This window comes from Lemur catta, chromosome 15, assembly GCF_020740605.2.
Source record: "Lemur catta isolate mLemCat1 chromosome 15, mLemCat1.pri, whole genome shotgun sequence".
Classification (NCBI taxonomy): domain Eukaryota; kingdom Metazoa; phylum Chordata; class Mammalia; order Primates; family Lemuridae; genus Lemur; species Lemur catta.
Genome location: NC_059142.1, coordinates 44,854,343 through 45,142,700, shown reverse-complemented (window position 1 = coordinate 45,142,700; position 288,358 = coordinate 44,854,343). Strand labels below are relative to the sequence as shown.

General features: G+C 40.4%; 5 protein-coding genes across 22 annotated transcripts in view; 2 read left to right on the top strand and 3 right to left on the bottom strand.

The window, feature by feature from the left end:
* LOC123620542 (leucine-rich repeat-containing protein 37B-like) overlaps nucleotides 1-45,974 on the bottom strand; it is a 47,232-nt gene extending 1,258 nt beyond the window's left edge. Inside the window, exons 1-14 of one of the 2 annotated variants that reach the window (XM_045525865.1) lie at nucleotides 45,835-45,974; nucleotides 42,235-42,312; nucleotides 41,379-41,589; nucleotides 39,920-41,306; nucleotides 36,588-36,659; nucleotides 29,856-29,927; nucleotides 26,626-26,697; nucleotides 25,886-25,966; nucleotides 18,885-18,956; nucleotides 18,207-18,281; nucleotides 9,929-10,047; nucleotides 5,936-7,653; nucleotides 5,490-5,594; nucleotides 457-509 (exon numbers count right to left, since the gene is read on the bottom strand). In XM_045525865.1, the coding sequence (XP_045381821.1) occupies nucleotides 457-509; nucleotides 5,490-5,594; nucleotides 5,936-7,653; nucleotides 9,929-10,047; nucleotides 18,207-18,281; nucleotides 18,885-18,956; nucleotides 25,886-25,966; nucleotides 26,626-26,697; nucleotides 29,856-29,927; nucleotides 36,588-36,659; nucleotides 39,920-41,306; nucleotides 41,379-41,589 (4,037 nt within the window). In that variant the 5' untranslated portion in view covers nucleotides 42,235-42,312; nucleotides 45,835-45,974. Of the gene's footprint in view, nucleotides 1-456; nucleotides 510-5,489; nucleotides 5,595-5,935; nucleotides 7,654-9,928; nucleotides 10,048-18,206; nucleotides 18,282-18,884; nucleotides 18,957-25,885; nucleotides 25,967-26,625; nucleotides 26,698-29,855; nucleotides 29,928-36,587; nucleotides 36,660-39,919; nucleotides 41,590-42,234; nucleotides 42,313-45,834 lie in introns of both variants that reach the window. The other variant, XM_045525864.1, reaches the window with a different exon arrangement.
* Nucleotides 45,975-52,236: 6,262 nt separating this feature from the next.
* On the bottom strand, nucleotides 52,237-97,872 carry LOC123621201 (leucine-rich repeat-containing protein 37A2-like). Its single transcript, XM_045527035.1, has 15 exons — nucleotides 97,461-97,872; nucleotides 95,765-97,343; nucleotides 92,435-92,506; nucleotides 85,743-85,814; nucleotides 82,513-82,584; nucleotides 81,777-81,857; nucleotides 72,559-72,630; nucleotides 71,867-71,941; nucleotides 63,540-63,658; nucleotides 60,989-61,261; nucleotides 59,466-60,727; nucleotides 59,020-59,124; nucleotides 53,960-54,012; nucleotides 52,474-52,614; nucleotides 52,237-52,367 (listed from the first exon to the last, which is right to left on the bottom strand). Exons 1-15 carry the CDS (start codon nucleotides 97,870-97,872, stop codon nucleotides 52,292-52,294), a joined length of 4,464 nt encoding a protein of 1,487 aa, XP_045382991.1. The 3' UTR covers nucleotides 52,237-52,291.
* A 9,896-nt stretch (nucleotides 97,873-107,768) lies between these two features.
* NOL11 (nucleolar protein 11) lies at nucleotides 107,769-125,377 on the top strand. 4 transcript variants are annotated; one of them, XM_045525859.1, is made up of 18 exons: nucleotides 107,769-108,021; nucleotides 109,437-109,550; nucleotides 109,676-109,732; nucleotides 111,054-111,202; nucleotides 112,616-112,673; nucleotides 112,968-113,112; nucleotides 114,675-114,863; nucleotides 115,524-115,600; nucleotides 117,463-117,586; nucleotides 118,053-118,141; nucleotides 118,632-118,706; nucleotides 119,520-119,704; nucleotides 119,864-119,989; nucleotides 120,141-120,371; nucleotides 121,176-121,254; nucleotides 121,775-121,867; nucleotides 124,658-124,765; nucleotides 124,915-125,377. In XM_045525859.1, the coding sequence occupies exons 1-18, from the start codon at nucleotides 107,881-107,883 to the stop codon at nucleotides 125,029-125,031; spliced, it is 2,157 nt and encodes a 718-aa protein (XP_045381815.1). In that variant the 5' UTR covers nucleotides 107,769-107,880; the 3' UTR covers nucleotides 125,032-125,377. The 4 variants fall into 4 exon arrangements, with proteins under 4 accessions (XP_045381815.1, XP_045381817.1, XP_045381819.1 ...); XM_045525860.1 differs by having other exon boundaries at nucleotides 107,782-108,021; nucleotides 125,099-125,377; XM_045525861.1 differs by lacking the exon at nucleotides 121,176-121,254 and having other exon boundaries at nucleotides 107,780-108,021; nucleotides 121,816-121,867.
* A 33,185-nt stretch (nucleotides 125,378-158,562) lies between these two features.
* BPTF (bromodomain PHD finger transcription factor) lies at nucleotides 158,563-279,994 on the top strand. Of its 14 annotated transcripts, none has more exons than XM_045525851.1 (32): nucleotides 158,563-159,393; nucleotides 182,197-183,019; nucleotides 191,451-191,674; nucleotides 198,850-199,050; nucleotides 199,589-199,777; nucleotides 211,758-211,946; nucleotides 216,848-217,035; nucleotides 218,604-218,959; nucleotides 219,559-219,690; nucleotides 229,097-229,226; nucleotides 230,005-230,143; nucleotides 233,511-233,690; nucleotides 234,767-237,077; nucleotides 241,532-241,656; nucleotides 242,206-242,334; nucleotides 244,371-244,521; nucleotides 244,855-244,897; nucleotides 246,928-247,174; nucleotides 247,531-247,692; nucleotides 247,911-248,062; nucleotides 248,977-249,085; nucleotides 253,818-254,035; nucleotides 255,727-255,949; nucleotides 256,919-257,394; nucleotides 259,203-259,285; nucleotides 259,554-259,779; nucleotides 264,459-264,793; nucleotides 267,644-267,817; nucleotides 268,551-268,743; nucleotides 269,929-270,013; nucleotides 272,874-273,060; nucleotides 277,882-279,994. In XM_045525851.1, exons 1-32 carry the CDS (start codon nucleotides 158,766-158,768, stop codon nucleotides 277,916-277,918), a joined length of 9,045 nt encoding a protein of 3,014 aa, XP_045381807.1. In that variant the 5' UTR covers nucleotides 158,563-158,765; the 3' UTR covers nucleotides 277,919-279,994. The 14 variants fall into 14 exon arrangements, with proteins under 14 accessions (XP_045381807.1, XP_045381799.1, XP_045381800.1 ...); XM_045525843.1 differs by having other exon boundaries at nucleotides 256,919-257,823; XM_045525844.1 differs by having other exon boundaries at nucleotides 256,919-257,823; nucleotides 277,098-279,994.
* A 3,326-nt stretch (nucleotides 279,995-283,320) lies between these two features.
* C15H17orf58 (chromosome 15 C17orf58 homolog) lies at nucleotides 283,321-288,022 on the bottom strand. Its single transcript, XM_045525858.1, has 4 exons — nucleotides 287,905-288,022; nucleotides 285,261-285,788; nucleotides 284,934-285,125; nucleotides 283,321-284,277 (listed from the first exon to the last, which is right to left on the bottom strand). Exons 1-4 carry the CDS (start codon nucleotides 287,978-287,980, stop codon nucleotides 284,087-284,089), a joined length of 987 nt encoding a protein of 328 aa, XP_045381814.1. The 5' UTR covers nucleotides 287,981-288,022; the 3' UTR covers nucleotides 283,321-284,086.
* Between the last annotated feature and the right edge of the window lie 336 nt (nucleotides 288,023-288,358).

The window sequence follows — 288,358 nt, the reverse complement described above, 5'->3', positions numbered from 1 at the left end:
TATGAGACTGAGATAAAAGGAATAGAGAGTGGGGTCCCAAAAACCAGTAGGATGAGAAGGTAGGATTTCCTGTCACTCTAGAGGGAGGATTCATATCTTCTACCTTCCATCAGCCTTGAAGGAGACTAGCTCCCTTGCCCCTGTATCATGTGGCCTTCCCTATCTCTTCCCCAGAGCCTATGATGCCCACCACCAGCAGGGACAGACACAACCACAACTCCCCCACCTTCCCTTGGAGGACTGGTGACAGCAGGTGCGTCCTTGCCGGTCCTGTCCAACTCAGCTTTTGCTGGGGAGCTAATTTTGCTGGAACAAGGCAAAGCCCTAGGGTACGCAAGTATTCGTCCTGCCTCTGGCAGTTTCCTCACTGTAAAATGAGGGGACTGAAATACATGAGTTCTAAGTTCTCCTCTAGTTCTAAAATTCTAGTTTAAAAATCGGCAGACCAATATTTACCTCTTCGAGGATCCTTCTAGTTCTCCCTGTGTTCTTCTCCTGTGAAAATAAATCTGTTTTGGAAGAAAACAATCATGATTATCCATCATAATGGCCACTATCTCCGAATCTTTGTTCATTCCTTTTAAGTCTTATCTACCCAGTGGGGTAACTTCTTTTTATTTATTTTTCAATAGGGAAGGGTCTCACTCTGTTGCCCTGGCTAGAGTACAGTGGCATCATCATAGCTTACTGTAGCCTCAAACTCTTGGGCTCAAGTGATCCTTCTGCCTCAGCCTCCTGAGTAGCTGGGACTACAGGTGAGGCTAAGAGATAACTTCTTTGAAGACAGGAATTCTTTTTTTTTTCGAGACAGAATCTTGTTCTGTCACCCTGGCTAGAGCACAGTGGCATGATCATAGCTCACTGCAACTTCAAACTCCCAGGCTCCAGTTATCCTCTTGCCTCAGCCTCTCAAAGTTGCTGGGACTAGAGGTGCGTGTCATGACGCCTGGCTAATTTTTCTATTTTTAGTAGAGATAGGGTCTCGCGCTTGCTCAGGCTAGTCTTGAACTCCTGACCTCAAGCAGTCCTCCTGCCTCACCCTTCCAGAGTGCTAGGATTACAAGCATGAAGCACCACTGCGCCTGGCCTGAAGATATTATCCTTTAACTCTTTCCTTGGTATCTTCAGGGTACTGTTTCCAAGATCCCCCCCACCCCCGTCCAATACCAAAATCCAAGGGCCCTCAAGTCCCTATATAAAATGGAATAGTGTATGTACATAACCTATGTACATCATCCTATATACTTTAAATCACCTCTAGGTTACTTATAATATCTAATACAGTGTAAATGCTATGTTATTACACTCCATTTTTTATTTTATTTTATTCATTCAAATATTTTGATTCACTGGTTGGTTGAGTTTGCAGATGTGGAACCCAATAATGCAGAGGGCCAACTGTACCTAGCTTGGGGTCTTGTATGCAGCTGGCACTTAATACATTTTATTGACTGTCTCAGATAATGAATAATTCCTGATAAAAACTCTTAAAATTAGGAAAAAAAGGAAACATCCTTAACTTGATCAAAGTATCTATCACAAACCTAGATATCACAAACCACAATGCCTAAACAACAGCATTCTTTTAAAGTCAAGAACAAGAGTAGGACGCCTATAATTATCGCTACTATTCATCATTGTTGAGGAGGTCCTGATCAATGCAATAAGAAAAATAAATGGGTTGTAAGCATTGGAAAGGAAGAAACAAAAGTATCACTATTTGCATATGAAATGATAGACAACCTAAAATGCCCAAGAGAATCAACTTTTCATTGGAAGTATATGAAAATTCAGTAAGGTGGTTATATACAAAATCAAGAGATCAGCACACAAACCTCAATAGCTTTCCTGTGTACCACCAATAACTAATTAGAAAATGGAAGAAAGATTCCACTTACAAACACAATAGAAATGTATAAAGTATTTAGGAACAAAGATACAAAGATCTTTCACCTAACAGGAGATGTAAGGTCTATGTGATGCAAACATGAAAACTCTTCCGAAGGACATTAGGAAGAAATGAATACACACCATGAGATACCATGTTCCTAGAATGATATAAAGATGTCAATTCTCAAATTAGTCGACAAATTTAATGTGATCCTCTTCCAATCCCATGATAGTTTTTTACAAAAACTGGCCAGCTGATGTCTGGTAGAGAAAATATGCAAGAATAGCTACGAAATGTATGAAAAAAAATAAGACCAAAGAGAAGGAGGTTGATCTGCCAAATATTTAACTCAAAATATGTCACAAAGCAACTGGAATTAAGTAGTATGATACTGGTACTGGTACAGAAAGACAACTGGATCAATGGAAGAGAACAGATTTCAGATATAGATGGTATTTTAGGTCAGTGAAGAAAGAATGAATCATTCAATAAAAATTATTTTAAAACAATTGGATATTCATGTAAGAGAATAAAAGATCCTCTACCTCAACCATACTAAAAAACAAATAATAAAACAAATTCCATATGTGTTAAAAAATTTAAACAATACAATGTCATGAAAGTACTAGAAGAAAATATCAGGGATGGCCTCTTTCCCAGCCCCCACACCAGGTAAGCCCTGAGGTGCGGGCCGCTGATGGGATGGCTCAGACTACAATCACACCTGCTCGTCATAGCCTTTGTTCCCTTTTCCACTGGATTGTTGGGCTTGTTGATTTATAACACTCTTTTTATATTAAATATATCAATGCTTTCAAAGGTTTTCATTGTATTTCAATGTTTCAAATACTTCCCAGTGTTTTTGTCTTTAAGGAGGCGGAACGGTAATGAGGAATGCAGGCTTTGCAGTGAGCGGGATCTAGGCTCTGTGTTTGGCTTTGCTACTGGGGCTTTAAGGTGATCTCCTTCATCTGTACAAGAGGGATGATGGTCTCTTCCTCACAGGAGCGTTGTGAGGATTAAACCAGACAGAATACGGAAAACTCTCCAGCCCATGCTTGGCCTCCCCCAGGGCTAAGATTGCCAATGGTCTCACAGACAAGGCCGTCAAATCCACCAAAGGTTTCTGCCTGTGCTATCAGGCATAGAAAACTCTTTTCCATCACATGATTATAAGAATATTGCTTCTATTTTCTTTCTAATACTTTTTTTTTTTACATATACTGATATATGTTTAAGGTGAGAGAGAGGGATCTGCCATTACGTGTCACCCAAAGAGCTAGGCAGAGCTGCTCCATTTCCATTTATTCATTTTCTTCCAGTGCTTGGAGTATGAAAAGGTGACATTTCAAGAGCCTTAGGAACACATGGATTGTTTGTTGCCAGACTCTATATGCTAATTCAAATAAATATTAGGTTGCATTATTCCTCATTGTGGAATTAACAAAATGCCACATCCCTCTTCCTGGAAATGCCTTTGTCTACTAAAGGTAAAACACTACATGCTACCTTATCCTCAAAAAGCTTATCATCTAAGTGGGGAGAGGAAATAATGAAAAGATATAAATACAAATATAAGGTTAAACTGTACATAGAAACTAAAAGCAGTAGAGGAGTTTATAGGAATTTCAAAAAAAAAAGCAAAAGGCCACATGCCACCTGGAGATGATGCAGAGGGTACTGTCTGGGTAATGGCCAGGGACCATCTTCCTGAGGCCTTGAGAAACTGACTCCACGCTGATCCCTGCTTCCTGGGCTCCGAAATCAGACTCTGTCCTCAATTCACTTCTTCCTCTTGGAGCAGTGTCACCATACCAAGATCACAAGACTGACCAACAATCAGAATGCCAGATCATGCCTTGTCAATGAGAAATACATCTGCTCCTTAGACAAAACCTCTGTGGAGGGAGGCCTCCGCGGCACGCTCAAGTACAACCAGAAAGCGACTTGGTGAAAACAGAATTAGAACAAAAGGAAGCAGCCGAATCCAGAGTTTAATGGAAAGGGCTGAGGTGCCTGCCAGGATGCGGCCATCTCACCCTAGGCACAGTCTCAGCAGTGGGCCTGACCCCACGTCTGCCGCCTGAGGCCCAGTGTGCTCTCCTGCGATGGTTGGATGGACACTGCCCACACTGGTCTCTTCCTCACCTTTTCTAAGTTTTTACTACTGACCAGCCTCCTGCAGATAGATGTGTTTTTCTTTAGATAAGTTAATACAGGTTGAGTATCCCTAATCTGAAAATCTGAAATCCAAAATACTCCGAGGTCTGAAATTTTTGAGCACCAACATGGCACTCCCAGGAAATGCTCACTGGAGCATTTTGGATTTCAGATTTTCAGATTAGGGATGCTCAGCTGGTAAGTATAAAGGAAATATTTCAAAATTTGAAAAATCTGATATCTGAAACACTTCTGGTCCTGAGCATCCAGACAAGGGCCACTCAACCCGTACATTCCGCCAGGTTCTGCTCCTGCCTCGTGGACCAGGGAGCCACTGGTCCTTGCGGCTCTGCTCTGCTGCATGTGCTGACCCAGGGGATTCTGTCTCGGATAGCCATCTTTAAAAAAATTGTTTGCCACCTTTTTAAGTTCTGAGGGGAGGGGAAAATGCTTCACCATGGCCTCTAAGAAATGGTGACAAATCTCACAGAGGGACTAGGACCAGGAGGGCTGGAGTATTCAGGGAAGGCATCAAGAAGAAAGATGAACGTGAGCTGGCTTTTGACAGGTTCACAGGATTTCCACGGGCAGAGTGAAATAAGAGAATTGTAGATGGGTTGACGTGCAGATGAAAGCAGGGATGGGCATGGTGTGACTGGGGTACGGTGTGGGGCTGCTTTGGCTGGAATGGAGGGCGGCCACAACAGGAGAAAAGGTAAATTAGTTTGGATTGGTAGGGTAGAGTCATGATTGTCACCTTATTAAACCAGTCTTTTAATATGCTAGAACCTACCTGTTGTGAAAAGTAATAGACCATTATGAAATTGAACAAAAGGTAAACAAAGGCAAGCTCCCGGAAGGAGCCACCGTAAAGATGACACACCTTAGAGTAGCTGGATGCAGGGTTTAGCCGCAGGGCTTTAACTGGACCTATTTAGACAATGCCTTACACACTGGAGGAAGATGCTACCTGAATCTAATGAATCTACAAGATGACACTTCTATCTTTGCCTGTGTCCTTTCTCCCCAGGGTGATGACAGCTCAGTGAGGGTGGAGATAATATATTTCAGCAACAAAGAAAGAAATCAGTGATAGAATGAGAGTGATTGGTGAGTACATCAAATTGTTGACATAGTTTTGGGTTGGAAAACTTTTGCTGTCATATCAACTTTAGCTTTCTTAAATTTAACTTCTCAAAATAGCATCGTGGTTCGTTAACTTGGTTTCAATCCACAGTGATCTCCTGGGAGTGGGGTTACTTTAAAAATCCTTGGTATATACTTTGCAATAAAAGAACAAAGCATACCTCAGTCTTAGTGACTGAAGAGGAATGTCAAGTAATAGTAGGTAGGAAAGTAGATTTGATTTTCAATTCATGGGTTCTCAATCTATTGTAAAGCATGTATTCTGGAAACCTGAATTAACTGTTGTCCTTACCTCAAGGAGACAGAAAATTATAATCAAAATCGTCACTGTTGCAGTCACAGATATTGCCAAGATGAGTTTGTTGTTATAGCCATATCTTGGAACTTTTTTAGTGAGCTAAAAAAAAGGAAAGAACAGTTAAAAAAAAAACCAAAACAAAGAGACAGAAAGGATGAAAGCTAACTATTCAAAACCCCATTCTTCCAGGTAAGTAGCTTACAGGTTCTTAAAGAACATACCAAGTTTAATGTGTTACATAATCTTATTATTAAGCATTTTGCTCTACAATTTATCTTGAGTGTTAGGTCTGTTTCATTCCCTAAATGAGCAAAGTGGGAGATCAGTGTCACGGCCAGGACAAAATATGGGCCTGTCTACCCGGGTCTCGCTGCGTGGGTGTTTTCATGGCCTGTGCTAAATGATGGAAAAGTCCATCCTGCTTCTGCAGTTGTCCTCACCTCACTTGACTCCTGCTCTTTCTGCTCGCTCTGGGGTTCTGTGTTCTCACTGATATAGGTCTCGGTTTTCCATTGATCTGTGTCCCATTCTGCCTTGGATACTTTCACTTCTTGCTGCTCACTGAGAAGCTTCATCAGGAGGCCTGTTCTAGCGATGAGCTTGGCACAGGCCAAGTGCACATGGCTCTCAGAACAGTCCATTTTCAAAGTCCGGATGACGTGAGCAATGAGCCTTCGCACATCATTGTTGGGGATGAGGGATCGTAGCTGCTGGTTTAGCTGCATTTCAAACTGATCACCTGGGGATGAGCGCACGGGATAATTAAAGCCGTGGGGCATGGGGGTGAAGTCAGTGCCGGTGTTGTGGTATTCCCACTGGGTGTCGCTGGCTTCTTTAACCGTTGGCATTATGTTGAAAGCATCCCCAGTGGACCCTGCAGTGGAAGGATTCTCATAGGTTGTGCGTTCAGGGACAGCTTCTTCGGGCACAGCAGTGCTTCCTGCAGAAATCTTTGCTTCCAAAGCATTTCCTTCAGGGGATGTACCAATGTGCTCTGTAGAAACTTCTGAAAGGGAAAATAACTCTGGAAAAGCATTCTCCTGATGACTTGGGTCTCCTGAAGATGAAAAAGCTTCCCATGAAGGGGAATTTATGAGGCGCCTGACTGGAGAGAATGGAGGCCTCTTTGCAAATACCAGTCTTTTGAGCAAACTTTCCTTTTTGACCTCTTGTACGATTGGCTTAGCAGCCTCCATACTTTTAACTCGAGTATTTGCAGCTTCTAAAACAAAAATGGTGTCGGCCAAGTCTTTTGATTTGTTTTTAACCTTAGGTGGGGGTTTCGCAGTGGTGGGAGCAGCAGGCACGCCCACCGAGCCTTGTTCCAGCAAAGAAGAGACAGCTGCCTCATGCTCCTGTGTGAACGAAGGCTTGGTGTGCAAGGAGCTTTCCACAAACTTCTTGGTGCTCTGCACCCCGGGAAGCTGTTCCAGTTCACTCGGGACTGGTCTCCCAAGCCTTCTCGCTTCGGCAATTTCCTTTGCAACTGGCCAGGCACTCTGTTTCCTCCGGATTCTCTCCTCTAAGAGCTTTTTCCTTACACCATTGGGCCCCTTGAGGACTATCTTCATCCTCTGCCGCCTTTTCCCTATACCCTCAGTCTCTGCCAGGCTGTTTTCCTGTGATTGAGCGGTTTCCAATTTTGGGGGAAAGATTTGGCGTTTAAATTTGGGACCCAAAAGGCTGGACTGCATAAGCATGATAGCTTTCTCTTTCTTTTTAACCTCATCAATTTTTTCTTTAATTTCTGCATCTAATAAATTTTTCAGAAAATAGAGTTTCCTCAGTTTATTTGCGTAAGTTGGATTGTTGGATGCAGGTTGAAGAGAGGGGGTCTTTATATTGTTTTGCAGATGACTCAGGGGCTTGTCTCCATCTTGTTCATTTGAAAAAAGCAGTTTAATGAACGGTAATAACATTGATTCTACATCTTCTAGATTTCCCTCTGAGAAGTAAGGCAATATGTAATTTAGCTCACTAATAACATCGCTTTCGTCATTGAAGCCCAGCGGCTCGTTCGTGAAGCCTGACAAGCTGATGCCATGTTTATCCGAGGGTGCCTCTGGCTCAATAGTCAGCTCAGTGCTGGTGTGCTTCTTTCGGACTTGTAATACCTTCATGAGCGATCCTTCTGTATTCCCTAGAGATGCTTCTTCACCTGTCAAAAAAGAAGAGACTGGTTTTGATCATGGAAGACTGATGGAGCAGCTTTTTTTCAGGCAACAACCATATATCCAGTCAAAGAAATCATCAGTCACCGAACAGGTGAGTGCCATTCAGAGAGGAGAAACACTAACCCAAACTGAAACCTATGAGATGGCCACAGCAAAAGGAGAAAGAGGCATCTTTTGAAACAGTGGCTACCTACTGAGAACATTTCATAATGTGAAATACAGCAACTCTATGTAGGATTATTCCACTGGTCCGCAAGGGCCCAGCACTCAGCCCAAGCCCAGGGCGGAAGCCGAGCGCCCCCCACTGAGGCAGCCTCTCTGCGGATCTGCTTCCTCAGGCTCCCCTAGCCCGTGCTGTCCTGCTCACATGCAGGGGGCACGCCTGCGTTCTCGCTGCCATCACAGAGGAACAGGACGAAAGACAGTCCCCTGAGGGGAGCGAGAGCACAGGCCCCACGCCCACTGCTGAGAGGTCCTCCTCTGGACGCGGCCTTCTCCGCCTCCCTGCCAGTTCCCCTGCGAGGCCCCTGCGGCCATGTGTACTGGCACCCAGGGCAGGAGGCTCTCTCCACACAGAAACCAGTAGGTCCATCCCGGTTCTTTCCTTAAATTTGGGCAGGGATCTCGGGTGGACGTGAAGAGAGTTTTCATTTGCCAGATTGTATGCCTGTGTGGAATGTTCAATAAATTGAAGGAGTGACAGAAATTTCTGGATAAACAGTACTTGAGGGCCGGGCGCGGTGGCCCATGCCTGTAATCCTGGCACTCTGAGGGGGCGAGGTGGGCGGATTGTTTGAGCTCAGGAGTTCCAGACCAGCCTGAGCAAGAGCGAGACCCCGTCTCTACTAAAAAAATAGAAAGAAGTTAGCAGGACAACTAAAAATATATAGAGAAAAAATTAGCCGGGCATGGTGGTGCGTGACTGCAGTCCCAGCTACTCGGGAGCTGAGGCAGGAGGATCGCTTGAGCCCAGGAGTCTGAGGTTGCTGTGAGCTAGGCTGACGCCACGGCACTCTAGCCCAGGCAACGGAGTGAGACTCTGTCTCAAAAAAAAAAAACCAAAAAACCATTACTTGAGGTAATTACTTGAGGCAGAAGGGAAAAAGCAACTTTTGTCAGATGCCTACTTTGGTTTTATTTCATTTCTGTAATTTCCAGCTTTACTTGGGGTACCATCCAAAGGTTCTAACTGCATGAAGGACAAGTGTACCATGGTGTAGCTGGGTTTCTTTTCCAGAATTAAAAGTTTTTGTGGTGGTGGTGAGGGTCCAAGGAGTAGGTAAGCACTATGAGAAAGAAGGAACATGGGCTTGTGGAGAACCCAGAGTTGGGGACAGAAGACCTGGCGATAGGCTACGGCACTTAACGCCTCTGATCTTGTTTGTCCTCATCTGTAAAACAAGATTAAAAATGTTTGTTCTGCCCACCTCTGGGGAAGAAGGGAATAATATAATACAGTTGGTGAAGAACTGTTGTAGAAAGTGAGCAACACTGTGTTTCTATAAGTAGCAAAGTGTTCTTATTGATTATCTGCCCCGTGTCACTGGTAGAGACCCGTATTCAGGTTGTCTGGACATGAAAGCAGTCGCATTTTGGAAGTCATGAAGTTAGCGCTAATAAACCCAATATGTAGAAAAACACTTGAAAGCACCTGAGTGTTTGCCCTGTGGCTAGAAAAGCTTAAGATTCAGAGCAAGTTCAGAGTTGGACAGTCTAAGAATGGAAGAGCCCTCCATTCCGTTAGAAGAGCCAGGTAGCATTTTCTGGCTGTGGAACCAGAAACTCTCAGGTTCCAAATAAAACAGAGTCACTTTTACTCTTCTATAAAATTATAAAAACAAACAAACCAAAACCAGATCTACACCTGTCCTATAAAGCAGAGGGCACTTGAGATCTAATGCATATAAAACCAGTTTATAAACTGCGATGTGCTGTGTGGACAAGTTGTCACCAGGAGGCAAAACACCAAGCAAAGGGCACAGTACACAGTTGTGGCCAATAATGTTATGCCCTTGCCCTTCCATTCCTTCCTCCTGGTCCTTTATGGACGTGGAACAGTTACATTATGAAGTTACATAATAATAACTGAGAACTTGACTTTCAGCAAGGGACTAGTTCAGAAATTTAGGGAGTTTAACTCTGAATGAATGAATAAAAATAAAGCAATGACATCATTAGCTTAAAAACTATCAATTAACAATTAAAAAGTAAAAAGTAAAGAAAAATTTAAATATTTATCATCAAGCAATTTAGACTCACGACAATCTGTGGTGCTTGTCAGACATGCATTCTCACAATGTAGCTTCACTGTCTTGCAGACAGCCTCAATATTACTTTTAAATTGGCAGAGGCAGCAGGCCAGATGGCTAGGTAAGATCCTATAAGAGGAAACAGAGAATTAAATTAATGTAAAGGGGTTACCTCAGTTGGTACAAGAGGCAAGCCAAGGCTACCACAAGCGTAGGCAAAAAGGAGTTCTTGAGGCATATGGCCTGGTCAGTTGTTGGGTAGGAGCCAGATGGCCAATATGAAGGACAGAGGTGGGTGAGCATGGCAGTGGGTATGGTATGCCTAGAATAAAGGTGATAGAGATTAGAGTTGCCAGGAATGGTAGCTTACACCTGCAATTCTATCCCCATGGGAGGCTGAGGAAGGAGGACTGTTTGAGGCCAGGAGTTCAAGAGCAGCCTGGGCAACATAGCAAGAACTTGTCTCTTAAAAAAATAAAAATTAAGATAAAACAAAAGGGATTAAAATCGGGTGATTTGATTTGTAGTTTAATTCAGAAGTTATCTTCTCCCAACTCAAAAGTCTCAATTTGGATTGAGAGTGCACAGCAAGACGACTGACTTCTAAGAAGAGTCCAAATAAGCCCCCAACTTCTGAAGTCCCTTTCTCAATTACTGTTGAGAGTGGTAAATATTAGAAATTACTCTGGGCATAAATAACAGCTTAGTTTAATCCATATTGTGGGGTTAAACAATAATGGAGATTGCATTGGCCAAACCTGGACAATTTGAGCATTCAAAAGAATAATGACGATAAGGTACCACATAATTACTATAAAGAAGAATCCATGAATTCACATGGATACTGTAAAAGAAAAGGGAGGGGTCCTTGTTTAATAGAATGCCAGCTAATAAATGTAGAAGAATGACAGAATTAGAAAAGTGTCATTTTGCAACCACCAACATAATAATTGATTCAGATGGGGATCACCACGGATGCACAGTTGGGTAAAAAGATGTTTGAGAACAGGATCTTCACTGATACCAAAGTATCACCACAGAGATTATTAATTACCAAGGGAAAAGATACTTTTACAATGGAGACATCTGGAAGATAACACCTTAATCAAGTGATTAAACTTAGCATCATGGGCCACCTGAAGTCATGAGGTAGGAAGGATACATCCCTATGTAGTATTCTTCCCAAAAATGTTTAACCTGAATCTAATCATGAGGAAACAGACAAATCCAGATCATGGGAGAATTTATAAGACAACTGTCTTAGACTATTCAAAAGTGCCAATGTCACAAAAGACCAAAAAAGGTAGAGAAATGTTTTAGACAAAAGGGAACAAAGACATGCCATGCCTTATCTCTGATTGGATCCTGGATCAAAACAAAACAGACTTAAAGAATAGTATTCGCTTCGAGCCGAGATAGAGTAATAGGGACATTGGGCCTTGTGCCTGAAACAACTAAAAATACCAGATAAAATATATTAAATGACAGTTTTCAAGACACTGGACATCAGGCAATGAAGAACAGTGATCTCTGTGAGATGGGAAGTAAATGAAGTGCGACCTGTGACTGCCCTAGCTTAGTAACCGCTTTGAGAGAGTTTCCAGGCCGTGGTGCAGGGAGAGGAAACTCAGGCATAGACCGGTGGACTCTCTGATTAAGGAAATGGAGCTGAGAGTCTGGGAAAACCAAAGTGGCAAGAATTCCCACCTCGCAAAGTACTAGAGAGAAAAGAGGCACACAGGGAATTCCGGGATAGGCAGAGGGATCCCCTTAGCATTCAGCAAAGTACTGATTGGTGCGTGTGTGTGAGGAAACTCCTTGATGCTAGGAAAAGAACCACCCAAAAGGATTAGACAGAAGAATAATCAGATATTGCACAGGGTTAGGAATAGTGTCTGTTACCACAAGCCAGACTGGAAAACCTCGTGATTCATGGGGCAATGGGTACTCTCAACAATCTCAAATTCACAATGTCTAGAATCAAATAGAAAATCACCAAGCGTGCAAAGAAGCAAGAAAATATGACCCATATTGAAGGAAAAAAGCAATCAAAATAAATCAGAACCTACACAGATGTTAAAATGATCAAAGACATTAAAACAGTTATTTCAAAAACTTAAAGACAAAAAATATTAAGTAGAGGCATAGAAGATATAAAACAGACCCAGATTGAACTAGGTATTAAAAACTACAATGTCTAGATGAAAAATACACAGGACACAATGAATGGCAGATTAGACACTGCAGAAGAAAAGATCAGTGAATATAAAGGCATTGCAATAGAAACTACCCACATGCAACATAAGAAGCAGCAAAACAAAGCAACAAAAACAAACACAGCATCAGTGAGTTGTGCAACAACTTATATTCTGGGCCATAAAACAAATTTCAATATATTCAAAAGGATTCACGTCATTCAATATAGATTCTCTCTTCTCTGACCATAATGGAATTAAATTAGAAATCAACAGAAAGATCTGAAAAATTCCCAAATATTTGGAAAATAACAACACATTTCTTTTTTCCTTTTTTTTTTTTCTTCAGACAAGGTCTAGCTCTATTGCCCGGGCTAGAGTGCAGTGGTGTCATCATGGCTCTCTTTAAACCTCAAAGTCCTGGGCTGAAGCATTCCTCCAGCCTCAGCCTCTCAAGTAGCTAGGACTACAGGCACGTGCCACCACACCCAGCTATTTTTTCTAATTTTTGTAGGCATGGGATCTCGCTGTGTTGCTCAGGCTGGTCTTGAATTCCTGGCTTCAAGCGATTCTCTCTCCTCGGCCTCCCAAAGTGCTAGGATTACAGGCATGAGCCGCCATGCCTGGCCTAAACAACACATTTCTAAGTAACCCCATGGATCGAAGAAATCAAAATGGAAATTAAAAACCATTTTGAACTGACTGAAACTGAAAACAAAATAGGTCAACATGTAGGATGATGCTAAAGCAGTACTTTAGTTTCTTCAGCTTCTACCTCAACAAATCAGAAAAGGAAGAGCAAATTAATCCCAGAGTATGGAGAAGAAAGGAAATAAAGAACAAAGCAGAAATAAGTGAAATAAAATGAAAAACAAAAAAATGAAATCAGGCTGGGTGCAGTGGCTCATGCCTGTAATCCCAGCGCTTTGGGAAGCTGAGGTGGTGAGAGGATCACTTAAGTCCAGGAGTTTGAGACGAGCGTGCACAACATATGAGACCCCATCTCTCCAAAAAAGTTAAAAATTAGCCAGGTGTGGTGGCACATGCCTGTAGTTCCAGCTACTTGGGAGGCTGAAGCAGGAGGATTACTTGAGCCCAGTAATTTGAGGTTGCTGTGAGCTATAATGATGCCACTGCACTCTAGCGTGAGCAACAGAGTGAGACCCTGTCTAAAAAAAAAAACAAAAAAATTAAAGAAATCAGTGGAACAAAAAGATGGTTCTTACAGAAGATCAATAAAATCGATAAACATTTAGACTGATCAAGAAGAGAGAAGACGCAAATTATTAATATCAGGAATGAAAGGGATAACATCACTATAGACTTTATAGATATTAAAATAAGGAATTAGTATAAAATACTTTATACCAATAAATTCAACTCAAGAGGAAATGGACAAATTCCTTTAAAGACATAAATTACTAAAGTTTACTAAAGAATCAATATGTAACTTAAGTATCACTATTACATTAATTGAATGGGTAGTTTAAAACCTTCCCACAAAGAAAGTTCAAATCCTATATGGCTTCACTGGTGAATTCTATTAAACATTTAAGGAAAAAGTAATATCAATTCTACACAAACTCTTCCAGAATATTGAAGAGAAGGGAATACTTCCCATTCATTTATAAGGCCAGCTTTTACCTCATCAAAATTAGACAGACAAGAAGAAACTACAGAGCAATATCCCTCATGAACGTAGAGGCAAAAATTCCAGACAAAATTTTAGCAAATCAAATCCAATATATACAAAGACAATATATTGTGATGAAGTGGTGTTTATCCCTGGAATATGCAATGTAGGTTTAATATTTGAAAGAAAGAAAGAAAAGTATGTATGTTAACAATTGAATCCACATGAAGGTCTCATGAGTGTACATTGTTCTATTCTTTCATCTTTCTGGTAGGTTTAATTTGGTCGAAATATAAATTTGGGCAAAAAAGATAACCAAGATAATTGATTAGCCTATCGTTGTGGTTTACTGGGGCAGTTTCAAGAAGATAAAAAGTAACTGGAGTAAATTCTCAAGGTTAACCTTAAGCAGTATAGCATGGTGATTAAGAATGCAGACTCCATATTAGGCTCAATTACCAGCTCTGCTAATAATGTGAACTTGGACAAATTGCTTAATCTCTATTCCTTAGCCTCCTCATTATGACAGCACCTACCTCTAGTAAACTTTGAGAATCAAAAGAATCAATACCTGAAAAGTGCCTGGTGCACAGTGAATGCTCAATAAATGTTAACTGCTCTAGTTGCTCACTTGCAGAGACTGCCAGAAAAGTAATGATGCTCTCCTACCTTGGGTTGTTTGGGGTATTCTCTGCGCCCTCCAAAAGGATGATTTTATTAGGACCACATTAGGACCATGGAAACAAGTGCGTTTCATGGACACATATAAGGCTGTAAGTTGGGAGTATGATATATAGAGTTTTAGATTAAAACTGCATCCAGTAAGTTGGCCTGACACATCTTTCAAATGTATAAAGGATTAATTACAGGTGACTAATATGATTCCTTTGGGTCCAGTGGAAGCCTCTGATCTTCACATAAAAAGAAAGGACCCAGAACAGTAACCTAGCATTTTATATATATACCATCCTTAAACTTGACACAAAGTTTTTGTTATTGCTTTCCTGGCTCCAAATTTTTATTCTGAAAGTTTTCAAATCTACAAAAAACTTGAAAAAATAGTATAATGAACATCTGCATACCTTTCACCTGGATTCAACAGTTGTTAACACTTTGGCACATTTGCTTTCCATGTGTGTATGTCGATACATTTTTCTGGGCAAACCATCGGAGAGAAAGTTGCAGACATAATGACCCTTCACCACTAAATACTTCAGCATGCAGCCCCTAAGAACCAAGGCATTTTCCTACCTAACCGTGATACCCAAAATGAAATTCAACGTTAATATCGTTTTTTACTATTTATAGTCCATACACAAATTTTCCCAATTGTCCCGATCATGTCATGGCATTTAAAAAAATTCCAGCATCTAATCAAACATTAAATATTGCATTTAATTTTCATAATTCTTTAGTCTCCTTCAGTTTAGAATGCTTCCCCATCTTTTTAAAATCTTTTATGGCACTGATATTTTTGAAGCAGTCAAGCCAATTGTTTTATACAATGTTCCTCAATCAACTTGAATATAATCACAAGGGAACATTTTTAGCAAGGACACTTCGTAAGAAGTATTGTAGTTTTTATTACTCATTAAAATGTATGAGCTAGAAATTATACAAGTAATGATAAACTTAAAGAATTGTTTTACTGTATACTGACAGATCTTTGAGACTGCAAATGACCTGAGCCATAGATTATCCTTATTTGAGAATAATAATTTTTCAATATGCATTAAAGATCGTTACACAGCTGGGCGTGGTGGCTCATGCCTGTAATCTCAGCACTTTGTGCGGCTGAGGTGAGAGGGTCACTTGAGGCCAGGAGTTCAAGACCAGCCTAGCCAACATAGCGAGAACTGTCTCTCCAAAAACCAAAACCAAAAATAAATTAACTGGGCATGGTGGTGCATGCTTGTGGCCCCAGCTACTCAGGAGGCTGAAGCGGGAGAATTGCTTGAGCCCAGGAGTTGGAGGTTATAGTGAGCTATGATCATGCCACTGCACTCCAATCTAGGCAACAGAGTGAGACCCTATCTCTTAAAAAAAAAAAAAAAAACAACTATTACTCACAACAGTTAAGACTCACATGAGCTGGCCTACTTACTTTGTATATAAGTGTATAAACTCCTGAGGACTTCCAATAATGAACTTCAACATGGCAGTTGCTTTAATCTCTTTATGGCCATGGTGGCAAATGGCTACAGAGAATGAGAACACTTTTCCTATCCACTACTGGTCAAGAAGAAAGCAGACAGAACCCCACTACCTCGGACAACTGAGAAAGCTGGTTGATGATGAGGACTTTGACAACCCAGAGAGGAAGTCATCTAGCTAATGTGGAAGACGCTGCAAGACACTGAGAAAGGTGAGGCTAGAGCAGTAAGATGGGTCTGACATGGTGAGGATAAGAGAGTGATCTGGCAAAAACGATTGGAGCAGAGTGCTAAATGAGGGCCTTTTTCCATACTAAGCTTGTGTAGTCTTCTCACCTAGCCTTGGAATAACAGCAGGTTTCTATTTAGCTTGCCGCCATATTGCAGGGGGGTGGCGGCACAATTTAAGCTGCAGTAAGTTGTGTATCAAACTACCACACAGGACCCTAAAGAAATATTTTTTAAGACTGCAAAAAATTGAAATACGTCACACCATACATGAAAATTAACTCAAAATGAATCATAGACCTAAAGATATTAATAACGATACAATTTCTGGAAGGAAACATAGGAGAAAAATCTTTGTTACTTTGGATTAGACAATGGGTTCTTTGACAAAAATGTCTTAGCTAAGACACAGAAAAGCACAAAGCACACAAGAAAAAAATTGCTAAATGAGAGTTCATCAAAATTAAAAACTTCTCTTCTTCAGAAAACACTTTTAATAGAATGAAAAGACAAACCACAACCTGAGAGAAGATATCTACTAAACACATATCTGAAACGACTTATATCTAGAGTATAAAAAGCACTCTTAAAACTAAAAAAGAAAATAAATATCTAATTAAAATACGGGATCAGATTTGAACAGACAATTCAGTAAAGAAGATATTTACACACGAATAGACATTCAACATCATCAGCTATTGAAGAAATGCAAATTAAAACCGCAATGAGATTCCACTACACACCTACTATTAGAAAGGCTATAATTTTTTTTTAAAAACTGAAATATAAGGATCTGCTGATGATGTGAAGCAACTGCAACTTTCACACTGCTCATGGGAATGCAAAATGGTACAGCCACTTTAGGAAACAGTTTAGCAGTTCCTTAACAAGTTAAATATGCACTTAGCATGTGATGCAGCAATCCCACCACCCCTAGGTATTTGCCTGAAAGAAATGAAAGTATATGTTTCATGCATATGAGAGTTTTTAGCAGCTTTATTCATAATTGTCAAAAAACTGGAAACAACCCAGATGTCCATAAACTGATGAATGGGTAAACTGATATATCTATACAACTGGAATACTACTCAGCAATAAAAAGGAATGAACAGTTGTCCCTCAGTATCAATGGGTGATTGGTTCCAGGACTCTCTGGAGATACCAAAATCTGTGGATGCTCAAATGTCTGTATAAATTGATATACTATTCGCATATAATCTCCAGTATACTTTAAATCATCTCTAGATTACTTAGAATACCTAATACAGTATAAATGCTATATAAATAGTTGTTATACTGTATTTTAAAAATTTATATTATTTTTATTGTTATTTTATATTTTTATTTTTTTCAAATATTCCCCATCTGTGGTTGGTTGAATCTGTGGATGAGGAGAGGACCAACTGTACTTATAGATACAACAACAGGGATAGTAGCATAATCTCAAAAACCTTATGCTAAGTGAAAGAAGCCAAAGACAAAAGGCTACACACTATTTGATTTCATTTATAAGACAGTCTGGAAAAGGCCAAACTATAGGAACAGAAATTAGATTGGTGGTTGCCAGGGGCTGGTGGTGGGAGGAGGGGATTGATTGCAGAGGAACATGAGAAGCCTTTTTAGGGCGATAGGAATGTTCTACGTTGGGAATGTGATGGTGGTTACATAACTATACATTTGTCACAACTCTTTGAACTGCGCACTTAAAAGGGGTGAATTTTAGCCTTAGCTAAAGCAAGAGCGAGACCTCGTCTCTACTAAAAAAATAGAAAGAAATTAGCTGGACAACTAAAAATATATATATTTTTAAAAATTAGCCAGGCATGGTGGCACATGCCTGTAGTCCCTGCTACTCGGGAGGCTGAGGCAGGAGGATTGCTTGAGCCCAGGAGTTTGAGGTTGATGTGAGCTAGGCTGATGCCCAGCACTCTAGTCCGGGCAACAGAGACTCTGTCCCCCCCCCCCAAAAAAGGTAAATTTTATTACATGAAAATTATACTTCAGTAAACCTGACTTAAGAAAATATAAACCTAAAAAAACAACTAAGTGAAAATTAATTTAAGAAAAAAAATAACTTACAGTTTTTCCAACTCAAGAGTTTCCATGAGGATGTTCTCAATTGTTGTAAGTGAGACTTGTGTTGTTCCCACGTCTCTGAAGGAGAAAGCCCAAACAGTCATGATATGAACCCCAATACAAAAATTCTATACTTAAAAAGATATTTCAAGAACTTATGATCACTTCAATTTTGGCTTCTGTATAAAACAAGCCAGCTCAAGAGTTTATTTGCCATTGAAGATAATTCTAGAGAGCTTTTATTGAAGAAATGTGATTATCATGTTCATTTGCATCGTCAAATGATGCAATGCCAATTAATGGCATTGAATAATAGAACTTACATACTTTTTAACCATTATCTTCCCATTTTAGTATTGCATTCACCTCTCTTGATCATTTACTCTCTTTTTTCTTTTTGAAATAGTGAACACCTATTCCTCCTTGCTTTCTGGGATAAATGATGTTCCTACATGCATCTGTGCATTCTATATCTGTATGTGTTCTTCAGCACTGCTCTCTTCCCCTGCTGGCTGTCTTGCCCATCATATCTCCTTTCTTAATCTCTCGTCATTGCCAATAACCTAGTTAAAATTTAAATTATGACTTTTTAGCCTAAAGTCAAAATATTTGATCTTTGATGCAAATAAAATACAAGAGCAGAAATCATCCCATGACTCATGAGATTACTGTAATACTTACAGATATTTTAATGCTGGCAATTTAAAAAGATATGAATCTTCAACAGTGGCCAGAGGATTTTGATTGAGAATTCTGAAAAAATGCAATGGAATTAAAATTACCTGCATTTTCCGTGTGCATGAGACTGCAGGAAAAGTTGATATTCATTTTTTAGTATGAAACTTGTAGGTAAAAAAAAATCATTTTCTGTCTTTACCTATAAATCACCCTTAGACTCTGTAAAACACTCTTCCTTTGGGAACTACCCACATTTCTAAAAGATAAAATGGAGACGAGAAAGGGAAAACAATAGAAAAAAAAAAAGTGGATAGCAAGGAAAAAATATGCCAATTATCCTCCATAATTCGAGGTGCTTGTCTTTCATCTCTAGAAATTAAAAAAAAATCATGATTTAATACACACAGTTAAGAAAAATGTGGACCAAATCCTTGGCTTTAGAGCTAAAGAAAAAGAGATAAATCTAAGAGAAGGGAACTCTCATTACATACTCACACTGGTATTCTTGTATCACATCACAGCCTTGGTTACTTTGCACGTAATCACCTGTTCACTTGTCAGTCTCCTGGACTGTCAGCTCCTTGACAACAGGGACCACACCTTATTGTCATTGTCATACCCGTGCCTGGCACAGTGGCTGAAATTTACTAGGTATTTAATAAATGTTTGTTGACAAATAATATTGTGTTTAAATATCAGTAACATGAATAAATTCATTTTTTGATGTAAATTTTATTCCAAACTGCTGGAACAGATTTCCTTTGCAATTCTTTAAAGCAAACAAAGAAACAAACAAGCATATAAAAACGAAACAAAAGAAATGGGAAGGAACAGAAGGGAATCTGCCTTTAGGTTAACTCTACTCGGCCTGGCGTGGTGGCCCACGCCTGTAATCCTAGCTCTCTGGGAGGCCGAGGCGAGTGGATAGTTTGAGCTCAGGAGTTCGAGACCAGCCTGAGCAACAGCAAGACCCCGTCTCTACTAAAAAAATAGAAAGAAATTAGCTGGACAACTAAAAATATATATGTAAAAAATTAGCCGGGCATGGTGGCGCATGCCTATAGTCCCAGCTACTCGGGAGGCTGAGGCAGGATTGCTTGAGCCCAGGAGTTTGAGATTGCTGTGAGCTAGGCTGACGCCACGGCACTCTAGCCCGGGCAACAGAGTGAGACTCTGTCTCAAAAAAAAAAAAAAAAAAAAAAAGAATAATAGGTTAACTCTACTCAAGAATCATCACTATACTGCAGAACAATATAAAAATAACAATTATTACAACTGATATTTATTGCGCTGCAAGGCACTGGTGATTACCATTTCACATTTAATCCTCACAGTAAGCTTATATGGTAGATTTATTATCTCACTTTATAAATGAGGATACTGAGGCACAGAGAGGTTATATAACTTGTCCTAGATCACCAAGCTAGTTAGAAGCAAAGATGGAATTTAAACTCAGTACTGACTGCAAAGCCTGTGTTTATCTTCTATGAAGAAAAGAGGTTTAAAATAGTTGTTATTTTAACCTTAACTCTGAGAGAAGTAAATATAAAATCCCTTTTCAAACTTCATCCACTCATCGGGGAGAAGCTCTTGAGAACTACATTTCTCTTTTTATTCATTTTTCCTAATCATTTCCCGTGATTAAGTATTTAATTAGCCCGTGATCATTGAGACTTTAGAAATTTAAAACCATGTTGTAGGTGACATCAGTGAAAATGGTGGAGTAAAGACATCTGAAAATTCATCCCTTCATAAAAGCAACAACAAAAGATATGGCAAAAGTGTCCAGAATCAACTTTTTCAGAACTCCGGAAATTTGCCTAAAAGCTTGTAGCAGCCCAAGGAGCATTTATTCAGGAAAAATGGCTGACTTTCTGTAAGAACAGTGAGATTGGTGTTGTTTTAGCTTGCCCTAGACCATTCCTCACTCCCCAGCTCAGTAGTAGCCTTGAAAAATGGCTCACATCCGAAGTACCCGAGGGAACAGAATGGAGCTGGATGGGGCTCCTTCAAAGCCTCATCCCCAATGAACTGTCATTTGACCTATCTGGTGGTTCCATGGAAGACCTTACTTGAAAGGCTTGTCTTTATTTGACCCAACTATGAGCTGTCAGGTGCTAAAAGCCTCTCCCCAGAGGGTGTCTGTGGAAAACAATTCCAGGGAAAGTGTTTTAACATCACAGGTGCATGAGGCAATGGATAAAAGTTGGGGCAAAAAAAGAAAAAAAGCCTAATTCAAAACCTTAATAGAAAACGCTGAGGAATAAGATGTCCATAGGGGCTTTGAAACACTCCAACGTATCCTTGGGAAAGTGGAAGACCATGAAACATATTCCTGGGAATCTGGAAGGTCATGCACAGGTTTAGGGCTGTGGGCATGGTCAGGAAAGACCTGAGAAGTCCCTAAACTCTCATCTCTGGCTGATCCTGAGGTTCTGCACAAGCAGTAAGGGAAAGCTAAGGTGGAGCTGGAAACTACCTTGCTGAGTGCTGAAGCTATGCCCTAACATCCACATGATGAACACAAAATGTATAAAGATGTATATTTGACAGTAACAGTATAAAGGGAGGTGTGAGAGTGGAACTTTAGAGAAGCAAAGTTTTTGTATCCTATTGAAATTAAGTTGGAATTAATCTGAACTAGAATGTTATAAAGTATGATTAAATGACTAGAATGTAATCCCAGGGCAACCAGTAAGAAAAACGACTCAAAAAAATATACTAAAAGAAATAAGGGAATTGAAGTGGTATACTAGAAAATATCTATTTAACACAAAGAAGGCAATAATGAAGGAAGTGAGGAATGAAAAAGACATAAGACATAGAAAAAACAAATAGCAAAGTGGCAGATGTAGATCCCACTGTATCACTAAATACATTAACTATAAATGGATTAGACTCTCCAATTAGAAGGCAGAAATTGGCAGAATGGATTTTAAAAAACATGATCCCACTATATGCTGTATAAGAAACTCACTTTAGATTGAGAGACACAAATAGGTTGAAACTAAAAGAATGGAAAAGATATATAATGCAAACAATAGCCAAAAGAAAAGCCGGAATGGCTATCCTAATAACAGACAAAATAGACTTAACACAAAAATTGTTGCTAGAAACAAAGATGGACTTTTATAATGACAAAAGGCTCAATCCATTAAGAAGATAAAGTGATCATAAGTACATATGCATCTAAAAACAGAACCCTAAAATATGTAAAACAAAAACTGACATAATTAAAAAAATAGATAATTCTACAATAGTGGCTGGAGACTTCAATACCCAACTTTCAATAAAGGATAGAACAACTAGACAGAAGATTAGCAAGGAAATGGAAGGCTTGAACAACTATAAATGACTAGACATAACAGACACGAACAGAACACTTTCCAACATTAGGAACATTAAAATAGCAAAAGACACATTCTTCTCAAGTACACACAGAACATCCTCCTGGATAGACCAAGTTATCCGAAGTCTCTGTGTTTCAACTTCCTCATCTGCAAAATGGGGATAATAATATGTACATCACAAGAGTTGTTGGGAACATGAAAATGAGAGATCACAGGAGGCAACATGTATCCATGTTTACCATGTGCCAAGCCCTGTTCTAAGAACTTCAGGCATGTTATCTCACTGTATATAAGTACTTAGGTGCCTGAAACATAAACGTCACCTATTAAAGTTATGGGGAAGAGGAAGAAATAACTCAGCTTCCAGGAGAAGAGAAGATACCTTGTTATATAGGTGGGAAGAATAAGATGCAGCTGGGAGAAGAAAAGTATAATAGCTGCTGGGTGTGACAATCTCAAAACTTTTGAACCATTACAAATTAAACAGCCATGTTAAATCGCCCCAAAGGACAGACCTGAATTGTTATTTCCATCTTTAATGTTTACGCCGCTCTGAATCTGAGAAAAAGCCGCCAGGATTCCAGTACATACCAAGACGTGATGACAATATCCCAATGATACCCTGAAGTGTGTAAGCTTTTGTGCATCTACAGCCTCCAGAGGAAGCCGATGTTAGTGGACTGAGGGCAAGGAGAGCATTGATCCAATAGGGATGAAGCTCGGAGTTTCCTCTTATTCTTAGTGCTTCCTTTCTTGGCCCAAGGTTGACATACCGCTGACATGTCAGCATGTGAACGTGCTCTATCTGAATAAGCCTTTCTACACTGTAGAGTCAGTTTCTAAAATGATGGAGCTTGTACTATTAGAACCAATGAAGTGACTAAAAGAATTTTTAAAAATAAGCCATCAGTCTAGACCTGTGTAGGTAAATGAAGGAGAAGCACTTTAGAGTCAGGAAAAAGAAAGGATAGTAACATTTAGGATTATCAACCACTGCTGGTTTTCCACTAAATATTTCATCTGAAAGAAATACAATTATTACCATCATTTCAATAGCAGTACTTTACTAATAAGCTCTTGGTATGTCTTTTTTTGTTTTTTTTTTTTTTGTTTTTTTTTTTTTTTAGACAGAGTCTCACTCTGTTGCCCGGGCTAGAGTGCTGTGGCGTCAGCCTAGCTCACAACAACCTCAAACTCCTGGGCTCCAGCAATCCTTCTGCCTCAGCCTCTTGAGTAGCTGGGACTGCAGGCATGTGCCACCATGCCCGCTTAATTTTCTCTCTATATATTTTTAGCTGTCCAAATGATTTCTTTCTATTTTTTAGTAGAGACGGGGTCTCGCTCTTGCTCAGGCTGGTCTCCAACTCCTGACCTCGAACAATCCTCCCACCTCAGCCTCCCAGAGAGCTAGGATTACAGGCGTGAGCCACCGCGCCCAGCCTCTTGGTATGTCTTTGAGGTGGATTTCAGATTCAAAATAGACTGACCCTATATCACACTGCTGACTTGTTCACTCAGTGTTTGTCAATAACATAGAGGCTTCACCCAGGAGATTTCCTGGGTTGTAATTACCTGGAACCCAGGGGTGATTCTAGGCTTTGCGAGGCCTGAACCTTATCTAACTTGGGAAATCTTCTCTAATAAAAACACACAAAATTATGAATACAAAAACTGCTAGGGCCCCTCCCAGGATGTAGGAAGGTGCCGGTGTAAGTGAGGAGCCCTGAAGCTTAGGCTCCATTCAATTCATGATAAATCCACCCCAGCTGGGGCCTTTTTACAAACTTCTGCAATGCTGGGAAAAATATTGCTTCAACTTGTGAACAACCCAGAACTGTGTCATGTTGGTCATGAAATTACCGGCATCTTCCTTTGGCAACTGGCCTTGGGAAAGAGATGCAATAGGCTTCTATCTCACTACAGCAAATTAGCTTTGTCTATTAGAAAGATCTGACCCAAAACAAAGGAGCACAGCCCCCAACACACGCTCGGTAAACTGTGACCGTTGTGCCCATCTCTGAAAGTAACTGTGAACGAGGTGGAGGGGTACAGCTCTATTCAGATCCCATAACAGGAGCATTAATCTCTAACACCAGCTAGCTCTGGTTTCCTCATCACCGTGAAGCAAATGCCTTTTTCTGCTGTTTGAGATGAACACAGAAACTCGAGATAAACAAGTTGGTGCCTCCTCCACTGTGAGTCTTTCCTAACCCACCCCTCAATTCCTGTGCTGTCCCTTCCCCTACCTTGTCACCCTGCTGTGTAGACCCCAGCATGGCTCTCATGTCTTCTCATCATCATCCCTCTTTCTCCTGATATGAAAGCCTCTTGGGGACAAAGAGGCTTTGTCCTATTCCAACTTGCACCCCCAGCACTTAGTATAGTACCTGGCACACAGCAGGCATGACACTCATTAATTTTTACCAAATGTGATTCCGTGGGTTTTGTTTTTTTCTGGTGTTGCCTACATAATTAGAGTGAAACTTGGGTTCTCATGAGGGACTCTCAGTGTTATAAAATGTCCACTAAAGGTGGTGAGTTTAAGACATTTGTAAGAAGACTCCGCCTAAACCTCTTGGTGGAGGGATCCAATGAGTGTGCCCTCTGCTGGGAGGGCAAACAAAAAACAGACCCACAGGGTTCCTCCCTAAGTGAGGCCTCAACAAAGTAACAAGGGGACAGAGGAGGCCCCTGAAGTTGGGCGTTGGCAAAACTGTTAATTCAGCCCCAGACACATCCTAAACCCCTTCCTCTAGCCCAAAATGAACTGTGGGAAATTAGACTTCTGAACCACAAGACAGGTGGACAGTCTTTTCCAGAGTCAGGTTTAGAGGAGGATCTTCACCTTGAGTCTAAAATCCCCTTCAGGCCACTGAACATACCCACTAGGATTTGCTTGTGTCACAGAGAAATCATGGAATTTTTGAGCTGAAAGAGAATAAAACCCACCCTTCTTGTTGAAGAGTAGTCAGGGAAGAAAGTATATGGAATTAGACTAGAGCAATGTATTTTCTTTACGAATATTTTTTGCACCGTAGCTTAACATAAATATTATCTTTTCCTACACTGCAAAGGTTCCTATTGCCCACAGATAATTCTTAACTTCTTAGGTATATACTTTTTGAAAAATAATGTTCTGGGTGATTGGGGAGAGAAGTGCCCTGTGGCAGGTTTTCAGGAATTCTTTCTGCTTTACCATCTAAAAGACACTGACACTGAGAAAGCATCCTGCACCTTTCGCTCCCTGGAGGACTTCGTGTTAAGCTCCCTTCTTTATGGCTACATGTTGCACACATTTCAGCAGTTAGAAACTCTGCACATGAGGAGGAATCAAAGTCATATTCAAAAGGAGGATTTCAAGGATAATTCGCATAACAGGGCTCCCATGACAAAGCTAATTTGAGCATTACTTGCTTGCTGTCTCTTATTGCCCAAACCGAAGATGAGTACTGGGGAAAGCAGAGCCCGTCATATGTAAGTTACACAAGTCTCTTGGCCTCTTTGGACCTTAGTTTCCTCATTTGAAAAAAATGGATGGATCTTAAGACATACTTTTCAGAGTTCATGATGAGCTTATACCCAGTTAACCAGTAACTGTAGGATGCTTTTACACACAAATAGTTTTTTTTACATATGTTCATCTATTTCACTTACATCGTATGTAAAAATTGCATTCCATGCCAAGCCTGAAATGTTCCAAAGGTCACTTCCGTCAGTGAATTGCAACCAAGATTTCTACAAAAGAAGAGAGAGACAAGCCAAAGAAGAAGAAGAAAAAAGATATTGTTTGAGAACATTTATCATTTGGCAGTGATCCTAATTCATATATGATGAAACATGCCCTCAATACTTTCTCCATACACTAAAGAAATCTCACTGTAGAAGATATTGGCTTACGATTTATACTTTCATATTTACACATGCAGTGCATTAGATACAAAACATTGAGTGCTCAACAAATACTTGTGTTAAGAGATCTTTATTTCTCCAGAACAGAGTTTTACAGCTTCAGTGCTGTTGACATACTGGCCATGTAATTCCTTGTCGTGGGGCTTTGTCCTGTACTTTGCAGGTTGTTTAGCAACATCCCTGGCCTCTGCCTCCCAGGTGTCAGTAACATACCCACAGTTGTGACAGACAAAAATGTCTCCAGGCATTGCCAAATGTCAGCTGGGTACAAAATACATTGGATGAGAACCACTGTTCTATAATGATTCACTCTGATCTGTGTAATGATTCTCACACTCATCTTTGCTAGAGATGAAAAGGATTTGCTATATAATTTTAGTAACGTTCTACCAGTAAAATTTTAATATTTCAAAATGAATAGCAAACAGGTTTACAATAGGTTTAATAAAAATTCCAAATAGAATGAAGTTATATTTGTAACTTACACAAACTGCAAAAACGGTAGGGTTTCAAATGTACCTCTTTCAATTGACTCTATTTTATTGCATGATAAATCTCTAGAAAAAAGAAGATATTTCTTTGATTAGCTATTAGATATCAAATTAGCGGGAACAAATAGCAGAGTTTAGAATGATAATACTGAATAAGTAGTTTTTGTCTACAGTGTCAACTTTTGGATTTGTATTAGAACTTTCCAGAGCCCCTAATCCTGCCTATACCTCTTCTAGAATCTCACCTTCATGATTTTCATAAACATTTTTTATTTTAGTTTAGTTTTTTTTTTGAGATAGGGTCTCACTCATGCTCAGGCTGGTCTCGAACTCCTGAGATCAAGCAATCTTCCTGCCTTGGCCTCCCAGACTGCTAGGATTACAGGCATGAGCCACCAGCGCATCTCGCCAATTTTCATAAATGAAATATGCAACTATAGATCTTGATAGATTTTGGATGAAATCTTTCCCTAGAGCAGGAGACTTGATTACATGACCTTCTGTAGTCTCATCAAATTCTAGATTATGAGCTCAAAGTTTTTGTCTTTCAATATAATTTCTAACATGAGAAGAAATGATCTCACATTTATTCACCTTCCTGGTTTAATTCTGTTTGTCGAAGGCAGTTCAATACCAAAAGAAATAAAAGATATCCTTTCACATCATTTGAGAGGAAATTGCTCCTCTAATTAATATCTAACTTTGAACTAATTCAGAATTTTACCATATTAATAGAAATTCATTTTGGTTTTAATATTCCACAAAAGCAACTTGTTTGTTGTGCAGTGATGGGACAACAAAAAACAACATGGAACTGGATTTTTATTTGAAAACACCCATTCTTGACTACAGTTGACTATTTCTGTCGATGCCAGCCTGTCCCTCACTCTTCACCTGGCTGGTATAACTCTGTCTGACTGGTGTCTCCATCTGTAGTCTCTTCCTTTCTAAACTATCCTGCACACAGTCACCGGATGAACTCTCCAGAAGTGTTCTCAAAGACCAGTACCTGGGAATTTATGGAAGCTGCAAATTCTCGGCCCTGCTCTAAACTGACTGAATCCGAAACTGTGGGGGTGGCATCCAGAACCAAGGCCTAACAAGCCCTCCAAGTGCTTGTCAGGCAGGCTCAAGGTGGTCTTCAGCACTGCTGGTATAACATGGTTCCCCATGATGGCTCCTTTGCTTGGCATTCAAAGCCCTAGAAAATCTGGCTCCAGTCTCCTACTGTCCCTCCTTGTAATCTACAGGTAGTCACAGCATTCCTCAAATACTTTCTTGCGTTTTGCCTTTCTCCCATTTTTCCAAGTTTAGACTATTTTCCCAAAGATGTCTGTCTAAGGATACCCAATGGCCCTTTGAGGTCCTGTTCTAAGAGCATTGCTCTGGTAACATCTTCTCCGATCCACACTGAAGTCCTTTCTCCCTTTTCTGTGCTCCAGAAGCAATTTGTCTCTCTTAGTGCCCATGTCCATTTCTTCTTTTTGATACAGTTATCTTTGCGTCCCATTTCTTCTGAGTGTAAACTCCTTGAATGCGTGGACTATGTCTGGCTCATCTGCATGGCCCGCCATGTTTAAAATTGACACACAAAAATCAAGCAAACTCAAATGTTTACAAAATGAATGAATAGCTGAGGAATGAACAGCACAAGAAAAGTAACTATTTTAAAAGAAATATAATTTTAATATTTGTGGTCCCTCTTCTGCACCTCTGCGGCACTTTGTCATCTACTTAGTGCTTGTTGCATCATGGTTTGAGCTTATTTGTTTGTTTCCCCTGTGAGATGTTAAGTTCTTAGAAGGGTAGGAACCCTGTCTTACTCATCTGCCTCCAATATTAGGCACAGTGCTTGGCATATTCTTTCTTAGCTTTTTCTTTCATTGATTGGCATCTTTTAAACGAATGAGAATAGGTATGCTAACGTGAAATAATTAGCTTACAAAGTATTTCATAGTGGAAGTAATAAAGGGCCTCCTCCATTGAGCAATTCACTCATTTGCTTTTTTCCAAATGTGGCAGAGATTCCCAAGAAGACCAATACAAAAGTGGTCATCCCCTTAAAGCCTAGGAGGTTTGATAATTCAGAGGACTATTTGTAGTGTCATGTGAAGCTCTTTGTACCCACTTCCCTTAAGCCTTCTACATTTGAAAGAGGAATCTATTTGTGCAAGAGGATCATTAATTAGCTTTATGAGGATTAATGATGTACATACTTCTGGACCTCATGGACAAAGGATAAGAATCAAACTTTCATACCAAAGACTATAGTATCTTCTTATCTCTAAACAGATAGAAATACTACGCAAATATTCCCTCCTTGGCAACAAGGCTGGAGAGATTTTTATTTTGTAATTAGTGAAGAATTAGGAGCATTTCTGATATGCTTACTTAGTGTAAACATTTCTAGCTATACCACTTAACCATCATTCTAAACAACCGTTTTTAATATAACAATTCCTGCAATAAAATCCTTAATACCAGTCTATTCTCTTAAATATATTTTAATATTCTTGATATTATTTATATTAATATAATTCATGTTATTTAATATTTAAATGTTAATTTAATTCAGATTAAATTATCAAAATATTCTGGACTAATGGCATTCGAACTAGTATAGATGGTCCGTATTTTCCTTTCCTTTAGGCAATGACTTGAGGTAAACTTTAATTCCTCTCATTCTACTAAACCAACGTTTTCAAATCTTTTTCTGAAGGCTAGAGAGTGACTATTTTAGGCTTTATGGGCCACATACAGACTCTGTTGTATATTCTTGTTTCTATTCTTTTCTTTTCTTTTCCTTTTACAGCGCTTTGAAAATGTAAACCATTCTTTACTTATGGGGTGTATATAAAAACAGACTGTGGATTAGATTTGATCTATGGGTTGTAGACTAAATATAAATATAAGCAGATGGTGTATGAACACTTATAAAACAAGGTTTACATGGGTGTCAATAATTGCTCAGATCTTATTACTACTTTTTCCCTATAAGTGAAGTTCCTTTCTGTCTGTACCTTGTCTATATGATTTAAAAAACCGAAAATGCATAGGAAGTATCTGATGCTAGAGATGGGCTAAAACCCTACACAGATTTAGAGAACTGCAGAATTTTATTGCTGGAAGAAATTTTAGAGATTGTCTAATTTGAATCTCTTATTTACTTTGCAGATAATATCACTAAAGGCTCATAAATAAATATGATTAACTAAGTAACTTACAAATACCGGAGGGATAGCAGGCCTTCAAATGAATCTTTGCGTAATTCTGTCAAATTGTTTTCACTGAGAATTCTGGAAAATGAAAAGGTTATTTCTGGATCAAAATGCAAACTAGCAACAACTATTTGCTACACAGGACTAACTCCTATCTATGGAGGAAACCTGGGTCACGGTGCTGCCCGAATGCCCTAATTCTGAATTAACTTCAAGATGGTAATATCTGCTCTGTTTTCAAACCTTATCTCACGTTCTCCTGTTTGTGTCCATCTCTCTCCAACATGCGCGGGCACGCGTGCGCGCGCGCGCGCGCGCGCGCGCGCACACACACACACACACACACACCTCTACCCGCTCTTCCCACCAAATTTGTATTTAATGCCTACTCTTCCAAAGTCCCTATTAGAAGCCAACTCTGGTAGCACACCAAGATCAGCAGAACTGCCATTTCCTCATCTCTTTCCCTAAATATTATTATGAAAGCCCCACATGGACCTATGTCAGGGCCACAAACAAGCCATTAGGTTTTTCCCCATTAAAAAATTCTTTTTGAGAACTACAAGGCGCACAACATGCACATAACATAAATGTTCAGTTTAACAATCAGGAAGCAGATGCCCATGCAATATCATCATGTCAGGAAAGAGCACTGCGAGCATCCAGAAGCCCCGAGGGCCCTTTCCAATCACAACCCTCTCTCTAACCCCTACAGGTAACCACTCTCCTGACTTTTATCGTAATTTCCTGGCGTTTAAAATGTAGTGTTACCTATTATATGTCAGCCATAAGCAACATACTTTAGTTTGCCTTTTCTTGAATTTTATGTAAATGGAATCTCATTGCACATATGACTTTCTATCTTGCCTCTTTCACTCAACATTCTGTTTGTAAATTTACGATGCTGTTGCACGTAGCTGAGGTTGGCTCCTTTCGGTGCCTGTATGGCGCGTCCCACAGGTCACCACTAGCTACATGTGGTTCCTGAGGTCTTGTGTGTGGCTCAGTGTGACTGGGCAACTGAATCTTTAATGTCAGTAATTTTAATTATTTTTAAACTTAAGAGCTGATACTCAATGCAGTTATTAGAAAACGTTTAAGTGCGTTTTTCACCAATGTGAGGATAGGATGCTACTTTATTTTTTCTTTTGAGACAGAGTCTCACTCTGTTGCCTGGGCTAGAGTGAGTGCCGTGGCGTCAGCCTAGCTCACAGCAACCTCAAACTCCTGGGCTCAGGCAATCCTTCTGCCTCAGCCTCCCGAGTACCTGGGACTACAGGCATGCGCCACTATGCCCGGCTAAATTTTTCTATATATTTTTAGTTGTCCAGATAATTTCTTTCTATTTTTAGTAGAGGCGGGGTCTCACTCTTGCTCAGGCTGGTCTCGAACTCCCGACCTGGAGCGATCCTCCGGCCTCGGCCTCCCAGAGTGCTAGGATTACAGGCATGAGCCACCACGCCTGGCCAGGATGCTACTTTCTAAACTGCATATTTTATGAAATCTAAATATAGATTAAGTATTTTTGGTGAAAATTCACCAACCAAATTTAGACTTCAAAAGAGCATGGAAAAAATAATGTGAACTCTCTAATAATAATTTTAGGCTAATTATATATTGAAATGATAATACTCTGGATGCAATGATAATATTGGAATGATAATATTTTAGATATATGGGTTAAATAAAATATATTAATGTTTGTTTCTACTTTTATTTTTTGAGTGACTACCAGAAAATTTAAGATTACATATGTGGCTCACACCAGGCTTCTATTGAATAATGCTGCCTTAGGGTATTTCATTGTATCACTATACCACAATTTATTTATTCCTCTACTGTTGATGAATATTGAGATTTTTCTAGTTTTGAGTTATTACAAACAATGCTGCTTTGAACATTCTTGTACATGTATTCCGATAATACTTTTGCCTGAGTTTCTCTAGGATGTAATAGGAGTACAAAATTGTTTTCCTAAGAGATTGTGCTATTTCAAGTTGGTAGATTGAGAACATGCCACGTCTCTACCCCTCCAACCTCCACCAAATCCCTAAAAATGATAGGATAGATATAATTAAAAATTTCACAACCTTAGCTCAAAACTTGCAAGCAGCTTTACAAATGCTCCCCCATGAGAAATGCGCTGGAGCTATCTGCAGGGTTATTGGTTGGGATACTACAGGAGGAGCAGCCAGAGGCACACGTCAACCCCATATACTTCCTCCTTGGACCAGGCAGCAAAGGTGTCTTCCTCCAGGCAGGAGCAATTGGCCTTAAAAGGGGGCAGGGTCCTGGAACCCTGGAGGAAGGGCACACATTCCCCTACTAGCTGCCTCCCGCACCTTCCTTATTCTCAGGGGAATCCACCTGTAACACAAGCCCCGGCACATCATTTCACCTCTCCCCTGCAGCTGGAAAACAGAAGCAGCAGAATTTCAACTACAAAGATGAATTACATTCAGGAGGGACCAAACAACAAGAGAAAGCTAACTCCAGTAAGGACAGAAAGCAAACTCAAAAACGACAGATTAGTTAACAGAGAAAGCACGAGAGGACTTTAGAATAGCAGCATTAATATCCACAGACAGATGTAAGCGGATAGTTTATCCACGAAAAGGAATCGACTAAAGATTATACAAATATAAGGGGTTATTAATAGAAAACTCAGTATATGGGCTGGGCATGGTGGTTCATGCCTGTAATCCCAGCACTTTGGGAAGCCGAGGTGGGAGGACTGCTTGAGGTCAGGAGTTCGAGACCCTGTCTCTACAAAACAATTTTAAAAATTAGCTGGGCATGGTGGCACACACTTGTAGTTTCAGCTACTTGGGAGGCTGAGCCAAGAGGACAGCTTGAGCCCAGGAGTTGGAGGCTGCAGTGAGCTATGATCATGCCACTGCATAGCCTAGTGGATAGAGTGACACCCTGTCTCTTAACAAAAAACAAAACAAAATAAAAACCTCAGCATATGAATAGCAGAAAGGACAGTGGAACAGGAATGATCCTCAGACAAGCCTGACACCTGGGCCTGCCCAAGAAATGTTACAGCCTTCACTTCAGCTACTCTTATAGTAAAGACTAGGGACCTCTTGGGGGAGGGGTACTGCACTGTTTCTAGAACCTGATGAACAAGCAGGCACATAGCTATTTCTCCAAAACAGTGGGGAAAGGAAGTGGTAGCAAGCCAATATGGAAGAAATCCTCTAAGATGTCCAAGGCAAGCTCCTTTTGCCTGGGAGAATCCATGTCTTTGCAAATGGTATCAATAGCTGTCCATCCTTTGGGAGCTTTCAGGAACTGAGAGCATGCTATGTTGCCTTATGAAACTATTTCCATCAAGTTCTGTATTCTTTGACATTTAAAACATTCTGCTTCCCCTCGCTGCATCTGTTGGTCACATATTTATATTAATTTCATCTCATTGTTTATGACAATAAAATTCTACTACCTAGAAAGCATGCATGCCACTGAAATTAAGGGCAGTTCTCAGTTATAAGGTGGTCCATATCATACACAATATACTTACATATATATTAAAAATATTATCATTAGGCCGGGCTTGGCGGCTCATGCCTGTAATCCCAGCACTTTGGGAGGCTGAGGTGGGAGGATTGCTTGAGGCCAAGAGTTCGAGACCAGCCTGAGCAAGAGCAAGACCCATCTCTACAAAAAAATGGAAATATTAGGCAGGCGTGGTGGCATGTGCCTATAGTTCCAGCTACTTGGGAGGCTGTGCAGAAGGATCACTTGAGCCCAGGTGTTTGAGGCTGTAGTGAGCTGTGATGAGACCACTACACTCTAGCCTGGGTGACAGAGTAAGACCCTGTCTCAAAAAAGAAAAAAAAAAAGGCTATCATTAAAATAAAAACACAAAAACTTTAATTCCCAAAAAGAACTCTTGGAACCCTGAGAATGCATCAGCTTCTGTCTGACCGCACCTGAAATCCATCGTGTTGGAAGGAACAGTGATGGTCAGAATACATGTGAAGGGGGAACCAGGCAATTTGACTTCTCACTTTGGTTAGCTAATACTTTCATGTTTCCATGGAAATGTCCAAAAAGGAAAAACAAATCAATGTGTCCAGCAAGGTTTATAGTAACCCTCTTCATAACTAGAAAACGTTGACAAAACCCAACCTCCCTATCACATAACAAAACTGCATGGATATACTACGGGCAATATACAAAAAAGATATAGGAAATGATAGCGAATGAAAAAAATCCAGACAAAAATGAAATATTTATTAATTTTAACTTTAAAAATATTTTAAATTAATGGAGCTTCTTTCTGCAAAGTTGTCTGAATGACAGGACAGGACGGTAAAATCTTAAGAAGTAACAATAAATTCAGCTTAGAAGGAAAGTTTACCCTGAGAAGTGGGTAAGTCATCAAAAGATTACCCAAAAAAAGAGCTTGAAATAAGCAACTGGAATAAAATACATTAATTTATCGAACTCCAAATGTTTATTTTGATTGAAACAAAAATTTTAAAACTATAGGGAATCAATCAGTTATTTCCAGATCTAAAATTTTCTCAACCATGACAATATCCAAACCAGGCCTAAAGTAAAATTTAAGACATCCAGGTTTTGTATTTTTTTTTTTTTTTTTTTTTGAGACAGAGTCTCATTCTGTCGCCCAGGCTAGAGTGGCATGGCGTCAGCCTAGCTCACAGCGACTTCAAACTCCTGGGCTCAGACAATCCTCCTGCCTCAGCCTCCCAAAGGAGCTGAGACTACAGGCATGCGCCACCAGTCCTGGTTCATTTTTTTCTCTTTTTAGTAGAGACAGGGTCTCACTCTTGCTCAGGCTGGTCTCAAACTCCTGAGCTCAAGCAGTCCTCCTGCCTTGGCCTCCCAGAGTGCTAGGATTACAGGCATGAGCCACCGCGCCCGGCCAATACATCCATGTTTAACTCCTGAACTTCACAATATTAATTCTTGATTCTATATAATAGACAATTAGCCTTCACCCTGTCTTGTAACTTTTAGGAAATTGAGAGAACTCAAGGTTTATTTGGGTTTAAATATACATATAATGCAAACAGTAGGCCATTCTGAAATTGATTGACTCTCCTTTCCCTCCTTTCTCTCTCTTTTAATCACTTATCAGGACTTGAAATTATATCTATTATATTTCTACATTTATTGGTATATTTATAAGCCCCTTGAGAACTGGGATATTTGCTTTGTTTTGTTCCTGGGCCGGTATCCCTGGCACATAGTAGATGCTCCATAAATATTTGTTGAATGAATGAATGAAGCGACAGATATCAGTTTTCAGATTTACTACTTTTACTTAAAACAAATCGTCCATTTATTATTATTTGTGAGGATAAGTACAGCTTTGCAGGAAGAGAAATGTCTTTCTTCTCCCCTACATTTGTAACTCAATCTTGTATGAGATAAAACCTTTTGAGAATCTCATAAAAGCTATGGATCCTTTCCCCAGAAAACTGCACTTTCCTGAATATATGCAAACATATGTATGTAGTTTCTATTTGTGGATCTCCCCTTTAGGGCAGAGGTCCATGAAAAGAACAGATTGAATTCAGGGGGCCACACCTGAATGTGAAGTAAAATTACATCTCTATTTTCACAAATACAAATTCAGAAATCAATGATGATATGACACATAAATTATTGTGAAATGCCAGTTAATTACTTTGAATGTAAGTATTTTTTTTCCAAAATCATTTATGTACATAAACTGATTCCTTCGACAAATGAATAAGAAAATGATAAAATGATTCAACATTAAAGATGGACAAAGGACAGAAAACTCAGAGAAGAAACACACATGTTCAATAAACATATAAAGATATTTAAATTCACAAGTAATGAGAAAAATCCAAATTCAGATGGGACCCCTATTGTTCACACATCATATCAGCAGAGTTGGAGAATACTCAGTGACCAAAGGGAAAAATGAATGCTGTCATATTCTGTTGACTGTAGCTGGCAGAACTTTGTTGAGAACAATTAAAATTTCATGCCTACATAGTCTTCACACCAACAATTCCATTTGTGTATGTCTATTCTACAGAAATACTCGCTCATGTTTATAAAGAAGCATGTACAAGGATTTTATAGCAGCAATGTATGTAACAAGAAAACTGGACAGAAAATATAAACATCCAGCAATAGGGTAATTATTAAATAAACCATGATACATCCATACTATGCAATATTATACAGGAGTTTAAATGAATGGGGCAACCTTCTAAGCACTAGAAAATAAAGAAATCTAAGACATACCGTGAAGTGAAAGAATCAAGGTGCAAGATGTTACCATTTATGTTAAAAAAAAAAAAAAGATAAAAAGACCACACAACAAATGTGTTTTGCTATATGTAAATATGCATGTAGGGAAATACCTGGGAAAAGCTCTGGAAGGATATACGCCAAGCTCAGAGTAGTGGTTACCTCAGGGACCAGGGATCAGGGTACAATGAGGGTTTTCATTATACCTGTTGTTTCGTTTTTATACATTAAGAATATATATAATCGTGTATTACTTGTATAATACAAAATAAATTTAAATTGCCTCGTATTTTAAAGAGAGCCCACCAAATTTAGTTTTAAAATAATCATAGAATTACCATCAACAGAGGTTCATTTGAGATAGGGAGGGGGGAATACCTTTCCTCAGAAGTCTTGACCTCAAAATTCTGGACCAAGAAGGATCTTACAATGCAGTTAATTTTTTGTACTCATATTTGAAGAGCATATACTCACAGTTTCTCAGTCCAAGGGTATGATTTCCATACATTCCCATCAATGTGAGAAATAGCATTTCCATGGAAATTTCTGTGAAGAAACATAGTTCATATCCTTGAATAGGTAGGAAAAGAATGAATAGAATAAAAGAACCATGGCAACCTTGTAGGGGATATTCAAATACAGAAAAAAATCCCAGCTTTCTAATTTCCAGAGCTATCAGCTTCCCAGTTTGCATAATTGATCTAGAAAGGAGGTGGGACCACTGGCACGGATGATGACGCATCTCCTCAGCAGCTTAACTATTTTTTTCCAAAATCACTTAAGTGTCTAAACTGGCTACTTCTACAAACCAATAAGAAAATGATAATTCAACAGAAAAAAGATGGGCAAAAGTTTAACATTATCAGGAAATAAGAATAAAGAAAAGAAGCCTATGTCAGGTAACAGCAAAGCTGTGCTTAATACCCTCTGTTGAAACCTCTCCAGGTATTGGAAGGATGAGGGCAATAAGAAATTAGAGGGACTAATGTGCTGGAGTCGAAAGATCTCTTAGACAGATTGCGTAGGGAAAAAGCACAAATCACAGAGCAAAGAGTGAAGTAGTACCACATTAGGAAATAAAAAATGCAAAGGAGAGAGATTGGAAGGAAGGACACACACCAAAATGGCTAACAGAGTTATGGGTGGGAGGATGCAGGGGACAGGGGCGCTGGGAGGATGGGAGTGCGGATTTTCACATTTTATCCTACATATATATGCTGCTTCTTTTTTTTTTTTTTAAGTGGGAATATATCCGTAAATGACATATGTTTAAAAGAAAGGTGGGGCACGGTGGCTCAGGCCTGTAATCCTAGCACTCTGGGAGGCCAAGGTAGGAGGATTGTTTGAGCTCAGGAGTTCCCGAGACCAGCTTGAGCAAAAATGAGATCCCGTCTGTACTAAAAATGGAAAAATTAGCCAGGCATGGTGGTGCACACCTGCAGTCCTAGCTACTCGGAAGGCTGAGGCAAGAGGATCACTTGAGCCCAAGAGTTCGAGGTTGCAGTGAGCTATGAAGACGCCACTGCAACTCTACTCGGAGTGACAGGGTGAGTCCCTGCCTCAAAAAAGATAAATAAATAATTATTTTAAACTTATAAATAAAATAATTTTAAAAAATAAAAGCACGCATTATTTCCTGATGATTAGCTTATTAAACACTTTTGTCAAGAATGCTAGATAAGTGATATCGTCTGTTTATTATATGATATCAGAATTTCAGGCCTTTCCACTATTGGGGTATGTTCACTGGTTAAGGTGCCGACTACCACGTCACTACATCGCAAGGGACAGTTCGTCCTTTGTAATCAGCAGGTTGGTATCTTGGCACCGTTTGAATATCTTATCCTTTCATTTAATTTTTATGTTTGTGTATATGTTTATAATATATAATTCTTATTTTTACATATATAAAATATTGTATTTTTTAACTGCTTCCTTAATTTCTATATTCTCCCAGTTTTTGAAAATACTTAATATATATTGATATGTTTAAGTTTTGTGCATTCACTATTTGGCCATTGTTTCCCCAGTTTGAGCATATGTTGAATGACTTAATTTTCCCTTAATGTAGCAAATTAAAGTATTTGAGTTCCTAAGAAAGCAAGCGAGCAAGCAAGCAAGCAAGAAAAGAAAGCTGTTAGGTACCTTATGTTCAGTTTCAACTCTGTGGGTGACTCTGAATCTTTACCTTTAACTCTGTCCTCGGTCCTCAGCAATAATTTTACTTATTCAGTTTCTAGTTTCAGTTCAGTTCAGTTTCCTCATTCAGTTTGCCAGTGGGGGGCAGAAAGCAGCCAAACAGACACTGGTCTGCTCATCTGCCTAGTGCACATTTCCATTCAACCAGAAGCTTCTGGTTGCTTAATACTCACCATTAACAAATTTTAAAATATGCAAACTAAACTCCCTCCCTCAAACTGACTCTCTTCCTGGACTGCTGCACTTCCACTTGTCACACCACCATCATTCTCTTCATTGTCCAGGACGGAAAGCTTGGAGTCACATTTGATTTCTCCCTTCCCTGTACACACCATCATCCGACTCCCTAGTCAGTCCCTAAATCCTGTCTGTTCTGTTGGTCGTGTTGCCAGGACTTTCGTCCAACTCCTGTCACAGTCACTCGGATTTAGCCCCTTCTCATTTTACTGCTAGAGTTTGCTAGAGCTTTCTATTTGGTCCCCCCGAGTTAAGCTTTCCCCTCTCCAGCACTCTACATGTGGATTCTAAAATAATCCTCCTGTCTTAATCATTGCTGTCTCTTGCTTGAGAACCTTCAATGGCTCTCCATACCTCATCGCATAACTTTCAAACTCCCACATCTGATATTCAAGGTTTCTCATAGTCACGTCTTTCATCGCTTCCTAACCCAATTCTTTGCAGCCAGACTGTCTACTAAATCCCCATCATGCCTCAGCCATGTCTTTGCCTAGGCTTTACTGCCTATGTTTCTTTCTACTTAACAAATTATGGCCACTCTTTAAGGCCCAGAAAGTTTCAGCTTATGCAGGGAGCATTCCCCTGACCTCCACACCTCAGTGATTATAGATTCCGGTGAATTATGGCGCCTCTGATCTGCATCTCTCGTAGTACTTCATTATAAATCACTTCCCTTTTTATGCCTATTCCCTTTCTTCCCACCTGTCATTTTCATGCTCTACAGACAATGTCATACTTTGCCCTGGGTTGGGCACAAAATGGCTGCCACATATAGAAAGCCAGGTACAAAGATGAGTTTGAGACATAACTAAGGAACTGAATAATAATAATAGCGGCTAACATTCGTCGGTATGCCAGGCACTGATATATGCCTTACATGTCCTCACACACCTAAATCTCACAACAATCCTATGAAATGGTAACCATCATAATCCCCATGTTAAAGATGAGGAAATTGAGTCACAGAGCAGAATAACTTGCGCAAGGTCACAAAGCTAATAAATGACAGGCCTGGGTTCAAACCCAGGCAGGCTGGCTCCAGAACCCCTCTTAACCACTTTGTTGTATCGTCACTGAGACGGGGAGAGGGCCACGCCACCGTGAAGAGAGTGGAGCAAACACAGGGGCAGAGGTTAAGCAAGGATAAGATGGAGCTAAATAAAAATGGTTAAGGAAAAAGGAAGAGTAAGCACAGGTAAAAGTTTGGAGAAGGGGCACAATAGTAAGAAGGAGAAGGAGGATAAGGAAAAGTTGACAAGTAAAAGGTAAAGGGAGAAAGTGAGTCAATGAAGAAGGCCCAGGAAGGTCTCAAGGAAAATGGGGCCACACGAGGCAGGTGCAGAGAACCAAGGAGGAAAGGTGATGCTTACAAGATGGTGAAGGTGCCATTATAGGCATTAGGCTCCTGCACAGGCACTTGGCGGAGCCTCTTCTTTGGGCTGAGACCAACACACGACATTGTCTCATCTTTGCAGGTACAGAGCTCACATATGTTGGTGGCATATGTGGGGGCATTCTGTTCTGAGATGTAATTTACAGTAAAATGCATCTCAGAAGGTTGAACTGTAACTTCAGGCAGGTTTGGAGGCTGAGTCTGAACCTGGTCTGGAGGTGGAGCTACAGGCTTCTCCAGAGTGACAGGATGTTCAGCCTGCGTGGTGGATACTGAACTCTCAGTAGACTCCAGGTCCGAATGTTGAACTGGGACACTGGGTGACGCTGGATGCTGAGCTTGAGCTTGAGCTTGACTTGGTGTTGGAACGGTTATTGCAGAATACGCAGGAGCTATAACCTCCTTAGGCGGCTCTGGAGGCTGAGTTGGGGTCTCCTGCAAGGTTGGAGAAGGGTTAACCTCTGCAGTGTGTTCTGAAGTTACAGTAAATTCCTGGTCCAAAGGTTTAACTGTGACTTCATTCAAGTTTGGCTGCTGAGTCTGAATCTGGTCTGGATGTGGAATTGTCACCTCAGGATGCTTTGAAGAAGGAGCTATAGAATGTTCATCCTCTGCAGTGAACACTGGAATTATGGTAAGCTGGAGGTGCAAAGGACTAACTGTGACAGTGGGCGACATTGGATGCTGAGCTTGACTCTGACCTGGTGTTGGAACTGTCATTTCATAATTCACAGGAGGTTGAGCTGCAGCCTCCTTAGGCGGCTCTGGAGGCTGAGCTGGGGCCTGCTGCTGAGTTGGAGCAGGTTCAATGTTGGTACCTGCCTCTGGAGTTACTGTAAGCTCCACATCCACAGGTTTAACGGTGACTCTGGAGAAGAGTGAGTGCTGAGCTGCAGTCTGACTTGTAGATGGAACATCTACTTCATCACGTGTTAATGGCTGAGCTACAACCTCTCCAGTATCAGGTAGCTGCTGAGCTGGGACCTCCTGCTGGGTTAAAGAAGGTTCTACCTCCTCAGGGGATTGTTCTGAGGCTTCTTGCTGGAGTGAAGAAGATCGGATCTCCTCAGGGGTCTCTGGATTTTGAGTTTCATCCCCTGGGTGGAATTGAGAAAGTTCAGGGGGCCTTGGAGGCTCAACGAAGTTCTCTGGGAATTCCAGAGGTGGACCAGTAGGATAAACTGTACCCATACTTGGATCTAGATAGGCATCATCCTGTAGAGTTTGTGGTTGTTGCTGAGGTTTTGATGTAAATTGATCTGAAGTTCCAGGAACCACCTTAGCAAGCCGTCGATGCTGACCTAGATCATTCTTCATGTTCTTTGGTGAAATAATAAACCTTCCTGGTCTTGAACTCTGACTACCTAGAGGTGGAACAAGTGTTTCAGATGCTTGGTGATCTGCAGCCTGATCTAGACCTACAGCTTGAATCTTACCTCTGAGTTGAGGAGGCAGAGCTACGACTTGAGTCTGATCCGAGCCTGGCACTGGAACCACCTCCGGGAGCCTTTGTTGTCCAGTCAGCTTGTCATTCGGATCCCGATGTGGAACAGCAAACCCATCTGGCCCTGGAGGCAGCTCTTGAGCTGAACGCGTGTCCAGGAAGGGAGCCAAAGTGTCAGGCAGCTCCTGAGGCGGGGCCGACATCTGGGAAGAAGCAGAGGACCCCAGGGAAGCAAAGCCCTCGGGGTGTGCCGAGGGTGCAAGTGCATGGGGCGATTCGGGTGGGGGATCAGAGGAGCGGGAAGGCCAGGGCTCGGTCGGTCCTCGGGGTTCAGACGACAGCGGGACCGGGTCCCGGGCCCACCCCCGAAGCGGAGCTGCCTGGATCAGCAGCCACAACGATTCCCACGTGAGAAGGACCCGTAGGGTCCAGAGGCTCAGTAGGGACATGACGAGCGGAGGCTCCTGCGCGAGCGGGAGCCAGAACACTTCTGGCAGCCTCGCCGCGCGACCCTGTAGCAAAGGCGCGCGGGCCCCGCCCTTTCTCTGTGACACCTGTATTTCTGCAGCGGCCTTTATTTAGCTCAGGCCCAGATGGGCTGCGTGCCACCAGGGCGCGCTTTTCCCCACAATCACTGGGCCCAAGCCTCTCTTCCCCTGCAGAGGGACAGCTGTCCCCCACAGGAACACCACTACCCCCTTAGCGAGGCAGCATTTGGGCCACAGACCCGGGTGGCCCCAGAACTCCAGCAGCCCATTGGGGTAGGGACGGCTGAGCTTCCCAAGGAAGTCACAGGGCCTCGCCTCTCCGTACATTCAGAAGTGTTAGTCCAGTCTGGGCAGCCTCACCTTGTCTTCCTCCAGGCTAAAATCTGAGAGAGATTCTTCCTCTCCCGGGCAGGACTGCTTCCAAGAAACGCAACTGACCTGCCAAATGAGCACCAGTTAGGGTGGCAGGCAGAACACACATTACGGGTATTTACTCGAAAATGTTACCATTTTTCCTCAACTTTCGGTATCCTTTGTTCCACGTTTGATAATTCATATTCACCACTCTATTAGATAGGGGCTGCCACGGAATCAGTGATGACTCCAAAATTTCTGTAGGATGGGTTTTAGGAGTTGTGCAATTCAGTCTAGGAGAGAATGTGTGAATCCGAGTGAATAGCCCTTTATGTCAGCACGGGCAAACTCCCCCCATCCTGCCTTGGCTAAACACAGCCATTAACCCAGAAGTAACTATGCCACTTTTCAGAGGTCTATCCTGTGTGACACACGGAGAAGACACTTAGGATCTTAAAGTCAGCAGGTTAAATAATTTTCTTGAAATACCGGTATAATAGAAACCAACTGACTTAACTCACAATGCTTCCTATCTATCTTATGACTTGTTGATTGTTTGCTACACCCTGTAATATGTAAACTGAGGTGCTTCATCTTTTGTCCCAGTGTCCAGCACATGGCTTGGTGCATAGTAATGGTTTTAAGTTGGCAGTGATTCCAAGATTTGCCTCATTTAGGGATGGACCTGTTGTTACAATCGTATTTCTCAAATCAGTGCTGACTTCCTTCCTTCCTTTCATATTTCACAGGAAGCTGGTATTCTTAACGTTTGACGTTACCTTCACTGGTTTTATTTAAATAGCATTAACATAATGATTTTACATGGAAAAAAACTTCAAATTCCTTTTCAGAATGCAACCACTTTCTCTCCCTTCTTCAAAACAAAACACTTTACAACTCTGGGGCCCATTAAATAATCAAACATCTAGCCCCAAATTAAGTTCCCACTAACACGAAACACATTTTTTGCTCCTTAAAAAAAAAATCCTATACATAGTAAATAATGAGTATTTTAGGTATTACTTTAGCAACTTAATCCCTGATTAAGGGATTTCATATACAGTTATACATTGCTTGCCACGTGAGGAGGAGCTTGAAAAATGCATCACTGGGCAATTCTGTTGCTGTGCAAACATCATAGAGAGCACTGACACAAACCTAGATGGTATATCCTAACACACACCCAGGCTATATGGTATGGCCTATTGCTCCTAGGCTACAAACTTGTACAGCATGTATTGGTGCCAAATACTGTAGGTTTTTTTTGAACTTAAAATATATCATTGTACTAATTGAAGGAGAAGACAGTCACTGTTGAGATTCAAGTCTGTGGCCTGGAATATCAAGCCTCAGAGCAAAAGTACATAGAGAGGAAGTGAGCTGGGAGGAACCCAGGCAGGAGAGCTCAGGTGCAAATGAAAGAAAAAGTGAAAGAGAATAGTCAAGAAATAGATTTTTTCCTGAGCTGAAAAAAGACTTGAATCTACAGACTGACAGGTACGGTGGGGTCCAGAGGAGAGGATCCCCATCCAGACACAGGCTACAGAGTGTGTGTTTGACTATGTGTTTGACAGGAGCCCCAGGGGAGGAGGCGGAGCCATTATTGCAATGGCAAATGTAACCGTGGAAGACAAAGGACACCAACACGTGTAAAATAAGCCAGCATAGTAAAACCGAGTACAGCCTGTCAGTTATTAAACGAAACTCGAACAGATCGAATTCTCCTAGTAAAAGAGTCAGCTCGGGTTTTAAAATGCAGTGATATGATGTATACAAGAAATGCAGTTTAGACCCAGCGCGGTGGCTCACGCCTGTAATCCTAGCACTCTGGGAGGCGGAGGTGGAGGCGGAGGTGGAGGCGGGAGGATCGCTGGAGGTCAGGAGTTTGAGACCAGCCTGAGAAACAGCAAGGCCCCATCTCTACTATAAAATGGAAAGAAATTAACCAGACATACAGTTTAAAAAATGATAATGGTTGAAAATAAAAGACTTTATTTTTAACGTAATATAATGTAAAATAAAGAGTGGCCATAGTAAAAATAGAAGGGTAAAATTTAAGACTAAGCACTAAAACAGGATAAAGAGAGATGACATGTAATGACAGGAAGGCACAATTTGTAAAGCTAGAACATGCCAAATCTGCATGCTCCCGATTGTCCCATTGTTAAATATGAAAAGCAAAAACTAATAAAAACAACAGAAGAACTTTATAGGGAAAATTTGAGAGAGAGGTTTAATAAAACTGTATCAAAATAAGAGACCAAAACCAAAACGGATACAAAGGAAGTGAAAGTTTGAATTATACATAATCAATAAACTTAATAAACTTGATTTGACACCTATGGGACCTTCAATCCCTTAAATAGAAAGTATACATTTTTTCAATATGTCTATGAAAAACTTAGAAAAAATGATCTACTTGGGCACAATCAATAATAAATTTTAAAAATGTAATGTATACAAATCTAGAGAAAACAAATGCTTTCCTAGTAAAATATAAAATAACCAAAATTAACTAGAGAACCAGTAGACAATTGAGTAGACACAATTATCAGCGAGAAAAAATCTGCCACTGAAAAAGCACCGGGTCCAGAGGGCTTCGTGGGAGGAAATTGTAGAAACCTTTAGATTTTGCCTCTGGCAACACCTTCCTCCTCCAGGAGGCATCCCTAGAGCTTCCTCTCCAGCAAGAGCCTGCACCCCGCAGACGCGCCACGTCATGTCATAACCGCCCCATAGCGCATCGCCACCCGTATCATGTTCTTCCCATGCCCCAGGGCCTGGCACTGACCACCCGTGCAGCTGGCATGTCGGTACTGATGCCCGTCCCCTCCCACCACTGGACACTGTGGGCTCTAGGAAGGGCAGAGAAAATAGGCGCAGAGGGAGGCCGACTGCTGAGGCCCAGGAAGGAGGTGAGGAGGCGGGTGGGCTCGTCAAGGGCCCAGCTCAGGAGGCCTGGGCCTGCAGGGAACCAGGGGCTGAGAGGTGAATAATGGGGCCGGGCTCCGGGGAGATCCCCAGAGGACCATGGGGCCGCCTCACGGCCTGCAGGGGACGGAAGGGTAGGTGGGGAGAGCTCTGGGTGGCCAGAGCTACGTGGGCTAGGGGGGGACCCAAGAACCTGCTCTCTCACAAGCCAGGTCACAGGCTGGGCAGCCGGGCTCCCGGGCCCAGCAGGTGAGTCACGGGGAGGGAACGTCAGGCCAGCTGTGAGGAAACCAGCCAGCAACCCCAGGGCTGCCCTGGCTGGGGGGCGGGGAGCTGTTGGAGGGGGGGGACAAGGGGCTCCCTGGAGTCCCCTCAGCTTGGCTGCAGCTCCCCTGCTGTCACCAGCCCCGCTCTCCAAAGGCCCCTGGCTGGCTCCGAGGGAGGACAGGTGGATCTGTCCTGAGGCCAGTTGCTGTATCTCAGTCACAGCCACCTCGGGCTTCCCTTGGAGTTTGCGCCAGGAAGTGGGAGCCGGTCTGGGATCCAGAGAGGAGGGGTCGCCGGGGGGTGTTGGGGTTTGGACCGGGATAGGGAAGGGCCCGGTGGGGAGTCTGGGGGGCGGGGAGGGAGCGGGAAACCGCGGCAGCCCCCTTCCCCAGGCGAGGGGTCACTCACGGTTCCTGGAGGAGGGAGAGGAGGGAGAGGAGGGCCCCGGGCTCCTTCCCGTGCAGGACGCCCGCTCAGGTGCGGCGCCGCCCGGGCTGTTGATGTAAGAAGCGGCGGCAGCTGGGCTGTGACTCCTCCTCCCAGCGGCCAACGTCCGCCAGCAGGGGCGGGGTCCCGGCCACAGCCACGGGGCTCTCCCACTTCCGGGGCGGGATGGTGACCGCACCCAGAAATCAGGACTGCGGCCTCGGGGGAGGGGCCTCGGAGGCTTTAGCCGGGCTTCCCCGGCTCCCTGAGCGGCCACCTTGGGGGAGAGGTGCCCACGCAGCTCCCCTGCCCTCCCCCACCTCTCCCTCCTCAGAAGCCTTTGCTCCCGCCCTCTCCTGAGATGGCAGATTCTGCCACTGCACCCTCAGCCGCAGATAGCAAGGTCAGGGCTTGGAATTCATGTCCAGGACAGGGCTGGGCGCCCAGGTGTGTGCAGAAAAGTGAGCGCTTGTTCGCCTTTGGCTTGTACTGTTCTTGCTGAGGGTAACAGGGTGGCTAACCCTGAAGGCCACCTGACTGAAATGGCCCAGAACTGACCTGGACACAGTCACTTCCTGGCTGTGTGATCTTTGGCCAGTCACTAAACCTGTCTGAACCTCTGTTTGTACTCAGGGCAAATTGGGGTACCTATGCCTGCCTTCCGAGATGCTGGGAGCTTAACCCTGGGTGCAAGCCTTTGAGTGAGAGCCCACAGGACTGTTAGCTCCTTTGCGACTGTGTCTTATGACGCTTTGGGTCGCCAGTGTCCAGCAGGGTGACCGGCACACACCAGGTGCTCAATATGTGCTATTTGAGTGAACGGTGAATGACAAGGCTGTAAAATGCCATACATGGCAGAGGCTCCTCTCTTCTGGGGGTGCCCTGGCCCTGCCGTGTAGCCTGCCCGGAGCCCTGAGCTGATGCCCTGCAGAAGGGCCCCCCTCACCCTCGCCAGCGACCTCCCTTCTCACATCCTTGCCTCTCTGTTCTGGGCCCTCCCTCATCTTTTCTCCCAGGATCCCCTCTCAGCAGCCCCCTCCTCCCCATCCTCAGCCTCCCGGTCTCCTGGCTCTTGCCCATCCAGTTAAACTTGGGGAAGGCTCCACCCTCGGCCCTATGCCCGCTCTGGCCGGTCGTCTACACGCCATTCTCATCGTCACCTTCGCGCCTCTGCCTTCAGCAACCCGAGACGCCAGGACCTGGGGGACCTCCTTCCTCCTTGGTCTGGGCTCTTGCGGGCTGGCCCTCGGGCAGACTTACAGAGCCCGAGGTTCATGGTCAAGGGCCGCCTCCTCGCCCCTCCTCAGCACACACTCTCTGTGCATGCTGTCCGAGGGCAAGGCCACTCCCCCACCTCCAGGGCACAGCACACTCCCACCGTCGCCAGGACAGAGAATGTGCCTGGGAGGGCGCCACCGGGAGCCTGCCCAGAAACGAAGGGGCGCTGGGGAAAGGAGCGCTCGCATCCGGCCACCCACCCCAGAGGAGCTGCCTGCCCGCTGGCAGAGCCACGGGGCACAGGGACCCGCCTGCGTCCGCGTCCGCCGGGTGCTGTTCTCCGCCCTGGCCACCAGGGGGAGGGCTGCCCCCGAAGAAACCCCCGCGAAGGCGGAGCAGACCCGAACGCAAGCGCACCCAGGGGGGCCCCAGGCGGTCTGAGGGGACCGCCCGCCACTGCCCAGCGCTTCCACGGCTCGCGCCGTTTAAGGCTCGCCGCAACCCTGATCGTTAGGTACAGTGCTTACACCCGAGGACACTAGGCCTGGGGGAGGTAGGTGGCTCATGAGCAGCTGGCAGGGCACCCAGCAGAGTCCAATCCGAGCCTCTGCCCCTCCCTTTGGGCTGAAGAACAAACCGAGACCCCGAGAGAGGAAGTGAAGCGCCCGTAGGTGATCACGCGCCTGGCGCAGGGTCCGCGGTTTCTGCGCAGCTTGTTTTGCTCTCAGGCCGCCCCTCCCTGAAAAGTTGCTAAAGTTCCAGATGTCAGGGCCGCCGCGAGGATTCTGAGGATGTAAGAGTGTTTTTAAAACGTCCTCTATTTTCAATTTCCCAAATTAACACCACTGAACTCGGAAGAGGAAAGAATTCTCCCCCTTACCATAACTGGACTTCTTTCTGAAACTAACTCATCTAGAGGTTTTTGGTTTTGGTTTTTTCAAAAAAAAAAAAAAAACTGAAATGTTGGAAACAGCCCAAAAGGGAAAGGGACGCCGGACTTTCACATCCATCTAGTCTGAACCCCCAAGCTCCGGGGAGAAAGGCGAGGCAGGTGGAGCCAGTGCAGGTCCACAGGCCCGTATCCCGCGTCCAGGTGCGTTTCGGAATACAGATCGCCTGGGATTTTAGAGACTAGGACAGCACACACCTGCCAGAGGTCACATAACCTCCCGGCAGGGCTTGGGCTGCACCCTGCCATCGAGCTTATTTGCATTTCTGCAGCAAAACATGAATATTCACACTAAGTGGGATAAATAAAGACCATCAACATCCTCATATCGGTTCATGTGCAATTTTGTCACGGGGTGAGTTACAAAAAACCTTTGGGCTCCCGGGGAGCTTTGGCCCTTGGGAACTGCAGGGAAAGGATTGTGAGCCTGTACCACTCTCGTTTTGGGTTCGGGGAAAGTGAGCTCGTCCGAAGTCGGTGGACACAGGGCCGGGCGTCCAGCGGGACGCTAAGCCGAGCAGGTCCCCTCGCACCCCGGCTCCGTGCAGGCACGGCCACCCGCCCGCCTCCCCGCGCCCGGCTGCGTACCTGCTCGGGGCTCTCCTCCCGCTGCGGGCCGCGCACGTCCAGGATGGCCTCGTAGACATTTTCCGAGTCGCTGCGCGCCAGGGGCCGCGGGCACAGCCAGGAGCCCGCCACGCTGCAGGCCTTGAAGCGCCCTGCGCTCCCGAGGAGGCCGGCAGGAGGCACGGCGGTGGCGCGTGCCAGGTCGTCCAGGGACTGCGCTGGCCGCGCGGGCGCCGAGGGCCGCATATACGGGCGGGAGGGCAGGCCGGGCGCCAGGTTGCTGCGCGGGGCCGCGCAGGGCGCTGGCACGGCCCCGGGCTTGGCGGGGGCCGTAGACGCCGACGCGCTCACGAACCCGCTCATGAACCCCGAGTCCTGGGCGAGAGGCTCTGGAGCTGCGGGGCCCAGGAGCGGCGCGGGCGGCGACGGGGCGGTGGCGGGATGGCCTGATTTCTGCGTCTCGGTTTGCTTCCTACAGACTGGGGGTGGGAGCACCTACTTCGTAGGATTGTTGGGAAGATTAAATGAGATGCGCTAAGCACAGTGCCTAACACATGGTAAGTGCACACGATGTATTAGTTACTATTGCTACTTTTATCATGAGATGAGCTCTTTGGCGTTGGGATGGCTAAACCTCCCATCTCCCTTTAGGCAGAAGGGGAGAAGGGGAAACAAGTGTCCTCAGAAGCACCTTGCAGGGGGTGGAGGGGCTGAGCCCACAGTGGGGCAGCACCACGTCAGGTGCCCTGGCCCTCAACCCCAGTTCCTTTTCTCCTCTCTGGACCTGCCATCTACTGGCCCCGAGGAGGTAAGGCCCTTGGGGGAAGCTGGGGCTCCCACATGGGCAGAGGGTCCCCCCTTCCACCGGTGGGCTGAAAGGGTTCTTCAAGGACAGGAAACTGTGGACCTGAATGTTGTCTTTTAACGTCCCATTTCCCTGCAACCCGATTGCCTGTCCCTTAGTCTGTTTCCTTCTGTTCTTACAATGGACACTGGTGGCCTCCCCTGGAGGGACCCCTGGGCGTCTCCTGGAACTTCTGAGGGAGGCCAACAGCCAAGCATAGGCCACGCTGAACCCGAAAACCATGAGGCCTGAATCCGGGGCCCTGCTCAAATAGCCCACCCCTCCTAAGCCCCTTCTCTCTCCTGTATCCCTGAGGTTTCACGTGATTTGGTGTCAAGGGTCTGTGCTTGGACATGTGAGGCCCAGGAAAAGCAGCCGTCGTGGTGGAATCAGCTTCCATATGAATGTCTGTGAGTAAACCTCCCCAAAGTCCCTGAAATCCTACTCAACGGGGGACCCTGACTGCTGGGCGTGGCAAAGGTGGCAGGTGCCATACACACTGACACTGTTGCTTACTTACTCTCCCCTCGCTGCCCACTCCTGACACACGAGCCCCCTGCCCGCAAGTGTTTGCCACCGACCCCCCCAGGCCCTTCACAAGAGAGTGAGGGGCCCTATCATATGCTAATGGGTGGCTGGTGGCCTCCTGCAAGCGCAAGCAGTGCAAGGATTCAGAAGCCAGGCCAGTGAGTAGAAAGACCAGGTCCTTACTGCAAAATCATTCAAAAATCACACAACACGGCAGCAATTTCTTCAATATAAAGCACTTCTCAGGGCCAGGGCCCCACTGACTAGCAACAGTTTATTGCATAAAATAACAGGTGAACTGAGGTTCACCTCAGCGTTCCACTGTTGGATAAGAGTCAACTCCTCTGAAAGCATTAGCAGCTTCTCAGTCAGGGTCACGGTCACGGGGAGGGGGCCAGCTCTAATGCTAACAATCCCGCAGGTGGGGGAGGCCCCTCCAACCAGGGCCTCACCCCTGCTGCCTCCTAGGGCACCTTCCGTGGGGGGCGGATATCCTCACAGGTCCAACAGGCCCAAGCCCACCGGGCCAGGCCCCTGCCCTACACCCTACAGGCCCCTGCCCTATACCCTACAGCAGGGAAGCCTAATGGTTAGGAGGCTTGGGAGTCTAACAGTCCTGGGTTCAAACTCTAACTCATAGTCTTGGATGTGTGGCCTACGTTCTTGGAGCCATTTCTTTATCTGTCAAATGATGATGGTCCCTTGGATTGTTGGGCTAAATGGTATAAGGCTGTAAAATGTCCAGCCTAGGGCTTAGCACCAAGTAAGCAAATTGTAAATTTGCTGCCACTGCTGCTTCCTATGATTATTGCTATTCAGTCTTCTGCTTTAAACTCAGTGTTTTCTGCTGAGATAGGGTCTCGCTCTGTCACATGGGCTAGAGTGCAGTGGTATCATCATAGCTCACTCCAACCTCAAACTCATGGGCTCAAGAGATCCTCCTGCCTCAGTGTCTCAAAGAGCTGGGATTACAGGCGTGAGCCACCTCGCCTGGCCTTCAGTAAATGTTTGATGGCTCACTGAAGTCAACACACAGAGAAAGACACTCGTTTTTCATTCTTAGTGAGGAACTTTGGGAGGTCACTGGGGCAGGCATCAAGACAACAGGTGTGTGTCTTGCCCAGCACTGGTGAATGGATCGGCCAGGTGGGGAACTGAGGGCCGTTCACTTTGCCAGACCCCTCACCAGCATACATGCGGGGCTGCTCCCCAGCCGAACGGCTGGGGCCGCTGGGGCTTGCTGTGCTGTTCTTCCGTGATGTGCACAGCTCTTCGTCTCTTATTGAACTGCCAGCATTCATTCAGTTAGGTAGAGTGTCAATTCTTGTTCATTCAGGTTTTCTTTTACACACTAATGTGCTTAACACTCACCGACTTGCTAAATGTGATTTATTAATGACTTTTTAAAGATGGAGCAGAGGAACCCTTGCATCTTCTGCAGAGTTGCACTTGAGTTACCACTTGGAACAAGGCAGCCATGGATCTGCGTTGGGTGAGGCAGGAAGTGGGTGGATTTGGTGCTGGGCGGTGCTGGGGGTGCGGGAGGGTCAGGAGTGACCAGGGCAGAACTTGTGAGTGGAGAAGCATCCCCTCCAACGAACGCGTTTTCTGCGAGAAAGGCTGCAGGAGGGCTGTCTTGGGAAATTACTGCTCCCACACGTTCTTCTTTACCTTACCCCCCAGCTCCTCCCCACTAGCTATTCAAGGGTTGGGATTTTTAAAAGGAAAACACAAACCAATAACCCAATGTGAATTTTCCAGCTTTAAAGGGTGGAGAACACCCTACCAAGACAAGACACACATTCACACAGGAGATTGAGGACCTGGGAAGAAAGACAGGACTCGGCCCCACAGTGCAGGGAGGCTCAGTGATCCAAACATTCTGGCAACCCCACTGACCCTATGAGAGGGGCCAGAAGGTGGACGACCCCCTGTGGGCAGGAGGTCAAGTATGTCATAAATGACTGGTTCTTGATGAACCAGGGGAGAGAGCCCCAGAACAACTGTATTTGAGGATGATATGTTTTCAGGTTCCCAGAGGCTGATCAGACTGGGCAATGAGGCGGGGGAGCCCCTGGGAGTCCTCTGCCCACACCGCCCTTGGGGGAGTGTTGGCCAGCACCAGGGATTCGGGCCTCTGTCCTGTTTTTCTTTCCTGTGGCTCTTGTGAGGTGTAGATAAATATTTAACTAGTTACATTTTAATTTCTTACCATATGGGTGGAATTGGCAATGGATACAGTTTAGTACGAGAAAAATAAGTCTCTTACAAGCGATGCTGAGAAGCCAATGTTAGAGAATTTATTGACAGGCTGCCTGAGGCAGGCTGGGGCACTATGCTTCCTCCTCCTCCTCCTCCGGTGCTTCAGCTGACTCCACCGGTGTGGTCACCACAACTTCCGTGAGCTCCCTGGGATAGGAAGACAATGCCAAGGCTTTCACTCTTGAAAGGAGCAATTAAACTTTTCATTATCCCTCATTTTAGATACGATTCTAAATTGTCCCCAGCCATTTACCCTGCATCCTTGTGGAAAATCTCCTCCTCATCAGAAGACTCCTTGTCGTGTAGCTTCTCTGCCATATTTTTCTGGCGTGTGGCATTGAGAGGTCTGTACATATCCCTAAGCCAAAGTGGTCGCCATCCGCAGAAATAGCGCCTTGGGGGAAACACACACACACACACACAAGACAATTAGTGATTCCTGCCATGTTCTAGGTCTCTCACGATGTACATCTCCGGTCTTATTAGGACTAAACGCATACCTTGGTCCATAATCACAGTGAGCAACATCACTACAGACCTTGGATCCTGAAAATAATTCCATGTGTGCTGGATTCCAGAAGCTCTCCATGTCTGTCCAAGAGGGCCCCACAATGTCACTGCGGAGACCTTTGTGCATGGCTTGGCATGGAGTGCAGGCAGGATTATCAGCCCCACTTACCCCCTTGGCCACGTGCTCTTGTGCAGTGAACAAACCACACAACCATACAGGGCAGAAGTGTTTTACTCTATCCAGAAGCATGTTACATCAGTCCCTTTCCAACTTAGTCCCACATGCAACATTTGCTGGGGAGTGAGGGATAAAGTGCTTCTATTTTCCTAGAAGCTTTATCCTGTAAGTTGAGTCACATCAAGCAAATGCCTGGGTGTAGCTAGCAAAGTTATCTGTCTTACAGATTTTCATACTGCAGGCTGTCACTGGGGAGTGAGCTGTGAAATCAGTTTAAAGGACAAAATATTCTTTTTGAATATGAACAGAATGGAAACAAATCAGAGTGCGTTGTTTTAGAAATTACTTATGTCTACACAGCATATGTGTATTGTTTGTGATATAAAATGCAGCTCACAGCCCAAGTAGAGTATAATCAATGGAGAAGCCCCCGGCTGGAAAGGGACCATTCTCTTTCTGATACTCACTAGCAGTGTGACCACGGGGCAAGATAATTTCCCTTTCTGTGTCTCTACTTCCTTCTTATAAAAGGAAGAGACAAACTACTGCCTAAGGTCTCTCCTAGTTAAAATTCTATGAGACTGAGATAAAAGGAATAGAGAGTGGGGTCCCAAAAACCAGTAGGATGAGAAGGTAGGTTATCCTGCCACTCTAGAGGCAGGATTCATATCTTCTACCTTCCATCAGCCTTGAAGGAGACTAGCTCCCTTGCCCCCGTATCATGTGGCCTTCCCTATCTCTTCCCCAGAGCCTATGAAAAGGCCTCCAGCCTGGCCTGATGCCCACCACCAGCAGGGACAGACACAACCACAACTCCCCCACCTTCCCTTGGAGCACTGGTGACAGCAGGTGCGTCCTTGCCAGTCCTATCCAACTCAGCTTTCCTGGGGAGCTAACTTTGCTGGAACAAGGCAAAGCGCTAGGGTAAGTAAGTATTCGTCCTGCCTCTGGCAGTTTCCTCACTGTAAAATGAGGGGACTGAAATAGATGAGTTCTAAGTTCTCCTCTAGTTCTAAAATTCTAATTTAAAAATTGGCAGACCAATATTTACCTCCTCGAGGATCCTTCCAGTTCTCCCTGTGTTCCTCCCCTGTGAACATAAATCTGTTTTGGAAGAAAACAATCATGATTATCCATCATAATGGCCAATATCTCCGAATCTTTGGTCATTACTTTTAAGTGTTATCTACCCAGTGGGGTAACTACTTTTTATTTATTTTTCAATAGGGAAGGGTCTCACTCTGTTGCCCTGGCTAGAGTACAGTGGCATGATCATAACTTACTGTAACCTCAAACTCTTGGGCTCAAGTGATCCTTCTGCCTCAGCCTCCTGAGTAGCTGGGACTACAGGTGAGGCTAAGAGATAACTTCTTTGAAGACAGGAATTCTTTTTGTTTTTCGAGACAGAATCTTGCTCTGTCACCCTGGCTAGAGTACAGTGGCATGATCATAGCTCACTGCAACTTCAAACTCCCAGGCTCCAGTGATCCTCTTGCCTCAGCCTCTCAAAGTTGCTCGGACTAGAGGTGCGTGCCATGACACCTGGCTAATTTTTCTATTTTTAGTAGAGATAGGGTCTCGCACTTGCTCAGGCTAGTCTTGAACTCCTGACCTCAAGCAGTCCTCCTGCCTCACCCTTCCAGAGTGCTAGGATTACAGGCATGAAGCGCCACTGTGCCTGGCCTGAAGATAGGAATTCTATCTTGTTTAATTATTCTTTGACTCTTTCCTTGGTATCTTCAGGGTACTGGTTCCAAGATCCCCCCCCACCCCCATCCAATACCAAAATCCAAGGACCCTCAAGTCCCTATATAAAATGGTATAGTGTGTGTACATAACCTATGTACATCATCCTATATACTTTAAATCACCTCTAGGTTGCTTATAATATCTAATACAATGTAAATGCTATGTTATTACACTCTATTTTTTATTTTATTTTATTCATTCAAATATTTGGATTCACTGGTTGGTTGAGTCTGCAGATGTGGAACCCAATAATGCAGAGGGCCAACTGTACCTAGCTTGGGGTCTTGTATGCAGCTGGCACTTAATACATTTTATTGACTATCTTAGATAATGAATAATTCCTGATAAAAACTCTTAAAATTAGGAAAAAAAAGAAACATCCTTAACTTGATCAAAGTATCTATCACAAACCTAGATATCACAAACCACAATGCCTAAACAACAGCATTGTTTTAAAGTCAAGAACAAGAGTAGGACGCCTGTCATTATTGCTATTATTCATCATTGTTGAGGAGGTCATGATCAATGCAATAAGAAAAATAAATGGGTTGTAAGCATTGGAAAGGAAGAAACAAAAGTATCACTATTTGCATATGAAATGATAGACAAGCTAAAATGCCCAAGAGAATCAACTTTTTATTGGAAGTATATGAAAATTCAGTAAGGTGGTTATATACAAAATCAAGAGATCAGCACACAAACCTCAATAGCTTTCCTGTGTACCACCAATAACTAATTAGAAAATGGAAGAAAGATTCCACTTACAAACACAATAGAAATGTATAAAGTATTTAGGAACAAAGATACAAAGATCTTTTACCTAACAGGAGATGTAAGGTCTACGTGATGCAAACATGAAAACTCTTCCGAAGGACATTAGGAAGAAATGAATACACGCCATGAGATACCATGTTCCTAGAATGATATAAAGATGTCAATTCTCAAATTAGTCTACAAATTTAATGTGATCCTCTTCCAATCCCATGATAGTTTTTTACAAAAACTGGCTAGCTGATGTCTGGTAGAGAAAATATGCAAGAATAGCTATGAAATGTATGAAAAAAATAAGACCAAAGAGAAGGAGGTTGATCTGCCAAATATTTAACTCAAAATATGTCACAAAGCAACTGGAATTAAGTGGTATGATACTGGTACTGGTACAGAAAGACAACTAGATCAATGGAAGAGAACAGATTTCAGATATAGATGGTATTTTAGGTCAGTGAAGAAAGAATGAATCATTCAACAAAAATTATTTTAAAACAATTGGGTATTCATGTAAGACAATACAAGATCCTGTACCTCAACCATACTAAAAAACAAATAATAAAACAAATTCCATATGTGTTAAAAAATTTAAACAATACAATGTCATGAAAGTACTAGAAGAAAATATCAGGGATGGCCTCTTTCCCAGCCCCCACACCAGGTAAGCCCTGAGGTGCGGGCCGCTGATGGGATGGCTCAGACTACAATCACACCTGCTCGTCATAGCCTTTGTTCCCTTTTCCACTGGATTGTTGGGCTTGTTGATTTATAACACTCTTTTTATATTAAATATATCAATGCTTTCAAAGGTTTTCATTGTATTTCAATGTTTCAAATGCTTCCCGGTGTTTTTGTCTTTAAGGAGGCGGAACAGTAATGAAGAATGCAGGCTTTGCAGTGAGCGGGATCTAGGCTCTGTGTTTGGCTTTGCTACTGGGGCTTTAAGGTGATCTCCTTCATCTGTACAAGAGGGATGATGGTCTCTTCCTCACAGGAGCGTTGTGAGGATTAAACCAGACAGTATACGGAAAACTCTCCAGCCCATGCTTGGCCTCCCCCAGGGCTAAGTTTGCCAGTGGTCTCACAGACAAGGCGGTCAAATCCACCAAAGGTTTCTGCCTGTGCTATCAGGCGTAGAAAGCTCTTTTCCATCACATCATTATAAAAATATTGCTTCTATTTTCTTTCTAATACTTTTCTTTTTTTACATACACTGATATATGCTTAAGGTGAGAGATAGGGATCTGCCATTACGTGTCACCCAAAGAGCTAGGCAGAGCTGCTCCATTTCCATTTATTCATTTTCTTTCACTGCTTGGAGTATGAAAAGGTGACATTTCAAAAGCCTTAGGAACACATGGATTGTCTGTTGCCAGACTCTATATGCTAATTCAAATAAATGTTAGGTTGCATTATTCCTCATTGTGGAATTAACATAATGCCACATCCCTCTTCCTGGAAATGCCTTCGTCTACTAAAGGTAAAACACCACATGCTACCTTATCCTCAAAAAACTTATCATCTAAGTGGGGAGACGAAATAATGAAAAGATATAAATACAAATATAAGGTTAAACTGTACATAGAAACTAAAAGCAATAGAGGAGTTTATAGGAATTTCAAAAAAAAAAAAAAAAAGCAAAAGGCCACATGCCACCTGGAGATGATGCAGAGGGTACTGTCTGGGTAATGGCCAGGGACCGTCTTCCTGAGGCCTTGAGAAACTGACCCCATGCTGGTCTCTGCTTCCTGGGCTCCGAAATCAGACTCTGTCCTCAATTCACTTCTTCCTCTTGGAGCAGTGTCACCATACCAAGATCACAAGACTGACCAACAATCAGAATGCCAGATCATGCCTTGTCAATGAGAAATACATCTGCTCCTTAGACAAAACCTCTGTGGAGGGAGGCCTCCGCGGCACGCTCAAGTACAACCAGAGAGTGACTTAGGGAAAACAGAATTAGAACAAAAGGAATCAGCCGAATCCAGAGTTTAATTGAAAGGGCTGAGGTGCCTGCCAGGATGCGGCCATCTCACCCTAGGCACAGTCTCAGCAGTGGGCCTGACCCCACGTCTGCCGCCTGAGGCCCAGTGTGCTCTTGTGCGATGGCTGGATGGACACTGCCCACGCTGGTCTCTTCCTCACCTTTTCTAAGTTTTTACTACTGACCAGCCTCCTGCAGATAGATATGTTTTTCTTTAGATAAGTTAATACAGGTTGAGTATCCCTAATCTGAAAATCTGAAATCCAAAATACTCCGAGGTCTGAAATTTTTGAGCACCAACATGGCACTCCCAGGAAATGCTCACTGGAGCATTTTGGATTTCAGATTTTCAGATTAGGGATGCTCAGCTGGTAAGTATAAAGGAAATATTTCAAAATTTGAAAAATCTGATATCTGAAACACTTCTGATCCTGAGCATCCAGACAAGAGCCAGTCAACCCGTACATTCCGCCAGGTTCTGCTCCTGCCTCGTGGACCAGGGAGCCACTGGTCCTTGCGGCTCTGCTCTGCTGCATGTGCTGACCCAGGGGATTCTGTCTCGGATAGCCGTCTTTAAAAAAATTGTTTGCCATCTTTTTAAGTTCTGAGGGGAGGGGAAAATGCTTCACCATGGCCTCTAAGAAATGGTGACAAATCTCACAGAAGGACTAGGACCAGGAGGGCTGGAGTATTCAGGGAAGGCATCAAGAAGAAAGATGAACGTGAGCTGGCTTTTGACAGGTTCACAGGATTTCCACGGGCAGAGTGAAATAAGAGAATTGTAGATGGGTTGAGGTGCAGATGAAAGCAGGGATGGGCATGGTGTGACTGGGGTACGGTGTGGGGCTGCTTTGGCTGGAATGGAGGGCGGCCATGACAGGAGAAAAGGTAAATTAGTTTGGATTGGTAGGGTAGAGTCATGATTGTCACCTTATTAAACCAGTCTTTTAATATGCTAGAACCTACCTGCTGTGAAAAGTAATAGACCATTATGAAATTGAACAAAAGGTAAACGGAGGCAAGCTCCAGGAAGGAGCCACTGTAAATATGACACACCTTAGAGTAGCTGGATGCAGGGTTTAGCCACAGGGCTTTAACTGGACCTATTTAGACAATGCCTTACACACTGGAGGAAGATGCTACCTGAATCTAATGAATCTACAAGATGACCCTTCTATCTTTGCCTGTGTCCTTTCTCCCCAGGGTGATGACAGCTCAGTGAGGGTGGAGATAATATATTTCAGCAACAAAGAAAGAAATCAGTGGTAGAATGAGAGTGATTGGTGAGTACATCAAATTGTTGACATAGTTTTGGGTTGGAAAAATTTTGCTGTCATATCAACTTTAGCTTTCTTAACTTTAACTTCTCAAAATAGCATCGTGGTTTGTTAACTTGGTTTCAATCCACAGTGATCTCCTGGGAGTGGGGTTACTTCAAAAATCCTTGTATATACTTTGCAATAAAAGAACAAAGCATACCTCAGTCTTAGTGACTGAAGAGGAATGTCAAGTAATAGTAGGTAGGAAAGTAGATTTGATTTTCAATTCATGGGTTCTGAATCTATTGTAAAAGATGTATTCTGGAGACCTGAATTAACTGTTGTCCTTACCTCAAGGAGACAGAAAATTATAATCAAAATCGTCACTGTTGCAGTCACAGATATTGCCAAGATGAGTTTGTTGTTATAGCCACATCCTGGAACTTTTTTAGTGAGCTAAAAAAAAGGAAAGAACAATTAAAAAAAAAAACCAAACAAAGAGACAGAAAGGATGAAAGCTAACTATTTAAAACCCCATTCTTCCAGGTAAGTAGCTTATAGGTTCTTAAAGAACATACCAAGTTTAATGTGTTACATAATCTTATTATTAAGCATTTTGCTCTACAATTTATCTTGAGTGTTAGGTCTGTTTCATTCCCTAAATGAGCAAAGTGGGAGATCAGTGTCACGGCCAGGACAAAATATGGGCCTGTCTACCCGGGTCTCGCTGTGTGGGTGTTTTCATGGCCTGTGCTAAATGATGGAAAAGTCCATCCTGCTTCTGCAGTTGTCCTCACCTCACTTGACTCCTGCTCTTTCTGCTCGCTCTGGGGTTCTGTGTTCTCACTGATATAGTTCTCGGTTTTCCATTGATCTGTGTCCCATTCTGCCTTGGATACTTTCACTTCTTGCTGCTCACTGAGAAGCTTCATCAGGAGGCCTGTTCTAGCGATGAGCTTGGCACAGGCCAAGTGCACATGGCTCTCAGAACAGTCCATTTTCAAAGTCCGGATGACGTGAGCAATGAGCCTTCGCACATCATTGTTGGGGATGAGGGATCGTAGCTGCTGGTTTAGCTGCATTTCAAACTGATCACCTGGGGATGAGCGCACGGGATAATTAAAGTCGTGGGGCATGGGGGTGAAGTCAGTGCCGGTGTTGTGGTATTCCCACTGGGTTTCGCTGGCTTCTTTAACCGTTGGCATTATGTTGAATGCAGCCCCAGTGGACCCTGCAGTGGAAGGATTCTCATAGGTTGTGCTTTCAGGGACAGCTTCTTTGGGCACAGCAGTGCTTCCTACAGAAATCTTTGCTTCGAAAGCATTTCCTTCAGGGGATGTACCAATGTGTGCTGTAGAAACTTCTGAAAGGGAAAATAACTCTGGAAAAGGATTCTCCTGATGACTCGGGTCTCCTGAAGATGAAAAAGCTTCACGTGAAGGGGAATTGATGAGGCTCCTGACTGCAGAGAACGGAGGCCTGTTTGCAAACACCAGTCTTTTGAGCAAACTTTCCGTTTTGACCTCTTGACTTAGTTTGCCCTTGGGTGTCCCATGGGCCACATGGGAATGAGTTTTACGAAAGCGGTATTTTTTTCTGGAATGTACGATTGGCTTAGCAGCCTCCATACTTTTAACTCTAGCATTTGCGTCTTCTAAAACAAAAATGGTGTCGGTCAAGTCTTTTGATTTGTTTTTAACCTTAGGTGGGGGTTTTGCAGTGGTGGGAGCAGCAGGCACGCCCACCGAGACCTGTTGTAGTAAAGAAGAGACAGCTGCCTCATGCTCCTGCGTGAACGAAGGCTTGGTGTGCAAGGAGCTTCCCACAAACTTCTTGGGGCTCTGCACCCCGGGAAGGTGTTCCAGTTCACTTGGGACTGGTCTCCCAAGCCTTCTTGCTTCGGCAATTTCCTTTGCAACTGGCCAGGCACTCTGTTTCCTCCAGATTCTCTCCTCTACTAAGAGCTTTTTCCTTATGCCCTTGGGCCCCTTGAGGACTATCTTCATCCTCTGCCGCCTTTTCCCTATACCCTCAGTGTCTGCCAGGCTGTTTTCCTGTGGTTGAGCGGTTTCCAATTTTTGAGGAAAGATTTGGCGTTTAAATTTGGGACCTAAAAGGCTGGACTGCATAAGCATGGTAGCTTTTTCTTTCTTTTTAACCTCATCAATTTTTTCTTGAATTTCTGCATGTAATAAATTTTTCAGAAAATAGAGTTTCCTCAGTTTATTTGTGTAAGTTGGATTGTTGGATGCAGGTTGAAGAGAGGGGGTCTTTATATTGTTTTGCAGATGACTCAGGGGCTTGTCTCCATCTTGTTCATTTGACAAAAGCAGTTTAATGAACGGTAATAACATTGATTCCACATCTTCTAGATTTCCCTCTGAGAAGTAAGGCAATATGTAATTTAGCTCACTAATAACATCGCTTTCATCATTGAAGCCCAGCGGCTCGTTCGTGAAGCCTGACAAGCTGATGCCATGTTTATCCGAGGGTGCCTCTGGCTCAATAGTCAGCTCAGTGCTGGTGTGCTTCTTTCGCGCTTGTAATACCTTCATGAGCGATCCTTCTGTATTCCCTAGAGATGCTTCTTCACCTGTCAAAAAAGAAGAGACTGGTTTTGATCATGGAAGACTGATGGAACAGCTTTTTTTCAGGCCACAACCATATATCCCAGTCAAAGAAATTATCAGTCACCAAACAGGTGAGTGCCACTCAGAGAGGAGAAAAACTAACCCAAACTGAAACCTATGAGATGGCCACAGCAAAAGGAGAAAGAGGCATCTTTTGAAACAGTGGCTACCTACTGAGAACATTTCATAATGTGAAATACAGCAACTCTATGTAGGATTATTCCACTGGTCCGCAAGGGCCCAGCACTCAGCCCAAGCCCAGGGCGGAAGCCGAGCGCCCCCCACTGAGGCAGCCTCTCTGCGGATCTGCTTCCTCAGGCTCCCCTAGCCCGTGCTGTCCTGCTCACATGCAGGGGGCACGCCTGCGTTCTCGCTGCCATCACAGAGGAACAGGACGAAAGACAGTCCCCTGAGGGGAGCGAGAGCACAGGCCCCACGCCCACTGCTGAGAGGTCCTCCTCTGGACGCGGCCTTCTCCGCCTCCCTGCCAGTTCCCCTGCGAGGCCCCTGCGGCCATGTGTACTGGCACCCAGGGCAGGAGGCTCTCTCCACACAGAAACCAGTAGGTCCATCCCGGTTCTTTCCTTAAATTTGGGCAGGGATCTCGGGTGGACGTGAAGAGAGTTTTCATTTGCCAGATTGTATGCCTGTGTGGAATGTTCAATAAATTGAAGGAGTGACAGAAATTTCTGGATAAACAGTACTTGAGGGCCGGGCGCGGTGGCCCATGCCTGTAATCCTGGCACTCAGAGAGGGCGAGGTGGGCGGATTGTTTGAGCTCAGGAGTTCGAGAACAGCCTGAGCAAGAGCGAGACCCCGTCTCTACTAAAAAAATAGAAAGAAGTTAGCAGGACAACTAAAAATATATAGAGAAAAAATTAGCCGGGCATGGTAGTGCGTGACTGTAGTCCCAGCTACTTGGGAGGCTGAGGCAGGAGGATCGCTTGAGCCCAGGAGTCTGAGGTTGCTGTGAGCTAGGCTGACGCCACGGCACTCTAGCCCAGGCAACGGAGTGAGACTCTGTCTCAAAAAAAAAAAAACCAAAAAACCATTACTTGAGGTAATTACTTGAGGCAGAAGAGAAAAAGCAACTTTTGTCAGATGCCTACTTTGCTTTTATTTCATTTCTGTAATTTCCAGCTTTACTTGGGGTACCATCCAAAGGTTCTAACTGCATGAAGGACAAGTGTACCATGGTGTAGCTGGGTTTCTTTTCCAGAATTAAAAGTTTTTGTGGTGGTGGTGAGGGTCCAAGGAGTAGGTAAGCACTATGAGAAAGAAGGAACATGGGCTTGTGGAGAACCCAGAGTTGGGGACAGAAGACCTGGCGATAGGCTACGGCACTTAACGCCTCTGATCTCGTTTGTCCTCATCTGTAAAACAAGATTAAAAATGTTTGTTCTGCCCACCTCTGGGGAAGAAGGGAATAATATAATACAGTTGGTGAAGAACTGTTGTAGAAAGTGAGCAACACTGTGTTTCTATAAGTAGCAAAGTGTTCTTATTGATTATCTGCCCCGTGTCACTGGTAGAGACCCGTATTCAGGTTGTCTGGACATGAAAGCAGTCGCATTTTGGAAGTCATGAAGTTAGCGCTAATAAACCCAATATGTAGAAAAACACTTGAAAGCACCTGAGTGTTTGCTCTGTGGCTAGAAAAGCTTAAGATTCAGAGCAAGTTCAGAGTTGGACAGTCTAAGAACGGAAGAGCCCTCCATTCCGTTAGAAGAGCCAGGTAGCATTTTCTGGCTGTGGAACCAGAAACTCTCAGGTTCCAAATAAAACAGAGTCACTTTTACTCTTCTATAAAATTATAAAAACAAACAAACCAAAACCAGATCTACACCTGTCCTATAAGGCAGAGGGCACTTGAGATCTAATGCATATAAAACCCGTTTATAAACTGCGATGTGCTGTGTGGACAAGTTGTCACCAGGAGGCAAAACACCAAGCAAAGGGCACAGTACACAGTTGTGGCCAATAATGTTATGCCCTTGCCCTTCCATTCCTTCCTCCTGGTCCTTTATGGACATGGAACAGTTATATTATTAAGTTACATAATAATAACTGAGAACTTGACTTTCAGCAAGGGACTAGTTCAGAAATTTAGGGAGTTTAACTCTGAATGAATGAATAAAAATAAAGCAATGACATCATTAGCTTAAAAACTATCAATTAACAATTAAAAATTAAACAGCAAATAAAAATTTAAATATTTATCATCAGGCAATTTAGACTCACGACAATCTGTGGTGCTTGTCAAACATGCATTCTCACACTGTAGCTTCACTGTCTTGCAGACAGCCTCAATATTACTTTTAAATTGGCAGAGGCAGCAGGCCAGACGGCTAGGTAAGATCCTATAAATGGAAACAGAGAATTAAATTAACGTAAAGTAGGTACCAATCTTCTGTTGGTAAAAGAGGCAGGCCAAGGCTACCACAGGCGGAGGCAAAAAGGAGTTCTTGAGGCATATGGCCTGGTCAGTCGTTGGGTAGGAACCAGATGGCCGACAGGAAGGACAGAGGTGGGTGAGCATGGCAGTGGGTATGGTATGCCTAGAATAAAGGTGATAGAGATTAGAGTTGCCAGGAATGGTAGCTTACACCTGCAATTCTAGCCCCATGGGAGGCTGAGGAAGGAGGACTGTTTGAGGCCAGGAGTTCAAGACCAGCCTGGGCAACATAGCAAGAACTTGTCTCTTAAAAAAATAAAAATTAAGATAAAATAAAAGGGATTAAAATTGGGTGATTTGATTTGTAGTTTAATTCAGAAGTTATCTTCTCCCAACTCAAAAGTCTCAATTTGGATTGAGAGTACACAGCAAGAAGACAGACTTCTAAGAAGAGTCCAAATAAGCCCCCAACTTCTGAAGTCCCTTTCTCAATTACTGTTGAGAGTGGTAGATATTAGAAATTACTCTGGGCATAAATAACAGCTTAGTTTAATCCATATTGTGGGGTTAAACAATAATGGAGATTGCATTGGCCAAACCTGGACAATTTGGGCATTCAAAAGAATAATGACGATAACAAGGTACCAGATAATTACTATAAAGAGGAATCCATGAATTCACATGGATGCTGTAAAAGAAAAGGGAGGAGTCCTTGTTTAATAGAATAATGCCAACTAATAAATGTAGAAGAATGACAGAATTAGAAAAGTGTCATTTTGCAACCACCAACATAATAATTGATTCAGATGGGGATCACCACGGATGCACAGTTGGGTAAAAAGATGTTTGAGAACAGGATCTTCACTGATACCAAAGTATCACCACAGAGATTATTAATTACCAAGGGAAAAGATACTTTTACAATGGAGACATCTGGAAGATAACACCTTAATCAAGTGATTAAACTTAGCATCATGGGCCACCTGAAGTCATGAGGTAGGAAGGATACATCGCCTATGTAGTATTCGTCCCAAAAATGTTTAACCTGAATCTAATCATGAGGAAACAGACAAATCCAGATCATGGGAGAATTTATAAGACAACTTTCTTAGACTATTCAAAAGTGCCAATGTCACAAAAGACCAAAAAAGGTAGAGAAATGTTTTAGACAAAAGGAAACAAAGACATGCCATGCAATGCCTCATCTTTGATTGGATCCTGGATCAAAACAAAACAGACTTAAAGAATAGTATTGGCTTCAGGCCAAGATGGAGTAATAGGGACATTGAGCCTTGTGCCTGAAACAACTAAAAATACCAGATAAAATATATTAAACGACAGGTTTCAAGACACTGGACATCAGGCAATGAAGAACAGTGATCTCTGTGAGATGGGAAGTAAATGAAGTGCGACCTGTGACTGCCCTAGCTTACCGCTTTGAGAGAGTTTCCAGGCCGTGGTGCAGGGAGAGGAAACTCAGGCATAGACCAGTGGACTCTCTGATTAAGGAAATGGAGCTGAGAGTCTGGGAAAACCAAAGTGGCAAGAATTCCCACCTTGCAAAGTACTAGAGAGAAAAGAGGCACACAGACAGGGAATTCCGGGATAGGCAGAGGGATCGCCTTAGCATTCAGCAAAGTACTGATTGGTGCGTGTGTGTGAAGAAACTCCTTGATGCTAGGAAAAGAACCACCCAAAAGGATTAGACAGAAGAATAATCAGATATTGCACAGGATTAGGAATAGTGCCTGTTACCACAAGCTAGACTGGAAAACCTCGTGATTCGTGGGGCAATGGGTACTCTCAACAAACTCAAATTCACAATGTCTAGAATCAAATAGAAAATCACCAAGCATGCAAAGAAGCAAGAAAATATGACCCATATTGAAGGAAAAAAGCAATCAATCAAAACCAACTCAGAACCTACACAGATGTTAAAATGACCAGACAAGGACATTAAAACAGTTATTTCAAAAACTTAAAGAGTAAAAATGTTAAGTAGAGGCATAGAGGATATAAAACAGACTGAGACTGAACTAGGTATTAAAAACTACAATGTCTAGATGAAAAATACACAGGACACAATGAATGGCAGATTAGACACTGCAGAAGAAAAGATCAGTGAATATGAAGGCATTGCAATAGAAACTACCCACATGCAACATAAGAAGCAGCAAAACAAAGCAACAAAAACAAACACAGCATCAGTGAGTTGTGCAACAACTTATATTCTGGGCCATAAAACAAATTTCAATATATTCAAAAGGATTCACGTCATTCAATATAGGTTCTCTCTTCTCTGACCATAATGGAATTAAATTAGAAATCAACAGAAAGATCTGAAAAATTCCCAAATATTTGGAAACTAAACAATACATTTCTTTTTTCCCTTTTTTTTTTCTTCAGACAAGGTCTAGCTCTATTGCCCGGGCTAGAGTGCAGTGGCGTCATCATGGCTCTCTTTAACCACAAAGTCCTGGGCTGAAGCATTCCTCCAGCCTCAGCCTCCCAAGTAGCTAGGACTACAGGCACGTGCCACCACACCCAGCTATTTTTTCTAATTTTTGTAGGCATGGGGTCTCGCTGTGTTGCTCAGGCTGGTCTTGAATTCCTGGCCTCAAGCGATTCTCTCTCCCCGGCCTCCCAAAGTGCTAGGATTACAGGCATGAGCCACCATGCCTGGCCTAAACAACACATTTCTAAGTAACCCCATGGATCAAAGAAATCAAAACAGAAATTAAAAACCATTTTGAACTGACTGAAACTGAAAACACAATAGGTGAACATGTAGGATGATGCTAAAGCAGTACTCAGTTTCTTCAGCTTCTACCTCAACAAATCAGAAAAGGAAGAGCAAATTAATCCCAGAGTATGGAGAAGAAAGGAAATAAAGAACAAAGCAGAAATAAGTGAAATAAAATGAAAAACAAAAAAATGAAATCAGGCTGGGTGCAGTGGCTCATGCCTGTAATCCCAGCGCTTTGGGAAGCTGAGGCGGTGAGAGGATCACCTGAGCCCAGGAGTTTGAGACGAGCTTGCACAACATAGTGAGACCCCATCTCTCCCAAAAAGTTAAAAATTAGCCATGTGTGGTGGCACATGCCTGTAGTTCCAGCTTTGGGAGGCTGAAGCAGGAATTACTTGAGCCCAGTAATTTGAGGTTGCTGTGAGCTGTAATGATGCCACTGCACTCTAGCGTGAGCAACAGAGTGAGACCCTGTCTCACAAAAAAAAAAAAAAAAAAAAATTAAAGAAATCAGTGGAACAAAAAGATGGTTCTTAGAGAGGATCAATAAAATTGGTAAACCTCTAGATGATCAAGAAGAGAGAAGACGCAAATTATTAATATCAGGAATGAAAGGGATAATATCACTATAGACTTTATAGATATTAAAATGATAAGGAATTATTATAAAATACTTTATACCAATAAATTCAACTCAAGAGGAAATGGACAAATTCCTTTAAAGACATAAATTACTAAAGTTTACTAAAGAATCAATATGTAACTTAAGTATCACTGTTAAATTAATTGAATCGGTAGTTTAAAACTTTCCCACAAAGAAAGTTCAAATCCTATATGGCTTCACTGATAATTCTATTAAACATTTAAGGAAAAAGTAATATCAATTCTACACAAACTCTTCCAGAAAATTGAAGAGAAGGGAATACTTCCCATTCATTTATAAGGCCAGGTTTTACCTCATCAAAATTAGACAGACAAGAAAAAACTACAGAGCAATATCCCTCATGAACGTAGAGGCAAAAATTCCAGACAAAATTTTAGCAAATCAAATCCAATATATACAAAGACAATATATTGTGATGAAGTGGTGTTTATCCCTGGAATATGCAATGTTGGTTTAATATTTGAAAGAAAGAAAGAAAAGTATGTATGTTAACAATTGAATCCACATGAAGGTCTCATGGGTGTACATTGTTCTATTCTTTCATCTTTCTGGTAGGTTTAATTTGGTCGAAATATAAATTTGGGCAAAAAAGATAACCAAGATAATTGATTAGCCTATCGTTGTGGTTTACTGGGGCAGTTTCAAGAAGATACAAAGTAACTGGAGTAAATTCTCAAGGTTAACCTTAAGCAGTATAGCATGGTGATTAAGAATGCAGACTCCATATTAGGCTCAAATACCAGCTCTGCTAATAATGTGAACTTGGACAAATTGCTTAATCACTGTTCCTTAGCCTCCTCATTATGACAGCACCTACCTCTAATAAGCTTTGAGAATCAAATGAATCAATACCTGAAAAGTGCCTGGTGCACAGTGAATGCTCAATAAATGTTAACTGCTCTAGTTGCTCACTTGCAGAGACTGCCAGAAAAGTAATGATGCTCTCCTACCTTGGGTTGTTTGGGGTATTCTCTGCACCCTCCAAAAGGATGATTTTATTAGGACCACATTAGGACCATGGAAACAAGTGTGTTTCATGCATACATATAAGGCTGTAAGTTGGGAGTATGATATATAGAGTTTTAGATTAAAACTGCATCCAGTAAGTTGGCCTGACACATCTTTCAAATGTATAAAGGATTAATTACAGGTGACTAATATGATTCCTTTGGGTCCAGTGGAAGCCTCTGATCTTCATATAAAAAGAAAGGACCCAGAACAGTAACCTAGCATTTTATATATGTACCATTCTTAAACTTGACACAAAGTTTTTGTTATTGCTTTCCTGGCTCCAAATTTTTATTCTGAAAATTTTCAAATCTATAAAAAACTTGAAAAAATAGTATAATGAACATCTGCATACCTTTCACCTGGATTCAACAGTTGTTAACACTTTGCCACATTTGCTTTCCATGTGTGTATGTCTATACATTGTCTGGGCAAACTATTTGAGAGAAAGTTGCAGACATAATGACCCTTCACCACTAAATACTTCAGCATGTAGCCCCTAAGAACCAAGGCATTTTCCTATATAACCGTGATGCTATTACCACCCAAAATGAAATTTAACGTTAATATCATTTTTTACTATATATAGTCCATACACAAATTTTCCCAATTGTCCTGATCATGTCATGGCATTTAAAAAAAATCCAGAATCTAATCAAACATTAAATATTGCATTTAATTTTCATAATTCTTTAGTCTCCTTCAGTTTAGAATGCTTCCCCATCTTTTTAAAATCTTTTATGGCACTGATATTTTTGAAGCAGTCAAGCCAATTGTTTTATGCAATGTTCCTCAATCAACTTGATTATAATCACAAGGGAATATTTTTAGCAAGGACACTTCGTAAGAAGTATTGTAGTTTTTATTACTCATTAAAATGTATGAGCTAGAAATTATACAAGTAATGATAAACGTAAAGAATTGTTTTACTATATACTGACAGATCTTTGAGACTGCAAATGACCTGAGCTATAGAGTATCCTTATTTGAGAATAATAATTTTTCAATATGCATTAAAGATCATTACACAGCTGGGCGTGGTGGCTCATGCCTGTAATCCCAGCACTTTGGGAGGCCGAGGTGGGAGGGTCACTTGAGGCCAGGAGTTCAAGACCAGTAGCCAACATAGCGAGACCTGTCTCTCCAAAAACCAAAACCAAAAATAAATTAACTGGGCATGGTGGTGCATGCTTGTAGCCCCAGCTACTCAGGAGGCTGAAGCGGGAGAATTGCTTGAGCCCAGGAGTTGGAGGTTATAGTGAGCTATGATCATGCCATTGCACTCCAACCTAGGCAACAGAGTGAGACCGTATCTCTTAAAAAAAAAAAAACAAACAACCATTACTCACAACAGTTAAGACTCACATGAGCTGGCCTACTTACTTTGTATATAAGTGTGTAAACTCCTGAGGACTTCCGATAATGAACTTCCACATGGCAGTTGCTTTAATCTCTTTATGGCCTTGGTGGCAAAGGGCTACAGAGAATGAGAACACTTTTCCTATCCACTACTGGTCAAGAAGAAAGCAGACAGAACCCCACTACCTCGGACAACTGAGAAAGCTGGTTGATGATGAGGACTTTGACAACCCAGAGAGGAAGGCATCTAGCTAATGTGGAAGACGCTGCAAGACGTTGAGAAAGATAAGGCTAGAGCAGTAAGATGGATCTGACATGGTGAGGATAAGAGAGAGATCTGGCAAAAACGATTGGAGCAGAGTGCTAAATGAGGGCCTTTTTCCATACTAAGCTTGTGTAGTCTTCTCACCTAGCCTTGGAATAACAGCAGGTTTCTATTTAGCTTGCCTCCATATTGGCGGGGGGGGGGGGGGCGGGGGGGGGGTGGCGGCACAATTTAAGCTGCAGTAAGTTGTGTATCAAACTACCACACAGGACCCTAAAGAAATAGTTTTTAAAACTGCAAAAAATTGAAATACGTCACATCATACATGAAAATTAACTCAAAATGAATCATAGACCTAAAGATATTAATAATTATACAATTTCTGGAAGGAAACATAGGAGAAAAATCTTTGTTACTTTGGATTAGACAATGGGTTCTTTGACAAAAATGTCTTAGCTAAGACACAGAAAAGCACAAAGCACACAAGAAAAAAATTGCTAAATGAGAGTTAATCAAAACTAAAAACTTCTCTTCTTCAGAAAACACTTTTAATAGAATGAAAAGACAAACCACAACCGAGAAAAGATATCTACTAAACACATATCTCAAATGACTTATATCTAGAGTATAAAAAGCACTCTTAAAACTAAAAAAGAATAAATATCTAATTAAAATACGGGGTCAGATTTGAACAGACAATTCAGTAAAGAAGATATTTGCACACGAATAGACATTCCACATCATCAGCTATTAAAGAAATGCAAATTAAAACCACAATGAGATTCCACTACACACCTACTATTAGAAAGGCTATAATTTCTTTTAAAAAACTGAAATATAAGGATCTGCTGATGCTGTGAAGCAACTGCAACTTTCACACTGCCCATGGGAATGCAAAATGGTACAGCCACTTTAGGAAACAGTTTAGCAGTTTCTTAACAAGTTAAATATGCACTTAGCATGTGATGCAGCAATCCCACCCCTAGGTGTTTGCCTGAAAGAAATGAAAGTATACGTTTCATGCATATGAGAGTTTTTAGCAGCTTTATTCATAATTGCCAAAAAACTGGAAACAACCCAGATGTCCATAAACTGATGAATGGGTAAACTGATATATCTATACAACTGGAATACTACTCAGCAATAAAAAGGAATGAACAGTTGTCCCTCAGTATCAATGGGGGATTGGTTCCAGGACTCTCTGGAGATACCAAAATCTGTGGATGCTCAAATGCCTGTATAAAATGATATGCTATTCGCATATAATCTCCAGTATACTTTAAATCATCTCTAGATTACTTAGAATACCTAATACAGTATAAATGCTATATAAATAGTTGTTATACTGTATTTTAAAAATTTATATTATTTTTATTGTTATTTTATATTTTTATTTTTTCCAAATATTCCCCATCTGTGGGTGGTTGAATCTGTGGATGAGGAGAGGACCAACTAGACTTATGGATACAACAACACAGATAGTAGCATAATCTCAAAAACCTTATGCTAAGTGAAAGAAGCCAAAGACAAAAGGCTACACACTATTTGATTTCATTTATAAGACAGTCTGGAAAAGGCCAAACTATAGGAACAGAAATTAGATTGGTGGTTGCCAGGGGCTGGTGGTGGGAGGAGGGGATTGATTGCAGAGGAACATGAGAAGCCTTTTTAGGGTGACAGGAATGTTCTATGTTGGGAATGTGATGGTGGTTACATAACTATACATTTGTCACAACTCTTTGAACTGTACACTTAAAAAGGGTGAATTTTAGCCTTAGCTAAAGCAAGAGCGAGACCTCGTCTCTACTAAAAAAATAGAAAGAAATTAGCTGGACAACTAAAAATATATATATATAAAAAAATTAGCCGGGCATGGTGGCACATGCCTGTAGTCCCTGCTACTCGGGAAGGTGAGGCAGGAGGATTGCTTGGGCCCAGGAGTTTGAGGTTGCTGTGAGCTAGGCTGATGCCTGGCACTCTAGCCCAGGCAACAGAGACTCTGTCTCAAAAAAAAAAAAAAAAAGGAGAATTTTATTACATGAAAAGTATACTTCAATAAACCTGACTTAAGAAAATAGAAACCTAAAAAAACAACTAAGTGAAAATTAATTTAAGAAAAAAAGTAACTTACAGTTTTTCCAACTCAAGAGTTTCCATGAGGATGTTCTCAATTGTTGTAAGTGAGACTTGTGTTGTTCCCACGTCTCTGAAGGAGAAAGCCCAAACAGTCATGATATGAACCCCAATACAAAAATTCTATACTTAAAAAGATATTTCAAAGACTTATGATCACTTCAATTTTGGCTTCTCTATAAAACAAGCCAGCTCAAGAGTATATTTCCCATTGAAGATAATTCTAGACAGCTCTTATTGAAGAAATGTGATTATTATGTTCATTTGCATCGTCAAATGATGCAATGCCAATTAATGGCATTGAATAATAGAACTTACATACTTTTTAACCATTATCTTCCCATTTTAGTATTGCATTCACCTCTCTTGATCATTTACTCTCTTTTTTCTTTTTAAAATAGTGAACACCTATTCCTCCTTGCTTTCTGGGATAAATGATGTTCCTACATGCATCTGTGCATTCTATATCTGTATGTGTTCTTCAGCACTGCTCTCTTCCCCTGCTGGCTGTCTTGCCCATCATATCTCCTTTCTTAATCTCTCGTCATTGCCAATAACTTTTTTTCAATAACCTAGTTAAAATTTAAATTATGACTTTTTAGCCTAAAGTCAAAATATTTGATCTTTGATGCAAATAAAATACAAGAGCAGAAATCATCCCATGACTCATGAGATTACTGTAATACTTACAGATATTTTAATGCTGGCAATTTATAAAGATATGAATCTTCAACAGTGGCCAGAGGATTTTGATTGAGAATTCTGAAAAAATGCAATGGAATTAAAATTACCTGCATTTTCCGTGTGCACGAGACTACATGAAAAGTTGATATTCATTTTTTAGTATGAAACTTGTAGGTAAAAAAAAATCATTTTCTGTCTTTACCTATAAATCACCCTTAGACTCTGTAAAACACTCTTCCTTTGGGAACTACCCACATTTCTAAAAGATAAAATGGAGACGAGAAAGAGAAAAAATAGGAAAAAAAAAGTGGCTAGCAAGGAACAAATATGCCAATTATCCTCCATAATTCGAGGTGCTTGTCTTTCATCTCTAGAAATTAAAAAAATCATGGTTTAATACACACAGTTAAGAAAAATGTGGACCAAATCCTTGGCTTTAGAGCTAAAGAAAAAGAGATAAATCTAAGAGAAGGGAACTCTCATTACATACTCACACTGGTATTCTTGTATCACATCACAGCCTTGGTTACTTTGCACGTAATCACCTGTTCACTTGTCAGTCTCCTGGACTGTCAGCAACTTGACAGCAGGGACCACACCTTATTGTCATTGTCATACCCGTGCCTGGAACAGTGCCTGAAATTTACTAGGTATTTAATAAATGTTCGTTGACAAATAATATTGTGTTTAAATATCAGTAACATGAATAAATTCATTTTTTGATGTAAATTTTATTCCAAACTGCTGGAACAGATTTCCTTTTCAATTCTTTAAAGCAAACAAAGAAACAAATAAACAAATAAAAATAAAACAAAAGAAATGGGAAGGAAGAGAAGGAAATCTGTCTTTAGGTTAACTCTACTCGGCCTGGCGTGGTGGCTCACGCCTGTAATCCTAGGTCTCTGGGAGGCTGAGGTGAGTGGATCGTTTGAGCTCAGGAGTTCGAGACCAGCCTGAGCAAGAGCGAGACCCTGTCTCTACTAAAAAAATAGAAAGAAATTAGCTGGACAACTAAAAATATATATGTAAAAAATTAGCCGGGCATGGTGGCGCATGCCTGTAGTCCCAGCTACTCTGGAGGCTGAGGCAGTAGGATTGCTTGAGCCCAGGAGTTTGAGGTTGCTGTGAGGTAGGCTGACGCCACGGCACTCTAGCCTGGGCAACAGAGTGAGACTCTGTCTCAAAAAAAAAAAAACAAAAAAACGAATAATAGGTTAACTCTACTCAAGAATCATCACTATACTGCAGAACAATATAAAAATAACAATTATTACAACTGATATTTATTGCGCTGCAAGGCACTGGTGATTACCATTTCACATTTAATCCTCACAGTAAGCTTACATGGTAGATTTATTATCTCACTTTATAAATGAGGATACTGAGGCACAGAGAGGTTATATAACTTGTCCTAGATCACCAAGCTAGTTAGAAGCAAAGATGGAATTTAAACTCAGTACTGACTGCAAAGCCTGTGTTTATCTTCTATGAAGAAAAGAGGTTTAAAATAGTAGTTATTTTAACCTTAATTCTGAGAGAACTAAATATAAAATGCCTTTTCAAACTTCATCCACTCATCGGGGAGAAGCTCTTGAGAATTACATTTCTCTTTTTATTCATTTTCCCTAATCATTTCCTGTGATTAAGTATTTGATTAGCCCATGATCATTGAGGCTTTAGAAATTTAAAACCATGTTGTAGGTGACATCAGTGAAAATGGTGGAGTAAAGACATCTGAAAATTCATCTCTTCATAAAAGCAACAACAAAAGATATGGCAAAAGTGTCCAGAATCAACTTTTTCAGAACTCCGGAAATTTCCCTAAAAGCTTACAGCAGCCCAAGGAGCATTTATTCAGGAAAAATGGCTGACTTTCTGTAAGAACAGTGAGATTGGTGTTGTTTTAGCTTGCCCTAGACCATTCCTCACTCCCCAGCTCAGTAGTAGCCTTGAAAAATACCTCACATCCCCAGTACCCGAGGGAACAGAATGGAGCTGGATGGGGCTCCTTCAAAGCCTCATCCCCAATGAACTGTCATTATTTGACCTATCTGGTGGTTCCATGGAAGACCTTACTTGAAACGTTTGTCTTTATTTGACCCAACTATGAGCTGTCAGGTGCTAAAAGCCTCTCCCCAGAGGGTGTCTGTGGAAAACAATTCCAGGAAAAGTGTTTAACATCACAGGTGCATGAGGCAATGGATAAAAGTTGGGGCAAAAAAAGAAAAAAAGCCTAATTCAAAACCTTAATAGAAAACGCTGAGGAATAAGATGTCCATAGGGGCTTTGAAACACTCCAACGTATCCTTGGGAAAGTGGAAGACCATGAAACATATTCCTGGGAATCTGGAAGGTCATGCACAGGTTTAGGGCTGTGGGCATGGTCAGGAAAGACCTGAGAAGTCCCTAAACTCTCATCTCTGGCTGATCCTGAGGTTCTGCACAAGCAGTAAGGGAAAGCTAAGGTGGAGCTGGAAACTACCTTGCTGAGTGCTGAAGCTATGCCCTAACATGCACATGATGAACACAAAATCTATAAAGACGTATATGTGACAATAACAGTATAAAGGGAGATGTGAGAGTAGAACTTTAGAGAAGCAAAATTTTTGTATCCTATTGAAATTAAGTTGGAATTAATCTGAACTAGAATGTTATAAAGCACGATTAAATGACTAGAATGTAATCCCAGGGCAACCAGTAAGAAAAACGACTCAAAAAAATATAGTCAAAGAAATAAGGGAATTGAAATGGTATACTAGAAAATATCTAGTTAACACAAAGAAGGCAATAATGGAGGAAGTGAGGAATGAAAAAGACATAAGACATAGAAAAAAGAAGTAGCAAAGTGGCAGATGTAGATCCTACTTTATCACTAATTACATTAACTATAAATTTATTAGATTCTCCAATTAGAAGGCAGAAATTGGCAGAATGGATTTTAAAAAACATGATCCAACTATATGCTGTATCAGAAACTCACTTTAGATTGAGAGACACAAATAGGTTGAAACTAAAAGAATGGAAAAGATATATAATGCAAACAATAGCCAAAAGAAAAGCTGGAATGACTATCCTAATAACAGACAAACTAGACTTAACACAAAAATTGTTGCTAGAAACAAAGATGGACTTTTATAATGACAAAAGGCTCAATCCATTAAGAAGATAAAGTGATCATAAGTACATATGCATCTAAAAACAGAACCCTAAAATACATAAAACAAAAACTGACATAATTAAAAAAATAGATAATTCAGCAATAGTGGCTGGAGACTTCAATACCCAACTTTCAATAAAGGATAGAACAACTAGACAGAAGATTAGCAAGGAAATGGAAGACTTGAACAACTATAAATGACTAGACATAACAGACACCTATAGAACACTTTCCAACATTAGGAACATTAAAATAGCAAAAGACACATTCTTCTCAAGTACACACAGAACATCCTCCTGGATAGACCATGTTAGATCATAAGACAAGTCCCACTAAATTTAAAAAGACTAAAATCGTACAAAATAGGTTCTCCAAGCATAGTGAAATGAAATTAGATATCAATAACAGAAATAAATTTGGGAAATTCACAAACATGTAGAAAGTAACATATTCCTAAATAACCAATGGGCCAAAGAAGAAATCATAAGAGAAATTAGAAAATACTTTGACATGAATCAAAAGGAAAATACATACGTCAATACAATGGGATGCAGCTAGAACAATGCTCAGAAGGAAATTTATAGATATAAATGCTGATGTTAAAAGTCTCAAGCCAATCACCTAAATATCCACCTGAACAAACTGGAAAAAAAAAAAAAAACTCAGTAAACTAAATGCAAAGCAAGAGAAACAAAGGAAATAATAAAGATTAGAGCAGAAATAAATGAAATAGAGAACAGAAAAACAATAGAGAAAATCAACATAATCAAAATTGGTTCTTTGAAAATATCAACAAAACTGATAAACCTTTAGCTACACTGACCAAGAAAAAAAGAGAGAAGATTCAAATTATTTAAATCAGAAATGAAAGAGGAGACATTACTACTGACCTCACAGACACAAAAAGGGTCATAAGGGAAAACCATGACCAATTGTTTGCCAATAAATTCGGTACCCTGGATGAAACAGAAAGATATAGACTACTGAAACTGACTTGAGATAAAAACAGACAACCGACATTAGGATCCCGCATTTGTGCCTAGTGAAATCAAAACAGGGGGACACTCCATGTTGTCCTATTTCTTCCTCCTGTTGTAGAGCTTTCTTGTTTTCACTATGTCTGTGTTGGGGCAATGGAGGGAACGAGAGGGAACTGACGCAACAACTCAAGTCTGGGGATGCTACAAGCAACTCTTTTCCACAAACCAAATGATATGAATGCGTTTGGATTCCCAGTGGATACTGTCTTAAACCATTTGCATTTCTGGTTCAATTCCCTCATTTTACACATAAACTAAGGTGCACTGACACCTAATCTACTGCCTTTTTGATATCTTTATGGGAGTAAAATGTGGCACGCTTTTTATTTGCTTCAAAGTTTAAGAAATATCACTCTAAATAATTTTTTAAAATATACCTTATTAGAAGAGGAAAACCTAACTCTTTCTGTATAAACCTTTTGCTGTAGAACAATGAGACAGAATAAAGGCAGCTCACAAAATAAGGGAACATTTCTTACCTGTTATTTTTTTTCTCCAAATTCTTCTATACGGTCCACACACATGAGCTATATTTCCTTTCTATTAACTGAGGAGACACAGCAGACTTGAGGGCTGAGGCATGCCATCACGGCCCTGAATGTACTGAAATCCTAACAGCTTTAGCAGAACAAATGTCCTAAGCAGGCAGCGAAAATAAATTTTAAATAGGACAAACTCCAAAACTACCTATGCTAGAATCCCAAGGCAGGCAGGGAGAACCGGTTCCTTGGCAGAAGGTAGACAAAGAACGAGGCAGAGTGACCTAGACCCTGTTGCGGTATGTCTGAAGGACTCGGGGATGGAGTCACCCTTTCCTTCCTTCATCCACACGGCTCCATGAGCCGTGAGAACACGTCTCCCACGCGAAGCTCCTCAATACGGGACCTCTGACGGCATCACCTGAGCCCTTTCTCGGGGCAAAGTCTAAAGAATCTGAAATGGGGACCTGTACTTTAATCCAACTTCTGAGCATAGCCTTGGAGAGGACTCCTTGGCAGTGAAGAACAACGGAAGCAGCGAGGGCCCTGGAACCAGGCAGACCTGGGTTTGAATTCGGACTCTGTCACTTTCTGGTGAAGTGACTTGAACAAGGACTATCTCTGAGCCTTACTGAGTAGCGTTCGCCTCACAAGGCAGGTTGGGGATGAAGTGAAAGCCCGTGAAGGCACCTAGTGCGGCGCTGGCCGGCACAGGGCCGGTCTCCGCGGTGGGGATGTCGTACCTGCGCGGGACAGGGCGCAGCAACCCTGGGCATGCCCAGTGGCGGCGCGGCCGGGAGCTCCGCAAGCGTGCAATTCTCAGAGGGAAATGCAGCTCTCTGCTCTAAAGGTCCTGTTCAAGTTAAAAACTAACTGTAAGATAAAACGCACAAAAAGGCAAATGGTCGTCATTCAGCTCCTATGACAAGGGAACGAAGAACTGTATTGAAAATTACTTGCAAAGCTTGTAAGTGGTTCCACCACTTACTAAAAGGTGTGAACCTAGGCAAGTTATCCGATGTCACTGAGTTTCAACTTCCTCATCCGCAAAATGGGGATAACAATATGTACATCACAAGAGTTGTTGGGAACATGAAAATGAGAGATCACAGGAGGCAACATGTATCCATGTTTACCATGTGCCAAGCCCTGTTCTAAGAACTTCAGGCATGTTATCTCACTGTATATAAGTACTTAGGTGCCTGAAACATAAACGTCACCTATTAAAGTTATGGGGAAGAGGAAGAAATAACTCAGCTTCCAGGAGAAGAGAAGATACCTTGTTATATAGGTGGGAAGAATAAGATGCAGCTGGGAGAAGAAAAGTATAATAGCTGCTGGGTGTGACAATCTCAAAACTTTTGAACCATTACAAATTAAACAGCCATGTTAAATCGCCCCAAAGGACAGACCTGAATTGTTATTTCCATCTTTAATGTTTTCGCCGCTCTGAATCTGAGAAAAAGCCGCCAGGATTCCAGTACATACCAAGACGTGATGACAATATCCCAACGATACCCTGAAGTGTGTAAGCTTTTGTGCATCTACAGCCTCCAGAGGAAGCTGATGTTAGTGGACTGAGGGCAAGGAGAGCATTGATCCAATAGGGATGAAGCTCGGAGTTTCCTCTTATTCTTAGTGCTTCCTTTCTTGGCCCAATGTTGACATACCGCTGACATGTCAGCATGTGAACGTGCTCTATCTGAATAAGGCCTTCTACACTGTAGAGTCAGTTTCTAAAATGATGGAGCTTGTACTATTAGAACCAATGAAGTGACTAAAAGAATTTTTAAAAATAAGCCATCAGTCTAGACCTGTGTAGGTGAATGAAGGAGAAGCACTTTAAAGTCAGGAAAAAGAAAGGATAGTAACATTTAGGATTATCAACCACTGCTGGTTTTCCACTAAATATTTCATCGGAAAGAAATACGATTATTACCATCATTTCAATAGCAGTACTTTACTAATAAGCTCTTGGTATGTCTTTTTTTGTTTTTGTTTTTGTTTTTGTTTTTTTCAGACAGAGTCTCTCTCTGTTGCCCGGGCTAGAGTGCCGTGGCATCAGCCTAGCTCACAACAACCTCAAACTCCTGGGCTCCAGCAATCCTTCTGCCTCAGCCTCTTGAGTAGCTGGGACTGCAGGCATGTGCCACCATGCCCGCTTAATTTTCTCTCTATATATTTTTAGCTGTCCAAATCATTTCTTTCTATTTTTTAGTAGAGACGGGGTCTCGCTCTTGCTCAGGCTGGTCTCCAACTCCTGACCTCGAACAATCCTCCCACCTCAGCCTCCCAGAGAGCTAGGATTACAGGCGTGAGCCACCGCGCCCAGCCTCTTGGTATGTCTTTGAGGTGGATTTCAGATTCAAAATAGACTGACCCTATATCACACTGCTGACTTGTTCACTCAGTGTTTGTCAATAACATAGAGGCTTCACCCAGGAGATTTCCTGGGTTGTAATTACCTGGAACCCAGGGGAGATTCTAGGCTTTGTGAGGCCTGAACCGTATCTAATTTGGGAAATCTTCTCTAATAAAAACACACAAAATTATGAATACAAAAACTGCTAGGGCCCCTCCCAGGATGTTGGAAGGTGCCGGTGTAAGCGAGGAGCCCTGAAGCTTAGGCTCCATTCAATTCATGATAAATCCACCCCAGCTGGGGCCTTTTTACAAACTTCTGCAATGCTGGGAAAAATATTGCTTCAACTTGTGAACAACCCAGAACTGTGTCATGTTGGTCATGAAATTACCGGCATCTTCCTTTGGCAACTGGCCTTGGGAAAGAGATGCAATAGGCTTCTATCTCACTACAGCAAATTAGCTTTGTCTATTAGAAAGCTCTGACCCAAAACAAAGGAGCACAGCCCCCAACACACGCTCGGTAAACTGTGACCGTTGTGCCCATCTCTGAAAGTAACTGTGAACGAGGTGGAGGGGTACAGCTCTATTCAGATCCCATAACAGGAGCATTAATCTCTAACACCAGCTAGCTCTGGTTTCCTCATCACCGTGAAGCAAATGCCTTTTTCTGCTGTTTGAGATGAACACAGAAACTCGAGATAAACAAGTTGGTGCCTCCTCCACTGTGAGTCTTTCCTAACCCACCCCTCAATTCCTGTGCTGTCCCTTCCCCTACCTTGTCACCCTGCTGTGTAGACCCCAGCATGGCTCTCATGTCTTCTCATCATCATCCCTCTTTCTCCTGATATGAAAGCCTCTTGGGGACAAAGAGGCTTTGTCCTATTCCAACTTGCACCCCCAGCACTTAGTATAGTACCTGGCACACAGCAGGCATGACACTCATTAATTTTTACCAAATGTGATTCCGTGGGTTTTGTTTTTTTCTGGTGTTGCCTACATAATTAGAGTGAAACTTGGGTTCTCATGAGGGACTCTCAGTGTTATAAAATGTCCACTAAAGGTGGTGAGTTTAAGACATTTGTAAGAAGACTCCGCCTAAACCTCTTGGTGGAGGGATCCAATGAGTGTGCCCTCTGCTGGGAGGGCAAACAAAAAACAGACCCACAGGGTTCCTCCCTAAGTGAGGCCTCAACAAAGTAACAAGGGGACAGAGGAGGCCCCTGAAGTTGGGCGTTGGCAAAAACTGTTAATTCAGCCCCAGACACATCCTAAACCCCTTCCTCTAGCCCAAAATGAACTGTGGGAAATTAGACTTCTGAACCACAAGACAGGTGGACAGTCTTTTCCAGAGTCAGGTTTAGAGGAGGATCTTCACCTTGAGTCTAAAATCCCCTTCAGGCCACTGAACATACCCACTAGGATTTGCTTGTGTCACAGAGAAATCATGGAATTTTTGAGCTGAAAGAGAATAAAACCCACCCTTCTTGTTGAAGAGTAGTCAGGGAAGAAAGTATATGGAATTAGACTAGAGCAATGTATTTTCTTTACGAATATTTTTTGCACCGTAGCTTAACATAAATATTATCTTTTCCTACACTGCAAAGGTTCCTATTGCCCACAGATAATTCTTAACTTCTTAGGTATATACTTTTTGAAAAATAATGTTCTGGGTGATTGGGGAGAGAAGTGCCCTGTGGCAGGTTTTCAGGAATTCTTTCTGCTTTACCATCTAAAAGACACTGACACTGAGAAAGCATCCTGCACCTTTCGCTCCCTGGAGGACTTCGTGTTAAGCTCCCTTCTTTATGGCTACATGTTGCACACATTTCAGCAGTTAGAAACTCTGCACATGAGGAGGAATCAAAGTCATATTCAAAAGGAGGATTTCAAGGATAATTCGCATAACAGGGCTCCCATGACAAAGCTAATTTGAGCATTACTTGCTTGCTGTCTCTTATTGCCCAAACCGAAGATGAGTACTGGGGAAAGCAGAGCCCGTCATATGTAAGTTACACAAGTCTCTTGGCCTCTTTGGACCTTAGTTTCCTCATTTGAAAAAAATGGATGGATCTTAAGACATACTTTTCAGAGTTCATGATGAGCTTATACCCAGTTAACCAGTAACTGTAGGATGCTTTTACACACAAATAGTTTTTTTTACATATGTTCATCTATTTCACTTACATCGTATGTAAAAATTGCATTCCATGCCAAGCCTGAAATGTTCCAAAGGTCACTTCCGTCAGTGAATTGCAACCAAGATTTCTACAAAAGAAGAGAGAGACAAGCCAAAGAAGAAGAAGAAAAAAGATATTGTTTGAGAACATTTATCATTTGGCAGTGATCCTAATTCATATATGATGAAACATGCCCTCAATACTTTCTCCATACACTAAAGAAATCTCACTGTAGAAGATATTGGCTTACGATTTATACTTTCATATTTACACATGCAGTGCATTAGATACAAAACATTGAGTGCTCAACAAATACTTGTGTTAAGAGATCTTTATTTCTCCAGAACAGAGTTTTACAGCTTCAGTGCTGTTGACATACTGGCCATGTAATTCCTTGTCGTGGGGCTTTGTCCTGTACTTTGCAGGTTGTTTAGCAACATCCCTGGCCTCTGCCTCCCAGGTGTCAGTAACATACCCACAGTTGTGACAGACAAAAATGTCTCCAGGCATTGCCAAATGTCAGCTGGGTACAAAATACATTGGATGAGAACCACTGTTCTATAATGATTCACTCTGATCTGTGTAATGATTCTCACACTCATCTTTGCTAGAGATGAAAAGGATTTGCTATATAATTTTAGTAACGTTCTACCAGTAAAATTTTAATATTTCAAAATGAATAGCAAACAGGTTTACAATAGGTTTAATAAAAATTCCAAATAGAATGAAGTTATATTTGTAACACAAACTGCAAAAACGGTAGGGTTTCAAATGTACCTCTTTCAATTGACTCTATTTTATTGCATGATAAATCTCTAGAAAAAAGAAGATATTTCTTTGATTAGCTATTAGATATCAAATTAGCGGGAACAAATAGCAGAGTTTAGAATGATAATACTGAATAAGTAGTTTTTGTCTACAGTGTCAACTTTTGGATTTGTATTAGAACTTTCCAGAGCCCCTAATCCTGCCTATACCTCTTCTAGAATCTCACCTTCATGATTTTCATAAACATTTTTTATTTTAGTTTAGTTTTTTTTTTGAGATAGGGTCTCACTCATGCTCAGGCTGGTCTCGAACTCCTGAGATCAAGCAATCTTCCTGCCTTGGCCTCCCAGACTGCTAGGATTACAGGCATGAGCCACCAGCGCGTCTCGCCAATTTTCATAAATGAAATATGCAACTATAGATCTTGATAGATTTTGGATGAAATCTTTCCCTAGAGCAGGAGACTTGATTACATGACCTTCTGTAGTCTCATCAAATTCTAGATTATGAGCTCAAAGTTTTTGTCTTTCAATATAATTTCTAACATGAGAAGAAATGATCTCACATTTATTCACCTTCCTGGTTTAATTCTGTTTGTCGAAGGCAGTTCAATACCAAAAGAAATAAAAGATATCCTTTCACATCATTTGAGAGGAAATTGCTCCTCTAATTAATATCTAACTTTGAACTAATTCAGAATTTTACCATATTAATAGAAATTCATTTTGGTTTTAATATTCCACAAAAGCAACTTGTTTGTTGTGCAGTGATGGGACAACAAAAAACAACATGGAACTGGATTTTTATTTGAAAACACCCATTCTTGACTACAGTTGACTATTTCTGTCGATGCCAGCCTGTCCCTCACTCTTCACCTGGCTGGTATAACTCTGTCTGACTGGTGTCTCCATCTGTAGTCTCTTCCTTTCTAAACTATCCTGCACACAGTCACCGGATGAACTCTCCAGAAGTGTTCTCAAAGACCAGTACCTGGGAATTTATGGAAGCTGCAAATTCTCGGCCCTGCTCTAAACTGACTGAATCCGAAACTGTGGGGGTGGCATCCAGAACCAAGGCCTAACAAGCCCTCCAAGTGCTTGTCAGGCAGGCTCAAGGTGGTCTTCAGCACTGCTGGTATAACATGGTTCCCCATGATGGCTCCTTTGCTTGGCATTCAAAGCCCTAGAAAATCTGGCTCCAGTCTCCTACTGTCCCTCCTTGTAATCTACAGGTAGTCACAGCATTCCTCAAATACTTTCTTGCGTTTTGCCTTTCTCCCATTTTTCCAAGTTTAGACTATTTTCCCAAAGATGTCTGTCTAAGGATACCCAATGGCCCTTTGAGGTCCTGTTCTAAGAGCATTGCTCTGGTAACATCTTCTCCGATCCACACTGAAGTCCTTTCTCCCTTTTCTGTGCTCCAGAAGCAATTTGTCTCTCTTAGTGCCCATGTCCATTTCTTCTTTTTGATACAGTTATCTTTGCGTCCCATTTCTTCTGAGTGTAAACTCCTTGAATGCGTGGACTATGTCTGGCTCATCTGCATGGCCCGCCATGTTTAAAATTGACACACAAAAATCAAGCAAACTCAAATGTTTACAAAATGAATGAATAGCTGAGGAATGAACAGCACAAGAAAAGTAACTATTTTAAAAGAAATATAATTTTAATATTTGTGGTCCCTCTTCTGCACCTCTGCGGCACTTTGTCATCTACTTAGTGCTTGTTGCATCATGGTTTGAGCTTATTTGTTTGTTTCCCCTGTGAGATGTTAAGTTCTTAGAAGGGTAGGAACCCTGTCTTACTCATCTGCCTCCAATATTAGGCACAGTGCTTGGCATATTCTTTCTTAGCTTTTTCTTTCATTGATTGGCATCTTTTAAACGAATGAGAATAGGTATGCTAACGTGAAATAATTAGCTTACAAAGTATTTCATAGTGGAAGTAATAAAGGGCCTCCTCCATTGAGCAATTCACTCATTTGCTTTTTTCCAAATGTGGCAGAGATTCCCAAGAAGACCAATACAAAAGTGGTCATCCCCTTAAAGCCTAGGAGGTTTGATAATTCAGAGGACTATTTGTAGTGTCATGTGAAGCTCTTTGTACCCACTTCCCTTAAGCCTTCTACATTTGAAAGAGGAATCTATTTGTGCAAGAGGATCATTAATTAGCTTTATGAGGATTAATGATGTACATACTTCTGGACCTCATGGACAAAGGATAAGAATCAAACTTTCATACCAAAGACTATAGTATCTTCTTATCTCTAAACAGATAGAAATACTACGCAAATATTCCCTCCTTGGCAACAAGGCTGGAGAGATTTTTATTTTGTAATTAGTGAAGAATTAGGAGCATTTCTGATATGCTTACTTAGTGTAAACATTTCTAGCTATACCACTTAACCATCATTCTAAACAACCGTTTTTAATATAACAATTCCTGCAATAAAATCCTTAATACCAGTCTATTCTCTTAAATATATTTTAATATTCTTGATATTATTTATATTAATATAATTCATGTTATTTAATATTTAAATGTTAATTTAATTCAGATTAAATTATCAAAATATTCTGGACTAATGGCATTCGAACTAGTATAGATGGTCCGTATTTTCCTTTCCTTTAGGCAATGACTTGAGGTAAACTTTAATTCCTCTCATTCTACTAAACCAACGTTTTCAAATCTTTTTCTGAAGGCTAGAGAGTGACTATTTTAGGCTTTATGGGCCACATACAGACTCTGTTGTATATTCTTGTTTCTATTCTTTTCTTTTCTTTTCCTTTTACAGCGCTTTGAAAATGTAAACCATTCTTTACTTATGGGGTGTATATAAAAACAGACTGTGGATTAGATTTGATCTATGGGTTGTAGACTAAATATAAATATAAGCAGATGGTGTATGAACACTTATAAAACAAGGTTTACATGGGTGTCAATAATTGCTCAGATCTTATTACTACTTTTTCCCTATAAGTGAAGTTCCTTTCTGTCTGTACCTTGTCTATATGATTTAAAAAACCGAAAATGCATAGGAAGTATCTGATGCTAGAGATGGGCTAAAACCCTACACAGATTTAGAGAACTGCAGAATTTTATTGCTGGAAGAAATTTTAGAGATTGTCTAATTTGAATCTCTTATTTACTTTGCAGATAATATCACTAAAGGCTCATAAATAAATATGATTAACTAAGTAACTTACAAATACCGGAGGGATAGCAGGCCTTCAAATGAATCTTTGCGTAATTCTGTCAAATTGTTTTCACTGAGAATTCTGGAAAATGAAAAGGTTATTTCTGGATCAAAATGCAAACTAGCAACAACTATTTGCTACACAGGACTAACTCCTATCTATGGAGGAAACCTGGGTCACGGTGCTGCCCGAATGCCCTAATTCTGAATTAACTTCAAGATGGTAATATCTGCTCTGTTTTCAAACCTTATCTCACGTTCTCCTGTTTGTGTCCATCTCTCTCCAACATGCGCGCGCACACACACACACACACACACCTCTACCCGCTCTTCCCACCAAATTTGTATTTAATGCCTACTCTTCCAAAGTCCCTATTAGAAGCCAACTCTGGTAGCACACCAAGATCAGCAGAACTGCCATTTCCTCATCTCTTTCCCTAAATATTATTATGAAAGCCCCACATGGACCTATGTCAGGGCCACAAACAAGCCATTAGGTTTTTCCCCATTAAAAAATTCTTTTTGAGAACTACAAGGCGCACAACATGCACATAACATAAATGTTCAGTTTAACAATCAGGAAGCAGATGCCCATGCAATATCATCATGTCAGGAAAGAGCACTGCGAGCATCCAGAAGCCCCGAGGGCCCTTTCCAATCACAACCCTCTCTCTAACCCCTACAGGTAACCACTCTCCTGACTTTTATCGTAATTTCCTGGCGTTTAAAATGTAGTGTTACCTATTATATGTCAGCCATAAGCAACATACTTTAGTTTGCCTTTTCTTGAATTTTATGTAAATGGAATCTCATTGCACATATGACTTTCTATCTTGCCTCTTTCACTCAACATTCTGTTTGTAAATTTACGATGCTGTTGCACGTAGCTGAGGTTGGCTCCTTTCGGTGCCTGTATGGCGCGTCCCACAGGTCACCACTAGCTACATGTGGTTCCTGAGGTCTTGTGTGTGGCTCAGTGTGACTGGGCAACTGAATCTTTAATGTCAGTAATTTTAATTATTTTTAAACTTAAGAGCTGATACTCAATGCAGTTATTAGAAAACGTTTAAGTGCGTTTTTCACCAATGTGAGGATAGGATGCTACTTTATTTTTTCTTTTGAGACAGAGTCTCACTCTGTTGCCCGGGCTAGAGTGAGTGCCGTGGCGTCAGCCTAGCTCACAGCAACCTCAAACTCCTGGGCTCAGGCAATCCTTCTGCCTCAGCCTCCCGAGTACCTGGGACTACAGGCATGCGCCACTATGCCCGGCTAAATTTTTCTATATATTTTTAGTTGTCCAGATAATTTCTTTCTATTTTTAGTAGAGGCGGGGTCTCACTCTTGCTCAGGCTGGTCTCGAACTCCCGACCTGGAGCGATCCTCCGGCCTCGGCCTCCCAGAGTGCTAGGATTACAGGCATGAGCCACCACGCCTGGCCAGGATGCTACTTTCTAAACTGCATATTTTATGAAATCTAAATATAGATTAAGTATTTTTGGTGAAAATTCACCAACCAAATTTAGACTTCAAAAGAGCATGGAAAAAATAATGTGAACTCTTTAATAATAATTTTAGGCTAATTATATATTGAAATGATAATACTCTGGATGCAATGATAATATTGGAATGATAATATTTTAGATATATGGGTTAAATAAAATATATTAATGTTTGTTTCTACTTTTATTTTTTGAGTGACTACCAGAAAATTTAAGATTACATATGTGGCTCACACCAGGCTTCTATTGAATAATGCTGCCTTAGGGTATTTCATTGTATCACTATACTACAATTTATTTATTCCTCTACTGTTGATGAATATTGAGATTTTTCTAGTTTTGAGTTATTACAAACAATGCTGCTTTGAACATTCTTGTACATGTATTCCGATAATACTTTTGCCTGAGTTTCTCTAGGATGTAATAGGAGTACAAAATTGTTTTCCTAAGAGATTGTGCTATTTCAAGTTGGTAGATTGAGAACATGCCACGTCTCTACCCCTCCAACCTCCACCAAATCCCTAAAAATGATAGGATAGATATAATTAAAAATTTCACAACCTTAGCTCAAAACTTGCAAGCAGCTTTACAAATGCTTCCCCATGAGAAATGCGCTGGAGCTATCTGCAGGGTTATTGGTTGGGATACTACAGGAGGAGCAGCCAGAGGCACACGTCAACCCCATATACTTCCTCCTTGGACCAGGCAGCAAAGGTGTCTTCCTCCAGGCAGGAGCAATTGGCCTTAAAAGGGGGCAGGGTCCTGGAACCCTGGAGGAAGGGCACACACTCCCCTACTAGCTGCCTCCCGCACCTTCCTTATTCTCAGGGGAATCCACCTGTAACACAAGCCCCGGCACATCATTTCACCTCTCCCCTGCAGCTGGAAAACAGAAGTAGCAGAATTTCAACTACAAAGATGAATTACATTCAGGAGGGACCAAACAACAAGAGAAAGCTAACTCCAGTAAGGACAGAAAGCAAACTCAAAAACGACAGATTAGTTAACAGAGAAAGCACGAGAGGACTTTAGAATAGCAGCATTAATATCCACAGACAGATGTAAGCGGATAGTTTATCCACGAAAAGGAATCGACTAAAGATTATACAAATATAAGGGGTTATTAATAGAAAACTCAGTATATGGGCTGGGCATGGTGGTTCATGCCTGTAATCCCAGCACTTTGGGAAGCCGAGGTGGGAGGACTGCTTGAGGTCAGGAGTTCGAGACCCTGTCTCTACAAAACAATTTTAAAAATTAGCTGGGCATGGTGGCACACACTTGTAGTTTCAGCTACTTGGGAGGCTGAGCCAAGAGGACAGCTTGAGCCCAGGAGTTGGAGGCTGCAGTGAGCTATGATCATGCCACTGCATAGCCTAGTGGATAGAGTGACACCCTGTCTCTTAACAAAAAACAAAACAAAATAAAAACCTCAGCATATGAATAGCAGAAAGGACAGTGGAACAGGAATGATCCTCAGACAAGCCTGACACCTGGGCCCGCCCAAGAAATGTTATAGCCTTCACTTCAGCTACTCTTATAATAAAGACTAGGAACTTGCTGGGGGAGGGGTACTGCACTGTTTCTAGAACCTGATGAACAAGCAGGCACATAGTTATTTCTCCAAAACAGTGGGGAAAGGAAGTGGTAGCAAGCCAATATGGAAGAAATCCTCTAAGATGTCCAAGGCAAGCTCCTTTTGCCTGGGAGAATCCATCTCTTTGCAAATAGTATCAACAGCTGTCCATCCTTTGGGAGCCTTGAGGAACTGAGAGCATGCTATGTGGCCTTATGAAACTATTTCCATCAAGTTCTGTATTCTTTGACATTTAAAACATTCTGCTTCCTCTCGCTGCATCTGTTGGTCACATATTTATATTAATTTCATATCATAGCTTATGACAATAAAATACTACTACCTAGAAAGCATGCATGCCACTGAAATTAAAGGCAGTTCTCAGTTATAAGGTGGTCCATATCATACACAATATAGTTATATACATATTAAAAAGATTATCATTAGGCCGGGCTTGGCGGCTCCTGCTTGTAAACCCAGCACTTTGGGAGGCTGAGGTGGGAGGATTGCTTGAGGCCAAGAGTTCGAGACCAGCCTGAGCAAGAGCAAGACCCATCTCTACAAAAATATGGAAATATTAGGCAGGCGTGGTGGCCTGTGCCTACAGTTCCAGCTACTTGGGAGGCTGAGGCAGAAGGATCACTTGAGCCCAGGAGTTTGAGGCTGTAGTGAGCTGTGATGAGACCACTATACTCTAGCCTGGGTGACAGAGTAAGACCCTGTCTCAAAAAAGAAAAAAAAAAAAGATTATCATTAAAATAAAAACACAAAAAAATTAATTCCCAAAAAGAACTCTTGGAACCCTGAGAATGCATCAGATTCTGTCTGACCGCACCTGAAATCCACCGTGTTAGAAGGAACAGTGATGGTCAGAATACGTGTGAAGGGGGAACCTGATGATTTGACTTCTCACCTTGGTTAGCTAATACTTTCGTGTTTCCATGGAAATGTCCAAAAAGGAAAAATAAATCAATGTGTCCAACAATGTTTATAGTAACCTTCTTCATGACTAGAAAATGTTGACAAAACCCAACCTCCCTATCACATAACAAAACTGTATGCATATACTATGGACAATATACAAAAAAGATAGGAAATGATGGCAAATGAAAAAAATCCAGACAAAAATGAAATATTTATTAATTTTAACTTTAAAAATATTTTAAATTAATGGAGTTTCTTTCTGCAAAGTTGTCTGAATGACAGGACAGGACAGTAAAAACTTAAGAAGTAACAATATATTCAGCTTAGAAGGAAAGTTTACACTGAGAAGTGGGTAAGTCATCAAAAGATTACCCAAAAAAAGAGCTTGAAATAAGCAACTGGAATAAAATACATTAATTTATTGAACTCCAAATGTTTATTTTGATTGAAGCAAAAATTTTAAAACTATAGGGAATCAATCAGTTATTTCCAGATCTAAAATTTTCTCAACCATGACAATATCAAAACCAGGCCTAAACTAAAATTTAAGACATCCATGTTTTGTATTTTTTTTTTTTTTTGAGACAGAGTCTCATTCAGTCACCCAGGCTAGAGTGCCATGGCGTCAGCCTAGCTCACAGTGACTTCAAACTCCTGGGCTCAGACAATCCTCCTGCCTCAGCCTCCCAAAGTAGCTGGGACTATAGGCATGCGCCACCAGTCCTGGTTCATTTTTTTTCTCTTTTTAGTAGAGACAGGGTCTCACTCTTGCTCAGGCTGGTCTCAAACTCCTGAGCTCAAGCAGTCCTCCTGCCTCGGCCTCCCAGAGTGCTAGGATTACAGGCATGAGCCACCGCGCCCGGCCAATACAACCATGTTTAACTCCTGAACTTCACAATATTAATTCTTGATTCTATATAATAGACAATTAGCCTTCACCCTGTCATGTAACTTTTAGGAAATTGAGAGAACTCAAGGTTTATTTGGGTTTAAATATACATATAATGCAAACAGTAGGCCATTCTGAAATTGATTGACTCTCCTTTCCCTCCTTTCTCTCTCTTTTAATCACTTAACAGGACTTGAAATTATATCTATTATATTTATACATTTATTTGTATATTTATAAGCCCCTTGAGAACTAGGATATTTGCTTTGTTTTGTTCCTGGGCCTGTATCCCTGGCACATAGTAGATGCTCCATAAATATTTGTTGAATGAATGAATGAAGCGACAGATATCAGTTTTCAGATTTACTACTTTTACTTAAAACAAATCGTCCATTTATTATTATTTGCGAGGATAAGTACAGCTTTGCAGGAAGAGAAATGTCTTTCTTCTCCCCTACATTTGTAACTCAATCTTGTATGAGATAAAAGCTTTTGAGAATCTCATAAAAGCTATGGATCCTTTTCCCAGAAAACTGCACTTTCCTGAATATATGCAAACATATGTATGTAGTTTCCATTTGTGGATCTCCCCTTTAGGGCAGAGGTCCATGAAAAGAACAGATTGAATTCAGGGGGCCAAATCTGAATGTGAAGTAATTCCATCTCTATTTTCACAAATACAAATTCAGAAATCAATGATGATATGACACATAAACTATTGTGAAATGCCAGTTAATTACTTTGAATGTAAGTATTTTTTTCCAAAATCATTTATGTACATAAACTGATTCCTTCGACAAACCAATAAGAAAATGATAAAATGATTCAACATTAAAAATGGACAAAGGACAGAAAACTCAGAGAAGAAACACACATGTTCAATAAACATATAAAGATATTTAAATTCACAAGTAATGAGAAAAATCCAAATTCAGATGGGACCCCTTTTGTTCACCCATCATATCAGCAGAGTTGGAGAATACTCAGTGACAAAAGGGAAAAATGAATGCTGTCATATTCTGTTGACTGTAGTGTAAGCTGGCACAACTTTTTTGAGAACAATTAAAATTTCATACCTACATAGTCTTCACACCAACAATTCCATTTGTATATGTCTATTCTACAGAAATACTTGCCCATGTTTATAAAGAAGCATGTACAAGGATTTTATAGCAGCAATGTATGTAACAAGAAAACTGGACAGAAAATATAAACATCCAGCAATAGGGTAATTATTAAATAAACCATGATACATCCAAACTATGGAATATTATACAGGAGTTTAAATGAATGGGGTAACCCTCTAAGCACTAGGAAATGAAGAAATCTAAGACATACCGTGAAGTGAAGGAATCAAGGTGCAAGATGTTACCATTTATGTTAAAAAAAAAAGATAAAAAGACCACACAACAAATGTGTTTTGCTGTATGTAAATATGCATGTAGGGAAATACTTGGGAAAAGGTCTGGAAGGATATATGCCAAGCTCAGAGTAGTGGTTACCTCAGGGACCAGGGATCAGGGTACAATGAGGGTTTTCATTATACCTGTTGTTTCATTTTTATACATTAAGAATATATATAATCGTGTATTACTTGTATAATACAAAATAAATTTAAATTGCCTCTTATTTTAAAGGGAGCCCACCAAAATTAATCTTAAAATAATCACAGAATTACCATCAACAGAGGTTGATTTGACATAGGGAGGAGGGAATACCTTTCCTCAGAAGTAATGACCTCAAAATTCTGGACCAAGAAGGATCTTACAATGCAGTTAATTTTTTGTACTCGTATTTGGAGAGCATATACTCACAGTTTCTCAGTCCAAGGGTATGATTTCCATACATTCTCATCAATGTAAGAAATAGCATTTCCTTGGAAATTTCTGTGAAGAAACATAGTTCATATCCTTGAATAGGTAGGAAAAGAATGAATAGAATACAAAAACCATGGCAACCTTGTAGGGGATATTCAAATGCAGAAAATAATCCCGGCTTTCTAATTTCCAGAGCTATCAGCTTCCCAGTTTGCATAATTGATCTAGAAAGGAGGTGGGACCACTGGCACGGATGATGACGCATCTCCTCAGCAGCTTAACTATTTTTTTCCAAAATCACTTAAGTGTCTAAACTGACTACTTCTACAAACCAATAAGAAAATGATAAATAATTCAACAGAAAAAAGATGGGCAAAAGTTTAGCATTATCAGCAAATAAGAATAAAGGAAAGAAGCCTATGTCAGGTAACAGCAAAGCTCTGGCTAAATATCCTCTGTTGAAACCTCTCCAGGTATTGGAAGGATGAGAGCAATTAGAAATTAGAGGGACTAATGTGCTGCCGTCGAAAGATCTCTTCGACATATTGCGTAGGGAAAAAGCACAAATCACAGAGCAAAGAGTGAAGTAGTACCTCATTAGGAAATAAAAAATGCAAAGGAGAGAGATTGGAAGGAAGGACACACACCAAAATGGCTAACAGAGTTATGAGTGGGAGGATGCAGGGGACAGGGGCGCTGGGAGGATGGGAGTGCAGATTTTCACATTTTATCCTACATATATATGCTGCTTCTTTTTTTTTTTTTAAGTGGGAATATATCCATAAATGACATATGTTTAAAAGAAAGGTGGGGCACGGTGGCTCACACCTGTAATCCTAGCACTCTGGGAGGCCAAGGTGGGAGGATTGCTTGAGCTAAGGAGTTCCCGAGACCAGCTTGAGCAACAGTGAGATCCCGTCTGTACTAAAAATGGAAAAATTAGCCAGGCATGGTGGTGCACACCTGCAGTCCTAGCGACTCGGGAGGCTGAGGCAAGAGGATCACTTGAGCCCAAGAGTTCGAGGTTGCAGTGAGCTACGAAGACGCCACTGCAACTCTACTCCGGGTGACAGGGTCAGTCTCTGCCTCAAAAAATAAATAAATAAATAATTATTTTAAACTTATAAATAAAATAATTTAAAAAAATAAAAGCACGCATTATTTCCTCATGATTAGCTTCTTATTAAACACTTTTGTCAAGAATGCTAGATAAGTGATATTGTCTGTTTATTATATGATACCAGAATTTCAGGTTTTTCCACTATTGGGGTATATTCACTGGTTAAGGTGCTGACCACCACGTCACTACATCGCAAGGGACAGTTCGTCCTTTGTAATCAGCAGGTTGGTATCTTGGCACCGTTTGAATATCTTATCCTTTCATTTAATTTTTATGTTTGTGTATATGTTTATAATATATAATTCTTATTTTTACATATATAAAATATTGTATTTTTTAACTGATTCCTTAATTTCTGTATTCTCCCAGTTTTTTAAAATACTTAATTATATTGATATGTTTAAGTTTTATGTATTCACTATTTGGCCATTGTTTCCCCAGTTTGAGCATATGTTGAATGACTTAATTTTCCCTTAATGTAGCAAATTAAAGTATTTGAGTTCCTAAGAAAGCAAGCAAGAAAGTAAGCAAGCAAGAAAAGAAAGCTGTTAGGTACCTTATGTTCAGTTTCACCTCTGTGGGTGACTCTGAATCTTTACCTTTAACTCTGTCCTCGGTCCTCAGCAACAATTTTACTTATTCAGTTTCTAGTTTCAGTTCAGTTCAGTTTCCTCATTCAGTTTGCCAGTGGGGGACAGAAAGCAGCCAAACAGACACTGGTCTGCTCATCTGCCTAGTGCACATTTCCATTCAACCAGAAGCTTCTGGTTGCTTAATGCTCACCATTAACAAATTTAAAAATATGCAAACTAAACTCCCTCCCTCAAACTGACTCTCTTCCCGGACTGCTCCACTTCCACTTGTCACACCACCATCATTCTCTTCATCATCCAGGACAGAAAGCTTGGAGTCACATTTGATTTCTCCCTTCCCTGCACACACCATCACCCGATTCCCTAGTCAGTCACTAAATCCTGTCTGTTCTGTTGGTCGTGTTGCCAGGACTTTTTTCCCGCTCCTGTCACAGTCACTCGGATTTTGCCCCTTCTCATTTTACTGCTAGAGTTTGCTAGAGCTTTCTATTTGGTCCCCCCGAGTTAAGCTTTCCCCTCTAGAGTACTCTACATGTGGATTCTAAAATAATCCTCCTGTCTTAATCATTTCTGTCTCTTGCTTGAGAACCTTCAATGGCTCTCCATACCTCATCGCATAACTTTCAAATCCCACATCTGATATTCAAGGTTTCTCATAGTCACGTCTTTCATCGCTTCCTAACCCAATTCTTTGCAGCCAGACTGTCTACTAAATCCCCAAAATGCCTACAGCCATGTCTTTGCCTAGGCTTTACTGCCTATTTTTCTTTCTATTTAACAAATTATAGCCACTCTTTAAGGCCCAGGTAAAGTTTCAGCTTATGCAGGGAGCTTTCCCCTGACCTCCACACCTCAGTGATTATAGATTCCGGTGAATTATGGTGCCTCTGGTCTGCATCTCTCGTAGTACTTCCCTTTTTATGCCTATTCCCTTTCTTCCCACCTATCATCTTCATGCTCTAGAGACAATGTCATATTTTGCCCTGGGTTGGGCACAAAATGGCTGCTACATATAGAAAGCCAGGTACAAAGATGAATTCTGGACATAACGAAGGAACTGAATAATAATAATAGCGGCTAACATTCGTCGGTATGCCAGGCACTGATATATGCCTTACATGTCCTCACACACCTAAATCTCACCACAATCCTATGAAATGGTAACTATCATAATCCCCATGTTAAAGATGAGGAAATTGAATCACAGAGCAGAATAACTTGCGCAAGGTCACAAAGCTAATAAATGACAGGCCTGGGTTCAAACCCAGGCAGGCTGGCTCCAGAACCCCTCTTAACCACTTTGTTGTACCATCACTAATGAGACGGGGAGAGGGACACGCCGCTGTGAAGAGAGTGGAGCAAACACAGGGGCAGAGGTTAAGCAAGGATATGATGGGGCTAAATAAAAATGGTTAAGGAAAAAGGAAGAGTAAGCACAGGTAAAAGTTTGGAGAAGGGGCACAATAGTAAGAAGGAGAAGGAGGATAAGGAAAAGTTGACAAGTAAAAGGTAAAGGGAGAAAGTGAGTCAATGAAGAAGGCCCAGGAAGGTCTCAAGGAAAATGCTGCCACACGAGGCAGGTGCAGAGAACCAAGGAGGAAAGGTGATGCTTACAAGATGGTGAAGGTGCCATTATAGGCATTAGGCTCCTGCACAGGCACTTGGCGGAGCCTCTTCTTTGGGCTGAGACCAACACACGACATTGTCTCATCTTTGCAGGTACAGAGGTCACATATGTTGGTGGAGTTGGGCTGAGTTGCGTGCTGTTGCTGGCCTGGAGACGGTCCGGTACCCACAGGGGGCTCTTGAGGTAATGCTGAGATTTCCTGCTGGCTTGGAGATGGTTCCTCAGGAAGCTCTTCAGGCTGAGTTGGGACCCCTTGATGCACTGGAGAATGTTCATCCTTTTCAGGGAAGTTGGGCTGCTGAATCATAACCTCTTCTTGGCCTTTCAGAGGTTTAAACTGCTGAGGGACCACTGAAGACTGAGCTGGGGCCTCCTGTTGGCTTGGAATTTCAACTTCATTCGTGGACTCTGGAGTTGTGGTAACCACATGATCCACAGGTTTTATAGCGACATAGTGTAACACTGGAGGCTGAACTTGAGAAACTGTTACCTCATGATGCTCTGGAGACTGAGCTTGTTGCTCCTGCTGGGCTGCAGAAGAGTCAGTCTCCTTGGTAGGCTCCAAAGTGATGGTAACCTCCACATCCGGAGGTTTAACTGTAACATGGGGCAAATTATAATGATGAGGTTGAACTGTCACCTCATAATTTAGTGGAATTTGAGCTTTAATCACAGGGGACTCTGGAGCTTGAGCTATGGGCTCCTGCTGGGTCAGAGAAGTTTCACTCTCCTCAGGAGACTCAGAAGGCTGAGCTGACTGCTCCTGTTCACTTGAGGAAGGTTCAGCCTCCACAGGAAAGCCTGGAGACTCAGCTGGGGTCTCCTCCTCGGTGGCAGAAGGTTCCACCTCCTCAGAGAGCTCTGGTCTTTGAACTGGGCCTTCTTGTTGAGTTGAGGGAGGTTCAACCTCCTCAGGAGCTGGGGCCTCTTGTTGGGTTGAGGAAGGTTCTACCTCCTCAAGGTGCTCTGGAGGCTGAGCTGGGGCCTGCTGCTGACTTGGAACAGGTTCAATGTTGGTACCTGCCTCTGGAGTTCCTGTAAGCTCCACATCCACAGGTTTAACGGTGACTCTGGAGAAGAGTGAGTGCTGAGCTGCAGTCTGACTTGTAGATGGAACATTCACTTCATGATGTATTGACGGCTGAGCTAAAACCTCTCCAGTATCAGGTAGCTGCTGAGCTGGGACCTCCTGCTGGGCTAAAGAAGGTTCTACCTCCTCAGGGGATTGTTCTGAGGCTTCTTGCTGGAATGAAGAAGATCGGATCTCCTCAGGGGTCTCTGGATTTTGAGTTTCATCCCCTGGGTGGAATTGAGAAAGTTCAGGGGGCCTTGGAGGCTCAACGAAGTTCTCTGGGAATTCCAGAGGTGGACCAGTAGGATAAACTGTACCCATACTTGGATCTAGATAAGCATCATCCTGTAGAGTTTGTGGTTGTTGCTGAGGTTTTGATGTAAATTGATCTGAAGTTCCAGGAACCACCTTAGCAAGCCGTCGATGCTGACCTAGATCATTCTTTAGGTTCTTTGGTGAAATAATAAACCTTGCTGGTCTTGAATTCTGACTACCTAGAGGTGGAACACGTGTTTCAGATGCCTGGTGTTCTGCAGCCTGATCTAGACCTACAGCTTGAATCTTACCTCTGAGTTGAGGAGGCAGAGCTACGACTTGAGTCTGATCCCAACCTGGCACTGGAACCCCCTCCCGGAGCCTTTGTTGTCGAGTCAGCTTGTCATTCGGATCCCGATGTGGAACAGCAAACCCATCTGGCCCTGGAGGCAGCTCTTGAGCTGAACGCGTGTCCAGGAAGGGAGCCAAAGTGTCAGGCAGCTCCTGAGGCGGGGCCGACATCTGGGAAGAAGCAGAGGACCCCAGGGAAGCAAAGCCCTCGGGGTGTGCCGAGGGTGCAAGCGCATGGGGCGATTCGGGTGGGGGATCAGAGGAGCGGGAAGGCCAGGGCTCGGTCGGTCCTCGGGGTTCAGACGACAACGGGACCGGGTCCCGGGCCCACCCCCGAAGCGGAGCTGCCTGGATCAGCAGCCACAAAGATTCCCAAGTGAGAAGGACCCGTAGGGTCCAGAGGCTCAGTAGGAACATGACGAGCGGAGGCTCCTGCGCGAGCGGGAGCCAGAACACTTCTGGCAGCCTCGCCGCGCGACCCTGTAGCAAAGGCGCGCGGGCCCCGCCCTTTCTCTGTGACACCTGTATTTCCGCAGCGGCCTTTATTTAGCTCTGGTCGTCACTGAGTGGTGCCTGCTGGGCTATAAGGAATGACGTCCATTCTCCCAGCCGGACATACGAGGCTTTGCTGGCCTCCTCTTCTCCCTGAACGGAATCTGCCACCTCCCTTAAGTCACCAAGCCATGCCGTGCCCCGGGGCTGGCCAGCAAAGCAGAATGTCCACTCGGGGAGGGCACGGGAGGCTGGACCTCACCCGGCCCCGGTCCTACCTGGCAGGACCTCTCAGTTAATCCCAATGGGTCCCCTCGTGTCCTGGCCTGCGGGGGGCGCTCTTCCATCTCTGCTGCTCTGGTCCTAAACAGACAAAGCACCTTCCCTATGGCACTGCTGGGCTGAAGTCTTGAAAAGGGACTGCTCTAGAGCTCTGAAAACAAAAGGGTCACAGGCCCAATGTGCTGTCCTGCCCCGAGGCAATCTGGCTGCACCCCAGGGGGGTCCCCCAGGGGGACCTCCGTGACCCTTCTGCATCTGGCTCCTTCTGGCCCTGCCACAGAGACTGTCTCATCCCGGGACCCAGGACGATCCTCGGCTCCGAGGACTGAAGGCCAGCGAGACTGCGCAAGTGTTCCTGCGCCAGGTTCTGGGCCGTGGGTGTTGCACATCTCATTTTATAATCCTGAGAAGTTTCTGAGGTAGGCGTGAATGTCCTAACCTTACAGGTGAGCATGCTGAGGTGAGCAGCTTGCCCACAATCATGCAGTAGGAATAGCAGAGCTGGGGTTCTCACTCGGGCTGTCTTCCTTTTCATGTATTGGCTTGAACTCCTGCTATGTGCCAGGCACTGTGCTGGGCGCTGGGCATAGGATGGTGACAACAACAGAGTCCCCGCCCTCCTGGGCTTGTAAGATTGTGGGAGGAGGGACACACAGCAATAATCATGATGTATAAAAATGTAAAATGACAAACTGAAATAACAGAAGTGTATGGGTCTCTGACGGTGTGTAACAGAGAAAGCTGACCCAGCTGGGCACTCAGAGGAGCTGCCTGAGGAATGGTTACCTGGGCACAATGCTAAGAGATGACTAAGCAAAGGGAAAGAGAACTGCAAAGTGGGCACAGCACGTGCGAAGGTCCTGGGGTGGGGGTGGGGGTGGGGGGAGCATGAAACATTTGAGAAACCCAAGGGAGGCCAGTGTAGCTGCAGTGAAGAAACTAAGAAAGCAGGTAGGCATGAGGCCCAGTGAGTGTTCCCTGGATGTTCACTCTGAACAGACTCTGTTCTCACAACCTTGCAGGTGTCATCTCGTCATCTGCCCAGCCCCCCTGAGGCTGGTGCTGCTGTTGCATCCCTATTCTCCAGATGAAGAAACCGAGACACAAAGGATGAGTCAGTTACCCAGAATGCTCTAGCATGGGGGAGCTCAGATTTGAATCCGGGTGGCCTGACTCCAGAGCCCACACTCCCAGCCACTGAGCCACACTGCTTCACGAGAGGAGGCAGAGGGGTGGGCAGGCCATGCTAAAGCTTGGGGTCTTCTCCTTGGGCAGGTGAGATGGTTTCTAAGCAGGGCGATGATATAATCAGGTGTGTGTGTTTAAATGAGGCTGGGGGGAGTGGGGCCACGAGGATGTGGGAGGCAGAGGGCTGGGAGCAGCTGCAGTGTCCAGGTGGGAGACGTTAGCCCCTGAGGCCGGGGAGGGGCCCTGGCTGGAGAGGAGGAGTGCGGCAGAGAGGAGCAACGGCAGGACTTGGACACAGGTCAGGTAGGGCGGTGGGCAGAGAGGGGGAGATGGAGGGAGCAGGCCACGTTCCCAGGGTCCCGGCTTGCCTGGCTGGGGACACGGTGGAGCCTGTTCCTGGGACAGGTAAAACCCTGGAGGAGGACGGGTGTGGGGAGGAGCATGAGTCCAGTCTCGGACTGGGGACTGTCCCAGAGCAGACGTCATCAGGTTGTCAAGGGGATGCTGGGGTTGAGAGTTTCGAGGGGCAGTCATGCCTGCTCACTAGTCACTGATGCGGTGGGTGTGGACGGCGACATCCAGGGAGGGAGGCCAGGGAGAGGAGGGCTGGCCCCACGGGCTCTGCCCTTACTGTCCACACAGCAGAGAATGGGCTGCTTGGTCAGAGGTAGGAGGAAGATGAGGCTGCGGCATCGTGCAAGCCGAGAGGAAGGCAGTGTTTCCAAGGCAGGAGAAGCCAGCAGAGGACAGGGCGTCCCCAAGAGGACGATGACTGTGAAGACCCGAAAGTACCCAACAGACGTGACGTGGAATCTCAGTCATCTGTTGGTGCATCAGCGTTGGGGAGTCAACAGGAGCAGCGCAGGGGGACAGTGAGTGTGGAAGACTCTTTCAAGAAGTTTGGTGGGGAGAAGGAGGAGGAGGAAGGCGGGAAGTTGCAGGGATGTGGGGTTGAGGGAGGATTTTTCAGAGAGAGACTTGACCACGATCCCATGGTTAGGGGAAGGGGCCTGTTGGAAGTCAGAGCGGATGCCATGGGCACCACCCAGAATCCCTCCTCCAGGCCTGAACGTGAACTGCCCCAGCTGCAGGGGGTCGGAGGCTGACAGCTCTCCTCGGAGCCTCTCTCCAGGACGCGCCCTGGGCCGAAGAGAGCCCTGTGGCCCAAATCCGTGCCCTCCCTGCCCCAGCCCTGGAAGGCAGTGGCCTGACTCTGAGGCTGTCCGAGCTCCAGAGCTTTCCGTGGGTGGCTGAGGCCTTACATGGGCCTGCGTCACAGCTCAACTGTCCCTGGGCCCCGTCCTGCCTCCCCCAACACAGGTGTCGGTCCTGAGAGCATGCCCAGTGAGCTTCCTGCTCGCTGATCTCTGTCTCCCGGGAACCTCAACCCCAGACAGCAGTTCAGTGAGCAAGACAGAGGAGCGGTCAGTGATCGTGGATATTTCCCGAAAGACAGAGATCAGCTGTGCCCTAGAGAAACGTCTGCTCTGAGCTTCCAGGGTAGAGGAGGCCGGGGAGGGTGGGGTGAGGGAGGTCTGAGCTGGATGCTGGGACAGGTGTTTCCATTTTTCTGGGAGGTGGAGGCAGGCCCTCTGCTGAGAGGGTGGGAAGGTTGGGGGGGGGGGGCAGGGGCTTGAGGAGAATGAAGACCCGAGACAGCTGTTGCAGAAAGTGACCTTCTCAGGCAGCAATTCTACAAACAGACTCACCAGTACCCACACTCACCCTGCCCCCTTTGTGACACCTAATAGAGTTTAGGGGTAGAAGGTATTTAGGCAGCCTCAAACCTCTTCATCAGCCCCACCCCCAACATATTGGGACAAAATATTAATTTAGTCTCCTCCTAGGCTGGATTCTTTACCCTCACTAAGCCTTCATTCCCTCCCTGCCCTCCCTATGAATTGATCTGTTACTCAGCAATCAATGGACTTGCTGGCCAATGTGCATAGAAGCTGATAGATAGATACCATGGCACCAGCCTTTGAGAAAAGAAAAGATTTATTGCAAATCAACTGGCCAGGAGACAGGAGGAAATGCTCAAATCCCTATGAATTGATTTTAATTGATTTGTTACTCAACAATCAATGGACTTGCTGGCCAATGTGCATAGAAGCTGATAGATACCATGGCACCAGCCTTTGAGAAAAGGAAAGCTTTATTGAAAATCAACTAGCCAAGAGACAGGAGGAAGTGCTTAAATCCCTGAGCTGGGGACTGGTTCCTGTTGTATAAGCAGAGGGTAATGAGGCATGATCTGATTGGATATTGCAATAAGGTGATGCTGGGAGGAATGATCTAACTGGATCTTGCCATGGGGTAACACCAGGGCTCAATCTGATTGCATCCTGGATCCTGCCATGCAGTGTCCACTTCTTAATTCAGTCCCCACTCCTTGGTCTGAGCACTTAGGTTCCACTTATGGTTGCACACTGGTCCATCTGGGCATGGTCATGTTACTTGACCTTCAACCTGGGGGTCCTTGGCAACTGAAAAACAATGCACAACTGTCTTACATAAAAGTTGAGCCAGATTGGTCTGGTGTAGTTACAGGTTTACGGGGCCAATTTCTGCTTTAGTCCTTGTTCCTCATTCTGATCCTGATGTAATTTATTTTATAATCTAGTACATTCTTTCATCTTTTTCTTTCTTTTTTCCCTTCCCTCCTCCTATCCACGTGCCTATTATGTACCAGACACTAGGAGAGGCATAGGGGGTACAAAAGTGAGCAAAAATAAATCTAGTTTCTGACTTTATAGTTTAGTGGGAAGGATATATGATTATTATACTGTCACACAAATAAATGTGTAATTGCAACCTGATATAGGGTCAGTGAAGGAAAGTTACATCATGCTAGGAGAGCATACAGCCCAAGCAAGGAAAGAGGCCATTCAGCAGAGACAGATCTGAAAGGTGAGTGGCTGTTATATAAATCAGGAGGCGCTAAAGGCATTCCTAGTAAAGGAAATGCAGGTGCACAGGCCCTGAGGTGGGAGGGGTCATAGCCAATTCCAGGTTCTGAAGATTATGGCTTGAGTTGGAAGACAGGGACATCTGATGAGAGACAAACCAGGAAAGCGGGGTAGGGACTACATCTCGCAAAGCCCTTGTGATTTAGCAAATAAAAATACAAGGTGCCAGGTGGAATTTAATTTCAGATAAACAAGGAATAATTGCATGGGACATACTTATAAACAATTATTCATTATCTGAAATTCAAATTGGGTATCCTGTATTCTATTTGGCAACCCTACTTGTAGGTCAAGGTAAGGATTTGATTTTGTTCATCCTGAGAACAAGGTATTAAAGTGTTTTATGCAGGAAGTGGCATAATCTGATTAGAATCTTGAACAGATCATAGTGGCTACAGATTGGAAAGGGGTGGGGGAAAAAAAGAAAAGAAAAAAGCAGAAAGACCAGAAGACAAGGAAACAATTACTGTAGTCCAAGTAAGAGAAGGGGCTTGGAATAGGGGTGGCCATGTTGAGCTATGTTCAGAAGATAAAATCAAGAGTACTTGGCAACCTACTCCATTCCCACTGCTTTCGATTCCTTTCAGGGTTCTATGATGCCCCGATCTGTATCACCCACCTGGGATCTATCACAAACTCTAAGATCATATGGGTGGTAACTTATTTGGCATCCCAAACTTAACACAACTAAAATAGATGTCTGGGTCTGGCCTCTCTACCTCTCCAAACCACCCCTTGCAAATCTCCCCCTCCCCTGCCCAGACTTCCCATTTTCAGTAAGGAACACCCCGATTCACCTGGCCACCCAAAGTCAACATATGGAACTTGCCTTCAATTCCTCTCAATCCATCCCCATCCTGTTGACTCTACCTTCAAATTGCATTCTGAATTCGTCCACTTTTCCCTATCCCCACTATTATCCGCTACCACAAGCCAGTCTCTTGCATCCAGATGAACGTTCAAAATTCATCTTTCTGTTTCTGCTTTTATCCCCTGGGAGTCACTCTCCACTCAGGAGCCAGAGTGATCTTTTCAAACAGAAATCAGACCTTAGCTTAAAACTCTTTAATGACTTTTTACTGCATTCAGAATAAAACACCATCTCTGCACCCTGGCTTATGGAGAGCCCTGTCAGATCAAGGTCCCTGCCTGTCTCACCTGTCGCCTTCAGTTCTCCTTCTCACCTTGCCTCCTCCTTGGCCATCACATCCCAAAGGAAAGGTCTTATCCTCAGAGACTTTTCCTGTGCAGATTGCCTCCCCATCCTCAGAGAGAACTCTCTGGGAACAGGAACCTTGTCTGTCTCATTCTCTGCTGAATTCACAGCTTCTAGGCACTGATCAATATTTGTGAAATGACATGTCAGTTGTAATTCCCCCACCCCACCTCTACCCAAAAAAAGGAATGATTTCTAGATGTATCACTTGAAATTTTTTAGAAATAAAATAATCACGGAAGTTCCGAGAGAAAGGTGTTTGGTTTTTCTCTTTTTCTTCCTTCTTCTTTTTTTTTTTTTTTTTTTTTTTTTGCCCGGACTAGAGTGCAGTGGCATGCATCATCATAGCTCACTGCAACCTCAAACTCCTGGCTCAAGCAATTCTGCCTCAGCCTCCTGAGTAGCTGGGACTACAGGCACGCGCCACCGCGTCTGGCTGCTTTTTCTTCTTGTAATCTTTTGCTCTTTTTATACAAACATTTACATGCCATCATATATGCATGCTTTTAAAAAATTTATATGTGAAATGAATGAGTTCACGCATACAGTTTGGGTCTGGGAAACTAGGGAGAAGTGTCAGTGGTTTCTGGCCAGGTCGGAAGCCTTGTCCTGCTTTTTTTTCACCATGTCCCTCAGCCCCAGTGACCAGAAATGACCTCCAGGGGACAGACCCCTCTCAGGCTGTTCATTCACCTCCAGCACTCACTTTTCCAGAGTGCTCGTCACTATTCAGGGCTCCTCTGACTCCAGCCCGGATCCCTAACGATGACAAGTAGCGCAAACTTTCTGAAGATTGTTGGGAATTCTCGGACACTGTGTTCTGCACACCAACCCATCTAAAACTCTTCAGCCCAGGCCTTTCCTCCCACTTACCTGTCCTGTCACAGTGAAATCACAAGGGCTTGCTTGACCTCAAATTCCAAATACATACACCCTTTAGGATGGCTATGATTAGACAAACAAACACACATTAAAACAGAAAATAATAAGTATTGGTGAGGATGTGGAAAAATTGGAACCGTTGTGTACTTCTGGTGGGAATGTAAATTGTGCAGCTGCTGTGCAAAACAATATGGTCGTTCTTCAAAAAACCAAAAATAGAGTTATCATATGATCCAGCCAGGTGTGGTGGCATGAGCCTGTATCCCAGCCACCCAGGAGGCTGAGGTGGGAGGATCACTTGAGCCTAGGAGTTCGAGACCAGCCTATGCAACATAGTGAGACCCCATCTCCTAAAAAAAAGTTGCTAAAATGGTTTAAATGGTAATTTTTATTTTATGTACATTTTATCACAATAAAAAAAAATTAAATATACCTATTGGGTTTAGACACAATTAGCATTAGGTTGAAATGTATGGCCCAAAGTATGAATGACAAAAGGTCTTAGATTCTTCCTCTTTCTCCAATTTTTGCTATGGAGAAACCATCTTCAGAGGAGTCTGCCTAAATCTCGATAACATTGTTCAATTCTTTGCTGTGGTCTGAACATTTACCTCAAAGGTGTTCTGAGATTCTAAAACAGAAAAACATATCTCAGAGCATCTTAGATCTTATTTAAAAACCATCACAACTTTCATATATTATAGAGATTTGGTGGCATATGCATTTCTGTAATACTATCTACCTTCTTTGCAAAACGGTCCTTCTACAAATATTCCTTTGACAAAGCACTTACTATACTCCACTCATGCAATGCCTGCATCACCAACTGTTAACTTTCCATGTCAAATCCATAATGGGTAACATCTTCCCTTTTGAATATGGGCAGGCATCCCTTCCTATCCATTATATAATTAGACTTGTTCATTGTATATTTATACATCTGATGCTATTGTAGGAATTGAATGTGAGAGGCGATTTCTTCCCCCAGTCTTCACAGCTAGGCAGCCAAGCAGCATAAACATGACAGACAATCCAGACGGAACATCCACAGCACACAGTAAAATGTACAGGGTCAAAGTTGCCTTTGAAGACCAGCTATTAAGTGTCTCTAACCAGTGATGGATAGCCAGGCCCTGTTCTTGTTCACTGACCTTGATGAATGCATATTGGAAGTGGAACACTTCAAACTGTTCCTAGTTCAGGCTAGGTTACAGAAGGTTCCTGGTTCCCTACTTACAGCCCGTGTCCTTTCCAGAAAGGAGTATAATCTCCTTTAATAGTTTACCAAACTGAGTCAAATTTGCAGATGAATAGCAAGTGCAGTTCCAGCTTTCTCAACCATTGAGTCTTATTTTACCCTAACAGATCAAGTCTACAATCTATTTATTTCCATGGTTTGCAACATAAGTGTAATTTATTCAACAGACATGTATTAAACTCCTTGTCTGGATCAGTCACTAGTGCTGGTGCTATGAATACAAAAACATAAAGTCATTCATTCAGTCAAACAGCACATTTCTGCTGAGTACCTACTAAGTGCTAGGAAATGGGGATGCATAAATGAATATGACAGACAGGAGCCCCCAACCCCAAAGAAGCGTATGACATAGTGGAGGAGACTAGGTAGGTAAGCAAACAAATAAAATAATTACAAACTGTGATAAAAAGAAAACAAATAGGTTTCTGAATTAACAGAATGATGGACAAGACTTGTTTTAGCCAAGGTAAAAAGAAAGGCCTCTTTAATGGTGGTGTCATCATCTCTCACCTGGACAACTATAATAGCTTTCTAAGGAATCTCTCTGTTTGGGCCCCAGGACATTTGCACTTGCTGCTGAAAATGCTCTTGTATGACCCTTTTCACTTTTAAAAATTACTTTTTATTTAAAAATGCTATTTATGTTGTCAAAACAAAAAATTACAAATTCTGTCAAGGAAGGAAAGGATTAAATATTATAAATAGTAATGAGATATTTTATAAATTAAAAAATAGAAAAAAGTTTTAAAAAATTACAAATTTAGTTATAGTTCTAATTGGCTTTTATTCACAATTCATGAATCAAGGCAACCTCTGTTCTACAAAAAATAAGAGTTCCCACTGGGCAACGGCAGAATGGTAGGATTGTAAGGTGGGAACAAGGAAAGGCTGGGAGGCCTTTGCTGGGAGAAAAAGGAAGGTTTCACAGAGGCAGAGATGTCTGGGCTGAATTTCAATACAGACAGTATTGTTTTTTCTGTTAACAAAGGGGTCACAAATTTCAAAGTCAAATTCTTTGGTCCCTTTGAAAAATAAAAGGCCTATTAGCCTTGTAAGAATTTACTGTAGGTCCTCTGGGAGACCCAGACCAGAGGATCCTTGAGCCCAAGAGTTCAAGGCTGCAGTGAGCTATGATACTGCACTCCAGGCTGGGTGACAGAGGGAGAACCGGTGTCTTAAAACAAACAAATAAAAAAAGAATTTAATCTATTTAAATCCTTCACAACAGCTGGATATTCTCCTTTTTCCAGTGTTGTAATGTGGCAATGAGGAACAACACACGTGGCTATACGGTGGATGCTTAAGCCAAACCGAGGGATTTTATAACACATGGTAGGTACATTTGTTTAGTAATCGCCTATTAGATGGTTTCTCCCGAAGAACATACACAATTAAGCTTTTCTATTTTGAGTTTTGTACATTACCTATTGAATCAGACACTCTAATATAAGAAACACAAATTTCTGCGGAAATGAAGCCTTGCCAAAAACTGCTTCACCTTCATCAAACTGTCAGTAGTTTGAATTTCCTGTAAGTCGGGGAGAGACTTCCCCGCCGGGGCTAAGAGACCAGTGGGGACAGAGACAACCCGGCAGGCCTCAAAGGCTGCAGAGACTGTAGCTCTCTGGCGGGTTCTGAGAAGCCGGAGGGGATTAAGCACGTCATTTATGAACAGCACGTTACTGACAGCACATCTAAAGAGAGAAATATTTTTTCTTCGCCACATTGTTCCACGAGGCCGTGGTAGAAATTCCTAGGGAGTTTCCTTAAAGTAAAAACGAATCTACTTTACTTATATTCGCCCACTTCCCGAGCCCATGCTGTAGCCTCTCAAATCCATACGCTTAACTGCGCGCAACACACACGACACCAAAGAGACACCGTTTCGGGGTCTGGCCCTTCCCATTCCCTCCAGAAGCACATCCGGGACTCGGGGGAGGCGTGGTCTTGGGAGGCGGAGTCTAGACGCAAACTCCAGGCCTCGCCCACTGGCGGCGTTCTCAGTTCTGTGCGCTCGTTCGGCCCGCCAGAGGTCGCAGGCTGTGAGAGTGGGTTTCTGCTTTGGCACATTCATTCTCGCGAGACAAGGCGCGAGGCCTGCCGGGGATGATGCGCGGCCTTTCGTAGGTTCGCGCAAAATGGCAGCCCTGGAAGAAGAATTCACGTTGTCTTCTGTAGTTCTGGGCGCCGGGCCTGATGGACTCCTAGGTGTGGAGCACAGCGACAAAACAGACCAGTTTCTAGTGACCGACAGCGGCAGGACCGTCATTCTTTATAAGGTGAGAACGATAGAATCGAAGCACCCGGGCTCCAGTCTCGCCTCTCTCTGAGCGCGGAGCCCGAGCTTGGGTTTCTTACAGCTCCAGAAAGATATCGTGGAGCCAGTTTAGCAGAGAGCCAGCTTGGCCTGTCTGGGACGCTGAGTGAGGTCTAGAATCTGGCTTGGTTGTTTTCCTATAGGAGCATATTTCAGAGTTGCAAGCGACAGAGCGTCTAAGTGCACGTGGGCTAGACACGGAAAGGAAAGGGAACCGGTGCTTTGCTTCGGAACTTGCAGAGATGGCCTTGCTAAGATCCCTTCCTAGGGTCTTTGTTATTCTAGCTGCCCGCAGAAGGGTGGAACGGAGATTGGTTGGGCAGGAGAGGATGACACTGACAGGGTGGGAATAGTGATTGAGTTCTGTGTCTGTACACTACATTGTTCTCTCCTTGGGAAAAAACATTTTGAGGGGGATGGGGCTTTCTTGGTAGCTTAGTAAGACTGTTGATTCCGAGTGACTTGTCTGTTGGCAACTCTGGTTCACGCTGTGAATCCTGAAGTTGAGTCCGGGGAAATCACTCCCCGCCCCCTTTTCAGCCCAACGCCGGACACAACCCACTTTCTAACCTTGCATCTGGTTGTCGCATGGAAAACAATTATAATATTTTTTTCTGACCTGGTGAACATAGTTTTCTGCGTCTTTAAGAAGTTAGCTATCATCTTTGAAGTTTTGGGAACAGGTTGCCAACAACCCCCTGTACTGTTTGTTTTGGCTCTGCTTACTCTGTTGGTCTTTACCTCAGATGGATTTGTGGTTTTGCAGTTCCTACATGGGAAAACTGCTGATTGGAATTGAATAAACAGGATCTCAGTTATACGAATTTAATTTCCCATGTCCCTATTCAGAGGCATAATGGAATCAATTTTTAAAATGTACTGTTGTTTATTAACAAAGGGTTTTTAATTTACATATTTTTTACTTTAGGAACTTAGTTATTAAATATATTTTTATTTTACCTGCTGTTTAAAATTTTTTAAATTTTAATTGTGGTAAAATACGCATAAAATTTATCATTTTAACCATTTTTAAGTTTGCATATAGTTCAGTGGTATCAAGTACATTCACATTGTTGTGCAGCCACCAGAACTCTTTCATCTTGCCAAATTAAAATTCTGTACCCATTAAACAATAACTCCCCATTGCCCCCAGCCTCTGACAACCACAGTTCTTTCTGTCTCTATCAATTTGACTACTGTAGGTACTTCATGTTAGTGGAATCTTCAGTACTTGTCTGTTCTGACTACTTATTTAATTTAGGAAACTTGTCAAATGCTGTCATTTTAATGGTTTATTTTGATTGTAAATGTATTAATAATTGCTTTTAATATCTGAAATTGACTTCTTTAATATTGTATTTATTTTAATTTCATTAGCTTTCTGATCAGAAAACCTTGGGGAGTTGGTCAGTGAAACAAGGTCAAATTATAACATGTCCCGCTGTGTGCAACTTTCAAACTGGAGAGTATATTGTTGTACATGATAATAAGGTGAGTTTTTAAACTTTTATATAATGGTATATAGAATACAAGTCAAATGTTGATTTATTAACTATTTGTGTTTGTTATATAAATGGAGAATGGCATACATTTTAACTTGTATGTTTTCATTTAAGGTTTTGAGAATATGGAATAGTGAAGATGTAAACCTGGATAAAGTATTTAAAGCTACAGTAAGTCTTCAGATTTTCCAGCATTTATTTAGCTTATGATGAAATGGAATCATTCATAATAGAGTATGCGTTACTTATCTTAATGCCTCTGGAAAAATGAGCATAAGGTTACAATCAGTTTTTCATTCTAGTTAGTGAATTTCCTGTGCCCTTTCTCAGAATAGACCCTGCAAGTTTTGTGTATTGTACATTTTAAGAGTGGCACATAATACAGTTAAAAAAGAAACATGACTACCTATGCCTTTTCTACCAGTGACCTAAAGTATGTTAATTAACTTTTTCTTACTTATAAAATGAGGATCTCAAACTAGGTTAATCTCAAAAGTTCCTTCCAATTCTAAGTGTTTGACTCTAAAGATAATTGGCACATTTTAGAAGTGGTTCACAATAGGACTGATTCAGATATAATGCAGTTGTTGTCTGGATCCTTGAAACTTCTAGCTAGCTAGCTGTACTTTCCCCTGGCTCCGATCTTTTCCTTTACTTTGGAGTAGGAAAATCCTGAATTTTACACAGCAGAGGTTGTTTTGTTTGTTTATTTTACCTCACATATATTGTTAACTTCTTTTCTTGGTATTGTAGGCTGTAGTTATAATTGTGGCATTAGTCCTTATCTAATACCAGAACTGCATATACATCTGCATTAGTGGCTTTATTTGTACCTTCTCCACCCCCAGTTTTGGGAGACCCAGATTTTAGCGTAACCTCCAGTGTTTGTAATGGATAAGCCAAAAATGAATAAAAAGGGTTACCTGTGGAGGAGAGGTAGGGACAGGGTAGAGAGGGTAAGAGCAGAAGTTAGACTTCTGAATGTATTTTGTGTTTACCTTTGATTTTGGAACCATATATAGTTATAAAGCAATATTAAATCAAAATGAAAACCAAGTCAGGCCCTTAAAAATAAGCCTTGTAGGCCGGGCTCGGTGGTTCATGGCTGTAATCCTAGCACTGTGGGAGGCAGAGGCAGGAGGATCACTTGAGGTCAGGAGTTTGAGACCAGCTTGAGCAAGAGTGAGACCCCCATCTCTACTAAAAATAGAAAGAAATTAGCCAAACAACTAAAAAATAGGAAAAATTAGCCAGGCATGGTGGCTCATGCCTATAGTCCCAGCTACCTGGGAGGCTGAGGCCGGAGGATCACTTGAGCCCAGGAGTTTGAGGTCACAGTAAGCTATGATGATGCTGCTGCACTCTAGCCAGGGGGACAAAGAGAGCAAGATTCTGTTGGGTGCAGTGGAGGGGAGCCTTCTATAAATGTCCCTATTACATTAGGTATAAATTGTTTTAGAATAAAAATTGAAATAGTCTTATATTTTTCTAGTTGTCAGCTGAGGTATATAGGATACATTCAATACAAGGAACAGAACCCTTGGTGCTATTCAAGGAAGGAGCTGTTCGTGGTTTAGAGGCCTTGCTTGCAGAGCCCCAGCAGAAAATTGAAACTGTTATCTCCAATGAAGAGGTGATTAAGTAAGTTCCAATGCTTATAAGTGAATTTATCAAAATGAGAATGTACTGCATGTTTTTAATTATATTTTTTGCCATGTTCAAAAGTATTTTTGGTTATAAACATTATAAAAGTAGCCTGATTAAAAAACATTTATAAGACATTGACCAAAATAGCATCCCAAAAGCCTCTGGGGTGATAGATGATTCAGGAAACCATAGTCTTATGAGTCTTCTTCTAATGACAGAGAACTAGACAATCAGTTATTTGAATATGAAATGGGTTATCCCAAAGGACCAAACTCTTTCTGTTTCTGTCATATTACCCTGACTGCCAAGCTTGCAACTTTTTTCCCCTGGCAAAAAGTACAGCTTGTCGTTAATGAAATCATGATAGTGCCTTAAGCCCTCTGCTTTCCCAGATTCTAGAAAAAAACTGGGAAAATGACCCACCCAAATGATAGAAGGACGTTTCATGATTTCACTTCTGTCTAATCATTATTTCATCACGTTTCCTGTCCATATGACTTGCTGCTTCTCCAGGTCCACTTGGTGGAAACTAAATTTAAGTCAAAACAAACGCCTGTACTTAGTAAGTGAACAATGTGGACAATGGCCAGTTATGTCTTAGATTGACCTGATGAACACCTCTAAGGTGTGAGCAACTGTGTTTGGGGGAACTCTTGAGAGGATTTGTTTCTAATTGCCACTTTGCCATAAATTGGCTACACAACCCTTCAGTGTCCCTGTGCCTCAGGTCCCTCTGTCAATTGAAGAAGCAGATGAGATTTTAATGTTTTCCTTGAAACATGAGTCCTAAAAGTAACTATGAAAAAAGGAGACCGGGCGCAGTGGCTCAAGCCTGTAATCCTAACACTCTGGTAGGCTGATTCGGGAGGGTTGCTTGAGGTCAGGAGTCCGAGACCAGCCTGAGCAAGAGCAAGACCTCAGTCTCTACAAAAAATAGAAAACTTAGCTGGGTATGGTGGTGTACATCTGTAGTCTGAGCTACCCAGGAGGCTAAGGCAGGAGGATTGCTTGAGCCCAGGAGTCTGAGGTTACAGTAAGCTATGATGACCTCTGCTCTCTAGTCAGGGCAACAGAGCAAGACTCTGTCTAAAAGAAAGAGAGAGAAAAAGAGAAAGAAAGAAAGGAGGGAGGGAGTCGATTTAAATTCAGAAAGTACTGCATACCTTTCTTGGAACTTTACAGTTTATAGTCGTCTGGGAAGTTTAACAATCTGCCTTTAATACAGAGATGCATTTAACAGATTCATATTCCCTGTGGCATATACTTTGAAACACCAAATTAGGTCTTCTCTGATGTCTTTCTGATTCTAAAAAACATTTGGTAAAAGATTGGATTAAATTTCAATTGATACTGTATTTCAACTGGTGATTTTGGCATCATGTAATTTTTCTTACTTTTTTTTTTTAGGTGGACAAAGCTTTTCATTGTATTTAGACATCCTGTTTTAATTTTCATTACTGAAAAAGTAAGTGATATCTTCAGTTCCTGGCCCATTTTGTGAAATTTCAAAATCACTCATGTTATTTTTAAAACTAAAGTGGGACTTTTGCATTTCTCTTAGATTAGATTTTTAAATGTTTTTATCTTTTTTAAATATTAAAAAGTCTATTAGTCACTATTTATAACATTTTACACTTAATTGGACAAGGGGTTTTTAAATACTCATTTATGTCATTATACTGGGACAACAACGTCTGGTTTTAACATTTAAATATAGGTGGTTGAAATGACAGTATTTATGAAGTAACTGTTTTTTCAGCATGGAAATTACTTTGCTTATGTACAAACGTTTCACTCACGTGTCTTAAGCAAATACACACTCTTACTTGGACAAGAAGAAGAAGTTGTTATACAAAGTTTTACTGCATCTGTGGATCGGAAATTCATCTCTTTGATGTCATTAAGTAAGTTTTTTTCTTTAAACTTTCCGAGATTGTAAATGGAGTGATATTACAGGATACTGTACATTTTTGAATCTTAGGGTTTTTGCAGACTTCTGTTATAGCCTTTCCCCTTCCATCATTTATGCCTTCACTTTTTGCAGTTTGCATATCTGGTCATGCATTAGATCAGTGGTTCTGTGTTTTGAGGGGCTATTAAAGTACTTTAGGTAGAGCACAATTTTTTCTGTATCTTTATGTCTTAAAATTTATCGTGAGCAATAAATAACAATATAATACTAATAAAAAAGAAAAATCAGCTTTTAGGTGATAAGGCCCAGTTCTTTGACCTGGAGACTAACAGGGCAGCTTTGATCTATGCCACCTACTTTTTACAGATTTTTAATGCCTTGGAGTCTACCTCTGAATAATGGTCTAAAGTATAACACCGGTTTTGGAGCTCTATAACCCCACTTTAGGGGGGGAAAAAAGCCTTTGTGGTGCCCTCTCCCCCTCAGCCTTCATGGCTTCTTTTGAAGTTGTTTTGAGAAGGTTAAGGGGGAGTAAACAAGAGCAATATTCAGGAAACATTTCCATATTATCACAATTAAATTCTTTGTGAAGTTTTTCAGTGTGCAGATGTTTACAGTAGCTATTAAGAAAAAGGCTCTCAGCCGGGCGCAATGGCTCACACCTGTAATCCTAGCACTCTGGGTGGCCGAGGCGGGTGGATTGTTTGAGCTCAAGGAGTTCGAGACCAGCCTGAGCAAGAGCAAAGACCCTGCCTCTACTAAAAATAGAAATTATATGGACAGCTAAAAATATATATAGAAAAATTAGCCGGGCATGGTGGCTCATGCCTGTAGTCCCAGCTTTACTCCGGAGGCTGAGGCAGGAGGATCGCTTGACCCCAGGAGTTTGAGGTTGCTGTGAGCTAGGCTAACGCCATGGCACTCTAGCCTGGGCAACAGAGCGAGACTGTGACTCAAAAAATTAAAAAAAAAGAAAGAAAGAAAGAAAAAGGCTCTCATCATGTGTCTTATCTTGGAAGGTCATTGGAATGCACTTTAATGCTTTAGCTTAATGAACATTAAAGTGAGGAAGTCTGAGCCAAAGGGTCATATAAATCTTTATGTAAGTAACATAGCTACAACCACATGAAATTGCCAAAATTCAATTGACCTATAAGAAACAGCGATTTCATATTGTTTTCAGGGTGATTGAATAAGAAGAAATGTATAGGCCAGATGCTAATTACTTTCTAGTAAGGGAAGTATCCTTTTAGGGACTAGATTATCTGTATTCCTGGCAGTACCCTCTCAATAAATTTTAAGTTATTATAGGTATTTATAATTTGTATTTCTTGGCTATTATGACATTTCTTACTGAGATTTTTATTCATAATACTCCTCCCCCCAGTTTAAGTTTGTAGTAGTTTCTTTCAGGGAAAGCGTAGAGCGATGTTTATATTTCTGGTTAGATTCTTTATCAAATTGGTAAAATCTTATAAATAACCTAGTAAATTTAACTATAATATAGAAGCATCCTTTACCCAATAATGAACAATAAATACTTGTTTCCAACAGGCTCTGATGGATGTATATATGAAACTTTGATACCAATACGCCCAACTGACCCAGAAAAAAATCAGAGGGTAGTTAGATCACTGTTACTCAAGGCTGTTGTGTCTGGTAATGCTCGAAATGGTGTCGCACTCACTGTCCTGGATCAAGATCATGTAGCAGTCCTAGGAAGTCCACTGCCAGCTTCTAAGGGTAACTGAAAATCCAATTACTTAAGAAGGTTTTTGCATTTTTCCTTCAGTGTACCTTTTAGTCTTCCCTTTCTTTTTCATTTCTTTGTTACCACCCTAATTCATTTTCTTGGTCACTGTACTTATTTATTTTTGTAGCTTCCTAATTTTTCTTAAATAAATTTTTTTTTTGTTTTTTAAAGACAGAGTCTTACTCTGTTGCCCAGGCTAAAGTGCTCTGGCATCAGCCTAGCTCAGAGCAACCTCAAACTCCTGGGCTCAAGCGATCCTCCTGCCTCAGCCTCTCAGGTAGCTGGGACCACAGGCATGTGCCACCATGCCTGGCTAATTTTTTCTGCATATATTTTTAGTTGTCCCTATAATTTCTTTCTATTTTTAGTAGAGACGGGGTCTTGCTCTTGCTCAGGCTGGTCTCGAACACCTGAGCTCAAACAATGCACCCGCCTTAGCCTCCCAGAGTGCGAGGATTACAAGCGTCAGCCACCGCACCCGGCCATCGTGATGACCTCTTATTCCTTTGAATTCCTGTGGCGATAACAGTCTTCATAACTCATTTTTATACTAAATAAAGCAAAATTTGTGTCTTTATAACTTCCTCTCCCCAAAATATCGTATATTTATACTAGGGACTTTTTCTAAAGTTATCTGTCTTATTTTACAGAATGCGTCTCCATATGGAACATAAAGTTTCAGACACTACAGATTTCAAAAGAGTTACCACAAGGGACCAGTGGTCAAGTAAGTTTTTTCACTTGAGGACATTCTCTTTTTTTTGTTTTTAGGCTTCGATCAGGAAGAAAAGGACTTTTTCAAATTAGTTATTTTTGTGCCTGATAAATAACACTATTAGAGAGGAGGTCTCTTTGGGCCTAAGTATTTTGGCAGGTTTTTGAGCTGAGCACAGTGGTGTGTACCTATAGTCCCATCTACTCAGGAGGCTGAGGCAGGAGGATCACTTGAGTTTAAAAGTTCGAGGCTATAGTGTGCTGTGATTGTGCCTATGAATAACCACTGTACTCCAGCCCGGTCAATGTAGCAAGACTCATCTTCCAAAAAAAAAAAAAAAAAAATATATATATATATATATATATATATATATATATATATATATATATATATTTTGGTAGTTTTTATTAAAATAAATTAAGACTTTTTTTTTTTTACCTGAAAGATTATATTTATTAGCCAGTTGCAGTAGCTCACACCTATAGTCCCAGCCAGTAGGGAGGCTAAGGCTGAAGGATCACTTGAGCCCGGGAGTTCAAGACTACAGTGAGCTGTGATTACACCGCTGTACTCCAGGTTGGGCCAACATAGTGAGACCTTGTCTCAAAAAAAAAAAAAAAAAATTATATTTAATTTGGTTATTGTTTTTATAGCCAGTTTTCTCTGTTCTCAAGGGAGAACAGTTAGTTAATAAGACAACTTTTGTTTTTAGCTGCTCTTTGGTTTGATCTTTTTACTTATGTATTTTAAACTACACCCCAAAGTCTCTAATGTTATATATTAAATGTTACTGTGGAATTAAATAAAGATACTTAAAGAATTTTAATTTAAGCTGACCAGACTATAAAATTCCTGTAGCAGGGGTCCTTGTATGTTTTGTTCTCCAGTGTATTTTCTTTCTTGCTTTCTTTCTATTTTTAATTACTTTTAAAAAACAGATAATTTTAACAAAATTAACCACCCACAATTCCACCATTCTAACAAACATACTTTTGATTTCTGTGTTCTTTTAAGCTTTTAGTTAATATTCCTTATTTTTAGTCTTACAATTAGAAACAGTGTTAAATTCTGATTTTTTATTTATTCATTTTTATTTTTATTTTTTTGAGACAGGGTCTCACTGTGTTGCCCAGCCTGGAGTACAGTGGTTTAATCACAGCTCACTGTTGCCTTGAACTCCCGGGCTCAAGTGATCCTTCAGCCTTAGCCTTGCTACTAGCTGGGACTATAGGCGTGAGCTACTGCAGAGGGTCTTGCAGTGTTGCCTGGGCTAGAGTACAGTGGCATCATGATAGCTCACAGCAACCTCAAATTCCTGGGCTCAAGCAATCCTCCTGCTTCAGCCACAGGAACATGCTACCACACCCTGCGGATTTTTCTGTTTTTTGTAGAAATGAGGTGTTGCTCTTGATTAGGCTGGTCTTGAACTCTTGGCCTCAAGCGATCTTCCTGCCTCATCTTTCCAAAGTGCTAGGATTACAGGCATGAGGCACTTTTTAATTTAATGCATCATAATAGTTTTCCCATGTTATAATAGGCTTGATAAATTATTATGTCAATATACACATAATAGTGATAGTATTAATTTTAAATAGTTCAATTACTTTAAATGCATATGTTGATTAGATTTTTCTGAGTCAAAAACATCCTGTAAGTTATGCTTCATTCAGACTTGGGCAAACATAGAGCCCAAGAGCCCAATGAATAATTGGTGCATATGAGATTCTTCTGGGAAGTTACTCGACTTTGTTTTGTTCTTTATTGTTATACTGAGATAGCTTATACAATAAGTTATTGTTTAAGGCTTTTTTGAGTCAGAACTTATAAGCGAGTATTCTGTTTTTGATATATATATATATATTTTTTTTTTGTAGCTCTGGTATTATGGGGAAAATTTGTTTATGCTGCATGGAAAATTTCTAACTGTGATTCCATACAAGTGTGAAGTGTCATCATTAGCAGGTGCTCTTGGAAAACTCAAGCATAGTCAAGATCCAGGTAGAAATTTACTTATATGTTTGTTTTATTAATACAAGCCATTTCATTAGTTCCCAGTTTTATATATAGATTCCTATAGCCTTCTATTTACAGAGCCTGTTCTTTGAAATTTGCCACTAGTCAGCGAAACTAGTGAACAGTCCATATTGCAGAGACTGCTGCAGGCTGAAGAGCTACATTGTGTTCTTCTGACTTCAGGGGTAATGGGAGAATCCCCAAGACAAAATCGATTGTACCTCTATCCTCCTTTGTTTACCAGTGGACTCATCTGCTGGCTTCATGTTGCTGGGCATATAATTTTTTATTGTATTACGATTTACTGATCTGAAGTTATCAGTAGAATTACATGGCCTTTAAAGCCTCTTGAATTGTACATGAGTGGTTGTCTTTTATTGTTCTTTGTGTAGTTGGGTAAATACCAATAGGTTAAAACATTCCAGAAATCATATATTTCATGTTTTCTTAGGCATTCATGTCACACCTCATTTTGTAAACTGGGAAACATCTCAGGGATGTGGACTTGGATGCCAGAACTCAGAACAGTCAAGAAGAATTGTAAGTTTAGTAATAGAAATAGAAATGTTAACGCAAATGTTGAAAAACAGAGAAAGGCTGAATTATTTTGATTTGTATCCTCATAACTCTTATAGCTTTGATCTTGATGACAGGTCAGTGTGAGGCTAGAACCCAGTAACCTCACAGCATTTATCCAGAAATGACATACATAGTCTATTTGTAACTTTTTATGGGCATTTATATGTGGTATTAAGGCCCAGTTGTGAAAATGGACTAGTTTGCAAGTAGCAATAAAACGTTCCTTAGTACAGAGATTTTATTTTGTGTTTAAATAACAAAAACCTTAAAAGTCTTAAGATACTTAATTTCAAAGTTGAAGTAAAATCACTTTTTCCTATAACAAAATTTATCTTTAAAACTTTGTGATTAGAGCAAAAATGTGCTAATTTCTCAGTGTTTTATATTCTTCTAGATGTTTATTGGATCTCTTGTACTGTTTTGTGATTCTAATTAATTTACTTAATTCTAGTTAAGGAGACGAAAAGTTGAAGTGAATTTACAGGCAGAGGTTCCACCATCCAAACAACTCTTACTAACCATAAAGGTAAGTTTAAAATACTGAAAATATCAAAAATCAGCTCAAGTGGTTAAAAGAAATCCTGTTTACTTTTCATTCTGTCTTATTTTTATGGTCATTTTTATAGCAATAGCTAACATTTGTATAGTGTCTTAAGGATGTCAGAGTTGATCCAGTATTTTGGTTTATTTGACTCTGTAGTCTTCTGAGAGTGATGTTATGATGTTGGCATTATAGGTTTTTCATTCAGCTTGGCATCAGATGCATTTGCAATTTGGCCTTCTAAAGATTTTTTTTTTTTTTTTTCTTTTTTTTGAGACAGAGTCTCACCTCACTTTGTTGCCTGGGCTGGAGTGAGTGCCCTGGCATCAGCCTAGCTCACAGCAACCTCAAACTCCTGGGCTCCAGTGATCCTCCTGCCTCAGCCTCCTGAGTAGCTGGGACTACAATCACAAGCCACCATACCCAGCTAATTTTTTGTTTCTATTTTTAGTTGACTGGCTAACTTTTTTTCTAGTTTTAATAGAGATGGGGTCTCGCTCTTGCTCAGGCTGGTCTTGAAATCCTGACCTCAAGCCATCCTCCCACCTCAGCCTCCCAGAATGCTAGGATTACAGGCATGAGCCACTGCGCCTGGCCCTTCTAAAGGTTTTAATTTCTAAACGCTTGATTTTTTTTCTTTGCATTTTATTTGCGTAACAAATTGTAGCATCAGCTCTTATTTCACAGGAATGCATGAATACTGTTAGTGCTTTGAGAAAATGTTGTGCTAGGAAATTTTAAGTTCAGGGTGATGTTTATTAATGTGCTAGACTGAGTTCTTTAATTCTGCTTTTTCAGAAAGATTCAGAAAAACACATTGAAGTGGAACTACGTAAATTTTTGGCTATGAAGCAGACGCCTGACTTTCATGCTATAATTGGGGACATAGTAACAGGACTTCTAGAAAGATGTAAAGCAGAACCATCGTTTTATCCACGGAACTGTCTGATTCAGCTTATCCAAACACATGTGCTTTCTTACAGGTAGGTGTTTATGTGCACCACACTTTCCATGCATAACTCTTTTGACCTTGTTTTTTTACAGTTCTAATTTTCTGAAACTCTGGAAAAGCTCATAAGTTATCTGCAATTGAGATTTTTCTTAATACGTAATAATGATTCAGATTTTTTCATTTCTCTTAGCTTATGCCCTGGCTTAATGGAGGTTGCCTTACAAAAGACAGATGTACAGTTGTTACAACTCTGTCTGCAGCAGTTCCCTGACATCCCTGAATCAGTCACCTGCATGTGCTTAAAACTTTTCTTAAGGTACGTAAGAATCCAGTGATCTTTTTCCCTTACTATGTTTATAGTCTGTTATATTATTTGATTTTAAAACTGAATGCTTAGAAAATAAAATTTTTTCTAAAAGTTCCCTTGCTGATAAGAATTAACCTCTTGCTTTCAATTGACATCATAGCATTGGTGATGACTGTCTCCAAGAAACAGATGTCAATATGGAGTCAGTTTCTGACTATAGTGGTACTGCTCAAGATGAGAAAATGGAAGAGCAGACTAAAATTCTTCAAAATGGCTTTAATCCTAAGGAAGATAACTGCAGTAACTGTGATCAAGAATTAAACGAAAAGCCTCAGGACACAACAAAGGAGACCGTTTCATGCCCTGTGATACCAAAAAGAGCAGCTCTACTGTATCCTTTAAAATAGAGTGCGTCCCTCTGTTCCTCTTTCCAAGGATATAGTTATATGCCAAGCCATAGCTAAGAAGTAATTATTAATAGATAATATAAGGGTTTCCTTTCTTTTTTTCAATTTTTTTTCTTGATTTCTGCTTGAAAATGAATTATGTTCAATGCTACCTTCAAACAACTTGCTTAAACCTGTCTTCTTAATTAAGAAGCTGTGCTAAGGTAGAGGCTCTACCAATTCTAAAGAACAGTATTCTGAATAAATAAAAATTATTGATACTACTCAGCCAGGCGTGGTGGCTCACACCTGTAATCCTAGCACTCTGGGAGGCTGAGGCGGGCGGATTGTTTGAGCTCAGGAGTTCGAGACCAGCCTGAGCAAGAGCGAGACCCCCATCTCTACTAAAAATAGAAAGAAATTATATGGACAGCTAAAAATATATATATAGAAAAAATCAGCCAGGCATGGTGGCACATGCCTGTAGTCCCAGCAACTTGGGAGGCTGAGGCAGGAGGATCGCTTGAGCCCAGGAGTTTGAGGTTGCTGTGAGCTAGGCTGATGCCACGGCACTCTAGCCTGGGCAACAGAGTGAGACTGTATCTGAAAAAAAAAAAAAATTATTTATACTACTGATGTATTCCAGATAATCTCTAATGATTAGGTGAGTGTTGGGTGATAGAGCCCTTTTCGTGATATAAAACTTTTGTATAAATTTAGAAAACTATCACTGGGAAATGGAATTACTCATAATTTCAGTAGAATAGCCTTTATTTATTGAAATAAGATTTTCCTTTAGTCCTATATAGAAATGCAATTCTTCATTCTGCCTATAGTGAAACATTTCTTCTGCCTCACTTGAAAGATATCCCAGCACAACATATTACTGTAAGTGTTCTTACAAGTCCTATAGAATTTTATTTCTGGTTTAAGTTTTACTGTTTAACCAGCTGTTGGGGCATTCTAAAGGCTACCCAGTTCTTTCGTGTGAATAAGAGGTTGCCCAGCTCTCATAGTGAAAAACTTGCCACGGAGACTAGAGTGGTTGTTGGATGACAGACTGTGGCATTTTCCTCCTGCCAAGCTTGAAAGCCAAGTTAAGCCACCTAAGTTTTAAATGAGTAGACAGTAAAAAGAATTGCTGAGAGGATTCTCTTTTCTCTACCTATTATTTACAAACAATAAGTTCATCACCTACCCTACCTACCCCAACTCCCCAAACCAGATGAGCTCCTCACTGATGGCACACATTGCATTTTATTCATTTTTGTGTCCCTAGATGTCTGGCATATTTGTTTGATGTATAGTTAAACATCCTCTTAAAATTCTTTCCAGTCTTTCTGTTTAGTTTATAGAGAAAATTTTTTTATCAAAGTGGTAAATTATCCTTTTTTTTCCCCCCACTTAGTTATTTCTCCAGTATTTGTATTTCCTTTATCTGAAGTGTAGCGAAAATGCTACTATGACTCTTCCTGGAATATGTCCTCCAACCCTTAACCAGGTGAGATAATTTCTTTTTCTTTGATTTGGTGCTGGGAAAAATCTGTAAAAAAGGGTGTAACTGATTTCTCCTTGTCTCCTACTTCATATTAGTGTCCTCCTTTATCATATAACCAAACCACTGGAGTTGGAGGGGGGGACAGTCTCTCAATTTAGTAAATTTCTAGATCCGTAATTCTATATTACAGAATTTAAATTCATCTTAAATTCCTGATTCTTCATTATGACCCATTCCAGGAATTTCCTTAGTTTATTAAGAGAACAAGGAGGAGCTGGTAACAATTTGCCCTTTAATCATCTCTTAAGAATAAGAGAATGAAGATTAATGAAAAAATGTTCTCAAAGAATCTCATGGTAGACCCTCTTTAGAAACAGTATTTTTCTTCCTTGATATCCCTTAAAAAAAAAAAACAGTATTTATCTGAGAAACAGTAGGAAACATTAAAAAATAATTTTTTGGCTGGACATTCCTGTAATCCCAGCACTTTGGGAGGCCAAGATGGGAAGATTACTTGAGGCCAGGAGCTCGAGGCTGCAGTGAGCTGCGAGTGTACCACTGCACTCTAGACTGGGTGACAGAGTGAGGTCCTGTTTCTTTAAAAAAAAAAAAAAAGGAAAGGAAAAGAATTTTTTTTTTTTTTTGGTTTAGGAATATGTTATTCTAATTAAGGATTTCTTTTTTTCTTTTTCTTTATTTTTTATTTAGTTTTCCTCAGCAACAAGACTGACTAAGGATTTCAGACACTTAATTTGACTATTTTTTATTTTAAAAATGAGTTAAATTTTTAAGTAGTTAATTTTTATACTTGAAAGTTTCAACAGTAGTACCAAAGGGTATGAAGAAAAGTTAACTGTTGTATTCACTACCCTAATCTCTCTTAGAGATAACCAATATTAAGAGTTTCTTTTATGTCTAGAAATGTTCTTTCTATATACAAATTTATCTTTCTCTCATTTTGTCTTTTCTAACACAAATAAGACCATAGTATGTGTGCTATTCTGCCATTTTTTTTCCACTCATTATATTTTAGACATTTCCTGGACCAATACACATATATCTGCCTCATTCCTTTTAACCAGTGCATACTATTTCATTTTACAGATATATCTTAATTTATTTACTAGTGTTTTATTGATAGACATTCAAGTTATTTACAGTTTTTTGCTATTGTAAACAAACCTTCAGTGAGTATCTTTATACACATACCCTTGCATATTTATGAGAGAACACCTGTTACATAAATTCACACAAGTGGAATTACTAGATGAAAAGGTGCATGCATTCTTAGCTCTCAGAATACCAGATTACCTTTCTGAAAAGCTGTGACAACCACCACCACTACTGCCACCAAGGTCTGAGGCCTTATTTTTCACACTCCTACTGACACCAGTTTTGTCAAAGTTTTGACTGTTTGCCAATTAGATAGGTAGCAAATGTTAACCTTATATTAATTTGCATTTCTTTGTTAATGAGAGAGGTAAACCATCTTACCCATTTCTATTTCTTTTTGTGAACCTGCCTCGTCAGGTTTCTTGTCCATATTTTTATTACATTTACTATCTTTTTCTTTTTGGCTTATAAAGAATTCTTTCTGGCCGGGCGCGGTGGCTCACACCTGTAATCCTAGCACTCTGGGAGGCCAAAGCAGGTGGATCGCTCAAGGTCAGGAGTTCGAGACCAGCCTGAGCAAAAGCGAGACCGCGTCTCTACTAAAAAAAATAGAAAGAAATTATCTGGCCTACTAAAATATATATATAGAAAAAAATTAGCCGGGCATGGTGGCGCATGTCTATAGTCCCAGCTACTTGGGAGGCTGAGGCAGGAGGTTTGCTTGAGCCCAGGAGTTTGAGGTTGCTGTGAGCTAGGCTGACGCCACGGCACTCACTCTAGCCCGGGCAACAGAGCGAGACTCTGTCTCAAAAAAAAAAATAAAAAAGAATTCTTTCTATATTAATGAAATTAGCCTTTTTCTATTAGATGCATTGTAATTACTTCCTTCCTATCATTTGTCTTTTTACTCACTTTAGTATAATTTTTTGATATAGACAAGTTTTTCATACTTATGCTATTAAAATGTGTTAAGCTTTTCCTTTATGGCTTCTTTATGGCTTAAGTCATGCTTAAGGCTCTTCTCACTCTTAAAATTATTCAAATAGTAACCCTGTTTTCTCCTCGTACATCAGTGGTTTCATTTTGTGTCTTTAACTCTTTAGTATATATTATTTAGGTGTAAGGAGTTCCATAGGGATCAGCTGTCCCTCTACAAATTGTTAACCAGTTTCCTTAATGCTTTTTCGTGACAGTGATATTTGCATGTTAACCACACCATTTGAAGATGTAAAAGTATATAGGAAACTTTTATAAATGTATAGTGATGATTTTTAGTTTATGATAACTTATCTATAATATACAATACTCTATCCTTGGGGCACAGTGTATTTTGCAGAATAGAAAATGGGTTCTCTTTTTGTAAGTGAAAATAGTTATCAAAACAAAATTCTTAAAAGACAAGTATTACTCTCCCTTGGACTAAATATCACTTTGGCTTTACTATTACTGATTAATACTATAAAAACAGTCTAATTATGCTTGTAAAATAACAAGTATAAAAGCCAGAAAAGAGCCTTTTTATATTTCTTAGAAATTCTTCCATCTCTAAACTAACTTGTTTAGATTTTTATAAAGATTTATTTTTCCTGTAACCATTTGATGTAATTATGGACTTTATAAAATGAATTAAACTAAAGTTCAATTTAAAATCTTAACTTTCCTTTCCTTATTTATCTTCAGATTATGGATTGGATATGCTTACTTCTAGATGCTAATTTTACTGTTGTGGTAATGATACCCGAAGCAAAAAGGCTACTGATAAACCTTTACAAGTTTGTCAAATCTCAGGTTTGTGATTATTTGATATATACTGATTGTATTCGTACTCAAGTATATCACCTGAATTACAGTTTATTCTTAAAAGTTAGGAATAGTCATGGAGGATTTGTTTGTATGCAGAATTACAGTGAAAGTTACTCTGAAACTTTTTTCTTTAGATAAGTGTTTATTCTGAACTCAACAAGATTGAAGTAAGTTTTCGGGAGCTACAAAAATTAAATCAAGAAAAGAATAATAGAGGATTATATTCGATTGAAGTGCTAGAACTCTTCTGATATTACCAGTTCTCCTTCATGGACATTTTATGAAGCTCTTTTATGTGAACTCTTCTTGTTCATCCAGCCAAGAAAGATGCTTTGTTTGTGACCATCTCCATTTCAAGAGAAAAGTGTCAGTGAGTACCTGGACCATCACCTGTTGATGCTTCACATGGGACTGCAGGTTTCACAGGACCCTATTCTAGATTATGGACATTAATGAGGAAAGGTTCTGAAATTTTTTAAAAATATGAAACTGAGTTGATTTTAAGTAAACTTATTTGTGTATTGATAAAAGTCTAATTTCTTATCATGTGTTTTGAATTGTTTTTCTTTTAATAAAAAATGACCATTGAAGCAGTGATTTTAGAAAGAATGTAGTTTTATCAGAGTCATAAACTGCCCGAGCACATCCATGCTTGTGACAGAAGTCAGTGCCACAAGCAGGGCAGAGAGGGGTCCTGGTACAGGCACACGCTCACCTCCTGTCATTTGTGCCATCATTTACCTACTTCCACTTGCTTGCTTACATACTCAGAGGTTGAAAAATGCCTCCTGTATATTATCTCTCAGATTACCTCCATGATGAGTTGATAAAAAATAGTTACGGGCTGGGCGAGGGTGGCTCATGCCTGTAATCCTAGCCCTCTGGAAGGCTGAGGCAGGAAGATCACTTGCGATCAGGAGCTCGAGACCAGAATGAGCAAGAGTGAGACCCCATCTGCTAAAATAGAAAAAATTAGCCTAGCATGGTGGTGCATGCCTGTAGTCCTAGCTACTGGGGAGGCTGAGGCAGGAGGCTCTCTTGAGCCTGGGAGTTTGAGGTTGTAGTGAGCTATGACGACGCCACTGTACTCTACCCAGGGTTACAGAGCGAGACTGTCTCAAAAAAAAAAAAGAAAGAAAGAAAGGCAATGCAAAAAGGGAGAGAAAAATTTCTGCCTTCTATGTGCTTACTATCTAGAAGGGATCACAAAGAAAAATCAAATCACCATACAGGTACATCTTTGTATGCCAGATGAGTTTTACTGATGTTCAGTGCTTCCAGAATTCCATAGGAGAGATCTACAACAGTGTTTCCCAAACTTTGATTTCATGAATCAGTAAAATTTCCAAAAGATTTTGGGATCTGACATGAGGTCACCAAGGTTTTGTTTTGCTATTAATCTTTAAGAAGAGCTTTTTATGTTGCCCTAATTTTCCCAAATTCACCTCATACCCTGGCTAACAGTCATGGCACATCAACAAGTAGACTTCCATTCAGAGCCACAGGATTGGAGTGTTGTCAGAGAACAAGAATAATTAGAGCTAGGCTCTGGATAAGATTTGTATGGGCAAAGGTAACCAGTAAAAATATTCAAAACTACAGAGTCAGTAAACTGAAATTAGCATCCTTAATTTGATGTGTTGGGATGATAGTTTTCCGAAGTGAATTTGCTACTTACAGGGTGAATATGGTACTGACTGCTATGGCCCGGGTTTCCTTTGGGCTTGATGCAATGTGTGCTATTGAAAGGAATGTGATGACTCAAGTTTCCTACCCTTTCTCTCTTTGAACTATCAAGAACTTTTCGTGTATACAGGACATCATGACACTTTCCTTTCACTTTGCATGAGTGCTTTCCCATTAGCATATGACAGTTAATAAATGTTCAGTTATAAAGATGGTTATCTAGTTCAGAGGTCAGCAGATTTCAGTGTCCATAAATAAGGTTTCATTTCACACCTCAGAGTCTATTTAAAAAAAAGCACTGCAACGCAGCCGTGCTCACTTGTTTATATTTTGTCTGTGGTTACTTTCACACTGCAGTGGCAGAACTGAGTGTAGCCACCCCAATGGCTATGAGGTGATATCTCATTGTGATTTTTATTGGGAAAGCATTACTTTCTTATTTCTAACTCCTGGTGGCAGCTCCACCACTACCCCTGGCCCAAGCCATAATTCTCTCTCTCAGCTATATTACTGCAGAGGCCTCCTAAACTGTCTTTCTGCTTCCATCCTTGCCTCTTGTACTGCATTCTCAACACAGCAGCCAGGGCCCTTCTGTGAAGAAAATATGTAACACGAATCGTAGCAATCTTCTCTTTAAAACCTAAAGGCCTGGTGTCCTTCTCCTCCCTCCACCCCATCCCCAGTCTCATGTCCTGCAATTGAATGTGTTATTCTTTCTTCATGGATGGCTTCTTCCTTCAACTTCTTGGGATTTGTGCTCAAATGTCGCCTCAGTGGAACCTTCTCTGAACTCCCCTTCTACCCCCACCATGGGGGACATCTTTCCCTCATTGATTTTCCCCCAGAAAACTTTGCTGTCTGGCATGCCCTGTGTTTTCCTTCTTGAGCTATTTTTGTCCATTTCAGCTCCACAGGGGGCAGGGGGTTTTTCAGTCTTGCTCCCTGCTGGGTCCCCAGCACCGAGGTCAGCACCAGGCATGGCATGTACGTGGCAGGCATTCATTTGTTGAATGAGCGAGGTGAACAGCAGGGCCCCAGATGAAGGAAAAAAAGCCCTTCACCCTGCCACTGCTGACAGTGATGGAACTTCAAGCAGCTTTGCCAGCGGGTGGCCCTTGCTGGCTAAAGGATCATTTCAGGGAGGGAGAAGTGTTCTTCTGGGTGAGACATTCAAGCACATTTCCTTCCTCCCGAGCCTCTGTCACTCCTCATCTGCCTGAGTTCCCACACCTGTGTTTTACAACAATTGAATTAAACAAATGTGAGCAGAAAGGATGAACAATCTAGAGTCTGGGTCTTCCCTCCCTTCCCACTGCTGCCCCACCCAGAAGTGGAGGCTGGGGTCTAGTTGCTGCTATTAGAGTAAAAGTGGACCCTTCTGGTCTGGTGTTTGGTTACAAGACTCCTCCCAGAGACTTTCTTGTTAGCAATAGGGACAACAACCCACACAGGAGTATGGATTGTCCGGGGGACTTAAATCACTTGAAAGCGTCGCAGTGCAGAGACATCAAAGGAAATGAAATCAGGATGTTGAAGAGATACCTGCACTCCCATGTTCATTGCAGCGCTATTCACCATAGCCAAGATGTGGAACCAAGTACCCATCAACAGATGAATGCATAAAGAAATTTGGTATCTATACACAATGGAATAATTCAGCCTTTGAAAAGAAAAAAATCCTTTTATTGGCAACAACGTAGATGAACCTGGAGAACATTATGCTTGGTGAAATAAGCCAGGCACAGAAAGACAAATACTGCATGGTCTCACTTATAGGTAGAATCTCAAAGTCTAACTCCTAGAAGCAGAAAGTAGAAGGGTGTTTACCAGAAGCTGGGGGATGGGCGGTGTTAACCTCAAATGAGTGCAGAGAGACCAACAATCCAAAAAGGGGATTGTAGGCCAGGACGCTTGTGCTATGGCAGACGAGGGGCGCAGACGAGGGGCGCATCCAAGCGGGTAGGGGCCCAAGAGAAGCTTTTAAAGACAAAAAGAAGTCCACAGAAGCTGTTTTGAAACAAAGACCACTGGTTACAGGGCCTTGTTGCAGGACTTGCTGTTAGCTCACTGGTGGAGACAGACATTGTTAGGCAAGTGTCCTTGTGCAAGTGGCTTATCTGGAATACTGTGGTTTGAATTCCTTGTATAGTTCCTGTCGTAAGCATATGTGCATATGTGAAGGCCCCTCCTTCTGGGCCTCCTGTCTCCATTTTTTTTTAGGATTTGACATTAGTGACTACATTTTGATGTTAATGACTTTCACTATCGCTTCTTGGCCCTCTGGCTAAGATCAAGTGTAATAACTTTCACAGAGTTGCAGAGAAGTCAGTCAAAGGACACAAAACTTAGGAATAAGTTCAGGAGATCCATCGTACATCATGGTGACTATAGTTAGGAGCAATATACTGATACTTGAAAATTGCTAAGAGAATAGATTTGAAGTGTTCAACCACACACAAAAAATTGTAAGTGTATGAGGTAATGCTTATATTAATTAGCTTGATTTAGCATTCTACAATGTATGCATATATCAAAACAGCATGTTGTACACCAAAAAAAATAAAAAACATTTTAAATGCAAAAACACATTAAGAATATATTTCCCTTCCATTAAAGCAAAAGTATAAAAAGAATTTGATTTCTTCAATATAAGTGACCCCAATGAACAGAGCATTCATTTTTAACAGGAGACCATAACCCCATTTTGTTGGTTTTCTTGTTGAAAGGCAAAAATTCTTTTACTTAACACCCTCCCTGAGTGCTAACGGGTTATTGGGCTGAGAGTTGCAGCAATAGAAATGCAAAGAGGTGTGTGAGGTGGGGTGAGGGACTCTGAATACAGCTTTCCAAGGATGTCTTTGTAAATGCTGAGTACTCATTCAAATGCAGAATATTTTGCTTTTTGCTAGGAGCTGAGAAGTAATAGATTTATGGAGCTCTTATTCCTGGTCACCCCACAGGGTGGAAATCACTTTATTATAATGCATATAATTCCATACATATTCTCCTGGATTTAGACTCACTCTTTTGGCTGGTGATCCTTAAATTTTTATCTCTAGCTCTGACTTCGTGGCTAATTCCTAGATTCAAATTTCCCCTGTCTGGTTTAGCATTTTCAATTAGCTATCTCAAGCTTAATGTACCCAAAATGCAATGGATGATTTCTTCCCACTTCTGTTCCCCTCCACAGCCCTGCCTGCCCTGGACTTCCTGGGGACTTGGCACCAGGAAGCCACTTGCCTCACTCCTCATCCATCAGTACATCCCGTCCGCCTTCCTGTAAAATATTGTCAACGTGACCTCTTCTCCCCATTTCCGCCGCGGCCACCTTCCCAGGTCTGCAGCATCTCTCACCCTCCCCACCGCGACAGCCCCCACCTTCGCTCCGGCTTCTTGCCTATCTGGAAATTCTTTCCACGGCAGTGAAAGTGATTCTAAAACGTCAATCAAATTCGTTCACACATGCCCTTTAAAAAGTTTCCATGTAACGATGCATGCTACAGCGTGTATGAATCTAGAAAACATGATGCAACATGAAAAAAAAAAAACAGTCACAAAAGGCCACGTATTGTATGACTCTTTATATGAAATGCCCAGGAGAGGCAATTGTGTCACAGAGACAGAAATCTAGTTAGTGGTTGCCAGGGGCTGGGGTGAGGGGCTGGGGAGCGACTGTTTAAAGGGTGTGGGGTTTCCTTTCAGGGGCGATGAAAATGTTCTGAAACTGAATAATAATGAGGATGACTCACAACATTGTGAATGTACTATCATTGAATTGTACATGTTAAAGTGGTGAATTTTAACACATTTTTTAAAAATAGGACTTTAAAGTCCTCTTGTTACAGTATGAAACTAGAATCCAGATTCCTCACTGTGGCCCATACTGCATGGCATGATCTGGCCCCTGCCCCCCTCTGCTTCTCACGGTGAGCCTTGCCCTACTTCCTCTAGGCTGTTGGGGTTCAGAAAGTGATACCCCAAAGCATGGGCTCTGGCATGCTGAGTACCTTGAACTAAAGGAGACTGGAAGCCACCTCAGAACCAAGGTCTCTCCACCCCTGTCCTGCTCTCCTGTCTCTCACCCTTCTGTCCCCCACATACAAGGAGGGGCTCTCTCTCCCTCTCTGAAGTTCCCTCTTCTGCCTAAAGACAGATCCTCCAGAAGGAATACAATTGTCATGAGTCCTCTCCCCGGAGTCTCATCAACTAGGGAAGATTAACTGTATCTCAAAAGACAGGGAGGTGACACCACACCTACACAGACTTTATCACAGACTATATATCACCAGTTCTGAGAGCTGCTCATGATAAGGAAAACCCCCGTCAGCCACCTGAGACCCCCACCCCTCACGGAAGACCCGCATCAGCATAACACTAACCTATTACCTGGCCCATCAACTAACCTATAACCTTAGCCACCAGAGACCCCACCCCTCGGACCACCCCAACTTAATAAAAGTGGGAAAAATCAGGTAGACGGGGGTCAAAATTTGGTGGCAAGACCCCTCTGAGCCTGCCTGCACATAAACGTTGATTTTCCAACTCTCCCTTGGCGCCCCGCCCCTCCCCGGCCCCATTTGTCCTCAGGACCATCCCCTGTAACACTTGCTGTGACACTCAGAGACAACTTTTCTTACCTGAGAAACCTTTTATCTGCACAACAAGACAACCTTGGTCACCTCCCCTTTCCTCCCCTCACCCTCCCATAACTTGTGTTGCCACCATCCTCCTAAGCCCCAGGTCCCTCTTCCTTTCTGTAGCTCAGGCTGCTGTGTAAATTTCAACCATCTGACTGTTTCAAGTCTCATATTTTGCGGGACTCCTGTGCATATGCGCGTGATTAAAATGGTTTTTCTCCTAATGTCAGTTTATCTCATAGCCTCAATTATCGAATCTTCAGAGGGTGGAGAGTAAGCTTTCTCTCCCCTACAAAGCCACTCTGCCAACCCCACCTCCAGTCCTTCGTTCAAGCTGTTCCCTCTGCTGGGCTTACTGTCTCCAGCCCCCGCAGGGCTGGCTCCTTCTTAGCCTTTTGGTTTCCACCTCCAGAGGTCTTTCCTGAACATCCTATCTCTGCATCAGCTTTTTGCTTCCTTCCTCTTACTGATCACAACTTCACTGACTTGTTCACTTGGGTTTTCTGTTGCCCCTGCTAAAGTGTGGTCTCCATGAGGGCAGGACCAAGTCTGTCCTGTAGTCCCAGAATCTTGGTACTGTGGACAAGCTCAAAATTTGCAGAATGAATATTAAAAATATATATTTGTGCATGTAGACTAAATGAATGAAGCTTTAAAAGTTAAGAATATGGGACACTTCTTTGCACTTTGTAGTGGACAAATATATACACATACACTGCCTACGTAAGGGATCGTAAATCTGCAAGTTATTTTCTGTATTTGGCCAGGAATTAGAGAAAGTATGTGTTTGTCAAACCAGATTTGGGCAAGAGATTAACTTGTGCTCAAGACTTGGTTTAGAGGCCTGGTGTGGTAGCTCATGCCTGTAATCCCAGCATTTAGGGAAGGAGGAGGCAGGACGATAACTTGAGGTCAGGAGTTCAAGACCAGCCTGGGCAACACAGTGAGACCCCCATCTCTACAAAAAAATTTGTTAAAAACTAGCCAGGTATGGTTGCCTGTGCTGTGGTCCCAGCTACTCAGGAGGCTGAGGCAGGAGGATCGCTTGAGCCCAGGAGTTCAAGGCTGCTGCAAGCCATGATTGTGCCATTGCACTCCACCCTGGGTGATAGAGCAAGACCCTGTCTCTTAAAAAAAAAAAAAAAAAACCTCCTGGTAATACAAAATGTAAAAGTTGGCCTGCGTCTGAGGAACATACAGCCCCTTCAGTAGCAAGCCTTTTAGCACAGGGGCTAATTCAAGAAAAATACAAATGTTTACCAGCCTCACTTTTTATTTTTCAGCCAAGATGACAGGAGCTTTATTGCATCCTGTGAAAAGAGACAGTTATGCTTACAATGAGATGACCTGCTTTCCTGACTAGAAGAATTTCATCAAAGGAATCATTACTCCTTGTTACCAGGAAAGCATCTGGGTCTGTCCCAAGCAAGCGGCGTTCAGGCGTTATTTTTGCATAGTGCTTTAGTTTCTCGAGTGACTGTCCACACTTCAGCTCATCTTTTCTGTGAATTAACATCTCCAGGTAGGTATTACTATCATTTGCAGGTGGAGAAGCCGAGGCTCAGAGAGGCCGTAGGACTTGCCTACAGTGACAGCCGAATTAGCTGCAGCGCTAGATCCAAATGTGTTCCTACTCCACTTAGCTCTGGGCAAGTTGCCTGGCTTCACAAAGCCGCCCTTTCCCTGCTTCCCTCCAATCCTTAACCCACCTGCGAGGGGGCGGGGGGGGGGGGGGGGACTACAGCGCAAATTAAATAATGTGTGGAAATTGCCTGGTCATAGGCCTTTCATCTAAATTTGCTATTGCTGTGATTTTTCCATTTAATGTAAAACTGGCACAGCATTCCAAGGTGGCTATGATAGGCTAAAAGGGGACTGAGGGCCTCTTCTCTCTGCTCTGCATCCAAGTTTCCTAAAAGGCCAGAAAGCTGAGAGCTGGGATCTCAGGGCCAGAAACCCATAAACATGGGTCCTTCCAGCTTTTCCCCATGTGCTTTTCATACCACACACGTGCTCACACACACACAAGCTCGTGCAATGGAATTTCCAACTTGGACAGGGGGAAGGGAATGTATATTGAAGCCCGAGATAGCCAGAAAAATAATCCAGCCTGGCTCCATTCCCAGGGCCAGGCGTCCCCATGTCATCCAGACCACAGTCCCCACCCAGTTAACCTCTGACCGGCCGCCCGCCCAGCTGCTGTCCCAGAACCACCCTCCCTCGGGACAGGGTGTACGTTGGCAAGACTCAAAGGGCAGGGGGTGAGAGGGCCCAGAGAAGAGAGGAAGGAAAGGAGGCCCTCTCCCTTCCACCCAGCGGGCTCATCCCCTAGAGCAGACCACAGCGTTTCAGCCAACGTTGTTCCAGACGCAGAAACTCTGCTCACTGCATCCCTGCAACGGATAGTGGGAAATTAAAGCCGTTATGGCGATAAAGCAGCCCCCACGCTATTCCTTACATTGTAGGCAAACAAGGACTGTCTCTGTTCTCCACCTTGCCAGTATAGCCATAGCAACCAGGTGCCTTTAAACTAAATGTTTCTCGAGGCTTTGAGCCCTTGGATAAGGAGCAGCTGATCCTTCTGCACTTTCCTGTTCTTATTCACGCAGAGCACTCTGCCCTGTGCCCCTTTTGCCTTTGCAGTAGCTGCAGACCCTTCCATTTCGCAGAAAATGAGCTCAGTGATTTTATTTTGCCTTTTACAAACCATCACTGAGCAAAGTGCCTCTGTAGAGTTTATATGGTTTATAAAATCAAAATGCTGTCTTAAACAGGTCTACCTGTGCATCTTCCTATTACAATGCCATGGTGTCTTTATATGGATCATTCTCTCGGGAAAGGTCAGTGTTTGACTACAAAAGGGACTTGGACAGTGTGCGTGACTGATCTCTCCTAACTGGTACTGTTTTGCTTTAAGACCAACATGTGATCTCAAAATAATTTTAATTTAGCATTTTTTTAATTGAGGTTTTTTACCAGAAGAAAATCACAAGGGCCAGGCGCGGTGGCTCACACCTGTAATCCTAGCACTCTGGGAGGCCTAGGCGGGAGGATCGCTGGAGGTCAGGAGTTCGAGACCAGCCTGAGGTGAGACACACCCCCCCCCCACCGTCTCTACCAAAAAGAAAAAGGAAAGAAAGAAAATCACAAGGGTATAATAGAGACAGGAAAGGATAACCTGTACATTATAGAAACTTAAAAGACATATCGGCCAACTGTAATACAGGGACTTTATTTAGATCCCAATTTAAACAATGAACCTATGAAAATGTCTTACATGTATGAAAACAACAGAAAGTTGATTTCTGATTAGATAGATGATGCTATAAGGAATTATATAGAAATACGTGTTTTGTTTTAGGTGTTTTTATCATTTTAAAAAAGGGAGTTCCTTTCTTTTAGAGATACATACTGAAACATTGAAACAAGAAATTATATGATTTCTAGTATTTGTTTCAAGATAATATGTGAAGAAGGAGGTGGGGGTTTAGATAAAATGTGTCAAAAAACAAAATTACAACAAATTTAATTATAGATCTAACTGGCTTTTATTTGAGATACATGAATTGGGGCAGCCTCCATTCTATAAAATAGAATGAGAGTTTCCATTGGACAATGGCAGAACAGTGGGCTTTGTAAGTTGGGAACAAGGAAACAACAATAGAACAAAACCTGATTGGTTAACATCTGTTTACTTCAGGTTACTTTTTTGTAAGGGTTAAAGCAGAGGGGACTTCCTTATTGTACTGACTCAGGTAGACTAGAATCTCCTGTTTTCTTGGGAAAAACTAGTATGTTTTGGGATCTATCAGCTTCCTTAAAGTTTCAGTTTGTTTATGTGGCATTTAGCATGAGGGACTCCATTTTGTTTTGGTCTGATCTGCTGGGGCCTAGTGCAGGGGCTCAGTCCAAAACAACAGCCTCTCATAATATTGTTTAACATGTGTTTGGCCATAGGAACACATTTCCCTCTCATTTCCAACAATTTTTCCTTCTTACTCTCACTGGGTTAGGAAAAGCTGGACGCTGGGCTGGGGGAGAGGACCTTCAGGCACTGTTGATGAAGCTGAGGCTTCATGGCAGGTCCAGGAGTGAAGCCGATAGACACCCAAGGCAAGGGAGCTGTACAGGAGAAAAAGTAATATTTTTTCCTCACCTGTCACAAGGTTCCCAGCTGAGACTCCTGTAACAAAAGACAGATTAACAAGAGAAAAGCATGCACATTTACTTAATACAATTTTATATGACATGGGAGCCTTCAGAAATGAAGACCTAAAGGAACAGGAAATCTGTGTGTTTTTATGGGCAGTCATGCATAAGTATGATAAGAAGACAAAGAGTATGGTCTAATAGTAATAACCTGGGGGAACTTAGCAAGGCCTGTCTGGCCAGATTCTTCTTGGCATTGTCTATGTCTTCCTTCCTTTTCTCTGGGCATAGGGCATAGGAGCGTCTTCTATCTGCTTCAGGGGAAGGTCAGCTTGGTTTTACCGCCTGTTTCGGGGAAAAGGGAGAGGAGAAGGTGAGTGTGACCTTCCTGCTTCTGCTGTTTTCTCATATGCCAAGGTGCCATATTTGGGGGTAGCATGTCTTTAGCTCCACCAGAGCTGAGCTGGGCCAGGCACTGGATAAAAGGCTGGAACAAGAATGATGTCGAAGGCCGGGCGCGGTGGCTCACACCTGTAATACTAGCACTCTGGGAGGCCGAGGCGGCCAGATCGTTTGAGTTCAGGAGTTTAAAACCAGCCTGAGCAAGAGTGAGACCCCGTCTCTACTAAAATATAAAAAGAAATTAGCTGGACAACTAAAAATATATAGAAAAAATTAGCCGGGCATGGTGGTGCATGCCTGTAGTCCCAGCTACTCGGGAGGCTGAGGCAGTAGGATTGCTTGAGCCCAGGAGTCTGAGATTGCTGTGAGCTGGGCTGACGCCACGGCACTCTAGCCTGGGTGATAGAGCGGCACTTTGCTTCAAAAAAAAAAAACCAAGAATGATGTCGAGACCATTGAAGCTCCACAAGGAAGGTACAGTTTAGTGCTCATGGAGCTGTGGTTGAAAACCAGGGAAGTCGGCCTAAGTACAGTGAATGGTGTCCCCAAAAAGATGTGGTGACCTGTGAATATGTGAATATCTGGAATAAGGGTCTTTGCAGATGTGATCAAGATGAGGTCATACTGGATTAAAGTGGGAGCCAATGTGACATGTATACATGGTACATAGGAGCATGGCACCAGTTACAGGGAGCCAGTGGGTGGTCACAATGCTTTGGTGTACGGACAGGAGCTTGTGTCAGGAGACCCACAGCAAACAGGGGAAGGAGTTGGGTAGCAACAGTGTAATGGGGCCATTAAAGTTTGGAGCATGGAGAGATTGCCACTGGCCAGAGAGAGGGGTGCCACTGCTAGTAAGGAATTAGAAATGAGAGACAAGGCCTGAAGAGGCAGAGGTCAAGGTATACAAGGTCTGGGTAACTGTGGCAGAATGTCAGGCCCAGAGGAACCGGTTCGTGAGAGCCAAGCTCAGGTACAGGATTGTGAATCTACAGGGCAGGATCCGGGCAGAGGGACTGAGTGGCAGAGATCAAATCCCAGGCACAGAATGACTGCTCAGCTCTGTGAAAAGAGGAAACTGAGAGGTTCAGAGATGTTAGGCGACTTGCTTGTGGTCACCCTGCTGTGTGGCTGAGTCTGGTTTTGAACCCAGGACTGGTGGCTCCAATACCAACGGAAAAGGTCAGCAGAGATGGAGAGGGAGGGTGAGTGAGAGGTGCTGAGGAAAGAAGAAACTAGCAAAATGGGGCTTAATCCCACCACCCCTTCTGAAAGGGGGTCTTGGAGGGGAACCCTTATTTGCACACAGGCAGGACAGAGTCCTGCAGGCGGGACCCCGCAGAACCAGACATTCCTGACACAGGAACCACTTAGAGCAAATCTCAACTCAGGCAATCATTCTGGCACCTTTCCAGCTCTGCTTAGGAGGTCAGCTGCCCGGAAAACCTGGAAAGCAAGGCTGGCATTTCCCTAAGCAAAGGTTATTTTGCAAGATGAGTAGGTAACAACGTGGGCAAATGCTCATGACATAATGTTAGGGAAAAAGCAGGCTATGTGATTACTAGTCCATACAAAAGTCCATAGAAAAATATATCAGAAAGGTAACAGGGATTGTTAGGTGCTGGGATAGGATTTTTTCCAGTTATTTTCCAAATTTTTTATGATGTCCTTTTTAAAATTATAATCATGAAGACTATGTAAAAACAGGAATCATGCTTTATTTGTTTGGGGTTTTTTTTTAGAAACTGATGTTTATTTTCCATCAACCTTATTCCTATTTCCTGTTTAAGAGCCTGTGAAAGAACAGCTTGAGAGCACTCAGTGGTGGCTCCTACCCCTGCGGCCGCCTGAGCCCTGCTTCAGCAGGGGGACCTGCATGACTTCAGAGCAGTCTGCAGCTCAGGCTGGCAGCAGGGAACTCTGGATCCGGCGCAGTCCATTCGCCCTGAAGTTCCACCGCCTTCTCTGCAGTGGCCTGCTCTTCCTTCTCAATCTCTTTAGGATCCCCATAGAAGGAGAGATTGGGCATGACCTCCTGTGGGGGCCCAGGCGAGATGTGCAGAACTTCCCTGACAGCATCCAACACACATCCCCGTGTGAGCTCCCTTGTTGCATGGATGGTGACATCCACATGGCACAGAGGAGAATCTGTGTGACACAGGGCAATGGTAGGCAAGTTACATAAGACACCTCCAGGAGAGGCTGCCTGGATCCGGTTCATGACGTTTCCAGGAGTGAAGCGACCAGCCATGGGAGAGGCTCCCGGGGCAGCAGCAAACTTCAGCACAGTCCACTGGCCGGTATTCCCGGAGGATGGGACACTGACATCAGCCGGGCACTCAGTGGCAGCAATGGCACGAGCTGCCAGCAGAAGCTTCTCCCAAGTCCTCTTCTGATTTACGAGGCCGATGCATGACGTGTCCTTTTGTAGATGTGCTGTTCCATTTAGAAGTCAGGGTTGGGGCCACCTACAGGAGTTCCTGCTGCAAGGAATTTGAGGGCATTTTCCTTCATTCGCAGGACCTCAAGGATGAGAACCCAGGACAATGCTGTTTGGCCCCCTCTCTGGATGGCACGGAAAGCCACAAAATGTTTATGGGTCAGTTATGAGTTTGCTCTTTTAAGCAGCATATGTAATGGAATACAAATGATTGTAATTAAGAGCACAGTGCATGGCTGGTACATGGTAGGTGCTCAATAAATGCTTGAATAAGAATTAATAGGAGTGACTGTGTGACCATGGAAATAGTGCTAGGATAGTGTGGTTAGGATGTAGTGTTTTATTTGTTCAAAATTTGCTTTAATGTTACATTGGCTTCCAAAACCATCAAGAAACTACAAGACCTTACTAAAGGCCAATTTGCTCAGATTCTTTGTACATTAGACTATGAAACAAGATTCTTAGCAGAAAATAAGCCAATGGAGGCCAACCACACTGTCTTTGTACTCCAAGATGGTGCTCTAGCTCACCTGTTCAGAGGCACAGACGTTGTGTGGAGGGACTCCCCTGGGCTCCACGTTCTCTCAGATTCACTCTGTCCCCAAGCAGAAGCTTCCATGACACGCTGGGTCAGAACAAGAGCCTGGACCTATAATCTTTCTTCTCCTCTTTTTTTCTTTTTTCTTTTTTTTTTGAGACAGGGTCTTGCTCTGTTGCCCAGGCTAGAGGGCAGTGGTATCATCATAGCTCACAGCAACCTCAAACTCCCGGGCCCAAGCCATCCTTCTGCCTCAACCTCCTGAGTAGCTGGGACTATAGGTATGCACCTCCATGCTTGGCTCAGTTTTTTAATTTTCTGTAGAGACGCAGTCTCATTCTGTTGCCCAGGCTGGTCTTGAACTCCTGGGCTCAAACATTCCTCCTACCTTGGCCTCCCAAAGTGCTGGGGTTACAGGAGTGAGCAAGTGTCCTCAGCCTTATAATCTTTCTTCTGAGTAGAGCTAATGGGGTATCTGGGGACTGAGACCAGGGTCCTGGCCTCATTAGCTTAGACACTTTAGACTGTTTTAGAGGAGACCGAGTGGTCTTGTGGAGGATTGTCACAGAGGCCCCTGACAGAGAGCAGGCATTGTCTGGGCTGCGTGGCCCACATGGAGTCCCAGCCAGGGATGGGGAACCCAGAGCCCTGGGGCCCCATGTGGCCTTCTGGGTCCTTGAGCGTGGCCTTTTGATTGAATCCAAATCTTAGAGTACAAATCATTTTAGTAAAGGTGCCCAGGGGAACCTGGCTCAGAAAAGCTGAGTGGCACGATGGTGTCAGATCAGCAGGGGTCACGGTGGCGGGGGAGCAGGGCAGAATAAGTGTCACCAGAGGGAGGGCAAGGCAAGTAGCAGGTCCCCATCCAGGACTGGCCATGTCTAGCAGATGAGACAAGGCTTCGTGGTGCTGTGCATGGCTTCGAGCAGTGGCAGTGGCAGGAAGTGGCTTAAGGGGTATGAATCCCTCCCATAATCCCCATCGTTCTGCCCACCCTGCAAGCCACCTCAAGTAAATGCGTTGTCTTTCCCAGACAGCTTTCAAGACAAGCTAGGCCCCAGCTCCCCCAGCCGTTTGCTGCTCCCAAATCCCTGCTAAAGGGAAGTTTCCGAGGGTCCCTGGCCTCAGGGAAAGCTCTGGGAGAGAAAAGTTTCGTTGTTCTAGAAACCTTACATTTGAGAAAGGTTACCCATTCTCTCTGGCCTCGATTTCCCGTTGGTAAGTGAAGATAATGTTACCTCTGATTCTCAGGGTTACTGAGAGAGCCAAGTCAAAGAAGTGTGTATTTCGTCGATTCTAAGACACTCGTTTTTTTTCACATTATCTCTGAAATGGAGATGCTCGTTACATCCAATGGCCTCTTATATTCAATGTATATATAGAACCAACACTTTTCTGTGACTTCGCCAACTGCCCACCAGTGCCCTCCAATGCTGCCCGGTGCCAGAGCGCAGCCGACCAGGCAGCAGAAATGGGGGCAGCCTCTTGGGCTATAGTGGTCCCTCCAACCCCCAACCCTCCGTCAGGTTCTAACACTCATCTCGCCTGAATCCACCTGACAGAGGGAGACACCCCCAGAGCAATGCCTGGGAAGATGGTGCAGTCGAGAATGGCTGGTGTCCTGTCCCAGACCATGGTGACATCCATCCATGCTGACACCAAGTGAAACCCAAGTGCACTGGTTAGCCTGGATTTAACCTTGGAGTTCTGAACTCCGACCTGCCTCCACCACAAACCCACGTGCTCCCCCTGCTTGCACATGCTCTGGATAGGCATCTGCTAGCCTGATTTTGGACTTCAAATGCCTGGATTACTAAACCCATGCATCTTTTCCCTGCTAGTTCAGTGTGTATCTGTCCCAGCTCCTTATCTCCTTTCTCCTTGCCCAGCTGCCCATGCAGCTATACGCATCCCAAGAATCTTAACCTCAGGAGAAACCAGCTTTCTTCCAGACGGCCCTGTTCTAGCCACAGCGCTCTCTGCTGCCCCCACCTCCTGCCTTCAGCCCTCTCTCCACTCTGGCAGTAGAAGTACACGCCAAGGTTTCAACAGGTGTCTCTCAGCATTGTGGACAGGGGAATTCATTGGTTGCAAAACATTTAGCATTCCTGGCCTCAGCCCACAAAATGCCATTGTGCCCCCAGTCATTGGGACAATCAAAGACAAGAGAAACCACCCCCTCACAGTTCCAGTTGCCCTGGAAGGGAACATTACTGCCCCTGCTTGAGAATCTCCAGAACAAAGAGAAACCATAATTGTAATGTGACATTAAAGAATACCCTTCCAAAGGCAGGAAAGAGCTACTTAGGGATGGTGTTCTGATGTAACTTCTCTCTTCTGGAGGAGTCTGCAGCGTTCCTCACCCTGCTCTCTGCCTAGAGGCCAATCTATGTGGACGACACAAGGGGGCTCCACCGTTCCCAATCTCTGATCAGAGGGAATGCAGGTAAGAGATGACGGGGGAAGGGAGAGTGAGACTGGGGTCATTTATTCCCTAAGAGGTCACCTTGGCCTAGGAGTCCTCCACTGAAGGGTCCTCACAGGGCAACCTCCTCTACACGGCTCTCTCGGGTTCTGGGACCCTCCTTCCCTCCTCTTGTCCCTTCAGTCCAGGGGCAGTAACAGCTCCACTGTTACCAGCCCCAGGGATGCTGGGCTATTCCTCGTACAGATACTCCGTTTATCAAACCCTCCTTCTTGCATTATTCTAATTTGAGTGTGCCATCTGTTTCCTGTTGGAACCCAAGCGCCGTGGTGTTCTGCGACACACCATTCTGGAGCTACAAATGGGGTCACGTGAAGATTAACTGTATTGTTTGGGTTCCCACTTCCACCTGCTGACAAGGAAGGATCTCCAGCTCCCTCAAAGTCTGATCCTCCCCAGAGGGCGGAGCACATATGTTCACCAACAAGCTCCGACTTCTCCCTGGAGGCGTCTGCCATTTCTCCTGCCCTTGGCACTTGCTGCCTGTGCACATGTGAGATCACATCTTGCCATCTGTCTAACGCCCATAGTCAGGACACTGTCATACAGTCACTACCATTTCCACAAAACACCCGATCACTGTCCCCATTGGGTGCCACCACGTCCGTGGTATTATAGGTCAGGGTTGTTCCAGAGAGACAGATGTATTGTAAGGAATTGGGGACTGGCAAGTTTGAGATCTGTAGGGCAGGCCAGGCTGGAAACTCTTGGGCAAGAATTGATGCCACAATCCACTGACGAATTTCTCCTTCCTCGGGGAAACCTTGGTTCTGTTCTTAAAGCCTTGCAACTGGTTGGATGATAATTTCCTTTATTTGCACGCTATTGCAGGTGTTAATCATATCTACCAAATACCTTCACAGCAACGCTTAGATTGGGTTTGATTAAATAACCAGGTACTGTTACACCAAGTGTTACATCGAGTGGTCCCGAGGACAAACCGAGCGGCACACAGAGAGTCACAGAATCAAGGTTTATTCGCCGGCGGGCTCAGAGGGGTCTTGCCACCAAATTCTGAGCCCCGCCTACCCAATTTTTCCCATTTTTATTAAGTTGGGGTGATCCAAGGGGTGGGGTCTCAGGTGACTAATGCCTGCCAGGTAATAGGTTAGGTTAGTTGCTGCACCAGGTAATAGGTTTAGTGTTATGCTGATGTGCCAGGTGCTAGGTTAGTATTATGCTGATGCGGGTCTTCCGTGAGGGGTGGGGGTCTCAGGTGGCTGCTGTGCTAAATAATAGATGGGGATTTTCCTTATCAGTACTGCAGCCTAGCCAAGCTGACATGGAACTAACTATCCCAGGTGGGCACCTCCCATGTTGATGAACAGAAGGCAAAGCTGCCCTGTGTTCTCTGGCAAACCCAGCGGGCTGATGTTGTGCTGTCTTCCCTGGTATGTCCATATAGAAGTGGGGTGCAAAGTCACTGTCCCAACTGTACCAACATATTTTGTTGTTCTTCAGCAAGTGTTACAGCGAGTGGTCCCGAGGACAAACCGAGGGGCACACGGAGAGTCAGAGTATCAAGGTTTATTCACCGGTGGGCTCAGAGGGGTCTTGCCACCAAATTCTGAGCCCTGTCTACCCAATTTTTCCCATTTTTATTAAGTTGGGGTGATCCAAGGGGAGGGGTCTCAGGTGACTAATGCCCACCAGGTAATAGGTTTAGTATTATGCTGATGTGCCAGGTAATAGATTAGTTGATGGGCCAGGTGTTAGGTTAGTATTATGCTGATGCAGGTCTTCCGTGAGGGGTAGGGGTCTCAGGTGGCTGATGGGGGTTTTCCTTATCATTGTCACATAAAGTGAAAGGGAACAACATTGCATCTGGGACTATATCTTATAGAGCATGTACTAAAAATAACTCTTCCAGATTTTGTTCATACTTAGCCTGGGACTGAGACAGTTCAGGCCAGGGACACTGGGTCCCAGATGACCGGCTCAAGGACTGTACCTACACTCTGTCACCTGGGGCTTATTCTTGTACCAAGTTTGTCTGCCTGAAGCTGTCCTCCCTTAGGATGCATTCCTTCCCAGGGACAACTTGTCCCGAAGGCAACTAGAAGCCAGCAGGCCCAGCTGCCCCGCATTCCAGCACTGCAGGGGTGTGGGCACCCCTGGGAACCCGGGCACACCAAACACAAAGGGAAGGGGAAGCTGGAAAGGAACTGCAAGTCAAAGCACCTCAAATAAAGCAAGACTTTTGGAAAAGCAGGAACCGATGAGCATTTTTAATCAGAAAAGAAATAATAATGCTGACAAAAGGGGATATGCAACAATCTAGAAAGAATTTTGTGACAAAGTGGCAAACGCTAAAGAGGACCCAAAACTATCAAAGCAGGCTGGAAAGAAAGAGCAGAATTGGTGCAAAATAGCAATGAATCAATGGTGTTGACCTATTTCCCCAGCAGGAATCTTCTTGGGAGCTTGTGTGTACCTTCTCTCTCGAGGTGAATGTATTTCTTCCCCTCTGCCTCACGGCTTAAGTGTTTAAGGAGGGTCCCACCCTAGGCTTGCCCTGGGTCTTATTTCTCAGGGCTTGCTATTAGGACCCAAATATCTCCCTTCCTCACCTCCCAGAAATGCAGCCTACCCCACAAAATAACCCTCTCACCAGGAATCCTCACTCAATAGAGAAGCATTAGAACCACTACATTTAAAAACAGGTATAAAAAGATGTATAATTAAGAACTTGTGAGTCATATATCTCACATACATAATTATTTGCTTTTCTGGAAGGAACCTCAAAGAACTATTTGCCTTTAGGAAAAGGGAAAGGTGGTAGGAAAAAAGATTTTACTTTTCACTTAGCTTTTATCTGTAACCTTTGGTTTTTAAATCTGTATGTACATTGAATTGATACATATGAGAGAGAGATGGGGTCTTGCTCTGTCGCCCAGGCTGGAGTGCAGTGGGGTCATCATTGTTCACTGCGCCTGAAACTCCGGGGCTCAAGCGATCCTCCCACCTCAGCCTCCCAAAGTGCTGGGATTACAGGTGTGAGCCCCTGCACCTGGCCTACATTGAATTTCTTTTTTTTTTTTTATTTCAGCTCATCATGGGGGTACATAAGTTCAGGTTATATACATTGTCCATGTCCCGCCCATCCCCCTGAGTCAGAGCCTCAAGCGTATCCATTCTCCAGACAGTGCGCCTGGCACTCACCATGTAGTCATACCTCCATCCCCTCCCCCACTACATTGAATTTCTTAAAGTGTAAAACCAAGATGCCCTAACATAATTGAATGTAGTTAATTTCATTTCATTCACTTACTTTAATTTAGTACTTACTGTATTCGAAATGCTTGTGATAACTCTCTAAGAAGAAAAAGTAAGATACACAGGAGTTGGGAAGAAAGAAGTACCCGTATCATTTTGGCAGCCAATTTGTTTATATTCTGGCAAATCAACCTGAAGACGACTTGAGTGCAACCACGGGCTCAGCACGGTTTCAGGTTATGAGAGTCACTTGAACTACTATGAACGAGTGAAAGACAACAGGAAAATCCAATGAGGAGAAAAAGGTTTCCTGGACAATAGTAAATAAAAATCAGCCAGGAAACATTTAGGAACTAACTTCGCTTTGGACACTGTAACGGGAACTACACAGTCAAGGTTGTTGCTTAGGAATTAGAAGTAAAATACCACACCCACAGGGCCCAAGCCCGTGGCCAGAGATAAGAACTTAGAGGCATCTTTCATCACAGACTGGGCTTCCCTCCTTCCCTCCACTTCCTTTAAGTTTGTGGGCAAATGCCTGAACTGTTCATTTAAAGTGACCTACATCCTATTCCCTTACTCCCTTACATATACAGCTAGTTGCCATCCGCAGTCTCTCTCTCTCTTTCTCTCTCTCTGCCTGACTCTTCATTCCTGGCTCCTGTGACCTGGGGACAGAGGACTGCCCTCCTGATTCATGGCGCTCTCTGTGCTCAGGATCTGTAATCTTTGCACTGATTTCCTGTTGTGCTGGTGTATTGAATCTGCGCCTGCCATCATGAAGAACCAGGGGCCACCCTAGGCTGGGCTTTCCCCAGGACACCTCGAAGAACACAAGTCCGGGCTCCCAGTGCCAGAGTGGTGGTCAGGCAGGCATAAACGGGACACGGGTCAGACAAGAACCACAGGGTGTTTGCCAGGATAAATGAGTTTCTCCTGTGAGCGACCCCTGGTCACAAGTTGGACAACTTGGCAATATGCTGTCCACCGGGTAAAAGAAGTATCCCATGGAAAGCACCCTGGAAACACCCACGCCCAGCTCCCCTTCATTTCCTGTGGGAGCAGGGCTGCTAACTGCTCTGGTACTGGGCCCCCAATTTAGCTGGGGGAATCTCAAAACAGACACATGGGAGCTATTCAATAAAATGAATATTGCTCAAAGGAGGAATAATTTAGCCATTACAAACCAATACTGATTGGAAAGATTAGGTATGGAAGTCCGGCCTTAATTCTTGAAGTAATATAGAGCCACATGGTTTTAATCATTTTATATTCATTAACTCATTTAATCCTTATTTTAAAATTCTTGCGGTAGGTACGAGGGATCTTCAAAAAGTTTATGGAAAATGCATATTATGAAAAAACTATGCATGGAGTTCAAACTTTTTTTGCGCCAAGATAAACTCACACTAACTTATTATGACCTATCTAAACAATATCTAGTTTGAGGCACTCAGAAGAAGAAGGCATCAGTTTGAAAAAAGCTCCTATCAGAGCAACATAAATTCTCCTAAAATTGAAGCAAGAACAAACATCAAATTTGTGGTGAAGCTTGGGTGGAAGAATGGTGAAATCATCGATGCTTTACAAAAAGTTTATGGGGACTTCACCCCAAAGAAATCAGCAGCTTGCAAATTGATAACTTGTTTAAAGAAGGGATGAAACAATGTTGAAGATGAAGCCCAGGGCAGACCAGCTACATCCATTTGTGAGGAAAACATTAATCTTGTTTGTGCTCTAATGGGAAAGGACTGACAATTAATAGCAGAAATAATAGCCAGCACCATAGACATCTCAATTTGTTCGGCCTACACAATTCGGACTGAAAAATTGAAGTTGAGCAAACTTTCTACTCGATGGGTGCCCAAACCACTGTGCCCAGATAAGCTGCAGACTTTGTTTCCTGATCTTAAAAAATCTTTAAAGGACACTCTTTTTTTTTTCTTTCAGTTAAAATAATGTGTAGAAAAGACTGCATTGACATGGTAATTGGGGTATCCACCAACTCAGACATTTATCATTTCTTTGTGTTAGGAACATTCTAGTTCCACTCTTCATTATTCTAACTTATTGTTGATTATAGTCGCTTTGCTGTGCTATCAAATACTGTTCATTTTATCTAACTATATTTTTGCACCCATTAACCATCCCCACTTTATCTCTCCCTCACCACTACCCCTCCCAGCCTCTGGTAACCATCATTCTACTGTCTCCATGAGATCAATTGTTTTAATATTGAGCTCCCACAGATGAATAAGAACATGCGAGATTTGTCTTTCTATGCTTGGCTTATTTCACTTAACATTATGTTCTCCAGTTCCATCCAAGTTGTTGCCAATGGCAAGATTTCATTCTTTTTTATGGATATATAATATTTTGCTGTGTATATGTACCATAATTTCTTTATTGATTTGTTGATGGACACTTAGGTTGATTTCAAATCTTGGCTATTGTAAATAGTGTTGCAGTAATCATGGGAGTGCAGGTATCTTTTTCCATATACTGAATTCGCTTCTTTTAGATATATACCTAGTAGGATTGCTGGGTCATATGGTAGTTCTTATTTTTTTTTTTTTTTTGAAACAGGGTCTCTGTCATCCCGGCTAAAGTGCAGTGGCATCAGCCTAGCTCACAGCAACCTCAAACTCCTGGGCTCAAGCAATCCTCCCACCTCTGCCTCCTGAGTACCTGGGACTACAGGCTCCCGGCCACCACACCCAACTACTTATTCTATTTTTAATAGAGAGAGGGTCTCACTCTTGCTTAGGCTGGTCTTGAACTCCTGGCCTCAAGTGATCCTCCCATCTCAGCCTCCCAAAATCCTAGGATTGCAGGCGTGAGCCACCACGCCCCTTTAGGACCATTGCTGTCCATCCTCAGCCAGAGTACCTGTGACTCAAGGACTGATGGATTTGGGGGAGCATCTAAGACCACAAGGCCACCAAAAGTCCCCTTGGACCATGTTCAGGGTTTTGAAAGATCCGCAGCGGCATGCTCAGTAGTGTCCTGTCCGAGCCCAGCACTGATGTGCAGGTTCCTACTGCCAGGACACTGATGGCTGTTCTGGTGGAGGAGGATCCTATGTGTTCTTCAGCTTTGGGTGGGCTTTAGATCTCAGCCAGCTAGACGGTGGCCTTGCAGCAACAAAGCTGGCACACCTGCCACGTTCTCAGGCCATGGTGCTTTGTACATGGGGCTTTCCTGCCATCCCCTGCATTCTGGCAGGATCTCTGCTGGACAGCTGTGGCTGCTCAGCTCACAAATGTGGGAAGCAAACTCTCTGAAGACTTGGAGGAGGCATGAGCTGAGTTGTGTGTGCTCCAGGCACTTCTGGCTGTCAGGGGATGGGGGATCCTCCTCCCTCAAGGCCACTTAGATCTCGAGCAATTCTGTCTTTATCACAAGGTCACTGACGTTAGTCATCCCGGGTTTCTTGATGGGGAGTTGCAGAGGAGGACATCACTTAGGCCGGGGACTTCTTGAGACAGGCTGGAAGGGTTGGCCTTGAGAATGTAAGGCTAGGCTGATTTGGGGGAGATCAAGGACAAGTGAGAAACAATGAGTCCTTAATCCCTGACACGAAACACACAGTGAAGCTGGTAGCAGGGAAATCACATCTCTTTTCTGAGGTCACTTGGGCCGAACAGGGTGGAAGAGTAGAGGGCTGACCATCCAGATTCTTGAGTCCCAAGGAACCCTAGATTCTAGAATTGCTTGGAGGGGAGGGTGTCTCCCAACCCAGGAGCCCAGACCTTTTGCCTGTGTCTTGAGGATGAGCTGCCAGAAAAGAACACAGCCCACATCAGTCTGGCTCACAAAACTACACTTCTGGGGATTGGCCTGGAGGTGGCGCCCCCGCTATCGGTCTGGAAACGCTGGACCAAAACTCGGGCCAGTCTGGCAAATGGATAAGGAGGCCACCCAGTGAAAGAGGATGCCAAAGCTCAGAAGGCTGGCCTGGACCCTTTCATCAAGCCCTGGAAGAGAGCGGGGGCATTGCCCAAGCCTAATAGCACTGCCATGTCTTCAAACTGCCCAAGACTTTATCTCAAAATCTGTTTTTAACGTCCATCCCCAGAACCACAGTGACCTGAGTTTTAAATACTACACCCGATTTCTTCATAAAACATTCCAGATCCAACCTTCTCCCCAAATCTTTCCACGACACAGCTTAAAAACTCTTCTGATCAAAATGTACTTGGAGTGTTTATAGGGCAAAGATACATCTGACATCTTTAATAAAAGGATTGCAGGCAGGGCTAGATTGAGGAGCTGGCAGTGCTTTTGCCACCCCAGGTCCTGTAGCCTGGCCAGCCCCCTCCTCAGCTATGTCGTGCTCCCTTCAGAGGAGGGGTCAGGTAGGTGGCAGAGCTGCAGGGGGTCTGAGGGATTCTGTTCATTCATTTCCGGGCCACTGCTCTGGCCAAGGGATTCGATCTGTGCAAACAGGCTGAGGCACGTCTTCAAGACTGCCTTGTGTCCCCTGCCTCCGTGATCAGGTCTGGTTTTCTGGGCATGACAGAAGTTGGAGAATCAGTCAAGCCAGGTACAGTCCTGGGTAGTGATTGCTTTAAGGCTACAGTAGCCCTGGCTGAGGGCAGAGCCTATGAAATTAGATCCAGCCTAGCCATGCCTGTTCTTGAGGGCAAGCTACTGGGTGTAGGTGTGTGTGTGTTTTCCCAGCACAGGCCAAAGCAGATCCATTTCTTCCAGTCTCACTCTGTGTTAGGGTTCTCTGGAGAGACAGAACCAATAGGCGATGGATAGATAGATGACAGGGGATTTATTAAAGGGATTGGCTTGAGTGATTATGGAGGCTGACAAGTCCTGCAACAGGCCCTCTGCAAACTGGAGACTCTGGGATGCTGGTAGCACGGCTCATTCCAAGTCTGAATGCTTCAGAAACAGGGAAGCTGGTGGTGTAACTCTCAGTCCTAGGCCACAGGCCTGAGAACCTTGGGGCTACTAGGGCAGTCCTAGAGTTTAAAGAATGGGGAGCCTGGAATTATTGTCCATGGACAGGAGAGAAAGAATGTGTCCCAGCTATGGCAGACAGCTTGACATATTTGCTTTTTCTCTGTTTTGTTTTGTTTTTTAATAGAGATAGGGGTCTTACTGTGTTGCCCAGGCTGGAATACAGTGGCGTGATCATAGCTCACTGCAGCCTCAAAGCCCTGGGCTCTAGTGATCCTCCTGCCTCAGCCTCCCAAGTAACTAGGACAACAGGCAGGTACCACCATGCCTGGCTAATTTCTAAATTTTTTGTAGAGACAGGGTCTCACTATGTTGTCCATGCTGATCTGAAACTCCTGGGCTCAACTGATCCTCCTGTCTCAGCCTCTAAGTAGCAAGGACTATGGATTATAAACATGTGCCACCACGCCCAGCTATATATATATTTTTTTTTCTAATTTTTTGTAGAGGTGGGTCTTGCTATGTTGCCCAGGCTGGTCTTGTACTCCTGGCCTCAAGCCATCCTCCTGTCTCGGCCTCCCAAAGTGCTGGGATTACAGGTGTGGCCCATCACACCCAGGCTTCTCTGTTTTTTTTCTCTCTAGGCACCCCGCAGATTGATGGTGCCCGTCCACATTGAGGGTGTCTCTTCCCCGTCTATTGCACTAACACATGTTAACCTCCTCTGGAAACACCCTCCCAGACACACCCCGAAATAATGCTTTATCAGGTTTCTGGGCATTTCTTAATCAAGTGGACATCTAAAATTAATCACTACACAATCCATGGATACATTATCCCAGCCAAGATGTGAGAAGTTTTTCCCCCCAGCCCCTTATTTATTTTAGGAAAAAGAAAATCTTATAAGCCTTCAGCATCCCCGGGCAAATGCATTGTATGTTTTAGTTAGCACCTTCCCTTCCCCTTTATAAAAAAGGTCATTCTTTTTACGATCAAGCTAACATCCATTCGCTTTTGAGTCATGCAAATAAATGTTTAATAAAATTCGAAATCTCCTAAGACATTAGCTTTATAGCTTCCTGGCTGAGAAAATAACATTTGTGAGGGTGAGAAGATAATGAAATGGCTGCAATGACTCGAGGTAGCTTTAGTCGATCAGGAAATAAAAATATTCTGTCCCTCTATTGCTCAGCGAGAATGACCCATTAGGAAGACTAAGTGGGGCTTTGAAAATCCGCGCTGGCTTCACTTCCTACTAGCCAGGCCCATTCAGGGAGCAGCGAGGGCCAAAAGGAGTACGATGGAAAAAAAAGATTAGGTGTAACTTCCCCCCTGGAAACAAAATCTGGTTTCCACCACCAGCCAGCGGGGCTGCAAGTCCTTCAATGGAACGTCTGTAGTGGGGAGGCTCGGCGGCGGCTCAGTTCGAGTCACTGTCCTGACCTGCTGGGATAAAGCGACATCGGGTGTGGTTAAAGGCTGGCAGCTGCTTTTAGGTGGGTGTTTCCAGGGATTTCAGAGGACTCAAGAATGAAGGAATAAAAATCACTGAATAGTGGAAGGCATAAAGACGTTGTTTTCAGGCAAAGCCACACTAGCTTGAAATGTGTGTCTCTCCCCAGTTTGTGTTATTCTTCCCATTTCGGTTATGATGATTTTTTTTAAATCCTTTTATTCTCTTCTCTCAGAACGAGGGGAGTAATTGATTTCCTTATCAAGATGCCAGGCGGTACCTTTTCCACGGCTTTGGGGGGGTGCACAGCAAACCTGAAACCATTGTCAGGCCGCTGCGGCTTCCAGCTATAATCGTTTCTGTCATCAGGTAAGCCCGCTGGCATCTGTTTTTAAAATTTTATTGTTAAGCGTTGTCCTTTGCTGGTTAAAGAAATGCTAATGTTCTTTACTTTGTGATTGTGTTAGCCAGAAAAAAAGGCTTTTTAACAATGACAAAAATAAAACTTGTTAGATCATTTTTAATGGTAATAAATTGGTTCCTGAAGATTTGATTAAAGAGAAAGCTAAGTCAATCTAAGCAGAGTCCAAATGAGGTAGAAAGGCCATAAAGGGGGTAAAAAAGGCAGTTGTGGAACCATAGACGCAGTAAAAGAAAAATTTTGAAAGTGTAAAAATAAAAAAAAAAACCCAAATCACTAATGCATCTTTCATATTTTTCCCAGAGAGATACAGCTATAGATACAGAGGTAGCTATACATAGGTAAGTCTGTGTATCTATACATGTTCCAAAAAGGACTAGACATCTTACCAATTGATAATAGTTCAACTGGGAGTAACTTTCTTGCTGAAAGGGCAAGGGGAACTGAAGAAAGAAGACTTAAAGTATATCTATAATTGTTCCCTATTCCAAATACAACATTTTTTTTTTTTTTTTGAGACAGGGTCTTGCTCTGTTGCCCAGGCCGGAGTGCAGTGGCACGCTCATAGATACCTCACTGCAGCCTGCAGCCTGGAACTCCTGGGCTCAAGTGATCCTTCTGGCTCAGTCTCCAGAGTAGCTAGGATTACAGGTGTGTGCCACCATGCCCGGCCCATAAGTTATTTATTAATTTTTATTGAGATATACCAAAAAATTCACCCTTTTAAATAAGTCTGCAATTCAGTGGGTTTTAGTATTCACAAGATAGTACAACCGTTACTGCTATCTAATTCCAGAACATTTTCATCACCCCAGAAAGAAGTCCCGGAATTATTGGCAGTCACTCCCCATTTCCCCTCTCCCATCTCCTGGCAACCCTTTGTATACTTCTGTCTCTATGAATTTGCCTATTCTGGACAGCTCGTATAAATAACAATATGTGATTCCAGAGAAGAGGCCTTTTGTCTCTGGCTTCTTGCACTAGTATATATTTTTTTAAAACCGTGGTAAAATACACGTAACATAAAATTTACCATCTTAACCCTTTTTAAGTGCACAATTCAGTAGTGTTAAGTATATTCACATTGTTGTACAATCTTCAGAACTTAGTCTTCTTCCCAAAGGGCGACTGTGTCCCCGTTAAACACGAACTCCTCATTCTCCCCTTCCCCCAGCCCATGGCGACCACCATTCTACTCTCTGTCTCCATCCACATTGCAGCATGTGTCAGAATTTCCTTTTAATGCTGAGTGACATGTACCCCCCAGTGCCTTGTGTTAAATAACCTAATGTGTATAATTTCATTTAGTACTTAAAACAGTCCTATTCAGTAAGTTCGATTTTTATGTTCATTTCACAGATTAAAAAAACTAAGGCTCAGAGAGGTAAAAAATTATGCAAATCACACTATTATGTGGTATCCCTGTGACCGGGACTGAATCCAGACCTGATACCAGAGTATTTATATTGGACTATACCATGCTACCTTCTATGCACTTCTCAGTGTTCTAGTAATAAAACAATAAATCATAATAAAATCACAATAATTATTATTTCCACTAACCTTTATTAAATGTTTACAAGGTTTCAGGCACCATGGTTTGTCTGCGTTATTTCATGTAATCCTCATTTCATTATGAGGTGGGTACTATAATCAGTCCCATTTTACAAATGAAAGGACCAAAGTCAAGAAATCTGCCCAGGATCACAGAGTTGCCCCAACACATTCAGTGTTCTTGTTGTTTCCCAAGCATAAGGGCTGCACTTTGTTCAGAACGTTCTTCTGCAGCTCTTCATGCAGCCTGCTTCTTGAAAGATCAAGTTTGATCTCAAATGTCACCTCCTTACAGAAGCCTTCCCTCTCCACTTCATCCAAAGTAGCATTGTGCACCTACCAGCATGCAATAGGCACTCAATAAATATTTGTTGAGTAAGTGAGGACATCCCATCGCCATTCCCACCCTCCAAACTTGCTGTCCGCATTCCCCAAGTCCAGAAGGGCTTGCCTGCCTGGCTCAAGTCTTCCCCGACTCCGGAGGGTGCAACCTTCTTTGAGTACGTCTAAGACTGTTAGCCCTCATGCGTCCAGCAGTTCCAGACTCCTTAATCAGGAAATAATCCTTCCCTGCACACTCGACCAATTCAGTTCTCCTTTTGTACATTCAACAAACAAATTTCTCTTGAGTCTCTGTCATGCTAGATGTGCTGGAAGGAGATGAATAAGATGCAGTTCTACCCTCCGCTTGTAGGTGGAATGGGTCTGTAAACAAGCAATTTCAACACAGTGGGAGAGATGCAAAAGACAGACACACGTGGTCACTTGGACGGCACACATACCCCAAAATAAAGAGATGCATGTACAAGGCTCAGCAGAGCAAAACCAGGCAAAAGATGATGTGGCTACGAACAAATCAAAATTCACCATCAACATATTCTGAAAGGTGTGCAGTGGTGCTGACTTCAAATTCTGGCTCCATCATGCACTAGGTATCTGACCTTGGGAAAATTACATAAGCTCTGAGCTCCAGTTTCTACCTAGGGAAAATAATACCTATGCAGAGTGTTATTGTGAGAATTAAATGAAGTAATGTCTGTAAGTTCCTTGGCACTGCTTCCGGCACATACTATACACAAATGGCACTTTCACATTACTATTGAAGAAAAAAATCTTGAATACAGAAAAAAAATCTTTTAGCACAAAGATGTATTTATAGTAGGAAAATTTCTGAAACACACTAAAAGTCGTCTTGATGGAATGTTATGCAGCTGTTAAATTGTGAAAATGTTTGGCAGAGTCATAGATCCAAAAAGCACTAGATAAAATTGTATATCTGGCGGGATCTTGGCTATGTAAATATATCCCCAAAGTCCCTGGGCCTCTCCAGCCTGTGGGTTTATGTGAGGTCACATTAGCCTTATACCCAAATTTCACTGCCTCATTGCCCCCACCTGCTGTAACAGACCACCTCTAGAGAGGCCCAGGGGGCCCCAGAGAATAGTTAGAGCATGTGCCCCACCCCCTCAAGTATTCATAAAATGTTTGATGGGCACAGCCACCCTTTTGCCAAGCCTTTGCCCCATAAAGGACACCTCTCTGTGGGGTGACCAAACACCTGGTCTGCCTGGGACTGAGGAGTTTCCTGGGATGTGGGACTGTCAGTGCTAAAAGTGGGAAAACTCTTGGCAAATGGGGATAAGTTGGTCGCTCTGTCTCACTGGGCAAGGTACAGCCAAAACTGCACAAGTTTTAGATCCCCAAATGGGGTGGTTTGTTTTATCCGCTGGAACCAAGCTATATTCCTCCCAATATAGGGACTGGTGGGCTGCCCAAAGGACTGGGCAACCAGAATATTTATCTTTGAATTCAGGGGACTTTTATCCCGGCTACCAGGGAAGTCAGAATACTAGTCAAAAGGTTGCCTGAGAAACAGATAATCAGAGCACAGGTCTAGACAACAGATGCTGGTTTGGGAAACCTGAGCACATTGGGTGGCAACTGGAGGCATCGTGAGAGTGGACTAGATGGTCCAGGAGACCTGCAAATAGGATGGAAGCCTCAGGAGAATGACATTTGAGCCAATGGGTAGAGGCAAATGAGTCCACAAAAGAAAGTGAGGGAGTCCAAGCTGCAGTGCAAGGTGCTCTGCCAATTGGTCCTCATGGCCAGTGTATCCAGCGGTGCTCTGTATATGGCCACATCTGGGATCCTATCCAGAGCCTGTGACAAGCCAAAAAAGTATCACTATGGTTGTGCTTAGGGTTTTGGAACAAAGCTTTGGTCTCTTTGACTAATAACTATTCTTTCTGGAAACTGCTCTCACTTTGCTCCTGGGCCCTGGCAAAGATTGAAAGCCAGGTGACCACATACCTGTGCGGCTTATCATTAATTACCTGCTCATTAGCCATAAAGTGGCCAGTAACACTTCCGTCCCCAAAGGACGTGGTACATATAAAAGCAGGCCCGAGCAGGTCCGGGAAAAGCACAGGAGCGCGACTCCAAGTGTTTACTCCCATTCCACTGTCAGCCTTCCCTCAATTCACAACCATGGCCTTATGAACTCCCATGGCCAGGTGACTAAGGAAGACAACATTTGAGCTCGGTTCGAGGATGGTATCAGCTGGAAGTGGGCTGCTAAGGTATGACAGTTGCACTTCAAAGTGGTATTAAAGGACAGTGGCAAAAGGAAATCATCCCACAGGATAGAGTTTGAGTTGTACTCTCTCGGTCCTTTCTACCATGAGAAAGACTATCATTTCATGGGCCAGATGGTCATGAACTCAGACTGGTGATAAGGAGGTTTGGGAGAGAGGATGTAGATGAACCTTTCAGAATAGGCCTAGAGGGCTGGGTGCGGAGGCTCACGCCTGTAATCCTAGCACTCTGGGAGGCCGAGGCAGGAGGATCGCTTGAGGTCAGGAGTTCGAGACCAGCCTGAGCAGGAGGGAGACCCCGTCTCTACTTAAAATAGAAAGAAATGATCTGGACAGCTAAAAATATATATAGAAAAAATTAGTCAGGCATGGTGGACTACATGCCTGTAGTCCCAGCTACTCGGGAGGCTGAGGCAGAAGGATTGCTTGAGCCCAGGAGTTTGAGGTTGCTGTGAGCTAGGCTGATGCCATGGCACTCTAGCCTGGGCAACAGAGCAAGACTCTGTCTCAAAAAAAACAAAACAAACAAAAAAACCCAAACAAATGAAAAAACAAAACAAAACAGAACAGGCCTAGAGAGTATTTGTGTCCCGTATGAATATTTATCCAAATATCCTCACTGCTAAGGAAGCTTTAATAAGCAAGTGGACAACAAGAGCCACTTCTTGGATGTGAGTCAAGCCAGTACCTGCCTATTAAGGTCGTGACAAAATGGCCAGGGGTCTGGGAGTGAGGTTATGAGGGCTTCATCGTGGGCTTCCCCTCACTAGGCTGACCAGGTGATTGCTACTGCTAAGTGCCCATGTTGGAAGGAATTATTAGAATGGATTCTTTTTACCAGGGTGGGGACAGTGAGTCAGCCTCAGTAGGAAGAGGTTTCTACTGAATTTGGATCTGCTCTTCCCATCAGTAATGCTTTTACTATTATCACCCTACATGGGTTTACTGAACACCTAATTCACCATGATAGTATCTTATACATCAAATCACCTGACCAAGGAACTAACCTTACAATGAAGGAAGGACTGACCTCCCATTAGATTCACCAGCCTGTTGTACACCCCAACAACCAGAAGCAGCTGGCTTAATAGAATAGAAGGATGGCCTATGGCTGCGGTCCCCAACCCCCAGGTGGCAGACCAGTACCTGTTCGTGGCCTATTAGGGACCGGGCTGCAGAGTTCCAAATTGTCTTTCATGAAACCGGTCCCTGGTGCCAAAAAGGTTGGGGACCGCTGGCCTATAGAACACATGGCTACCGAGCCAGATGGAAGGCAACAGCCTGAGAGTTCAGATTCCATTTATACGCGGAATCAGCAATTCTGGAGTTATCCATATCCTTCTCATGAGTTCCTTTTCTGGTTAAATGAGCAGAGTCAGTTCGTTCTTTCTTTTCTTTTCTTTTCCTTCTTTCTTCCTTCCTTCCTTCCTTTTCTTTCCTTGCTTCCTTCCTTCCTTCCTTCCTCTTTCTCCCTTCCTTCCTTTTTTTGAAACAGAGTCTTGCTCTGTAGCCCTGCGGAGAGTGCCCTGGCATCATCATAGCTCACTGCAACCTCAAACTCCTGAGCTCAAGCCATCCTCCTGCCTCAGCCTCCCAAGTAGCTGGGACTGCAGGCATGTACCACCACGCCCAACTAATTTTTCTATTTTTGGTAGAGACAGGGTCTGGCTCTGGCTCAGGGTCAGGCTCGTTCCCAACTCCTGACCTCAGGCAATCCTCCTGCCTTAGGTTCCCAAAGTGTCAGGATTACAGGAGTGAGCCACCACGCCCAGATCAATCTGTAGTGTTTTTTAAAAAATTGACTTATCTCACTGCGTGATCTCAGAAATGGGAAAAAAAGAAAAGAAAAAATTGACTTAGTTGCCAACATTTAAAAGTCAAAAGATTTCATATGAAATCCACATTTCTACCTTCTCTTGAAAATTTTGAAGATCTGGCAATTTTAGGCCTGCATTCCCATAGCTGCCCTTTTTAAACAAAACATGGGCACTTCTGTTTGCCAAAGTCCTCACCTTGCCCACTTTATTTACTGTCATTACTTTCATTACTTACCTAGTCACTGTAGGCATATATAAGTTTGCCATCCTTGGTGCTCAACCAAATTGTATTGAATAAATTAATTGGCCAATTCGTGCTTGAATTTTAATTTTCATTTCACATATGTGTTCCATTTCCCTAACTAGATTGTAATAAGCCATTTGGCAGAGGGGATCCTGTTAACTGTTTTTCTTTAAATAATTTTTTGGTTGTCACATATTTCAATACATGTTCATATATGTTTATAAAACCTTTCTCTTATCTGCAGAGCTGACCTTGACCACTCTGGGGTGAGTCCCTCTGATTCGGTCTGGGGGGTGCCTGAAATTTCATCATCATGCTTCCTTCTCTGGGCTGAGACCCAGGTGATTTGTCAGGTAAAGAAATTAAGACTTTTTCTCCAATAATACAAACATACTGTGAAGTAGGTTTTAGGCAGGATGCCATCTTTTCTACTGCAAAGGAAAGATAGGCAAGTTCTTGCCAAAGTGGTCCAGTTCCTAGCTGGGACTTTGAGAAAGGTCATGGGAGATTAGAATGTACAAGTGGTTGCGTTCTGGAGTTTATCCGAGGCTTTCTGGGTGGGGATTCTATGCAATAAGCCTCAGAATGACCCTCTCTACGGGTCTGGCGGCCCAGGGCGTGGTTCCTGGCACAATCTCCTAGCACTTGTCATTGGGGTCAATTTCAGGACTCTAGAACCAAGCTTCGGAGTTTCCGAATTCTGGGGGCTCGTCTTACGGTCCCCCAGTTAATCTCCCTATGTCGCTGGCGCTGCCCAGTGCTCTGGGTTGCTGGGGTCGCCCCCTTCCGCGACACCCTCCCGGGCTCTTTCAGCCTCAGTTTCCCTAAGGGGGCAAGTGGAGGATATCTGGGGGCTCCCCTGTCCTCCTCCCCGAGCCGGACCAGGGAAGACGCCGGGAGGAGGCCCGGCCGAGTTCGGGGTCCAGCCGGGGCTCCGCGGAGGCGTGGGTCTCCCGCGGCCCTTGACCCAGGGCATTTCCCAAGTGGGGCGCCCCTCCGCCCCGCGCCACCAGCGCCAGCGGTCCATCAACGCTGCCAAGCGCCAAGCGCCGAGCCCAGGCGCCCCCGGCGCCCCGGGCTCCCCGCCCCCGACTCGGCGCTCCCGCGCTCCCCCTAGCGGCCGCCGCGCCGCCTCGCTCCGTCCCAGGCTCGTCGGCGGCGCAGCTCACGTGACCGCGCTCCGGGCCTGCGGCCGCTGTCGGTTCCCCCAGTCACCGAGCGAGAGGGAAGAAACAAGATGGCGGCTGAAGGCGATCCGGAGTGGGGCCCCAGCAATTCGGATTGAGCCTTCTCCCTCCACCCGCTTCCGCCGGCCGGGCCCCTCCCGCCCGGCCCCGCGGGCCTCCCCACCCGGCCCCGGCGCCCCCCACCGCCCCCCTGCGCCCGCCCCTCCCCCCTCCGCTTTCCCTTCTCCCCCCGCCTCGGCTCCAACATGAGGGGCCGGCGGGGCAGGCCGCCCAAGCAGCCCGCAGCTCCCGCTGCGGAGCGCTGCGCCCCGGCCCCGCCGCCGCCGCCGCCGCCGCCGCCCACGTCCGGACCCATCGGGGGGCTGCGCTCGCGGCACCGTGGCAGCAGCCGGGGCAGGTGGGCCGCCGCCCAGGCTGAGGTGGCGCCCAAGACGCGGCTGAGCTCGCCCAGGGGGGGCAGCAGTAGCCGAAGGAAGCCGCCGCCGCCGCCGCCGCCGGCGGCCCCCCCCAGCACCAGCGCCCCGGGCCGGGGGGGGCGAGGAGGCGGGGGCGGCAGGACGGGGGGAGGGGGCGGCGGCGGCCACCTGGCCCGGACCACCCCGGCCCGCAGGGCCGTCAACAAAGTGGTGTACGATGACCACGAGAGCGAGGAGGAGGAGGAAGAGGAGGACATGGTCTCCGAGGAGGAGGAGGAGGACGACGACGGCGACGCCGAGGAGACCCAGGATTCTGAGGACGACGAGGAAGATGAGATGGAGGAGGACGACGATGATTCCGATTATCCGGAGGAGATGGAAGACGACGACGACGACGACGCCAGTTACTGCACGGAAAGCAGCTTCAGGAGCCATAGCACCTACAGCAGCACTCCAGGTACCCACCCAGCCCAGTTGCTGCAGACTCCTTCCCCACCTCCTCTACCCTCCCCCCTTGCTCACTCCCTCTGGAGTGCTGTGCATCCCGCTCCGATCTCCCCCCAACCCCGCCTCCCCCCCAAACAGAGGGGAAATGCGACGGCACATCAAGTGGCAAAACACTAGCTTTACAAGAGGAAAGAGGCGCATTGTTCAAAATGGAGATTGCATTGTTGCAGTTTGCAGGCCACACACTCCTCTCTTTCTCCCCCCCATCCCCTCTTTTTTCTCTTCAAAATTTGTGCCAGTGCAGTGTCTCCACCGGGCAGGATTGAAACTTTGGCACACACATATCCATTGCATTCATTTTTCTCCCCTTGTTTTGGTGTGGTTTTTTGGAATGAAAGAAGCCCCTTGTTTTGCAAATCTCTTTGCATTTCTAATGTGGTTTGTTTTGGATTTTTATTATGTATCTCTTATTTAAAAGAGAATTAAAGATTTCGACAGCCTGTGACACACAAACACATAAAACATGCTTCTCTTCACACCCCTAGCTGTGTGGTATAAAAATTGTGTTAAGGAAATGGATCAGTTGAGTTAGTAGGGTAGCCTCATCTGGTCCTGTGTTTTTGTTTTTATTCTTCGAGCGCTAATGGGCTCGTGCAACAGTTGCTGGTCAATGGCTGATTAAAAAGCAAAGCAGAACACCAAAACAAAACGAAATTTGGTAATTGATCCGATTCAAAATCATTTTGGTTAAGTCCAAAATAAAAGTACAAAACACCAGGAACGTGCGTCTTGACAGATTTCATCCCTTTGCTTTGCTTTGGAAATGCAGTTTCGTGTCACCTGTTGCGGAAGATGTGTAGTTGATCATCTAGACATAATTGTACGAAGATGAACTTTCGGACCCACTTCTAAGTCACACAGCAGAAGTATCAGATGTATTACAAAATGAGTTTTTGTTTTCATTCTATTTCTGAGGAAAAAGGCCTCCCTGAATCTGTAATGAATTTCTCCATGGTAACTCCTCTCCTGTTTTCTCACAGAAAGTTTCTCTAGGCTGGTGCTGAGATGCATTTTGTTAAACACACACACCCCCCTACAGTTGCTGCTTTGTATTAAATACGTAGTTGCGGTTTACTAAATTGTGAAAATAACATAACTGTAACAACCACTTAAAAGACTTTTCCTTTATATTTTTGTTAATCCGGGTTAACTAAGATAGAATCTGGTTTTAAAAGCATTTACAAACTAAAGTTTATGGGGAAATATTTATGAGGACATACTACTTTTTCTTGAAAAAGATGTCATGTCATTTTTAGAGAGACTAGGTAGTAGAAGTAGTTAAATTTAAGAGTTTCCATTTTTTAATAAATGCTTAAATACTTAATTGGGGAAGTAGTGTAGGTATTAAACCAGTTGTAAACCCATTTAGATTGTCCTAACATCAAGTGAAAAGGGGTGATTTCTTTTACCTGACAGTAAAATTAGTTACCTGTCTTGTCTGTGGAAGGCTGTCAGGAGAATGAAGGGGATGAATCAAGTGTCAAGTATTTACATTTTGCATGTAGAAGGGACCACATGTTAGTTGTTGCCAACTTAATTTTAGTACATTTTTTTATAGTAATAGTTTTTACCTTAGGAAATCACATGTTGGTCTTCTTTGTATCTAATTGCTAGGAATTGACACAGTGAGACTGAATTATTTACACTGTTGGAGGAAGGTTTTTCTGGTTAGACAGAGCTAAGACATTTTGACATGGCAGTTCAGCTAACTTTAAGTCCCATTTGAAGGCTTAGCAAATAGTATTTAGGATTGATGGCTATGCATGTATTGAATTAAATTACAGTTTGTGACTAGGCTTCCTTTTTTAAAAAAAAATACTTTGTATGTGATAATTCAGTGACATTTTGTTTTTCTTAATGATGCTCGTAGCCCACCTTGTGTATACTTGTCCTAGCCTTATATGAATTTATTGACTAATTAGGGATACGTTTTGATCTTTTCCCCCTGCAGCTCCTAACAGTGTTTTGCACATAGCAGGTGTTCATCAAAGATTGGTTGGATAAACTATTGTTAGTAGGTGAGAACTTGTAATAAATGAAGTTTTGGTAATTCTACAGTAGGTGCCAAAACTTCTAAATATTTTGGATTTAGGAAACTAAAAATTGATCTAATTAGGGTTTAATATACAATTTGACCAGTGAATGTTTTTAATAGCAGAGTTACTCTGTTTGAGCTGGTATTTCATACTGCTTGCCAGGCATTTTCCTTTCTTTAGTGGCTGTGGTGTTAACTTGGACATTTTACCTTTTGAAAGACATTATTTCTTAAGGTTATAGTAAAATGAACATGACATTTTGTGTTCTGAACTTTTAGAATATGTCCACTTGCCTGGAATGAGTAACAATGCATGACAGTGAGTTGTTCAGGCTAAGTATTAGTTTCATTAGTTTTATTGTCTGTACTTCCTGGGAGGAAGGCTGTCAGGTGAATGTGTGTATGTGTGTATGCTTTAGAAGAAAAAAGTTTTAGGACTTGGTTTAAGGTAGCCCAAGAGCACATAAAGAAATATAATTGGTGGATTTGAATCCTGTTGTACTATCAAGGCAAAAAGAGAAATTTACATTCTTGGTAATTTAGAATAATTTGATTTATTTTTGTAGTTTAGAATGTTGGCTTAAGTACTGATGTGTTAGGTTCTAGTGTAAGAAAGAACTCATTCATCTATTCATCTGGTGAGTACTTTGTAGGTAATATAGCTGTTGATGATGCAAAGACGTTGGTTGACATTATGAAAGTCATAGATTTTTAAAAGTTAATTCATTAGAGATTAAGTGTTTTCCTTTTATGGAGAAACATTTTTAATGGGTACCTAAGGTAGTCACATGATAAGAACTGTAGGGATGACAACTTATTAATACAAAGTTGAAACATCTAGTTTTGCTTAAGTTGGAAGCATTTGACTAAATAAAGCTTTTATTAATTTATTTTTATTTTTTAAATTTAGGATTATTTCAGCCTATAGGCTTTATGATACCACCAATGCTTTGAGATTATATAGAAAATCTGTTTTGAATAGGCATTTGGTAAAGTTCTGACAGCACTTTGAAATTAATCATTTGCTAATTAAAAAAATTAAATTATGCTCAAAACAGAATGGTTCTTGTATTTCAGTCTGTCTTGTGTGAGACTTCTGAGAATACTTACCTGGAATTTTGAAATTTCAAACCTCTGATGACTTTAGAAAGCAACAACCCTGGTGTTATCCTGGGGGAGTTAGTGATTTATGTCCTCTGAAGATTATGACAGTGAAGATCAGTGGGAGAGAGGCCATGAATGAACTATAGATTTATCTGAAACAGAATTTGTTACTGGTTTGGCAATATTTATTCCCGTCAGTGTCAACCAAATATCTGTTCAGTATATGTGTAATTCCTGATTGCTCAAATGAGGTACAAAGTGCAGTGGAGATTTAAAGGAGGGCAAGATCATACCATACCCTCTTTAGGGGAATTGGTATGGGCATGTGCTTCCTGGATGGGCATGTGGCAAGTGAGGACAGACAGATTGAGGGAGGGAGAGTGGAAGGGAGCAGCAGGGACTGATAGTAAAGTGTGGGCAGTCTCAACACGATTTAGCAAGAGCCTGAGTATGTGAAGGAAATAAACTAAACTCCATCATATGCTGTGTTTGGCAGTACCTAGAGAACCAGGCGATAGCATTCCCATCCTCATCTGTAGATTAAGGATTGGGCTAGATCAGTGATCCTCAGGCATTTTTCACTCCTGGAACATCCAGGGGGATATGCTGTATTCCCACCAGCACCATGCATAAGCATGAAACAAAACCAAATCCAATTGCAGAGAATACTGTTAAGCCACTGGTATAACCCTTTCCTCCAAATTGAGAGAATTATGGGAGAGATGGTCTGAAGCCCTCCCTTTCTCAAATCTGTTTCAAACCTGTTTAATTTTGGGTATTGGGGGTCAATCAGAAGATCTGCAGAGTAGGAAATGATTTCAGTGGCATGCGAGGAACTTTAGCGTAGCTTCTGTTCTGCATGATGGATTGGAAGAGGATGAGATTGCTGGTGGGATCCAGATGTGTTTTGTAGCCCTGGATGGAAAATCAATATAGTAGGTAGAGTTCTCCAGGCCTTGACATATCAGATGTGTAGACTGAGAGAGGAATGAATCAAATATGCCTTTGTAAGAACGGTAGTGCTTTCAGTAGCAATAGGAAAGTCAAGATTATAAGAGAAATTAATGAGTTCTGTTTTCAGCTATCAGTACCTGAAGAGGTTAAACATGAGAATTAGAAGAAAGAAAATGAGGGCCAAAAGAGTTAAGCTGGACTGGGCCAGGTCTGGTGTGTCATGCCTGTAATCCCAGCACTTTGGGAGGCCAAGATGGGAGGATGGCTTAAGGCCAGGAGTTTGAGACCAGCCTGGGCAATACAGTGAGACCCCATTTCTACAAAAAAAAAATTAGCCAGGTGTGGTGGTGCACATCTATGGGCCTAGCTACTTGGGAGGCTGAGGTGGGAGGATCACTTAAGCTCAGGAGTTCAAGGCTGCAGTGAACTATGATCACTCAGAGCCTTTAAAAAAATAAATGTGGGCAACATGATTTGTGAGTAGTAGGGAGGTGTGTCCTAGGTATGCGGTGATAAATAGTCTTGCATACAGTTCATGCTTGTCTGCTCTTCTGGTGCTCACCCATAGGTGTGTTTGGAAATGGAGCTGTGTGTTGAAATGGAGCTGTGTGTTGAAACGTGTGTATGCAGCAGGATTGGAGATGTTAAGACCAGGAGTTCTGTTATCTTCTGTTAGATCCTCCTTTCCTCACTCCTCAAGACCCTGTGTCTTCCCTGTGACTGCAGACCCTTGGAGGTGGGGATGTGGTGGCTAAGAGGGTGGTGGTAGCGTTGGGCCAGCAGTAATCTGGGTCACACAGACAGGAGCAAATCCTTGCTGCTGCCCTCTTCCCTCCGTGCTCCTTAGCCAGGCTCCAATCCCCCTTTCTGGGAGGTCTTCCTCTAGTCCTGTGTACCTTGGTCTCTCCTCTTTGGTTGCTTGCTTACAGTGGTTATAGTCTCAGCTTCATAATTCAGAAGTAGCTTTGCACTGACCCTCATCGTTCTAATTTTTTCCTTTCTTTTGGTTCTTTAAAATGATAAAGCCTCAGGAGGCAGAATATTTAACCAAAAAAACCCCAGCTGGATGCAGTGCCAGTAACCTAGCACTTGGGGAGAGTCCAAGGTGTGAGAATTGCTTGAGGCCAGGAGTTCAAGACCAGCCTAGGCAATATTGGGACCCTGTGTCTATAAAAATAAAAAAATTAGCCAGGCGTGGTGGCATGTGCCTGCATTCCCAGCTACTAGGGAGGCAGAGGCAGGAGGATTGACTGAGCCCAGGAGTTTGAGGATCATGCCATTACACTCCAGCCTGGGCAACAGAGCAAGACCTTATCTCAAAAAAATAATAAAAAAATAAAAACAAAACTTATACATGCAAAATACACTTTAAAAGATTGAAAGTAAAACGACACAGAAAGAATTAAAATGCACATAATTAAATATAATTATGTTTTAATTGTTTTGTCTGTTATATATCTAAAATTATTACCTTTTTCTAGATAGTAAGTTATTTATATATTACTTTTTTATTGCCATATGATTTTTTAAATAGTAACAGTAGGAGCTAACATTTATTTTTTATCTTTTTTTATCTTTTAAATTGCTGAATGATTTTCAAGCAATATTTATAAAAATTCAATTTTTAAAATAATAGTTTTATGGAGATATAATTTTATATACTATAAAATTTACCCTTGTAAAGTATATAATTTTAGTTGTTTTTAGTATATTCACAGAGTTAGACAACCATTAACCATTACTTAATTCCAGAACATTTTTATCCCCCCCAAAAAGAAACCTTTGCTTGTGGCAGTGACTCCCCATTCTTCCCCTCCCTCTCCCTCATCCCCTGGCAACCACTAATATACTTTCATTCTCTGTTGGTTTACCTCTCCTGGACATTTCTTATAAATGGAATCATATATTAACAAGTGGCTTCTTTTTTCATTTAGCATAATGTTTTCAAGGTTCACACATATCTTAGTATGGTATAGATACATACTATATTTGAATAACTATATACTATATTTGAATAACATTCCATTGTATGGATAGAACAACATTTTTTTTTAAAGGGACTGAGTCTTACTATGTTATCCAGGCTAGCCTGGAACTCCTGGGGTCAAGTGATCCTCCTGTCTTGGCCTTCTGAGTAGCTGGGACTACAGGTGTATGCCACTGTGCCTGGAGACCACATTTTGCTTGTCTGTTTCATCAGTTCATGGACATTTGACTTGTTTCCACTTTTTGGCTATTATGAATAATGCTGCTGTGGACATTATGTACAGGTTTTTTGTCTGGACATATGTTTTCATTTCTCTTGGATATATACCTAGGGGTGGAATTGCTGGATCATTGCAAATTCAATTTTTATAGAATTATTTTAACCGAACTTGTTTTGTTTGTTACAGTAGGTTTTTTTTTTTTTTTTTTTTCATCAAAAGCAGAAGTGTTCAATGTTACAGTAGTTTTTAAGAAGAATTCTTTGAGGACAGTAGAGAGCTGCATTATAAGTCTTCCAAAAGATTTATGGGTTTTGGGTTGCTTTAGGTCAGCTTGGAGAGTTTACTCCAGAAGGAATTTGTCAGATAAGGACCAGTGTAAGTGGAATTACAGGATTGATTTCCACACTGGCAGTGCAGACTTGTGGTAGGCATTGGGGACATCTGTATATATGAGCCCCCTACAGAATTTTAGTCTGTCATGATGTACAAGAATTTGAGGATTCTACAGGAATCTTTTAATGATTGTCAGGGATCTAGAGAGGTGGCATGTAGCATAGAGATTTAAAGAATGAAGAATCTGGAATCAAAGTTCATGGGTTTGAATCTGAGCTTTGTGATGGTGGGCAGTGTGCTCAATTTTCTGTGCCTTGCTTTCCTCCTTTGTAAAATGGAGACATCGTAGTACTTAATTCAAGTTGCTGCGAGGGTTAAATGAGTTAATATGTGCCCACAACTTTCCCATGGTTGGAACATGGTAAAGATTTAATACATGTTAGCTATTATTATCTGTGGATTTTTTTTTTTCCCCCTGAACTGAAGATGGTAATTCTATGAAGATACAGAGACCTTACTTACTGTGTAGTGGGTTAATATTTTATTCTTTCCAAAGCTGTCCACTGAATCACAAGGTATAAAAATATTTTGAGGCCGGGTGCGGTGGCTCATGCCGGTAATCCTAGCACTCTGGGAGGCCGAGGCGGGAGGATCACTAGAGGTCAGGAGTTCGAGACCAGCCTGAGCAAGAGCGAGACCCCGTCTCTACTAAAAAAAAAATATAGAAAGAAATTAGCTGGGCAATAAAAATATATAGAAAAAAAATTAGCCAGGCATGGTGGCGCATGCCTGTAGTCCCAGCTACTCTGGAGGCTGAGGCAGGAGGATCGCTTGAGCCCAAGAGTTTGAGGTTGCTGTGAGCTAGGCTGACGCCACGACACTCTAGCCTGGGGAACAGAGCGAGACTCTGTCTCAAAAAAATAAATAATAAAATAAAAGCTCATAGTGAACAAAAGCGGTTGTCTTCTATATGTCTTCCCACCCCAAGATCTCTCCAGAGGCAATGGCTTTCCACTCTTGTAGCTGTTTTTCCCCCCTGGTATTTACCATAGTATTTTTTTTTTTTTTGAGACAGAGCCTCACTCTGTTGCCCGAGCTAGAGTGCCATGGCAGCAGCCTAGCGCACAGCAACCTCAAACTCCTGGGCTCAGGCGATCCTCCTGCCTCAGCCTCCTGAGTAGCTGGGACTACAGGCATGCGCCACCATGCCTGGCTAATTTTTCTATATATATTTTTAGCTGTCCATATAATTTCTTTCTATTTTAAGTAGAGACGGGGTCTTCCTCCTGCTCAGGCTGGTCTCGAACTCCTGAGCTCCAACAATCCGCCTGCCTCGGCCTCCCAGAGTGCTAGGATTACAGGCGTGAGCCACGGGGCCCGGCCTACATTTATTTCTTGACTTTGTTATGATAGATGAGGATTTAGCCTTATTATAATTCCCCTTACTCTCCCCTTCCCTTCCCGTTATAGAAAAGCATGATTTTTGGATAAATCATGAGGGATTGATTACACTGTTATGACTAGAAATATTCACCATTAAGTCATGTGCTATGGTTATGGGGTGGGTTTTCCTTTTTGATGACTATTAATATTTCCTAGAGTTATTATCTTATTTTTTCATTTGCTTTAGTGTTCTCTGTTAGCCCACATCACTATCAAGTCTGTAAAATATCTCATTTATTATTTTCCAAACTCTAAAATGTAACAATTCCATTTTTTTCCTTGTTGATCTTTCTGCAGCCCTCAGCATTCCTGCTCTTGCCTGAACTGGTTGCTCTTTTTTTGAACATCACACTGGAACTTTTTTTTTGCAGTTTTTTCATGTTGATCCAGTTTTTTGGGTCCTATGTCTTTGGTTTACTTCTCTTTTTCAGCACAACCTTTAGTTGCTACCTAAAAATGGGTGTGTGAGAAGTAAACTTTTTAAATATCATTACGCATGTCTGAAAATGCCATTTTCAACTCTAATATTGGATGGATGGCTTGGCTGGTATGGGATCCTCAATTAAATCAGTTTCACTTGAAGGATTTGCTTTACTGTGTTCCAGCACTTAGTATTGTACTAGAAATCTAGTGCCATCTGATTACTTCCTTCATGTCTTACCTGAGTTTTTTCTTCCCTTTCTTAAGCTTTTAGGCTCTTTCACGGAAGTTTTGCAGTGATATATCCCTTAGTGTGGCTGTTTTTTTTTTCCCTTAAGAAACAGGTTCTCACTATGTTGCCCAGGCTGGACTCGAACTCTGGGGCTGAAGCGATTCTCCCGCCTCAGCCTCTCAAGTAGCTGAGAGGGCAGATGCTGCTTTGTCTGGCTAGATTTGTGTTTTTTAAAAAGTCTCCCTAACTGTAGAATAGAGAATGAGTTGAAGTGGGGTAAGGATGGATGGAAGGGAGTTAGGCTGTTGAAGTAGACCAGATGACTGATTTTGTGCTAGGTTGGTATCAGTGGGAGTGGAGAAAAATAATTCAGGAAGTATAGAGTGAATCCTTAGTGATTTGTTAGGCTGGGGTGTTGTGAGGGGAGAAAAGGGGGTCAAGGATGAACTGACTTCTAAATCTCTCTAATTTCTCTTCTTATTCACTCCTTATTTCTCTTCACCTTAAATCTGATCTTCTAGTAATACTGAATTCTTTGTAGTTCTCACACACCTTACAGTTACTCACTGATCCGATGACTAACTCCTAGTCAAGCACATGGGTCACCTTCTCCAGCCTGCCTTCTCTGAGCATGCATTCCATTTGCCGCCAGGTGGGGCTGAGTTCCTTTACACCCTACCCCTTTAACCTCTAGGACTTTGTACATTGATGTTTTAGTTTCCAAATATTTAGAGATTTTCTAGGTATCTTTCTGTTGCTGATTTCTACTTTAATTCCATTGTGTTCAAAGAGCATACTTTGTACAACTTTAATTTTGTAAAACCTTTTTAGAGGTTTGTTTTGCTCCTGAAATATTGTCAGTCTAAGTGAATATTCTATATGTACTTGAAAAGAAGGTATATCCTTCTGTCGCGTGGAGTATTTCATAAATGTCAACTAGGTCAAGTTGTTCGATAGTGTTTTAAGAGCCTCTGTGTCTTGCTGACTGTGTACTTGTTATACTGATTACTGAGAGAGGAGTGTTGAAGTCTGTGACTATTATTAAGGATTTATCTGTTTTTCCATGGAGTTCTATCAGTTTTCCTGTATGTTGAGGCTCTGTTACTATGTTCATAAACCTTTAGGAGGGATTGTTTTATTCTCTTGATTATTTGATCCCTCTATTGTTGTTGTTGTTACTATTATTATTATTTTTTGAGACAAGGTCTCGCTCTGTCACCCAGGCTAGAGTGCAGTGGCATGATCACAGCTCACTGAAACCTGGAACTCCTGGGCTCACGTGATCCTCCTGCCTCAGGCTCCCGAGTAGTTAGGACTACTGGCACGTGCCACCACGCCCTGCTAATTTTTTATTTTAATTTTTTATAGAGATGGAGTCTCACTGTGTTGCCCAGGCTGGTCTTGAACTTGTGGGATCCTCCTGCCTCAGCCTCCCAAAGTGCTGAGATTACAAGTGTGATCCACCTCACAGGCTATCATTATATCTTTATCTTTTAAGACATTGTACTGAAATGGGCTGTTAATTATCTGGCCCCTTCTTCATTAGAACCTTGGGGCAAGGGAGGGTCTCATTCAGTTTTTCTCTTTAGTGTCTAATTTAGTCTCTAGTATGCAGTAGGCAACATAAGGTAATTGTTGAACTGAATGTACAAGTCAGAGAAAGCCCTGGATTCTTTTCACCCTCTGCTTTTGCACTGTCCAATATGGTAGCCACTAGCCTCATGGCTCTTGAAATTTAAATTAATTAAAATTTAAGTAAAATTAAAACTTATTCTCCCAGTGGCAGTAGCTACATTTCAATTGCTTGGTAACGACATGTATTGCACCACACAAATGTAGAATGTTAGGTCATTTCATATCATCGCAGAAAGCTCTCTTGGACTGATGGTAGTCAGCTAGTCTCTGTTAGACCAGTGAGAATTTATCTAACATCTCTTTTTCTCTGGCCTTTTCCTTTGCTGAGAATTCTGCGCCAGTTGGGTAGCCCCAGCAGTCTGGCTGTGGTTCTCTTTTGTTGAGACTGTTGGCCCAGCATTATTTGTGTATATGCTATGGTATTGCATTTCTGCAGTAAGACTTGGGGTCATGTTTGAGATGACAGTACATTATTTGTTGTTCTTGGTGGTAGTGGGAAGAGACAGTCAGGTAACACTTAATGTTAGAAAATCTGCCACATTCCTGGTAAAATTAACAGTTATTATGTATAGGACAGGAGGGAAAAAAGTTTTGAAGGAAAAGATATCTCCTTTTTTGAGTGGAATTCTTTTGTTATTTAAGTGATGTTAAATTGCAGCTATAGAACCTCCTGAGATTTGCTAAGAAAGTTCATGCTTAGACCCTACTCGTGGGTATGTTCTGTAATTCACCCACTTGAGAGACTGTATGGCCAGGTGATTGATACTGAACCTACTGAACAATGTCAATCGGTGCAGTTTCTATATTTTACTAGAAATATGGCGTCCTCTGTGTTTTTAGTATGTTCATTTCACATTGCCTCTTTTGAGGTCTGTGTATAGTAGATTCTATTTATGGAAATCAAAAAGTATTTCAGAAATGCACATATGAATCTGTGTGGAATTTCTCTTCTTGTCGTTTTTCCATTCTCATCTTGCATAGCTGTATCAACACTTGTCTGAGGATATAGTCCAACATTTAAAGTAGCTAATAAAATTATCAATGCAGTTTTCCCTGTTCTTGTAGACATCGAAATTATTTCACATGCTTGAAATCTTATTCAGTAAGTTACTTTTTTCTCCAATTTATGTGCTTTCAAAGTATTATGAAAACAAAAATTTAAAAAGCGGTTTTTACTGCAATTTCAGATACATATTTGAACTTTTGAGGCTGAATTACCTAAGTAAGATGCCTCAGATTTCTGATCCTCTATAAACTTGAAAGATTGCCTTCTTCCATGTATATCATCCTTAATTGCCTTAATAGCTTGAGTTGTCAATCTTCTCTCTCTCAGAAGAAACCTCACAGTGGAGATTGCTAGGGCAGGGGTCACAAACTTGCATGCTCACAGGGTCCTAAGACGAAAGGCAAAGACGTTAAGTGTCCCTTTTTTTCTTTATTAATACATACCTGCATTTGCTGTTAATATTTGTTTGCCTATTGAGATTTCAGGCCTTTTTGCTTTGTGCTGTCCTAATGTGCTAGAGCTGTTATCTTTGGTTACTTAATGCTGGTGTTTCTATAGGGTAGATTCCTAGGAGTGGATTGGATTATTGGGTTGCAGCATGTGCCATTTAAAAGGCTGAATCAGTTTGCATTCCCATCACCTGTTTGTTTTTAAACCTTCCCCAATCCCTTCTTATGTGGTTTTTAAAGGTTTACTCAGACCTTTAGCAGGTGCTCTTGGCTACTGATTAGGCCCAAAGTCCTCTCTCCTCAGCAGTATATTGGCAAATAGACTCACTTTTGAGCACCTGAGGTTTACCCGCCAAACGGGGCTGAGGCAGATGTCTGTTTTGAGGGCTCCTTGGCTAGGTGGAAAGCACCATGGAAATGGAGTTCTTCATTGCTGCTTAAGTCTGAACCCTAGAGAAAGTCATTCTTTTGTGGATCTCAGTTTACTCACCTGTAAAGGATAGGCTGGAGTAGATGATCTAATGGCCAGGGGGTTGGCAAACTTTTTTTTAAGGCACTGGGTAGTAGTAAATATTTTAGGTTTCGCAGGCCAACTCATAGTGGCACTTTTGCAGCTACCCAGCTCTGCTCTCGTAGCATGAAAACAGCCATAGACAGTAAGTAAACAAATGAGTGTGACTGTGTTCTCATAAAACTTTATTTACAGATTGTGACTGCCCATACTTTGCTGACTCCCCTTTGGGTGCTAGACATTAACATGTGACTTAGATAATTAGGTTAGGAAAAAAGCTTTGACTTTTTAAAATAATGCTTCTGAAAATCTAGTAAAAACTTTAAATTTTATTTTTGCTTTTTCACTTTATCAGGAAAGAAATACAGAAAATTTAGAAAACTCAGAACATTTTGGTTCCTCTCCTTTAGTAACCATCTTTGTGTGAATGTGTGTACATAACATACTTTTTACAAAATTGGATAATGCATAATTGGTTTCATAAATCTTTTCACTTATGCCATGAAATCTTATTTTAGTTTTAAATAATTTGTCTATAAGAATATCTGCTCTCATAGGGTTTCTAGTTGAAAGCTCATGGATTTTTTTTTTTTTTTTTTTTTTGAGGCAAAGTCTCACTCTGTCAACCCAGAGTGCAGTGGTATAATAGCTCACTGCAACCTCAAACTCTTGGGCTCAAGTCTGGGCAAAATAGCAAGTTCCCTGTCTCTACAAAAAAATAAAATAGCTGGGCATGGTGGCATGTGCCCATAGTCCTAGTTATTTGGGAGGCTGAGGCAGGAGGATTGCTTCAGCCCAGGAGTTTGATCTCAGCATTGCACGCCAGGCTGAGTGACAGAGCAAGACCTTGTCTCAAAAAAAAAAAACAAAAAAAAACAAAACAAAACCCCAAACCCCACTGCTTAATACTAATACAGCTATTCCAACTTTTTTTTTTACTAGTGTTAGATTGTTTTATGCTTTTCTACCCTTTTACTTTAAATCTATCTATATCATTATATTTAGACAGGGTTTCTTGTTTCATTTTTTAAAAATTTAACCTGACAGCCTCTTTTAATTAATGTGTTTTGGACCTTTTACATTTAATATAATTGATATGGTTGGATTTAGGTTTATTTTATTGTTTGTTTTCTGTTTATCTCCTCTTTTGAAGGGGGGTTCTTTGTTTACCTTATCTGCCTACTCTTGGATTAATTGAATATTTTTTAGTGTTTTATTTTAATTTATTGGCTTTTGGTTATCTGTCCTGTTTTTAGTGGTTGCTCTAGGTATTACAAAATATATACCTAACCTGTCTACTTAGAGTCAGCATTTTATCTCTTTAAATAAAACGTAAAAGCATCAAAACCATATAGGTTCCTTTATTGTAGCCCCCTCCCTTATAATTGTCATATATATCCACATACATACCAGACAATGTTAATTTTTGCCTTCAACCATCATACGCATTTTCAAGAGCTTAAGAAGAGAAACAGTTGTTTTGTGTTTCTTTATTTTCCTAAATACTAGCCATTTCTGTTGCTCTTAACTCATTCTTCTAGTTCTAATATTCACTCTGATACCATTTCCCTTCAGCATAAAGACCTTCTTTTGGCCGGGCGCGGTGGCTCACGCCTGTAATCCTAGCACTCTGGGAGGCCGAGGCGGGTGGATCGCTCAAGGTCAGGAGTTCGAGACCAGCCTGAGCAAGAGCGAGACCCCGTCTCTACTAAAAAAATAGAAAGAAATTATCTGGCCAACTAAAATATATATAGCAAAAATTAGCCGGGCATGGTGGCACATGCCTGTAGTCCCAGCTACTCGGGAGGCTGAGGCAGTAGGATCACTTAAGCCCAGGAGTTTGAGGTTGTTGTGAGCTAGGCTAACGCCACGGCACTCACTCTAGCCCGGGCAAAAAAGTGAGACGCTGTCTCAAAAAAAAAAAAAAAAAAAAAAAGACCTTCTTTTACCATTTGTTTTAGAACAGGACTTCTGGCAATAAATTCTCTTAGTTTTTCTTAATCTGAAATGTCTTTATTTTTCCTTAATTGTTGAAGGGTATTTTTGCTGGATATAGAATTCTGGATTGACATTTCTCTTGGTACTTTCAAGATGTTTTGAAGTTATTTGAATCACTGAAAAGGCTTGAAGTTGGGAACTGACACCATCACATTTATGTTCTATAGAAAGACTTGTTACGTTTATATCTTCATTGTGGACCATATCTTTTATCATCACAAAATCTTTGTTCCATTTAGGGGTTTTTAACTTTTGCTTTGAACTAAACTTTTATAACTCCTTTCTTTTTATTTCCTACAATGTGAAGTTTATCTGGGACAGCATAGGCAGTTGGAAATCTGTATCTGGAGTTTTGAAGAGAGGTCTGGGCAGAAAAATGCATGTGGAAGCCATTGATAATTTGGTGGTAATTGAGTCAACTGATAATTGGGAGAAAGTGTGGGAAACTAAATGCTGAGGACTATCACATGTAAGAGAGATGTTTAATGGAGGAATAAATGGCCAAGGAAATTGAGTCATGAGTGGCAGTAGGAAATTTAAGAAGGATGTAGTGGCCAAAGGTGTCAGATTCAAAGAGAGGCTAGGTAAAATAGGTGGTATGTTACAGTAATTTCTATTCCAAGTATCCATTGATGTTTTCTAGTTTTGTATTAATAGAGTATTCTTTATTTAATCTTATCCTATATTCAAATACTTCCTGTTAGCTATATATATTGAAAAAATTAAAACAAGTAATATTCACTATGATGCCAAGGGTAGCAAAAAAAGGTAATGAAATAATGAAAAACAAGGAATTTTACAATGTTTTTGAACTTTTTATTTTTACTTTGCACAATTTCAAATAAACAGAAAAGCTGAAAGAGTAGTAAGTACAACAGACACCTAGTATATACTTCTCTTGGATTCACCAAGTTTTAGCTTTTTGCCATGTTTGCGGGTACATACTCTCTCTTGTCTCTGGATTTTTAAATATTCTTTTTGCTGACTGATTTAATAGTAAATTGGAGCATCATGATACTTCACCTCTAAATAATTTAGTGTACGAAGGACATTTAATTTAACAGTGATACAATGTTGTATTTCAGATTTCTCTAATTGCCTTTGATTGCTATTTTTTTTCCTCCCTGTCCAGATTTCAGTTAAGGATTATGTATTTCCTTTAGTTGACATCTCTTTAGCTCCTTTTGTCTAGAGCACTTCTGTCACGTTTTTGGGGGGCTGGGGAAATCTTTTGTGAAGACTTTTTTTTCCTAGTCAAGTGCAGTAGTAAGAAGGGAATAATGACATTTTTTAACTGTCCAGGCTAGTTGTCTTACAGAATGTCTTGCCATCTGAGTTTATCTGATTGTTTTCCACTTGCATAGATTCAGTGTATATACTTTTGGCAGGAGTACTCTGTAAGTGTTGTGTCCTCCTCAGCACATCTCATCAGAAGGCTCAGTATCAATTTGTTCTACTACAGACAATGTTAAGTTTGATTACTGATAAAGGTGGCATCTGCCAGAGTTCTTCCTTTAAAGGTTCCTTTCTCAGACTGAGGCAGGAGGATCTCTTGAGGCCAGGAGTTCAAGACCTGCCTAAGGAATGTAGGGAGACCTTGTCTCTACAAAATACTAAAAAAAAAAAAAAAAAATTAACTGGGCAAGGTGGCATGCACCTATAGTCCCAGCTACTCAGGAGGCTGAGGCAGTTTAATACATGCTGACATTTTACCGTATTTGCTCCAGATCTCTCTCTCTTTTAATATAAGGACAATGTTACAGATTTAGTTAACATGTCCTCTCTTATTTCTCTCTTTGCCATTTTTGTGAGGTTGGTATATGTCATTCCCATCCATGTTTTTATGCTTATACTATATATTTTTGTATCCAGGTGTTTTATGATTTAAAAATTTGCATAGATGGTCTCTTGGTATTAACTTGTTTTTTTTCACTTAAAAAAGTTTCTTATTTATCCATGTTGGTAGACCTAGTTCATGTATTTTTAAATCTGTGTGGTATTCCATGTATTTATCCATTTCCAATTAATGAACAATTCATGTGTGTGTGTGTGTGTGTGTGTGTGTGTGTGTGTGTATACATTTCTTTATTTGATGCTGACATTTTTATTTGAGTTTTGATGGAACTCTGCTGGAAATTCATTGATAATGTTATTTACTATTTTATCACTGTTTTAAAGAGAGAGGGTTGGCCCGGGGAGGCTGTGCGTGCCCGAGAGCCCCGCGGAGCCAGCCCCAATTTAAAAAAGTAAATAAAAAAAAGATAGAGTACTGAATGTACTGTTTCTCTTTTTAGCTTTGTGTTGATAATCCAGTGAGTTAATTTGAACCTCAGTTATTGCGCATTAGTCCCCAGATATCTCTAGACCAGGACTGTCTAATAGAACTTTTTGTGATTATGCAAATATCCTATATGTGTACTGTCTAGCATGGGAGCCACTAGCCATGTGTGACCATTAAGCACTTGAAATGATGGCTCTTGAAATTTTTATTCAGGTTGCATACTTTTAACCTTGTCACTGATCTGTCTCCTTTAACTGCTATTTCTCCCACCTGCACAGAAGGTACTTGTTATTTTTCAAATGCCTTTCACTGAGAGGTCAACTCAGGTGGTGTTTTTTAACAATATGAGAGGAAGTGTAATGTAGTAGTAAGAGCACAAGCTTAGGAGACAGGTGGAATTCTGCTTTAGTTGTACCTCTTAGTATTCCGGCCGTTACCTTGGACAAGTCATTTAGCTTCTCTGTAAGTATCTTTGAAAGGAGGTAGTAATAGTATCTAGTTTATGGAGTTGATCCGAGGATAAAATTAGATAATGCATTTAAAAGTGCTTACCGTAATTCCTAACATATAGGAAGCATTCTGTGAAAGCTAGCTGCTGCTTTTGTATTACTACTGACCTGAAAGGATAGGGAGTAGAGGAAAATGGAATGTTCTTAAAGAGCACAACCTTGTTCAGTAATAACCTTAATACTAGATTGGGACACTTCCGGATCAAAGAGTGAATCCTTGTTACTTTTGACAAATCAGTCTCATAATTTTTGTTTTTTAGAGACAGAGTCTCACTTCATCACTATGCTAGAGTACAGTGGCACAATCCTGCAACCCTGAACTGGGTTCAAGAGATCCTCCTGTCTCAGCCTCCCCAGTAGCTGGGACTACAGGCATGTATTACCATGCCCAACTCATATTTTCTTATTTTATTAGAGATGAGCTCTCTATTGTTACGCAGGCTGGTCTTGAACTCCTGGGTTCGAGCGATCCTCCCACCTTGGTCTCCCAAAGCGCTGGGATTACAGGTGTGAGCCACCATGCCCAGCCTCAGTTTCATAATTTTTAAAAAATTACTATTAAATGCACCACAGATTATTTTTGTTATGCCATTCATGGTTTATTCATGTGTAACAGTAGATTAAAGACTTAGATTTTTTTTTTTTTTTTTTTTGAGACAGAGTCTCACTTTGTTGCCTGGGCTAGAGTGCCGTGGCGTCAGCCTAGCTCACAGCAACCTCAAACTCCTGGGCTCAAGCGATCCTCCTGCCTCAGCCTCCCAAGTAGCTGGGACTACAGGGACTACAGGCATGTGCCACCATGCCCGGCTAATTTTTTATATATATATTTTTAGTTGTCTAGCTAATTTCTTTCTATTTTTTTAGTAGAAACAGGGTCTCGCTCTTGCTCAGGCTGGTCTCGAACTCCTAAGTTCAAATGATCCGCCCACCTCGGCCTCCCAGAGTGCTAGGATTACAGGTGTGAGGCACTGCGCCTGGCCTAAAGACTTAGATTTTATTAGATCTGGAGTATTCTGCTGGAAATGAACTTCCTTCATCCCTATACCAATACTGAGTTGTCCGTCTTTTTCTCAGACACCAATTAGAAATAACGGGGATGAGATTACATTTTTTTCCCCTCTAGGAAACACATTATATGTAGAGTCGTCTTTTGAGGTCTAGAAGTCTGAAAACACTCTGTAAATATTCCTTTTAGAATTAATATAATAAAAATTTATGTGTCAGCTCTGAAAAAGTTCTTATTCTGGGTTTTAATCTTGTCATGAGTTTTGCAAGAGGTTTTGTTCATGGATATCATTAGTTGAACAAACATTTCTTAGTTACTACAATAACTAAGACATGATCTGTGCTCCAAAGGAGTTAACAAAGTAGCCAGGGGCACTTGAGTAATTGCTTGTAATATAAATGTGCTCACGCTATGATGGGGAGCTGCGTAAAGTGTTAGAGAAGCACAGTGCCAGGAGTCACAGTGGAGGTGACATTTGATCAGGGGCTTGAAAAATGTCTAATATTTCTCAAAACTGTAGCAAAGTTACACAATATCTGTTGAAGATGTCTCAAACTTCTGACCTCAAGTGATCTTCCCGCCTCGGCCTCCCAGAATGCTAGGATTACAGGCATGAGCCACCATGCCTGGCCAATATGTGTTGAAGATGTATAAGTGAGTTGTTTTAATTAAAAAAATGAGAAATTAAAAAACAGATTTTGACCACAGTGCATATTGAAAAAACCAAGGCACGTAGAAAAGGGCCCTAAGCAGTTAACACACGGTGAGTACTGTTGACTATTTCACCCGCAGAGTTCAGAGAAAAGACCATCTCTGTAGACTCCTTCTTCTGTCATGGGATACAAAAGAGCAGAAAGTTTTGCCTCAACCACTGCGAGGTCATTTTAATTAATGTATCTATAGATAGTAACATGATTCCTCCATTTGTCAGGTGGTCCAGGCTGTCTGTCATTCAAAAAATTCACTCCCTTAACCTAGTCTATACTGGAGTTTCATTGACAAAGTTGTTGCTCTTTGTTTCTCTTTTCTTCTTCAGAATCCTTGCAGATCACTTTCCTTCCTTAGCATTTTCTTTTTGTAGGCTTATTAATATCTTTGATTAAGCTTCAGCTTTCTTTTACATCATTCCTATTCAAATCATGACTCTTGAGGCAAATTTTTGCTTCCCTTGCTTGGGTTTCCATGAAAGCCCTACTTTCTGCTTGGTAGAGGGAATATCCAATTTCTTTAAAGCAGTAGTTTTCAAACATGCCTGCACATCAGAATTACCTGGGGAGGATGAAAATGCAGATTACCGAGCTTCATCTGGGGTTCTGTAAATTTGGGTTGCATTGGAGACTACCTTTAACAATTGATTGTTGCTGCACCTCCACTCCAGGTTTAGGAAGGACTATTTTAAGGCAGCTTTGCAAACTTTAATGACCATGTGAATCACCTAAAGATTTTGAGAAACTGCAGATCCTAATTTAGTAGGCTTGGGGTAGGGCCTGAAATTCTGGATTCCTCTCAGATATCATCGATGATACCAATCACATTTTGGGTAGCAAGATATTTTTTTGTCTTTGGTTTTTTTTTTTTTTTAAAGAGACAGGGTCTCCCTCTGTCGCCCAGTCTTGAGTTCAGTGGCATGATCATAGCTCACTGCAGCCTCAAACTCCTGGGCTCAAGCCATCCTCTTGCCTCAGTGTCCCTAGTAGCTAGGACTATAGGCATGTGCCACTACACCCAGCTAATTAAAAAAATTTTTTTGTAGAGACAGTATCTCACTATGTTACCCAGGCTGATCTTGAACTCCTGGGCTCAAGTGATCCTCCAGCCTTGGCTTTGATTAGGAGGGTTTGAAGGTAACGTGGAATTTCATCTAATGTGTATTTTTACTCATTTGGATCTTAGGGGGAATAACTGTTCTAAGTTAAAGGGAGGTGGTTCTCAGTGTGGTCTCCCAGAATAGCATAATTAGTATCACCTGTGAATTGTTAGCAATGCAAAGTCTTAGACTCTGTTCTAGACATACTGAGTCAGAAACTGTCTTAATCAGAATCAACCCTACGGGGCATCCTGATGCAGTCAAAAGTTTGAGGACCACCTTTCGAGGGCTTCTCTTTATAGTCCTTGATTTACTTATAGAGTGAGAAGTCAAACATATTTCTGATATTTGCAAATAATGTAAAGACATTGTTTTCTTGTGTGATTGTGTGGGTTAGCACTTCAAAAATACTTACTCTTTCAATAAATGTTATTGGGAGCTGCATCAGAACCACACGGAGTGGGGAAGGGAGATTCTTTAAAGCCTCTGATGCTGGGCAGAGGCTTACAGTAAAAGAAATATGCCAAATCTGCGTCAAGAAGGAGTTGGGTAGATGGGGTAGATACTGTGAAAAGTTAGATTATATTATATTGTAGGTTAACATACGGATCAAAGAAAGCTACAAGAATTCAGAGGAGCCTGGGGAATTAGAATAATCTTTTGGAGGAAATTGTATCATAGTTAAACTTCAAGGAAAGAGTTGAAGATGTGAACATTTTTGATTTTGTTGTTATATTCCACATCAGTAGATTTCTTTCTTCGTAAGGTCACTTTTATCTGTCCTTTTTCTGTTCTCACGGCTGGATGCTGAATCCAGGTCTTTATCCCCTGGATAATTGCAGTAGATGCCCTGCCTCTGATCTCTTCCCCCTGTCCTACTCATTCTGTATACCGATGTCAGAGAAGTCTTTCTGAAACGCTCATGTCACTGCCCTGCTCAGAAAACTTTTAACAACCCTCATTACCGCCAAAATACTGTACAAATTCCTTAACCTTTAAGGACCACTGCATTCTGGTCCTAGAACTGGTTTTCCAGCTTTTCCTTCCATAATCCTTTACCTGGACTCTATTTGACAGACATTTTGCATAAACAACTGAGAGGAACGCAGAGAATTGTTCTATAAGCAGTTTTGTTTCGTTGGCTGACTTGTTTTTCTCCTACTCTTATTTGAGGGTATTCCTTTAGGTTCATTCTTCACTTTTACTCCTTTTCTGCTCTCTCTCATTTGTATTTACGTGCATAAGTTCCAAATAATTTCTATAAGACAGTGAAATGGACCGGCCCAGAGTGACCCCTTGGACTTTTTTCTACAGAAAGGGATTAGTGTATTCTTATTTGGAAAATGTGCTTTCCAGTAAATGAGTGTTGGGTTGCATTTAAAGATATTGACTTTTTATATTCTTTAGCATACCTTTTTCTCCTGGTATCATGTACCACTTTAATTTGAAGATAATGAGAGTAAGCTGGAGGTGAGGAGGATGGGGGGGGCAGTTAACAGGTTATCAAGCAACCCAAAATCATGGTTAATAAAATTTAATTGTAGGCCGGGCGCGGTGGCTCACGCCTGTAATCCTAGCCCTCTGGGAGGCCGAGGCGGGTGGATCGCTGGAGGTCAGGAGTTCGAGACCAGCCTGAGCGAGACCCCGTCTCTACTAAAAATAGAAATAAAAATTATCTGGACAACTAAAAATATATATAGGAAAAATTAGCCGGGCATGGTGGCGCATGCCTGTAGTCCCAGCTGCTCGGGAGGCTGAGGCAGGAGGATCGCTCGAGCCCAGGAGTCTGAGGTTGCTGTGAGCTAGGCTGCTGCCACGGCACTCACTCTAGCCCGGGCAACAAAGTGAGACTCTGTCTCAAAAAAAAAAAAAAAACTTAATTGTACCAAAATGAATTTAATATTAATCTCATTAAAACTACTTTCGAAAATTAGAAAAAATACATTTACCATTCTGTAGGCATGTTGGAAAGTATAATAATAACAGTTTTTGGAAAAACTTGTTACTTTCAACAAGTTTTCTTATAAGGCAGGACTGATATCTCATAGACTTGTTCAGGGGATTAAGTGAGATATGTATGCTTGTTACAAACTAAAATCTCAAATGTTATGTATAGATAAATTTATATACTTACATACATGTGCTTGGACATCACATTGCATAAATTGGGGAACAGGTGTTTAAAAGTTGCTTAACTGTTAAAAAATATAGTCTGTTGTCTCTTTCCTAGGTGAGCCACTTTTTTTTTCTCCCACTATTGAAGTTCTTCTTCTTCCTTTCTACTTCTTTCCTTTCTGTCTTCACTCTGAGCCTGTGCTTCATCGTCGAACTCCTCTCAAGAAGTGCTTCTGGCATAGAAAAAAGGGGTCTTCTCTGGCAATTTCTGTCTGGTTGTTGATAGGCATTTCTGTATTGCAGCTGACACAGTGTGAGCTCTGTTGTCCCCCACCTCATGCTAGTTATCTTATATGTAGATGTTTTTTCTCATTTATGTACTTGTCAAATCATTCACAAATGCACTGGTATTTTTTAATCATGTTATCTATAAACCAGTTAATCCCTCTGGGTAACTGAGAGCTGATTATAATTTAAATTTTTTTATTTCTGGTTTGGAATCTAATGGGAAATCTTTGAATTTAGATTTTTCTATAGACTTAAAAATGAGAGCTAAATCATGGCTTCTTGGTATTATTTTAACTTGACAGTTATTAAAAGTGTGTTATCTATTTTTTGAGGTATATGTTCAAATAGGAAAAACTGGAGAACCCTTAGTTTGTAGAAATGATGTATGGATTAGTGATGATATTATTTCTTTACTTACAGGTAGGCGAAAACCAAGAGTACATCGGCCTCGTTCTCCAATATTAGAAGAAAAAGACATCCCACCCCTTGAATTTCCCAAGTCCTCTGAGGATTTAATGGTGCCTAATGAGCATATAATGAATGTTATTGCCATTTATGAGGTACTGCGGAACTTTGGCACTGTTTTAAGATTGTCTCCTTTTCGCTTTGAGGACTTTTGTGCAGCTCTGGTGAGCCAAGAGCAGTGCACGCTCATGGCAGAGATGCACGTTGTGCTTTTGAAAGCAGTTCTGCGTGAAGAAGACACTTCCAATACTACCTTTGGACCTGCTGATTTGAAAGATAGCGTTAATTCCACGCTGTACTTCATAGATGGGATGACGTGGCCAGAGGTGCTGCGGGTGTACTGTGAGAGTGACAAGGAGTACCATCATGTTCTTCCTTACCAAGAAGCAGAGGACTATCCATATGGACCAGTAGAGAACAAGATCAAAGTTCTGCAGTTTTTAGTCGATCAGTTTCTTACAACAAATATTGCTCGTGAGGAATTGATGTCTGAAGGGGTGATACAGTATGATGACCATTGTAGGGTTTGTCACAAACTTGGGGATTTGCTTTGTTGTGAAACATGTTCAGCAGTATATCATTTGGAATGTGTGAAGCCACCTCTTGAGGAGGTGCCAGAGGACGAATGGCAGTGTGAAGTCTGTGTAGCACACAAGGTGCCTGGTGTGACTGACTGTGTTGCTGAAATCCAAAAAAATAAACCATATATTCGACATGAACCTATTGGGTATGACAGAAGTCGGAGGAAATACTGGTTCTTAAACCGAAGACTCATAATGTAAGTAAATCCAGTCTTAATTTTTGTATGAATTTAAAATTAAACCAGTTACCTTCATTATTGATACAGCAGAGCTATGCTGCCGATGTGGTATAAACCTTTGTAATTTAATAATGAGTGGCACAGTTAACAATTTCTCACTTGAAGGAATATGTCCATTAAAACAGTTTTTAAAATTGTAAAGAAGAGTGTATGGAAGAAGCAGAATATACACTATTGCTTTCAATGCCTAGGATAGGAAATACTATAGAACGTTACTAGGTGAAATGCCACTGTGGGCCCATCCTTGGTTATATTGCCCTATAGCCTGCCTTAGCTAATCCACCCCTAACTTTGCTGTTAGGAGTTTTTTGCTTCTGATTTTTAGTATTATCAGATCTGTATATAAAATGGAGCCACAAGGACACACCTAGTTGTCAAAGGAAAGGTCAATTCTGCCATTATTGGGTACAGTCCCCCAGGGAGAAGATAATCCCAGCAGATTCAGGGTCACAGTCTGGCCTCAGGGTTCCTAAAGGTTTTGAGAATCTCTTTTGGGCAAGTCAGTGGGCAAGGTCACGAGGCAATCTGGAAAACACAGTGTTTCCCTCAGTCAGGGCATCGGGCAGGGTTGTAGTTTGGACTAAATATTGGACATCCTATAGAAATATGGTCAGAGGGAGTGGGCTACTTTGTATTTTCAGCTTCTGAAGTCTTCAGAGCCTTCTTCCAGTTCTCAGAATTGGGTCAAATCAGAAAATCTGGTGAGATATGAAATGAAGTGTCAGAGGAGGGCATGGAGGGGAGAGCAGAAAGTTTCAGTGTGCTGTGGAGAAATTTGATTCCATTCTGTTTCTTGATTCTTTGTATGTGACTGGTTTGGACTTAGCCTGGGAGCTTATAGACTCTACTGGCTGCAGTTTTACAGTGATACACCCTTGTGTGGGTCTGTTTTCATCTACTGGGTATTTGGTGGGCACTTTCAATCTGGCAGTTGTGCTTTTTGGTAATGAAACTTCTCTTGACAATTTCCTTTCCTTTTCCCTGCTCTATTTATCTTCAGCTATTATTTTGTTGAACGTTGGACTTCCTATTTTGGTCTTCTGATTTTCTTATCTTTTCTCTCCAGTTTTCCTCTTTTTTCCTCTTTGGGGGTGTGTGTGTGTTGCTCAGTTTTTCTAGGAGGTTTCCTTATCTTGGTTGTACAGCCTTACTATCTAGTTTTTCTTTTCTACTACCGTATTTTTATTTACTAAGAGCTCTTTTGTTTTTAGAATCTTCTATTTTTAAAAAAAAATCTTGTTTTTGTTTCATGGATATAGAATTTTCTCTTTTCTGAGGATACTAATGATAGTTGTTTTTTTTTTTTCCTTTCCTCTGTGCATAGTCTGTTTCTTCTAAGTTGCTTCTTCCAATTGTTTGTTTTGGTTTCTCTCTTCCATCCTCAGATGTCTACTAGTCTTTAATTTTCTGCTCCTAATTAACATTATGGAACTATGTAGCTAATTGAAAGCTCTGAGCAAATGGGTAGACCTTATCAATTTCAAGTTTAACTGTTGGATGATTTTCATCGTCTGTTTCATTGGACAATCCCTGATGACCCTATCTGTAGCTCTTGCCTCTAGAGCTGGTTAGATGGCCCAGAGAGGCCTTTTTCAGCGTCCTACGTGGAGCATGAAGGTCTAGCTGGCGGTATTCTGGTGGCTGAGTGGTGGAAGCAGGCTGTACTTAGCGTGCATACAGCATTTACTACGTGTTGTCACTTAAAGCCTCAGTTTTCTGCACAGTACTTGTTCATGACTGAGCCTGACGTCTCCCAGTCCAGAGAAACCTCAGTTTTACTTCCTAAACTTTGAGTGAGTTGAAGGGGAGAGATGGTCTAGGGATCTGTTCTGTAAACAGCTTTCAGCCAGTTCTCTGTTTTACATACTCCCTTCCTTATTTTCAGTGCCTTTTGAGGACTGCGAGTGCAAATTGAGTTTGTTCTCAATCTTAAACCTTTTGGTTTGGGATTGAGCTTTCTTGGCTCCGCTGAGGCAATAATCATTTGTTCATCTGCTTTCCTGCTCTCAAAATTATTTTATTGTCTATCCTATTTTCCCTATCCTTATGAGTTTCTATCTTTAAAAATATTCTTTAGTGTATTTTTAAGAGGGTTTCAGGAGGGAGCAAAATTAGACATCGCCTTAATCCAGAAATTGCTGTGAGAAACAGTATATACAGTTTTAAATGTATATTTTGTGTCTTTTTATTTGGATAATTTTTTAAAAATATGTATAATTTTTTTTTCATGCTCACTTAGCTCCCAAATATCTGGTCATGGTGTTCATTGTGCCTTTTTTCTGAAATTTTGCTGTTGAGGTGGTAGCACGGAAACCTTTGTCGGCAAGGTCATTATAAATGGTGAGGTAATTGTAACCACATTTTGGGTTGAGATTTAATGCTGTATTGTCATTGTAAGTGAAATTTCAGTCATGCTGCCTAGGGAGCCTGGCGCTTGTACTTTCTATAGACATTCAGCAGTTAACAGACCATGTTACTCAGTCTCAGGTGCCCTCCTGAAAGGAGCTTATAGTCATCAGGATTGCTGGGAACAAATTAGGAAGTAAGTGAAATTTAGTCCATGCTCCAGTTCTCCCATTCCTGCCTTTCCTCACCCTTTTGGATGTTCCTTCTCACTGCCTCTTTCTCTCTCTCTGCTGTCCTTTTTGACCAGACAGAGACCAAAGGAGCTTTGTCCACGTATAGAAAAGCCTTGCCATCTTTAAGGTCTGTTACATTGTAATCAGTGGTCTGGGCCTTAGTTTTAGAGTCTTATAAGGAGAACTATTGGGTGATGGTTTAGTAATAATTGCCAAAAGCAACATTTATTGAGCACTTAATGTGTGCCTCACAGTGTTCTTAAGCATTTTATATATGTTTTTTCATAATCTCCCCAACAACCTAGTAATGAAGGTACTATTTTTGTCTGCATTTTATCGATGAGGAGACTGAAGATCAGAGAGGTTAAGTAACTTGACCTTGGACTTGCCCAAGACCCTATGGCAGTTAGGAGGTGGAACCTGGAATTTTTTTTCAGAACCTGTTTTATAAGAATATTTTCCATACCTAATTTTATACTGCAGTCTAGCTTTCAAACCATCATGTTGAGAAATCTGTAACTTGCATTATTTTAGTTGTTAAAAACCAATTTTTATAACTTGGGGAGAAAGATACTGTAATGGCTTTTGTTATATTTGCACTGGATATTTCTGAGATCTTTTAAAATTTGAAATAAAGGCATTTTTAGAAAATATAAACTAAATTAAGTGGCATTTCAGAAAAGTTCTACTTCCTGATATATATTATGTAAAACAACACTTAAGGGAGGGAAGTATATATATTACTTTGTAGTTAAATAAATACAAACCTTTGAAATCACATGACTGAAAGGGCTTTTTAAGCACCCATGAGTGAAATTTTTTGGAGATAGGGTCTCACTCTGTCCCCTGGGCTAGAGTGCAGTGGTGTCATCATAGCTTGCTGCAGCCTCTAACTCCTGGGCTCAAGCAATCCTCCTGCCTCTGCCTCCCTAGTAGCTGGGACTACAGGCACGCACCACCACACCTGGCTAATTTTTAAAAATTTTTTTTGTAGAGACAAGGTTTCACTGTGTTTCCCAGGCTGGTCTCCACCTCCTGGCCTCAAGTGATCCTCCCGCCTCGGCCTCCCAGAGTGCTAGGATTACAGGCGTGAGCTACTGTGCCCGGCCCAAACACATCATTTTAAAACTCTATTTTTTCATTTTCCAGATTAACTAAATTATACTTTTAAACCTATACAGCTTTCTATCCCTACCTCCCCATGGTAGCTATAAGCCACCTATTAATTTACTGGCTTTAGTTACCATCAGACCTATGTCTGAATTCTTTCTGTCCATATCCAGTTCTGTGTATATACAGCAGCCTCCTGGACATAGCCACGTAGCCGGTGCCTCAAACATAACATGTCTAAAACTGAACTGATTATTTCCCCTCATTACTGACTCTTCATCCAGTGTTCTCACCTTAGTAAATGGGATCACTATCCCACCAGCTGCTCAAACTAGAAACCTGGGAATAAACTTTTGCCCATTATGGTTTATTATACCTTTTAAATACCCCTTAAATATTGAATCAGTTTCTCTCCATTCTTGCTTTCCCTACCATAATGCAAACCAATATCATCTCGATTAGACTACTTTAGTAGCCTCCAAACTTGTCTATATGTAACCTTCCCACCCCACCCTCCAATTCTGTTCTCTATTCCATAGCTGCATGATTTTTAAAACAGCAGTTTTGATGAAGTTTCCTTTTCCCTCTAGTTGAAAAACCTTTTAAATACATCCATTTGCTCTTAACAGAAAGTTCACACTCTTTAGCATAGGTCCCTAACTTTGTACATTTAATTCTTTTGCTTCCCACCACCCGAAACAAAATAAATAAGCAAAGTAAAACAACTAAAAGTCTCTTGGCTAACTCATTCTTCAAGTCTCAGCCTATTTGTGCCATTTCCTAGGGCTTTCTTTCCCTGAACAACTTTCTTTCCCTGAATCCTTCTCCCTTGTGCATCCTGAAATGCTTCCACTTTTTAAAACACCCATCCTACCTATAAATTATTTGTTTTAAGGTAGGTATCACATATTTCATAAGGTCAGGACAATAATGGCAACTGTATATATCGCACCCATTAATTGCTGGCACTATTCTAAACACTTTACGTATTTCGATTCCTAATAGCATCTTGCTATAAGTGCTGTCACCCATTTTTTCAGATGGAGAAGTTGAGACAGAGATTAAGTAATTTATCCAAGGTCACACAACTAGTGTGAACTAGTTGTGGCAAAATTAGGATTCACACCCAGGCATTCTGGCTCCAGAATGTGTGCTCTAAACCACTACTTGCGCTGCTGACCTCGCTGCTGTCTTTGCTGAATTGCTAGTTGTATGAGTTTCCCAGGGTTGCTGTAACAAAGTACCACAAAACTGGGTGGCTTAAAACAGCAGAAATTTATTCTCTAACAGTTCTGGAGGCTAGAAGTCCAAACTGGAGGCATCATCAGGGCCATGCTCCCTCTGCAGGCTTTAGGAAAGAATCCTTTCTTGCCTTTTCCAGCTTCTAGTTTCCCAAGTGTTTCTTGGGTTATCAGCAGCATAATTCAAATCTGCCTACCTCCGTCTTCGAGGCAGTTTAGCCCTTTTCTATCAAGTGTATGGAGATTCTTCCAGCCTTTTCCCATTACTTAGTTCCAAAGCCACTTCCCCATTTTTAGGTATGTGTTACAGCAGCACCCCACTTCCTGGTACCAAAAGTTGGGAGTTTCCTAGTACTACCATAACAAAGTACCACAAACTGAGTGTCTTAAAATAATAGAAACTTACTGTCTCACAGTCCTGGAGACCAGAAGCCTGAAATCACTAATCAGCAGGGTTGATTATTTCTGGAGGCTCCCAGGGAGAATCTGTTCCGTGCTTCTCTCCTAGCTTCTGGCAATCCTTGGCCTGCCCTTCTTGCTTTCTTTTCCTTCTCTTTTCCCTATCCCCTGTCCCCTTTCCCCTTTTCCCTATCCCCTTTTCCTCCCTTTTCCTTTTTTGAAGGGGCCATGCTAATCTCTTTTGTATCATTCCAGTTCTAGTATATGTGCTGCTGAAGCGAGCATGGTGTTTCTTGGCTTGTAGACAGTCGCATCTCTCCACTCTCTGCCTCCATTTTCACACTACCTTCTTTCCCATGTGTTTACTCTATGTCCTCTCCTCTAGGGATACCAGTCATTGGGGCCAGGTGTGGCAGCTCATGCCTGTAATCCCAGCACTTTGGGAACCCAAGGTGGGAGGATTGCTTGAGGCCAGGAGTTCAAGACTGGCCTGGGAAACATAGTGAGACCCCTGTCTCTACCAAAAAATAAATAAATAAATAAGGAAAATCAGCTGGATGTGGTACCGTGTGCCTGTAGTCTCAGCTACTTGGGAGGCAGAGGCAGGTGGATTGCTTGAACCTAGGAGTTTGAGGCTGCAGTGAGCTATGATTGTGCTGTTGCACTCCAGCCTGGGTGGCAAAGTGAAACCCTGTCTCAAAAATAAATAAATAAATAAAAGGATACCAGTCATTGGATTTGGGGGGCTCACCCCGTATCCAGGATGATTTCATCTCAAGATCCTTAACTAATTATATTTGCAAAGGCCCTGTTTCCAAATAAGGTCGTATTCTGAGGTTTCAGGTGGATATGAATTTTGGGGAGCACTATTCAGTCCATTACGCTAGTATTCTTTGCTCTTAATTTCTGTGGGCTTGTTTAGAAATGAAACTTGAAACACTGTTAGTCATTAACCTTCTACTTGTCTAGCCTGGGTGAAAACCAAAGAAGCTTTAAAATGTAGACGTATGTATGTTTGCTCTTAATTATATTTTTGGCAAACCTTTTCTTTCCAATCTGTCCTTTCCCTGCCACCCTGTGAGCACTTTGAGAATGTGTGCCAATTAGTATCATTAGGAAAGCCAGGCCAGTTTGGGTAAGCCTAAGGCATACATGGTAGGCCTTGTAGGAACAGAGCTTCTGTGGAAACCAAATTGTAACTCCCAAACCAAATATACATACAAGTCAATGTATATTGATACAGGAAAGCTGTTGTCACTTTTACAGTAAGGGCACATAATTTTGATTATATAAACCATTTAAATAAGCCCAAGTACATAAGTATTTAAAGAACAACTTTTCTTTGAAAGCATATTGTTTACTGTTTTGCTACTTTATGCTTATAATGAATTTATCCTTCTACAGCTTCAAGAAGAAAAATTTTAAGTTAGTGTGAATATTGTATACGTTGAGTATCCCTCATCTGAAATGCCCGGCACCAGAGGGTTTCAGATTTCAAATTTTTTAGGATTTTGAAATATCTGTGCTATACTTAGCAGTTGAGCATCCCTAATCCAAAAATCTGAAATGCCCTAATGAGCATTTCCTTTGAGCATCATGTTGGTGCTCAAAAATTTCAGATTTTGGAGCACTTTGGAATTTAGATTTTCAGATTAGGGATATTCAACCTGTATCCTTTTTATCTATGATTTAATATATCCCTTCTTTTTTCAGAATACTGGATGACTCATTTTTGGATTTCTGCTAAATTTTTATTTACTACTTTAGTAAAAATTTAATATTGATCATGAATGATGTGCCCAGGCACTATGATAGATGCTTTATCATAATACCTTTAAGTCTTCCAGTGGCCCTCAGGCAAATACTACTATATCCCCATTTTACAAGTGAGAGAAATAAGACGGCCCAGAGACTCAGAGAGTGTTTCTTGTCCATGCCCACATATCTCATAACCAGCAGAGCCCATTTAGAGCCAAATCTTTCCTAAAGCCCAGTTCTTCAGTTGTATCAGTTTGCCCTTGATTAAACTGGAAAATCAGGCCTGGCATGGTGGCTCATGCCTGTAACCCTAGCACTCTGGGAGGCTGAGGCAGGAGGATCGCTTGAGCCCAGGAGTTTGAGGTTGCTGTGAGCTAGGCTGATGCCACGGCACTCTAGCAAGGGCAACAGAGTGGGACTCTGTCTCAAAACAAAACCAACAAAAACCCGAGAAAATCACACTCACCGTCACAGTGTACCTCACACATATTCCTGAATTCCTTTTGAGTGGGAGAAGAAATGCCATTACAGGTGTCTAAGTCTTGTCCTAGACATTAATTTACCATGTTTTTTAAAGTTAGTGACCATCTCTGTTGAAGTCTTCAACTCCATTAAAAGTGAATGGAATTTTAGGAGAGTTTTAGGCAGGAAAGGAAGCTGCTCCATTTTACTCCAGTTTGAGCTTTAATTGTCCATAAGAAAAGAAGAGGGATAAGAAATTATTGCTCAGTTGAGGTAACTCCTTTAAGACCAGAACTTAGCAAAGGATTTACACCATTTTGATGGAAATATTTCTAAACTATATTATAATGTGAACCTACTCTCTACCTGCCATGTACTGAACATATTTAAACATTTCTGGTGGGCTCAGGGGTTAAAATTCTGCTCATCATATTATTACATTGATGATCTTAAAGTTGATTGAGATGTAACTGAGACTGTCCTCCACCAAGTACTGTCAACAAGGCTCTGAATTTTGAGGTCATTTTTCTGTATGTCCTGTTTTTTAGATGTCCTTTTTTGCTGCTATACTAATACTTCTGTTTCTGCTACTACTCCCAAGTTATTAATATTTTATCCTAAGCTTCTGTGAGCTAGGAAATCAAAATAATTAGAGGTTGCTCAAATAAAATAAGAGTACATCAAGACTGAATATGCAGTGAGATGATTGCTTGTGAGCACGTTTTGAGCTTTAGTGCATAAACTTCGTGTTACATATTTTAGCGTTTCACTGGGTAGATGAAATTGTCAAATAAGAGGCATTGTTTAACATATAAAGTCTTTTTTCTCTTTTTTAAACAGAGAAGAAGATACAGAAAATGAAAATGAAAAGAAAATTTGGTACTACAGCACAAAAGTCCAGCTTGCAGAATTAATTGATTGTCTAGACAAAGATTATTGGGAAGCAGAACTTTGCAAAACTCTAGAAGAAATGCGTGAAGAAATCCACCGGCACATGGACATAACTGAAGACCTGACCAATAAGGCTCGGGGCAGTAACAAATCCTTTCTGGCGGCAGCTAATGGTGAGAGGGACATTTTCTGATTTTATTTTTGTTAAATTTGAGCTAACCTTTTGGTGTGAAATGACTACAAAATTTTAAAATATATTAACAGTTCCAAGTACAGTCATACATTGCTTAACGACAGGGATATACTCTGAAAAATGTGTTAAGTGATTTCATCATTGTACGAACATCACAGAGTGTACTTACGCAAACCTAGATGGTATAGCCTAGGTATGTGGTACAAACCAGTCTACAAATACCTAGGATATTTGATACAAACCTGTACAGTGTGTTACTGTACTGAATCTTATAGGCAGTTGTAACACAATGACAAGTATATGTGTATCTAAACATAAAAAGTACAGAAAAAATACTGTATTATATTGAATGCCTAAAACAGCTAACAAAAAGAAAAGAAAAAAATTACTGTATTTGTATTATCATATTATAGGACCACCGTTGTGGATGTGGTCCACCACTGACTAAAAATGTTGTTGTACAGTGTGTGACTGTGTGTATATTTTGCTTTAATTTTCTATATTTTGTTCTCCCAAGAGAACCTTGTTCATTTCAATGTAAATTAGGAATACTATGCATTTTAGTGTTTTATTTCTTGCGTTGGTTATTACTAATATTCCACAAATTGTTTGTTTCTTTAATTCAAGTATCTTATTAAACCTTTTTGGCAGTCCTATTTTTAATTATAAGAAATAATATTCTTTTTGAACTTTTCCTTTATTCTAAAAATAAAACTTTCAACTTTAGAATAGTTTTAGATGTATATAAAGTTGCAGTGAATAGTATGGAGGGTTCGCATATATCCCGTACTTGATTGCCCCTATTAAGATCTTACATTAGCATGCTACATGATACACTGTTATGAACTCAAGTCCATACTCTATTCAGATATCTTTAGTTTTTACCTAATGTCCTCCTTCTGTCTTATGACCCCATCCAGGATATATGATATTTAGTCATTGTGCCTTCATCTAGGCTGTCAGTTTCTCAGACTTCTCCTGTTTTTGATGACCTTGACAGTTTTGAGGAGTACTGATCAGGTATTTTGTAGAATGCCCTCGTTATAGGTTTTTCTCAGGTTCTTCTCATGGTTAGCCTGGGTTTATGGATTTTGGGGAGGAAGACCACAGAGGTGAAATGCAATTCTCATCATATTAAGGGTATGTGCTATCACCATGACTCATCACTGATGATGTTAATGTTGATCGTTTGGTTAAACTAATGCTTGTCAGGTTTCTCCACTATGAAGTTATTCCCCCCTGCAACCCCCTCAATAGTGTGCTTTTTGTAAGCAAGTCACTATACACAGCCCACACTTAGGGAGTGGGGAGTTATGCTGTACCCCCTTGAAGGGGCAATATCTATATAAATTATTTGGAATTTTTCTACACAGGAGATTTGTCTATTCTCCATTTATTTTTTTCAGTCATTTATTTCTATCTCAGTCTATACTGATGGATATTTATTTTATACTTCATACTTACTTTGTTGCTCAACTCTTTGCTTTCTATTTTTTTAAGAAATAAATGTAGGCCAGGCGCAGTGGCTCACGCCTGTAATCCTAGCACTCTGGGAGGCCGAGGCCGGTGGATCGCTCAAGGTCAGGAGTTCGAGACCAGCCTGAGCAAGAGTGAGACCCCGTCTCTACTAAAAATAGAAAGAAATTATATGGACAGCTAAAAATATATATAGAAAAAATTAGCCGGGCATAGTGGTGCATGCCTGTACTCCCAGCTACTTGGGAGGCTGAGGCAGTAGGATTGCTTAAGCCCAGGAGTTTGAGGTTGCTGTGAGCTAGGCTGATGCCACGGCACTCACTCTAGCCCGGGCAACAAAGTGAGACTCTGTCTCAAAAAAAAAAAAAAAAAAAAAAGAAAGAAATGTGTGTGATATTTCTTAAAAGTTTAAATAGTACAAAAGAGTATATGGTGAAAGTCAGTCTCTCTCCTTCACAATTTCCAGTCTCACCTTCCTTTTACCAGTGGTAATCATTATTACCATTGTTTTTTCATGCTATTAGATATATTCTGTGTATGTTTAATAAATATCACCTGTGTTATCCCTCAGTATCCTTGGGGGATTGGTTCCAGGACCCTCCAAGGATACCAAAATCCATGAATGCTCAAGTCTTGCAGCCCTATGGAACCTGCTGGTAGGAAAAGTCGGCCCTTTGTATCCGCAGTTTCTGCATCCTCAGAGTACTGTATTTGGTATTTTCTTTCCAAGCTTGGTTGAATCCATGGATGCAGAGCCCTGGACACAGAGGGCCGACTGTTGTGCCTTTTAATTTTAACTTAATTAAGATGATTAGATGAGATTCTGCAAGTACACTTTTAACTGCCTGGTTCTGCTCTTCTACATACATTATCTGCCATACATAGAATCCTATTGATTTTTCCCACTCTCCATTTTCTTAAAGATAGAATGTTTATGTTTAATAAATATATGCAGTTCAGTTATATCCAAGCTTGTTTGCACATACTCTGCATCTGTATTCTTTTGAATTCATGCATATTTTTGAAGAATGATAGTCATATTGTCACATGAATACTGCTGGCCACAAATAAACTTTGTCTTCAGGAACAAGCAGACAGTTACCATGAATTATATTTATTCATATCTTGTAGTTGGAAGTATTTATTAGATGTGTTTAGAAAAATGTGTAATTCTTTCATAAGAAAAATTTTAGTCTTTAGAATTGTTTGGAGAGGTCAGTAATTACAGTAATATAATCCCCTTCTTACTCCCTCTCCTTCATACTATAGGTCAAATCATAGGAAATTTTGTTAATTTCAGACAGGTTACTTCCCTTCTTAAATTCTTGTTATGACTCATGGCATTAAAAATTTATGAATCCCCTTTTGCTCTCCTGTGTCTTCAGCTTTTAGTACAATAATAGAGAACCATCTCCAGTCCCCTAAAAAGTAAAGTGAAATGTGATTTTATCAAGTATTTTGAATTAGAAATATTTTCCAGACGGAGCTTGTCTGTGTGTAAAATGTTATATATGGTATAATCATAATTAACAAAATCAAAACAGGAATGGATAATCAAAAATGTTAAATGGTCTGATTTGGAGGAATGTTAAAAAACTAAAAATGTCCAATATGGGGTAATTAATAAATTTCATTGTGGATTATCATGTGATAGAACACTGTATTTGGAGAATTAAATAATATAACATGTAAAAACAATGCCTGGGTCATTGAGGTACTTAAATTCTCTTCCTCTGAAAAACCAACTGTGTAATTTTTATCAATAAAAAACAACCAGTTAGTATAATAGAATTATAGTTGGTTTCCTTTTTATATTTCTTTAATTTCTTACAATGAGCATGTTAGATTTCAGTGTTATTCAGCATGTAATGTACTTTTAAAAGTTTGTTAAATCTATTGCAGTAATCAAGAACAACAGAGAGAGCTTTGAGATTCAGGCCACAATATGTTCTTAGAAAGTTAGATGACCAAAACTTGTGTGCCGTTAGACTGTCTTGCAACCTGAGTTACTTGCTAATACTACGTGGAGTCCCTTTAAATGAGGTGAACTGCCCCTTGGGTTTAATGGTGAAATCTGGACCCAAAAATGATATAAATTCCCCCCTCCCCTTTTTGGTTGAGGTTCAACCCCAACCTGGTACTAGAGGAGGATTCACAAGAATTGAGAATTGATAGGAAAGAGAAGAGAAAACTAACATTTCTGAGTGCCTACTATGGGCCAGGTGCTCAACTAGGTGTATTTTAAGTCTTTAATCCTCTCAACAACTTTGTAAGGAATGTATTGGCAATGAATTGAACATTTAGATAGAAAAAATTCCACATTGAAACATCAATCCACCGCTGCTACCTTTATTTACTCTCTCTGGTGACCAAAAGCTTGGTTATGATAGTCAGTTTAGGACCACCCAATCCATATTAATACCCAAAATAATATTTAATGGTGTTCTTTACCTTGAGATCTTATGAGATAAAAACAACAGAAACTACTCAGGTTCTGATAATAGCCAAGAATAAAATGCAGCCTAATAACAGGAATTTGAGAAATCACAGCCTGTTGTAATGAATTGACTTGACATTAAACTCTCAAATAACATAAATCCTTTAAAATTTATAGCCCTCTGGTTTTTATATACATGTATGTCCACTTTAGGAGAGTTTAATTCTATTTTTGGTAGTTGAATTTTCTTTTCCATTTTTCCCTCAGTATTTTATGAAAATTCAAATATACAGAAAGGTTGAAAGAATTATGTGATAAACACCCAATATTTATTGTCTGGATTTTACAATTTACTATATATTTGTAACTTTAGATATACAATTTACTATATTTGTTTTATCATATGTGTTTTATTATCATATGTAATCATAATTGTGTTTTATAGTGCTTATTTGAAGGAAGTTTATTTTTGTAATATATTTTTCTAAGTAGAGATAGTTTCTAAAACCTAGTAGGTTAATTCTTTCTGTTTGCTTTTGAAATATTCATGCAAAGTATAGAATATATATATGCTTATAGAATATGCATATTTACATTTAGATCAGATACAACCTAAATTCACTGTTTTCTTTCACCCTTTGATGTATTTCTCTCCCCTTAACTTTTCTTTTTCTTTTTGTTTTTGTTTTTCTTTTTTTTTTTTGAGACAGAGTCTCACTCTGTTGCCCAGGCTAGAGTGCCGTGGCGTCAGCCTAGCTCACGACAACCTCAAACTCCTGGACTCAAGCTATCCTCCTGCCTCAGCCTCCCAAGTAGCTGGGACTACAGGCATGCGCCACCATGCCCAGCTGATTTTTTCTATATATATTTTTAGTTGTCCATATAATTTCTTTCTATTTTTAGTAGCAACAGGGTCTCACTCTTGCTCGGGCTGGTCTTGAACTCCTGAGCTCAAAACGATCCTCCCACCTCAGCCTCCTAGAGTGCTAGGATTACAGGCGTGAGCCACCACGCCCGGCCCCCTCAGTTTTTTTGGTCTGTTTTTCTTATGGCTATGGTTGCCATGTTTTTTGAACCTAAAACCAGCACATACAGATTGACAGATGTATGTATATACTTGATAGAGAGTGGGTAATAAGATAGAATATTTGAAATTAGAACCTTCATAGAAAATCAGAGAACTGTGGTCATCCTTCCTATGCTTTTCATCTAATTTAGATAGTCTAAACTTAGAAGGCTATTTTAAAATTGTTTTTGTTTGATTCTCATTAAATGGCACTAGGAAGGTAGGGAGGATGTACAGTGGTTTGGTTAAGAAAAACTGACAATTGAAAATCATGATGTAGCTATGTTTGAAAGTTGAAAAATAATGTGCCTCTAAGAAAAACAGGTAATTGGTAACCAGATTTTCTTTTCCCAAAATAAAGTGATTTTAAAAATAGTGATTAAGATACTCTCATTGATAAGTTTAGTGTACTGAGCAAGAGGAAATGAATCCAGGGTAAATCAGAACGCAAAGACAGTATGTATGGATAGGTAAAAGGATGCAAGGAAATAGTGTACAAAGGGATTCTGGGATGACCTGGATGATGAAGAGGACAGAAAATATGCCAGTTCCAATTTCTTCGGTTTGAAATTGTTGTCGCGTAGCTGTCTTAGATGTTCATATAATCATTGGCTCTGAATTCTTATAAGAATTTGGAGTAGGAAAGATGAGAGAGAGAGTAGGGAATTAATTCCAACCAGTGCAAACATAATCACTTTACCGGAAAATCCAGTGTTTTGGGGTGATGGCTTCACAAGGTTTTTCTAATCCTGAGCAACAGGCTACATACCTACAATTTAAGAAATACTTACCAAAATAAAGGAGGAGAACATTTAAACAAAGGAAATGTAGATAAGGAAATCCAAAAAGCAGTACCACTGCTTTGCATGGTATTAAAAATGTTTTTTCTTATTCACAAACATTGTATTCTAGTTGGTAAATTTACTTCTCACTGGGGTATAGTTTAGCAATTCTGAAACTATTTTACCATGTGTACTAGGATTGAACAAATAACTAGATATATTGTAAATATTGAGAGCCAGGTTTCTTACTTTCAGAGAAAGAAGTTACAAATAAGTAAAAGAGTAATGCTAAAATGAATCTACACAGACATATGTACATAACACAGACACACAAATATAATACATGCCTGCACATAGAGATAGATATAGAAATAATATGGCTGTGTATATTTATGCGTTAATTCTTTTGGCTGAGAGAGCCTAGACGCAGCAACACCCCAGTAGTAATAAGCACACCTAGCACCCAGATTGTGGCTTCTGAACATTATTCTCCAGAACAAAACAAAACCCCAAGGCTCCTTGGAGAGATGGCAGATTTGAGGCAGGCCTGAGGAGAGGAAAATACAAGGTGAACCTGGAGCATCTTACAATACTGGAATGGAAGGAAGTGCTGAGTGAATGTATGGATGAATAGATGTGTCAAAAGGACACATCTGAAAAAGTCCCCAAAGGCCAAAGCTGAAACAATGTGTACAACAAAATTTAAAATGATAGTATTGGATTATAACCCAAAGAATATAATTAATATCTGTGAGTTCACACAGATACACTTTGTGTTCTGTACCCTCTGGTCCTTTTTGTACCTGTGGTCTGAACCATGCCATAATATCACTCTGTCCAAGTTGAAAGAGGGTAGGCACCCTTAGGGACTTAGTGACTTTCAGAGCAGTTGTGGGACTTCAAAGAGAAACGTTTTTTCCACACAGGCCTCTGTTTTCTCATTTTACAGTTGAGGAAATGGAGTCCTGGAGAAGTTAGGTTGGCCAGAGTCACACAAGCTAACTCAAATCAGATCTGCACTTTAGGTTTTGATCATGGCACCGCGCTGCCTAGACTGTGAGTCTGTGTCAGCTTGCAGTTTCTGTCATATGGCAAAGGTTGTGATAGTAAACTATATCAAATCTCAATTTCAAAAGATAGACTAATTTTACTCCTTTTCAAAAAACATAGAGTCTGTAATTAGCATGTGTTTTCTAGAAGTGAAGGTATCCCCAATTGGTTGAGTTCTCTAAACAATATTTTGTTAATAATCTTCCTTCTTATTTAATAGTTCTAATACTTTTACAATATTTAATTTTTCTCTTTAAGAACTTATTTTGAAACTTGTAAGTAGCATTTGTAGTGCTTCTATATTTGGTTGTATAAAGAAATAAAATTTTTTGTTTTTATTGTAGAAGAAATTTTGGAATCCATAAGAGTCAAAAAGGGAGACATTGATCCTGTTAAAAGCCCAGAAGAAATAGAAAAAGAAAAGAGTGAGAATAATGACTCTAAAGATGCTGAGAAAAGCAGAGAGGAGTTTGAAGACCAGTCCCTTGAAAAAGACAATGACGACAAAACACCAGATGATGATCCTGAGCAAGGAAAATCTGAGGGTAAAAAAATTATTTGATTAAAAAGAAATATTTTATCAGTGTTATTTATGAAACCTCCAATTTTACTTGCAAATGAAAATGAAATTTTTTATTGCAAACACCTGTTTAATTTTACATTTCTAAAGAGGTTAGGATACCCTACCCCCTTGTAACATGCATAAGAATTGTAATCAGTTTTATGTATTAGTGAATTTGCTATAATGTTATATTCATATTTCTTTTTATATTTCTAATAAGTTGCCATTTCCCTATGAGATTTGTTGGTGAAATTTACTATTTTATACCAGAACATACACTTCTGTATGTGATAAAATATGTTCACTTTTATATTAATTACTTTATATTAAATATTCTTAAATACTCTTTGGATAACCTATTACATAAATATCCCAGAAACTAATTGCTTTAAGATGGCCATCAAACACAGAAGCAGGTTTTTTGGTGATTGATCATTTTTAGTAGTTGACCGAATGTGGCCATTTGACCTAAAGCAATTTTAAAGAATATCTTTAAAGTTTTGTTGTGCATTTTACTGTAGAGCCAACAGAAGTTGGGGATAAAGGTAACTCTGTGTCAGCAAATCTTGGCGACAACACAACAAATGCTTCTTCAGAAGAGACTAGTCCCTCTGAAGGGAGGAGCCCCGTGGGGTGTCTCTCAGAAACCCATGATAGCAGCAACATGGCAGAGAAGAAGGTGGCATCTGAGCTCCCCCAGGATGTGCCAGGTACAGAGGGCAGTGTATCAGTGCCTCTGTAATGGGGGGAATCCTTCCATTTTGTAGTAAAAGCCAAATGTCACCTAAAACTTTAAAGTATGTCTTCATTCATGCTGTTTGCTTATAGTGCCATCCCTGATTGCTAAATTGTCGCCTAACATTTGGAGTTTGGTACATGTCCTTGCAGTTAGTGCTTGAAACTCATCATAATTTTCATGCTGCTTAAACTTCATGTAGCCATTTTTGTTTAATAGATTTACTTGTACATTTTATCACCAGACCATAGTAGCAGATATTAATACATTGGTTTTACTTACATACTAATGGCTCAATGCTGAATGATTTGACCCTTCCAGTTCTGTATATACTAACAAATTAATGTTACGTTTGCATGTGCTCATGTAGTTTTTACATTTCAAACCATGAGTGTTATGATATAAAATCATCATCACAGAACATTTGTGCAAAGTGTGTTTTGACATAAAAATATAAGCTAACCAGTAATTCATATTTTAAGCTTTTTAAGGTTAAAATTGTACTCAAACTCAAAGTAAGTTATATCATACCAAGAATGTCTTCATGCCTTTCTTTTTGCCTTTTTAAAAAATGTAAGAGAATTTTATTGTAGGAGCTAAGTCTGTTTTTTTAAAAATTTGGATGAGAAAAATAAGACAGTGAATGCTGGCAATTGCACCAAAAACCAAGAATCATAGTTAATACCTTGATGGAAATCCTTAAGATTTTTTTTTTTTTTTTTTGAGACAGGATCTCTCTCTGTTGCCCAGGCTAGATTGCAGTGGCGTTGTCATAGTTTGGCAACCTCAAACTCCTGGGCTCAAGCAATCCTCCTGCCTCAGCCTCCTGAGTAGCTGGGACTACAGCCATGTACCACCATGCCTGGCTAATTTTTACATTTTTGTAGAGACAGGGTCTCACTGTGTTGCCCAGGCAATCCTCCCGCCTCCCAAAGTGCTGGGATTACAGATGTGAACCACAGCGCCTGGCCCTTAAAGATTCTATGTATATAAGAATATCACCTATTTTTAAATTTTCAGTGGTTTCATTGCTATATTTTATACTAAGATGTGATTCTGATGTGTTAAGAAGAAGACAGCACTAGTATTTGGAAGACTTGCATTGTAGGTCCTTTTCTGCCATTAAGTTGATGTCATTTGATCTTTTAAGACTTCAGTGTACCTGTTTTGTAACATGAAGGATCTTGACAGACTACCATTGTTCTTGTGGGGATTACTGCCATTTGAGTACTTGTCAACAGTAAATGAACTGTAGTGCTGAAAACACCAGTATAACATGAGGCCACGTGTAGGGATGTAAGTGTTGTAAGCTTCAGAAAAGTCACAGCAGTCAGTCCACCATATTTTATACTGATGAGAGACTGGTCATTGGGATGGAGAAAATCTGGAAACTGTGCCATCTGGTGAAATGAATAAAGGAACAATTTTTTTTAGCCTAAAAAAGAATAAGCTTGGGATTCAGGGCTAGGGTGGAAATAATGTAATTATCCTCAAATACTTGAGGGGCAGTTAGGGGAAGGGGTGTGAGACTTGTTCTTTGAAATGTAGGGTGTTAAGTCATATATAGTGAAGAGTATTTTTATTAAATATTAACAACTTTCTTAAAATTTGAGCTGTTTAGAAAATAGAAGTAATAAATTCCCTTTTCACTAGAGGTATTCAATAAATGCCTATCAGAGATGATTTCAGTAGGAGTCCTTTATTGAATGGACTAGAGAAACTCAGAGATTTATAATTTGATTCTGTAATTTTATGATTAGATCTCTAGATCCTATTCAGTTTAAAAAATGACATTAGTCTGACTTTCACATATTCAGGGTTAAAAGTTTGAAAGTAGATTACTACCCCCAAAATAATGTGAAAAAATTTCATTTTTATTAGAATCATGATTACATTCTTAGTAAATACTTTTAAAAATATTCTTTGTCTATTTAGATTGATCAGTACTAAATGTAAACCTCAGTCTTATTAGTGGGTTTACATATGGTTTCATTGTTTTGTTTTTAAACCAAACTCAATTTGAGTAACAACTATGCTTAGATTTTACCAGATATTTGCTTTGTAAGCTATTTATTGCCAGCTTATTCATTTCTCTGAGATACATGCTTTCTTGTTATTAGAATGGTTAAGGAGAAGATATTATCTTAGTATCTGACTTACATTTTTAAAGAATTCTAAATAGATAACACAAAGCACTTAGGGTTGTGCCTGACAAATATTAACTGCTTGATAAATGTTGGGCATTATTATTATTGCTATATAATAATAATAATACTACCTTTTATTATTACCTCAACTCTTTTAAAGAATGAGGAAGCCTAGCAAGGAAAGAATAATAGTGAATGAATTGAATTACACATTTACTGATTCAGTAGTTATTAACACAATTCTCATAAATGAGATTATGTTTAAACTTCACAGTTCAAGTAGTATTTTCATGTATAAGTCATGAAAAATGTATATGAGAACCTGAACAAGAAATTTTTTTTTTTTTTTTTTTTTTTTGAGACAGAGTCTCGCTCTGTTGCCCGGGCTAGAGTGAGTGCCGTGGCGTCAGCCTAGCTCACAGCAACCTCAAACTCCTGGGCTCAAGCAATCCTACTGCCTCAGCCTCCAGAGTAGCTGGGACTACAGGCATGTGCCACCATGCCCGGCTAATTTTTTGTATATATATTTTTAGTTGGCCAGATAATTTCTTTCTATTTTTAGTAGAGACGGGGTCTCACCCTTGCTCAGGCTGGTCTCGAACTCCTGACCTTGAGCGATCCACCCGCCTCGGCCTCCCAGAGTGCTAGGATAACAGGCGTGAGCCACCGTGCCCAGCATCTGAACAAGAAATTTTAAGGAAACTAGAATGGAAGCAAATGGCAATTGTCAATAGCCGGCGTCAGAGTGGGTTTGGTGTCATTAGCAGGATGATAGTGTTATACAGCTGAAGATGCTGTCCCTACAATAAATTCAAAACCTGACCATGTAATAACTCATCGTTCTCCTCATGACTAGACTTAGAAAACAAAAAACCTAGAAACCTAATATTCTCATACTTATTCCCAAAACATGAAAAACATTTAAAAAGACTTATATTAAATATATCACACCAGATTTTAAAGAGGAATTTGGTACATTTATAAAGTAGATAAACATTTTAATAGGTCCCTGACTCAAGACTATAGTGGGTATACATCAGTGACCAAAACACACAAAGTCTGAGCCCATGACAACTTTACATTCTAGTGGGCAGTAGACAGACCTAACGATAGAGTTCTGACCCTCAGAAAAGATTCTCTGCTTCTTTATGTTTCTTTTGCTCTCTGTGCACTCATTTTTTTCAACCAACATTCATTAACTGCCTACAATGTGCCTGGCATTGTGCTAGGTACTTTGTGAAATCCCCAGACCAATCTCTGTTACCACTGCTTACCATCCTGTGGTCGGTGGATGAGATGTGTTAGAAGAATTGGGGTGGGAGACTTATTCTAGGCAGATTAAAAACAATAGCCATGGTAGGAGACATCTCATTTGGTTTTCTTTTCTAAACTTTGAGAATGTATTTAGATACTTAAATGATTAAAACTTATCAATAAAAGATACTGTCAGATTAGAAAGTTTTTTTGGATGGAACAATGTTTTTTGGTGAATCTTTTTATTGAAGTTTAACGTACAGTAAAGTGCACAGATAATAAGTGAACAGCTTGTGGTTTTGCCTTTTTAAAAAAATTAATGGAATCATACAGTATGTACCTTTTGATTTTTTTTTTTACTTCAACAATATATTATTGAGTGCCATTCAATTGTTGCTTGTAGCAGCAGTTCATTCTTTTTTATTGCAGTATGACATTCCATTATGTAGATATGCCATAATTAATTTATCCTTATTCTGTGTTGATGGTCATTTGAATGGTTTCCAGTTTGGGACCATTACAAATAATGCTACCATGAATATCATTTTACATGTTTTTTTCTGCACATGTGTATGCATTTCTAGAGATATAAACCTAGTTGTGGATTTTCTGGGTCATTGAGGTTGTGAATGCTGATCTTTGATAGGTACTTCTGAGCAGTTTTCTAAAGGAGTTGTACAAGTTTACACGTCACCAGCAATGTATTTGAGTTCTGGCCTCTCCACATCCTTGCCAATACTTGGTATCTTCAAAATCATTCTCTCTCTCTCTCTCTCTCTTTTTGATGGGGGTACATTCTGGTGGGCATGTAAAGATATCCTACTGTGTTTTGCACTTGCCAGCTCCCTGGTGACTAAAGATGTTAGCACCTGTGTGTGTATCTATAGATAGGTCATTTGGATATCCTCTTTTGTAAAGGCCCTGTCAGTTTCTTTGTTCATTCTCTATTAAATGGTCTGGTTTTTTGTCTGTAGTTGTTTCATGGAGGAGGGTAAATCCAGTTCTTCTACTCCACCTTGACTAGAAGCAGAAGTTTCTACATTGATGTCTGAATGTTAACCCAATACCATATTCCTGGAGTACATGCAACTTGGTTATGATGTGTTTTCCTTCTTACGTATTGTTGCATCTAGTTCACTAATATTCTGTTTAGGTATTTTGCATTTACTTTCATGAGTCAGATTGGCCTGCATTTTCCTTCCCTGATACTGTCACAACAATGTTATGTCAGGCTTTGGTATCAAGAATATTTTGGCCTCATAAAATCAGTTGGGACTGGAGGAGTTTGTGTGGGGCTGGTATTATTTATTCCTTAAATGTTGATTGAAGTGATCTGGTCCTGGAGTTTCCATTGTGGGAAAGCCATTAATTATAGATTTCACTTCCTTAGTAGATAGTGGGCTATTCATATTTTCTCTTGTTTTCTTATGTCAGTTTGGTAAGTTGCCTTTTCTTAGGAATCTGCCCAATTCACTTAATTTTAAAAATTTATTGACATACCATCCTATCTTTTAAATATCTATACGATGTACACTTGTTCTGTTTTTTCAATCCAGAAATTGGTTATCTGTCCCCTCTTAATCATCTTGCAGGGTTATTAACAATTTTACAGCTTTTATTTTCTTTGCTCTTTTGTGGCTTTAGCTTCTGAAGATGTATGCTTTGATGATTTTTAGTTGTTTTCTTCTTGCATGTCTGCTGTCAAGATTATCAGTTTTTCTCCTCTATGTACTGCTGTAGCTGTGTCCCACAAACTTTTATGTCATGTTTTCATTATCATTCAGTTTAAAATATTTCCTAATCTCTGTTATGACGTGCTGGGGTTTTTTTTTTTTTTTTTGACCCATTGCTTATTTGGAAGTACATTGCTTAATATTCAAACATTTGAAGATTTTCTAATTATTTTTTTTAAATTGATTTCTAGTTTAACTCTCTGTGGTCAGAGAAGAACATTCTATGCATGATTTATGTCCTTTAAAATGTGTTGAGACTTGTTTTATGGCCCAACATTTGCTTAGTGTTGATAAATATCCCGTGTACACTTGAAGATTTTCAGTTGTTGGGTGCAGTATAAGACAATTAGATCAAGGTTTTAAATTGTGTTCTAATCTGTATCCTTGCTATATTTTTGTTTTTTCTTTGCAAGATGTTTTAAAATTATTTCCAATTATCTACTGTGAATGTGCCTTTTTCCTCTTTTTAATTTTCAGGTTTGATATTATACAGTTTGAAGCTGTGTTATTAGTGTACTTAATACTTTTTTTTATTGTTGAATTAACTTAATTGTGAAATGTCCTTTATCTTTAATAATATTTCCAAGCTACACCAGCTTTCTTTTGGTTAGTATTTTTACTGTATATATTTTCTGCAATAGAAAGATTTTTAAAAATAATCTGAGAATTTAAAATCTCTTTAGAAATACATCTACTTTAGAATTTCTTTAGAAGTATTTAATATATATTTTATTTTAGGCTTTATTTTAAAATAAAGTCTTGTCAATGAGCACTGTCAGTTTCATATTTAATAATTAGAAGATATTATGCAAAGGAAAAATGACAAATTTATGGTCTAAAAAAATTTACAGGAGTGAGAACATAAGAAAAACAGATTTCATGATACCCATTATATTGGGTATGATCAGTGTTCAGAAACATTTTATGTGGCTCAGATTAAAGACTAAACTGAAAAATTGAGCAATATTTAAGGAAAGATTGGTAAATATCACTTTAAAAAGTTAATCTTTCAATACCTATTCCTTACATTTTCCCTCCAGAGTTCCAGACATTTCACTTTAGTTCGTGTGAATGGTAATGTTGCACATATAGCAAGTATGCTGCTCAGCATTCAATGTAACAGCTTTGTAGTTAACAAAAGGCTCAATTTCAGAACTATATTTTTTGTCCTGGATTTTGCATTGGAAACTTTTTGTACCAGAGTCTTCAATTTTTAAATTTATAAAGGAGGAGAGTGGCATATGTCGTTCTAGCATCTTGAACTCAAATCCACTATGTACGTTTATATTCAGACATATAATGCAAAGAGGATTTGGTTTATTTACATAAGGACTCTAGGTTTAATGCCTGGGATTAGGAAAGTATCATTAGCAGATAAAACTCACTTCATTTCGATAACTCTGTACTTGCTCTGACAATATTTCCTTGGACATTTTGAAACTCTGTAACCATGAAGTTGAATTTATAAGAACATATTGATTTAACCTATATCTTGTTGGGATAATGATGCCTTAAAAAACAATACTTTGCTTTAGTTGTGAATTTTTATTGCAAAGAAAATTCAGTGGATATGAGGGTTTTTAAAAAATACTAGATGATAAAGTGAAATATTACCCACATACCTTTACCTCAGTGAGTTGATCATTATTGGCTTTTAGAGGTGCTCTGGTTAAATACTCTTTTGTTTCTTATTCTCTTAAATGTTTTTGTTTTTAGTTTATAATTGTACAATACATTCTGGTTATTTTACTTCATTTTTTTCCTTTTTAAAAAATATCCCTTTTATAAACTTCAGGTAGAGAAGTTACTTTATTCTCTTTGTAGACTTTTGCTTAAAAATTTTTTTTTAAGCAGAGACTTGATGTTTTAGATAGAATAGGCTTTGGTGTTTGTGTTCAGTAGTTGAAGATCAAGGTCTATGTATAATTTTGGTTTTAGGGTTAACTACAGAAATTTCCTTATTACAAGAAAACTGTAGTGTCTGTCATGTCCAGTGAAAATAGCATTGTAAATACCAAAACCTATGATATTTGCTATAGGGCTAGAACATTTGGACTGTGAGGATTAAAATGTACATGTTAGTAGGTATTACCTTCTTTATGGTGTTTTGAAGAAAATGCTTGAGATTTCCTTAATTCTATAGCATAATGAAATGAAGAAGTGAAGAGATCTAGAACAATCATTTTCAAAAAGCAGTGGCCCACACCTGTAATCCCAGCATTTTGGAAGAGTGAGGTGGGAGGATCGCTTGAGGACAGGAGTTCAAGACCAGCCTGGGCAACAGAGTGAAACCGTGTCTCTACAAAAAATACAAAAATTAGTTCTGCGTGGTGGTGCACACCTATTGTCCTAGCTACTCAGGAGACTGAGGCAGGACGATCTCTTGAGCCCAGGAGTTGGAGGTTGCAGTGAGTTGTGATCATGCCACTACACTCCAGCCTGGGTGATAGAGCGAGACCCTGTCTCAAAAAAAGCAAAAAAAAAAAAGCAAATTCAGTATTCTAAACTGAAATAGGTTTGTAGTAGTTCTCAGCTCATTAACACTTTCAAAGTGTAAATGAATGGAATCTGAATTCAGTTAGTTTTCAATAGATTAACAGTGTTTTTAGATCAGAATACCTGGGTGAGGGATTGCCTATTCTTTTATGATGTACCATTATCTCCCTAATAACATATAGGACTTTATGCAAAGTATTTTAAAGTGCATATGGTTAAAACTTCTTGAGTTCCTACCCTAGAATTTTTTTCTTAGTTAAAATCATTCTTGGGCTATATTATGGGCTAAAAAACATTTTTATGGACTAATTCAGGACTTAATCACTTTTTCTTTTATTTCTATGAGAGGATGTATTTTGAACTGTGAACAGTTCCTGAATGAGGGGCCATCTTTATATATAATTTCATTATTTCAGAAGATGATTTTGAGACAATTATGAATTAGGAATACTGCACTTTACAAGTCCATATCTGTTATAGCTGTAAAAGGAATGATTAGTGAGGAATTTGATGTTACTTGTGTGAGACATCTGTTTTCTTCCAAATTTATGAATTTTTCAAACATGGGTAAGTTAATCATATTACTGTTTGGTGGCTGTCAGATTTTAAATTTGTCATTTCTATCTGCCATATAAAACTTTTGTCTTTAAAAATGAAGTAAACACCAGGAACCTATCACCCAAAACAAAAAGCTAACTAATGTATAAACTAACCTGTATCCATCTCCCCAATCCCATCCCCTTGCCTCCCTCTCCCCTACCTGAAGTGTCTGTCATCCTTAATCCTATGTTCATTAATATGTGCTTTCCATTTTTAATAAGGGAAACTCAGTAGAATTGAGGCTGTTTATACTGGAGGTCAAAGTGATGTGTAACCCTCATACTCTTGCCTCATTGAGTTGGTATATATTATTTGCTAAAAATTATACATTAATATTTCTGTTCTAGTTTTTAAAAAACTTTATAGCAAAGGTAATTGTGTTAAATGTAACTTTTTGGAACTTAATTTTTTCACTTTATTATATTACTAATGTATATGTTGCTGGAGTTCTTTTTATTCATTATGTTACAATATTCCTCTGTGTGACTGTACCACAGTTTATCCTCTTTCCTATTGATGTGAATTTGGATTGTTTCCTACTGAGATATTTTAAACAAATCCCAGGCATCATATTATATCAAACCTACATAAGCCTCTAAAGAATTAAAAGATGGTGAACATTTTCTTAAGTAATTACAGTGCCATCATTTTAACAAAATTGACAATTCCTTTATATCTTCTAATATCCAGACCATATTCAAATTTCCTTACTTTAGAATGCCCCCCCCCTTTTTAAAGAAAGTACTTGGTGTGTTTGAAATAACTCCAAATAAGATCTACATGTGACGTGGCATGTGGTTGAGACTCTTTTGAGTCTCTTAGGCTAGAGCACTCTCCCCTTCCCAGACTGATTTTTTCTCCATATATTGTTGACTTGTAGACGAATCCTAGTCGTCTTCCTCTGGTATGTTCCACAATCAGAATTTGTCTGTTTTCTTCCTTATGGTGTTGCTTAGTTTGTTCTGAAGGCTTGATTAGATTCAGCTTTAACTGTTTATGGCAAGAATACTTCATAAGCTATCTGCTGGATAACTTACATCAAGACATCTGCTTGTTCTACCTTTAGAAATACTAAGATTGATCGGTGAGTTCAGGTGGTGAGATTGTAAGTTTCTCTGTTAACCTCTCATTCATTGGTGATCTTTCCAAAATCAGTTATCTATTTGGAGGCTATAATATGGAGATTCTATCATTTATTTTTCTGTTTTGTTTTGACTGGAATTCTTCTATAAAAAATTTTCCCTCATTAACTGAGAGGATTTGAATACTCTGAAATATGGTTAGAGCAGGGATGGTAGAAGAAATGCCTTGTTATTTCTCTTAAATTCTAATTTTCAGAATCAGTTGGTGGCCTAGTTGTCTTCAATGATGATTCATGAGTTGTGGACTTTTGGAGGAAAGTCTGGCTTTCTCTAAGTATCAGTTTGAACTCAGCAGTGTTTATATATTCAGTTTGTTTCAGTCAGTTGCAGTTATCATTTGTTTTGCTTCTCATGACCCTTGGGAGCCCCTTCACGTTGGCCTTTGAGTCTTTTTGCCATAACTCCAGTAGTCTGTCAAGGACTTACTTGCTTTTTGGCATAAAATGTCTGAGACTTATGTTACACATTTCCTACCCCCGATTCTTTCCTCTAGTAAATCCCAGTTCCTTTTAGTGGAGAATGGTATTTAGAGACCACAGTCTGGACTCAGGGGTATTTATTTCTATGGGGCTCTCACTGCCTCTAGGCTTTTTTGGTGGGTAGTGTTAAGAAATACATATTTTTGAAAAGAAGATCAGTTTGTATTGACATTTCAAATTCCGATTGAGGATTGCATACATAGTTTGTTTTTACACTTGTATCTCTTTTCCGTTACACTGAAAGCCTTAGTTCCTAACAACAGTAACTCAGTTTATGTATTTGCTTTATCTCGATAGAGGATATTCATATCCTAATGTGCATTAATAAGAAATGGTTTTATATGTAGTAATATTTTCATAATACCAATATTACTGCTAACAGTAAGACTGCTGAATGGCATTTAAGATTTTTTTGCAGTTCTTTATTTGTCCTTATACTATATTTCTAGTAAGGATTTATAGTCAAAATACTGTATTCCAAAGTCACTTGAAATAATTCTGTCCTGTCTGTGCTTATGCACAACTTGATATACAATTATTTGTTTGTTTCAATTGTTTTCAATTTTTAGGTATTACATTTCTAACTTTAATTTTTTGAAAATATAGAACATTTACCTTATTAGAAAGTTAAAACTATGTAACAAGATATTCAGAGAATTTTCACGTCCATTCCTTCCCTCTCTAAGTAGCCATGTCTTTGTCTTCCCTGATTGGTAGCCATTTTTATTAGTTTTTGGTTATTCTTCCAGTGTTTTGTTTTTTATAAATAAAAGCAAAATATATCCACAAATTCATATTTTTCCTGCCCTTCTCACATGAAAGTTAGCACTATAAGTGTTGTTCTAAACCTTTCTTTTTACATTTAATCTTGGAGGTCATTTTACATGTGAACATAGTGGTTGTCCTTAATCCTTGCTATGGTGCATGATATTTCATTGTATGTACCATCTTTTGTTCAACCAGTGCCTTATTGGTGGACATTTATTTCTGGTCTTTTACCATTATTAATAATGTTTCAATGAATAGCTCTGTAGATAAGTAATTCAGTATTTTGGGATAGATTTCTAAACGTGGGATTGTTACATTAAATAAATGCATATATTATTTTTCTAGATATTGCCAGTTCCCTTTTATGTACCTTTTACCATTTTGCATTCCCACAGCATTGTGTGCAAGTGCCTGCTAACCCTCTCAACCTTAGTTTATTGTGAGACTTGAATTTTTGCCAATCTGATAGCTGAGTAGTAGTTTCGCCATATAGTTTTACATTGCGTTTCTCTTAGTTTGAATTGAGCATATTTCCATTTCCATATGCTTAAAGGCCATTTTCATTTCTTTGCGACTATTCATATATTTTCCCGTATGTCTATCAGGTTGTTGGGTTTTTTTATCAAACGCAACATTATACATTAGAAATAGACTGTCAACCACTTTTTCTTTAAGACAATTTGAAGAGTATCTTATTAGTGGCAAAAATGAATGGAGAGGGAGACTTAATTTCTGAACTACCCTGAAAGACTTAGGCTTTCCTTTCTTGGCAGTGTTAATTTTTATGTACCTTTATGAGCTATACTTTTAGTGATACTATTAAATTTTCCTTAAAATTAGCAATCACATTTAGACATTACCTTCTAGTTAATTTTGGGGCATAGAATTCAAGCAGAAAACTGTAGAGATAAATAATCCTGTTTAATTTTGTTTCTGATACTGTGTGAATACTTTTGAAAAGTGAAAATATAAACTTCAGATTTTGAGATATTATCTCAGCAAAACCACTTTTGCAATATCTGGTGCACCATACGTTTTGTGAGATAGTTATATCACTTGGTTATTCTTCAGCTCTGGGGTGTCCGAAAGATTGTCTGCCTTGTACTGTAGACTACACACTCAGTGAGTTCCTAGCCTGTGAGACTTTATAAATGACTTGTAGGATGTTGCTTACCAATATTTTTTCATAACATTACATCATTCATACATGAACAGCCTTTCTTTTTAAAATACAGCTTTGTAATGAAATCCTAAAACAGTTAAATGTCTTTTCTGACAATTAGTTATTTTTGATGTGATTTCCAATTTAAAAATCAGATAATTCTATTTTTCTAGAAGAACCTAACAAGACATGTGACAACAGTAACACTAGTGCTACCACTACCTCTATCCAGCCTAATCTGGAAAACAGTAACAGCAGCAGTGAACTAAATTCTTCCCAGAGTGAATCTGCTAAGGCAGCTGATGATCCTGAAAATGGAGAAAGAGAATCACATACACCTGTCTCTATTCAAGAAGAGATAGGTAAGAATACACTTCATCCATTAAAGGGAGCTTTCTTTTTTGTTTGTTTGTTTTTTGTTTTTTTTTTTTTTAAGTTTTTAATTTTTTTTTAAATAAAAGTTTGGTGGGGGTGGGAAGATTTGGATTTTCTGGGTTTTTTTTTTCTTTTTTTTTTTTAACCACAAGTACTTGCACTCACTGTTTTTGTTTAAAAAAAGACAAATGCACACAAAGGAAAAAAATAGAAGATCCTTTTCATACCCCCTCCCCAAAAGTAACCAACATCAGTGGTTTGGTGTGCGTCATTTTAGATCTTTCTCTCTGTAGTTTATTGTTTTATGTATGTTTACAAAGGTTTCAAAAGTTTTTTGTTTTTATTTTTTTATATAAACGGGATCATTCTGCATGTATTGTTCTCCATTTTGTTTTTTTCACTCAGTAATACATGTAGGGAATCTTTTTATGTTATAAACTGAATTCATTCTTTTTAACTGCTGCATGGTACTCCACAATACGGATGAACCATAATTCATTTACTGTTTCTTTGTTAATGGACATTTTAGGCTGTTAACAGTTTTTTCATTATTACAAATAGTGTTGTTTTTTAATATCTTCAGCATATATCTGTGTGTACTTGTGTAAGTATTTCTGGCAGTATAGAAACAGTAAGTGGAATTGCTGGTCAAATGGTAGGTACATTTAAGAAATAGTAATGGTTTCTGCTTAATTGTACATCAAAAGAGATCTGTACCAATAATTTACGTACCTATTTCCCCATTCTCTCACCTAAATTCAACATCATCAGTTTTCCTACACTTTTGCCAATGGTGAAAAGCATTTCGTTTAAAAATTTGTGGCCGGGCACGGTGGCTCACGCCTGTAATCCTAGCACTCTGGGAGGCCAAGGCGGACAGATCGTTTGAGCTCAGGAGTTCAAGACCAGCCTGAGCAAGAGTGAGACCCCGTCTCTACTAAGAAAATAGAAAGAAATTAGCTGAACAACTAAAAGTATATAGAAAAATTTAGTCGGGCATGGTGGTGCATGCCTGTAGTCCCAGCTGCTCGGGAGACTGAGGCAAAAGGATTGCTTGAGCCCAGGAGTCTGAGGTTGCTGTGAGCTAGGCTGCCGCCACGGCACTCTAGCCTGGGCAACAGAGTGAGACTCTGTCTCAAAAACAAAAAAAAAAAAAAAAAAAATGGGTATCCCTGCTAACTAATGTGATTTTCTTTTCATGTGTTTGTTGAACTTTCTGTGAATTGGTTATTCATAACTTTCGTTTACTTTTTGCTATTGAGTTTTGTTATGTTTTCTTAATGAGTTTTAGGAATGCTTTATTTATTATGGTTATTAATCTTTGAGTTTACAAATATTTACTTAGTAATTGCTTGTTGTTTTTAATTCTCTGTTGTTATACAGAAATTTTTACATTTTATATAATTAAATTTATCAATCTTTTTCCTTAGGGTTTCTCTGGATTTTTGTGTTTTATTAAGAAAGATCATCCCTATCCCAAGAATATGCATATATTTTATAGTAATTTATCATAATATTCTTTTAACTTTGTTTTTATTCTATCTAAATTATACTTTTTATATGGTATAAGGTAGAGATTATTTTAATTAGGACTTTGAAAATTGCAACTGACCAAACCAACTTAAACTAGCTTATGTGAAGAGGAAATTTGATTAACTCATATAATTGATAAGTCCAGGTCTCATCAGACATAATTGGACGCCCACGTATCAAATCTCTTTCTGTCATCCTTCCTCTCTTTCTTTGTAATCTACATACGTTTGTGTGTTAACTTCATTCTTTTCTAATACAGACAGGCTTTTCCCAAGTGGCAGGCAAGATGGCACCACCAATTTGTATTCTTGTCTCTCCAAGGTCTCTGACCCAAAGGCAAGGCCTCTACTCCTGTTCCAAATCAAAGTCCTTGAGGAAGGAATTTGAGTGGTCTATCTTGGATCATATTGTTACCACCCCAGTGGCCAGGGCAGGCGAGGTATTAGGGTTGATGACTCCAGCAAAAGGGTATGATTAGAGAGGGGTAGGAATGGTTTCTCAAAGAAGGAGGGGTGCTGCAAAGGTAAGAACACAGTTAATGTCCACAATTCCACCCTTTGGTAGCCCAGCACATGCATGTATACTCACATTTTTTCCCATACATACAATTCAGAAATGCCTCTGCCTAACTTAATGCAAAGGTCTCAACCACAAGTGAAAACTTTTTTGAAAATCTTTTTCCCGCTTATACTATGGCATAGAGAACAAGTCTAGCAAATGGATAAATAAAATATGTTGGAAAAAAAGAAAAGAAAAAAGAAAATCTCTTTCCCACGATTACATCTGATAATTGTGATTGTATCTAGACCCAAATCTAGGATTTCTGTGTGTTGTACATTAATTTTGACAGGTCTGGATGTAACTTATCTTGATCTCACAATCCATGAGCCAAATTAGGAATTTAACTGCCTGTAACACTCATTATCCTGATAGTGGAGGGTGTTCTTTGATAAATCTAGATGCCATTGGTTTGGCAGGAGGATGGCCATGGGTGAGAGGTGAGAAGCATATGAGAAGACCCCCCTTTTAGAGGCCACTCTGTTTTAGCAGCCTAGTTCCTGGTGGCTGTTATTGGTGGTGGGTTGCTGAGGACTGGCTGCTGGAGGATTAAACAGTCATACATCCCAATTTGGCAGGTTTGGTATTTTCTGTGCAGTAGCACTCCCTTGCACTTTCCTAGGTACGAGTTAGTACCTAATGCTCAGTAACTTGCATCTGGCTCCCTGAAGGTGAACCCCTCTAGTTTCTCAGTTCGTCTGCTTAGTAGACCAATAGCTCTAACCCTCAGGTGAAGAGTTTGTCTAGCCTTCTGCCTCCTGGCATCAGTTAACAATGAGCTGCAGAGGCTGGGGCAGATCTGTACTCTGCCACCAGGCGGCATCACAGTGATTCGCTCCTTTATAGGAGGAATATGGCCTTTGAGCAGAGAGTGTTCAGTAAGGACATCTACTCTCAACCTAGTTCTCTTTCTTTGTACCTTCAGGTCTTGCACCTGGGGATGAATTTTCTTTTCGTTTCCCTAATTTGCTTTAAATTTAGCAAGTGGCAGAAGATTGACTCTGAGCAATATTGGATTGTTGGCTCTGAGTTGAGGGGCTTCTTTAAAAAGCACTGTGCCATTCTCTTTGTTTTCAGGAAATCCAACCTAGACCAAACAATGTCTATAAAATCTTTATTACAGGACTTTATAGATGGTCCTAAGAAGAAGCTACCATAGTTCAGCATCTTAGTGTAAAACTTCATGATCTGAGACCCAAGAGAAAATTGATAGCTTGAATAACTGCTTTGCTACTGCACCTCAAAGGTGACTAGTTTTCCAGCTAGGGACAGGAAAATATTCAGTACTCTCACTCCATCTTGATTTAGTCAGTGCCATATTTTGGAGCCAAAATCTTAAAATACTCTATTGGATTATTTAGAACTTACTGGTTTTGATAGAATTCCATCACACTTGCTTAAAACAAAAAGGGAATTGTACTGGTTCATACAATTGGGAAGTCCAGAGTGGTGACAGCCTCAAGTGCATTATTGGATCCAGGGAGCCAAATGAGGCTGTCATCTCAGTTTTCCCCTTTCATATTTTTCTCTTTTTTTACTCTGTGTTGGGGTTATTGTTTGCTGTTATTGATAGTTTTGTTTCCTGTTCTTGATAGTTTTCTCCGTGCTGTGGGAATAAAAGTAGCCAACCCTCAATTTACACCTTTCCTGCTCACTAATACAAAAAGCAAAGACCATTTCTCTATCTGCACATTCAAAGAACTGGAATAGGATGCTGAGAGGATTGGGCTACATAGCCAGTGCTGGGACCATCACTGTGGCCAGCTAATGGTGTGCTTTGTCTGGTCAAGCTGAGTCCTGTGGCTTACCCTAAAGGAGGCAAGATATTGATTTGCAGCCCTGGCAGAATCATATGATTGAAATGTAGAGGAAAAGCATCTCTCCAAAGGAAAGAAGGGGAATGGAATGGATAAAATTAACAAATGTTTACAAAATTGTCTTCATTTTTTCCCCCAAAAATGCATAGCCAGTTTTCCCAATGCTGTTTTTTCTCTACTTAATTAAAATGCCATCATTATTACATAATAATATAGTAAATTGTCCTTTCATTTGCCAATGCCATAGTATCTTAATTTTTTTAAAGTTGAAATTAAAAAAGAAAAATCAGATCTTATTTAACTGGTCAATGAAAATTGAACAGCAATGCAAAGTATAGAAATTTTTCGAATGTATAGAGATTTTCAGCGAAAGTGAGTTTGGAATATAAAGCAGAAATTGCTCCTAGGCGGTTCATTCTGTTACTTTAAGAAATGAAGTTACTATTAAAATGTTGAGAGGTCTTTATTATGTTTTAGAAAACCTAGTTTATTGATTTTTTTATATTAACAAGCATTCCCAGATAATTATTTAGATTTCCTAGGGGAAAATTCACTTGGCATTTATAAGCTCAAAACTACTAGATGTTTAAACAGAATGTCAGTGGAAATCTTCCTAAAATTAATGACATCCTTTCTATACAGAAATCCATACTGAATATATAAGGTAACATTTTGTTAGTGTGCATTTTGACTTATTATGTTTGTTACTTGTAAATTTGTAGCAGCCCTTACTGCTTTCTAATAGATGAGCTTTGAAACAGATAATCTAGTGTGTTTAAATTTTCTGTGAAATAGAAGATGACTCACAGTAAAATTCTGACATTTTCTTTTAAGTAAAAGACTTAAGAATTAATGACATTTGCTTTGCTATTCAAGGACGTCATATATACCAGGTATGGTTTTGAAAAAATAAGGTGTCGTTATTACAATTATTTACTTAACTGTCTTCAATTACTTTGTGCCTTTTTCATTGATAATAGGTGAGTTCAAATCAGAGAAGTCCAATGGGGAGATGAGTGAGTCCCCTGGAACCGGAAGAGGAGCCTCTGGCTCAACTCGAATTATCACCAGATTGCGGAATCCAGATAGCAAACTTAGTCAGCTCAAGAGCCAGCAGGTGGCAGCTGCAGCCCATGAGGCAAATAAATTATATAAAGAGGGCAAAGAGGTGTGTTCTTTCTGTTGAAAACAAAAATCTCTGGAATGTGAAGTAATTACCATACCTTAAAAATAAGGGCAGGAAGTTTGTAGACCTACTTTTGAATTGTATTTTCTCCATTTCTAAAACTGTAGTGGGTAACAAGAGTAGAAGTATTAGGCTTATGTTAAGTATAGTTACGTACCCAAATTTCATTGCATGCATAGAAATACTATAAGTGGATGATTTACTTTCTTACTGTGTGATCAGTCTTATTGTATATAATTTTAAAGAGACAAAGCCTTCTTTTGACATATGGTAATGATAGTCTATTTATGGGGTTAATAAAGTGCTATAGGTGATTTACCCATCAGTTCTAACTATGATCACTTCAGGCAAATCTGCAGCTAAAGGATGGGGCTTACCCCTTGATAGAGTTCAGTGCATAGGACAGCATGGCATCCCTGCTCTGACCATGAACAGAACCAGCACTATGACATGATATCTCTGCCCCCCACTGCTATGGTGATAGAACGGCCACAACTGTGTCTCCCAGATTTGAGAATTATTTGCAGGGTAGATATGCAAAATATGCCATGTTTTTAACATCACAGTAGCTGCTTTAAATCAGTGGCTTTCGTACTTCCTTTTTTTTTTTTTTTTTTTTTTTTGAGACAGAGTCTCTCTCTGTCACCCTGGGTAGAGTACAGTGGCGCCAAACTCCTGGGCTCAAGCCTCAGCCTCAGGAGTAGCTGAGACTGCAGGCACAGGCCACAATGCCCAGCTGATTTTTCGATTTTTAGTGGAGATGGGGTCTCGCTCTTGCTCAGGCTGGTTTCGAACTCATGAGCTCAAGCATTCCTCTTGCCTCGGCCTCCCACAATGCTAGGATTACAGGCCTGAGCCACCACTGCTGGCCCTCATACTGCCTTTTGACTCTGACCCTCGGTAAGATACACATTTTTTCATAGCAGTCTGGTACACACATTCCAAAGCTTCCTGAAATAGTATTTTACCTTACTATGTGGGAATTATTCTGATATTTTCTCTTCTAGTCTAGTCTGTTGTATTATATTTCATTTTTTAAAAAGCTGAATAAGATCCACTCTTTCATAGTTTACTAAAAGGGTTGGGGTCAACTGTTTGAAAACACTGTTTGAAAGTATCCATGGGCTCTTATACTAAAGCTGGAATGATAAAAGGAGCAGAAGAGAAGGTATTTTTAGGAATATATTTTTGGAAGGTTAGTACATGTGATGCCCTCCTTTGTCCCTGAAGCATATATTACAAACTTGAAATGATGATAAGTAAATGATTTATACATATAGTTTCAGGTGTATATTTCAGATACATGAAAGTAGTCAATAGTATCTGACAGATAATAGGTAATTAATGTTAATTTTGTTTTTATAGGCATGCTTTGGTTGTTTAATTGTAAACAATTAGCTTTAGCTTTTAACTTAGCTTTTAAAGTTCAAAAGTTCCATCATAAGATGTATCTTGATTTATTTGGAATGATTAATTACAATTATTGAAAGACAGTTGATCAATTTACATCCTTGACATAAATAATGAAATCCTTTTATTTTCTTGGTCAGGTACTTGTAGTTAACTCTCAAGGGGAAATTTCACGGTTGAGCACGAAAAAGGAAGTGGTTATGAAAGGAAATATCAACAATTATTTTAAATTGGGTCAAGAAGGGAAGTATCGCGTCTACCACAATCAATACTCCACCAATTCATTTGCTTTGAATAAGCACCAGCACAGAGAAGATCATGATAAGAGAAGGCATCTTGCACATAAATTCTGTTTGACTCCAGCAGGAGAGTTCAAATGGAATGGTTCTGTCCATGGGTCCAAAGTTCTTACCATATCCACTCTGAGACTGACTATCACCCAGCTAGAAAACAACATCCCTTCATCCTTTCTTCATCCCAACTGGGCTTCACACAGGTAAAGGAAACATATTGCTAAAAATATAGTAAATATTTATAAAATTATTGTTGTAGTTGTACACTTTAAAACATCATTACCAATGAATTGAATGAAGTCAGTTTGATCAGTAGTGAAGAGGTTAGAGGCAGGAGTGTGCTTCTCAATTACTGAACCAGTACTGCCATTTCTAGGGGCAGAGTCTTTTAGATGTGTGCTGTGTCACCTGGTCTTTATTTTTTGTAGAGATGAGGTCTCCCTATGTTGCCCACGCTGGTCTTGAACTCTTGGCCTCAAGCAATCCTCCCAAAGTGCTGGGATTACAGGTGTGAGCTTCTGTGCAGAGTCTATCCCTGGAATCAAGTGGAGGCTAAAGTTCCAGAACTTTGTAGAAAGTTTAAGGAGTTAAAGGACTAAATGACCTCTGGAATTCCTTTCAGTGTTTAAAATCTATGCCTCTATGAGGTAGAAACTTACAGTGGCAGTATATTTATATTTAAATATGCTTATCCTAGAAACATATGCACTATAACGTGGAGTCATCATAAACTACAACAATTATGCATTTAATTTAAGATGAACCAAGTGACATAATTTCTTTCCTTTCTTTTGAAATATAGGGCGAATTGGATCAAGGCAGTTCAAATGTGTAGTAAACCAAGAGAATTTGCATTGGCTTTAGCCATTTTGGAGTGTGCAGTAAAACCAGTTGTGATGCTACCAATATGGCGGGAATCTTTAGGGCATACCAGGTAAGTGAATTCTGAGCCTTGTGAATGATGAATGTTGGACTCCCTTTTGAAACACTAATCTATTAATGATGAAAGCTAATGCATTTAAGAGGTCATGGTAAAGACTTTGCTCTTGTCCTCATTTTCTTCGTCTGTAAGATGTAAATGTGAATGAACATTAGTTCTTATTTGTGATACAGGACTGTGATGAAGATCAAAAGATCAGATAAAAAATTTTAAATGTTTTCTAAAGTAACTAGCATTTTTATTGAATAGAAATAATACTTTTTTTTTGAGTATTTATTTTAGAATCCAGGTACTATGCTAGGGATCTGATTTACGTCCTTTTTTAGAGTTGGGATTCTGCCCGAAGATCATGCAGCTCCCATATAGACTCAGAGTTATGTAACTTGAACAAATAGTTAAATAAATAAATTTTGTGACTCGAAACTACTTTTTTAGCCCTTCAGGAATCATCCTGAAACGTGTGTTAGTGGACCAAGCAGCTATGCTCTGGCAACAAGAAATAAAGCCACACCAAATGTTGCCACCTAAAACTCTCATAATTAAATGTAACTTAAAATTACTAAATCATGCCTTTTATAGATCTGTTTTTAAGTATTAAACATTCTAATGGAAGATAGAATTCATTTTTTTTAATCCAGGTATTATTTTCTTCCTGATTTGTTCTTGTGACTAGAACTGCTAAATAGCTTTTTTAGATTTATAAAATTATTTCGTGAATTGTATTAGTATGACCCACTGGTAATATGTACAGAAGAACTCTTTTTTTAATATGATGAAGAGATGATATAAAATAGAACATTCTGAATTTTTTAAAAATTAGGGACCATTATTCAGGAAAATTAGAAATTAATAATAGCACTTTCACTTCTGACAGTATTATGATCAATTAGATAAGTAACAAACTTGTAAGACTTGATTCTAAGGAAATAATTAGAAATTCAAACATATTTTATAAAATTTTTTTAATTGTGATATTCAATAATAAAGCTTTGAGAGTGATCTAAAAATATTTAACAGTAGCAGAATACTTTAAAAATAATGGTAAATTATCTCTTTGGAGAAAACTAAAATTTTATTGAAAATTAAAGAATGCTTAAAAATGGAAATATATCTCATATTCATGTATAGGAAGACTCAGTGTCTTGACAATGTCAGTTTTTATTCTTTTAATATATAAATTAATCTCAATAGCATTAAAATTTTTAGTTGGATTTTCTGTAGAATTTGACAAGATGATTCAAAAATTTATACAGAGAGACAGCCAATAATAGAAAAGGCAAATTTAAAGCACAAGGTAGAGGGACTTGCCCTGCCAGATAGCAAGATTTGTTTGAAATACTGTGATATAGATACACAGATAAACACACATTGTTGAATACTGTGATATAGATAGAATAGAGAGTCCAGAAAGAGACCAACCCATATATCACAATGTAATATATGATAGAAGTAGCATTACAAAAGACAAAGTATTTATTTGTTTATTTATTCTTTTGTTTGTTTATTTGTTTGTTTTGGAGACAGGGTCTTGCTCTGTTGCCCAGGCTGGAGTGCAGTGGCACAATCATAGCGCACTACAACCTCAAACTCCTGGGCTCAGGCCATCCTCCCATCTCAGTCTCATGAGTAGTTGGGACTACAGGCACGCCACCATGCCTGGCTAATTTTTATATTTTTTGTGGAGATGGGGGTCTTTGTATTGTCCTGGCTGGTCTTGAACTCATGGCCTCAAGTGATCCTCCTACCTCAACTTCCCAAAGTGCTGGGATTACAGGCCTGAGCCACCATGCCCAGCCCAGAACAAAGTATTTAATAAAAGGTGATGGGGCAATTAGTTTTCCATACTGGTGGAAAATCATATTCCCTTCTTTATACCAAACACAAAAGTCAATTCTAGGTATAGTAAATCCTGAATGTGAAAAGCAGAACTTTAAAAGTTCAAGTAGAAAATATAGGAGATTATCTTTATAACCATGGAGTAAAGAAAGTGCTCTCCTTCCCTCCCTCCCCCTGCCCTTCTTTCTCCATTTCTTTCTTCCCCTTCCATCCCTTTTCCCTTCCATTCTTGTCTTTCTTTCCTCATGTGCTTTCTTTTCTTCCATACTTTCTTCATTTTCTCTTTCTCTTAATTGTTTTTCTTTCCCTCCTGATTCATTCAGTATGTCCTTAATATGTAAGGGAGGCACTGTATCTGTCAGATGGGAATGAGTGTGCATATGTGTGTGTGTGATTGTCTGCACATACTACAGATAACTTTCCTTTTTTAATGTTTAACAAATGACACACATATATATAAGATTGTCTGTAACATGTAAGCTATAATGGTAATAACATGAATACCTGTGAATTTGCCACGTAACTTAAAAGTAAGAATATTACCATTATTACATCTGCTTTTCACTCATATTACCTTGCCTCTCCTGAGAGATAACCACAATCTTTAAGTTTGTGTTTTATTATGCCCTTTTTCTTACTATGTAGTTTTATCGCATATATGTATCAGTAGCCAGTGGATTGTTTTCTGTTTTTGAACTTTATAATGTCTCATCCTAGAAGACTAAGTCATGGACCAGTTGAAGACATTTTTATTGTTTCATTATAATAAGAAAAAGTATCCGCAACATATTCAAGTACTACAGTTTAATAAGAAAAGAAATCAAACCATTTAGTGGCAAAAAGACCAAAGATGTAAACATATATGGCTGAAAAACCATCTTTAACTGTGACACAAATAATAAGAAAGATGAAAAGATGCTTCACCCCCCTGGTAAATTGGGAAGTGCACATTAAACCCAGAGGCTATTGTTTCACATGCATCAGGTTGTCAGAAATTTAAAGAATATTGACAGAGAACTTACGTAATAGGAAGAGAATTGTGATAAATTTCTGATAAGAGAATAATTAGTGTAATGGTTACTTATAACCATTTTAGAGAACAATTTGGTTAAAACAGTTAAAAATGTGGTTCGGCCGGGTCCAGGGGCTCACACCTGTAATCCTAGCACTCTGGGAGGCCAAGGTGGGAGGATCACTTGAGGTCAGGAATTTGAGACCAGCCTGAGCAAGATCAAGACCTGGTCTCTACTAAAGATAGAAAAAATTAGCCAGGCATGGTGGCATGTGCCTGTAGTCCCAGCTACTTGGGGGGCTGAGGCAGGAGGATTACTTGAGCCCAGGAGTTTGAGGTTACGGTGAGCTATGATGACGCTATGGTACTCTAACCAGGCGATAAGAGTGAGACTCTGTCTCAAAAAAAGAATGAAAGAAAGAAAGAAAGGAAAGGAGGAAAGAAGAAAAGAAAGAAAGAAAAGAAAGAAAAGAAAGGTTCGATTCCTACCTAGTTCCATAGGGAAACATTTTACCATATGTGCATGAGAAGACATGTAGAAGAATGTTCCTTATAATGTGCCATAAAAACATGTATGCTAATATAATGTTACAGTATTGTTTAGGGATATGACATTTGTGGTAGAAGTTTAAAGAAATTCAAGGGCTATATGCTTGAAACTTAAGAAATAAATAACAGGCCAGGCACGGTGGCTCATGCCTGTAATCCTAGCACTCTGGGAGGCCGAGGCGGGCGGATCATTTGAGCTCAGGAGTTCGAGACCAGCCTGAGCAAGAGCGAGACCCCCGTCTCTACTAAAAAAAATAGAAAGAAATTAGCTGGACAACTAAAAATATATACATAAAAAAAATTAGCCGGGCATGGTGGCACATGCCTGTAGTCCCAGCTACTCGGGAGGCTGAGGCAGTAGTATTGCTTGAGCCCAGGAGTTGGAGGTTGCTGTGAGCTAGGCTGACGCCACGGCACTCTAGCCCGAGCAACAGAGTGAGACTCTGTCTCCAAAAAAAAAAAAAAGAGAGAAAAGAAATAAATAACAAAGGTCAAAGAAAAATTTTAATGGAAATGGGAAAACATTTTGATCTGGATGTTCATGAAAGTGCTACATACATTCAGATTTGTGGGATGCAATTAAAGAGATCCTAGGGGAAATTGGTAGCCTTTAATACTTACGTTAGAAAAGAAAAAACTGCAAATTAGTTAGCAGGGTATATCACAAGGAGTCAACCCGAAGAAGGGAAATATTAAAGCTAGAAGCAGATTTGATGAAATAGAAAACAAACATACCTTAGATACCATTATAATTTACAAACTTCCGATAAGATTATCAAGGGGGAAAAAAAAAGGAAGAAAGCACAAATAACCAATATCAAGAATAAAAAAGGGGACATACTAACCAATATTTTTGACTCTCTCTTATTAGCACTGGGGATTTTAAAGCATTCACAGGGTCCACTAACATAGTATTCAGGCTTCCTACACCTACTGAGAAAAGGGGCCCATCAAGCTCCTTTTGGGTAGTGGGGAAAGGTTGGGAAGGAGAGACCACACTGACCTCAGCCATTAGGGCAAAGGCCATACTCTTAGGAAAAAGGATTTCTGGTTCTATTTATCACTGCACCTGTCAGTAAAGTGATAGACAGAACCACATGATTTCATAAGTTCTTCCTCTAATTTCAAGAACCAGGTAATTCTATTTAAACTCTTCCATCAGAATAGAAAAAGAAAGAAATCTTGCAGATTATTATTTGAGTGTAAAACTGTTAATAAAACTTGATAAGTAGAAATAGACAAATAGAAAATTATGGTACTATCTCCCTTATTAATATTTATCATTGATTAATTAATAGCAAATAGATCCATATACAAGAAATTAAAATATCAGCAGGTATATTCAGGAGTAAATTAAAAGAATAATAAACCATGGCTCAATTGGCTTCACTCTAGGCATGGAAGACTTGTCCAATATTAAGAGATTATTAATACCATGCTATTTTAAGAAGTCAAAGAAAGGAAACTTTGATCATCTCATTAGATGCCAAGAAGGTATTTGTCTTAAGTTCATTATTAATTCTTGGTTTTCACAAATTCTTAGTTAAATAGGAATATATTAAGTCTTTTTTTTTTTTTGGTAAAGATGTATTTCAAACCAGATTATCATGCTTTTTGGTGAAACTCTTGAAGCATTCCCATCAACATTCAGGTGAAACAAAACAAAGATGCCAACTAACACACTGTATTTTAACTTTTCCTGAAAGTACTGACCAGTGCAATTTGCCAAGAGAAATAAAACAGAAATATTGGAAAGATATATACACAATTATTATATCATATGCAGTTGCTCTAATCATGTACTTAGGAAACCCAAGAAAATTAACTGGAAGACTATCAGAAACAAAATGAAAAATAAGGTGGGAAGCATACTGAACAATCGCTTTCATGTATACAAACAGTCTGAGTTAAAACAACAAATTAAGTAAACATTTAATTTTGTTTGCTGTTCCCCACTAAAACTATGGCAAAGGGATTTTTTTTTTTTTTTTTAAGTTATAGACCCACAGGGACAGGGAGAACAGCAGAGAATACAGCACCAGTAAAATTTTGGAAGCAGTAATGCAGATGGACAAATGGTAATCTACCGAAGAAGGCCGTATCCCAAGTCAGTGGGGAAAACAGAATTTCTGTAGGTTATACCGCATAGCTTTAGAAAGAAGAAAAACAAGAAGTACAGAACAGTCCATTTTGGATCATATTGCTATACCATGCCAATTGTATACTGCAGTCCTACCAGACACCCTGAGTGTGGTGAGCCCTTTATCTTCCAGGCCTTGCTCATGACCTCACTCACTGATTTCACCAAAAGAGTTCTAGTAAACTTTCCTGAAAGCTACAGCCAGACTGTGACCCAGAGAAAAGTTTGTTTTCTTGGGAACCTTCTTTAATAAGTGACAGTATTGCTCTTTTGCTCATGCAGCTTGTTTTATACTTGCTGCTGAGTTTTCAAAAGCCAAACTTTGTATTATTTGGGATACATGCATAGATGATAAAAAACTATAATGAAAAGCAAGAGAATGTTTAACACAAAAGTTAGGGTAATGATTACTATGTGTGGGACACACAAGCTTCTGATGTATTGGTTATTGATAAAGTTTTATTTCTTAACCTGGTTGCATTTTATGTATTTTTAAAAATTATAATGAAAGCAAAGATTTTAGCAACAGCAGTAACAACAACAAAAAAGCCTCAAACACCTAGGAATAAATTTAACAAGAAATATTCCAGGCCTGTGTCAAGCAGTCTTTAAAAGAATACTTTGTAAATTGGATTTTTCATCCTGAAGGCAGGGGAGCCTTGATTAAAATGATACTAATACTTCAACTAGAAAAATTAATGTGCAAGAATAGCCAAAAAGGGAAATAGGTATTAGGAAAAAAAGGGAGTAGATATTAGAGCATATTTTGAAGCTACATTAATAAAAATAATTTGTCCTACAGAAGAAGCAAAACAGTGGAATAAAATAGAGAATCCAGAAGTAGACCTAAACACATGTGGGAATTTAGCTATGGTAGCATTTCACATCAGAAAGGAAAAGAGGACATGTTTGGGGAAAATATCACTTAGGTCCAGGCCTTAATAAAAACACTCAGGTTGATAAAGATTTAAAAAGAATAAAACCCTTAAAAGAAAGAAAACTTCAATATGAAAGCATGAATTAATTTATGTTTTTGTTGTGATACTTTTCAAACAGATAAAAAATCCAGATGCCATAGAGGAAAAAAGTGGATACATGTATTTAAAATTGAGTGGAAAAATATTATAATCAAACTCAAAAGACAGATAACAAACTGAGAAAAAATATTTATAACACAAATGGAAAATTTCCTTAATTGACCAAGACCTTTTATAGATGAAAAGGACTTAAGTCCCGTACAGACAAGACAAAGGATTTAAACAGACATTTTGCAGAAAAATAAATATGAAAGGCCAGTAGCCATAAAAAATGATTACTTCTCTAATAATTAAAGAAGTTTGGCATAGTATTTTTAACCTCTCAGTTGGGCTAACAACTTAGAAGTTTGATACTAACTCAGCGTTAGTGAAGGTGTGGGAAAGCCAGGTGGCTTTATAATTGATGATAGTGTGATTTGCACAATTTTGAAGAGTAGTTTGGCACTGTATCTGTCAGCATTTTAAATACAAGGACTTTTGCACTCAGCCATCCCACCTGTGGGTATACAGAGAGATACTCCCTAGGTTTACCAAGAAAGACATAAGACATCGTTTATTGTAGCTTTGAGTGGAATAGCAAAACAAACACAACAAAACTCTGACACCAGGCATGGTGGTGCACTCCTGTAGTCCGAGCTACTTTTGAAGCTGAGGGTGAGGGGATCGCTTGAGCTGGGGAGTTCCAGGTTGCAGTGAGCTATGGATTGTGCCACTGCACTTCAGCCTGGGCAACAGAAAGAGACACTGTCACTTAAAAAACAAACAACAACCAAAACAAAAACCCCTGAGCACTACCTGGAGGTCAGGAGTAGGGTTGAAGCTCTGCCCCTTCTCCTGGTGGAGCTCTTAGTTGACAGTAGAGATATGAAAGGAAAGCCTGCCACCTGTGCGCCCACCAAGTACGTATGAAGTGGCTGTCAGAGGCTGCAAAGTACCAGCTTGGTGGGGCTTCTTTCCTGGGGCCTCCAGGCTACCAGCAGTAGTAAAGGTTTCTGCCCAGCAAACAGGACTGAACTCCTACCGAGCTTACCTGTGTCACTGTTTCTCCCCTTAAGGAATTGTCTTGGTGGCCGTGAGAACAATAAAAATTTACCCCAGGAGAGCTAGCATTATAGGTTAGCTATAACACTACCCACCTGGTCTGGTGTCCTCCACAAAGTGAAGCCTTTGTATTTGGCAGTGAGAAAAGACCTGTTTGCCTTGCGCACACCAAGAACACAAACTGAGTACCCTGCCTGGCTGTGAGCTCCCAGGCTGTCACTGTGCTAGCATTCTCCACACAGTGCTCCGTTCCTGGCCACTGCCGGTGTAGATGGCTCAGTTGCTGTGCTGTACCTGGCCTTTCACAGGTGTATAAAAGCCAAGCCCACAAAAACTCTGAGAAATACTACTTGGTCCTGGCACAGTCACTCCCTCCTTATGCCTGTGGGCTGAGACTGTCAGGTCATCTACCATGCTATGCCTGTAGAGCTTGCCCTGCTCCTGAGTTCCCAGAGTGTTGGCCGATGGATAGTATTTGAATCAGCAAGTTAGTTCCCTGTGAAAATACACTCCCTTTCCCCTCCTCCCGTCGATTTGTGAGAGACTATAAGAGCCTTATGGAGAATGTTTGCTATACTAGTTGTGTGCAATTAATAGGCATGAGCTTTCAGCCTAGGGAGGCTGTACTCTGGGGTCCTACAATCACAGGGACACAAAGCCTTCTGAAAGTGGGGAGGGAGGAAAAAAGGTGGGGGTAGAGGGAGGAGGAGAGAGAGATTTTTTGTGGGGGAAATGGAGATAAAAAGAATTAAATCCCTTCCCACTTGTTTCCAGCACCACTACCCCAAGTTGACAAAAGTTCTCTCATCTTTCCACATAGCTGTGCATAAGAAATTGGCTGCATCTGATTAGGATGTGATAAAGCAGTTCTGCCATTAGAGCTCTTGGAGAGAGGAGCTTCCTTCTTTATAGGTTTTGGTTCATGTCTGTTTAGGAGAAATATTCTCATTCATGAAAATCTAATCATCTAAATATAGAGCCTCACCACAGGCCTGCCCCTTACTGGTAGGTGCAGTATTAACTCCCTTCCTGCCTGAGAATGAGTGTGGCCTGTGCTTTATGTCTAATGATTGAAATCCTTCTTCTTGCCCAAAAGTGGTAGCCCCACGGGCCACTTTCTCTGTAGGAAGCCTGAATGCTATGTTAGTGGACCCTATGAAGCCTTTAAAATCGCCAATGCTAGAGAGAATCAGAAATATTGGTTGATAAAATAAATGTTTTGGGATTTGTTGGGGGGTTTTTTGGGAACGAAAAAAACTCTGGAAATAAAATATCCTTTAGTAAGGAAGTGGTTTAATAAATTACAGTACTTCCATTCAGTGGTATATTTTTTAATTTTTTAAAAAGATCTGTGTATTCTGATATGGAAAGATCTTCTAGTATAATTATCAATTGATTAAAAACTAATTGTGAGTGTGTGTGTGTGTGTGTGTGTGTGTGCGCGCGCGCGCATGCACGCGCTGTCAGTACCCTTTGTGTAAACGCATAATTGACTATATATATAAAGATATACCTAAATGTTGGTATATTTGTGAAATTTTTAAGGAGTACCTCGTAAGTATTTCTTAGGCATATGGAAAGGGTAGCACTTTTTGGTTTTGCTTTTTTATACTCTTTTGATTTTTCCTATGATGGAATTTTGTATCTAATTTTTGTCAGTTGGGGTGTCTGGGTTACTAGTAGGATTCTAACGGTGTTTGATTTTTGTCTTCATAATTTTCGGTATTGCATTTATATCTTTTATCAAAGTTTAATGTAACTGTCTCCTTATCCATGTATTCTTAGGTTACACAGGATGACATCAATTGAACGAGAAGAAAAGGAGAAAGTCAAAAAAAAAGAGAAAAAACAGGAAGAAGAAGAAACAATGCAGCAAGCTACGTGGGTAAAATATACATTTCCAGTTAAACATCAGGTAATTTTTATTTTAAAAATAAAATAAGGCCGGGCGTGGTGGCTCATGCCTGTAATCCTAGCACTCTGGGAGGCCGAGGCGAGTAGATCATTTGAGCTCAGGAGTTCGAGACCAGCCTGAACAAGAGTGAGACCCTGCCTCTACTAATAGGAAAAATAGAAAGAAATTAGCTGGACAACTGAAAATACATGTAGAAAAAATTAGCTGGGCATGGTGGCGCATGCCTGTAGTCCCAGCTACTTGGGAGGCTCAGGCAGAAGGATTGCTTGAACCCAGGAGTTTGAGGTTGCTGTGAGCTAGGCTGATGCCACGGCACCCTAACCTGGGCAACAGAGTGAGACTCTGTCTCAAAAATAAATAAGTAAATAAAATAAATTAAAAATAAAGTAAAATAGTGTTAGCCATTTCTGAGCCTTTTATTTTGCAACTTGGAATACTTAATTTTGTTTTACTTTTGACACAGTCTTTTAATTTATATTGTTGGGACAAAGTACATCTTTCTGGCAGTTTACATAGGTTTATCTTAATAGAATGTGGGAGGGTTATGAGACCAATTTGAAATTGGTATAAAACTGTAAAATTGTATTAAATTTTGCATATTAAAAAAGACTTAATTTCCTTCATCAATCTTTGATTCCCGGTAAAAATTAAATTGATTGATACATTTAATTAATTTGGCTGACTTTTGATCTTGTTTGGTAAAAATGTATAAAGCCATATATATGTGCACATATATATTGTCATTCTTGTTTAATCAAAATGTTTTCACTCATACCAGGTTTGGAAACAAAAAGGAGAGGAGTACAGAGTGACAGGATATGGTGGTTGGAGCTGGATTAGTAAAACTCACGTTTATAGGTTTGTTCCTAAATTGCCAGGCAATACTAATGTGAATTACAGAAGGTCATTAGAAGGAAGTAAGTAATTAAAGTTTATTTTCCTACATAATTGTTTCTGATTTAATTTCCTATAAATTTGTTTATATTGACCATATTTTAGATAAAAGCATTTTTCTGGCATTTTTGGTAGTATATATGAAATTATCAGTGTAGTTTACTAATTACAAACTCTGAAGTTTTAAAAATTACTTTATCCACAGGGTTTTGTTATCTTGAGTTTCTGCTAAAGAAAGATAATAGAGTGGAGCTTGTTTTGAAAAAATAGGTCCCAGCCACCTAATTATGGCTTTTCAAAATCTTAAATTCAGTACTAGTTGACTTCTTGAGGACTCATGTATCTGGTAACCTCAGCATTATTGCACCCAACAAAACCAGGCAGGAAATGACAGAGGCTTCCGTAACACTGTCAAATAAATGAGCTATTAATTCAGTTTTTACTACTGGCTAACAAACTTCAGTATTTAGAATCGCAGAACTCTAGTGGTGAACTGCTCTGTTAAGAAACCACAGACTTTTTAACTTGTGTTAAATAAGCAAATTAGTTCATGGCAATGCTAAGTGACATACTCAAGTTAACACAGATAGGGAGTAATAAAACCCTGGCAGAACCCATGTCTCCTGGGTTTCTTGCCATTTTTGCTCTCTACCATGTAGTCTCTCCTTTGTTATCTAAGCAATTTTCAAAAGCAATTCTGTTAGCTATGCAGTATACTTTGCCAGTTGATACTGTGGTCTGTTTCCTCCTGTGAAACCTACATATGGAGATTATGTAGTATGCAATAAGTAGTGATGTACTTAACTAGCTAAAACTTGTTTGGTTTCTTTGTAAATGGTTCTTGTGAAACCTGAACTGGTAGATTTGTGACACTGTTAACATAGGAAAGTTATCATTGGTTTATCTTTTAACAAGATAAATAAGTATTTTATAAGGCTCACTGGAAATTATTTCATAGGATCTAGGAGCATGTTGGACATAGTAGATGCTGAAGAAATATTTCTGTTTACTAAATAGAAATATTTAATACTTGATTCTGTTTTCTAATTATATTTAAAGTATCCATTATAATAATTTCCAAAAGATCATTATAGTTTCTTTTATTACCATTTTTTTTTTTTTGAGACAGAGTCTCACTGTGTTGCCCGGGCTAGAGTGAGTGCCGTGGCGTCAGCCTAGCTCACAGCAACCTCAAACTCCTGGGCTTAAGCAATCCTATTGCCTCAGCCTCCCGAGTAGCTGGGACTACAGGCATGTGCCACCATGCCCGGCTAATTTTTTCTATACATATTTTTAGTTATCCAGATAATTTTTATTTCTATTTTTAGTAGAGATGGGATCTTGCTCAGGCTGGTCTCGAACTCCTGACCTCGAGCGATCCACCCGCCTCGACCTCCCAGAGGGCTAGGATTACAGGCGTGAGCCACCTCGCCCGGCCTCTATTACCATTTTATTGCTCCAATTATCCATGTGACACCTAGAATTATAAAGAATTTTTGTTTAATTGTATTTGGCTTGGTTTGTCCTGTGTAATAAAATCCAGATGATCAACATACAGAATATTTAGGCTTTTGCAGACTATTTTAGATCCACTTTACTTAGCATAAGATTTTCCATTGTTCAAATTCTGGACTTTTATCTAGTCGGGAACCAGGCTGGGTTTTTTTGAGCCTTTCCTTCCAGGTAGGAGCAGGCAAGAAAGCAGCAGTGCACGTTGTGCAGGGCTCCAGGCTTAGCTTAACTACAGAAAAGGAATTACAGTGATGGCAACAGTAACCACCAATTAATGATGTCAGAACTATTGGTACTTATAATAATGGCTGATCTGGTATGATCATGTGGTAGAGGACAGATGTGTTGAAAAACAGAAATGCGGTTTAGGGAACACTTGACCCGGTGTCAGAAGACCATAGCATTAGACTTGTTTGGCTGCCGACTATGTGTCCCTTATCTCTAACCTCTAGTGAAGCTCTAAAGCTATGCATTTGTGTTTCACATTAATTTTTAGGCTTCAATGAAGAATATATATGGGATATTCTTTATGTTAAGAAGAACTTTAAGGGGGAAAAAACTCGAATATTTTATAGTTGCCTATTTTAATTATCAGGGTTCTCACAGCTGTTGAGGGGCTACCATTGGCATATAAAGCTCATTTTGAGCAGCTTGAAAACTGAAAAAATATCACCCAGTTGTTTTTAAATAAACAAAGAAGGATTAAATGAGGAAATGTCAGTTTAGTTTTTTATCCTTTTGTTACCAGTGAGGTCCAGATACAGCCTGTTACCCTTTTCTGTGATTCTTTTCTTCTTTTACCAGTATCCTCCTGGTACTATTTTTTTGCACCCTTTCTTTCCCTCAGCCAAACCTTTCTGGAAGAAATCATTTACATAAAAAAAATAGACGCACCTTGCTAAGTCCTTGGGATGTTTAGGTTCAAGTGAAGAATAAAGTAAAAGGTAGAAAAATGCCCCTTAAGGCCCAAGATTAGATTCATCTAGCCAGTAATTCTGGGTTTGGGGGTTTGATTATTATTTTTTTTTTAATCAAAAATCTGAAACTGCACAAATGTAAAGAAAATAGAATAATGAACTCCCATGTAACCATCATTCAGCTTTAACAGTAATCAGATTCTGTCATTCTTGTTTCAATTGTTTCTGCCCACATTTTTAATCCTGCAATATTTTAAAACAGATCCCAAAAATCATACTATCTCACCAAAAGAAGTTCAGTATCTATCTCTAAGTGAAATGGACATTTTTCCCATAACCGTCATGCCATTATCACATTCAATAAATTAACTATAATTAACAAATGAATCATCTGATTCTCAGTCCATATTCCAATCGCCCTTGTTGTCTTAGAGACATCTTTTTTACTGTTGGGAGTAAATCAGGTCCAAACAAGGCCACATACTGCATTTGCTTATTTCTCTTAAGTCTTTTATTCTGTGTTGTAAACTTAAGTGTTCTTAATCTGGAGTCCATGAGGCCCTCAAGGGGTCCAGGAATCCATTGAAATAGATTACAAAAGTTTGTACACATACTTTTTTTCTAAATAGTGGATCATAGCATTTGTCTAATAGGGCTCTGTGATGCACAGTAAATTGGGAACCAATGGTGCACACTTTCTGGAATCATTGAACAGATTGAGATAATTTTTCATACACAAAGATTTCTGAAACACGTCCAAAATTCAATGGTAACTTTTGTACTTTAGGTCAGCCAGACTTACAGGAAAGTATATGGTACCTTCGACTTTTGTCTTGTTTTGTTTTAGAAAATATGAAATATAACTTGTTGGAAAATACTTATTTCCACTAAACTAGATATATTAAAGTAAATTGTTAATGTTGGAAATACCTTTAATTACCATATGCATGGTTATTTTTAGCCAAAAATAATCTGGATGAAAATATGGATGAATCAGATAAAAGAAAAAGTCCACAGAGCCCCCCCAAAATAAAAACAGAGCCTGATTCTGAGAAAGATGAGGTAAAAGATTCAGATGCTACAAAAGGGGCAGAGCAAAGTGAAATGGATATCTCAAAGGTTACTGAGAAGAAGGACCCAGGTAAGGAGAGTTGAGTGTGGAGGGCGGCCTGGGGGTGATAAGGCGCTGGCTCAGGGTCCCACAGTAGGAAAGGTACTGCATTTTTTTGATAACAGCTTTATTGAAATATAGTTCATGTACCATATAATTCACCCAATCAAAGTGTAACTTCAGTGGTTTCTACCATTACCACAGTAATGGTAGAAAATGTTCAATTTTAGAACATTTTCATAATCCCAAAAGGAAGCCTCATACCCAGTAGTAGTTGTTTCCCAATCCCTCCCCAAATGCCCCCAGCCTACCAATCTCCTCCTGTCTCTATGGATGTGCCTATTTTGGACAATCCATATACGTGGAATCAGATAATATGTGGTCCTTTGTGGCTGGCTTCTTTCATTTAGCATGTCTTCAAGGTTCATCCATGTGGTAGCATGTATCAGTACTTTATTCCTTTTTATTTCTGAATAATATTCCATTGTGTGGTTATGCACATTTTATTTAGTCATCAGTTAATGGACATTTGGGCTGTTTTCATTTTTTGGTTATTATGAATAATGCTGCTATCAACTTTCGTGTACATGTTTTTTTGTGGACATATGTTTTCACTTCTCTTGGAGATGTACCTAGGAGTGGAATTACTGGATCATATGGTAACTCTATGTTTACCTTTTCAGGAACTTGCATTGTTTTTTGTAACAAGTAGTTTTTTAAAAACTAGATGAGCTAGATAATGTATGTGCCAAAAGATATTTTATAACCATAAAAGACTATATATAATCATATATGAAGGTATTGGGGTATACAATAGCCTCTCACATACTAAGTAATTTTTCATTATGGCATTCCATCATTTTTAGATAATAAGAATCAGAATATTTAAATATTTGGAATATGTGTGTTTTTTAACCTTTTATAAAGTTTAGCCCTGTCCACTGACCAATTTAATCATATATCAGGAACTTTGATATATATAGATATTTATATTTGAGCTCTAGAGTGAAAATGAGAAATATAGGTACTTTTTGAAATAAAAATAGTCTCATGAATTCCTCATTTTAGAGTAAAAATTACATTTATGTAAATGTCTTTTTTCACAGATGTAAAAGAACTTCTAGATTCCGACAATGATAAATTTTTCAAGGAAGAACCAATGGAAATAGATGATGATGTAAAAACAGAGTCACATATAAATTGTCAGGAAAGTTCTCAAGTAGATGTAGTCAATGTCAGTGAGGGTTTTCACCTAAGGACTAGTTATAAAAAGAAAACAAAATCATCTAAACTAGATGGACTTCTTGAAAGGAGAATTAAACAGTTTACACTGGAAGAAAAACAGCGCCTTGAAAAAATGAAATTGGATAGTGGAATGAAGGGCATGGGAAAGACTTCTGCAGGTTCTCTGAAAAGTCTCTCTGAGTCACCAGTAACAACAAAAGCAAAAGAAGGGTGTCAAAGTGACTTACTTAGACAAGAACAAAGCCCTAATGCAAGTAATGATAAATCTGAGGACTCGATTCAGGGATGTTCACAAAGTGATTCCTCAGTTCTTAGACTCAGTGATCCTAGTCATACCACAAACAAACTTTATCCAAAAGATGAAGTGTTAGATGATGTAACCATTCAAAGCCCAGAGACAAACTGTCAGAAACAAAATTCTGTTGAAAATGACGTAGAAGAGAATCTCTCTGAACCTGCCAGTAAAGGCCAGGAACCCAATAAGATTAAAACAAAAGGAAATGATTTTTTTATTGATGACTCTAAACTAGCCAATGCAGATGATATTGGTACTTTGATCTATAAGAACAAAAAACCACTCATACAGGAGGATAATGACACCATTCTTTCTTCTTCTAAGAGTACTTTACTTTCATCAGTACCTAAAAGTGCCAGTGATAGAGATGCCCCATCTCTGTCGAAAGCAATGGACTTTGAAGGAAAACTAGGATGTGACTCTGAATATAATAGCACTTTGGAAAATAGTTCTGATACTATGTCTATTCAAGATAGCAGTGAAGAAGATATGATTGTTCAGAATAGCAATGAAAGTATTTCTGAGAAGTTCATCACTCAAGAACAAGGTATTGAAAGCTTGGAGCCATTGAAATATGAGTTTGTTTCTGCTAAATCCACTGGAAATTGTGATGACATGCTGCAGGGTAAGGTAACTGAAGCAAATGGTAAAAAACCAAGTCAGCAGCAGAAGTTAGAAGAAAAATCAATTAATAAATGTATTGATCAAATAAATCTAAAAAATATCCCTGACAAAAAGAATAATGAAAATCGAGAGTCTGAAAAGAAAGGACAGAAAACAAGTACATTTCAAATAAATGGAAAAGACAATAAACCTAAAGTATATTTGAAAGGTGACTGCTTGAAGGAAATCTCTGAGAGTAAAACAGTAAGTGGTCATGTTGAACCAAAGGTTAATAATATAAATAAAATAATCCCTGAAAATGATGTTAAGTCATTGACTGTTAAAGAATCTGCTGTAAAGCCATTCATTAATGGTGATGTCATCATGGAAGATTTTAATGAAAAAAACAACTCAGAAACAAAGTCATGTTTTCTGAGTTCTTCAGATGCTGAAGGTGACTACCAAGATAGCCTTGAGACCCTGCCATCAACCAAAGAGTCTGACAGAACACAGACTACCACGCCTCCACCATCTTGCCCAAAAAGCAATTCAGTCAACCAGGTAGAAGATATGGAAATCGAAACCTTAGAAGTTAAGAAAATTACTCCATCACCTATTACTTCTGGAGAGGAATCCAATCTCAGTAATGACTTTATTGATGAAAACAGTCTGCCTACCAACAAAGATGAAAATGTCAATGGAGAATCTAAAAGAAAAACAGTCATCACAGAAGTCACCACAATGACATCTATGGTGGCCACAGAATCAAAAACTGTGATCAAGGTAGAAAAAGGTGATAAGCAAACTGTGGTTTCTTCCACAGAAAATTGTGCCAAATCCACTGTCACAACTACTACCACAACAGTAACAAAGCTTTCCACGCCCTCCACAGGCAGCAGTGTGGACATCATCTCTGTTAAGGAACAGAGCAAAACTGTGGTCACCACAACAGTGACAGACTCCCTGACCACCACAGGAGGCACACTGGTAACATCTATGACTGTGAGCAAAGAGTATTCCACAAGAGACAAAGTGAAGCTGATGAAATTTTCAAGACCAAAGAAGACTCGTTCAGGTACAGCTCTGCCATCCTATAGAAAGTTTATTACCAAGAGCAGCAAGAAGAGCATATTTGTTTTGCCTAATGATGACTTAAAAAAGTTGGCCAGAAAAGGAGGAATCCGAGAAGTCCCATATTTTAATTACAATGCAAAACCTGCTTTGGATATATGGCCATATCCTTCTCCTAGACCAACCTTTGGTATCACTTGGAGGTATGTACTTTAAAATGTATTTGGGTGAGGGAGAAAGTTTTAAAATAATTATCTCATAAGAGTATCTCATTTTTGAAAAAAATGAGATTATAATAGAGATAAGACAGGGAAGCGTATATTTAATGGCCAGAGTTAGTAATGGAATTAAGATACAGGAATCTTCAAGCTCAGCCACTTGGTAGGTACTGTAGTTTACTTAGGGAAAAATGTTTAAAGACTTAAAATTGAAGGGAATCCTTTAAAATGAAATTCAGTTGTAACTTTCACAAGACAAAAGAAACATGTTGTCTGGGCACGGTGGCTCATGCCTGTAGTTCCAGCTACCTGGGAGGCTGAGGCAGGAGGATCACTGGAGCCCAGGAATTTCAGGTTGCAGTGAGCTATGATGACACCATTGCCCTCTAGCTGGGGCAATAGAGTCTCACTCTGTCTCCAAAGGAAAAAAAGGAACATATCAAATGTGATTGTTTTTGTGGTCTGACTTTCCAAGTTATTGCCATATATTTGCCCTGGGAACAAGATAATCACAGAATTGGATATTCACCAACTTGCTGGAATGTTTGTATTTTATTTCTGTTAGATAATTCATAAAAGCATAAGACATAAGGAAACATGCCTGTAAATTTCATGAGGCTCATTATAATATGGAAATCTTCCTGATGTGATTTATTTGCAGGATAAGCATTTGTTTTGGAGTTCTCTGTTTCTTTATGTATGAACAGGTAGTATCTAGATTACTTAGGAATTTTTTTAAACCCAGAAATAGTCCTAATGTAAAATTTTCTGGGCACTTTAGGTTTGGGGGGGTGAGTCATAAGTATGTAGCCTTGGCAGTTGTGAAATCATATAGTTTTATATTGGGAAGGGATCCTAGAAATTCTTATCTTTTGTAGATGTGCAATAATTTGCGTCCGGCTACAGAGAGACAGTTAGGAAGGAATAGTGCCCAGTTTTTGTAAATCCCAGTCTGGTACTTTATCTGCTATATCACATTTCACATATGTCCTTGCTTTTACCTTTTTCATGTCCCTGTCTTTATCTTTTTACCCTTATAATTGAGAAGGATGGAACATAAACGTTGAAAAGATAAGAGTTCCGAGAACATCCTTAGAAATTAGTATTGATCTTAGTTGCAGTTAGATTTTGCTAGGATTCTGAAATTATTTCAGCAAGTTACTGAGCAGACTTCATTTCTTTTTAGGCTTCATTTCTGTGTGTCTTTTAATATGTTTCCAATTACTTTAAGTTAAAAATCATACTTTGTCTCCTTTATATAACAATTAGCTTGTAGTAGACCAAAAAAGAATGTAAATAAGTGCTGTCTATAAAGGAATTCATTTATTAATACGACCATAGCTTGTTTGACCAAGTTTTTGTAACTCATCTTTTGATTTGAAATAAAGTATCATCACTCCATTATACATTCAATAGAGACAGCTGAAAAGTACAATTTCTCTGCAGGGCCTGCAATGAAGGATTTGCAGAATCCTGCAGGGAATCAAGGAACTCTTCATTACAATTCATGGATTTATAGGATTACTCTGCACTTTTCTGCTTTCTTCATTGAGAGCGGTCCCAAAATGTATCCTTGACTGTCCTGCAGGTAACTTCTTTCCCACTGGAAAAGTTACTATGTACAAATACTTTAATTAAAATGACCTGGCAGTTGTGGAGGCCAACCTTTCTGCTCGTTTGTATTCTGAAATGGAGGGTAGGCTCAACTGGGAAGCACTCTCCGGGAGAACTAGGCCCCAGTCCTGATCCAGTGTTGCTCAGGGCCCTGTCCTGCATGGCTGAGTTTCAGGAGCCCTCAATTACCCTGTTTTAATATGCACTGTGGCACAATTTGTATTACCTATTTTCTCATTTTTTTAATGGAAGGAAATACCTTTCTGTACATTTTAAACAACAGATACTGCCCTCAAATATATGCTAACATCTTAATTTGCTGAAACAAATTTTAGAGAAGCATAACCTCTTCTATCTGATGGAGGCATGGGTAAATACATAAATTGTTCTTGACTTTAGAATGCCTTTTTAAAAACATATCACTATTAAAAAACCATGCATGTGAAATATATTTTTATACTAACACTTGAATAAAATATGTCTGATGATAAGAATAGGGGCTAAGAATGCCAAAGGCACGCGTATGATCTTTAGTAATCTAATGATAAAGCTGAAGAATATTGAAAACTTGTCTCATAGGCTCGTTAGGACCTCCTTCCCTCCACACTGTCTGTTCCCACGTACCCGTTTCCCCAGGCCCTGATTCTGTGTTTCATTATCACTATGGACTGGCAGTTGTCCTCCACAGTGCTGCCATAGGGGGGGGATGGACATTCTGACTAAGCTAAGGGACTTGCAAGCTACTGCAGGGAGGGCGAGGGAAAGGACAGGAAAGCATTTATCACCTGCAGATCACGTGCAGGAGAAGTGCTTGCCTTTACAACCCGTCCAATACTGAGTAAATCTCAGAGGACTTAATATACATAGGCTTTAATGCTCTTCTTTAATCCTTCACTTTAGTGCAGCACATTCTGGCTTACGCCTTCCTCTCTCGTGCCAGCTTCATCTCTTTCTGTACTGCCACACCCCTTCCCTCCAGCCATAACACACTGGATATGGTTTCTGGGAACAAGTGTGTGCTCTTGCACACTTCCCTCCTTAGCATATGTGTGCCCCTCACCTTCAGTCAGCTATCCTCACACCCTCAATTTGTTCTTTGAGACTCTAGGAAAGCTCTGATCCCCGTCCCTGAGCCAAATCAGATGTCCCTCCCTTACACTTGTCTCTCTTACAGCTCCTTGAGAACAGAGAGACAGATCTAGTTCACTTCTGTGTCCCCAGCTCTTTTAACATAGTCTAACACTCAAATCATTTTTGCATGAGTGATTGAATGAGCAGGCCAATATAATGCATGAGGTGTGTTCCTTCCCTGGTGTTATCTCCATTTTAAAATAGGGGTGATTTAAAGTTATTATTTGACCACAGAGCATGATTGGAGGCAGAAGAGAGAGAATGAGGATGAACTTTTCTTTCCAAATAAATGTTCATTTGCCTTCTCTCAGGAGACTAAAGTTCCCTAGGAATTTCTATGGGTGGTTTGAAAGCGGCAGACGCTTTCCCTCTCTTGGAGCATCCCTGCATTAGTTAACATTTCTCCTCTAATTTAGGAGTTCTTTCCAGGTTAGATGATTTATAATGTAATAACACAATGAGGAGAATCATGGTGTCACAAGGAGAGATAGGAAGTTAAAAAGCTGCAACAGCTTTTTGGCTAGAGCTTTCTCTTTCTCACATTGTCCATTTTTCCAAGGGAATACTAATAATAGAAAGCATTACCTTTCAAATACAAACTTGTCTAAGATTTACCTTCCACGTCTGTTACAGGAGGAAATTATTTTCATTTTATAGGCTTTATCTACACTGCAATCAACAATGTATTCAAGTAGTATAAAAATGTCAACAAAGTATTTTAATTACACAAAGACCCTAATGGAGAATTGACAGCCTAAGGCTGCTTTAAAATGTTTTATAGTGAATTCCATTTTAGGACTTGATGTTCATGTAGTTAAATAAATTCATTTTGAAATGTCTGTTTAGTATTATTTTTTAAAAGAATGTCTAAAATGTTCAATAACTTTGTACACGATGCTTGGAAAAAACACAAACATGGATGGGCATTAGAAAAACAAAACCAAAAAACCCACAAACAGATTTCTTTGTCTCCTGATTAGTAACTAATATAGTACTACCTTTTTCTAATATTTTATTATTCATTGTAGGATTCCAAAACAATACCAATGTCAAAGTTTTATTAGTATTAGCAGTATTCATCATCCAGTAATTCATGGTTTGAAGAGCCACCATTTGGATACAAAATTTTGTGTCCATTTGGAAAAATCGCATTAGATTTTTAAGGTGGTTTTGTTTTGCCTTTTGAGAAAATTTAAACGTGTCCAGGTTTTTCATTTTAGCAAAACTTAATCAGTTAATGATTTTTCCTTTTTGCAGACTCTTCTGTCACATTTAATAACATTTATTTCTCTGTGTTTGCTCTTCATAATTTTCATAACATTTTAGAATTGGGTTAAATTTATAAAATTTTCACAAATTATTGCCTTATCAACCTTACTGTGGAACACACTCACTTTATAAATTTATATGGCATTTAAAGTGAATATAGACCCTTTTTAAGTGTTAGATGCATGTTATGTCTATGAGCAAAAAAGTTCTTTTTTAAAGAAACAGATAATACCAAAGTCTTAACAAAACCATGTTATAAATACTGAAGTCATAATGAGGACAAGGAACACAATCCTTCAGTTTAGTAGAGAGAGAGTGAGTGAGTGTGAGTGTGTGTGTGGGTGTGTGTGTGTGTGTGGGTGTGGGTGTGTGTGTGGGTGTATGTATAAGTATATATGTATGGATTTCTTGGGTTTTTCTTTCAGATACAGACTTCAGACCGTGAAGTCCTTAGCTGGAGTGAGCCTGATGTTACGGTTACTGTGGGCAAGTCTGAGATGGGATGACATGGCAGCCAAGGCTCCTCCAGGAGCAGGGACTACACGGACAGGTAATGGGGGTTACTTTCTAATTTAAGTTTAAATGATAAAATCACTTGACCATTCACTTAATTTTAAGCATCTTTGTTATTTATTAAAATAAAACGCTTGTATTTTAAAAATACAGCTTTGCTAAAGTACGACACATGCTATAAAACCCGAGAGGCATGGGGGGGGCTCACATTATAAGGTGAGTCATTTATTCATGAACCGTCTGCATTTTTTTTTAAAGATAGTTTTTTATTGTAGAATATAAGTCATAAACTAAGACTTCTAGAACCCTATGTGTGTTGCTTCTGTCTTAGGCTTTTTGTTATTTTGACTGAGTTGTGGTACCAGGAGCTAAGCTATGCCTAGCAGCATTTTGTTTAGTTTAGAAATTTTCAGGGAGAAAGAAGTATTGTTGCAGTCTAGCAGTGATCCTGTAGTCACTAATTAATCAAATGTTTCCAAAAGTATTTTCCACGTGTGCCTCTTTTTTAAAACAACAGATGTTGTACCTTTTTAGTCTCTGAGTATTTTAGGTGGTTATTAATACTTTGTGAATTAAATCACCACAGAAACATCTGAAACTGAAATCACAACAACTGAAATAATTAAGAGGCGAGATGTTGGTCCTTATGGCATTCGATCTGAATATTGTATCAGGAAAATCATTTGCCCCATTGGAGTTCCAGAAGCACCAAAAGGTAAGGAATGGAAAAAATTCTGTTCTTCCATTGTTGACCTGTCAGCCATATCTGTTATGAATTGAAATTTGATTGTAATTGTTTCCTAAAACTGTGTTCAACTTATGAAAAACATTTTTTGTAACTGTTATATTTATTTTGTATTTATTTATTTTTTTATAACTGGTATATTTTTAAAATGATATTTAAGTAATAAACATAACAAGATTTTATTAGGCACATGTTGATGCCTACAGGTATTATGCCAAGCATGGACCATGATAAAACCTCTTGTAATTAAAACATGAGGCATTGACTGGCACCCACACCATCAGCTCCAAGAGGGCAGCCACCTAGTCTGTCTGGTTTGTTGTAGCCCTGGCACCTAGTGCAGAGTCTGACATGTAAGTGGTCAATAAAAGTCTGTTGACTGAAGAGTTAAAGCTATTGTGAAATACTTCAGTGCTCAGGTAGAAATAATAATAATCAAGAGTTACTCAGGAAACATTTATAGACCACATGTAGAATAGGCATTGAGTAGCAAGTATATAGAAGAATGAAATTTGGCCCCTGTTCTCAAGAAAGCAAAGAAAAGGTTATAGTATTATAATATCAAGTGTTCATGTGTTCCAATAAGATAAGAAAGTAATAAATGGTAAATATCAGAAAAGAAGCAAGATTAACACTATTTTGCAGGTAATTATAAATATCTGCCTAGAAAATTTGTGAGAACCAAAAGTATTAATGCTAAAAGGCGTCCATTGTGGTGTCCAAATTGAAATATATAAATAAAAGTCAGTAATTTTGTATAAACAATAAAAATACTTAGAAAAAAATCTAAGAAATGTATAGCTATTTGGGAGGCTGAGGCAGGAGGATCACTTGAGTCTAGGAGCAGCAAGCTGTGATCATGCCTCTGTATTCCAGCCTAGGTGACAGAGCGAGACCCCATCTCTTTATAAAAAAAGAAAGAAAGAAAAAGAAATGTGTAAAAAGAAAATGTCATTAGATAGAATAGATAGAAACATACTGTTTTATAAAAGCTAGTTCTCCCAAGTACATACATTTAATTCTTTGAAACTTGATTAAATTATCTTGGACATTCTTATTAGAAAACAAATGACTGAGAATGGCCTTTTTGAAAAGAACCCAATAAGGCAACGCCTTCCCTAGTAGATGTCAAATTTTAGCTTAATTAAAGTAGTGTTGTCCTGGAATAGAAACAGTAGTCTCTGTTGATAGACAGAGGTATAGATGGGAGAAGACGATCCTGACAGGTCTTCAATCTCCTTGACCACACAGCCTTCAATGCAAATCAGTGCAGTCTCCTTGAATCGATTTTCTTTGGCTTGTATCACTTTGTACCATCTAGGTCCTGCTATTTCAGTTTCCTTCTGCTGCTTCCCTATGATTGTACTGCTTCTCTGTACCCTGAACGTTCAGTGCTTATCCCTCCCTGATTTTTTTTTAAACCTTGTCATTAGGAGGTTTTATCCATTCTGTTAGTTTCAGATCTCTCTTTATATTAGCAACTCTCAAATCCCCCTTGTCCAACTGTGATGGGGAAGTACATATTGCCATAATTGTATGTGGCAAGGACACCCAACCGAACTGTGAGAGGAGCATTCTAGGCCTTTGAAGGATGTTGCATCTGAGTTGGGGTCTGAAGAGTCAAATGAGGGGCTGTGGGGCTAGGAATAGTGTTCCAGGCAGAGGGAACAGATTGTATAAAGACTCATATGCCTCTTATATCAGAGGTCAGCAAACCATGGCCCATGAGCCTTGGCCCACTGCCTGCTTTTTTATTATAAGTAAAATTTGATGGGAACACAACCACATTTACTCATTTAAGTATTATCTTTGGCTCCTTTTCATGATACAAAGGCAGAATTGAGTAGTTGTAACAGAGACCATCTGGCCTGCCTCGTCTTTATACCATCTGGCCCTTTAAGAAGAAAAAGTTTGCCAACCACTGTTTTTTATGATTGAAGATGCCAGAAATACTCTAATTTTTAAAGCAATATTGCTTTTAAAATACTCTGATTTCTTTTCCAAAGAAACACCTACACCTCAGAGGAAAGGCCTTCGATCAAGTGCATTGCGGCCAAAGAGACCAGAAACGCCCAAGCAAACTGGCCCTGTTATTATCGAAACCTGGGTAGCAGAAGAAGAGTTGGAATTATGGGAGATCAGGGCGTTTGCTGAGAGGTAAGGAAATGGTTAACACCTGGTCAGATACTTGAAGATTTTATCACTTCAGAACTAAAGAGTTATCACTGTAATGGTTTATTCAGTACATCCTAGTTCATTTTACTCCACCTTTTGATTTTGACTGCTAGTTCTATATAGTTTATTAAGGTCCTGTTTCTGATTTTTAATGTGTTACTATCCATTTGTCAATTTCTAATTATCTTAAATATTTTCAAATTGAAATAATTTCATACCTTTATATGATGTAAAAGTCAGCCAGATTTCACTTATATTAGATGCCAGATGCTTAACAGGGCAGTTTCTGATGAGTTCCTCCTTTTTTTCCTGCAGAGTGGAGAAAGAAAAGGCACAAGCAGTTGAGCAACAGGCTAAGGTTAGTGAACAGAAGAAGGGGGAGGACTTCAAGGCCCAAATGAGGAGTCCCCTAAAACAGTAGCAATTGGCTGTCCAGCAGGTGGGGAGTTGGTATTGGTCCTACCTGACAACAAATTTACATCGTTAGCCCAATTCCTGCACACCAGGAGCACAGTAATTATATATTCATATGGGTTTTTTAAAATGTGTCTCACATATACCTGGTTTTTATTAATTGAAAATAGTTCTGTGAATACACCAAGCTATGGTTTTGTAAACAGTGTATGTAGTTGGAGGACATTTGAAATAAGATTTCTATTATTTATTATCTTTATAATTTCATAGGTAATTTCTGGAAATAATTTTTTCCTGGAAAATCTATGTAGTCTGTGAAAAAGCAGATTGTGCTACAGCTCTGTAGGAGTTTGTTGTCGTTGATGATCATAAAGCTGCTGCTGATTTCTTAGCATGTTCATACTGCAAATAATGTACCGTTTGTGCCTAGGAATTTGAGACCCAGATAAAAGATGATTACCCCTTATTTCTATTGAAAACATATTATAAAAGTTTTCAGCCAACTTGAATATATAAACTTTGAAACAGACTATTTAAAAATCACATGTAAACCAAATTATTTGTCTCAAACTACTTTTTTCTCTAACATTTTATAAAACATTTTCCCAAATTCTTATGTATCTTTTGGCTTACTATAGGTCCTTATCTTCACTTACGTCAAAATTGGACATAGCAGCACTTTTGGATTCTATGTATGATGCTGTCATAGGAAATTTATCCTCAAGCACACATACCTATTCATGTAACAACTGGCTAGTTGTTTTATTAATATTTCTGGCTTATGAGTGTGTTTTGTCATCTCCACAATGTAACCTAATGTATTATTTCTTAAAAGTTCTTTAAAATGCTTATTTGCAAAGATAGCCAGCACTTCAATTTTGAAGGCTTATCCCCAAGTAAATAACTGCTAAATATGTGTTCGGTTTCTTGCCTCCTTTTTAACTGATTTAATCAACGATGTCTCTAAGTATTCACAACTAAATTTCTTTTCTTCTGGGGAATGAGAAATTGTGTAAAGTACTTCATATCATATTCAAGTATATAAGGTGTATACAAAAGTAGTCCAAAAAAAAACGATGGGTGTGATGCCATAGGTAAGCAGTTTGCAATGACAGGAGATAGTGCAACATTGGAATTTGATCTTAGTAAACATCCCAGCTCCACCATTAACTAGCTCTGTGGCCTTGGGCCAATTACACAAGTTCTCTAAGCCTCAGTTTCCTCATCTTAAATCATCTCCCACCATGTTTGCAGTAAATCTCACCTGTTGTTTTTACATGTGTAAGCTTATACTGTTACTCATCAGACCACTGTTGATAAGCTGTTAGAAAATTTTAGCAATCTGTAATAAAAGATATACAGATTATCTTTAATAACCCTGTAGTTTAAAGATCAATATTATACCTCTTTGTATAAAATAATCTAAAGTGTTTTTCTGTAAAAATGTTTGAATGAATAACATAAGTCTAGACAATTGTTTTATAATTTTCAGCTTGCTTGATTACGGGTTTGCCAACTTGAATAGTGATACTTACTATTGACATGCTCTTTATGATTGGATAAGTTAACATTACAGTAAATAGACACCTTTTACAGCTCCCTTCATTTGGTCTCTGCCTTGAATCTCACCACTGAGCAGCATGGTATTCCTGTCTCCAGTAAGATTACCTACATCTATTTATTTTCAGTCTGAAAGCTTAGATATTTGCACAATCCAGAAAAACTTGATTACTTTTAATTTTCTGTTATGAGCAAGTTAGTATTTTAATGCACACTTGAAAACATTGCCTTCGTCAAGAAATTAAATTGAAGGGTAAATTTATATGGGCATATTTTCTTTTCAGAAGTAACATATCTTAGAAATTTAGTGTGGTTTCTTAGGGTGAGAGAAATTGTGTCTGGACTTCTTGCAGAATGGTATTGTTTTTATCTGGAACTATTTTGGCTCATGTTTTGTCTCCGTGACTTTTTTAGAAACGATTGGACCAGCAGAAGCCTACAGTGATTGCAACTTCCACTACTTCCCCAACAAATAGTACAACCAGTACCATCTCTCCAGCACAGAAAGTTATGGTGGCCCCCATAAGTGGCTCAGTTACAACTGGAACCAAAATGGTACTAACTACTAAAGTTGGATCTCCAGCTACAGTAACATTCCAGCAAAACAAGAACTTCCATCAGACCTTTGCTACATGGGTTAAGCAAGGCCAGTCAAATTCAGGTATACAACTGTGATTAAACAGAAGATCATTTTCCTTCAGGAAAAAGAATTTTCAGTCCTTTACCTGCTGAAATGAAACATCTCTTTAGAAAATTGTTTTTCTTTACAGCTGATTGAGCAAACAAGCTGTAACAATTGGTTTGTTACAGATAATGTTCATAATATTACATTAGCAAATTCCTCTCTTACATTATTTCACTTTTAACATTTACATAGTTCACTTTGAGTGGAGAGGAATGTTTTTTATTAAAAATACAAAATGAGCCACATTTCATGCATTGGTGCCCTTCCTAGAAGTCACTACGTTGCTGGTTATTTTAAATGTAAAGCTTATTAAATGTCTTATACCCCATTAGCCACCAGCACAGCTGCCACATCTGCTACAACCATTGCCAGCACAGGTCAGACGTTCCAAATTACAGGCAATCCAGTCACTATGGCAGGAAAAGTAATTACCAAACTGCCACTTCCTGCAAACAGCAAGATTGTCGCTGTAAATGTGCCAGCAACACAAGGAGGTAAGGGAAATGTGAAGAGTTTTAATTCACATTTGCCAGATCATGCCGTTGCCATTATTTTTCATTTCCTTTTCACTGGTTTCAGTCCTCGGATCTCACATTTTATGTAGCCCACTATAAAACCCTGCCACACGTAGTTTCTCCTCAGAAACCCAAGCAACAGTTAATGCTTTTCATTAAAGGGACAGTTGTTAATCATTTCTTCATCTTTTTTTAAGGTGTTGTTCAAGTACAGCAGAAAGTCCTGGGTATCATTCCATCAAGTACAGGTACAAGTCAGCAAACCTTTACTTCATTCCAGCCCAGGACGGCAACAGTCACAATTAGGCCCAATACCTCAGGCTCTGGAGGAACCACAAGCACTTCGCAAGTAAGATTTCTTACAGACTTATTTTGTTTTGAAGTGTTGAGCACATCAGGTTGAAGTTTTTAGAACGGCCTCTTCCAAGATTAATCCAGCTAGTTTTGCTTAATCTGTGACGAAGTACTAATTTGGAATAAATCTATTGGTTCTATAAATAAATCTATTTCTTATCTAAGTAAAAATGATACATGAAATATTAATTTTTAACATTTAGTTAATAGCTCATTAGTAAGTTTATAAGTAATAATAATGGCTTTCTAGGATTTTTATAAAGAAAATTCGTTTACATGAAAGAATAGGCAGCACTGGACCACTCAAACTTGCTGTGCAGCCTAGTTAAGAAATAGAATGAAAAATATAATCTATAGCACTATAACTATTTAATGGTTTGTTATTAGCTGATATGTGCACATATTAAATACGTCATTTCTTTGGTACTTACATATGGAAAAGGTTTAAAGTTTGCAAACTTGAAAATGTTCTAAACCTAACTAAAACTGAAAATAACGTGCTCTCTAGTCTCCCTCTTAAAAGTATGACAGAACATTTGGTTTCTCATTGACTCTGGGTTATAGGAATAAATTGGAGCTTAGAGAAGGTAGGACTCAACACTTTTCTGTGACAACTAGTTAAAGAGCAGAGCCTTTTTGGATCTTGTTCATTCCTTTTAGTCTGTAGGCTATTCTTGGTATTGATGGCAAGGAATTTTGTATGATAGCATTTGAATTAAATTTTCTCTCCTCAAAATTCCATCTTTATTCTGATGCTTAATATAATTTAAAATGTAATATCCAAGAACCTGTGTCATTTCTGTAGGCATTTCTATCAATATAAAATGTTTAAAGATTTTGTGTTTTAAGTCCATCGTGCTTTAATCTTTTGAAAACGTTTTAATTCATTGTCCTTTGTGTCATTTATAGGTAATCACAGGGTCTCCGATCCGCCCTGGTATGACGGTGATTAGAACACCACTCCAACAGTCAACGCTAGGAAAAGCAATTATTCGAACACCTGTGATGGTACAGCCAGGTATTCATCCATCCAGCATTACCATTTTACATCTAAACAACCAGTCTAGGACATCCGTAATACTCTGTATTTGGAACTCTACATACTATAAAATACCAGTTTGAATTAATACTTGAAACCATACTAAACTTCTAATCCATTGTGAGATGCATCCAAACATATTACTTCATTTTTGGCATTGCCAATAAGAGAAAAATAGGTTCAAGCATGCTTACTAAAAATGTAAAAGCAGCAGCAAATAAATGGAATATATAGATTCAAATAATTGAAGTAAAGAAAGTGAGCAAAGAAAACAGTCTACATGGCAAAGTCATAGAGAAAGTCAAGGAAACAACAAAGAAACATAATTTTTACAAAGGTAATGCCAGACCTCCTTTTATCATAATTAATATGAATAGGTTAAAATTACTATGTTTAAAGTTGAAGACTGTAAAGATTGAGGGGGAAAAAAAAAACCCTATACATGTATGAGAGACATACCTAAATTACCACAAAGGCTACAAAAGGTAAAAAAATTAAAAGATGAGCAAAGACATATGAAATAAAGGCCAAAGAAGAAAGGATAAGGACAGCCCTGCAAATATTGAACAGAGTACAATTCAATATTTTATTTATTTGTTAATATTTTTTGCCAGGAATACTGTGTTGAGAAAGAATTTGATATTTTTAAAAAGCAGAAAATAATTATACAAAAAAGTTTCATTTTATATTGGTTTAAAGCTAAAGATTGAATGAAAATGTAATCTTGAATCTTTATAAATTAAATAAGATGCCATTAAAGTATCTGAAGCAAAACTATTTGAAATCAAGGAGGAATTAACAGGAGCATAGTAGACTACAGTTAAACTGTGTATCAACTTTTGTGCTTTCAGAAATACACATTCATTTTAAATAGTTGTGGGCTATTTGGTGGAAAAATGATCCTTGAGACATAGATAAACCCTTGGTAAATTCCAAGAAGTGGAATGTATATAGGCCACATTCTTTAAAGCTAGAAATTAATATTAAGATATTACACTGATAACCTTTACTTGCTTGGGAATTTTTAAAAATATATGTTCTAAGTAACTTTTTGGGGGATAACTTTTAGGTTGAAGAAACATCAAATATGTAATCACAAATTACCAAATAGCAATATTAAGCCATGATAGCAAAGCTGAACTCAGAGGCAGATTCAATTCATTCAATAGATATTTGAGCACCTACTCTCGACAATTGAAATGCACTAGTGAATAAAACAGACTAAAAAACCCATATTATTAAATCTTAATCACAAATTAGAAAAATATATAAAAACAAGTCTTTAAAACGAGGAGGAAATAAAAGCAAAAGTAATAATTATTAGAAAACAGAAAAGGCAAAAAATGTTAGAACAAACTATTCTTTTGTAAGTCTAATCTGGAGAAAAGGGTGGAAAATACCAGTTCATAGAATTAGGCAACAAGAAAGTGCAATAAAAATAGAATGAGCTTTTTAAAATCAAAAGATAATTTTGTGTAGGTGTCCTTGTAGTGAGACTTTCAGAATTCTCACTATCCATACTTAGGGCTAAGCAAGGCATAATTAAATACCATGTTTATAAATTGAAAGTCTCAATGACTCATATCAAAGGAAGAAATTTGGAAAGTTGTCATAATGTTACCTAAAAAAGGAATTCCAGACTTCATGAATTTATGGGTAAAAATTTCTTTGAAATAGGAAACAAATAATTTCCTTATTGTAAAACCTAGTTCTAGGGCATGGGGGAAGGATAGATAAAACCTTAACCATTCATTTTACAAATTTAGCACAATTCTAATATGAAACAGAGCAAAGCTTTTTTTTTTTAAAGGCAATCTTCTGTGCCTAAGCAGCATTTAACCCAGAAAAGAAAGGAAGATTATTTCAGTTAATGCTGCAAAGATAGTTGATAAAATTCAGTGTCTATTCCTGTTTAAAACTTATAGCTGTCAGGCAGCTTAATGAAAGGAAAGGTAAATAATGTAAACGAGAAAATTTATAGGTGATAAAAGGTAGCGTACCTAGAAAACTGAAAAATTTGGTAAATTGCCAGATAAACTATAAATATTGGTAGTACTGTAGTTCTATAGAGACCTTGTTGAGTAGTGCCTTATGTAGCTGTAATTTTATATTTGTCTGATATCCACACGTGACTCTACAGCTTCCAAACCTCCCCCACCACTAGGGTTTTGCCACTTTTTTTCCCCTGAAGTCTTAAATACCCAGTGAGAATGGGGTTTGTGAAATGAACTACCCAACCCTGCCACTCAGCAATGCAGTGCTTATTTAATGTAATTTAGCCAAAGTCTGCCTTTAAATAATGGATTCTTAGTAACAATGATAAAATAACAGCTGTAATGTATTGATCATTTAGTTTGTGCCAGGGTATATGCACTTTGTAGGTTGCTTTCACATAATCTTCATATAAAGTAGATATTTACATTATCCTCATTTTACAGATGAAGATTTTTTTGTTTTTTGTTTTTTTGCTAATTGAAACTCAGAATGTTGAGGAATTTCTCAAGCTGTTATTCTGGAACTTAAACAAGATTTGACACTGTTCCAGGCTGAGATGACTATAGTTATGAACTAATCAGACAAAATAACTGCCTTCGTGAATCTTATAGTCTAGTGGAAAAGGTAAACAATAACCAGATGAGTTAATTACATATATTTTTAAATTTATTATTACGCATAATAGTATATGAATTTTGCATATATGTCATGTTAAATATTGATAACTACTTAGAAAAACAGAGATGGGGTACAAATGTTGAAGAATTGGAGTTTGAGAATGATTTGCAGGGAGGGTTGAAATTTTAGAAAGGATGGCCACAGAAGGACTCCCTTAGAAGACCTGAAGGAAATAAGAGAGCTGTGCAGATACCTGGGGAAAGGGTTTTCATGAAGGAACAGCAAATACAAAGGCCCTGAGGTGGGAGTGGGCCTGGTATGTTGAAGGAAAAGCAAGGTAGCCAGTGGGTCAGGGGTGACCCAGGGAAGAGGAGGAAGGTGAGAGAGTCAGAGAGGCAGAGGCTGGGTGGGTGGGTGTCGGGGTGTGTTTCCATGTGTGCACCCATCAGACTGGAACTAAACCTTCTTCCCACCACCACATTAGCCTTTCTTAAGATGGAAGCCACAGACCCCTGGGATATAGTTGGAAATTATTAATTTTTTTAATTTGCATTTTGATCTAAAAATAAATTAGCATGTACATATTGGGTCTCAGCTGATGACCATCATAAAATCAGTCAGTACCAGTCCTTTTATCTGTGTTTATGATGGCCGTATATCAGTATCAAGTGATCACTTTTAAGTGATAACTTTTTATGTATTGTTTCTCAAACTGCAGTACAAGGATATAGTGTTGGCGTATGGGAATTCTCAAATTACAGCACTGGACCACACTATGCTGTATTGTCTATCAATTAATATTGAATAAATGGATGAGAGTAACCAAGAAAAGTTTCAAAGGAGGAGTAATAATGGAAAACTGGCACTGCCAGTTATAATATGTTAAAGCATATTAGAAAGCCACCCAAATTAAGAGCTTGTTACCAAAGGAAGAAACACAGATGCAATTAAAGAGGCATATATGAGAACTAGCTATATGACAAGGTATCATTTTGAATCAGTCAGTGATACTAGAATAATTGGTTTATAGTTTGCAGGGAGGGGGTACCAAAAAGACTTTTTTATTTTTTTGAGATATTGTCTCACTCTGTTACCCAGGCTGGAGTGAGGTGGCATCTTCGTAGCTCACTGCAACCTCAAAACTCCTGGGCTCAGGTGATCCTCCTGCCTCAGCCTTCTAAGTAACTGGGACTACAGGCGTGCACCACCACACCCAGCTAATTTTTAAATTTTTTGTGGAGAAGGGGTCTCACTTTGTTGCTTAGGCTGGTCTCACTCCCGGCCTCAAGTGATCCTTCTGCCTCAGCCACCCAAAGTGCCAAGATTACAGGCATGAGTACCCAGGGGTTATTGACTAATTAGTAATGAATCTGTAAATGTCAAAATAGCTACCAAATAATTACTCTTAGCAACTATTACATAGGGAGGAAAATTCCACTTGCCTTTTTTTCTAGTTTTAGGAAGTTAAACTAGGAACAGAAGTTTTTGGAAGACTATAAAGCCATTCTGGTTAAACTTCATTTATTCAGTAGACATTTATTGAACATTAACTATGAAAGCATTCTTTGAGCACTTTGCCCTAGTATTTGAGGATATAGTTGTTTTTGCTCTCATAGTTCTCCCAAACTGTCAAATAACTGTAATAGAAGCTTATTTATAAATGCACCTGGCCCAGATACTCCAGATTCTTCATTTTGTTTAAAATTCATATGAATTAAATATTAAATTATCTTATTTTCAATATTTCTAACAAAAGGCAGCATTATAAATGGCATATTTTGCATACTCTCTTTTGTCTTTCCGATTGTCATTTTGGCCTTACATTTAGAGGAAGAATATTAATTGTTTTTTCATTTGACTACAGAAAGCAGGGGCTGAATAATGGTTTTCAATGAGCTGAATGAAAACCGGCTCACTACCAACCAGGCGGGTCTTTTGGGTGTGAGCATATGTCTAGATGTGTCCTTGAGCTGTTGGCATCCTAGTGTCTTTTTAAAAATTGAAAAGAATACAGTCATCTGAAGTGTTGAATTATTTCAGTTTTTCAAAATAATGCTAAGGGCGTGTGGGATTTCATGATGTTTTGCTTTTTGTGTAGGTACTCCGCAGCAAGTGGTGACTCAGATCATCAGAGGGCAGCCTGTTTCCACTGCAATCTCTGCCCCTAACACAGTTTCCTCAACACCCGGGCAGAAAAGCATAACTTCAGCAACATCTACTGCAAATTTACAGTCGTCAACCTCACAGTCGCCTCGCCCCCAGCAAGGACAGGTGAAGCTTACCATGGCTCAGCTCACTCAGTTAACACAAGGCCACGTAAGTAATGTAACTTGATTTTAATATCTTTATTTAATGTATTTTAATGTGACTTTAGAGGCAGTCTTACTTATCTTATACTTGCTATAAGTTTAAAAACATACTTTTTTTTTTTTTTTTTTTTCAATTAAATAGAGATGGGCTTTCACTCTTGCTGAGGCTGGTCTTGAACTCCTGACCTCAAGCGATCCTCCCACCTCTGCCTCCTAGAGTGCTAGGATTACAGGCATTGAGCCTTATTTTGATAAGTTTAAAAATGTACTGATTTTAAGAAATGACTGCTTCTTAGACTCAAACAAAAATACTTCTTACAGGCAGGATATAATAAGCCCCAACTATCTATCATTCTTAGTTACACCAATGAAAAGGATAACCCTTTTAACCACCAAAATTTTATTAATTGGCCAATTTCCATGGAAAAATAAAATTTAAGTACATTAAGCTGTTGCTTGCAAGAATAAATACTGTTATCAAGTCTTCCAATATTGAGCAATACATTGAATGCAGTTCCCTTCAAAATTCCAAGAGTTGTTTTTTTTGGTGGAACTTCACAAGCTGAGTTTTACAATTTATGTGGAAGTGCAAAGGATCAAGAATATCTATGATATTTTTAAAGAACAGGAGGATTTTCCCTGTATGAAAACTAGTAGCAAAACTTATTATAATACTTCAGTAATTAATACAGTGAAGTAAAGATACAAAAATAGGCAGATACACCAACAGAAGAGAGTGTAGAACATGACCCTCACATGTGTGGACGCTTGTTATAAGACAAAGGTGGCATTCCAGATGATTGAGGAAAAGACAGACTTTATTTTTCGTAAATGGTGCTGGGACAACTGAATATATGTGGGAAACTGTGAAATTGGACCACTGCCTCACTTTGTATATAAATTCAACTTTAGCACACACAAGCACCATAGGTAATTTAGTACATACTGAAAAGAAACAAAATTCAGGATACCTGGGTTCCTCCTTGTATCTCATCTTTAACTTGGGCAAGAGACTTGACTTTCTAACCTGAGTTTCTTAATTGGGAGTAAGATTATAGTAATATTTTCTCTGCCTATTCCATGAAGGCACAAATCCATTGTGAGAATCAAATGAAGTAGTATAAATAAAGATGCTTTGAAGATTATAGAATATTATTATAAGATGGTTTAAAATCAGAATTTTTTTGGAGACCTTAGTCATTTACTTCAATGCCCTTGTTTTATAGATTGAGAAACTGGAGGAATGATGTTGCTTGTAGATAGACACTTGGCTGTCCATTGGGAGAGCCTGAACTAGAACTCTGGATTGTTTGTGTTTTTTCCACTAAGCAACATAAATATTCTTATTTTACCTTACCTATATTCCCACAGGTGCCATTTCATAGATATTCAAATATACATTTTCATTATATTAAAGGATCTTTATAGCATAAAAATGATTTAATAAAAACACTATACAGACTGGGTGTGGTAGCACACACCTATAGTCCCAGCTATTCTGCAGGCTGAAGCAAGAGGATTGCTTGAAGCCAGCGTTTGAGGCCGCCAGGCACTATGATCACGCCTGTGAATAGCCCCTGCACTCCACCTTGAGCAACATAGCAAAACCCCGTCTCTATAAAAAATTAAAATGCTATACATACAGATTGATGTTTTGTATCATGTGACTGTTTACATGTTGTGTGTTTTTTTCCACAGGGTGGCAATCAAGGTTTGACAGTAGTAATTCAAGGACAAGGTCAAACTACTGGACAGTTGCAGTTGATACCTCAAGGGGTGACTATACTCCCAGGCCCAGGACAGCAGCTGATGCAAGCTGCAATGCCAAATGGTACTGTTCAGCGATTCCTCTTTACTCCATTGGCAACAACAGCCGCAACAGCCAGCACCACCACCACCACTGTTTCCACTACAGCAGCAGGTAGAGCTTTGGGTTTATCAGAAATGCTCGGTGTTATTACCGTACACTGTTGGGCTAACAGAAGGGTTAAAAGAATCAATACTTCCAGCCTGAGCCACTGCGAGACCCCATCTCTACAAAAAATAGAAAAATTAGCCAGGCATGTTGGCTGACACCTATAGTCCCAGCTGCTTGGGAGATGGAGGCAGGAGGATCACTTGAGTCCAGGAGTTTGAGGTTGCAGTGAGCTATGGCAATGCCAGCACTCTAGCCTGGGTGACAGAGCAAGACCCTATCTCAAAAGAAAAGAAAAGAAAAAGAACAAATACTATCGTTGGGAGGATATACCTCAAGCCAGTGACAGTGAACTTAACAGCTGACCTAGTCTCGCAACGTCTTGATGCTTTCATGCCTTATTTGTACAGACTGTTATCACCACCTTGCTCCCCACCCTCATTAAAAAAAGATATAGAAAGGGGGCAAAAACAATGGATATCATGGTAATCATGCTCACATTTACTCCTTGCCAAGCTTTATAGGTGCTAATTGAATCATGGAGGTGATCTCGTAGAGGGCAGATATATCCAGCTCATGACCTACGATTGAGAGCCGTGGGTCCAGAACCACTTTGTTAGCCTCCTACTACAAGGAGTCACTAACTGCCACCATGTCCTAGGAGAAAAGTGAGGCTTGGTAATTAGTCTGGACCAGAAGACCTGGCTGGTTTCCAGAGGCTGCACCTTGTTTGTTTTGGAAGACGGCCCTCTGGAGAGTTAGCAAACTGTACGGAGGACAGCCAAGAAGGAGGGCCTAGGCTCCCCAATTTAGGAGAGTCCTACCCCGAGCATGTCTAAATGGAGCATTTTTAAGGCATAAATCTTCTGTACTGAAATAAAGAATTCTGAACTGTAGAAAACCCCTTCACATTCTTCTTTAACCACAGTCTTATGTTCTGGAGTAATAGAAATGGTTTGTCTTTCCCTTTCATAGGTACGGGTGAACAAAAACAGAGTAAATTATCACCCGTGACACAGGTGCAACAAGCCAAAGCGCTGCCAGCAGCTCAGTCATCAAGTGTGAGTTCTCCAGAAGCCCAGCCACAGACCACTCAGCCTCCAGCTCAGCCCCAGCCCCAGTCCCCAGCTCAGCCTGAAGTTCAGACTCAGCCTGAAGTTCAGACCCAAACAACTGTCTCATCCCACATCCCTTCTGAAGCACAACCCACCCAAGCACAGTCATCCAAACCCCAAGTTGCAGCACAGTGTCAGCCTCAAAGTAATGTCCAGGGACAGTCTCCTGTTCGTGTCCAAAGTCCGCCACAGACTCGAATACGTCCATCAACTCCATCCCAAGTGTCTCCTGGACAGCAATCCCAGGTTCAGACTACAACCTCACAACCGATTCCAATTCAGCCACATACATCTCTTCAGATACCTTCCCAAGGCCAGCCACAATCACAACCCCAGGTACAGTCTTCAACTCAAACTCTTTCATCAGGACAAACGTTAAATCAAGTTACTGTTTCATCCCCATCCTGTCCTCAGCTACAAATACAGCAGCCACAGCCCCAAGTCATTGCTGTGCCTCAGCTGCAACAACAAGTCCAGGTTCTCTCTCAGATCCAGTCACAGGTTGTGGCTCAGATACAGGCTCAGCAAGGTGGTGTGCCCCAGCAAATCAAACTCCAGTTACCTATTCAAATTCAGCAAAGCAGTGCTGTGCAGACTCACCAGATTCAGAATGTGGTTACAGTGCAGGCAGCCAGTGTGCAAGAGCAGTTGCAAAGGGTTCAGCAACTCAGGGATCAGCAGCAAAAGAAGAAACAGCAACAGATAGAAATTAAGCGTGAACACACCCTCCAAGCTTCTAATCAAAGTGAAATCATTCAGAAACAGGTAAAGTTATTAAGTAAAAGCAGCATGTTCAGTAGCTTGAATTATTGTGCTGTGCATTAGATTTAGTGTTTGGTTGTGTTAGGTTTCCTAACTGAGACAAAGTCATTAATGTTTAAATTTAGAAGAAGCTCTGGATTGACCAAAAAATATTGAATGACTACTATGGTTTGGAACTCTTCACTGGGCATACATATATAGTCAGTGCTTATTAGAAACTACCTGTATTTTGGGAGGACTAAGACGGGAAGCGTGGAGTTATGAGTTTTAAGTATCATTAATGTAGAACTTGAAGGTTTAAGTAAGTTTTAAAGCCACTTTAGGCATCATAGCAATTTGTTTGAAGTTGTCATTCCTTAGTTTGCATGTAGACTATGCAAATTATAGACAGATTAGATTCATTTGCATTTCTAATCACACCTTTGTAAAAAAGTTTTCAGTACATATTATTCCGTAGCCTAAATAAAACGTGGCTTCATGCAGTGACATCTTGCATTGGCATTTTAGTGAAGTAAGGTAATTTAGATGAGTTAGAATTATTCTACTAAAATCAAGTCACATATATAATTCCCTATAGCATTACTGGAGAAAACTTTCTCTTCGTTTACGGTGTGCTCTCCACTCAGCACTACGCCGGAGTTTGAGTGTGGATTTCCAAGTCATGAGACCTTCGTTTAGTTTCTTCCTCTTCCATTCACAGTCCATGAAACTCACTTATCTCTCCTGAGCTATATCCTCATTAAAACCCCTCTCTTTCCAGCCACACAAGATTATTGTAATGATTAAATGAGCTCATATATATAGAAGCACTTTTTAAACAGCAAAATGATTTTAAACACGTAACATTCCTGTAAATTGGTGTCATATATAATATGTTTAAATGCATTGTTACCCAGCTTTCAGTATTGTAATCTATCAATTGAGAATTATTATAGTATCTGTCTACCCCTGATCTTTGTGTAAGGGGGAATGAGGGGCAGCTCTTTAAAATTAGCGCCTAGGAGGAGAACATAACGTTAAAAACATGGCCTTTGGCGAACAACAGCCAAGTTAAAATTCTAGCATATTATTTACTATTTAATCTCAAACAAGTTGGTTAATTTTTTTATGTTTCAGTATCTCATTTATAAAATCATCTCTATGGTTCAGTGTCTTTTTGCGGAATAAATGAGGTAATGTGAAGTGATTGGCTCAGCACGGTGCCCAACGTGATAAGCACCCAGGTCATCTTGTAGCTGCTAATTTTATTAGTATTATGATATAAAATTCTCAAAGGTTCTTTGAAAAACACATATATGTGCTCAGATTTCTACTGTTGTTATCTATGTGCTAACTTGTGATCATTATAAAATATGTGCTTTTGGATTTGTTCTGTCCTGAAGGTGGTGATGAAGCATAATGCTGTAATAGAACATTTAAAACAGAAAAAGAGCATGACTCCAGCTGAAAGAGAAGAAAATCAAAGGTAGGGGAGATGGGGAGACACAGGGTCTCATCTGTTCATCTCTATAGTGTCCACGTGTACAGAGTTCTGAGTTTATACTTTTTTTTACCTTGACTGAAGTTCATTAAATGAGAACACTTGGCACTAATAGTTACTCATAACTGGTTTGAATCACTTTTGGAAACTTTCCAGTCACAGAAAGTCTGTCTCATCTGTAGAGGTCTAGAAGAATCATGTTTTAAGCCTTTTATAAATACCCAGTGTTACATAGGTGTGTGTTTTTCTCTAGAATGATTGTCTGTAACCAGGTGATGAAGTATATTTTGGATAAGATAGATAAAGAAGAAAAACAGGCCGCAAAAAAACGGAAGCGCGAAGAGAGCGTGGAGCAGAAGCGTAGCAAACAGAACGCCACCAAGCTCTCAGCTCTGCTCTTCAAGCACAAAGAGCAGCTCAGAGCCGAGATCCTGAAGAAGAGGGCACTGCTGGACAAGGATCTGCAGATCGAGGTGCAGGTAAGAAGGCACTTCCTTTCCTTCTGTGTCCAGTTTGCAGCATCCAAGGTTCTTCTTTTTTCCCTTGACTTGTTGGTTAAACTTAAAATTTTAGCTTGTTTTCTAGAATTTCCATTTGTGTATATAGAGTACATAGAATAAAAAGCAGTGGGACACACGTCTTAAAACAAGACAGAGCTTTTATATCTAAATGTATAGTTATAATGTATTCCCTCAACTAGCCACTCTGGGAGGTATTGATTTAATTGTTGTGGAACTCTATTGGAAATGGCTTTTATTGTCTATGACATAGTCTTGCCAAAAGTCATTTAGGAGCCAAGTTTCATGAGAAAGGTAGACAGACTTCAAAATAATGTTGAAAGAATGAAAAAGTGTGCCCATTAAATAAGACAGATTTCTTCCTTGTAACTGATTTCTGTAGGCGTTATTAGTCTGCTTTCTTGGGGAATTTATTGAAAAATGAAAAGATACCTATTCATACATATTTACACAGCTTTTTAAAAGAAGTAGGCTATCTGAAACATCCCATAAAGTGTCTTAAACAGTTTAAGAAGGTGAGAAATATCACAAAAATATTAGACAAATAATGAACATTATATAACTCTGAAACATCATAGCTCTTCCTACTGAAGTCAGAAACCAGACAACAGTGCCAACAATCACCTTTGTTATTTAGCATCTCCTGAAGTTCTAGCTACCATTATGCCAAGAAAAAGAAACAGATAAAAATTGTAGGAAAGAAGACAACATTGTTGTTATATATGATATGATTATTACATCGGAGCCCCAAGAGAAATATTATTAAAATTTGAGAGAATTCACTAAGGTAGTCTGTTATAAGATAAACATTAAGACTACAACCATCGTCAAAGTGTAATGAACTAAAGAGCCAATTCACAGAGCAACAGAAAATATATAAAATATTACCTTCTCCCTTAAATTAAGATACATTGCAGATCAAAAATTTAAATATAAAAAAAGAAACCAGCCAGGCGCAGTGACTCATGCCTGTAATCCTAGCACTCTGGAAAGCCGAGGTGGAAGGATCACTTGAGCTTGGGAGTTCTAGACCTGCCTGAGCAAGAGTGAGACCCCATCTCTACTAAAAATAGAAAAAGTTAGCCAGGCGTGGTGGCATATGCTTGTAGTTCCAGCTGCTTGGGAGGCTGAGACAGGAGGATCCCTTAAGCCCAGGAGTTTTAGGTTGCATTTAGCTATGATGATGCCACTGTACTCTAGCCGGGGTGACAGACTGAGACTCTGTCTCAGAAAAATAACAATAAAAACAACAACAACAAAAACACTAAAATAAACCTTGATTGTCATTTTTGTAATCTTGGAGTGGCGCGATTCTTAAGCATTACAAAATTCAAGTGCCACACAAAAGAATAGATATGGTGGCATCGGAAGAAGAAAATTTGTATGGGAAGAAAAAAACCACAAACAATATTCAAAAACAGATAACAAACAGGAAAAAAGTTTTTGTGACATTTGTGGCAGAATTAGTAATTCTGAAATTCAAAGAGTTCTTAAATCAATAAGAAAAAGATGAACACTCTAGAATAAAAATGTATAAGACACATAAACAAGCAGTTTTCACATTTAAAAATGGCAGTTCCCAATAAACCTGTAAAAAGATACTTAATAACATTTTTTAGAGACAATACCTTTTCTCCAGAAACTGCCATTTTTTCTATAGAACATTTCATCAATATGTATAAAAAGACTGAACAGTGGATACTGTTTGATTCATTAATTTCACTTGTAGAAATTCATCTAAAACAATAGGCAAAATATATGAATAAGGACATTTATTAAAGTGATGATAATAATGGAAATTTGGAATCAGCCTCAAGTCCTGTGATGTAGGAAAAACCAGACTGTTTCTCCTATATGTATTCTTACAGCACAGGTCACTTCTGATACCAGATGTGTGGGATTTTTTTTACTATTTACCTGGAGATAGTGTCAGATCCCTCAGGGTGAGGGCTCAGTTGCACAGGACTGCCTCCCCCCACTTCAGATACCACTGGTAAGCCCCAGGTGGTTTTACCTGTGCTTCTGCCCAACTGGCCACAAGTCAAGGTTCCTATAACCCCCTCCTCGTGATTTGACTAATTTGCTAGAGCAACTCACAGAACTCAGGGAAACAATCAACGTCGACCTGCTTATTACAAAGGTTACCAACACCAGATGGAAGAGATGCATAGGGCAAGGTATGTAGGAAGGGACGCAGAGCATCCAAGCCCTCTCTGGGCACCCCACCCTCCAGGAACCTCCAAGTGTTCAGCTATGTCTGGAAGCTCTCCGAACCCTGTCCTTTTGGGTTTTTATGGAAGCTTTATTACACAGGCATGATTAATTTCATTTTGAGTGAATTCAGGTTGTCATTGTGTTGGTTGTCTTTCTTCACGTTACATGTTTTCATTTTTTGGCATTTGAGTTTTGCAAGCTTATTTTTAGTGAGAGGAGTTTGTTTTTGTTTCCTCTCTTGAAGCCCCGTGTAGCTTAGTTAACCCTTAACTTCAAGCAGGGAGCCTGCTCTTATCACCCACCTCACACGAAGCATTTTTAGTCCCCTGTACCCTGCAGAAGCTATTACTGTTGCTTGGCTACCACTTCTTGGTTCTGAATCTGGAACCCAGCTGGCTTGCAGTGTTGGCCTGTTTGAAGTTTTGTGTCTCCTTCTTATTCAAGCATGACTAGGTGTTTTTAATTTTGTCTTTTTTATATTTCATTATCATTGGTATATTCTTGAAGGGAGAGGGAGGATCAAAGTGTGTATCCACTGTACCCTCCTAGCCATCTGGGTTTTCCTAAAATCCATCTCATGATGTTTATTACAATCACATCATGTAAATTAGAAAAATGAAACTCAAGATTTCATTGTCCTTTTTTCCCTAGAAAGTTGCGTCTCCTTTTTTTAAATAGAGAAGAGCTGTTGAATAATTAGTCACACTGCTTATCTTCTTAGAAGACTATCTAGACTCTAAACAGAGAAAATAAGACTTGTTAAATCAGGGCTATTCAAGTTTATTCGGCAAAATTTTTGTGATGTGATGTTCAAAGGCTTCCTCGGGTACTAATATAATGATTGTTACTAATGTACCCTTGGTGCATGGGGGCAGGGGGCGCTACACAGAGGCTTCAGGGCAAACTGTCAGATACAGATGGACCTTATCTTTCGGCAAATCCTTGACATTGTTTGGGGTTTTTTTGTTTGTTTGTTTTTGTTTTTTCTGGTTTTCTTTTTATTTATTTTGTTTGTTTGGTTGGTTTTGTTTTGAGGCAGAGTCTCACTCTGTTGCCCAGGCTAGAGTGCCGTGGCATCAGCTTAGCTCACAGCAACCTCAGACTCCTGGGCTCAAGCAGCCTCCTGCCTCAGCCTCCCAAGGAGCTGGGACTACAGGCTCATGCCACCACACCTAGCTAACTTTTATATATTTTTGTAGAGACAGGATCTCACTATGGTGCTCAGGCTGGTCTGGAATTCCTGGCCTGGAGCAGTCCTACCACCTCAGCCTCCCAAAGTGCTAGGGTTATAGGCATGAGCCACCACATCTGGCCTGGTATTTTAAATTATTGTAGAGATTTATAAATGTCTCAAATTTTAAGAAATATTCCTGGTCATAGCTATGATTTATTTACATAAAGTTTGTTCATGGATGCCAATTACAGTGGTTTTTCCCTGGGGTAATACAATTTGCTTTGATCATCATTTCCAAGAATAAGTTGTAATACTGTATAGCAGAAATGTGGCTAAAAAGTATTTCCCGTGAAAATAAGTAAGAATTTTAATTTATGGCTAAATCCATGTTCAGAAAATACTATGTTATGTTCCCTAGCTCTTCCTGCCATCTTAAATTCTAGACTTAGGAGCACAAGGCAAATCTGCCTCTCATGCTGCTTTGTGCTGGTCAGCCCACATTTTGAATCTCATGTTCAGTTCATGTTCAGTCTCACTGTAAGGACTCAGAACAAGAGCAGCAAGAAGAGAGCAGCCAGTGACACTTGAAATCACCTCCTGAGTAACCACTGAAAGAAGCAAGATAGGTCAAGGGCAAGCCAGGAGGGACATTCTTTCTGGACACTTGTTTATCTTCCTTCCAGGTCTCCTTCAAAGATACTATAATTAGCAGCTTTTTAGTTGTTATGTATCTTCATTTCCTATTTCTAATTGTTTTAATTGAGTTTAAGATATAGGCCGGGCGCGGTGGCTCACGCCTGTAATCCCAGCACTATGGGAGGCCGAGGTGGGCAGATCGTTTGAGCTCAGGAGTTCGAGACCAGCCTGAGCAAGAGCGAGACCCCATCTCTACTAAAAATAGAAAGAAATGATTTGGACAGCTAAAAATATGTATAGAAAAAATTAGCCGGGCATGGTGGCTCATGCCTGTAGTCCCAGCTACTCAGGAGGCTGAGGCAGGAGGATCGCTTGAGTCTAGGAGTTTGAGGTTGCTATGAGCAAGGCTGACGCCATGGCACTCACTCTAGCCCGGGCAACAGAGTGAGACTGTCTCAAAAAAAAAAAAAAAAAAAGATATAGTAAGAAAACTCATGTTCAGAATTACTAAAACTTTCTCACATTAGGCTGAACTATGGAGCTACTTCGACAAGGGAGGCTAATGTAATGTCCTCTGGCCAGATCAATGATAGTCTTGTATTGTCTTTGACAACAGGAAGAGCTGAAGAGAGACCTGAAAATTAAGAAAGAAAAAGACCTGGCGCAGGTGGCGCAGGCCACGGCAGCAGCTGCACCCTCCCCGCCAGTGACGGCAGCTCCTCCAGCCCCTCCAGCCCCTCCACTGTCACCTCCCCCTCCACCTGCTGTGCAGCACACAGGCCTCCTGTCCACGCCCACCTTACCTGTGGCTTCCCAGAAGAGGAAGCGGGAAGAGGAAAAAGACTCAAGCTCAAAGTCCAAGAAGAAGAAAATGATCACTACTACCTCAAAGGAAACTAAGAAGGACACAAAGCTTTACTGTATCTGTAAAACGCCTTATGATGAATCTAAGTGAGTAGATCTTTTTGAGCTCTAGTTTATTTTCTTAAAAGTTTAGCTGTTAAATTGATAGTTTTGAAGAAAATGAGTATATTGGTAGTGATATAAATAAAAATAGTTAAATGTAAGGGTGATGATTGATCTGTGGTCTTGCATCTGATATTCTTAACCTTGACACTAGTAAAGTAAAATTTGCTATTTCACGTGTTTGTGATTCTTGTTTGTCTTTTGTTGTATTCTTTTCTGTCAAAAACAAGCTTTCTGTTGCTCCTTTGCTTTCTCTTCCCTCTGGATTAACTCCAAATCAATTAGTAATGCTGTCTGGAGAAGGAGGTGTATTATTGTTGCCCAAAATTGAGACCATCCTTTCTGGGATCTGTTCAAAGCCCTGTGATTATATTAAATCCTAGAAACCATCTGAATGAATATGAATGGTGCAAGAGGTTTCAAATTTGAGCGGTTCAGTTTTTTAATTGTTTTATTTTAAGCAGTTCTGTTTTTTGTGTTGAAATATTTCAACTTAACATTTTTGTCAAAGTCCCTACTTTCTCATCAGGGACAAAATCCAGAAAAATACAAAAAATATTCCTTTCACCTGTTCTTCAAGTATGACACTGAAAAAATTTGGCACATGGAAGCTGTTTTTGACAGTCGTGACTTATACTTGGTGATATAAACAAGATTTTAGAGACACTAAACCATAATATAGTTTCATTTTTTTTTGGTCATTACTATCATTTAATTAAGTATTTAGCTTCTGTTTTGAACATTAAAATGTAGGCCAGCTTTTTAAAGCCACAATTAACCATAATACATTTTACAGTACCAAAAAGTTTGATTGTGCTTAAAAATATGATCATTTAGAATTGGGAATGCTTAATGCCTACCTTAAGTGGATGCCTAATCAATTCATGAAATAAAATCGTAGTCTCTTTAATGATGTTCAGGTTGCAACATTGAAGCTGCTCTGCTGGCACTGTCTAAATTACGCGGTCTGTTTGCAAGTGCCAGATGAAAAAAATTTTTGGTAGTTGTATGTTAAATACAGATCATTTTAGGCATCTTCACTTTTCATTGTCGTATCTCATTGAAAATTAGACATAATGTAAAAAGTGGAACCCTATTAACTGATTTTTCCCTCATTTTAATACAAGTGTGCCTCACTTTAAGCAAGATATGATTTCTGAAACAGCAACATGAGTTTGCTTTTTCTTATTTGAAAAAATCTGTTTATAGGATTTCTCCAAATAACAAGGATTCTTGGCCTCTGTAGGGTATTCAGATCACAGAAATTTCATTTCACACAATTTTTTTGGGATATCTAAGTTGCATAAAATGAGGTGCACATGTACATGTGCTCATTCTATTGAGATTGCTTCATTATTTTGTGGATATTTCATATTTTTCAGTTTGTCATTATTAACATTTCAGCATACCAGGTTCATTCATTCCTTGTTTTAGGTGGGATGAGTTAGTGTTTTTTTATGAGTATTTCATAGTCTCTCATCCCAAACTGGGCTTGTTTGGGTATCTAGTGAGAGTGACTAAAAACTGAAATTCAAGTCCTGAACTTGCTTCCAGAACACAAAGCCTACCACCCTGTGGAGGCAACATACAAAAATCCCTTGAAAGACCTCCATCTGTGGCAGTGAAAATCATAGTTAAAAAGAAAACAGTTGATGGTAATAGGATAAACTATATGCCATGTATTATTCCTTCACATTCATGAAGTAGGTCAGTTTGAAGCTTCAGGTGAATCTACCAAGAAATGCCTTGAGAGAACTAAGAATGCCAATGTTGTCAGCAAGGCCAGTCTGCTTCCCTGTGATTCCTGCCAGTCTCACTATGACTTTGACATGGTGTTCCTACACAGCACCTGTCAGCACATATATTAACACATATAAGTGTTTATTATAGAGTTACCTTTTATTTTGTTGTTAGGGGTCTTATATTATTAATACAAAGGCCTTGAGGGTTTACTGTATGTAGTTACCCATAATTAATTACACACTCATCCAGCCCCACCTTGCCAAATACTGTGACCCCCTCACACGGTTTTGGATAACTATCCTCATATTATTCTCTGTGCCCTGTGTCCGTGGTTTTGAACTGAAGCAGCTCCTTACGAGTTCTTTACCAGTTAGTTAATCAAGCCACTCTCCACATTGTCACAAACACGATATTAACTTAAAAACTGGCCTATGTCATAATCCACTATAAGGGGTGATTTTTAATTAGATTCAATTCCAATGTTTATTTGGGAAGCTTGGTAGAACTTGAATTACTACATGTACCTTTCTTAGTTTTCTTCTTCATACCATATTTTGACCATTTATCTTCAACACCTGGCTGACTTGCATGTTCCTCGTAGTGTAACTTCTACTTGGTGTTTGCGCTTTGCTTTGTTTTCAAATTTAAATTGTGAGATACATTTTCAAACCTATCTAAGAAATAGCCTTGATATTGAAATGGCTTCTGTGGAATAGGTTTGACAGATGTAAGTCTTTGATTCTTTGGCTTTGGTTTTTGTGCCTGTTACAGTTTTACACACATTCATTAAGAGGAAGACATTACCATCAGTATGTTGTTTATTTTTTCAAATTCCAGTATGTTTTTAAAGACCCATATTTCACTAAACAGTGTATTTGTTGAAATCGATGTGAGTGACTTTATGTTTCCACATTTGATACAGTGTCAGATACTTAGTTTGCCAGGGTAGAATGGTTGGATTCAGGATGTTTAGCTGACTCATTGCAGAAAGTTATCCTGTAAGAAAGTGAATCAGGGCAGAGAAGACAGATTTAAGTACCATGCGGCTCAAAATGACAATTACATTGTCATTTTCATTGTGAATACTTTTAGGTTCTATATTGGCTGTGATCTTTGTACTAACTGGTATCATGGAGAATGTGTTGGCATCACAGAAAAGGAGGCTAAGAAAATGGATGTGTACATCTGTAATGATTGTAAACGGGCACAAGAGGGCAGCAGTGAGGAATTGTACTGTATCTGCAGAACACCTTATGATGAGTCACAGTGAGTTCTGATTAGAGCATCATATTTAATAATTTAGGAAGCCAAATTGCTCTGACTGGTTACTTATTTATTTTAAAATAAAAAGCAAGATTTTTTTCTACATTTATTATACACTTACATTACAAATTCCTTTTCAATTTTTTTCTCTTTTTCCCTCTTTTTACCTCCCCTTCAAAATTTATGTTGCTTCATAGTGAATGTTTGAGACACATTGGGAAAAATGTGGTTTAATGGTAGATTTGATCCTTCAATATGTAACATAGAAATTAATGAGATTAAAATAGCCTGACTTGTTTGGACTTTATCAGTGTTCGAAATGGTGCTTTATTGTAGGTTAGAAAAACACTAATTTGGGTACAAGCTCTGAGACTCTGTTATTGGCTTATAGGATTTTGAACTCCCACTTGATACAGTACTAGTTGAAAGATTTTTGGCTTTATTTTTGTTTACACCTTTAAAATCAATTAAATGTTTTACATTTATCTTCAAATTGGTTCTCCAGTATTACACAATATTCTTAATAAGCTTTTACTGCTTGTTAACATAAAAAATACTAAATTAACACATTGGAATGTCAATCTTAAGAGTATTAAAACAACCATAATACTAAAACTATCTTATATCCCAAAGTTTAGCAGATTTTCAGGTGCATGCTTTATTATTTTTAAAAGTAAATTATAAGTAATGTTATACTATCTGTTTTGAACTTACATTTCCGTTTCGGATCTTGCAGATTTTATATTGGCTGTGATCGGTGTCAGAATTGGTACCATGGGCGCTGTGTTGGCATCTTGCAAAGTGAGGCAGAGCTCATTGATGAGTATGTCTGTCCACAGTGCCAGTCGACAGAGGATGCCATGACAGTGCTCACACCACTAACAGAGAAGGATTATGAGGGGTTGAAGAGGGTGCTGCGTTCCTTGCAGGTGAGAGACCATTGTGCAGAGTGTTTGAAAATGAAGTCAGCCAGTATGACTTTGGAAGCATTTCTAGGGTTTGAAGTTTCCAATCTTAGAGTATGTGATTATTTACTGACTCCCAGCTTGTCCAGTGAAGTGCTTGACAAACTTTAGTCCTTCACATGCCAACATCACGAGGTTTACCATATCCCTATACCACCTCAATTGTTGTTTCTCTAACACTCTTATTTAAAATAACTTGCTTTTTTAACTTAATTTTTATTTTTAAAGAAAACTTTATCTCACCCCCATAGATTGAAACAATTTAATTATATTATAGTTATTCCCTTTTTTACGAAAATTAAAAAGTGGTAGGAGCCAGGCGTGATGGCTCACACCTGTAATCCCAGCACTTTGGTAGGCAGAGGCGGGAGGATTGCTTGACGCCAGTAGTTCGAGACCAGCCTGGGCAACATAGCAAGACACCATCTCTACAGAATATTTTAAAATAAGCCAGGTGTTGTGGCACTCACCGTAGTCCTAGCTACCTGGTAGGTTGAGGCAGGAGGATCACCTGAGCCTTGGCACTCAAGGCTTCAGTGAGCTATGATCACCCCACTGCACTCCAGCCTGGGCAACAGAGTGAGACCACGTCTCAAAAAGGAGAGGAGACAGGGTTGGTTTGCAGGATTTGCAAGTGATAGAGATATATTCAAAATATAGAGTGCTAGATTGAAACTTTCTCCTGTTGTAATTATAGTTCACAAGGATGGAAAGAACTGGAAAGAGAATCATAGTCTCAGTACATGGTTGAGTGTTACTTAACATCACACCTCTGCCACTTTATTAACCGGCACTGGTAACCGTTCAACACTTCGAACACATCCCACCCCAGTTTTATAGACGTGATTGCAGTGCCAGCATTACTCAGTTGACAGGTCATCATATAAGGACCAGAGTGCAGAGCTCATGACTCCTAAGCCAGTGCTCCACGCCAGACACCAAGGTCCTCAGACCTACCTTTGAGGACTGTTACTATAGAGTGTGCTCATCTTAGTTAATTTGTGACTAGAGCAGAAATCATCTAGTATAAATAATTTATCTATCAAATTTAAAACTGACTTGGAGTTTAAGGGTTGATTGATATAGTGACTCAAATGGAATTGGTATTTCCACCTGACAGTAATAATGATGCCTGTTTTTTCATCATAGGCACATAAGATGGCCTGGCCTTTCCTTGAACCAGTAGACCCTAATGATGCACCAGATTATTATGGTGTTATTAAGGAACCCATGGGTAAGTACTTGAGTTGAATAGTAAACTGTTTCAGAAGTCTCAGCAGCTATTTTATTTGTCATCCATAAAATTGCTGTATCATGAGACCATCTTGAGCAAGGCTGCTGGAAGTATAAATTGATATGGTCCCTTCGGAGGGTAAATTGGGAGTATCTATTAAAGTTTAAATGTGCATACCCTTGAATCCAGCAACTTCATTTCTTAGGATTTACATGTGCACAAGTATGTTGTTCATTGCAGCATTGTTTATAATTGCAAAAACATTGGAAATGAAATAAATAGCCACCAATAGAAGAATAGCTATATCAAATGATATATGAGTGGAGTGTTGTGCAGCTTTATAAAAGAATGAATGAAATCAGTGAATGGGTTGGGGTCTATGTGACCCCCATCCTCACCTATCACTTCTTCCTCATCTTTTCTTGAAGGAGAGCAAATTTGATGGACTCACAGTAGAGAGATCCAAGAGAATATAGCCTCATTTCCCAGAAAAAATGGTAATAACAGCCACAAGTAATTGTATTAAGATGAATAGCTATAAATGGTTGCATTAAAAAATAACTTATCTGCAAAATAAATTATAAAAATTAAAACATAGATAATAAAAGCTACCAAAGGATTAGTTCCAGCTGATGAAAGAATTGTGTTCTTAAAGCCAGCTAAGCAGTTTTTAAATGGGAAGAGTTTGTGTTTCATGGCAGAGGGGGAAACAAGAAGAAATAATGAGGACTTAGTTAAAACCATCTCTGAAAAAGAAACAAATAAGTAGTTGTTTTCTCTGTCATGATATTGAAGATGGAAGTAGTACATGTTTCACATTTATGTAATGTCCTTTGAGAAAGTAGCTGGGGGTGTTTATTAAATTAATAAATTAATTCTGCTGATGAAAATAATACAAGTTAATTGTAGAAAGTTTAGGAAATTAAAAAAAAGAAAAGATAAAGGGTACCTTTCATCTCTTCCTCACTGAACCAGCAGGCCGTCCTTATAGAGACAGCCATTACTTCTGGTGTGTTACTGTATGCATGTGTGTTAACACTGAGATCATATAGTAAATGCAAACATTTTCCTGGGTGTTATCTTCAACAACTTGATGTTAATGGCTTTTTATGGTCTATTAATTGAAAATACTATAACTTATTTAACCAAAATTCTTAGAAGAGCTAGGTTGGGTTTTTTTTTTTTGGTTTTCCTTTTGTTAATACCAAGATAAACATCATCTTACATATCTCTTAGGTAGCTATGTAAATATAATATAGATCTTTAAGATGCGTTGTTGGAAAAAAAAATGAAAGTTACAGAACAATGCTTAGATTTTAAGCAGTAAATATTTATTTTCTAAGAGTACATAATTATGTTTAGAAATGCATAGAAAATATCTGGAATGATATAGACTAAATTGAAAATAGTATGAAAATAGTAGTTTCCTTTGGGGGTTTGAGGGAACCAACATGATCAGCAGCTTTCGTTTTCTTAAACAGAAATAGGTTTATATGAATTAATATTTTGTAGTATAAACTGAGCAGTACCTTTTTTATAACTTAACAGTACCTTGTTCACATCAGCTATGTTATTGACCTAGAGTGTTCTTAATTGTACGAAATTAAAATGATTTAATCACTGCCATTCATGGATTTTTTTTTTTTTGGTTGTATACAATTTGGGGTTTTTTGTTTTGTGTTAGAGATAGGGTTTTGCTCTGTTGCCCAAGCTAGAGTGCCATGACGTCAGCCTAGCTCACAGCAACCTCAAACTCCCGGGCTCAAGCAGTCCTCCTGCCTCAGCCTCCCAAGTAGCTGGGACTACAGGCTCATGCCACCACGCCCGGCTAATTTTTTCTATTTTTTGTAGAGATGGGGTCTCATCACTGTTTCTCAGGCTAGTCTTGAACTCCTGAGCTCAAGCAGTCCTCCCACCTCGGCCTCCCAGAGTGTTAGAATTACAGGGTTGAGCCACTGCACCTGGCCCTACTTTTATTTTTCAAATGTTTCTTAGGTATTCTTGTACTTTTATTTTTTGGGTGAACTTTAAAATCACTTTCTCACATTAAAAAATAAAAATTAACTTGAGTTGAATTGTGTTATTTGTCTATCAATCTTAGATTGATTTTATATCACTGGCCTTTCACTCTCCCAAATTTTTATATAAAACTATGTGCTAAATTTTCTTCAAACACAACATTCTCCTAGGACCCAATGTTTCTGGTAGATTTAGCTCAGTGATTATATTCCAAAGCATTTACCTGCTCTGAGAGGAAAAAACAAACTGTTTTTCCTCTGCTCTCACACAACAGTCTACACAGAAGACTTCTGTGACCTCTGGTCACCAAGTGTGTGGGCATTTCTTCCCACCAACAACTAATCCAGCAATCTGCAGGGGACCCCAGCTTAGTGTCCTCTAATTCAATTCAGTTCTGAACTGTCTACCTGGAGATGGCATCAGATGACACAAATTGAGGGATCAGTCCCCAAGACTGCCCCTTCCTTCAGATGCCACGTACATATCCTATACTTAATTGTTTGCACGTGAAAATTTATTCTAGTTAGATATGCATAGATCATGTTAGTGTGGCTTCCTTGATCTCAAACCAGTTGAATGAAGAGCTGTTCTCTGCAGTTAACCAAACAAAAGAACCTAAACAGCAACCAGGATTTATATTTAGAACCTCAATCAAAAACAAAATTGGAAAAGCACTCCTGTGTTCTTTATGAATTACAGAATAGTCTCCAGTGGTGAGCTGGCCTGGTTCCAGGACTGTTTGGACAGTACACATACATTCTTGTTAGTCACAACTTTGGGAAATATTCACATTGGAAAAACCTTAAAGTTTTGAAAATGTTTTGCATTTTGTGTTTTTAAGACCTGGCCACCATGGAAGAAAGAGTACAAGGACGATACTATGAAAAGCTGACAGAATTTGTGGCAGATATGACCAAAATATTTGATAACTGTCGTTACTACAATCCAAGTGACTCCCCTTTTTACCAGTGTGCAGAAGTTCTTGAATCATTCTTTGTACAGAAGTTGAAAGGATTCAAAGCTAGCAGGTGAGCACGTGGATTCAGTGTCCTGAATTAATTCAGCTCTTCAAACTCTTTATACTAAGGAATTAGCCAATGCAGTTTATGGTAAATTTGAAACTTAAAATCAAAAATCTTAAAAAAAGTTAAGACTCTAGCATTATGGTATACTGCCAAGGACAAGTGGACAGAAAAAATAATAGGAAATTGCTGGGTTTTTGATCTATTTAAAGTTAGTCATTTTTTTAATTAAAACATTTATCAAATACTTACAGAATGCAAGATACTGTCTTAAATGCCACAGGGCATGTACAAAGGTAGTAAGAGCTCCTGCTGTCACTGAGTTTTAGGGGACTAGAGAAGTGTGGAAATGACTGTTCTGTAGAGCAGAGTAAAGGGGACTTTTAAATACTTTCTCTTTAATTTACATTTGCTATATATTTGAAATCATAAAATGTTACATTTTACTCTGGATACTTTTTCTCTGGGCAAAGCTAGACTTTAAGTTCATAGGGCTTTTCTTTGAACCTCTGGTAACACAAAAGCATTGAGCAACTTTGTAGGAAATTCAGTTACTGTGACCTTAATGCCCTTCTGTTTCTGAACCTTAACTCCCTTCTCAGGCCCACGGTTCTCTTCCTTCCAATAGAGGCCTGTTTTTCTTTTTTTCCTTTCCCATGGTGGCCGCCACCACTCCAAAGCCCTTGAGATTCATTATTCACCATCCCCTTCCGCTGGTCCACACGCTTGATACCCCTAAATACTCAGAGTGGGTGGCGCTTGGCTGGGCTGGGGCCTGGGCATCTGTATGTTACCTGACCAACTCCCAAAGGACCTGCACACCAAGGTGTAAGAATCAACGCTCTGCCTAGTAATTTTGCTCTGAGGAAAATCTATAGGGTGTTTTGTCTCTTTTCTTCTTCTGTAGCAAGGTAGATGGTTACCAACAACTGTATTTTAGAGTCAGTTTACGTAAAACAAAAGTGAAGCACAAACCCAGCTAAAGTATCCAATTACCTTCTCGGCAAAGGAATCAGAAACTATAGGTAAGGAAGGAAGAAAAGCAGGTAGGCAGGCAGGCTTGAACCAAGAAACTTTACAGAACCTCTAAAATGTTGCCATTTTTATCATTCTCTATTTTTTAACCCATTAGCTATAAAACTAAAATGGAAGAAAACTTAATATGACAGAGTCCTCTGGAAAATAATAAAATAACAAAGGAATGAGATGGCGTAAACTCACAGTAGTAAAGAGAATGTGGTAGAAAGCAGTCTGCTGAGGAGCTTTCAGCAGTCTCCCAGATATAAACTGTGGAATGTAGAAAGCAAGTGGAAGAGATGGGCTGATGAAGGCAGGCAGGCCACAGCCCAGAATCCTCCTAGGGGCTTTCAGCAGAGGGGACAGCTGCCTGATCAGCAGAACCCCAAGAGCTCCCACACGTGGAGATTTTGGAATACGATAGAAGGCACAAGAAAAGGAAAAGGGGGATTAACTGAAGATCTGTGTACATGGGTCTGAGGTGGTGCTGGCACCTAACAGAGCCCAGAGATCCTGCTGAACATCCTGTACTGCACAGGATGGCCACACACACAACAAAGATCCAGCCCCAAATGTCAGTAGTGTGGACGCTGAGAAACTCTCGTTTCCGTAAGCCCTATGCACATGCGCAGGGCCCTCCAGGCACACATCTAGTCAGTTAACTTATCCTAAAGTGTAACACACCCAGGGACAGCCAGGCGTGTAAGGAAAGCCTGCTGTATGAAGAGAAAGGTCGAGGTGTGGCAGAAAAATAGATTTCCAGAAAAAGCAAAAAAGACCTTTTAAAAAGGAATAAAAACCTCTACATCATATCCTGAGAGAAATTTCAGGTGACATTGCATCTATAAAATGGTGAGCAGGGTATTAGGATTAAAAAGCAATCTGAGAACAAGAAAGAGTGATTGGAAAAAACACAAACATCTTGCAAGCTGTGAAAGTTAAAATCAAAGAACTTCCCAATGTAAAGAACAAACAGACGAGGAGATGAAGAATATGAAAGAAGAAATATAGAGTATCCAATATTCACTTAATAGAAATTCCAGAAAGAACAGAGTAGACAGAGGAGAGGAAATTATCAAAAGATTAATATAAGAAAAATTTCCTGTGAGGCACAAGACTTTAAATTCCAGCAAAACAAATTCATTCATTTAGCCAATGGCTATTGAGAACCTGATGTGTACCAGACACTGGGAATTTAGCAGTGAATACAGTAAAACCCCTGCTTTCTATGGCAGGTGGAAGGAACAGTTGACAAACATAACAAACCAGGTGGACAAATGGGAAAAGCTCCACTCCGTATGCATCACTCTAAAATTCCCAAATGCCAAGGATAAAAGCAGCTCTTCCAAAGAGCTCCTAAAGAAGAGAAAACAGATCACATATAAAATAATAAGAATTAGACTGGTTATCAGGCTTTTCTACCACAACATTTAATGCTAGATTATGGAGGAATAAATCCAAAAGGAAAAACGATTTGCAGCCTAGAAGTCTCTGTCCAGCCAAACAATCAAGTGTAGGGGCGGGATAAATGCATTTTCAGTCAGTCATGTAAGGACTCAGAAAGCGTGTCCTTTCTTGGCAAGATGTGTGCTAGCAAAAATAAGGGAACAAATCAAGAAAATAAGAGCTTGGATTCAGGAAACAAGAAATGCAAGAAAGCAGTGAGAATTACTCTGACGCAGGGTGATCTTTGCACAGCAGACCTTCATGGCGGGCAGTCCAAATGGTAGAAGAGAGTGGGCCACTCCCAGGAGGGAGATGTCCGGAGAAAGAAAACAATTCATACGTTAGACAATTTGTTTAAGACAGAAAAACATAAGGCTATAATTAAGCCAAAGAATGTAAGGGATAAAAATTGAAAGGCAGTGAGAATCTCCACAAAAAACAAAAAACTATGTAAGAATACCCTCTTAGCAAAAGACTAGGTGCTACAGAGGAAAATATTTATATGGTCATAATAATGTAAATACTACATTGATTTTAGAATCAACCTATAGAAAAAACATAGAACATTGTAATTTTTAATTATAGGGAAATAAAACTTAGACTCAAAAAAAGGATGTGAGAAGGTGGTTAAGTGAGCTTGGTTCTCATTTGTCATAGCAGGGTTTAAACAAAATACAGTTGATAAAACAAGAAATGGTAGTATTTGAAATCTTAACGACCCAAGAACTGAAAAGTCAAAGTGATCCGTTTAGACAAAGCTTCATTTAAGAAATTTATAATTAAATATTAAATTTTAAAAAAGAAAAAGATTTTTTTTTAATTTTTTAAAAATAAAATAAATAAATAATTTAAAAAAAAGTGATTGATCCCAAGGAGCCTGGACTTCAGGTTGAGTAAAGTAGGACGGAGGAGCTCGACTTTTCATTACTGCCCCTCTGCCCTTTGATTCGTGCATCATGGTTATTCCTCCCACTGAATTTCTAAAATCGCTGTTTTAAATTGGAAAGGCCTTTGGCAATAACTGTGAGGTGGAAGCTGGGGGGTTTCAATCCCACCTGCTGCCAAGCTTGCAGGCAGCCCCTGGAGGATGAGTGGTAGCAGCTGCTGATGGAGGAGAGGAAAACGCCTGGCGGAGCCTGTGGCAAAACAAAGGGGTTTGGGGAAGGAAAGGAGGAGGCATAGGCTGGGCCTGTGCACTCAGGCTGTCTTGTCACCTGGTTATTTATGTAGCTTTGTATATACTCAAGTTTACATAATTTTCATTAAAGAATGTGGGAGCTGAATTGAGAAGTTTGCTCAATTCTGCTTAAATAAATAAATTGCATTGTGAAAAGCTGAGTAAAGGCAACTCATTGTTGCCTTTATAGGCAATTTCTGTTGATTTCCAGATCTAAGGCAGAGTGAAACATATGAGTCACCAGTCTTTGAAACTTGATTTATTTATGGATTTCCAGTATTTCCTTTGCTGTATTTCCCCATTTTTAATTTATGATCTCCAGCATTGTCTGCTCATTATTTTCATTACTGCACTTTGTTATAATTCATCATTTACACCATCCATGTTCTTTCTTTTCTTACAGATTGTGATATCTTTAGTCTGAATTTTTAACTGGAATCAGAACTGGATGTTGGGGTCACTCTTTGTTTTATTGTACCACGTGATTACCTAATTCAAAATTGCCCCCAAAAAGTTCAGATTAGTTAATATAATTTTTTAATGTTAAAAAAGGATGTATAGTGGTAAACAGTTTATTCTAGCAGCCATGTTTAACAATGTATTTAAAAATTGTAAACTCTTGGAATACTGTATTTATCTGCTATTGCAACATAAAGTATTTTGATTTAGTCCTGGTAACTGTAAAGTAATTTGGTTTACTAACAAAAAGTTGTGAATAAAACTGTGAAACTAGAAGGGAGACTTTCTGGACTGTAATAGAAAAATGTGATTTTAATATTGCTACTTTTCTTCTTTTAACATAATTTTTTCCCTTCATATTCCCCAAATCAATGTAAATAAACACACACACACACGCACACCTACACCTTTTACCACAACGGTAATGCTTCTGTAAATGTCTCTATTTGTCCTGTTGGCTGAAAATGTTGTAATCTTTATTAGAGAAATATATCTATTTTTTTAAATATCGGCTTTTTCCAGTGAGCTATCATGTTTAGTGTACAGTGAAACGTTTTAATATTATAGGTTAAAAATTTCTTAATTGTTTTCTTGTATTTGCTTGCCAAGAGTGAGTGAAAGAACATGGCTGCTTCTCCCAGACTGACTGGCCTTGGCATCCACATAAAGCATCATTGTTTTCAAAAATGAAGGGTGCTTAATTGTTCCCTTTTTTCTATATTCTGTAGGTCTCATAACAACAAACTGCAGTCTACAGCTTCTTAAAGTTCAGCGTGTTACCCTAACATAAAACACAGCAAGAATCTGGTTGTCTGAACTATTTTAAATTAAGGAGCCAGATGTTTTTAGTCAGGCTGTCCTGACAAGACCTAAACTTCATTTTTATTGGTCATACCAGTCCAATTATATTCTTGGCCAATTTTGTCCAACGGACAAGAGAAAAGCAAAGTCAACGACACCATTGTCTTGTCAAGATCAAATGGTTTTACTATTGTGGCAGAAGCGGGGAAACTTTGTTTATTGAAAAAAAAAAAGAAAAAGAAAGCAAGAAAAAAGATACTATGGGGTCAAGTGTAACTCCATGGAAATGCCACGTCTGCTCTTCAGTGAAGAAGCTGGTTTAGAGTCTCACAGAAAACTTTTGACTGTATTTATTTATTGTTGCAAAAAAGACGCTTTTTTATTGCTGCCCTCATTTGTCAGCTAATTATTTTTTCTTATAAAATCCAGCCCCGGTTACACGTAATCCATCCTGTATCTTATCATGATTCCTGTAGGTAAAAGTACAAGACGACCTCTAGATGTCTTTTCTTTCTATGAAAGGAGCTGCTATGTACACATGTGCACACACACACAACTGGGAATCAAAATGAGTTTATTGTTCATGGTAGGTAAAAATTAAGCTTGCATAAAGGTTGGGCTAAGTGGTCCTGGACTACAGACTCTGTTGCCTTGAATATAACAAGTACAATTTGTCAATTACTCTGCACCAGGCTAAAATGAGTAAAATCTATTTGAAGGTATCTTGTTTGTAAACATTTGTCAGATTCTAATTTTTCCTTTTTGTATTAAAATTCAACTATGGATGTATATGAAACAAAATAAATGGAGATAATTTTTCTCCCACAGATGGAGGTGTCTTTGAATGTGCGCTAATGATTATCTATAAGCCTTTGTGGGGAGGGAGGGCTGCAGGGCTGCGAGGTGACGAAAGGCAGAGGAATCTAATCGTACCTGGGTTTCTCCAGGACGGCAGCGTCCCTTCATTTTATAATTCCCAGTCCATTGTCATCACATCGGAGAAAAATCTTCAGGGGTGCTAATCCTGTGGCATCAATTGATCGTACTAATGAAAAAGGTAATGTGACAGAACACATTGCCTTCATCTGTACATTCTGTGATACCAGGCAAATCACCAGTTACAGATAGCAACTAATATTTTATGAAGGGCATTTTTCAGATGACCTCATCCTCTTTGTATTTTTTGTTTGTTGGTTGGGTTTGTTTGTTTGTTTTGTCCACATATGGAAAAGTAGTTTTAAGCAGTAGGAAGAAAATGGAAACAACTGAGGAAAGTGTATTTTGCATGTTTTTCCTTTCAATGTTCTTACACACTGTATTACTGCATTGTGATAATAGCTTCTATAAAATCTGCCATAGTGGATTACGCAGCTTTGCAAAAATTTTACTAGATTTTGCACTAATTCATATTAGCTTTGTCCTACCAAGTTCTGGAATTTAATTATTGTTTTTTAAAGTTTTCTTCTGTTTAATGTCGCCCTGCTATGCAAAACCTTTCCCAGACCATAGTTTCTTAAAAGAAAGACGTTGCTACAGTTCCTGATTCTTTCTTATTACAGGCTCAGGTGTACAGATTATTCTGGGTTAATTTTATCTAATGAAGCCCATTCCTTTTTGTACATAAAGATGTCACTTAAACCTATGCTTACAAACTAAAGAGACTAATTGCTCAAGAATAAAACATGGAAACAAAGTTTTTGCTTAAAATATTAAGATGGAAGTAGTTAAATATAGGTTATTTTGTCCTTTTTAAAAAATGTTACATATTGTATGCACTGTGCTGATGCAAGAATTCTACATTTTAATGAATTATAAAGTTATTCTGCATCTCATCATGTCACAGTATTTCTGTACTATTTATTCATATATATAAATATATATGGGCTTAATCATTTAAAACTTGTTGCGGCAAGAACTTTCCTACCTGTAGGCAATAGATTGCTATGTTTTTAACAAATTGTGGCAAATTCTAAACAGCAGTTCTTTTGTATGTAATAGGACATTTCATCCTAGAAAAATAAAGTAATGTTTTTGACATTGGATTTGGTGCAGTTTCTAATGAAACAATGGTTTGTTGGTTGATATATTTTCTGTAGCTGTTGTTGACATTGCCAAATTGTACAAAAAAGGTAAATTTTATGGATATCCTGAGACCAGAAAGATGTTAACTTCATATGTGTATTTAATGGTATAAAGTATTTTACAATTTTTATCACCATATAAATACATAAAGACATTTATAGTTTTATCAACTATAGAGCTTTAGTCTTTCAAAAGTAATTTTTGAAAAACATACATTCTTATAAAACATAATGAATTCCAAAAGCTGCTTTTCTATGAGTATTCTTTGACAAGCTTCTGCTATTCAGTGAGATATACATACTACAGCTGTTTTGCTTTCAGTAATCCAAGGAGTATAATGCACATTTGTGATTCTGTTAGGATGTTTCTACCCCAGTCTTTGGACCTGTAAATATATTTAAATTGCATCAGATTTCCTTGGTTAAAAGTATTTTCAATGCCTGTTATGCTTCATCTGCCAAGTTCACAATCCTTGAGACCATTTCAGAAAAAGTATTTTCATAATATTGTTAAGGTTTTTTTCTCCTATCCAAATTATGCAGGATTTGTACTGTAGTTCATATCCTGCAGTAGGTTTTTAAAAATTGTGAACTTTCAGAGATATTTTCTAAAGTAAAACACTTAATTACCTTTTTATATTTCAAGTGGCCTGGAGTGTTATTTAGAGACACTGAGATTTGCTGTTGTTTGTAATCTACCTTCCTAGAATCTGCAAATAAAAGTTCTTTTCTTATTTCTGTTCATTTCTATTAGGCAAACTCCCTGCTTCTTTGTTTTTGGTGGCCTCTCACATCTCTGCACACTTACAGAGCTACATGGTCATTATAGCATTCACGCTTTTTATGATTGAGGCTATTACCATAAGTCTCAGATTTCTTGTCCTTAAATAGTGTTGACTCATGGACACAGCAATGGCTTATAAGTACTGGGGCGGGGGTGGGGGGCAGCTGAAAACTAGTTTTAATAATTCTGAGACAGTCTGAGCTACATCTAGTTACTTAGAAGAAGATAGATACTGAAAAAGACTTTTTTTGGAGGATCACACTACTTGATCCAATTTGGACCAAAGTCAGCTAAAGAAATAAGCTCTATTTTAAAAATGATCAAGTCCTGCTTTATTTGTTGCTTGCTCATATATGTCCTGATATTGAGGTTATGCATTGCAGGCAGCAGGTCAGTTTGTAAATGTTTGCATATACATGTGTTTGGTCAACCTTAAAAATGATTTCAAGGCTGGGCGCGGTGGCTCACGCCTGTAATCCTAGCCCTCTGGGAGGCCAAGGTGGGTGGATCGCTCGAGGTCAGGAGTTCGAGACCAGCCTGAGCGAGACCCCATCTCTACTAAAAAAAATAGAAAGAAATTATCTGGACAACTAAAAATATATATAGAAAAAAAAATTAGCCGGGCATGGTGGCATATGCCTGTAGTCCCAGCTACTGGGGAGGCTGAGGCAGTAGGATTGCTTAAGCCCAGGAGTTTGAGGTTGCTGTGAGCTAGGCTGATGCCACGGCACTCACTCTAGCCCGGGCAACAAAGTAAGACTCTGTCTCAAAAAAAAAAAAATGATTTCAAGAGAAACATAAAGAGTGCCAAATGATATCTTTAAAAGGTAGTTTAAAAAGCTAGTACTAAAAGAAAAGTATGTTTTATAGACCTTTCGCTAGCAAAAGAAATACTTTTTCCCTCTTGAATTCTAAAGTAACAGCTTAATTTAAAATTCTTATTCTTGATTTGAAGGAGGGATGCTGTTGAATTACTCTTGAAGGCAACTGAGCATTTTATTGATGAGGGACTATTATATGTGCACATACACACAAAGGGCCCTTTAGGCTTTGGAGCACAAACCCATTTGCTAAGAAAAATGTATCAAAAGGACAAAAGTATTAGAAACCTCAATGAATTTGCTCGTTACAATTTTCTGTAAAATTAAAGACTGTAGCCAAGGTACTGACTGGATATTGAAAAGGTGATTGTCCTTGACCTTGTTCGCCTAACCCGGCATTACCTGTCTGCCTTTCTGCCTGTTTCCTGCGCACATCCCCACACCCACAGCTGTTCGAGCTCCTGTGAGCCTCACTAGGCTTTCCTTACAGAAATGGACTTGAAAGCTTTAATTTTTATCCAGGAATTTTCTAAGAAACTGGTTTGCCTGTGTTTGCCAGGGTGGACATGATAACCATGTGACCTCCCAAGTATCACACACATCACAGGGTTCTGGCACTTTGTGTGTTTCTAGAACATCCCAGAAACTCAGTGTCATCAATCAATCAAAGTCAAACCCTGACCCTTGGGTTTATGTAAAGGCATTTCTTTTTCTCTTAAACCATAGCTATTTATATCCCTGCTCCTTATGCTTGCACATTTCACCATCCAAACAATAGTTTATCTATTTGGCCATTTTGTAATTTTCCCCATCATGCTACTCAAGATCAACACTTAGCCTTTTGACATTTAAAAATTTGACTTTGGTTTTTGTGACTGGCACTATTTTTTGCCTAATTTTTTTTTTTTTGGCCAGAAATAATTATCTTAAAACTAATTCAAAAGCTCTTCATTAGCTGCATACTCTATTGCCAATAGTTCATGTAGTAATGCAGTTGACTCCCAAAAAGCAATTCTAGTAAAGTTTTTAATAAGTTTGGACAAGACTCATTTTTGGAAAATTCCCTAACAATCTCTCAGTAATACTTTACCACAGAATAGTCAGGACCTCTCAACGTTATTTTACTTCTGTTTCCCATGTTTGGAACAAATAATATAACAGTATCAGACATTATAATGTCTTATGCTATTGCTACTTGTTTCCCATGAATTCCCTAGTGTCCCATCCTCACGTCCTTAGGTGTTTGGTGCTACCCGTGTGTCCTTACAGAGTAAAGACACATTGTGCACTACCTGAATGCATCACCTGGAGACCAAATAGGCTGTTCCACTCTGCCGAGTGCAGTTCCTTTCTGTCTTCCTTGAGGCAGTCATCTTCAACCATGCAGTATTGGTCACTATTCACCATGCCTCAAATTAACTGAGGTACAGCCTGATCTTCTGGGGGGAAAAAACACTGCAATATCTTTGTGGACTCAAGTATAAAATCAATATTAAATTTAGCTAGTGATTAAACCTTTTGCTAACAAACTGGAAAATGTTTAAAAATCACTTGCTTGTGAGCTGTCATTGACGAATATTGGTTCCAGGGTCTTTGGAGTAAGTTTGAGAAAGGCTTTTTCTCAAACTTTTGGGGCTTGGTGAACCTATAAAAACAAAAACAAAACAGGTGCATCCAAGATCTGATTTCAAGGCAAGATTTACTGCTTTACAAACACAAACATGATACTTGGTCTTAATAGAAGAATGACATCAGATACACCCAGAATACGTTTAGTCCTGGGATAGCTGCCAGTTGGCACAAAACATAAGTTATTAGGAGCAGGAAGGCATGAAAATAAACTATATCATACATTCTGGTACATCAGGAACACTTTTGCTTGAATTAAGCCCTTTAGTACTCTTTAAATGTAAAATTTTAATACTTGTCCTGGGCTCTGACCCTAGTGTTTGATCTAAATGACATTTCATATGTAAATGTCTTTTGACTAGTGCACTTACTGTTCTGCACAGAATTTAAAATGTGATGGTTTGAGTATAAAATTTGCTTTGATAACATGATATAAGCTATTCAAAGTTGTATATTTAAATTCAAGAAAATGTTTTTTGCGAACTATTTCTACTACAGAATGTATTAAATTAAAATAATTTAAAAACAACGTGGAGCAACAATCTGTTGACTGGACAGGTCCATTGTCTGAGCTGTGTCAATCACTGTCCCGCACTGCAGTTGCATAACCTTGCCACTGAGCTCAGCACACCGTTAAGAAGCATTTTGTAATAAGAAAGTGACACCTCCAAGATTAGAGTTGGAACTATGCAAGTCATTCATAAAGTAGCTATGGGCCGTCTTCTAAAGGAAGACCCCGTTACATGAAGATAGGCCTTTCATGTCCCGTTGCTGAATTCCAAGTCTCCTGCGATCCAGAAATGCCAAGTGGTATGCTTCAAGTGCACTGGGTGTGAATCACAGCTTGAACTTGCCCTTCCCTTTTTCGGTTAAACCTTTTCACGTAGCTGCTGCTGCTCCTGAGCAGTCCATCCCCTGGACGGAGGCGCCCTCTCAGGACCTGGAGCAGAGCTGCGGGGAGCTGCCGTCTCTTATGGTAGATGTGGCCCATCACAATGTACCTGCTGCCTGAACAAAATAACGAAAATATAGTATAAATATTAATAGTGCCTTTTACATGCCATGAAACAAGAAGGCAGGTAAGGCCTTTAAGAAATGCCTAAGCTCAAATCTATTATCTTGCTGCACGTGTTCAGACATTGAAACTACAGGCAACAGGTGGAAACAGTGTAGTGCCCTTTAGAAGATAATCACATAATCAACCTGCAGACGGCCAACATTACGGAACAAAGGTCCTAATCACAAGTATCAGCAGGATTTTCCAGAGCAGTCTAGAAAGATGTTTCTCCCTGCCCACTCGCTGCCCTCCCTCCCTCCCCGAAGAAGCGTTTCTAAACTCGGTTCTGTGCAGAGTCCCTTATTCTTCCCTCTGGCAACCTTGTTCCGTCTTTCACTCCGTTTGTCAACATATATTTATTGAGTGTCTGCTATTCGCCAATCAGTGTTGCTCCCACCTTTGGGGGGAGAAGGACTGATGGGGCTTAAATCCAGGGTGACCGAAATAATACCTGTCGTCTAAATTCTATTCATGTTTTAATACTACCTCCCCCCGCCCCCCAAAAAAGGGAGGCTGGGGTGACCAGCGAGAGCGGGCTGTGGCAGCCGCGTTACAAAATGGTGGCATGAAGCACACAGGAGGCGGTCGTTTAGGTCGGTTTCAATACCAGGTTTAAATTCTGGGCATGGCTTGTGGCAACTGGAGGAGTCCAGGGCTAGTAAGTGGACTCGGAAGAAAAACCCGTCCGGAGTGATGTACAGACGGCTCATCTTGTACAGCCCGTCGCGGTCCACCAGCAGCGTCACCAGCCGGATCCCCGCGCCGAGCACATCCACGTCGTGCACGATTCCGTTCACTGCTGCTTTCAAAACACAGAGTTTGGAGACAAGCATTACACGGCCGCCCTCCGTCGCTCCCCGGTGCGTTTGTTTTCAGCGAACCGCGGAAGGGCTGGGCGGCTCGGAGCGCGGGGCGGAGCGGCGGGCAGGCTCACCGAACTCGCTGGCGCAGTAGGACTCGCGCTCGTCCGGGTCGGTCCTGCAGGCGCGCGCGCAGGGCTCGGCGTCGGCCTCCGGGTCCCTCCGCGGCGAGCTCGGGCGCGGCGGCGGCGCGGGCGCGGGCGCGGGCGCAGGGCCCGGGGGCGGTGCGGCGGCGCGCGGCCGGTTGGGGTGGGCGGGGCCGGCGGCGGCCTCGGCGGCGCGCGCGGGCGGCCGGGCGGCGGGGAAGCGCAGGGCCCGGGAGCGCGCGCGCCGCGGGACGTCCTCCGGCGCGGGCACGCGGCGCGGCGACGCGCGGTTCTCGGCCTGCGAGAGGCGCGGGCCTGGCGGCCCGGCGGGCGCGCGCGCGGCCTCCCGGAAGCCGGCGCGGTTCTCGGCGGGCGGCGCGGGCTTCCGGCGGCGCGGGTCCGGCCAGGCGCGGGCGGCGGGGGCGGCCTCGGGGACCGTCTGCGCCTGGGGGCCCGGTGTCTCCTCCGCGCCCGGGCCGCTGCCGGGGTCGGGCTTTCTGTTGTGCGGCGGCGAGGCTGCGGGAGAGAAGGGGACAGGCGGGGAAGCCGCCAGGGGAGGAGAAGCCGTGACGCGGAGGCTGGCGAGGCCGGGAGGGAAAGGAGGGGAAGGGAGGCCAGGAGGGGAGGAGGCTGGGGAGGCCGTGGAGGGGGAGGCGAGGCAGAAGAAAGGGCCTGGGAGGAGAGAGGGGGCAAGGGAGACTTGGCAAGCACCTGCAAGGGGGCAGAAGAAAGGGCCTGGGAGGAGAGAGGGGGCAAGGGAGACTTGGCAAGCACCTGCAAGGGGCGCGATGGGACGGCCAGGAGACCTGGACGGGAGGGAAAGAGGGGGCAGCCTCCCTCAGCCTCGCGCCCGAGGCCCCAAAGGAAGAATGGGGCCAGCCGAGAATATTTTGCACCCCTCATGTGGAATCGGAGGCCTGATGGCAACACTTTATTTTGTTCAGGAATCTTTTGAAATCTATAGCTTTTAAAATGACAACCCCCAGTTTATTCTAAGACTAAACATTTCTGACATTGGTTAAATAACAAACTTTTTGTCCTTCCTTTAACATATATATATATATGTATGTATAAACATCCGCCTTTTTGCTAGTTACAGTTTGTTGAGATAGTACCAAGAGCAAACCCCAGGGGGAAAGGTCTCATATTACAGGTTCTCCTAATTGTTTAAGCGCCCCTGACAACAGAACTATTTGGTTTTCCCATCCTTGTTTACACTGTCATCTTGATCTCTGCAGAACCTAGTATTTGTGAGTGGATTTTTTTATCTGGCTTCTTGGACACCACTTACTGGTAAATCACAGCTAAGAAAGGTTTTTAAAGCTTGGCTGGGAGGCCCAGGCCGCTGGTTAACTATAAAAGCACACATTGCTTACTTTTTTCCCCCATTAGATGGTGGAGAGGAAAAAATCTCCTAAGTGGCATGGCATGAAAACAAATTTTGAAATTATTAATGATTTTCCCTAGCTCTGCAGACAGGTTGGTGAGCTAACTTCAGCCAGCTTGGGAGCTGGGCAACTTTCCATTCCCAGTTACACAATATCACCTCCCGGCCTGCCTGGGTCCCAGTGCCCTCCAAACAGGCGCAAGAGCTCAAAAACTTGTCTTTATTTTTCCCTCCCTCCTTTTGCATTGAAGAGCTCGGTCTGCCCATTTGCAGCTCTGGCAACACTTCATTTAAAGTGACTTATCTTGCCAAATCGATAATCTCCTTTAAAATCAGCTTTCTCCCAGCAATAATAGCTGGTTAGAGTTCATGTTTTTGCAAAGAGGTTGATTCTGACTCATTATGCTAAGCGGTTGTGCCATACACAGCTGAATAAAGTTCTGGTGGACATCCAATTCCTGGCTGTCAACTGTTGACCTCACAACTGCTTCCCCATTGATATCACCATCTGTTGTCATGGGAAAGATTGTCTGATATTTGGGTTAAATGCCACTGAAGTCATTCAATTTCCATGTGGAAAAATAACCCAAAGTAAATTGCCCTGTGAGGTGCGGAAGCTATTTTTCCCAGAGATAGTGAAGCCAACAGAACAGCCGCATAAAAGCAAAGCAAAAACACCATCCCCCAGAGGACCCCTTATTTCTCCATTGCTTCCATAACCTCATTTCATTCCATGCATGGGGAGAGAGTGTGTGTGTGTGTGTGTGTGTGTTAAAGACAGACCCCAGCTCAGGTGCCCCCAGGCCGGTCGCTAGAGCTGCCGACCCGGGCTGTCCTCCCCCAGCCCTGCCCGGCGCCCCCGCGCAGCCCGGAGCGGGGCGGACCTCGCGGCGTCCCGCGAACCCGGCCCCGGGCACGGCTCCCGAAAGGCGCGCCACGACCCCTTTTGACACTTTCCCTCCTCTGTGATGGAGCAACTACTTAACATGCAAAGTTTTCTCCAGCCTGCCCGGCTCGCTCGGGATCGTTTCAGTAGCTGAACTGGCGTCTTTCCGAAAAAGCTGCCAAGAGACGCAAAATCTTGGGGACGCGGTTTGCTCCTTTCTAACGCGAACACAGACCCGGAGTGTCCTCTCGTGCAAGCTCTGACCCCTTCCACGTCCCGCCCTTCATCGCGCCCTCTCCCCAGGTCCCCCCCTCAGATCCCAGCTCCTCTTCCAGGGCTCTGCATTTCATCGATCTTACCTTTTCTCTCCGCCACTGGGGCTTCGGGGGACGAGCCCACGATCAAACAGAGAAGCCAGAAAGCTCTAGCTGTCATTTTTGTAGACAGGGTTCCCAGGCTCTAAAACTGAGCCTGGGCTTTTGCTCGCTTTCTCTCCCCCCACCCCTTCTCCACACCCCCACCCCCGTTCATGCTAATGAGGGGCAGCCTTTGGGGAAACGGGAATCACTCACTGAACAGACCATTGGGACAAAACCGAGCTGCAGGGATTTCTCCCTCTTCCTAAGGGGCATGAGCACATGGCCTCGCCAAGTTGTCCCCGGGAATGCCTGTCCTGCGAGCTGCGGGCAAGGATAACATCACAGCCTAAACTTTAAACCTGTGTGCCTTCGCAGGCTGAGGCGGGGGGAGCAGAGGGTGGGGTGACAAATGGAGGGAATAAGGGTGTTGAGGGGCTGAGGGACAGGGTGGAGT

Coding starts and splice junctions, on each gene's coding strand:
- LOC123621201 (XM_045527035.1), bottom strand. CDS start 97,872: ATGTTCCTACTGAGCCTCTGGACCCTACGGGTCCTTCTCACTTGGGAA. Junction 54,013..59,019: donor TAATTTTCTGTCTCCTTGAG/GTAAGGACAACA, acceptor CTTCCAAAACAG/ATTTATGTTCACAGGGGAGG. Junction 52,615..53,959: donor CTGGAAGGATCCTCGAGGAG/GTAAATATTGGT, acceptor GTTTCCCCCAAG/GCGCTATTTCTGCGGATGGC.
- NOL11 (XM_045525859.1), top strand. CDS start 107,881: ATGGCAGCCCTGGAAGAAGAATTCACGTTGTCTTCTGTAGTTCTGGGC. Junction 118,707..119,519: donor AACTCTTACTAACCATAAAG/GTAAGTTTAAAA, acceptor CTGCTTTTTCAG/AAAGATTCAGAAAAACACAT. Junction 124,766..124,914: donor ACAAGTTTGTCAAATCTCAG/GTTTGTGATTAT, acceptor TTTTTTCTTTAG/ATAAGTGTTTATTCTGAACT.
- BPTF (XM_045525843.1), top strand. CDS start 158,766: ATGAGGGGCCGGCGGGGCAGGCCGCCCAAGCAGCCCGCAGCTCCCGCT. Junction 255,950..256,918: donor TGTTTCCACTACAGCAGCAG/GTAGAGCTTTGG, acceptor TCCCTTTCATAG/GTACGGGTGAACAAAAACAG. Junction 257,824..259,202: donor GTGAAATCATTCAGAAACAG/GTAAAGTTATTA, acceptor TCTGTCCTGAAG/GTGGTGATGAAGCATAATGC.
- C15H17orf58 (XM_045525858.1), bottom strand. CDS start 287,980: ATGACAGCTAGAGCTTTCTGGCTTCTCTGTTTGATCGTGGGCTCGTCC. Junction 285,126..285,260: donor CTACTGCGCCAGCGAGTTCG/GTGAGCCTGCCC, acceptor TTTTGAAAGCAG/CAGTGAACGGAATCGTGCAC. Junction 284,278..284,933: donor ATGCCCAGAATTTAAACCTG/GTATTGAAACCG, acceptor TATTTTGTTCAG/GCAGCAGGTACATTGTGATG.